This window comes from Poeciliopsis prolifica, unplaced genomic scaffold, assembly GCF_027474105.1.
Source record: "Poeciliopsis prolifica strain line A6 unplaced genomic scaffold, Auburn_PproV2 SCAFFOLD021, whole genome shotgun sequence".
In the NCBI taxonomy this organism is placed as follows: domain Eukaryota; kingdom Metazoa; phylum Chordata; class Actinopteri; order Cyprinodontiformes; family Poeciliidae; genus Poeciliopsis; species Poeciliopsis prolifica.
This window is the reverse complement of record NW_026562396.1, coordinates 1,386,985-1,640,812: the sequence shown is the minus strand read 5'-3', so window position 1 is coordinate 1,640,812 and position 253,828 is coordinate 1,386,985. Positions and strand designations below refer to the sequence as shown.

Sequence of the window (253,828 nt, the reverse complement as noted above, 5' to 3'; positions counted from 1 at the left end):
CAGGTTTTAAGGGATTATGTTAAATCTTTCATGTCTATATCAAACATTCTCTTCAAATAAAACTATATCTCGATAGTGCAAATATAATTAACCCCGAGACCTGGTTTTTGTTTAATATTCTGCTTTCTCTTTCATCTTTCTCACTCTATATAATCATTTTGACTGTTGTTTGAAAAACTTCAAGCAAAAGGCTATTGATTCCTGTGGTCAATAGAGGATCTTTTTCTGCAGCAGAAAGAGCAATGAGAACAGTTTCCGCAGATGTGTTTGTACTATTTTTGGTCTTTAAGTGCCGACTATTTGTCGTAGACGTGGCATTGTTTGAAGCCCAATGCCCTGAAAGGTTATGAGAAACATCATTTCGTACTTGTAGTTTTCCCAGTGAATTATTTCTAGCTATGGGGCAAAGGTGTGTTATAAAGATGTTTATAAAACAAAGTGGGGATTTATGATGAAATACCATTTATCATTTTATCTGCAATTGATCGTTCAGACTGTGAAACTGACATTGTTTAATCCCAAACATAATCAATCCAACCAGGCTTTATATTCAGCTTTTAGCATCATTCTTGGAACCTTATACTGGTTGCAAATTGGAATTTAATCATGTCATAATATCACACACACAAATAAATAAATCACTGATTGTATACTGTTAGTATCAGGTTCCCTTAAACTTGAGCACAATGTATCATAGCAGAGAGCAGTGAAATAATAGTTATTGAACCTTTGAGGTGATTGATAAAAGATAAATTTCCCCTTTTTTTTACTATTTCATTTTTTACTATTCATAATCTGAATGTTTTAGAAAATTGAAAATTGAAGTGAATGTTTAAAAAAACCCATTTTTTTCCATAAATGTTTTAGTTGAGCTTGATTTTTATTTAATAAGTAGCTGTAATTATTAGTGTGTGGTTTTATGCACTTGAAGTTAGGTTTGTTTTAGAGCCTGGTAAGACTTACACCACTTACATGTTATCCTAAGATTGAGAGAAAATGTACTTTTGAGAGAAATGGCTGTAAACTTTATATTTTCACCATATTTCATTCTTTACTTTTCCGGCCAGCAACACTTTCAAACTAACTTTTTTCTTTTTTAAAAATAGCACACAATCCATTATCTTCAAGCAAAAAGATCACAGATATCATTTTTTGCGATAAATCATATTTGACAAAAAATATGCCTGCAGAAAGATTAAAGGTTAAATTAAATGTAAATGATTAACATCTTGCTATTGGCTGCACTGCAGGTGTTTTCAAAACGTAATAGAGATTGAACTGAATAATGTGTAGCTTTGGGTCTTAATCATCCTTGAAAGGATATGATTAAGTAATGTCACTGTCATTGATCACTGCTGAGGGACTCTTACGAAGGAAAGTTAACTAGCGCTTTCAAAGATATTAACCTTATTAACAATGGTTTTGTAACTCCTGCTAAAATATAATACGCCATTTGAAAGAAGGATAAGTCCTGCCAACCTTTCCTCTACAATTTAAGTCATATCAAAAATAATGTATGCGTGTCACGTTATTAAGATTGTTCCCAATCTCAGCTTTTTTATTTTTTATGCAGTCAGGTGAAGTACAAATAACTGTGAAGTGGTACAAACACTGGACAAGAAAAGGTACACAAGAAATCACACAATAAATAATTTAATGGATAAATTAACCGAAGACCTATGAAAAAAAAAATCAAGAAATATTAAAAATCTATACCTCCATAGTAACTAATTGTCATGATTGCTCCTGGCTTTAAAAGCCTGGTTAAATCCTAACTATTACACAGAGCAGAATACTTTGAACCACACTTAGGCCTTTTGAAGTTGTAGGTATAAGTAAGTGGCTGCAGCAGACAAATAATAAATACAGTCCTGTGATCTTTCAGCATCACAGGACTGTATGACCTGTGAAAGAATAAACCCTCATTAAGCCACGGGTAGGGATTATCACTCTCCACTTGCAGACTGACTGAGAGCTTTGGAGCATCGTTGCTCTAGTCAATTTACTTGAATTGCTGTGGGACAACACAGATTTTGTCAGACAAACATGCCTGATTGATCCTAATGTGGTTTGCCTTGTCGGTCCCAATCTTTGCTTGCCATCCACAGTTGTCCAATCTTCCTTTTTGATCATTTCTTCATCCTGTCACACTCTGTAGCGTCTTTCCTTTCTGTATCTCATTATCCTTCAGCTCTGTTGTTCATCCCTATAACTTCCTGACCAGCATCTCTGGTTCTCTTCCCTTTCTCAGCACAAATCGCCCTTCATATCTTCTGCTGTTTTTAGAGTCACCCAGCCACTAACTTATCTATCTTGTCCTGTTATGTGACCTCTCTCCTCTTCCTCTTCCTCTCATTCCCTTCTCTTCTCAACTCTTCCCTTTCCCTCTCTCCTCGCTCCCACCCTCCTCTTTCTGAATATTTCATGATATGGTGGCACACTGCTGAGGTGAGGAACCTTCCACAGTCTAGAGCTCGCACTGCACAAATATTTACTCCCCGAGCTGAGCTTAGTTGAGCGTTAGAAAAGACTAACAGTGTGTGTGTGTGTGTGGGGGCGTGTGTTTGCCTTATAAGTCACAGTGATTACATGTGACACTGGCCCCAGAGGGTGAGGGACGTCTTTCATTGTAGCCTACATTGATGTTACTCCCTGTTTGCAGCATAGATAGATAGATAGATAGATAGATAGATAGATAGATAGATAGATAGATAGATAGATAGATAGATAGATAGATAGATAGATAGATAGATAGATAGATAGATAGATAGATAGATAGATAGATAGATAGATAGATAGATAGATAGATAGATAGATAGATAGATAGATAGATAGATAGATAGATAGATAGATAGATAGATATATAGATAGACAGACAGACAGACAGACAGACAGACAGACAGACAGACAGACAGACAGACAGACAGACAGACAGACAGACAGACAGACAGACAGACAGACAGACAGACAGACAGACAGACAGACAGACAGACAGACAGACAGACAGACAGACAGACAGACAGACAGATAGATAGATAGATAGATAGATAGATAGATAGATAGATAGATAGATAGATAGATAGATAGATAGATAGATAGATAGATAGATAGATAGATAGATAGATAGATAGATAGATAGACAGTCACTGTCTCTGTACATTGACAAATATCTGCTCTGTTTTGGCTGCCAAGAGTGGAGCTCAATTGCAGGTCTAGAAGAACATCAAAACACAATTAAGGGCTGACAAGGGGCTGGTCATGCAGAAGAGCGAGGACACAGGAAGAAGAAGAGGAACTGGAAGGAGGAGAAGTACTCAGTGGAAGACAGGCAGCGGGGCTTCTGAAAACAGAAAGAGAAAGACATGTTTGTTTTCTCCGTGGTTGTCACCACCTGGAAATACGTAAAATTGTATAATTAGAATTAATTTAAGAGGTTTACGTGGATTTTAAGAGATGGGATGGATAATAGTGCGAGTGGCGTAGAAACCTCTTCAAGATAAAGAATAAAGTTGAGAAGTGTAAAATAACTTGAAATTTGAAGCAGGCTCTTTTTTGAGATGTAAATCAAAAGGTGTTGTTTGGTTTCTCTTCAACATTCTGAAGAGATTGTTGCCTCAGCATTTAAATGTAAGCACAACTATTCAAATTACTATTAGATTGAAACACTGGAAGTATTATTGCTATAAGAGGTAAATAAAACCTTTTTAATGAAAAGTTTCACTTCACTGACTCTTAAAGAGCAGTAGTAGGTATTTTCCAGGCACATAGTGCCACTTTATAGCATAATCAAGTAATTAAGTTACTTTCAATGGTTTAAAATGCTATATTTATCAATATAGACTGGTAACAAAACAACATATTTTTCTACATGTTGCTTCCTGGATAGGGTTTGGGCTCTCTACTATTGAGAAACAATTGCTTCCTGGTGGTGTGGGTCTTAAATTTTACCCAGTTGCTAATGTTTATTTCTGACATACGTAATGCACCAGTTCGACGCTCAGAAGCTTACCGGAAATTGGCTGCACTGCAAACATCCATCCTGCACCGCGAAGAGAGAAGTGCTGATCCACATGAAGGGCCTGCTAATGTAAATTCAATATTTGTTGTTATTTTGCACAATACTCCTTCAAGTGTGTGTCTCAAATCTTTGACTCTTTGGTGTTGTCGATGCCGTTTTCTTACTGAGTCCCAGTTAGCTGCGACTTCACAAAGCTTGACCTCATTTTGGAATCATGTGGAATGCAAAAGTGACATTTATTTGGAAATAATTTTTATTCCTTTTGGAGATTCATATTTTGTTTATTTTGTACACTTGGTTTTATCGGTTTCTTTTCTTGTACATAACACCTAATAGTTGTGATGGAGGCCTTGGAGATTTTTGACTTCCTTTGACTTCCTGATTACTGTCGGTAATAGCAAGATAAGCTTGACATTGTTCATCACAGTTCAAGGTCTGAAAGTGTTCTAATTATTACTCTGCAAATGTGGGCAAGTTTAGAAAATTAATTATTCTTCAGCCATTTCTGGACCAATGCACATCTGCCTCACTTCAATGAAATGTTCTTGTTATAGAAGCTTAATAAATGTGTAGCCTGATATTATATTGCTGTAATAAAAAATTAAATAAAAAACATCTTTGCCAGAAGTACTCAGTGTGGAGAATGTTGTAAACTATAGGTTTGACTTTTAAGTAACAAAAAACTGAACATTTTCTTGTCATCTTAACATTTTCAGAACAAAAACAACTGCAGTGGCAACAGAAATGATATTGAGTAAACAAATCCACTACTATTTAAAAAACTTCAGCAAAGCTACACGACCATTTAAGCGACCACTTTTCAACTAAATGGCAAAGTGAACATGATGAAACTTAAAAAGAAAGGAAATATGGCATTTGCCATATGAATGCATATATATATGTTAAGTTTAATATCCATCCTAGTCTTGTTCTGCCCTTTTTCAAGCTTGTAGTACTTGATTGATAAATCTTTTTTTCCCTTCAGGGGAAAGTTTGAAAAAGGTCACAATTAGCATTTTGCTAATGTTTTTTTGTGATCCCTGGGAAGAATAGTTATAACCATGGCAAATAAAGAGATACACACTAAACAATACAGATAACATACATTTCAATCTTCTGACGGATATGCAAAGCAGGACATGCTTCATGAATGCATCACACACCATCATTAAACTATCAAAACACTTTAGAAACATCAAAAAGTTTGAACAGAGTTAATTCAAGCTATTTTTTTTTATGCAAACGTGGGTGACCTTGTAAGATTTAAGGTAAAACCGTGACAGATTAATAATCTCAGAGTGGAAACTTCAGTCTTCAGACTACTGGGCTTCAGATTACTGGGTTTTAATTGCTGCACATACATTTTTGATTTTCTTTTGCGTTAGTGATGTGAAAACATTTTTTAAACGTATTGACAGAAACAACCTCATTTGTGAAAACATTAAGCTTGACTCGACACGGCCAAAACCGTGTGAAACGGTCACATCAGCTGACATGTTAGATATTCAATCCAACATCTCAGGGTCAAAGAGAAGGTGACACATCAAACATTTACAAAGGACATCTCATAAACTGTGATTCTTCCTCTCCTGCTGCCTACTGAGCCGATTTCCTTTGTTCTAAATCTCAGAAAAGCTTTCCGTCGATGCACGGACACATTTGAACACCTGAGCACCTGTTGTTACAAGATCGATCTCGGTGGCAGGAGGGGAAGCCCAGATTTGCGGTTGAGGAATTGGATTGAAGCTGTGCCTAAGAGGCCCGGTGGGATGCAGGATCCTCGCAGTGATTAAGGGATGTGAAAGGATTCGTGCCCTTCAAAAGTATTTGATAGCTACAGCTCTGCTCACACTAATCCTAGAAAGGCCCACAGACACCATCTAAACTACAAATTAAAAAAAAAAGAAAAGAACCTGTGTTTAAAGCTTTGATACTACAGGATACTGTGTTTCTGTGTGAAGAGACAGACGAGTTAATAAAACTCCAAATAGCTGTAGTAAGTAATGACAAAATGACAGTAATGAAAAGTTCTCACAGCAGCTTTTTCTCCATCTTACGTCAATTTGACAGTCCAGGCAAGGATTAAACTTAGGCTCAATTTGAAGATGAGATGATGAAGGCCTTGCATCTCATTTCTGGGGGACAGTTCCGGTGTTGGCTTACGGCTGCTCTTTTTTTCTGTTACTCTGATGACAGAATAAATCTGATAAATTGGTCGTTGCAACATGAAAATATTGTTTAGTTACACATTTAGTCAAAAAGGGACTCAAAGGTGATCATATTTTTTTGTTTCTCGTTCCGCTGCTTATTGCTTCTCTTCTACAAAGTTTTACATACTTTATTTTATATTTTAAAGATCTTCTACTGAAACAAATTTGCAGAACAGTTCTGGGTGAAACTCTTGGGAAGGTCATCAATGCTATAAGAAAGCAGAATATCCACAAGAACCCAGGAGAAAATCTGAAAATCAAAAACATTTAGTAGAAGCTGCTGCTCAGGGTTATGATTCTTTCATGTTTTCTTTATATATGATATCCTACACCAATTTTTCCATATCTAAGTGTAAAGTTGGGTGGGTAGCAGTATACCACAAGCATAGGAAACTCTGATTTGTGATAAAATGATACACACATTTCCGATTTATTGTTTTTTTTTTCCTTTTCCTATCAAGTGAAAGCCACAGCCCAGTGTGCATCAGCAATGTCATTTCTAGGTAATTTTATTTACATAGAAAGCTTTCCATTGGTAATGGTTTTACTGAATTTGTAAAACAAAAATGTAAACCATTTTTATTTCACTGGCTACCTATTAAATACGACTTTGCTTAACTTAATTTACAAAGTCGTATTCGGCAGATATAGTACTTATTGATTTCAAGGAAATAAAAGGGTTTAATTGATTTCAACAGTAAGATTACGACCCTGAGCCACAAGTTGCATTGATTTGTTCCTGTTCCAGAAAAAGAAAAAGTTTGAAGTTATGAATTAGTCTGCCTTATAAATATCTATATTTTATATATATATATATATATATATATATATATATATATATATATATATATATATATATATATATATATATATATATATATATATATATATATATATATATTATATATATATATATATATATAAACTATATATAACTAATAAACTAACAGATTTTCATTATAAGCCAACAAGAGATATCAAATTTAAGCTATAAAAAATGCAGAATATCCAGGAGCGGTCCTGACCCTTTTGGTTCCCTGGAAGGATAACACCCACCGATTTTGAGTTGAATTGAACCGAATATACATTAGATAAATTAGCACCCTGCCCACAATACACCCACTATTACCCACCTATTTGGTTTGTAAATAAGGCATTTCCAATGTCAGTGTAATCTTTCACAAGAATCTGTTACTGATATTTTGTTTGACATCTGTGTTAGTTTAATAAAAATAAAAATTCCAAGTAATTATTTGAGTAATTAAACATTTATCGTGACAACCATTTTATTTTTAAAAAATAATAAAATTCTTTGTCAATGTATTTTTTTTCTCCCTCCTGTGTATTGGGGCTTATGTGTATTTATGGCTACTTACCCAGCTACTTATGTCTTTGTGTTTACAATGGCAATGTTAAATGCTCTCTTGCTCTCTCCCTGCATCCCCATTTCCTTGGGGTGAACAGTCTTGAAAACGTATGTTATAGGTCTTGAGTGCTGAGTGCACTTGTAGGTTTCACAAGAACATCAAAACACAATCAAGTCGTGTGGATCCCTGAGGCTCCAGGCTGCAGCACTTACGGAAAGAGAGGATTAGGAGGAGGGAAGGAAGGGAAGCATCAGAAATGCAGAGATGGAGGAATGAAGGTAGGCAGAAGGATGAGCAGTCAGAAAATAAACGGACAAGCTGATGTAAACAACTTCATACCAATTCATTCAACAAAAAAACAGATGAGGTTTAAATTATGCATTTTCTTGAAACACACAGTTAAAATAAAAGTATTTTTAGATCATTTCGAAGGAATGAAGTGGTCAGCGCTAATTGATTTCATTAAATTTCTTCACACTTTAGCTTCCTCCTCCGACATTGAGCACTGAGCTCACTGAATTGATCCATAGCTCAGCTCCTGCCCTGAAATCTTTTAAAATTACTGGTATAATTCAGTCCAGAGCTCAGTGAACTCTGACAGTCAGAGAAGGGGAGTAAAAAATTAAAAGTCTCTTCTTTCTGTCTTTTTTTTTTCATAAAACCCTGCTCCATTTTGTTCCCTTTTGAAGCCAGAGTGTGAGGAATGGTAATTGAGCCATCACTCCAGGAAAGAGAGACAGAAAGATGAAGAGACTGAGAGAAGAAAAAGAGGGAGAGAGAGGAGAGGAGAGATGAGTGGAAGTGGTGTAAGACCAGCTCACAGTGCAGTCAGATGAAAGCTTGTGGGTCTACTTTGAATTTTGTTCATTTAGATCTGTTTTTTTTTTTTTTTTTAAATGCAAAGTCTTCAAAGCCAGCTAATAACTGCTTTTTGAAGTGAGTAATTTCTTTTGTTTCTTGATAATATTCACTCAGTCAACAGGGAGATGGTGAAACAATAAAGACAGAACTGGCACATTGGGATTAGGCTGATGATTAAAGAACTCGAGTAAATAAACCTCTTCAAGGATGAGATTCATTTACTTTGTGATATGAATATTATAAACTACTGTCTCCAAATCTGGTCAGTATAGTATTAACATAGTATGGTAGAAATCGATTAAGCCTAATAGTTAAACAATGTCTTTTGAATTTTCATACAAACAGCGACTTCATGGATTGTTCCATTGGTGACAGATGATCAATAATTTTACTCATGTCTTTGCCAGTAATGCAAATGATTTTCAGCTTCTAAAAATACAATGTGATAGCTTCACTATTTCCAGAAAATGTTCTAGTATTTACATTTTTTGATTTCCAGTTTCTATTGTTGCATCAGGAAACCAGCAGCCAGCATGTAAATGCCGCAACCCGTTTCCTCAGAATCACACGAGCTGAATTCCTCAGAGATCCTGTTTCACTGAGATGATCAGGTCATTTTCAATTACTTGTTTTATTATTAGACAAGACAGATTAGTTTTCTGTCTTGCAATATATTTACTGGAAAACCTGTGTTATGCTGCAGTAAATATAAAGAAACAAGTTGAACAGTCACGTATTTGCAGCATGTGTGTCACATTTGACATATTGCTGGTTTGAACAATTCAGGTACATTAGGGGAAAAAAAGTATGAAATTCTCCAGTTTTGTTACCTATTTGCTCCTAAAATAAACTGATTTGAATTATTCTGAAACACATGACTTGACTCGTCATCATTCAACGTTTTCTACAAGGTGGAACTTTTTTTTTATAAGCGAATAATTGTTGAATCGTTTTTTCACACAAAATGTGTCTTACTTTAGCATTTTAATATCATAGCTTTCATTTTGGCTCGGTTTTATTTGCACTTTAGTCTTGTTTTCTTTACATGTTTATCAATCACCCTTTATGTCAGGATTTAAAAATGACTGAAAATAGCATTAAACTTTGATCAGCTTGTGTAAACTTACATTCAGAAGGAAGACAGTTTTGTTTTGTTTGTTACCTGAAAAGTTCAACTATTAGAGATATGAGATTTCCATCGTACAATCATGATTCATGATGTATAAAACTGCAAAAGGATGTCGATTTCAGATGGTGGAAGGCACAAATGAGTTCCTCCTTTGAGTTGCAAACAAGTTGAGCTGAAGAGGGAATATTATACAAATTGTTGTACGTCATGTAAATTCACTGATTTTTCCATCCATGTTGTATTCATAAGAGCATAGAAGTGTGTGGTACAAAGAAAGACATAAACCCTGTAATCTTTTCAATATGCATATTTATATAGGTCAGGTTTCAGGTGTATTTCTAAATATATTGTTACATTTCTTCCTAGCCACAATAGGGTGGTGGATAAATAGCTGTCCCTGTGAATCTTCAGCTTTTAAACATCTTCTTCTCTGTTTGTGTGACAGTCTGAAAACAATCTTGGCACCCACAATGATGCATATTCGCCTGAATTACCTTGTCAATGTCCTGGTTGCTGTCTCTTCGCAGGCAGCCTTGCCTGTTCTCCGACCCCTCTCCTGAGTTTGCCTTATTGCATTGGCAGCGCCTGGTGTGCGAGGCTGGACCAGCTGCGACTCATTATTCACCTACTTTATAAAAATCCGGTTGCTCCGTGCTCACATCACCAGATCGTAGTGTTGCATTTGCAAAAAAAAAAAAAAAAAGGAAAAATCTGCTGGAGCTCAGTCTCGTCGCTTTCTTCTGCCTCATGGAGAGAGAGCTCTTGATCGCATCATTCAATAAAAAAAAAAAAAAAAAAAGGTGGAACTCAGAAGCCAAGCCAAGATCAAATGGATTAAAGTCACCACCATGAAACGTGAGCCCAGCCCAAAACACCACAAGGGCTGGAGCAGGATTTGGCTCTAAGTTTGCTTCTGAGGTGGATTCAATAATTTAGACGTCAGCTCTATTAGTCTACGATTATAGCCTTCAGTCCCTTTAATGCTGAATGTTCATCAAAGTTTTTCAGTGAAATTCTTATGGATGCTTTTGTACAGTAAATCACATTTAATAACACTGTCCCATGCATTATTTATAAAGACAAACAGGCAATGATTTCATCATGTCTTATCACTGCTTGTTTCAGCTTTCCTGAATTCCAGACCTCATATCACACATGCACACACACGCACAGTACGTACGTGTACACGCACAGAATAGTGTGATTAAGGGTGTCCAGGCCTGTCATTACACAGTATGGTGTGGGGAAATGATGTCTCAGTAGAGCCCCAGCAAAAGCAGGAGTAAGAGTTAAGACATTAATAGGCAGAGAAAAGCCATACACCATCACTGTCTACCTGTGTGCTGAGGCTGGTGAGATCAAAGCCCAACTCTGAGGAGGGGAGGGTGGAGGAGGTGGATGGGAGGTGGTAGGGGAACAGCCAGCTCCTCCGACGCTGAGAAAAGAAGAGGGAAAAAGTCATCTGGTGACAAGGAGACTTAGAGAATAGCAAGTCCTGAAAGTGCAGAGGCGACAGGTTAAAAAAAAATTGATGGAGGGAATAAATAGGAGTCATTTCCTCTCTGCCATCTGCCTTATTGTTTACAATAGTTTATGTGCTGCATTGGCCTCTGTGTCACCTTCTGCAGATGGAAGACTTGCCAGGTCAGCATGACTGCCATGAAGTTAAGCTAATTGGTCAAAAGTCTCCAGAGAAAAACAAAACGTTTTCCTGAAGACCATTGTTAAGATCATATGAGTATCAGTGTTGGTTTATTGGCCGGGGTTTACAGCTCAACAAACTACTCGTTTTTTTTTTTATTGTGCTATATCGAGCGGTGAAAAAGTATTTTCCCCTTACACTTTTCTTCAGTTTGGTTGTTTTTGTTGCAATGAAAAATGTTCAGCACGTCAACAGACTTTAAGATAAACACACTTGGGTTTCAAGCAAAGCCACAGAAGCAGGTCCACCCGTCAATGCCTTAAAAAAACTAAATGAAAGTTTTGGAGAAGCATACTTAAGAGTCCAGAGTTTGCTCTGCTCCTTGGAGACATAAAAGACTCAGTGCCAGTAATCATGAACATAATGGGTTTTGTTACCACCCAGGATGACCCAACCATCCTTAAGTCATCCTGGAGTTATTTTTTCTTGCAGGGTCAGGTTGATTTGGATAACTGTTCAACTTAAAAATATGAAGCCATCACTAAAAAGAAAACAGAATGACTATTGAATGGGGGAGGTACTCTTTTCACAGAAGTCTTTGTATAAAAATGAAGAAATGCAAATCTTTTCCATTAGACTAACTTGTCATTGTAAATACATTTGTTTAATTGTCCCATTGTGGTTGTAACTTTTGATGCCTCTGCTACATGTTTATGTTTTTATTAACACTTTTTTTTTTCTTTCACATTGGTGCTATAAAAAAACATCCCTTCCCACTGGCATGTATGGAGAGTTTTTATATGAGACTTCAGGCAAAGAGATTATCCTTAAGTTTTCCCAGAGGGTGAATCCTTAAGATTTGTGTTTTATGTCTTTAAGTGGCTTTATTAAAACATTAATGGACCCCTGGGTAAACATCTTGTAATGAGTACTTGACTGTTTAGCCTGCTGCCACCATTAAGTTATGCAAAACTTTAAAAATATCTAATATTTGAGGTAATTTGATTAAAAGCACTGAAAATTAGAAAATTATAGAAAACAGGAATAATCTCCGATGAGGGGGATTGGCGGAAATGCGATTTAGTCTGGCAAGAAAACTGGCAGAAGCTGATAAAGATCCCCCATAAACTTATTTTTACACGAACACTTTGAAACACCGTTGTTGTAAAATTAGAAGTGACGCGTTTACTCCACCAAGAGAACTGGGTATTTTTGTCATCACCAGATTGCTAAGGCAAACTGCCCACATTTTATGAAAACAGAAAGTGTGAGAAAAACAGCAGTGCAAGTGATGGCATGCTGCATTGCTTCATAGCTGCACACATACATACACAGAGAATATGAATAATAAATGGATTATCTGTAAGTGCTGCGTGCTGATGTGAAATGTGAATAGGCTGTCAAATATTCATTCCGAGCATTGTAAGGGTAAGCTTAGACAGGGCACCATTATACCTCAAATCAATCTGTGAATTTTCACTGCGAGAAGCCGAAACCATCGCCGTGCTTCGATTAAAATCTGCTACTGATGTTTTCAAAACCGAAACTAAACACTGGTATGAAATCTTTCAGTTTTAATGAGCATCTTTATTATTCTCCTCACTGACTTTCTTTCCCTCTTTTTTGTCCTGAAGGTGAGGGATGTTTTATTCATGCTATTCCTTTTCCTCAGGCCTGTCCACTTCAGCAAGGTTTGAAGAGGGAAAGATGAACAGAGTTGAGGTAAAATTAAGATAAAGAACCTTTGTCTCAGGACAACTTTGCTGGAATTCATCCAGGGGTGTACGTATCACAGGGATTCATACTGGGGTCAAACAAGAGTTAACATGGGTCTTCACCGCATCTCTTTATTCTGGGAATATCACCTGAACTGGAGCCGTGGCGCTGAATGTCATGAGAAGCACAGACGCCATTTCTGGGATCCCGTCAATGTAATGATGCAGAATGGCAGACGTCTGAGAAGAGTAACATGATATAAACTCTGCATGTCAAGGATGAGTGTGTTTAATATCACAATGTTCAGTCTGTAAATCAGCTATCATTAGATCGCCTTCTTTAATAATGCATAATTTCCCATTAAAAACCTCTCAGACCAGGACATTGCAATGTTTTGCTTGTATATTTGCAACTTCAACAGAAATGTCTATTTAGAAAGATACGTTTTAGTAGAAAAGCTCAAAAGTAAAAACTGATGTTTCTTGAATGATTTTATTTGCACTACTTGTGCTCCTTTATTGTAGCTTATGTTGGTTTATTAACTCGGATCTCTCCATTTACCACACCATGTCAGACGTCTCCACGATAATCACCTGCACCTCTACCATTCGTCATCAGTCTTCCCACTCTGAGATGCTCTGTTCAGTCATTACTGGGATCTCCAACCTCTCTCAGCTCTGCACTGAGCTCATCCTCCTCCTAGAGCTCATATCCTCCTCACTGCTCTGTCCACCACACATACTGCAAACATGCTTCCAACATAGGTGAGACCCCCACGCTTTAACTCATACAGCCAAATGTTGCGCTCCAAGTCATTGCAGGAGTTTTATGGCAACTGCTCTTGAAGAACTTTTTAAATTGGATTAAGCAAGCTGTTCCAAAATAATAATAATAATAATAATAATAATAATAAAGAATAAAATTATGAATTTATCAATTACAAATGTGAAAACAGTGCTTGATAGGATAAGTTGGGACTGTTTTTGATATTTTATAAAGCTACATCATCAAGTGTTTTAGTATAAAATGCTTTCCTTTTCTTGATAAGTTTATCTATTTCCACTGTAGATGTGTTTAAGGATTAAGCAGTCAGCAGTATAAACTCTCATATCTAAATGTCTTGCATTCGGATCACGTTAGACGGTTGGCCCTTTCCTTTTTGTGTTTAACTTGGGAAGAGACACATCAATACTTAAGGCTAAGAAGCCCTGATCATTTTCCCCTAAATCAAATTTTTGCTACAGTTCTGTCCAGGGCTTTAGTTTTATGTCTCCAGATCAATTCTGCCTTTTCTTCAAAGCATGAATGAATGTCTAGCCAAGGTAATCTGTCCTGTCTTCACTCTGTTAAGCCCGCTCTTTGTCTTGTGGTGCCACTGTTATAGATGTCTCCTTCCTGGCTGCTGTTGAGGCTCGCAGAAATCTTTGGAAAAGAGAAACTGTCAGAAAACATCTCTGTTGCTGCAGTCAGACCTGCTGTGTCATTTATTGCCTATTTTTTTTCTCTCTTTTACCTCCTGGAATTGAAATTGTGAGCGAAGTTTTATGAAATACCAAAAATACAAACAAAAGTTGGATTACAAATTCTAGTACCTACATGTCTTCTATAGTCAGGGTATGGCTTAGGAAGATTTGCAGAAATTAAATAAAAAAACGCTTTTTAAAAACTGTTAAAAATAACATGTTTGAAAAATAATTATTAATTAAAACCATGCACAAAACCCCCAAAAGAAAATCACCTTCAAGCGTGTAAAAAAACAAATACCCAAATCTCAAGAATTCATCCATCCATCGTCTGCCGCTTTATCCGGGGTCGGGTCGCGGGGGGGAGGCCCAGACTTCCCTCTCCCCAGCCACTTCTTCCTGCTCCTCTGGGGGAATCCCAGAGGAGCTGGCCAGCTGGGAGATCTCGTTCTTTCGAGATCTCCCAGCTTTCGGTCATGACCCAAAGCTCATGACCATAGATGAGGGTAGGAATACAGATCGACCGGTAAATCCAGAGCTTCGGTTTTTGGCTCAGCTCTCTCTTCACCACAATGGACTGGTACCGGGTCCACTTCACAGCAGACGCTGCGCCAATCCGCCTGTCGACCTCCCGCTCCCTTCTTCCTTCATTCATGAACAAGATCCCAAGATACTTGAACTCCTCCACTTGGGGCAGGACTCCCCCCTTGACCCGGAGAATGTACGCTATCCTTGGCCTCGGATTTGGAGGCACTGATCCTTATCCTGGACGCTTTAGCGAGAGCTCCAGATCACGTCCTGACAAAGCCAATGGGTCCACGTCATCCGCAAAAATCAGAGATGCGATCCTAAGACCACCAAAACGGATCCCCTAGAAATTCTGTACATGAATGTTATGAACAGAATCGGTGACAAAAGGCAGCCCTGGCGGAGTCCAACCGGAAACTCCGACCGGAAACGAGCCCAACTTATTGCCGGCCATGCGGATTAGACTCTGACACCGGTCATACAAGGACCTGACAGCACATATCAAAGGGCACCTCAAGAATCATTAGTTAAAAATCTATGATTCAATCTCTTAAGCTACTTTTAGAAAAGTACATTTTTTTTACATTTTGAGAAGTTTACATACATTTTCTTAGTGTATATATAAGAATCATTCCCACACCCACAAGTCACAACAATCCCGTTCAAAGCTCAAAAAGCATAATGTGTCAGAATGCTCAGAAAGCTAAGTAACAAACAAAGTTTACAAACCCTTGTGAACATCTTTCTGTGCCTTAATTGATCTGAACGTTGGCTCATCAGACATGACTGGCAGACAAGACATTTTTTTAAATGATTTTGACAAGCAGCGATACATTAAATGACAAAACAAAGTTCTTTTTTCCTTTTTATAAATGACATAGTCAAAAATAGATCGTATTTGGGTCCTACTGGTTTTGCGTTTCTTATGAGTTTAGCTCCCAGTGTTTTCCTGTGGATGAATAAGCTCAAGCTAGATCACCACTCTTTCTACTTAAACACTTTTTCCCCCCTCCCGTACATGACAAACAGGAGATAAAAGAAGCAGGCATTTCTGTTCTTTTCTTTTATCTTGAAGGTGGTTCAGATATTCTTTCTAGTTTGTCCCATTAACTTTCCTCTGCTGTTGTCTGTCAGAGCTAACGTTGATGGGATCTGATGTGCTTCAATTCCTGGCCAAAAGACACAAGAGGAAACAGTTTTCTTCTCATCCACCAAGTCTTTGACAATAAATCCTGACACTGATTATGATCTGTGTATTATCTGCATTACATATAAGCAGTGGGTCATGTAAGGATGACTTGATATGTTCTGGTGTGCAGAACCTTTAAATTTTTAAACCCTTTTCCTTTGTTGGATTTGTAATTTTTTGGGGCGTGTCTTCAATTTCAAGAACTGAGGGCTGATCATTGATGACATTTTTTTATTTGTGTGTTTTTCCTTGCAGATTGAAAAGCAAATACAGTCTGACTAGCCTCAGCATGGGTTCCTTCTAATCTTTTCCTTCAAGGCAAGTGGCGTGGCAATCAATCAACAGCAGCAGTCGTGCTCTCCTTTTCACTGATGGAATATTGACAAATGATGGCTTTTGAAATGAGCGATGGATAACCCGAAAGGCACTAAATCTATGAACACACTTGTTAGCTGTCCATGTCATTCAATGTCAAACGCTTCACTGTAGAAAAAAATTCCTACAAACAGCACGTCCATCGCATTGTATAGCAGCTCCGCAGACATTATTAACGAGTGTGCACCAAGTGGCCACTTTATGAGCTACTGCCTTTTTAAAGTTCAAGCCCACTGTCACTAGATCTCGATCCAATAGAGCATCTTTGGGATGAGGTGAAATGGGAAGTATGCATCATGCAGAGCTGACAGATCTGCAACAACTGCTAACCCTGTCGATATGGACTCAAATCTCAGAGAAATGTTTCAGACACATTGCTGAATCTATCCCGTGGAGAAATAAGGCTGTTCTTAAACATCCAACAAAACTGCCCTACAGGTGTTATTTCTTTTCTCTCTCTTTTTGGAAAACAGCTCCCTGCTGTTAAAAAACGTTAATGACCGCAGTGAAACCGGGCGAGGTTGTGAGAGTCATGTTGAAACCTATAAACAGATAACTTAGTGGCTTTCAGTTTTGTTGGCATGTCGTACCTTAAAATTTGGATCCATTTCTGAATGTTACTTCAACTTTTTGTACACAACCAATATGATGAAATACACATAGTGAATGGCTAGGAGGAAAGTAAGGATTAACTTCATGCCAGCATGTCCAAACAGAGAATGTTGCCAGAATGGATAAAAAAAAAACTCCTAGCTGAGCTCAGATTATTCCGCTTTGCTATGCTTTCCTGTGGCATTCGGCTCCATCCTGCACTCCATATTGCTTCCTAACTCCATTTACTGTTCTACAATTCCTTTTCTAATTTTCCCTCTTCTTCTCCCTTTATTGTCAATGACTAAGGTTTTAATGATTACATCTGGTGGTGCCACAAATTAATTCCTGCCTCTCTGGCAAAAAGCAGCTCTCCACCTGATTATGCAAAGCAGGCCTACATTCGCTGCCTTTGAAGTGGAGGAAAAGCTGCTTAGAGATTCTCCCCTTGAGGAAACGCAGCAATATGGGCACCATCAACAAACCAGGGTTCACTCAAAGGTCAGCAAAATAGTTAACCCCAATGAAGGTTGGCGATTTGAATTGGTGTTGCCGTTTTCGTGGTGTAATGGTGCTGCTGTTTCAGACAAGAGTCCCTTTTCAATGAAAAAAAAAAAAAACTGGAAAAGTAAAGAAAAACTGGGGCAGTCCACAAAAATAGCCATATAAGTGCAGCAAATATTGCTTGTATCTATATGACCAAAAGGAAGCAGTGGATGAGGCTGTTATGAAGCTCTTGCAGCTTTCTTATTTCAGCAATCATCTCTACGACTGTGTCTCACGGGGATTTGCTCTCAAACACCAGCCCTGTATATTTGAGTGCAGAGTTTCCACACAACTCTACCTACGCAACAGCACACTTTCTCGTCCTGAGACGCTCAGGATGTGAACTACATGCATTTACCTTAAATGCACCTTTGCCTCAGACCTGAGCAATTACAGTCTAATGAAAAGCTGCAACGCTGCGATGAAACTGTGTCTACTTTTTGCTCAAGCATGACTCAAGTGCAGTCCTTCAACTTAATAACCCACAAGAGATGATACGATCGTCTCTCCGCTGCACTGAGAGGAGGTACAGTGTAATAACAAACCTGACAGATGTAAGATTACCGACAGGGAAAATTAAAACCTGTGTTCATTCAGACAAGAGCAGGGAAAAGAAACAGATAATCTTTGTGACATTTCTATTTATACTGATTTATTTTAAACATACACCTTCGCGAGACATTCTTTATGCCACTTTTCAGTTTTTGCAATAAAAATAGCTTGTTGTTTCTTAAAGATGTTCCGTAGGTCACAATATATAGAAATGCTGAGATGATATTTAGGTTTCCCCTATGTGGAATGACTCCTGAGGGAGGATGCCAGTCGGTGAGTTTTGCAGCCACTCTATGAATAAACATTAACATTACATTGTTGTAACTAACAGAACTTTTTTCACATAGAAGATTTATATTCCAGGTACAAGGGAGAGCCTGAAGGCCAGAAAATAAAGGAAATGAGTATAAAGCGCCTTCATGAAGATAAATCATCACAGAATGGGGCTAGTATGTCTTCTTCCTTCACATTCAGCTGTGTCTGAAATTTGGAGAAGGTTCAAGCAAAAATGTTCATCACATCTTACAATCCATGAAAAGAGCCTTTTTTAAGGCAGAAACGGAAAAAGAAATGGTGCACAGCAAGAGTCCTTCCTGGAAAACTCATATCTCAATTGTTATTAAAGAAAAAGTTTTCTATAAATATATATGAAAAAGGCTTTCTTCTAACTATCCATGACTTTTCAACATGTAGATATCTACTCTTCTGTGGATCAGACTGGATGACAAACAATTGAGCTTTAATGTTCCACAACTAAAACAATCCTAATAACCTTAATTAGAATTTTCTGCTGCATTATGGGTAAAATCAGCTCTGTTGCCGTCACACGATCATTTGCTACATCTTGATTTTAAACACCAATTATTAGCATTCAGCAAACACAAATCTGTCTGATGAAGATTGCGGGAGGTATGAATGTGAGATGAGAGCCATGTTTGCTTTTCATTTGCTGCTTAAATGTAAAATCTCACACAGCACTCTGAGACAGATGAACTTTGATTACACAGTGTTCCTTACCTTAGAAACTTTATAAAACCTTTATGCTCTGATGTGTTTACATCTGAATATCTAAACTCTTTGCATAGTTTTGTGCTAAAAGACGTTCTGGAATTGATGCAGGACTTGGAGAAGTAGCATTTCACCTATCTGCTTTGTTCTGGAGGTCAGACTCTATCTCTGTTTTCTAATTCGAGACAAAAACATTGGCCCCCAGGTCTTGCCAGGCTGGGGAACCACCAGAATGCCGAGCTTATGATGAGAAGTGGCTGCAGAGCCAATCAGTGGATGCAGGAGCGACTTGGACTCTGTCTGTTTCTGACCAGGGAGAGGAATAACGGCAAAGTATTTTGACAGAGGCAAAGCGATTTCTTCCCACAGATTTTCAACTTCAGCATTAGGGAAGTCTTTCAGCACCACCTCAACTACAGCGCAGTTCTCCAAGCTTGACAGTGTGCAGGTTGAGTAGACGACAACACCCCCCGGACGCACTGCAGATATAGCGGACCTATAGGAGGCAGACAAACAGCGTTTCATTTCTTTTTTTATCACACTGTATCGATTGTACACAGTACAAAACTGTTATGTTTCAGCTGCTTTGAAGGAGCAGTACACCTCGCAGGTGTTTTTCTATGTCTGATGTTATTGGGTTCACCTTAGAAGCTGAGTCTGTAGCTCCGGCAGCCTGGCTCTGTCTTCTAGTCTCTGTTGCCCCTGGAGTTTGTCGCTAGAATGCAACCAGCTCCTGTCATTAGAACAAGGAGCATCAACTAAAACCTGGGACAACATGAAATATGGACAGTTCAGAGTCACAGTCATACTTTAGACAAATAACAACAAGAACAAAGTATCAAGTAATGTTTGAAAACACAAATTTATCATTAGATGTGATAAAACAGGTTATTTTTTTCCCAATTATTTCATATTGTTAATAAAGTAGAACTTAGTGTTGGCCAAAAGGGAGGAGGAAAGTCAGTGGACTCCGAGTCCTAGCTTGGAAAAGTCTGGAAGGTTACATCAGAAAAGAAACTTATAGATCACAAAGGACAAAATTAGAGAGGAAAGGCTGAAATAGTTTGGACATGTGCAGAAGAAAGGTAGATCTGGTGGACAAAGGACATTGGAAATGGAGCTGGCTTGGAAGAGGAAAAAAAAAAAGAAGAAAGGTAGCTGTGACAGAGGAGAATGTTAAGGACAGGGTGAATAATCTGCTGGGGAGACCTCTAAAGGAAGCAGCCAGGGAGAAAATGACAGCACTGTTGGCTAAAAACTGTGAAGGCAGCCACTCTTTAAAGGTAATCATTTTTCTGTTTTAGTTCAGTAACAAAAACAAAAAAATGAAAACACTCAGAAGACACAAAACTCTTCAAAACAATTGTTCTCAGTGAAACATACTTAAAAACAATTACATTTCAAAGAATCAATTATACAAAAAAGAATACAGAAGTATACATATGAAAAAAATAGCTCTCTAAATATAGAAATAGACAATGATTGAAAAAAGATTCAATAAGCTTGAGAACATTTGAGACTTTCTTGTAGTTTTACCTTTATTTTTTTTTCCTCTCTTGAGAAAAGTCTGTTAACTGATGCATTGCTCAGTAGCAATATTGATTTCTTTCAGTATAATCCAGGGCAATCCCTGAATTTTATAAGCCTGATTTGAATTGATAAAATAAGTAAAAATAGCTTAAAATACAATAATGTTCCCATGGATTTTTATATATCTTCAGATCCTTTGCCGGATATGTATTCCTTTTTTTTTTTCTGGTAGTATTACTCAGCTTGTCATTATATATTTCATTCAATCTGAAACAAACTGCCTCTTTTCTTAATCTAGATATTTAATGCAAATATGGATAATATTAACTTATCCATATTTGTGATATAGGCTTGTTTTTCTGTTTTGGTGTTAATAGTGTATTTGTCTGCATTTTCTATACAAGCACATTAAGGTCCAAACACCACTTGCATCCACCTTTTGCATTCTGATGCCACTCTCCATCAACGCACCAACAGACTCGTAAGAGCAAGTAAGTTTATACCAGAAAGTTCACCAGTGTAAACCTAAACGTAATAAAGAGTGTTGACATTACTGTGCATATTATCTGGCCTGATTTCCCCTTGGATCTGACACCAAAATAGATCCGGATCCGGTGTGTTTTAGCCCTGTTTCAGCTTTCAGTTTTCCAACTCTTGCATTTTAATATCTTCCTTCTGTTTAGCTGCAGGGTTCCCTTTGCTATGCTTATTGATTCAACCCATGCTTTCTGTGGATCAACTATCTGCAGCAGCTCTTAAAAGTCTTTTTGCAGAATTTATGAATTTATGGTTGAGGGTGTAAATATGAGTTTTCTCTAAATGACAGAAAATTAACTCAATAATTTATTTTATTGGCTACGTATGAGGCATTTTTTACAAAGCATGTATCCTCACATGATTAAACCAAATTTAGTTTGATATCACTCTCTATATTTTTCACATATATATATATATATATATATATATATATATATAATATATATATATATATATATATATATATATATATATATATTCCTTTTTTTATATATATATATATATGTATATATACATATATATATATATATATATATATATATATATATATATATATATATATATATATATATATATATATATATATATATATATATACTTTTCTTATATGATTTACACACGTTAACTTACAATAACTTAACCTCCAAACGTGACTTTAGAATCATTCCACAAATTGTACCAAGAATCCTGTATCTGCATTAAAACACAGCAGCACAATCTGTCACTTTTACCTTTCAGATGGGTAAAAGTAGGCCTTTTCATTCTCTGCTCTCCCTTTTTTTATGATGCTGCTCCATTCTCTGCCACTTCCTTGCAACCATTGTCTACCTCGTCTCAATTTCTGTTTTGAATAAATGCTTTTCTTCTTTTTCTGGGGGGTTTATTAGCTGCTGTTCAAAGGCTCGCTGCTTTCATTGATTCGTTACAATGGAATTGGAAAACAAAAAGTGTATCACCCTAATTTGTTGGATGCGGAAAGAAAATGCAATTACCAGTGGCTATGAACACGTCAGGTGTACTTTGCTCACCTTGTCATAAAAACCGGCTTCGCTTTGCCCAACGAAGCGGCCGTCCTGTGCAGACACCATCACTCTGCTGCTCAGGGAGGGAGGCAGAAAGGACTCCAGGGTTTTGGCCAGCCAGTCCCGTCTGTGAGAATCTGGCTCATTACAGCAGAGAAGAGCTGCAACATAAAACAGGAAGAATTAGTGATTACCGGTAGTTAATAGGATAGGAAACAAGTAGATCATTACAGAAGCATTAGGGGTTTTGTGAAAGGCTCTTGTTGTAAACACTTCAAATAAAACACAGGAATCAGGATTTTCTTGCATTTAATTGGTAATAAATAAGCTCTAAACATGATCATTTTTCAGCAACAATCCATTTTTATTTTAAGAATTAATCAGTGCAGATAATAATGCACAAACCTTTTTTACTTCTACATATTAATCTCTTTTGATTGCAGTCCTGCCAACTCTGGTCCATGATATAATGAAACTCGTGTCATGGCTTCTTGTTTACCTGGAGTTGCACTTTGCATTATGGCGACAGCTTTGCCTCCGGGGGCAGAGCACAAATCCAAAACCTTATCACCATCTCTCACTTGCAAAGCCAGCACTGGAAGAAGCGAGGCAGCATTCAGGAGGTAGTACTGCTTCAGCTGGCCCGGCCGGTGGGCCTGTGAGGGAAATCGCAGGGGGTGTGGGTGGATGTAACATTGTAATGAGGAAGAAGGAAATATGGGTGGACGCTGAGACTGATGGGCCTGACTGAATGCATGAGAGGCACTGTAGGGCAGGAGACCAACATCACCAGGAGGGTGTTTTGAGAAATGTGGTGAGAGAGCGTCTTTTCCTTCCAGACGTGGAGAATTAGACAGAGTGGAGTCACTGTTATGAAGCACGTCTGAGACGTTTGTTTGTGGCAGCAGCGATGAAAAGCCCTGAGACAGAAGAATCTGTGTGATATCTGTCACAGAGCTGAAGCGGTTTAGCATGACCCCATACTGCCAGGACAGAGGGTCCAGCAGTACTGCTCTGAAAGACAGAGGGGAAGACGAGAATGACGGTTTTATCTAGTGAACGGGAGAACACTGGTAAATCATTCAACATAAAATTCACCTTGCAGAGGCCCACAAGTCTCCCAGTTCTTCACTGTACTGCTGGTCAAAATGATCGAGGACTGCTGGACAGGGCTGTCTCCTTTTACCTGTGTTTCTTATCTAAAAAAAAACACCAACAAAAGACAAACAAACAATAAGAGAGAACATCCACTATAATGTTGACACTCTAGAAAAAGGTGTTCACACAAGGTGGCCTGGAAAAATGGTGGCACCGAAATACGTCTCCTTGCTACAATTCTCTTCGCACTAAGAGATGGAGATAATTTTTTTCACAAACTGTCCTCCTGTGTGTGATAGCAAAATAAACATGGGATTTGTTTCATTTTTGCTCTGGTTGCAGATAATTTGTTTTTAACAGGCTGTGAGCTATGTTCTTAAACTCATTTTGTAAATTATACATTTATTCTTTTGAGGTTAGAGTGACATGTTTTTATAATTTTTGTATTAATCTGTGTTCTTCTCAGGCAATGTATCTATCTTTCTTGTCCTTGCCTTTTCTGTTGGCACTATGCCCTTTTAAAAGATGCATTTTATAAAGACTAAACCAGAACACAGACGGTTACTGTTTTGCATTTCGGAACCAGTGCAAATCAATCTAGCCTTGATGATGTAATTTTAGAAATAGTTTACGATGAAAACACACATACGTCAGGTTTGAAGTTGATATTATACTGCTTAAATGTTTTCTTTTTTTCCAGGCTTAAAACTCGTAATACACCAGCGCCTCCTGGTGGAAACAGAGGGGATCGACACAGGTACAGAAATGCTCTAAAAAGAGAAGCTAATACATCTAAATGTACGAGTTTTAACTTAAATTTTAAAACTTCAGATCAAATATATCCCTCAGAAAGACTTGATGATTTAGCAAACTGAGTTGTGTTACATGTGCTGTCTATCTCCTTAAGCTTTTACTTTTAAAACTATTAAAATGAACACAATTGGTCAAAGCCATGCATGCAGATTACCTTGTTTTTCAGAGGTCGTTGCTGTTTGTTTTGCCATAAAGAACCATCCGGACCAGGCCGACAGGGAGAGGAAGAGAGCCACCGCAGAACTGTCCGGACTGTTCTGGGTTCCACGTAAATCTTCCTCCTCATGATGTAAACTAGCCAACCAGGAAGCACTGTTGAATTCTCGAAATGCCATGAAATTACGAAATGATCGCTTTCATTTAAATTTATTTGAGGGGAAAAAAATGGTGACCCCTGATGGGTACGTACATTAAATTCGTCCCCACAGTTTTTACAAAAGACAGTTCCGTTTGGAATTACAAAAATAATCGGACATAAGTCATCCAGTATTTTATATTAGCTCTCATTTACGTACTTTTCATAGTACAATAATTTCTTGAATTAATTCAGTGTTATCATGGATGTTCGTATTGTGCTTTTTGTGAAATTGTTGCTAAATGAAAGTGGAGCGGATCTGAGAACTGCATCTGCATGAACCGACATGGCGCTGAAAATCTACGCGCAGTATTCTGTCGTCCTGTGTCTAAATACTATTAAGTAGTTTGCTTTCAGCACAAGACGAAAAGGCAGTTTTCTTTAAGATTTTTAAAACAAAGGCAAATAAATGTTTTTGTTTTTCCTCTCGCTGACATTTTCGTGCTGAAGCCTCGTCACTAGTGACCACTATGAAGAGAACATTAGCATAATTTCCTGCCTTAAACTTTGTATTTTTATGATGTAAAGAAGGCACCTTGAACTGCCTTGTTGCTAAAACGTGCTATACAAATAAACTTGATTGATTTAAGACATGTTATTTATTTTCTATACCAAATGGCTGGAAAAACCTGTGGACATTGCTCTAATCCTTTTGCATCATCTGTATGTGTGCTGTGAACACTTCGAATCTGATGTTTGTTTGTGCACATAATCTTAGCCAATAATGCTGACCGATTCAGTCACATGAAAACCAGTAAGGAGGAGTATCTTTGGTATTCTTAATCAGGTTTAAGAAAAACACAAGAAACAAATGAAGAATTAAGTGTTTTACTTCCATTACAGGCTGCATGTTTGTTACCAAACCTTTCCATTAAATACACAGTAGTTTAGACCCATCATGACAATGATTTGAGTTTAGCAGAGAACCTCAACATCAGATTAGCAATCTTCCAATAAACACTGATAAGATTTAGACAAAATGAGCTGAAATCATCCTTCTATTCCAACTGCTGACTCTTGTTAACATTATGATGTGTCCTTGTACAGTAAGGGCCAAGGTGTTTACATGGCGAAAAGGATCAGGAATGCAACCATCAGGCAGAAGAGACCCATAGCTTCAGACAGAGCAAAGCCCAAGATGGCATAAGAGAAGAGCTGCTGCTTCAGAGACGGGTTCCTGTTGAGAAAATGAACAAAAAGCAGAAGTTAAATGTAATGAAACTACACGTTAACAACTCAGGAAATAGAATATTTCTTATGTCCGTTTTTCTTGACCAAAAAAGAGCTATTAAACGAGGAAGAAATATTTTTGCAATTCCTAATTTGTAAGACTGTACGACAGATGTCGTCACAAGGATTTGTGATCAAAGGTGGATACCAAGTACAGAAGCTTCTATCCAGAACATATGAACATTTATTTAGCTTTTATAGAAAATGTACAATTCTAAACTCACAACACAGGAAAGCTGACAAAATTTGAACCACAATAAATCAATATCGATCGACCCTTGGCCAGGAAAGTATTTGCTAAGGAGGTTAAAAACAGCCCCAGATAGGGTTTTATGAAGCATCAAAAACATCCTTAAGTCATACCTAGCATATCCAATAATAAGACTGCCGAACACCGTTCCAATACCAGCTCCAGATCCAGCCACACCAACAGTGGCAGCTCCTGCTCCGATGAACTTTGCAGCTGTGTCAATATCACGACTCACAGCACTGGTCTGGAATCCCCGCACTGCCACCTGCTGCTGGGAGGCTGCAGGACTTGGTGGTGCCAGGAGTGAGGCAGTCTGCCAGGGTTTTATAAAACAAAAGGTTATATTTACACAAAATTCCATCTAGTCTTTTTATACACTTTAGAAATGGTAAAATGTAATTTCAATGTGCCCATTTTGTTTTTGTAGTTCTAAATATACTAAAAATTGAAATTAAAAACTCAAGTGTAGAGATTGGAAAATCCTGTTTAGCATCTCGTTTAAGGTTTTGATGTGGATGAGAATTAAAGCAAACTCCCGACGATCCTGAATGTATTAAAATAAAAACTAGCATTTTATTTTGACATTTAAATAATTTGTCTTATTTAAATAACTCAAGACTAACATAAAATTAAGCAGGCTAAAAATAAGTCACACATAACAGAATTTATTCTTCGGGTTGCATGAGCCTTAGCAAAGTGGAATACAGGCATTTTGTCTGCCTCTGCTGTAAAACTCAAACCAGAGACACGCAAATAATTTCTGAACTTTAGCAAGGCTCAGGTAACTTTATATGCTAATGCAGAGGTGGCATTTGTTTCAGCTTAAGTATTTATATTACATAACTTGTAGAAAGCTAAGAGCAAACTTAATATGTTTTACATAATTCCCAAAGGAAACATGTATCCATTCCCTCATATTTAAATCTTAAATGACTAGTTATTGCATTCAAATCATTGACTGTAATGAATCATTTGTCACCAAATCTTATTCAGTATTTGATTTACTCTTCTTGCACATGAAAACAGTAAATTTTCTATGATGCATTCTCACTCCCCAAACAAAATCAATCGCCTCAAGACCATCCTCACCTCTGCTTTCCTGCTGTCAGAAACTACTGCCGCTGAGAGGGGTCTGTAAAGTGCCCGGGATCCAGCACGGACCTGTGAAGGTTGATAAAGAGTTAAAAAAAAAAAAAGCAAGCACATTGAATTGAAATTTAAATTAAAGTGTGAGTTCCTAGTGGTAAATGATCAAGGCTGTTGACTTTCCACAACTAATAGAATAGCAATATCCAAGAATAGATGAATGGAATGGCATCTTTATTTCAAGACAGATCATCAATAAATATTAACGAAAAAAGACATCAATAACCAGGTTAATATTTTTATTTCCTGTTTAATTATTTGCCTGACGTAACTTGTATTTAAATAATCTCTACGGTGTCCAATAGAGAAAAAAATAGAATTCTGTTAAATTATTGCTTTTTAAAGTAAAAAAAATAAAAACAATTTAAGATGATCGGTTTATTTTTTATTATTATTTTCCCATGTGTCTTAATGCATGATTTTAACCAAAAAGTGAAATCTATGAATGCTAAGAATGAGAAAAAAATTAAATGACACTCCACAATCCCCTTTGTTCCACTGAAAAGCTTTGTCAGATGTTGAGTTTTATTTCTTAGCTCGGTTTTATTTTCCCCAATTTTTGTTTATCTCATTTCAAATGAAAATCCCAACAATGGACTGGGTCCACAAATTAACTGCTTGGTTGCTGGAGGACATGTGTAAAATGATTAAAACTTAAAAAAAAAAAAAAAAAAAAGAAAAATGCAGCTTTGTCTTGAGTTTTCCATTTTCACCTGGCCTTAACTCATTAAATTGGCAGAAACACGTTTGTTCAATCGTCCAATTTAAATACATGTCCAAATAAATAATTGGTGATTTAATTGATCCCAGGAACAATAGCAACATCGACCAAAAGTTACTTTGGACCAAATGTTCCAACAACAAAACTTGCACCTCGAATTGGGCCTCAACTATACGTCAACCATTTGCTTTGGTTGCGTGTACATTATGTTTTACGTCGTCTGAAATCATAAACCACGGTTCCTCGTGTGGCTACAATAGACAGGTGGTGATTTGGCCTGGCTGAAACTGCTTCGTCCTTGCAGATATGAGCTCAGCTGACTTTAGCAGAGGGTCAAAGCCAGCTCGGTGGCAGGGTGTTAGCAGCGTTAGCTGCAGAGTAGCGGGTGACCGTTCTGTCCTTACAGGCAGCAAACAACACACCTGCTTTCTGACCCGCTCTGAAAAGGCGCTGTTTAGCGCTTGCAACGTTGATTAGACGCCATTCATTCAAGCGGACTCACCAGAGAGGGCGTGGAGACGAACTTAGCACAGGCATACATCACGATGTACCGTTTGGTTCAGATGAGGCAGGACAGCCAGTGGTTATTTGATGTCTGCAAATAAAACAAATGGAACCATTTCAAATCCTATTTTAGTGAGTCGGCTTCGTTTGGTGAATGATCAGACTCATCATCCGGCTTGAGCCGACGCGCAAAAAGGTCAAGCTCGGACGCAAAGACCGTACAGTGCTACAGGAAGAAGATGGTTAGTCATCCACAAGAAGAAGCACTGCAGCGGATAATACAGCTGGACAATGTCGAACAAAAAGCTTACAAAAGTCATTGAATCTCAATTTCTCAGGAAGAGGCTTAGCACTCACCGGTCTGTTGTAGAGGTCGAACAAACCAGAGGTAGGCGCATGCGCAAGTTTCGACTTGTCTTATGGGTTTTCGGTAGACAAATGGCATAAAGAGTTCACTTCTGCCGCCAACAGGTAGGCTACTAAATTACATGACTTATTTCTGTCCTCCGAGATGTCAAGAGGCACTTTGTAGAGAAAAAATAACATAACATAACATAACATGTGTCTAATAAATAAAGCACAGAATATAAATTAATGATGTATCGAATTACACAAGGGCGTTTTCTCTTGATAATTTCTCATTTTGTTATTTCAGTCGTACATAACTTGGCACACAAGCTTTGAGGAAATAGAGCAACTGCTTGTGAGTTTAGTATCTCTGTCATTTTCCATCCAGTTATTGTGTCTTTCAATAAAAAAGGGGGGTAGAGAAAATGTCATAACATCAAGAAAGCATTTGGGCGGATGCTCAAACTGTTTAACCAACTGTTTAACATTAAAAATCACCACTGCGAACTCTGAACACTAAACATACCCAATAAAGACATTGTTGCACTGAACAGCTAGAACACATATGTCGCCTGACAGCCAAATGTGGCCTTCAGGTGACATTTCTTTTTCTTTCTACCTCTGCATAAAATACCAACGTGAGTTTCAACAAAGTCTGCCACAAGATGGCAGCAACACAATATAGATTAATTTTCCAAACTGGCGCGATGTTAAAAGATCACCAGAGAGAAATGTATCAGATCCCTTTTTGTTCATTAGAATACGCAGCCTAAATTGACATACTTTGATTCCTGGCATGGATCAGTTTTGCTCTTGCAAGGTCAAGCTAGACAAGTAACAGAGACTGCAGCTGCAGGTTATACTACTGCAGCGTTTCTGTCATTTTTGAAACAGGCGGTGCCTGGGGATGAATGGGAATCAGCTGCTCCGTGTGGAGAATTTTTATGTGGTTAAAATCTGTGGCATGTTTATATTATGTAGCTAACTCATAAGAATTAGATTTTATTCTCCCCCAGTGCGCAGGTTTATTTGGCCATTTGGACTGCAAAACTATTAGAGAAACAAAACACTAATATGATACTATCTTAAATAGTACCATATAGTGAAATCAAGATGGAGTAATCTCCATCTTGATTTCACTATGAAGATTGAAATTTCATTTTATCACTTTTATTTAAAAAACAACACCATTAAATTCGCCCACATTTTGCTTTTAGATGTGGTGTTCAGCTTGCACGTCGCAGAAAACTAAACAAGATTCAACAAATTCCACATCTTCTTCCAGCTTTTACACAAAACGTGCATGTCTCCCGCTTTAAGTGGGCATCCCCTCTTAAAAATGCATCTGTGGCCGCCCCCTCATCTGTGAGCTCCGAGCTCCATTTGGTGCTGCGGAAGGGAGATTCCTCAGCCTTTCCAGTCATACGCCCCCTCCTCCGCGTGATGTTACCGTTACGCACCACCATAATAAATGGAGACGTGACTCTTCTGGGCGAATCCTTGCCGACGTCACTCCCGCTTGATATAAGAAGCCCGAGCAGCACCTCTGATCAGGCTAAAGCAAAAGCGCCTTTTTGATTGCAGCGAATTTCTAAAGCGAGGATTACAGGATTGCTATTGTTGGATTTATTTATCAGCCAAGGGTAAGTGTGTTTTTAAAGCTAAAGCTAAAGGAAACGTGAAACTTTAATTAATTGGCGTGTACAAATCAGCCTTTTTATCTCATTGCATGACTTATTTTATTGCCTCAGGCAATAAAATAAGTCACACTTTGTTACTGTAAATGTGGAAATGTGATTCATAATTCGCATATTTACGCACGGCGCTTCTGCCCACAGACCCTCGGTGCCCACACAATGACTTTGAACAAGGGTGACAAATTCCGTAACATGGATAAGAGGAGAGGAAGCGTTCCGTTCCCAATGAACCTCCCCAACCTGCACAGGAGAAGCATGCCCGTGGACGACCGGGATCTGCGCGCCACGACGCCGCAGACGGGGCAAACCGACGAGCTTTCCAACCTACTGCGCTGCACGTCCTACTCCCCGAGCGATGAGCACCGAGGCAGCTGCGCCTCGGACTCTTCTGACTCGGTGATCTCCACCGGGAGCGAGACAGACTCCCAGGTCTACAAGGTGGTCCTGCTCGGGGAGCACGGGGTCGGCAAGACCAGCCTGGCGCGCGTCTTTGGAGGACTTGAGGACGCCGGTCACGATTGCGATGAAGCAGGTAAATGGTGATACCAAGAATGAGTCATCAACTAACATTTATATACACACTCTCACTGAAGACTTTCATTGACACATTAGAGTGACAATTGTGTGATTCTTTCAATGCATTTAAATGTGTGAGAATGGGAAAATAGTTGTATAAAATAACTAAATAACCATAACGCACAATACATTTCACAATGCAGTCTTTATTTCAGACGTCTCTAAGGTCTAACCTAATTATGTGTTTTGTGCTGCCATTGAATTTCACTAAAAACATAGACATGAAGTAGCCTATATATTTCCATCTTGAGTAGAATGACACAACTAACATTATAATTTATGGGGAAAATATTGGAGACAATATTTGCATGCAGGCATGACCAACATTTACCTTCAATATTGAGAGAACTAAAACAATATCTGAAGAAAAATAAGTAATGCCAGAACTAGTACATGCCAGAATGTAATACGATATTTATCCCTTCTCCCCTCAGGAAATACTTATGACAGATCTATTTTTGTGGATGAAGAGGAGGCTTCCATTTTGCTCTATGACATCTGGGAGCAGGTGAGCATTATATATTACTAATCCAGTGTTTCCCCCCATTGATGGATATCTTATTTGTGAACTGGCCAAGTCTAACATTGGTTTCTGGTTTCTCTTCTGAAGGATAATAGCCAGTGGCTAAAAGAGCAGTGCATGAGGATGGGAGATGCATACATCATCGTGTACTCAGTGACGGACAAGTCGAGCTTTGAGAAGGCATCAGAGCTCCGCATCCAGCTGCGTCGAGCCCGGCAGTCGGAGAACATTCCCATAATCCTTGTTGGCAACAAAAGTGATTTGGTGCGGTCCAGAGAGGTGTCAGTTGATGGTGAGTTTAATCAGTGAGATCAACATAAGAAATAGAAAACAAACATGAGAGACAAGAAAATTATTTCTGGTCTTGAATAGTGCCCCTCTAAATCTTTATTTTTGTATTTTTTCCTCACCTTTGTCGGGTTACAGAGGGAAGCGCCTGTGCCGTGGTGTTTGACTGCAAGTTCATTGAGACGTCTGCATCGCTTCACCACAACGTGCACGCCTTGTTCGAGGGCATCGTCAGACAGATCCGTCTGAGGAAAGACAGCAAAGAGGAAAACGCAAGGCGCATGGCCAACTGCAGGCGCAGAGAGAGCATCAGCAAGAAGGCCAAACGCTTTCTGGGTCGCATGGTCGCACGCAAAAACAAAAAGATGGCCTTCAGGCAGAAGTCCAAGTCATGCCATGACCTTACTGTTCTCTGAGTAACAAAAAGGACAGAGAGACTAATTTATGTTCTTTTTTTTATTTTCCTTTTTCCTTTGGCCTCTGAAGACCTGATCCTGTGTGTGTTTTAACACTAATGCTAAAGGACTAATAGAGCTGTACAGAATATATTTTTGTTTTTTAATCCACAAACCAAAAGCTAAGACAGGATGTGATTTGAAAAAGAAAAAAAAAATAAAGAAAAAACTGGTATTGTAAAATGATACCACAATGACGGTCACATCTTCTAAAGCTTTGCAAACATTTTACTTTACAGTCTGCCTTAAACATTTTGCCATCATATAAGGATTCTTTTGTTTAAAAGATTTGATACCTTATTTCTAATCAGGTGCAAAGATTGTCTTGCTGTTGGGTTGTTGTGCTCCTCTGTTGAAGGGGATTGATGTATATACCATAAGTAGGCATAGTGCTGAATGCAACAAACATCTCATCATTATTAATGTCATGTGGGGTTCTAATACATACTTGAATGACGGTGCGCAGGTTCGTGCCTTGGTCAAGTTACTGAAGACTACTCTAAGCCTAGGTAAAACCTCTTTTATTCTGTGTTGTTCCATGACATTGAATTCAGGTTGTGAATGTATGAGTAAAGCAATAAGTTAGTAATGTGAGCCTTGACATTGTTTGACTTTTTTGTTTACATTGATTTTCTTTTTTCAATAAAAGCGAAATAAAAAACACATATTTTTCCGCCCTCTCATTGTTACCGTGTCAACATAATACACAGAATGCAACTAAGAAGAATTAGTTGTTGTTTTGGTGAGTTATCTGCTCATGAATATTTATTGATCCAATCAGTGGAACGGAACTTCTCCGGCTATTGGCTCTGAAGGAAGGAAATAGGGTAGTTAAGTCAGTTTTTTTTCCCCTCAACTTGTTAAACATTAATCAACCAAAAAGAGCACAAGTGTACAAATTTTCCACCCAATTCAATGTTCTCTCACAGCTCTTAGAAGTAGGTATTGCAAGCATCACAGAGAGAAGGTAAGATGATCATTATTTACTTTGTGTGCATGTATGTAACGTAAATGTTTATTCTGGTTTCGCATAATCTGTTTTTGATATTCAGGGTTTTTCTTTTTTTCTTAAATTCACTAGTCCATTGCAAAACCAGCAACAAAGACAGTGTTGGTGTTAATTTTTGATAGAAAGTGCCACATTAACAGGAACAGATGGCCGGCAGGAAAGACCGACCAATGCTCCTCGCAGTCTTTTTCGTAAGTTTATTTTTTCTCAGTTTTGTGTATGACTTTGTTGGTTTTTTGTACACAGAAACTAAATATGTGGAAAAAAATATTAGTAATATACTTATTATCCTATTTCACAGCTTTCAGGGCTTCACACATTTGCACCATGCTCAGGGGCAAATGTCAAAATTGGTGTTCCTGAAAACTACGATGGCATTTTCCCATGGTATCTAGCTAAGGTAAGGTCCCATAATTTGTTTGAAGTTCACTGTTTTAATAAATACAAATGAATTAGATAACAAAAACTGAAAAACTGAAAAAGAAAATTAATCTCCTTAAAACTCCCTTTAATAAAAACATGTGCTGTACCAATAAATTCTGGGTTGCAAGATAAAATACTAATTTCTTTTCTTTTCTTGTTTACAACTTCATCATTGCATAATGAAAGACCACAATTTCTCCACTGAAAGAAAATGAAGGTGGACAGTGAGTCAAAATAGCGTCTGCGTCCCTTTTATTTCTACCCTTTTTTCTGCACTCTAGGTTGAAGATGTACGAACATGCTGGCGTCATCGCTCTTCTATAATTGGCATGTTCACAGTGCTTTTCTGGCACCCGACCCAGCCTCTGCTTTTAGTCCAGTTGGGTGGCAGGTGCAGTGTTTTATTCATACATGTCACTCAGACATCCTCTGGATGGCGCGGCATCATGAGTGCATGCATGGCTCATCGATTGGCTTTACAGTGGTGCCATTTTGCTCTAAATAATAAAATATCCACTCCTTTTTTTGCCAGACTTTTATTAACATGACATGCTCAGTGCTTTTCTTCAGAAATAATAACCATCTTTTGTGTTATAAATGGATTGAATAAAATAATTGCTTTAGATTTGCTCAAGGTAAAAAACCCTTTCATTCAGTTCCATTCGTCACAGAGCGGCCCACTCGTCTGTTCGCCTATTTAGACGTCTGCCATGACTCATTTTGCAAACCTTACTCTAGACCACGGTTGATGTCCTTTACAAATCATAAAGGGTGCCATGAAAAAATACTTTTGGGGCTGATTTATTTTTGCTTTGACCTTCCATCTGTTTTCCCTACTTGCTTTGTTATGGTCAGGGTTGCACGAGGCTGGAAAAGAGGCAGAGTAGATCCTGAACAGCTCACCATCTCAGGATTAACTGGGACCGAGACGCATGCTTTGATATTTGGAGTCACTACACACGTCTACAGGCTCCTGAAAAATAACTTGTATCCCTAGAACAAGTTTTCTTACATTACATGCACAAACATATCTGTAAGTTGTTGTGAATTGTTTGTGATAGTCCAGTGCAAAGTAATGTGCAGAGTTTGAGAATGTAAAACGATTACTTGCTTTTCTGTCTTTATAAAAAATGTAATTGATAAAGTGAAACTAAAAAAAAATAAAATAATTATACTTGCTCAAAAATCTATGGAAACATTTTTGATGACATTATAGCAATTACACCCATTTTATATTTGCTGGCCAGCGTTTTGCATGTTTCCACAGTTGACAATTTAATTTTGGTGATGAGCTTCAAGGCTTTGAGGTTGGAAAACCTCCTGGCAGCCACCCTAATCTTTAGCTATGGCACAAATTATCTAACAGATTTATTAATAGTACATACATAACATGTAACAAAGATATGTGTAAATTTCAAAAGCTTTGTATTTCATCACTGTAATAAATTACGGGCCAAAGGTATCACCGTTTGGCCCGTTTTGCTTGGTTTTATGCCTCTTAGCAGCATAATCTCTCTTTCTCTTATCTCTCTTTTTTTTTACAGCTTCACAACCTGCCAAGTAATTATTCTGATCTGGTGCTAACTGGAGACGATGAGGGAATATTTGGAGTAGATGCCCAGTTTCTGTATGCAATAAAACCACTGGACAGAGAGAAACAGCCATCTTACTCATTGCAGGTTCTACACTATATTGTCATGTTTCCACTTTCCATAGTCTCCTAATTTGAGACCTATTCACTTCAGATTCAAGAGACATCAAATTAAGTTGCTTGACACATTTGTGTTAAATTGCATCCATCTTGTGTCTAGTGTTGCAGAAGGGTTTACAATCTCTGCTTAGTTAGTGAGTCATTCTGAAACAAAGCACACTGAGTTCAGGGTGATGGTTTCTATCCTACAGGTGTCCTTCAAGCCATCAGGCGTCATACTGAACATCAGATCGTCAGCACATCGACAGACGTTCACTGTGGAAGTGTTTGTCATTGACAAGAACGACAATGTGCCCACATTCATTGAAGAAAGCATGAGAGGCAGTGTTCAGCTCGGGCTGCTCAAAGGTATCTGTCAGTCTGTCACAGGGCACCTGTGGCTACAATATACTTGCTTGCTACCATTAGTCTGTGAATGTATGTGGAAGAATAAGTGTGGGAATGGCTTTGGGGTCCAATTGAGGCCATTTACCATTTACATGAACATCACATTCATCCATGACCATCTATTTTCATTCGCTGGATATTCTAATATGTCCAACATGATGAAGGAAACATCCCAAACCCCACTTAATATTTATTTGGACTTAATATTTATTTCTTCAAGGAGGCAGCTAAAGTTCACAATATATTAAATCATAGGAGAGTATATGCATCACATTAGCATAAAACAATATTTTCCTTCTGTAAATTGAATGTTACTCAATGAATACGTGTAACCATTAGCCTTAAGGTTACACAGTACTAAGCTTTGAATGCATCAAAGATGTTTTAGCACATTAATATTTGCTATTAGAAAGTAAATTTATTCCATAACCCTGTAAAAAAGTTTAAAAGAAATAAATGTAATCCTCTTTGTATATAAGTATATGCTAAACTTTGTGTTTTTCAAACAAGCAATATTTGTCTCCAATAATAATCGCTGATACCCATCATACAAAATATAGAAATATACCCATTGGTTGTTTTAGTTGTTGTTTTTTTAACTTCCTCTGTTGTCTCTGCATTCTTTTTGTCTATTAGGGATCCCATTCATGCGAGTGGAAGCGGTCGATCGCGATGACCGTAACACTCCTCATGCTGAGCTGCGGTTCAGCATGATGGAGCAAACTCCCAGAATTCCCTCCAGTCAAATGTTCTTCATTGACTCCATAACTGGAGAGGTTTCCCTCACTGAGGAAGGTCGGTAGTTATATAACATACCATCACCTGTAAACTCTAATTTACTACTACTACTACTAATAATGATAAAACTAATAATGACAATAACATCTCAAAGGTTTGACTGTCAGGAAGTAAAGAAATCTTTAGTCACAAAAACAATTACAATGTAAAACATTTTCTCACTTTCTACTAATCCAAAACTTAGGAAAACAAATTCAGAGAAAGAAATTTTGTAAAACACTTTCAATATCTCTTCAGATCTTTACAGCAGCTACTTTTCAGCTGCAAATTGCCAAGTGTTTACTCTTTCTTGCAAAGAGACTTTAGCAACTGGAGAACATGAAGGAAATTCATTTTGTTTTTACTCCTCATTTTCTTTTTGATTGACCTCACATTCAACACTGGAATTTTTAACAATGTTGTGATGAATCTTCTCATTACATCACTACTTGAATTATTATGAAAACTGACTTGCATTAATCTTGTTTCTTCCATTGTTGTAATATGGCTCCATTTTAATAAGAAAGTTAGTATGAACTCAGTGACTCTAAAGAGTTTGCTGAAGCAGCTACTTTTCTAATTTAGCTTTAAAAGTGGACTTTGTCATTGTTAGAAAAAAGATCCCATTTTTTCTAACAATGAAATGTCTGCACAGTTAGATGTGTTTTGGACTTTTCTGTGGAAATAAAACTGAGTCTGAAAACAATGAAACATAAATAAGCAACATTAAGTTTTGAAATAAGCTTCAAACATGTGAAATAACATAATTCTTTCAAATGTAAGGTTAGATTTTTATGCAAGCAAACACATCTTGGCATGGATTCACAGTCAATTCCTGTATGCTCATTTCAATCTCTATTGCTGTGGTGTTTCTCCTTGTAACGGTTTGACAGGAGCTGGGAGACGTCCACACTTGCAGGTCCTTTTCTGCCCACCTCGCTGCTGATTTCCAAGTGGCAAGGAGCAATAAAATTGCCTCCTTGATATTTCGACTTCATTTTCAGACTAGCTGAAACTGGTTATGATTCCCTCTGCAATGAGCTTTTCAAGCTTTTTCTCCCCTCCATTTATGCATTTGATGAAAACAGCATTAAGGTGCTTTTTTATGAGGAAGGACATATTAAATGTGTGATGTTTTGTTTGCCCGAATGAGTATATGATCAGTGACTGGTTCAGGGGGTTCTCATTGAATTGCTTTGTGTTTACACGTATTCATCTATTATCTAGGTCATTTTTCCAATAGATTTATTTTTATCACTCTGGGCTTTTATTAATGCTCAGATATATAAAAAAAGTGACATAGTGTGCTGTTCAGCTGCCTTTGGTAAAAACATGTCAGTGCTGAAAATAAACAGAAAATGGTTCCTTCTATAAAATATAATCTTTTTGTTCTCATTTCCACCATACTGTGACCCTCCACACACCCCTCCTTTCTCAGGAGCCTCCACTCTGGACCCAGAGATGTGTGGTCGTTATAAACTGTCAGTGATGGTGAAAGACATGGCAGGCAGGACTAATGCTTTCTTCACCTCTGGCATTGTTACTGTTGAGGTTACTGGAAACACTTGGGCATCGCCAGACCCTGTGCGACTTCAGGAGAATCTTCCTGGTCCTTACCCGATACCCATATCTCAGGTGAGACAGACAAACCCGATCAGCAGCAAAGTACTGAATGTTTTTCCCAAAGCAAAGTATAAGGCAAGTTTATTGTGGCAGCATTTTTACACAAAGTATTTCAAAGTGCTTTACAACAAAAGTTAATGTATTTATGTTGAAGGAAAATATAAAAACACAACATCGGAAATAGGTATTTCAGTTAAAAAGAAATTAATTGTAAAAGTTAACATTGTAAACAAGTAAATAGCTAAGATATTATACATATTAGATTTTGACTTTATGGAAAAACTGATGTAAAGAATAATGTTTTCTGTCCTTACACTTATAGGAGCAAAAACATTAACCTTTGTCTTGTTTTCAGTCTGGAGGGAATTAAACCCAAACCCATTTATTTGTATGATGGACAGACTTAGTGAGTGACTTTAATGCCCACTGATCTCGTGTACCACAAATATAAAACTGAGTGTCATCAACATACATATAAAATTGACGGCATCATATAGACAACAGAGAAACGAGAACAGATCCTAACAACACCCACATGTGATCTTTGTTTGCTCAGATTTATAAAGGACACAGATTAATCTGTTATGTGAGATTAGAGCTGACCAGACAAATCCATCCCCGGTTGCAGTCTTTTGTTATGATGAGCAGCGTCAGACGGAGCATTGAGATCCTGTAAAAACATAACAGATATTCTTGATGCATTGCTGTCGAGATGTTTGTCAATTAAAACTTTAACGTGCCTAGTTTAAACGCAGGGTGGAGTGGAACATCTGACTGTAATAAGAAGAAAATCAAAGAAAATGAAAAAAAAAAATACTTGTTTGGTTCTACTACCAGATCCTGAAAACATGTTATCATTCCAGTATAGTATTATAATCAAATGAACATGATCAATAGTCGGGATGGAGTGAAAAGGTATCCCTTTGCTGATTTCTTTTTTTAGTACCTCTCAAAACCTAAGTGATCAAACACTAAATTATTCATTCAGCATGAATGCAATGAATCCTTTCCAACCACCTCCTGCCTGACTCACTTAAACATCTATAATCCCTCACACACTTGCATGTTATGTTACTGTCCAACACAGTGTAGACACTTAACCCTCTGATGCATAAGTGGATCCTTTTGAACCCGGTGAGGTCATCTTTGTGCGATGTCTTTGTAATGAAAAGTTTTTATCACTTCATATTCCAGGTATTCCAGAACAAACATGTTATTGTTATCATGCAATTAAAATGTCTAATTTACCTTTTACACATTTTAAGAAATGTCATGGTGTTCTGGATTATATTACTACCCCATTCTTCCATAAGTGGGGCCAAAATGACCCGCATTCATTTCCTATGGAATACAGACGGCAATGTTAGCTAGCTGGTTTCAAGAAACATGCTCTTTCTAAATTCACTAATTCACTGTAAATTTCTAACAACAATCTGAAAAGCATCAAATGGACTCAATATATCCGTTCCCCAAATGTTACAATATAATTTCAAACTCTAATATAAAATGAAGAGAAATACAGCCAAAGATTCACTGGACTTATTTTAATGAAGGGTTAGGTGTTAGCAGTACCTTGACTCAAAGTATATTCACTTATATTTTTCAATTATATTCACTATAATAATTTACAATGTAGAATTTAGAAATTTGTTGTTTAGATAAAATAACCAAATTTTTATTTCTCCCTTTCTATGCCTAGTTAACTTATGTAGATCCTTTACTTGAGTAAAAAACTATATATATATATATATATATATATATATAATATATATATATATATATATATATATATATATATATATATATATATATATATATAGGTATAATGGTTTCAGATTCTCCCTGTGTTAGCACTGGTGTGATCTTTTTTCTTGTTACAGTGCTACTTGTGTAACCTCTGAATCAATAAATAACACAAACACCCTCAGAGGTTTTACGAGACATGGAATAAAACATATTGGTTAAAGGTCAAAATTATTCTCTTTAAATGTCCGTCTGTGTTTTCACAGTAAGAAAATATAATTTTTCCATTCAGTACCGGGAAATGGAAATAAAAGGCCTAAAGAGCAAATTCAAACTCCACATAATTGTTTTGTGTCATTTCTGCACAGTCTCTATGGTAAAAAGGTAGATGAGAAATCCTCCCCCTCCTTTTGTTTTTCTTCCACCTCCCCCACACTCACCCTCAGCTTCTCTTTCTCTCCCACGCTAACATCCTCCTCCACCCACAGAAAATGTGTGGTTCCACAAATGGACGCTCTTCATCGTTATTGTAGTAATTTCAAATGTTCCTTCGGATTTACAAAAAAGAACATGGTTATGACTTTTTTTTGTCAGATAGCATTCATTTCTTGAACCAAATATAATTTTTGATTAGTTTTATTACTGAATGTCCTCAGTGATTGATGATGTCTGAGTCCAAATGAATTTGTGTCGAAACAGATGAAAAAAAAATCCCTTTGCCTCTTCAGTTAAAGTCATGTGTTAATTAAGAGAGAAATTAAAATGATTAACTTGTTGGCTGAAACATATAAAAAAAAAATAATAATTGGTACACGGTTCCAGCTGCCCTCCTCTTGAATCTAAATCTGAAGCAGATTAGGCTGACAAGGCGCTTACTTGGGGGAAGCCTCGTTTCGCCTACGTAGAGTGATCATCCTGCAGCGCTCGGTGGGTGTTGGGACTGACTGCTGCTATGACACATACAGAGACAGTCCTGTTCAAGGGAACACTCAATGCATTCCCACCTCACTCACTTTTTTTGCATAAACGGAGCAGTTATGTCCACACATCCACTCAGCTGTGACAAATGTTCTATTTTTTGTGCTGCTATTGTCCTTGGTGTGAAACGTCACCCACTCAATTTGATGCATTTTGCTCCTCTCGCTCTCCCTGGAAGCTAATTATAAAGATAGCTGTCGTGGTGAGGCCTATAAGATCAAATCAACCCCAGACTGTCAATTTAAATGTTAAAATTTGACATTTGTTAAAAGTTCTTCTTCATCAGCAAGTCCTAGGAGAATCATTTCAGTCTGTTATGCTGTGCATGTTTCTGATTGTCTACAGCTTTGATTATATAATGCAATCAGCAGAAGTATTTGAAATCACACAAAACAAGCTATTTAATGATAGATTTAAAGCAAAGCCACATACTTGTTTCTGAAAGTAAGAAACTGACTCCTCATCTCAGTACTTCTTGTGTAAGCAGATCATATGCAAGAAGACTGAATGTGCTCTGCAAACTCAAATACAGACAAAAGCAAAACAGATGACCTCATCTGTGTTTTTGTATGTAGCTTTAAATAGAGCAGTCAGTCAGGATTAATCTAATATCTTCAAAGTTCAGAGGTCTGGAAACACACCATAACACAGCCAGATGTGTGAACTGGATATGTGTATATGAGCGATCTGAAGTTTGGTGGCTTTCTCCATAACAGAAATGGGGGAGGCAGCGGGAGGGGCGGCTGACAGTGAGCTGAGGAGATGCATATGCTTCAGGGTGGATCAGCTGTGCTGTGTCTGGGATCCTCTCCTTGTTGGGTGCTCTGGTTGCTGGGATCTCTCTGTGCAGCCATGTAACAAGGGTTGTAAAACAGAGTGGAAAAACCCCATTAGGCCACCTCGTCAGATCTGGTTGTCCACACTGTTTCTCATAATTTTCAATGTGATTGGTCAGTCATTTGACATATAAACAAATGCGAATCTTCATATATTTTGTTGCAGGTGCTCAGCTAATAAATTTCACTGCTGCATCTGGGCAACAACCATTACAATTGGCTTTATTAAGTTAATTCAGATTTAAAAATGTTTTTTTTTATTTTTTTAAGCCAGGCACTATTTATTTATAGTGCACTGAAGGCATTAAAATGCTATTTGTATGTGTGTGTCTGCTGAATCAGGTCAAATGGAGTGGAAGCCAGGCAGCGTACAGTCTGGAAGGGGAGTTTCCAGAGATGCTGTTTACCATCAGCAGAGAAGGCGTCATCTATCTAAACGCACCGCTGGACAGAGAGACACAAGACCAGGTCTGAATCTCCCTCAAAATAATTTGAACATATGGATGCAGAAACTATGCAGTTCCTTGAAACGCAGTGTGAAGATGACAGCGGAAGATAACCTCTTTCTACAAAATGATTGCGTGATTGGCAACAGTAATTCACACAAACAGTTTCAAATTGTGTTCAGCCGATGAAGGGTGTTCATGTTTGCTATGATTACAAATTAAACTCCATCTATTTGGAGTTTGCTCTTCAGTTTTGCATTGAAATGAAACTCCTCTGAGTTTTGAATGGCTGAGTGAGAGGTACATCGTGGCACAGATGCTCATGCGGCCAAAGAGGAGCAGAAATAACATGAGCAGCATGAATGTGAGCAGTTTGAAGATAAATGCTGCTAGTACAGATAACTTTCTGCCTTCTGTGGAGTCTTTTCACCTTTTTGCCCTGTGAGTTTGGCTGCTCACAAAAAAAAAAGAAAGAACATGAAGATGAAATTACTTCTGCTCCTTTGTGTGTTGTCACACTCAGACTGCGTAAGGCATTTAATGAAAAAGAATAGAAACGTCAGGGAAGTAAAAGTTTTTTGCTGCCTATTGCAACTACAAACTACTACTGTATAAATTAGAGATAGCAGTGCTATTATTCATTGCTGGAAATCAGTTTTTCTTCTTTTCTTTTTTTTAGTGGAGCTTCATGGATTAGTTTTACAGGGCTATTACCTTGCACATGTTTTATCTCTATCTCTGTTTTACAAACTGTTCCTGTGGGGAAGTATCCCATCATGGTCTGGTAAAGTTAATCTGGGCTGTTTTAATGTTCATGTGTTTTTTTGTTTGTTTCTTTCTACCAATGAAGTTTTATCTTTAATTATCACGTGCATCTCACTGATAATTGTTAATTAAGGTCACAAGTTTATCGTTTTAAAGTGTGTAATCAATCAGTAGTTTCTTTTCTCCCCTGCAGTTTCACATCAGTATTGTGGTTGAGCGTCCAGATGGGAGACAGATTGCCAAGCCTGTGGAGTTGAGGGTGATGGTGGGCGACGCCAACGATAACAGGCCCACATTTCCTCAGGCTCAGTACCACACTGTGGTCAAAGAATTGGCTGCTCGGGGTAACTGACAGCTTTTAGATATCTACTGGATTCTTTCAAAATGTCACGTTCACTTCTCAAATTTAAACATAAATCGGAGCTTGCAGCTCAGCTGATGAATTTATGAATGTAAATATAATGTCGCACTGCAGAAACGACAGTGCTTGAAGTGTAAATGTTTGCAATATTTTGTGCATAGAAAAGGTTAAAGAAACTCAGAAATGGACTTTTTAAATGCTCACAAATAAAGATGATGTGAACTATTTCAAAATTAATTAGTCATTTAAACCTGTTCAACATCATTTGCAGGAAAAAAAATCACCAAAGTGAGAGCAGATGTTTAAACAAACTAAAGACAGATGGATTATTTTAAAAAACATACCACACTAGTCCATCACACGGCCAATACAGAAACATTTGTGCAAACGACCATTTCATGCATCCACTAACTCCGAAGGGTCAGAGTCTCCACTTTATGTAAGACAACCCAAAAGAGATTATCTTGCGTACCTCTTTTGGGACAGATGTTGAAGACCAGAGAAAACCCAGTAATGTAAAAGAGAGAAAGGTCTGTGCTGAGATTTGAACCCAGGACCAACAACTGTATCACCATGCCTTTTCTGGAAGGAAAATGTTTTTGCTTCATTCAACAACTGAAATGTTTAAAACAAACCTAAAAGTTTAGATCACTGACAAAACCATATTTTTAAAAGTCCTATAGGTAGTTTTTTTAAAGATATGGGAAATGCAATTCAGAGGTAAAAAAAAATACTGTTGTCCTTTCAAATAAAATCTTAAAATTAGTTTTAACTTTTAAAATTCATATAATCTAAGTATATATATCTATATCTATATATATAGATATAGATATCTATATCTAAATCTATATAGATATAGATATAAATATTTATATATAGATGAAGTGCTATGGTGTTAAAAGCATGACCAGGTAGCTTTTGTGAAAGGATTGTGGGTTTTTTGCCAAGACAGTGGGAAAGCACCTTCATTCTTCCCCAGGATCATAAAAAGCAGCTGGTGACATATTAGGCCCCGGCATAAAAGCCTTTTGTTGATGCTTTTAAAGTGATTTGATTCTGGGAAACGAATTAGACGGGACAATCTGTTAATCTAAATGGAATCACTGAGTGAGTTATAAATAAGAAGGTTATTGTTTTAGCCTCGTTCCACTACTACTTTCATATAGTGGAGTCTGCATTCTGTTACAGAAAGTTGACATTGTTTCTTCTTCATATATTACCGCAGGGACAGAAATCCTGACAGTGCAGGCTGCCGACAATGATGATCCCAAAACAGACAACGTACGGATCTTCTACCGCTTGGTTGGGCAAATTCCAGAGAGTCCTCGTGCCCTTTTCAGAGTGGACAGGGACTCGGGTGTGATTTCTGTCCAGGCAGACAGTATGGAGGGTACAGCACCTCAATACACCCTGACTATCACTGCAGAGGATGCTAAAGGTGATCATAAAGGATGCCTTCATTTATTTCTGGTGTTGTTTCCCCCCCGCCCCCCTTTTCTGTCACACACGTGTGTGTGTGTATATATATGTACATATATAAGAAAAAATATGTCACATACGGATAACATAAACTACATCAATCTTTAATTCAGTGGCTTCATTGACAAACTGGGGTTAAATGGATGTATAGATGTAGCCTCTGGGGTGACAGATGATGTGATCTCTGTGACTCACAGACTCAGGGTGTGATGGAAGCAAGAAGAGGTACTTGCTGTTCTTTCAGCATGTTTTATTTGTATGAATGGCTGACCTGAGTCACTAACAGAAGCTGTGATCGTGTCCCTGGCAGGTCTAAACAGTTCATGCACCGTGGTTGTGACGGTGCAGGACGAGAACAACAACCCACCAGTCTTCTCCCAGCATGAGGTACAGCAGTACAAATTGAACACTCACACACATTTTCACCTTGATCAAGACATAATCCTGTTCTGTGCTGTGGCTTCTGAAGGCTACATGAACAATGGCATAGAAAATGGCAGGGTAAACATCATCATGACTAAGTAGCTGCAAGGACTGTAGACTGTGAAAGCGCTCTGAATGTGACGCAGGTAATTTTCCTGCTAGGTAACAAACTGTTGTCTTTCTTTGACTTATAGTTCTTAGTTTTCTAAGTACACATTGTTTTCAGAGTTTATTCTGATCACTATTTCAGGTGATAGCTGTTTCTACTTATATTTATCGAGCTGAATCTGCATGGTGAACAATTTCATTTATTTGTGATTACATTCAATACATTTACTCAGGTATTGATCTGGAACAAGATGTGTTTGTCACTAAAATCCAAGATCCAGCAGTGATTTACCTTTTTTGTTGTTTTCTTATCTGTTCTGCTTGGAAACTCTAAAGACTCTCTTACAGAAAATCTTTTTACTTGCACCCACATGAGCCACATAATAGAGCACACAACAGAAAACCCCTGCTGGTCAGGAATTCTGTGGGAAGCGTCAGACTGTGATAATTGGGCAGTGGTTCTCGGTCAGACCAAGCTGACATTAAAAAACTATGGGTGGTATGAGCAACTGTGAAGGAATCTTTCATTTTAAGCAAATTTGCAATGTGGTGCAATTAAATTCAGAATAATTACTAACGATTCACAACTCATATTGTCTCGTTGCAGATCCAATTTACATTCAGTTAGATGGAATCCATTTTAATCCAAAAATGCAAGTCCAACTAATTACAAAACAATGTCCCATATGGTCAAGTTTATATCCATAATTTCTCCATCAATAAAAAATATAGTTTGGTTAATGTTTCATTATCAGTTTACTAAGAGTTCTCTGTCTCTTAATAAAGACAGTCTGTCTATAGAAGCAGAGACAAATCCTTCACATCATTGTCTTTGCAGCTATTCTTCTTCCTGACAAAGCATGTGATGACAGTGGAAAGAAAAGACTCCCTGTTAACAGGAAGACACCTCAGTTGGTAACAACTAAGAGGATAAAAGGAGCAGAAAAAGAAGACAAAAAGCTGTTTTAGTGCTGCTTTTTCATGGGAAAGAAAAACCAACACTAAGAGGAAAATATTGGCGTCACCAATGGTCCGTTCCAGGAAAGAAACACAGCTGAATACAAAATCAACTTTTATGGAAAGACAGAAAAACAGAGAGAGAAAACAAAGTTAATAAGGGAATTATTATTATTATTATTATTACATTGAGATTGCTTGGAATGATGGGGGAGCTCACCATCACACTGCCTCCGCAGAAACATTTTTCCTAATAAATAGAGGTGAGATTAAGGGGAAATAAATAGTTTTCCAACTTTGTCTTCTTGCCAAGAACTGTTATCGCAAATACAAAACTGCTCAGATACTAATTTCCTAAGCAGCTGATGCTTAAAAAAGTATTTATTCACTATAACATCAGTCCTCAATCTATTTTATGTCTATGCCCTCTTAAATGGATGTCTTGTAAACATAGCTGAGTGCCTATTTTCAAGCTGTTAAAACAAATGAACTCTTGCTCCCATAATGGTTAGCACAGCCACACTAACACACACAAACACAGAAGTGGAAAATACTCTTGAGCAGGTCACGCCTGAAAAGAGCAGCTTTTTCCATGGCAATGTGAAAGCAGTGCTCCTGCAGGGTGGGGGTGGGAGAGGAGTGGTGACAGGCCTGGGTTCAGCAATGCTGTGGATGGGGCAGCCAGATCACAGGCATGGCTGCTTCACTGGAGGACGTCTGTGAGTGGCAGATTAAATGGCTGTCTAAACACAGAGAGGTTGGTGCGTAAAGGTCACTTAGCACCAGGAAGGCAAGAAGGTGGAGAGCTTATTCTCACATGCAGTTACATTTCATCACAGCAGGAAAGTGATCAAACACTAAATGGCCATGCAAGCAAATATCTGTCTGACAAAATGCTCTGTGATTAAAAATATACTGAAATATATGTTTTTGTTGTGGTTGTTTATTAGGTATACTTCTTATCCTAAGCAACTGCATTGCCTATTGTACTCTATGTCCATGGAATTTTATTTATCTATTTATTCATTTCAAACATGATAGCAGTATGAAATGCCACACAGAAACAAGGAATGCAAGAGACACATTTTTGTTTTTTAAAAAGAACATACAATAGTTTAGTCAAAGTTTATAAATTAAGAGTTTTCAAAAAAATTGTTGAATTTAATGTTTTTGTCTTATGCAATCTAAAATGTGTATAAACCTATTGAAATGAGCAGCTTTTATCAGCCGCCCCCTTTACCTTTGTCTCCCTCCTCAGTATGGACCCTTTCACATCCCTGAGGATGCTCTCGTGGGCACCACGGTCACATCTGTGTTGGCAAGGGATGCAGATGTTCGAGGCGGAGACAGCTGGCAGGTGGACTACCGTTTAGAGTCTGGAAACGAGGAGGAGGTCTTTACACTGGTGACAGACCGACAGACCAATGAAGTTTCACTCATTCTCTCAAAGGTGAACGGCACTGTTTGTCCTGCAATGGCAATGTGCACATTTGGCCCAGAATGAACCTAAACACAGTAGCTTTGTATTTTGGAATACAAAGCTACTGTATAGTGTATATACAGTACACTTTGATACAATATAAAAATTGCAGCAATATTGCATTTGATACAGTATCAAATACAGATGTGAACATCTGTGACGCTGTGAAAGCTACGTCTTAGAGACCCAAAGATTAATGTCAAGGACAATTTTTGCCATGGTGGCTCATGCTAAGTGTAATATTCAGGACAAGTACCAATATAAACAACTGGGGTAAAAGTGGCACAAAAATAACATCAGGGGTCCTTTATAGGTACTGGAAATACAAATCACATTACAAAAATGAGATTGCAAGAAAATGACATGTTTACAATATGGCAATACAGCAGCCTCACGTGTCTCATACAAAGGAGAATAAATATCCTGATGATAATGGAATGCTTTAGCCCAGTAATCTCTGCCATCCCCAGGGTGCATCACCCTTCGCCTGTCCCCTGTAATCCAGCAGGGCGTTTTGGGCGAACTCGCTAGAATGCGTGCGTGTCTGCGTGTATTTTTGTGTGTTTGCTCTAATGGTCTTCTCTCCGTAAGTGGGTCAGGCAGGAGACAGTCTATTATTTTCAACCATACTGCTGGAGACTAAATTTGATTGAACTGTGTGTTTCACATGCATGGCTGAGATAAAGCAGACGCAAAAAAGCTAAAAATGGAGCTTGATGTATGATAGGAGATGAGCCCTCTTTTTGCAAGGATGATGTCATTCTTTTTGAGTGGCTGTGTTCGAAGTTCACTGTGACCTTGTTAGATATCCAGGTAATTATGTATGTCACTCGAAGGGTTGCAGTTGTTTATTTAACTTAATGTGATTTCAATTAAATCTCACTGACTTTCCGAGTGAAGCTCCAAGGGATTACGAAGTGCAAAGATAAAGTGTGAGCACAGCATCTGAAAGCAGGAACATTCTCCATAAGGCTTGCATAGAACAGTGTTCATTTGAGTCTGCCACTACACAGAATGAGACAGATTTATGTTAAAAGAGATGTTTTCTGACATTAATAATAGTGTGAGTTCTTAGACTAATTACATCCATAACGCTAAAGAATGTTTCAGAAAATTCTAACCACGGTTTCAGAGTCCAAATTCCCATTGAAAAAGACAAATTGACAACATGAAATAAAACAAGCACTAAAGTTAATTTGTCTTTCTGCTACGGATTTACGCATGTTGCATCTGCGTGGCCTCTTTTATTGTCAAAAGCAGCTATTTCTGAAAAACAGAGGAGCAAGTTTGGCTTCTTTTCCCGGACAGATTGGCACTACGACTTTAATGGCTGCAGTCTTGACATGATTCATCCCTCACTCTAGCTGTGTTGCTATGACTTTGCCATTCTTGTCAGAAGAATAGCAAAGATTCTTGCCTTTTGTGAGCCACTTTGTGAGTGGGCATTGCTTTTGTACTCAACTTTCTCTAATTCCGATTTTGTTGTTGTTGTTGTGCGGTTCTATGGTAACATAGGGATAACGCAACATATATAAAAAGAGCTCCTGTACGTCACTAATCAGCCTTTTAAATTGAGTGATGCGTGATAAGAAAGTCAGGGACTGAGTGAGTCTATATTGCACAGAACCAATTCAGTGATCAGTGATTGAAAACATAAGTAAACAAAAAGGAAGAGAGTCCTGCCCAGAAATTAGCCTGTTACTCTGAAGTTCTCCTAATATTACAAAGAATCACACATTAATGAGAACTAAGTCTGGAATGCATCCAATATTTCAAAGGTGTTTTGTTGCAATTAAAAAGTTCATAATAGCATAGAAATGTTAAGGTTCATCAAACAACTATTCAAAAAAAAAAGAATTTTAAAAGACTGATCATCAAGAAATCTCTAAAACAGAATGAGTCTGGCAACCTTTGGTGGTCTAAAAGGTCTTTAAAATCATGGCTCCATAATCCCTTTTCTTCTTTGTGGGCTAAACAGAAACACCCATATAGTTGTGATGGAAAACGGTTTTCCCTCTTGTTTTCTAACAAGAGGAAGATTATTTTCATCTTCTTAACTTCAGCATGTAGGAACACACGATGGCATTAACATTTTTAATTTACTTTATTGCTTGAATTTGAATACAGTCAGAAGTTTAATACTACTTTGCAGTGAAGAACGATATTGCAGCTGTCATCTTAACTGGTCTTGAGAAAAAAAAAACATTCTGTGCACTTGAGACAAGAATGAGACTTGAGTTCAGAGCATTAACCCTTACAATTCAAAAGTCCACACAAGATGAGTCTCCTCTTCAGAATGGTTATGGTTTTAGATTTTACTTGACTATGATCAGTGTAAGCAGTCAACTAGAGCAGAAAATTAATAAATTACACTTAAGAGACAACAGAGGTTTAAACTTTTAGGTTGTAACAGCAAAGCTGAGAATGATAATACCACTTTTCTGCCTCAAAGGAATCCTTGGAGCAAAGACAAAATTTGTATCATCTGACTGATGTAAGAGAATACAGTGGTTCAAACAGCCTGCAGAAAGTCTTGTACTTACTGATACATGCTGAGTCTTTGGATGCGTCACTTCCATTTAACAAAAGCACTCATCTATTCTCCAAGGTTTGCACTACTTCTCCATGGAAACAGAGGCACATGCAGCATGATGTGAGCAGGATATCAGCCACTGACAGTTTTTAATGTGGTTTATTTGAAAACAGAATAAATTTCAAACAAAGTTTACATAACTTAAGATGTCTTTCATTTATCCTACTTTCTAATGTGTGATAATGGTTGCAAATACTGTAAATACTATAAGCTCCACTTAATTTTTCACAATTTTATTATAGAATTAAGTTTTTTAAACATATTCAGACATTTAAATGTACACATTTAAATGAACTATAAAACCTTTAATAGTCATTAGTTTTTCTTTTGTTAACATCTACTTCAAACATTCCATTGCATACCCTTTAATTTTAACATTTATTTGTCTTATTTGAGGTGGAGGGAGGAGTTGTTGAGTAGCAGCATCATGGAAAATATTTTATTAATGACAGGAAGAAACTAAAGTTTTTTCCTGTGCGTATCTGGTTTGCATTACAGTACAGCAATACTGCCAGAATTTCCAGATTTCTTGGAAGTCAGATAAGCAGAGTAGACATAAGGGACTGCAATGTGTCCCTCTGCTGCTAGTAGGGAAGTCTCAACGCTGTTTGCTTTAAATGACCCTCCAAACATCGACTCCATTCGAACAGCTCTGACTTTTTATTAATCATTTTGCCGATGAAGCTATTTGGCAATCGGTTTTTGTTTTTGCCTTCACAGATATATAAATATATATTTTTAATGATATATTGGTTACTGTGGATAATTTTGTGTTTTTCCTGGTTCCACTTGTGACTAAACCCATGTATACATGTGCTCACAGGTTTTAGACTTTGAACGTGAGAGTGAGTACATCCTGGTGCTCAGTGCCCAGAACCAAGTTCCTCTGGTCCGCGGCCGATACGGCCCTTTATCCACAGCAACAGTCTCCATTTATGTTGACGATGTGAACGAGGGTCCAGTCTTGTCTCAAAGCCATTACGAAGTGACGGTCAGAGAGGGAGAGGAACCAGGCCGCGTCATTGCCACCATCCGGGGTTATGATCCTGATTCCCACCCAATTAGGTAACTAATTAAGGCTGATGGAGCCACTAATCATCAAATTCCAGTTTTACAAGATTAAATGTGTCTGTGTTTTAAGGTATTCTCTTCAAGGAGACACCAAGAAGTATTTCTCAATAGGGAAATATTCTGGTGAGCTAAAGACTGTGCAGGCATTGGACAGAGAGGAAAACAGCACATACACCATGGAGGTCATTGCAGTGGATGGACGTAAGATAACTGACATGGATTTAATACTTTGCCGTTGAAGAAAATGTCCTTATTTTAGTCCTTGATCTTGAATATAGCTGATGTTCATTACCCTGCTCTGTTAATGACACCTGCATGTTTATCGTAGGAAACTCTTCCTTATCGGCATCCACCCTGGTGACTGTCCAAATCCTGGATGTGAATGACAACAGTCCAGTGCTGGTCGGAGACTATTCCTGGAAGTACCTGTGCACGCCTCGGTGGGAAGACCAAGCTCTGGTGTTGGCATCACGCGACAGTGACGGTCCACAACACGGGGGACGACTCAATTTCTCACTCCGGAGTGATGCCACAGTGCGACGCAACTGGAAGTTAACTCCCATTAACGGTGCAGATAATGAGAAACCAGCTTAACCAGATAAAGCCCTCATCGTTCAGTAAAAACCTTTGGGATACTGGATGAGAAGAGAAGAGAATGGAAGACGAAGAACACGACTCAGTTAGGAGAAGCTATTTTAAGATTCTTATTTAGCAGAAGGACTTTGCTAAGGTTAACAGCTCTAATCAGGTTTTTAAGTGGATGTTTTTCTCATTAGGTGAAGCATCAATTATATTCAAGCACTAATCATCCAGAGCACAAAAAGCTGTCCTGAATGACATCATAGATTCAACTTAGTGACATCTTTTGCATTGTAAATGCAAAAGCGGCAGGTATATTGAAGTAGTTCATTATTTCTTGGTTGATGCAAATAAAATAAGAAAGCGGTCTTACAGGAATGTCATGCAATGTGATAGATGTTCAGTGATGTCAATAATAAATAGCTGTTCAAATTACTTAATGCCCATTGGCCACAGTGTGGTGATTGTTTGAGGTGATGTTGTCAGAGGCAGATTGTAATGGATTCAGATAGAGAAATTAAGTAATTCGATCCTTAAGGCATTCAAAATTACATTTTGTGTTTCACTCTGCATAATTTTGACAGCGTCTAATAGGAGCTGTAATGAAATCACAGTTACAGTTTTGAGCTGTTAGTGTTCATTCAGTTACAGCCGTGACGTCTGTCATTAAGTGATTCAAACTGAAATGCTTCCTTCTCAGTATTTTTTCTTCCTGCTTCTCTTTCACTCTCTTGTTCCTGTTGGTATTGATTGAGCCCAGCTGTAATTATATCTGCTGTGTAATTTCTTTGGCGTCACCGCTGGTTTCCTGACAGCTAATGGGGGCTAAAAGAAGACTCTCCCAGAATGCTTTGCACCTGGTTACCGACAAGAATGTTGATCCCAGTCACCGTGTGCATGATTGGGATCATCATGCACACAATGGTTGTGTGCATGATCTCTTCTCCACATTATAGGAGAATGCGTATAAGAGTGAGAAAGAAAACATTTATGTCAAAAATCTTTTAGGGACATGACTGACAGTTATTGAGACAACATGCTGTCGTCCCACTTTATTGACTTGGAAGAAAGATCTGGCACATCCAGCCTCCATTTAAAATGGTGACGTGCTCATAGCACTACGCAAAGTAATTCTGGGTAGACAGGTGCTCACACACTCAGCTTGCATTAACAGCCTCTAAAGAAAGGCTGTGAAGGCTGTGGTTCCTTTGCTGACAAATGGAACATGGAGGAGGAGTGATGGGAAGTTGAAAGCGCAGTTAAAGTCTCTCAGATAAGGGTTCAAACAGCTTGATAAAGTGCTCCTTCCAACAGGACTGGGTTTGTACGTCATAAAGCCAGGCTTGTGTTTTAGTCTGATTCACAGAGATAAGATAAAAAGCATCAGGCTCCACAGTGCTCCATTCACAGCTCCATTTGTCTCTCTCTTTCTGTTTGCTGTGGAGCTATGCAGTCATTTAGGTGCCTCTGGCTTACGCTTGTTCCTCAAGAGATTGTAAAACATTTTGAAGCTCTGAATGTTAACAAATGCAGGTACATCACTGTGCAACAGTCATGGACCATCCCTTGTCTCTGGGTGTCTTAGTTTTACTTTTTAAGTAAACAATGTATTTGCAGCAATGCGCATAAATTCAGGTAGAAGTTAGTCATCACATTTAAGCTTTCACCTTGAGTCTTACAAAATTCACAAAGTCCCTAAAAGAAAATAACCTCTTACTCCCAAAGGTTTTTATCAAAAAAATCTCTAAAACTACAAATATCTTAATTTTAATGTGAAGTGCTCTGAACCAAAAAAATCTTGCTGAAATTCTTAATAAACATAATTAGAATATATTTTTTTTTATTCAGAATTTTGGGAAACCTTTATATAATCCATAACTTGATGTGTGGATTGCTGGTATGTACATTTTTGAATGTAAATATTTGCTATTCAGTAGATTGTTCACGTTGAGATAATATTTAAAAAAATATCCTTACCAGAAAATACAACTTCAGTAATAATGGTGTCGTTGGGAGTTGTGAATTCAGTAAAATCTGTATTTTTGTTTGTTAGATTTATTTGTTTTTTCATGTTGTTGTTAATCTAATAAAATTCCTACTATAATGCTTTTTATTTGATTAACAAATGAAGTGGTACACTGATTGCTTTAATTTCCACTAATATTTCTATTCTAATTGAAATGTAATAAGTTTAGTGTTAATCCGAAACACATTTATCAAAAAAAAAGTATAGTACACTAATTATGTATATTATTTTCTTTAGATACTCACACCAACTTGTCATTAAACATACCGAACCTGCCCCCTGAAGTCTACATGGTGCCTTTCACCATTTCTGACAGCAGCTCTCCTCCTCGGAGCACCTTCATAAACCTGCCAGGTAATGCTCACCTGTGGCTCACGAGGAGCGTGAGGGACGGCAGCTTTGGAACAATCAGTAGTGACAAACCTCTGTGCGAATGCTTCTCCTCGTCCTCTCTCTGTTCTTGTTTACTCAGAGCTGTGCAGTTTTGCGACTGCACAGCTCTCAAAAGATTGTGCTATGCCCAATCCTAATCTTAATCTTGCTGACACCAGATATTAACATAATCATGCATGTGGAGTTAAGGACAGTGTTGAGAGAACAAGGTCTTGTGCATAGATCATTTTTCTGACTGTCCCTTTTGTAGCTGATTAAGTTTATTGATTCTAATATTGCGTTCTCTCATTCTTATATTTCTCATTCTTATTTTGTCTCTCTTTATTTCTACTAATTCACTGGAGAGAAATGTTTAGTCTCACCCCTGTTATTATTCTTTTAACATTACCCACTAAGTGTGTTTTTATGTGGCCCTTTTTTGTTAATTTTGTCAATTTCAAAAATATAATATTTCTACAAGTACACTCAAACCAATTGTTGTGTGCTGTGTTTTATTCTGTTACTAGATTGTGTTTCTCTGGTTGACACTTTATGTTTCTCCCGTTAGTGACAGTGTGCCCCTGCAACGTCAGAGGAAACTGCAAAATAGCTGCCAAGCCGCTGCAGGGCATGCCAACTATCCAGTCTGCAGTGGGGCTTCTGCTTGGCACCTTTGCAGTCATAGGTGAGCAGTGAGGTTTGAATGTCATCAATATATCATACAAAGCCATTCAGAAAATGACACATTATAGATACAGGGGTGAACAATCCTGGTCCTCGAGGGCCAGTATCCTGCAACTCTTGGACGTCTCCCTGGCCCAACACAGCTGAATCAAATCGCTGAATCACCTCCTGAGTGCTGTCAAGTTCTCCAGAGTCCTGCTAATGACCTCATTATTTGACTCAGGTGTATTGAAGTGGAGACACATCAAAAAGTTGCAGGAGACCGGCCCTCGAGGCCTGGAGTTGTCCACCCCTGTTATAGAACCTATAATTGTAAAATAAAACAATAATGCATATACATCATGAACGCTTCACAGACCAGTAAAAGTATTCTTTGTGTTCTAGGAATAATCCTCATTGTTATTTTCGTCAGACTGTCCTATCAAAACCCCAAAGAGCCGAGTAAAACCAGCCAGGAGAGGGTTCCACTGAAGATATCCATCTAACTATAATGAATATTGTACATAATTACTGTCTTCACTCTATCTGCACCAATGTAGAAATGTTGCTTCAAGTCTATTGCAAATGTTTTAGTTCTACTCAATGCATGCGTTGTGTTAAATGCCATATTCTTGGGACATGATTGTAACTTATGTGTGCCTTTTTATCTTTTTTTTTTTTCTTATAGAGATGTTTCTTTGCTTTGAGATATTTTATATATTTATGAAGCCTCACTTACGAAAAATGTGAAGAATAACAAGAATAGAACAAGAAAGTTCAAAAAAAGAGATTATTCTTAAAAACATTTAACCTTATACATAAATGTATTTTCCAAAAACAGCTAAGCTCACTCGTTTGTAACAAACATCTTACAAACACATAGCTGATGGATGACGCTTTCTACTTTGTTGTATTTACAATACACTGAAGAATAATTCAGAAATCAAAATAAAAATCTTGTAATTAGTGTAATTTTATGGAATTTCACATTTTAATTGTAATAAACAATTCCAGAAATTGCAAACAGTGTCATCATTAAATTATAGCTTCTAATAGCAACACTTTTGTCTTCTTTCTATCTGTTCTGTATATACATTTCACAGCAGACTTGCCTCTTCACAGGTTCTAGATTATTTGGAGCTGTCGCTCCTTACACATCCAAAACCTTTAATCTACTGAGACAGCAAGAACTCTAAAATTACATTAGGTGTATGCTGTGGTCCTGGCAATTAAGGCTTTTTTTTTTTTTTTTTTCAAATGCTGACCGAGACGACCTAGCAGGCAGGCAGAGCTATATTCAGACAAAAGTGTTGCTAAAAATAGCTCAGGAACTGAAGGTCCACTGAATAACACTGTCCAACAAAACAATGACCTCTCAGTGACAAAATGTGAAGCTCTGTGAAATGAGGTTCACATACATGTCCATTAACCACATTTCAGTTGGGCTTGGACACTCCTTAGTGAAACACAGCAGTCTGATTGTCAGCCCTGCTTTAGAAAAAACTACAAAAAGATTTGCATCTCATATCCAAGCTCCATAAATATGGCCTGTATGTAACTGTGCAAGTAAAAAAGGCACAGAAAACCATTATTGAAAGAAACATTTCAGAATTGTTTGTACTTTGCAGCAAGCTTTGAAGGCACCACAGTAACACATCAAAGAAAGGATTCTGGTCAGAATAGAGCAAAATTGAAGTCTTTGGTGTATAAAACTGATCTGCACATTTCCCAGAACACATCATTTTAATGATCATTGAAACATGCTGGTGGCAACATCATTTGTTGGGGATACTTTTCTTCACCGGGGAAAGGGAAAATAGTTGCAAAATAGAACAAAATACACTCGGTGACAGAAGTAAACAATGGTGAGCTGGAGGACTAGTAAAAGCCAATGAGTGGGATTTAATAGAGAAAAAACAGGAACAAAAAAGTGTTGTGAGACCACGAGAACAGCAACATCATCTTCATCAACCACAAGAATAGAAGCAGCAGCAGCAGCCATACAAAAGATGAGATGCAACAAACAATAATAGTCATAGCTACTTAAGGAGTGTGTGTGTGTGTGTTTGTGTGCTTGTGTCTCTGTGTGTGGACTGTTGGACATAGCAGGGACAGTCATGGGAGTTCTGTCATTTTGCAAGCTGATGCAAAATGACAACCAATAAACCAGCTTTGCTTGCTGTACAGCTAGCCTGAGTGATGACTTCTCTCTTTCACACCACACCTCTTAGTGTAACGTTGGTTAAACACATTAATCCTAGATTTATACAGCAATTAAAGTCAAAACGAAGCTAATTCCTTTTACAGAATGTTGTGGATTAAGAATGTCAAAAAATATTCAAAAGCTAATTTCTTTGATGTACAGAGCATTGACTTTGTCTTCAAATTATTCAACTTTACTATTAGCAAACTGTGTTGAGAACCATCAAACATTTTCTGATCAGCTTATTAAATGTCTGAGTTGGGATTCCAATAAACAGGAAATAGACAGAAAGTCTAGAAAAATAACTGCATTTACATATTCTTTATCTCATACATACGTTATGATCAGCACTGATTCACCACATGTACAAACAGCGCTGCTGACAGAGTATACACACACACACACACACACACACACACACACACACACTGTTCCTCTATATTAGGATATTTTTATCTCGGACTAACCGTTCCACTCAAAGAGAGTTCCAAGCAGAAAAAAAATAACTGTACACTGAAAAGCACCATGAGGGAGATGAGAGAACAGGAAAGGGATTAACTCGTGACATGGGGTCAAAGCTTACATTTGTAAGGTAATAAGCCTCCAACTTCAGTTGTGATGGGTTCCTGTTCTTGGGTTCCTCTTCAGAGAACAGAGGTGGCTGATTTAGGGTGAAAGGTTACAGAGAAAATTGGGGACAAGATTTGCAATCACTTCAAGTAGCTCGAGAAAGAGAGATCATTCACAGCATATGAAGGGCAGGGTTAGTGATAGAAAGAGTGAAGCACTGACCGGTTTTCTCCCAGTGGGGCTGACTTGTTTTCCACTACACAGTTACTAATACAGACAAGTGTTTTTCCTAATTCCTTTTCCCTGTGGAGTGAGTTTCCCCGCAGCTTTGACTATTTTGGGCTTGTTTTAATATGGCACAGATTCACTTTGATGGCAAACATGACTCCCAGTGAAGTTTCAGAAGCTTGCTCTAAATGTGAGCTGAGTTGTTACTCAAATATAAATGTGAACTTTCTTTCTGAGTCACAATTAGAGCACTTCCAAATGAATAATGTAATAAATCATTTAAGAATCACCTGAATGACAGAAATCTGACTTGTGTGTCTAATTTATTCTCTGCTAAACAAACACCACCAGGACACTATCTGGTTACAGCTTTCAACAAAACTGAGCAGAAACCAATCTATTGATTTGTTCTTTGACGCAATTTAATTTAGCTGTGACCACGGACGACCACATGGGAGTGTTTTTTGTTTTACCAAGGAACTAATCCTTCTCTTCCTTATAAATAATGTTTCACTTTCAGAAGGAGTGAAGAAGAAAATGTATTTCCCACAAAAAAGTTACAATGCAAAATTCAATCACATTTATTTGGATGGAAATGCAAACATCTGCACTTCAGTGAATGCTAAAACTCAAAAATATTCTTTCTTCCTTTGCTTCTCACTAGGTCTGCATCACGATAAAGTAGATTTCATCCCCGAAATCTCTAAAACCACATCAATCAGTGATTTCAAAACTGACTGAAAGCAATAATAACAGACGAATGCATTGGATATGTTTTGCTTCTCACCAATATAAATGTGAAGGGAGGAGTGCAATAAAGCTACAACTATTGTGACAATCTACAAATAAAAGAAAATCATCAAATCAGAATTAAAAGCGCATGTAAACATATTTAGTTTTGTGTTATTTATTTTCTATAATTATTTGGATGTAATAGTTTATTTCTGAGAAATAACCTTACGACACTGTTCAATAAATGTACACAAAACTAAAGTTCTGCAAGGTGTTTCTTTTTACGGCGCACTTTAAGCACCGTAATACAAAATCCCAATAAAAGAACAGTTGAGTGGTGTCACCAAGCTGTTAGGGTTTTCCTTTGTGCTAGATAAGCTCAGTCACTAACAGGAATGGTGCTACCCAGCAGAGACTTAGATTGCTGATGTGTTAAGTTACATAACTGTGTCTGATGTTCTCCAGCTGCCTATCTTTATGGGAACTGCTCTTTAATGGAACAAAATGTTGGCCTCTCTGTGGGTACCAAACAAGAGGTTCTTCTGATTTCAGGGAATTGTTTGTTTTTTCACCTCTTATTTTAGGTCAAGTAGAGTTGACTTGTGATTCTCACAAGAATCTGATAACATTAACCCTGCTGGAGTGAGAAGCTGGAAATGGTGATTGCAGTGGCACAAGTGGTACTCGAGCAACAAAAAGATTTTGAGCAACACAAATTAAATAGATACTTTACTATTTGTAATGGAATTGCAACTTTTGATGAACTTTCAACATACATTCTGGCTAGAAATATTGATCTTAGGCACCGTTTAGAATGATTGCGGTAGTATTTAAAGCATATCCTTTAGATCTCTCAAAATCTTTAGCCTATTTTATTTATATTATGTTAATACCATAGGCAAGCTGATCCTTAAAAGTTACACATTCAAGAAACATTAAAATATTACAAAATAAGCTCTGAATTTTATTTGACCAAACACAGTGCTCAAGCAACTGGAACCTGATTGACAAATCTGAGTCTGTCGACTGTTTAACATTTATTCACACATGCTAGTTTGCTAAGCATTAGCTGTGAGCTTAATATATGTTGGTTCCCTTCAAGTCAACATGGAAGCAGAATGTCTGAGTTTAAATCAGAAAACTCATCTGAAAAAAAAAAAACTGGAAAATTGTAGGTTAACAACCCAGATTCCACAAACTTAGCAATGAAAAGAAGACAATTACATATACCTACAAATGAGAAGAGGCTGTAGTTTTGTAAAAAAAAAAAAAGTAAAAAAAAAGAAGAAAGAAATAAAAAGCTTCATTCAGAGAATTTATCTGTTTAATCAGGTCAGTCAAACTTTAAAAAATTGGTCAAATTCAACTACAAAATGTGTTACATCTTAAAATAATTTGTATTGTACAGAAGCATTCATTCAAAATCCAGTTATTTCTTCCATCTTCTTTTCTGAAAAAGAAAAACACATTTTCGACTAACATGACGCATCAAAGCATAAAATTGACGTTTAAGTTATTGCACATAAAAGAGATGGAGCAAATGCACAGCAGAATAAAAATGGCTGCATTAAAAACCCACATAAAGAAAGGGGTCATTGTTTTGTGACATTTTTTTCCCTTTATTTATTCAATACAGTAATTTGATGTTCCAGACAGGAAAAACAGACAAAACAGCTTGTCAAATAAAATGGACATTTGACAGACTGTGTGCATCACTGCTGCTATTTATGGCATCACAGAATCCATAATCACCCCTACATTTCAGAATTGATCAAAACAGGAAGCTGGAAACGAACCTGAATCTGATTCAAAAATCAGGAGCAATTCACACAACAATTAACTTAACTCCCTCACACTTAGTGCGTAGGTGCTGCACTGATGCATTTTAAAAGCAGCAGAAGCTAAATCTGTGCAGGTGTATCAGTGATTCCGAGGTTCAAAAGCTCTTTTTTATGCACCTACATACTCCACTTAAGCTTTACACTGTTAAACATTATTGTAATGACAAGGATTATCAGTTCAGCAACATAAAACTGTAGCATATTAATTTAAAAAGTAATTACAACAGCCACCAGAGATCTTTTAGCACCATTTGGCAAAGTATTAAAATGCCTACCCTCCTTAACATCTAGCAGCTTGTGAATGAAATACATGTATTTAATTAGCACACATCACCTAATCAATGGCAGTCATTCTCAGACAAATTACATAATCAGACGAGCCGGAAACATGCACTTTAAATACAGAAATCTGGCGGTTGCAGTCTGAGTCAGGCTTCAGGACAAAACACTGGCAGGAAATGTTTTATAAATTAAATGAAAGAGAAACTCATCCTGTCTGTCTTCTATTTTCTGAGAGAGTCTAATCATAAAATGGAGCAGCAGATACAAAACTTACTTTGTACTTGGTTTCAGTCACTTTTTAAAACAGGAGGGACTTAACTCTCTGGATCTGGTTAATCCTCTAAATTATCTTACAACACAAACTTCATTGAATGGCCTTGATTTTCAGGTTATTGGAAGAACAGAGTGATGCATTGATAAGGTCATGGTTCCAAATGGAGTGGGATCAAGTCATGTGAAAGGGAGATACAGTTAACATTATGTCCACTGCAGCAGGAGAAAACCATCATGGAGATTATGGAATGAAGTTCACATGAGTAAAATACAGTATTGCTTAATATATTTAATAAATGCCTGAAAGAACGTTGTTAAAAGTATTTTTTCACACAGCAAAGATGTCAAACTGACAGGTTATGAAAGAAAATTGATAGAATGTGATGTGCAAGTGAGTCTAATAATTTGAAAACTAAATGGAAACTTAAAAAAAAAAACTGTCAATCTTGCCTGAATTTTTTGTTTTTTTGGTACATTATGAGAGAATGGATTTAAAAGTCAGAGTGACCATATAAAAATAGAAGCTGTATTATATATATCATATCACTGAAGGGAAAAAAATACATTTCAAATCATCACACCCAATGTACAATCCATTACTTTCAGACTCACTCATCCCACACATATTGAACACTGACACATCTTGGCAACCCCGTTCCCACAACAGCAGGTCTGACACAAGGATCAGTGTGCATATATATCACTGTATGGTCATACACAGTGGTTCTGACCACCAGGTCTTTGTAGTATGGTTCAGAAAGAAACCATACTACAAAGCACCAGCAAAACCCTTAGTGTGACTGTCTCAGTCATGAGGACCCAGTTTAGCAGACACACAAGCGCACACTGTCCACCTACACCGTGAATGCAGCTTCTGCCATCAGTCATGAACTGATGCCTGAGTGGGATGAAACCTACTGTCCTTGTGTGGGCAAAGCTGCTCTGAACTTGATTAAACACATGAGACGAAAGAAGAAGAGGAAAAAAAGGAAAAGGGGGGAGGAGGAGAAGAAACACACTCAGTTTTTCCACAGGGAGTCAAACTGGCTCTTCATCCTGCTCCTCTGTGTCTCCTTTAATATGAAGAGAAGAGACTATGTTCTCTAACCCATTAATCTTCACTATCTGGAGTCACAGCTAAGTCTGCTGCATCAAAATCTGATTCAGTCACAGATAAAATAACACGATCGTTCCAGTCCTGAACAGTTGAAGCCCCTCTCCCCTGACCACAAAATCTAGTTTTACCTGGATTTTGTAATAAATTCAGCCAAAGAGTCAAGTTAACAAGTTAGCATACTGACAAAACGTATAATAAAGAAATCCTTTTGATTGCTATACTCAACATTGCCTACCAATCCCTAAACCTAAGACACAAACATAAGCTTACCACAACAACTGAAAACATAATTAAAATGGGTTACATAAAACTTTCCAATGACACATGGAAAGTGTCATTGGCGACATTTTTCTGAAGTGTGACATAAACAAAATTGAACTAATTTTACATAATTGAAAGTAATTTTGAGTTGTTATTCATAAATCATTTGCAATGTGAACATTCATACAATAATAAGTGTTACACATGTCTGTGCCTCAGTTTGTCTGTGCCACATGTTGAATGCACTTATGAGAAAGTGACAGAAATCATGCTCCCCAGGGATGTAGACAGTCAGTCACCTTTGCTTCATATGCAAAGTTCAACTGTCGGATGAAAAAATAGTTCGGCAAAACGTGATCTACATAAATCAAATAAAGCACACAACTGGAAACCTTTCTATTTTTACATCTTTCATTTAACAATAGTTCTTGCATGTGACGGACGTAATAATGTCAATAAGGGTTTAACAATAGAGGACATGCTTATCTGTCATCAAAAGAGAGCTCCATAAACACTAAGTAGATGGAAAGAATCTGAGAGCAGGACCATCTAGCTGTTAACTCAGCAGCTGTTAGGCGGCCTGTTTCTCTGAGGGACGCAGGCTGGCAGTGCCATGAGCCCACTGATTACTGTTTCACCCCTTGGTGCTTTCCAGCAGTGGGCCAAGGGCTCGGCACACATGTGACCATGACTGGAAAGCTTCGAAAGTGGGGGCTGTCAACACCAGGACATAAATAAAGCTAAAGATAGGGTGATGGGGTTTCAGCTGCAGTTTCTGGTCATCCAGGAGCTTTTTATAGAAACACTCCAGTTTATAAAAGGCTAACAGATGCTATTTTTGACCCAGCTGACCTCAGGGACAGGAACCTTGGAAACTTGTGATGCTTGGGGTGAATAACTGACCCCTGTGTGTGAATGTGTCAGTGTTAGGTGGTTGTGGGAGTTTCAGATAGTCAGTGCGGCTGGGATCAAATTGGCTGAGGACTGTGTTATTTTCAGACACAGTCCAGAGACACAAAGACATGAAGATGATCACATGTACTCGTCTCAGAGAACGGTAAAGTTATCGGATCACTTTTCAATGGGATTGTATGGATTAAGGCCTTACTACAATCAACATTTTCCACATGGCTATATTTACATATAAGCTTTTAACGCCCTCAGTCTGTTAAAAGCTTGAATAAAAGGAGAAAGCGATGGGATTCATTAAAATTTGGCGCCGATATCCACAGACAACATCCTGGACAGGTCACGAGTCAATTACAGGCCATCACAGAAAGCGACAGGACAAACAACCATGCAACCACATACACCTCAAAGGCAATTTGGAGTTAAAATAAGTTAGCTTTGGAGTGTGGGAAGAAGCCAGAGTATCTGGTTAGAACCCACACCTTAAATTGGAGAACATAAAAACTCCCAGGCAGGGAGTTGAACCCCAGACCACGTGTTATTAGCACATGAGTGCCAATGCCTCCACTCATGTGCAACCCAATTAGATCATAATGTTTTCATATTATGATTCGTTATGCAAGAAGTGTGAGTCCAAGAATTTCTTAACTTCTTTGTGAATTTGCATTTAATTTGGATGTATTTAGATTCACATCCAGACCACTCACAGGTGTCAGTGTATCAGGCAGCATTTGCAGCATTTACAGAAAACTTTGCTGCGTAGTTGTTCATGACTATTTGGCCTCACCTTAATCACAATGCTGTTAATGGGTTAAAAGGACAGAAAAAAAAAACATACACGATGATGTTTACAACTTATTAGGTGTGACACAGACTTGGATTTAAGAAATGCTAATTTTCAAACACACTTGTTCACTGATTACTGCTGTGCAACCCTGGATGGTCCAGATGGAGGCAGTAGTGGATTGGTGGTGGATGGCCACCACGACCCAACACGGCTGTGATGTCAGCAAGGAGGTGGTGGAGTCATTTTTTGGGCCGAAATCATGGGGAGAGAATCATTGGTCGGCCCCTTCAGTGTCCCCGAAGGTGTGAAAAGGACCTCAGCAAAATATTTGGACTTTCTGACTGATCAGCCGTACCTTCAATAGCAAAATCATCTTCATGCATGACAATGCACCATCTCATGCTGCAAGGATACCACTGTGTCATTGGCTGCTATGGGCATAAAAGGGGAGAAACTCATGGTGTGGTCACCATCATCCTCTGACCTCAACCCTATTGAGAACCTTTGGAGTTTCCTCAAGCAGAAGATCTGAGGGTGGGATGCAGTTCATATCAAAACAGCAGTTCTGGGAAGATATTCTGACATCCTGCAAAGAAATCCAAGCAGAAACTTTCCACAAACTCACAAGTTCATTGGATGCAAGAATTGTGCAGGGGTCAACGAAGGGGTCTTATGTTAACATGAAACTCAGCCTGTTAAGATGTTTTTGATTGAAATAGCTTTTAATTTTAGTACAGGTGACCACTTAATGCTGCACATTCAAAGAATGACTGTTTGCAGTTCTTTAAAATGCTTAGAAAATCTGCAGTGCATAATAATTTAAATAATAATAATAATTAGTGCATTTTGAGTTTTTTATTTTTTGAAAAAATTACTATGCTCCTGGGGAGCTTTGTTCAGCGTAAAGCAATGACAGATTGATGTTAGGTCCTGAAACATTTCTGCAACAGAGTTAAAATATATTTAAAAATTGTACATGACAATACAATGCCTAAAAAGGTTTGGTCTGTTAATAATTTACACCTGTAAAGCTGAACAGTTTTTCATGTTTATTATAATAACAGGTTTCTGTGAGTGAAGGTTTACATGACCTCTTCATATGTGATTGAAACAGCAGCAATGCTTCTATATTTCTAACCGTTAAGTCAGTGTTGCATTTCTACTCAGCTAGCCAAGCAGGAGCAGCGCTGATTTTAAGCAGACGTGTTTGAAATAAATAGGGTGACTGAGATCTGATGCAGTGCCGGCTGTGTGAGTTTCCATAGACACAATGCAAACACAAGCTCTCAGATTGACTCAGGAGGCAGTAAGGGTCACTGAGTAGAGACATTTGAGCTTTCTGAAGACCTTGTAGGTGTTTCCCGCTCGGAATATGCCATGACTGAATACTCGGAAATCCCACACTTGCATGATCTAAAGCCAGAGATCAGGACACACCGTCATATCCTGCACTACATTGGTGTATTCTGATAGTCTGAGGTCAAAAATAGAAACCAAGGGTGAAAAAAGGTTTTTCAGATAAACGGCTCCATAAATAACAACTTTTATGGTATATAACTTGACACTAATGTGTTGAATAATAGATTGTGACCTCTCTCCCATGACAGTAAAGCTTTTTTTTTTCTTTATCCCAACCAAGTGGCGTACTCCTGTTTCTCCTTCAGCTATGATTTACAGTACACTCAGTAAAGAAAGGCCGCCATAACTTAGGCCCCTTAATACCTCTGGTGTATATACATAAGCCTGAAATGTTGTATACTGTTTGGCAAGTTGTCATAGCTTCATCTCAAACGTGACCATGAGCAAAGATGAAGGCCACAAATCATCAAACGCAGGTGATGTGTGTTTTTCTGTCTGATTTGGACATGACCAGGTGTCCTCATGGGACAAGTCCAGACATAAAGCTAAATAAAGCTCCTTCATGAAAAGAGAAAGCACACGTGTCACCGTGGAGGGCAGAGGTAGGCATCAGATATTGTCATGGTACGATTTTATTTTCAGAGAGGGTGATGGCGATGCATCACTGGCTCATGGACAAGCAGGGGCGATATGAGCCGGCCAAAGCATTTGTTTGGTGCTTTGTGTGCAGTTTGAATCCATGGCAACCGCAGCATGGCTGCGTCCTCTGCTAGATAGAATCTCTGTCTTTGGCAGTGTGGAGAAATTTACCGACTCGGGACCTCAGCATCCTTTCTTCGTCAGTAGTGATGAAAAACGATGATCGTAACTACATCGCTGTGCTGCAGACTTAAAGGTCAGATTTGTAGTTCAGGTCAAACAAAGTTAGGACTGTGGTTCAGTCACACACGCGCCTCTGCATCACCATCACAATAAAAAATGCATCATGTTCTTTTCATCAAATTTTGTGATTAATACAATAATCTTGTTAAGTAAAAAGATTAAGAGGTCACAGTGTTGCTCTTGCACAAGACTGTATTGGTCCAAGTAAACAGCACTCAAAACAAGAGACCAAAAACATAAATTGAAAGTTTTGCCCCTAACAGTCCTCAAGTCCACAGCTGCAGTAAAAAATGACACCATTAAAAAATAATACTTTAAGAAAAATTGTGTTCCTAAAGCATTTAATGATGCCTTGCATGGATTTATGTTTTGTCTTGTGTTCAAAAATTAAAGTTAACTGTGATCTTCTAAACGCTAACCTTTTTTTGTTTTCTTTTCTTTTGGTTTTGCATGTACTCACTGTTTGTTGGACTAGATTTTGACTTTAGTTCTGATTTATCTTTAGTGATGAGCTCAGAGTGTTTGAGATTGTGAGGTCTCCTTCCAAGCTCCCCGATCTGCAGCCTCAATCATGGATTCTTTATTAAATTGGAGCCTCTCCTCTTCAAAACGCAAGAAGAAATATGTTGGTAAATTTTTAAAAAGAGTACTGTCAGAGTATGAATAACCTGGGGCTTAATTGTATGCAAAAATTTGAGTTTACTTAACAATTAAGCCTATTAGATGATAAAACCACAGAACTTTGTATCACAGCTCCCACATTAAAACACATTTTTTGAAATTCAAAATTTAGAAAGTTGTGATCATAGGGGAAACAACATCACAGCATACTTTGATAAAATTACATCTTAAATAATGTGCAAACTCTACACCGAATGTACATGCACATTCACAATCTAGTTTTTACATTTTTTATATTTACACTTATATATGTTCCACAGAAATGCAAACATTATTTTTGAATGTCTTTCTGCTGGAAACGGTATTTTTGTTCAAGAGTCTTGTACTTCACGGTGCTGCTCAGACTCTGCTGTATGTGGGAATAAAAAGTCACTATGGTAAGCAAGTAGATAACATACTGCTAAAAATACCTGTGACTGACTCTATTTCTGATCTCTGACTGTAATATCATCTTACACGGCACATCGATTGTGGCTGCGGATGTTGTGCCCGCTCAGGTATTCTCTGTCTCAATAAAGCTCAATGATGCTATTTCAGATTTATCATTTGGGAATATGAGGAAAATATACTTCACACACCCAATTATATATTATCTGCACTCTGGCTGTATTTATTTTAGGGGGACGACACATGAAAATAAAATCAATCATTGTAATGTAACCTTTTTGACTCAAGCAGGGGTTGCACACATCCTGGGAGGGCAGACAAAGACAAGGTCAAATGTTATTGAGATACAGAAAAGCAAAGCAGCCACTGAAGAAATAACATTTGCTTTTGCTCTTCTCACTCTATTGATCTTTTGGTCATTATATTGTCCTGCCTATAAAACCTTAATTTTAAATAATGCGGCTTCAATGTGTATTTTATTACTCTTAACTAAGCTGGTTAAACAGATTGTTTCAAGCTGTTTAATGCAAAACACAACAAATGTTGCCACCAAGAGGTTGTTCTAATTATTATTTTTTTTTCCCCACAAGACACACAAGCACATGAAAAGAAAGTCTACTTATTGTGAATTACAGAAATAACTATGGTAATAGTAAAGTTAATCTAATTTAGCCTGTGATTTTTTTTTTCTTTTGGATGTGTGGTTTTATTGGTTTGTTGTTTTTGTTTTTTGTTTTTTTATTTTTTTTAAGCAAAACATTTTTTTCGAGTTACTTGCCCTACTTAACTGGGATTGGGTTTTTTTTCTGTTTTTAAAAAGAACTTAAATTATTTTTTTTTTACTCACAACAAAAACATTTATTCAAAGGTACAAACTCCAAACATTACTATCTCTTGCCACCTGCTGGATCAATAATGCTATAACTCATAGACAACATGCTGATAGAAAAAGATAAAGTACTCCATTTGTTAACTCAGTGAAAACAACACAAAATTCTTCCAAGAGAAACTGCTTCATTTTTGAAAAATAAATATTATGTTATCAAACATGCATGTATGGATGATCAGAACAACCTAAACCAAGAACAAACAGAAATGTATAGCTTAAATATTTCCATTGCGTATTGTACCAACAAATCCGACATGGAGGTCATACTTTTCTATTATTTCAATATTCTTTAAATTATGAATTCCAAAAGCATTAGTTACTTTTCACATTGTGTTATTTCTCTATTTTCTCTCAAATATCTCATTTTATGCATTTTATATTTTTTCAAATATGTTTGCTTTGTTCTTTGCAGTCCTAACACAATTAGAGCAGCTTTTTATTTTTGATTTGAATATTTTAAAAATATTTTCATGTAATTTCTCCAAGAATATATTTTCCGTTCCATTTTCAATCCCAAATGATTTCACTAAGCTCCTGTACTTCCATCTCTTCATTCACATCACAGCATTTATTTGCAAAATGTAAATTCAGAGGCGATGCCCTGAGGCAGTTGGGTAACTTGGCTATCTTTAAAACTATATTCTGGGCTCTGGTTTCCATCAGCGCTTCAACAATGAACTGAAGGTGATTCATTCAATGTCTGTGCAGCTTTTTCCCAATAAAGCTGCACAGACATTTCCTGTAAACTACAGCTGCAGATCTTCATGTACTTCCAGGATCATAGTTCTGATTAAGACAACTGTGCATTTGAGTAAGTTATGCTATGATTGTCCAACCACATTTAATCTGTTTTTAATGTATGCTTTTGTTTATTGTCTTTCCATTCCCAACAAATCATTACAAAATAAAATATGCATAAAATCTATGATTTTCAATGCCTCGTTCATGAAAACAATACTGCAAAGGCAGGACGGCCTTTAAAATCTATGGATAATGAATGAAAGGAGATGAGACGTGCTTCAAACCTGTAGGAGGAGCAATTCCCAGAATCAGCGAATAGTTTACATAAGCAGAACAAGGAATCAAAATGCAAACAACAAACAGCCTGGAGGGGACAGAGTTCAGATTAATCCCGGGGATAAAGTTTCAGGGAAGCATGACAGAAACGGCTTTACTAATGTTTTATTCAAATGTCAATTTACAATGTTTTTGACATTTCGGCACTTTTCCATTCATTGATGGGATGCACCTTTAAATATCTTTAAAATGAACATCTAGTGGCCACAAAATATTAATCCTCATCCACAGTTATATATTAAATAACTGGCTAAGTGACTATTAAAAAGTTAACATTTTCCCTGCATCTCTGAACAAACATAATAATGATGGGTCATTTGTAGGCAGACAAAACATTTAATTCTTCATCAGTTTTTACATTTGGTTAGTGATTTCAATACTATTTCTTGCCTCTATCACAAGTTTCTCACCATCCCTGATTGGTGGCAGTTTTGCCAAACTAAAGGTGGTAGAGTAGCAAAAAACATGGAGGGTTAATTGGACTGAACCACCAGCTCCTTATAAAGAGGGGGAATAGATTTTTTTTTTTATTATTCAAATACCTTTTTGTATTCTAACAGCAACGACTTGTATTTATTGTGTTTTCCTTCATCTGACTTTTGTTTATCATCAACTAAACTCTCTGCCGTCCTCTTATAATGAACTATGCATGTCTATGTGTAAATTGTGATAATGTGGTGTCAGCCATTACATACTTTCTTGTATCTCATTCCTTTGAATGATCAACTGTTTTCCCTGCTCAGTTTGTTTGTCAAGTTTTCATTTTGTTTTTTTTTTAGTAGTTTGGTTTTCTTTGACTTCTGTTACAAGTTTGGCTTTTTTTTTTTCATTTTCTTCCTCAGAACAACTTAAAGTAACAAAGTTGTGTATTCAGTTAGTAGATAACTGGCTACAGTGTATGCGTTTTCTCTCCATCGCACATTCCTCAGGGCTTGGACTTGGCTACTGATTACCTTGAACCGAGTACTGATTCCTGTCACCACTATGAGGAAGATTAAACATTAGCATGAACAGCCTCAGCTTCAAGACAAAAAAGACCCCTGAATTATCTGGAAGAAATCTGTTTGTGCTTTTCAGTCAGCTAATGTCTTGAGAGTTTTGGGCCTCAAAAGTGTTCAATCATGACTCACATGCTGGACAGCAATATTCCAAAAAGTAAAAAGTCAAACTTCTGATTCTTACAAAAAAAATAGAGGGAAACTGAGAAAATGATATTTTGAATTTTATTTTCTTCAAGAGAAATTTCAGAAAGATACATTATAACAATATTTAAGCCACCCAGAAATGACATCTCTTGCAACAAAACTACAATAATTTAACAACCACTTCTCAGTTGGGTGTCAAACACTGTTATTGCCACCACATCATAAAGTATCTCGAAAATAGATCTTGTAAGAAACATTTTAAAATATTCATCAACAGGGTACCTGAGAAATGTCCCGTTTTGATTTCTGGACAACAGAGCAGTTTTAGATAAACAGCTGATAAAGGATCAGTGCTAAATGGTCAGGCTGTTAGCCTGTAGATCTGGCTGCTGCTCATTTCACAGTGTTGCTTGCTTTCTTCGATTAATTGCTGCTGGCCTTGGAGTGCAAACCAGGCTTTTATCTTCAATTTATAAGCTTAACTCTCCTGTTATGTTCGTTTCTGGGGTACAGCAATAATGTTTGTGGGTCAATTTGACTCTGGGACTTTTTAATCATGCAATAGTGTCAGAAATATAAAAAAAAATCCCCCAAAACATCTTTGTATCTGATTATTAACTCCAAAACTAACCATTTCAATCAATATTTGTGCAATAATGTTTTTTTTATTTCTCAAATTAAGGATCAATGATGACAATTCACTCATTTACTCATTTGGACATGAAAAATGGAATTGGAAATTGGAAAAAACCTAGACAAAAAACAATTTCCTTGAAATTGATCTTTGGTAATTTTCTTATATTACTTTTGTGTTTGTGTGTGTGTGGTGAAATATGGCTCTAAGCTGCAAGGAAAAACAGAGAACTGGACATTTTTTTAAAAACTTGACTGCCAGGTCAAATTGACCCGAACAGTATCTATGTAAAAAGTAGACGCAGGGGGTGGTGCAAATGTGTAAAATGAATAAATTTTCAATTTCTATGTAGAGTGTACCTATTAAGACAAATCAAAAAAGTTGCATGCAAAAAATACTTCCAACTATTTGAACAAAATGTTCAAACTTTAAAATGGATCAATTTAACCAAGAACATAACAGGAGGGTTAAAAAATTTTACTACAAATGTCTTGTGATGGTGCTGCACAGTGATGCAGTCGGAGGCACTGTTGCCTTGCAGCCGATTCCCGGCTCTGGGTCTTTCTGCATGAAATTTGCATGTTCTCCCTGTGCATGTGTGGGTTCTCTCCGGGTACTACAGCTTCCTCCCACAGTCCAAAAACATGACTGTCAGGTTAATTGAATTGGTCTTTCTAAATTCTCCCTAGATGCAAGTGTGTGTGTGTGTGGTTGTTTGTCTCTGTGTTGCCCAGTGACAGACTGGTGACCTGTCCAGGGTATACCCTGCCTCTTGCCTGGAACGTTAGCTGGAGATACACTAGGGACAAGGGTGTAAGAAAATGATGGATGGATTGGATGGATGGATATCTTTAAAACCTTTTAGAAAATATAATTTACAAATTATCAAAGATTTCAGAAAAAAAACTGCACCTCTGTTCTGACAGAAACTTACTCCTGCTAATGTTACTTTGTGCAAAATGGATCAAAAAAGCTTTTGGAGAAACAACCATGGCAGTAAAAAGTAGAATTGCAATAAAGCATGCCCTGTCACACAAACACAGAAATTGATTTTGACTTCTACAAGCTGATATGCACTGAGGAACTTAATTGGAGGAACGTACTAGCCTCTCTTTGAGAGGCTGAGGAGGCCTGAAGTTGTTTTCCATCCGCATCCTCTGACCATCCTCTTCACCACTGAACTGGAGCAGTCGGAACATCCCCATCTGCACGTTTAGACACAAAGACATGACATGTAGTTTTAATCATCAAATTCAGTTTAACATATTTAGGCTTCTATTGTAAGACATCTGAATTATATCACTAAAAATCTGTATAAAATATAAATCAATCTATGATACCCATATATCCAGTTGGACAGATGCATACGATAATTAAAAGCAATTAAAATAATAAAAGAGCTAATCTATTGATTTATCCATTAGGTGAGTGCAGTTTGTGTGGCACTATATGTGTGCAGAAAGAGAAAATCTGATTATCTTAACTTTTTTTAGGAAAAAAAAAAAAAAGGAAGATGTGGCTAAACTGGCATCAGCTGCTGAAACTGTCAACATTCAGACACGTGAACCAGGCTGATGTATCCCTCTTATTCATCGGATTATGGTACAAGTGTCACAACTGAAAATGTCTCATTTCCAGGTGTCATACTGTGTAGATCCAGAGAAAGGGGCAAAACGAGAGCAGCCAACCTTCAAATTAACAACAGGAATACGCTAAAAGTTGAAAGAAAAAATATTCAAAATGGTTGCTAGAACATTTCCTCTTATAATTTCATATACCAGAAGCTCATGGTTGCTTCCTTCCTTCCTACAGCAAAACATTTCCTCACTGGACTCGTATCTTGCTGTGCAGGAGTACCACCACATGAATGAATATATTACTACTATCGATTTCACAGTAGGATATTTTAGTTTAATGTTTAACAAAAATAAAAAGCGTTAGTGACATTTCTAAATAATTTTTTAGTGATGATGAAAGAAAGGTTCATCTTAGCCACTTTCCACAGGTCCGCCATTTCCACTGGATTACATGACGGATTAAAAATGACAAATGTCTTTTGAATTTAAGAGTTTTGAGTTAAACTGTTGGGAATGTCCTCACTTGCTTTTCGGAGACTACGATTGGCTCTTTCAGGACAATCCAGATGACACTCTCGTGTAAGGGAGGTGTGGTCAGTGACCCCAGGTAGGTCCAGTAGTGGAGGTTGCTGGGTAGGAGGCACTTGGGATTGAAACCTTTGAAATCTGTGGAGCTTCCCTGTGGGAAAAGTAAATAACATAACCAACAACAGCTTTTACAATGCACTCATAAAAGAGAAAATGTAAAAAATGAAAGCAGTAAATTACAAGACTCACCTTAAATTTCACCATGTACAGAGCATCTGTTATCATGTGAAGCCATCTGTGGTCATCACCTAGCTAACAGAACAGAGTGGTTCTTAAAACTGATATTTGTGTATTTAGAGAAACTTTTACAATCTTTTTCCTTAATTTGTTGGTGGGCTACAAAACAAATAGCATGCATTAATTTTGCTAGATTGTGATTAGGAATGATTAAAAGATATCATTTTGATAGGGCTTTTATTTGCATTCACACTGGATGAGATGAGTGTTGGATCTCCAAGTCTTCTGCAACATATTGCAAAGACAGTCCATGGGATCAAATGCCACAGTTAAAGTAAAAGTGACGACTCAGACTTTAAAGTCGGGTCATGAATTGCTCATGACATTAACATATTGGAAAAAAAGTGAAACCAGACTGCAGACTATTATATTTTAACCTATCTATAAACAGATATGATATCTTTTCAGGGATAGAGTATGATAAGGCTGATGCATGAATAAGTCAAGCACAGCAGTAGATATGGGTAAGAAAGAAACAGATAAAGTTTTAAAGCAGTTTTACGATTTGTCATTTTAACCGACAGTATCTGCTTCGCCAGATCAAACTGAATGTCATTTCCTACCAGACAAACTCCATCACCCACTGAGCTGCAAAAGGTACTACACTAGCTTTGTCAGACATTTTAATAATCCAAATTGAAGTATGTTTCTTAATAGTGTGGGGGGAGGGTCTAAAACCAATACATAAGTGTACTGAATGTGCAACAACTTAAAAACTTCAAAAATACAATAGCATGAAACTATAACTGGTCATGCATTAAATGTTGTACCTCTAAAAAGATGCCAAGGACAGCAAGGCCATCAGGAGCCACTGCTGCTTCCTCAAACGTCTTGTACTTGACAGCATTCCAGTGAACTAAATGCAACTAAAGAAAGAAATAAGAAGAAAAACTAAATTAGGAACAAATATCTGCTTTCTCTGCTCGGATGACAAGTCCCTAGCTGTATTACATCTACAGGATTTTATGAAAATAAACTAAAACCCAAAACAAACTGTCTTCATTCGTCAATTAACCGTACAAGTTAACAGATATTATCCATGTCTACTGGGTCTATTTAGTTACCAGCAACCTAAGAGCTGAAGTATATAAAGCTGAACACAGACCTCCGATGCATAGCCGACTCCTGAAACAGTGTGCTCAGATCCTTCACATCCCTTTCCACCCCAGTGGAAGTGAAACTGCTTGAGTCTATAAGGGTTGTCAAGAGGGCCTCCTTGAATCACTGTAGGCAGAAAGAGGAAAGTGAGAATAATACATTTGAAGTCACACATGGCATCAACTGTACCTTCACTTTCTTTCAGAAAGTGTTAAAGAAATGCCTTCCTGGCACAGAGTACCATGTAATGATAGACATGAATGAATTCTCGTGAATTCATTCACAAGAATTCATTCATGTGAATGAATTCTAAGGGAATTCATTCACATCTGCAGAAGTTTTAAAGTTTTTCCACACTTTTTTGCAGATTGATATTTTTAAAGCAAACTATTTTGCACAAACACAGAGGCATCTTTGCATCAGAACATAATTCCTTAATGCTGAAAGCCGGCTCAATCCCTTTGGGTGCACTTCATCAAAAAGCTCACTGTGCTGTTGAATTATGATCTTCAGAGACCACAATCAGGAAGGACTATTAATAAAGCGTGAGTTTTCTCACACAAATTTTAAAAATTTGTTTAGGATTTGACTATGGCAGATTCCATGGACAACACAGAAAAACAAATTACAAAGTATACACATGAAACAACATACACTAATAACCGTCTTTAAATGTAAGGAAAGCTAAAGTAGTTATTACTGAAATTATTAACACTACTAGAGTTTTGAGAACGTTCAACTTGGCACCGATGAAAACATTGTGACTGTTCTGGTTAGTGTCCCAAAGACAACAGCTTTCCGTGTTTAGAGTGTAAAAATAAACAAGCCAAACAATCTAAATCAGGTTAAAAATGTATAGTGGAACCTAAAAAAACAAATGGTTCATCAAAAAGCTCATGTGGGAAAGGTTAGCTCTGGTTAAGGTAAACATAAAAAGGCACATGCCTCAAAATGTTCTCAGAGCATATAAAAAATAAAATATGGTTTTGATCATTTTTCATTCATGAAGCTAAATGTGATCCAAGAAGGAAAAAAAAAAAGCCAGATTTTTTTATTTAGTTTTTTTTTAAATAAATTTACTCAATTTTTACTCGTCATCTGTAATTATTTTTTACCCATACAAATTAAAGATTTCTAATTTACTCAGTTGGCATCAATTTCATGTACACTGCTCAAAAAATAAAGGGAATACTCAAATAACACATCCTAGATCTGAATGAATGAAATAAATATGAAAATAATTTCCACCTGTTGTCTATTCCATTTGCACAACAGCAGGTGATATTGATTGTCAATCAGTGTTGCTTTCTAAGTGGACAGTTTGATTTCACAGAAGTTTGATTTACTTGGAGTTATATTGTGTTGTTTGAGTGTTCATTTATTTTTTTGAGCAGTATATTTTGCAAGTGGTTATGTGTGCTATGGTTGTGTTCCAATACTGAAATGCCACTTTTGCAATTTCTCCAAATAATTTTACTCTTCCCAGATAAGTAATTTCCCAAAATCAAACATCACATCCCAAAGCAACTTGCAAGCAATTTGAAGAGTTTGGGAAACATCAGAGAAGACTCAGTACTGCTTGTGTTTCCTTGCAGGTCATTTCTTTAATCTATTATTTCCCTACATTTGCCTGTCTTGTGGAAATTTTGTGTGGAACTGCCCACGCTTCTGTACTTATCATTCATGATGATTGCAGGGTGGCCATCACGCATCCACCCAGTCATAAAAACAAGCATTGTCATAATAACCACTGAGATGTCTGGCAGGTTATTATATCTTTTGTCCAGCAGACAGATCTTCATAAAGTGTTAGTTGCACTTTCCTTCCTCATAATCAAAGGTTCATTCTCAGCCGTTTATTATGGTCAGTAATTTTGCACTTTCCAAAACTTGTTGTCCTTCGCTTTCAGCACAGATTTTTACAGCACGTTTGCATCAGCAGATAAGAGAGGGACATTATCTCTGAACTATGACCGCCACTAAAAGCTGCAAGGCGATCTTTAAACATTGTCCCTGCAAAGCAATATGACAATTTCAGAGGTGAAACATTCCGACAAAACCTGCAGGGGAAAATAAGAACGTCAAACAAACAGATTATCCTCACCTGAGCGGTCATCAGAGTCATCAAACTCCACAACTACAGAGTGTCCATTGTTAGCAATTTTAAGAGATGTACACTGGTCATACTTCAGGAAAATAGGACCCAGGCTGCTGTCACGTCCAGCCTCATCAGGAATGATGTCAATGGGAGACTGGCGGTTCCCTTTGGCAACTGGATACTGTCTGTGCCATGCTGAAGGACCTTTCAATTACAGGGGATGAAAAAAAAAAAAAAAAACATTTTTACAACAGCTTCAGTTCATTTATAGCATAAAACAAAATCAACTCCCTGCACATAGGCTACTAAGCTCAAAAATAAAATGGACTTTATTTTGTCCCCATGACAAAATAAAACCCAAACCTCAAAATCTGCCCTCAAAATGTTACAATTCATCATCAGACTTGTGTGCAAAACAAATGAGTAAAGACTAACTCATTCTCAAAACCTGCCAGAAAGCATTATTTATTAGTCGTTTCCCCTCTCAGAAGTCCAGGGCAAACTCAACAGCAGCTCCTCAAGTTAAAGTGACAGCGGTCGCCCTTTAAAGCACCGGGTTAATCCCGGTTTAACAGCCGTCTTTGCAGGTATCCGTCCGGAGAAGCAGAGCAGGATCCGTTTGTGCAGCTAAAAAACTATTTATCACGCTGAAATCATTAAATATGTTACAGAGTCTGATTAAGAACTTCATGGTTGTTGTTTTTTTACCGTCCTCTTTTCCGTATCCCCAGTGGTGTCCTGTCATGGTCCTCGTTTGCGGCTTAAGTCACACTTAATGACGGTCATAGAGATCAGCTGGTGCGGCTATTGATGGAGTTTATTAAGGGGGACGGACACTTGTTCCCGCTGAGACACGCCCCCCTCGCGCCCACACAAACAAATCAATTAGTAGCTTCTCCATTTATGGACACAGGTGGAGATTATAATTCAAGAGAACTTGACAATTTTTAGAATACAGGTTGCACGATTGTTGTGGGGAAGTGTAGCAAATCCTGAAATAACAGGCTCCGTCTTTTTTTGTGTATACTGTCTGTTATTTGATAGGAAAAGTAGAAAACAAATTAGATGAAAAGCAGCTTTTCTGGGTTACAGGATTTCTTCCTTTAAGAAGGCTAAAAGGACAAAAGTAAATAGGAACAAATACATTTTGGAAGTATAAAAGTTTGCTGCCAAGTTTAAATTTGCTCCAAACAAAAACTTTAAAAATTAAAACTTTGGGGTTGATTTTGCTCGTTGTTCTAAAAATGTTAACACTAGTATGATTTGCTCATATATTTGTAGCACCATTTACTTATCAGCATATAGGGAAGTTCAAATTGCTCAACACGTCCAGGGCACACGAATTGCCCCTTTACAAAGGTTGTCATCAAATGCATGAGGTAAATATTGCAATCTTTCGAAAATTGTACATCAAACCAATTTTCTATCAATGCCTATTGTTAAAATGTTACTTTCTGTGAAGTTAAATTGTTGGACCTCTTTCATTTGTCCATTTCCCTATTTAAAATGTATTTTCAAATAAACTGCAAAAAAGAAAAAAAGGAGAAAAAAAAAGAAAATTGAAAGGAAAAGACTGAAAAAAACCCTAATTACATCAAAACTTTAAACCCATGTGTACCAGTTGACATTTCATCCAAAATGTAGGAAGAAAATAAGTAAACATATTATCAGAATCAAGTAGGATGTTGGACAAATTGGCCACCTAATTGTTAAAAAAAATAAGCTTTGAAACTTCCCTGGATTTACCACAAAATCGTACAAAATTATATAAAACATATTTATTATAAAATTTGTTATTTTTTGTGCAATATTTATTTTGTCGATGGTTTGATGCTTTCCACAGTATGTACTCGTCTTTCAACCTTCACCCAATCCAAGTTAAAATAAAATACAGTCCAAACATAAAAACATAAATTATCAATTATTTTTAAAGTGTGCTTCTCATATTCCTGTTCCAGTATTTATTTTGTCGAAAGTGCGCATGCGGATCATCGCGCCGCCACATTCGTGTCGAATCTGACGTCGCGGAAATAAAACTAGAGCCGTCAACGTAGTAATTTTAAAGCTATCATGGCAGCCACCAAAGGTTCCAAAGAGCAAAAATACGACAGACAGCTGCGGTAAGTTTTATGGGCTTTTTGCTATTCACTAAGAAACAGGGCTTTGTGTAGGTATATGTCATAGATAGTTATTTTCGGAGGTATCAGAGCACGCCGTTAGACAAGTTGAGGTCCAGTGTTAGCATTAGCTTGCTTTGCTTTATGTTCTATCAGCATCGTTGGCTTTGAGGTTGATGGGATAAATGTCGGTTTTGACTGGTTTCAGTCAGAGAAACGTTTGTTTCTGCTTTCCAACTTCTAACTACTAATGAAATGGTTTAAAATAAATATGAGCAGAGTAAGAGATGATATCACAGTTGTTTTTGCAAGGTGTATCGGCTGGACATGAGTGGTGGTGTACAGTAAAATGAAATCACAAGTCCTTGTTGTGTTTTCCACCGTCAGTCTGTGGGGTGACCATGGACAGGAAGCTCTGGAGAACGCACATGTATGTCTTATCAATGCCACAGCCACTGGAACAGAGATCCTGAAGAATCTGGTGCTTCCAGGTAAGCAGATGATGTTTATTTTGGGTGCTGCTAATGGAGACAAAAACAGCTGTCTGATTGGGTGAAATTATATGTTTGACAGGGATTGGAGCTTTCACCATTGTAGATGGACATACAGTTGCTGGGGAAGATGTTGGAAATAAGTAAGAGTTTATTATTATTATCAGCTGAGCTGAAATGTCTAATTACTGATACAGTTTAAATAACCATATTTGTTATTTTGTGTTGCAGCTTTTTCCTTAGCTGCAACAGCATTGGAAAGGTTGGCATACGTGGAATTTTTCCGATTTAAATTCTTGTTACAGTTTCTACAAATTGTCTGTGTATCTCTGCACGTAGTCATGCTCATGCATCAGGTCGTAATGTTATGGTTAATGGGAAAAAATAAAGTGACGTTTGATGCTGAATGGTGTTTGGTGTTGCAGAACAGAGCACAAGCTGCCACCGAGCTACTACAAGAATTGAACAGCGACGTGTCTGGAAACTTTGTCGAGGAGGTTTGAATTCCTTTCATTTTGACAACTTCCAAAAACTTAAAATGTAAAATTCAGAAAAGCACAATGTATTTAAATAGTTGACATTGCAAAACTGCAGACATGTTTTTGGAAGAGTATTCTTACATTGATGAAAGAGCAAGATTATGATATAAGATTTAAAAATATACTGTCTATGTATAATAATAGATTACTCTTGCTTGGGTTTTCTATCCCTACAGAGCCCAGACAAGCTTCTGGACAATGATCCAGAGTTTTTTCACAGATTTACAATAGTCATCGGAGTCCAGTTGCCAGAAAGGTACGAGATGTTATCCAGCTAGTTTGGCAAAATAGCCTGAGTAGCATGGCGTGATTTTGTTATTTTTCCTGCCAACTTTCATTTTCTTTCTCTTTCTCGCTCTCACTCATCAACAGCACATGTTTAAGGCTCGGCTCTGTTCTGTGGAGTGCCTCTGTACCTTATCTAGTTTGTAAAACCTATGGCCTGATAGGCTACATGAGGCTAGTAGTGCAGGAGCACACAGGTAAGAGATTGGGTTCATTATCTTAGAACTTTCTGTTATTTCACATTAACAATAAATAAGAGTATTTTGATTAACAATGCTACATTAACATCCTACTCATGCACATATACACTATCATGTGTGTAGTTAATTTGCTTCTGTGTTTATGAACTATTACTTTGCTGCTTCTATTTTTAGTCATTGAATCTCATCCAGACAACGCATTGGAGGATCTCAGATTAGATCAACCTTTTGACGAGTTTAAGAACCACATAAACTCCTATGACCTCACAAGCATGGAAAAGAAGGTGTTGATTTGAAGTTAGCTTTCACATTAAGAGCCCTCCAAGTTATTTTTGTTCTTGTTATAACTATCAATTACCTCTTTTCTCTCGGTTTTATTTGTAGGATCACAGTCACACCCCATGGATTATCATTGTAGCTAAATATCTGGATAGATGGCTCAGTGAGGTGTGAAACTTAGTTCTGTTATCTTTTCCTGGAGGCTAGATCTTTATTTTGAGAGTGTTTTGTTTTCTGTCTGATACGCTTGTGCTGTTTGTGGTTGCAGCATGATGGTCAGCCACCCAAAAATTACAAGGAGAAGGAATCCTTCAGACAAATGATTCGGGAAGGTATCTGTGGACCCCTGGATTGTTTTTGTTGCCTGTTAATCAACTGACTGAGATTTATACTTGTTTAATAATATTTATTCTTTATTTATGTCTGTTTACATTTTAGGGGTCTTGAAGAATCTGAACGGTGTTCCAGAAGATGAAGAAAACTTTGATGAAGCGATTAAGAACGTCAACACTGCGTTAAATCCAACGAAGGTGTCAGATCCTATCTTCTATTTAGTAGATCCGGTCGGTAATTAGATCTGCTTTATTTCATAATATGTCTGGTTTCTGCAGATTCCAAGTGCTGTTGAAGATCTCTTCAGAAGTGAACAATGTAACAACATCACAGCACAGGTAAATGCAAGCGTTGTTAAAGGGCACAACAAATATATGTTTACATTACATCTGATCTCCATTTTACTTTGTTTCTTCCTGTTTGTTTAGTCTCCATCCTTCTGGGTGATGCTGCGAGCTGTGAAAGAATTTGTCCACAGTGAAGGCAGTGGAAGCCTTCCTGTACGAGGCACCATCCCAGACATGATAGCAGACTCTCAGAAGTTTATCAATCTCCAAAACATGTAAGTTGTGGAACATTTGGACTCCAGCTGCGAGAAAGGACTTACTGATTATGAATCAAGTTTTGCCAAGTGGCTAACCCTTTTTTTTTAATTTTATTTTATTTTGTTTATTTTATCTCAGTTACAGGGAAAAGGCCCTGCAGGATGCAACAGCTGTTGCTAAGCATGTTGAAAATCTACTACAGTCTGTCGGAAAGGTCAGTCAGAAGTCCAAACCATGCAGGATTATTGTGTTTCACTTTAAGGATTAAAACAAGTGAACATGCATTAGAGTGTCTGTGAAGGTTTTCAATGATTTCTATGCTGTTCCTTGTATCAAATGCTAACTATCTTCTGTTTAGTTTGAACATGTTTCCTGCAAGTACTTAATGAAATAGTTATCTTCTTGTGTCAAATACATGCATACGCCTTAAATATTAATCCAAACAGACTTAAACACAATTTCAATATATATGGATCATATTTTATATTTGCTTCAATTGGGACAAAAACATTGTTAGCTGTTTTTTTTCCTCCCCCTCTTTTAACAGCCAGCAGAGAGCGTTTCTGAAAGAGACATCAAGCTGTTCTGTAAGTACTCTGTACACAGCATTTGAAATGAAATACATTTTTCTGCTCATATTAATGCAGCCTTCAGCAATTTTAGTACATTCAATTATTAATAATATTCTTTACAGTTAACAGTCACACTGAGAACATTTACATTTATTTCAGTTGCTTTTGCAATTTACTTGATGTCTTTTTGTTGTGTTAGCTCTTTCTGGATGTCTGAAATTATCTCCACTCGATTCACTCCTGATCAGTCAAAATAGTTTTAATTGTGACTGCTGAGCCTGCAGGAAAAACCATTTTCTCACTGGAGGTATTTGTTTTGGTCCGTAGGTAAAAATGCAGCCTTCTTGCGTGTTGTGTGCTGCCGGTCTTTGGCTGAAGAATATCATGTGGATTCAGTAAATAAGGATGAAATAAGTAAGTCTTAGAGAAATGCATTGTTTGTATAAATTTTGAAACTGTTTCTTGAACCTTTTGCTTCACTTGTAAAGTGAAAGTAAATGATTGTAAATATCAAAATCTTTCCTCAGCTTCTTGCATGGACAGTCCAGACAGCGAGATGGTCTTCTACCTCATGCTCCGCGCTGTTGATCGCTTCTATCAGCTGCACTCTCGCTACCCTGGTATGAAACATATTCTTTTTTTTCTACTTTTGAAATGTTACAGCACTTTGTCTCCTTTTTCATTTCTATGTTTTGTTTTATTTGTTTCTCATGAAAGGAGTGTATAACTACCAGGTGGAGGAAGACATCAGCAAATTGAAGCTGTGTGTGAACAGCCTGCTGCAAGAGTATAACCTCAACGTCAACATCAAAGACGACTACATCCATGAGTTGTAAGTAGTCATTGCTTCACTGGCTGCTCCAAGTCGCCATCAGAGCTGACGCTAATTAGTCATAATTTAACTCCTGCAGTTGTCGATACGGAGCAGCAGAGCCACACACAGTTTCCGCATTCTTGGGAGGTAAATTTCAAATCATATCCCTATAAGCAATACAGTTGAACTCCTCTGTGATGTCAGCTAACATATTTTGTCTTTGTGCTGTGTAGGATCAGCTGCTCAGGAGGCAATCAAGATCATCAGCCACCAATTTGTGCCCTTCAACAACACTTTCATTTATAACGCCATGTCACAGACCTCTGCAACATATCAGCTGTGAATACAGTCAATAACTTTGCTAACGGAAACATCTGCAACGGTGGCAGAAAGGATGAACTTATCGTAAAAATGATTTCAATCCCTCTTGTAGGGAAGAAGATCATGAAGATGTTTTTTTTTCCAACACCCCTCACCACCACCTTTCTGTAGTGGAGAAATATAAATAAGCCTGATATCGACACTCCGTTAGTTTTTTCACCCTTGTTAATACATTACACCCTCTACAGTACTTTGTATGCTTTCGTCCCAGCTGTTTGTCATTGTGTTTGGAGCAACATCTGTAAAAACATGTTTTGCTGTAAAAGATTCCAACAGTACTTGAGTGCGTTTGTCTTCAGTACAAATGTCCTCAGCTGGTCTGCTGCTTTTATGGGAGATAAATGTTTTTTTTTTAATTCAATGATTTCAAAATAATCTAGTGAAAAGCTTCACTCAACCAGCTCTACATATGTAGAATCCTTACATATGTTATACAATGCGCTTCACAGAGATCCAAATCAAAGGAACAAGACTAAAAGTACCAGGAAATGCTGTTGTAAATATAATAGACAACTAGAATGAAATGTCTTTAACAGTGGGGAAAAAACTGAAGTACTGAAAAATGTTCTTCAAAGGACAAATGTAAAACATCAAATTCCTTCTATGGTAAAATCTAATTGTAAAACTACAGCCATTTTAAGCATTCGGTTCAAATATACTACAATAGAACAATAAAGACACAAAAAGATGTTACTGTCTTAGCCTTTTACAAATGAGGAGGAGGAAGTAGTATGTATTTTCCAGTAACTTGTTTCCATATCAAATATAGCTTAAAAGAAATTTGATGACTTAAAATTGGCCTCTGTCTCTAGCTCTTAAACTTTATATTGCACTCTGCCTGTAGCGTGTTCTCAGCTTGACTGATGGGGAGTTTGATAAACTACAGTGCAGTTTTGCCAGGTGTTCAGTGAAATAATCGCTGCTGGCGCTAGTCTGGTGGCGCAGAGTGGGACAGGAGGGGAGAAATGCTCTGCCAGGCAGAAGCTCGGCTGGAGACTGCAGCGCTGAAGTGTATCCTTGTGGAAAAGGCGGCACTTTGTGAGAGTAAGCCAGGCACTCTGTCCGAATGGCTATCACGGGAGATTTAAAGACTTCTCAAACATGCATGACGGAATACTCCAGGTATGTTTTTTTTTAATGAGGGAATAGCACCATAGAGTAACAGAAAACTCAAAAGAGTCGATTTTACACAACACTCCCCTTTAATAGCAATCTACAGTTAGGGTTGCTTAGTTATATGATATAACCACAAGGGGGCGCTCTTTTACCACTTTGGGGTCTAAGTGGATTCCAAAGTTTAATCCTGACCAGAAAATATCAAGTTCTGATGTAATAAAGCCACAGAAACGTCATATCTTAATTAACATATTTTTTGAATAAATTTTGTGAAATGAAGAAGGTTATGATATTTCATATGGAGAAAAAGAATATCTCCAGAAGAGATGTTCTTCTGGAGAATAAACAATTTCCATGGCCTATGGAAATAGATTTCTTTTTTTCTATTATTTTTTTGTCAAAAATAACTAAATAGAAACATGGCGTCAGAGGACCGCCATTCTGCCAGAGATTTTCTAATACCAACGTCTGCTGTTCTGTCAGACCGGAGGGGATCAAGCTGGAGGCCAGAATGAACTCTGGCAATTTCCTAAACCTAAGATTTTGTCCTCTGCCCCCAAAAAGATTATTGTGTCTCTATCCATCTATCTGCTTCCCCTGAAGATTACCACATAGCAGTGCCAGGTTCATCAGACCAAAACTGAATCTCTCGCGTCTTTTAAAGTTAAAACGTTGCATATAGTTGTCTTTTATCCAAAGTGTCGCACATTGACGGTTTTTACATCACTCGTTGTAGTTCAGAGTTTTTGAAGGCTTTGAGACACAGAAATGTAAGTTTTTATTTCATTTCTTCCCTCAAAAATGTGAGGGATAAGAACTAAAGTGTTAGCATCACAGTTTAATTTCCATGTGTACCCTTGCCATCTTCATTCAGTCTTGGCTTCAGATGTTGCTCTGCGTTCACTTTACGCCGAGAGTCCTGTGAGGTGTTTGCTTGCTTCCTTGTGACCCAACACCCACACTCTTCTACAGATGGTTGCTGATAAGAGATAACGCTGAAAGAAACAGCCCAAAGGGACCTTTTTCACATGCAACATATCTGGGGCTCTTCTTTTTGATCACTTTTTTTCCCCACTTTCTTTCGAGGTTTTTATCGAAAACAAGGCAAAGCACTATATAAAAGAAAACCATCTTTTTCCCTTCAGAGGAAAGAAATGAATACAAAATTGTTCATTGTTTCATTTTTGCCTCGGCATGAACACAGTGAATATAAGTTCATTATTAATATGCTTTGAGAAGGCACATATACAATTGTTGGAAATTAATTGATTTTAGCTTTAGAATAATTAAATTGACATCCGAATCAACCTCTGAATTAAAAATAAATCACTTAAAGATAATCTAAATGAAATATAGTTCACTATGTTAATCTTTAACTCCATATACAGAAAAGTTGATCCATTACAGATTTATCATAATTTACAAACCACTTTATATGCATTTTAGTGGAATATATATATATATATATATATATATATATATATATATATATATATATATATATATATATATATATATCACTCGTTGTAGTCCAAAATTTATTCAAAAAAAAAAAAATATATATATATATATATATTAAAAAAAAAAAAAAAAAAATTCCCTTCTCACCCACCGCGGGTGGTTCTTATCCTCTGAGCTCGGGTCCTCTACCAGAGGCCTGGGAGCTTGAGGGTTCTGCGCAGTATCTTGGCTGTGCCAAGGACTGCACATTTCTGGACTGAGATGTCTGATGTTGTTCCTGGGATCTGTTGTAGCCACTGCTCCAGTTTGGGGGTTACTGCCCCGAGGGCCCCGATGACCACAGGCACCACTGTGGTCTTCACCTTCCAGGCCCTCTCCAGTTCTTCCCTGAGGCCCTGGTATTTCTCCAGTTTCTCGTGCTCCTTTTTCCTGATGTTGCAATCACTTGGTATTGCTACATCTACCACAACGGCTTTCCTCTGATGTTTATCCACTACGACAATGTCTGGTTGGTTCGCCATTACCATTCTGTCTGTCTGGATCTGGAAGTCCCACAGGATCTTAGCTCTGGTGTTCTCTACCACCTTTGGGGGTGTTTCCCACTTTGATCTTGGGGTTTCCAGTCCATATTCTGCACAGATGTTTCTGTACACTATGCCTGCCACTTGGTTATGTCGCTCCATGTACGCTTTCCCTGCCAGTATCTTGCACCCTGCTGTGATGTGCTGGACTGTCTCAGGGGCCTCCTTGCACAACCTACACCTTGGGTCTTGTCTGGTGTGGTAGATCTGGGCCTCTATTGCTCTGGTGTTTAGGGCCTGTTCCTGGGCGGCCAGGATGAGGGCCTCTGTGCTGTCCTTGAGTCCAGCTTTTTCCAGCCATTGGTAGGATTTACTGATATCAGCCACTTGGATTATTTGCTGGTGGTACATCCCATGTAGGGGCTTGTCCTCCCATGATGGTATCTCTGGCACCTCAACCTCCGTTCCCTGTTGTCTGAGACATTCACTGAGCACATTGTCTGTTGAGGCTTTGTCCCTGATGTATTTATGGATCTTAGTTGTTTCGTCCTGGACAGTGGTTCTCACACTCACTAGTCCTCTGCCTCCGTCCTTGCGGCTCGTGTACAGTCTCAGGGTGCTGGATTTGGGATGGAACCCTCCATGCATGGTTAGTAGCTTTCTAGTCTTAATATCTGTGGCTTTCATCTCCTCCTTTGGCCAGCTGATTATTCCAGCAGGGTATCTGATTACTGGCAGGGCATAGCTGTTTATCGCACGGATTTTGTTCTTGCCATTGAGCTGGCTTCTCAGGACTTGCCTTATTCGTTGGAGGTATTTAGCTGTGGCTCCTTTCCTTGTGGCCTCATCGAGGTTGCCATTTGCTTGTGGTATACCTAGGTACTTGTAACTGTCCTCTATGTCTGCTATTGTTCCTTGTGGGAGTGAGACTCCTTCTGTGTGGATCACCTTCCCCCTCTTTGTGATCAGCCGACCACATTTCTCTAGTCCGAATGACATTCCAATGTCAGTGCTGTAGATCCTGGTGGTGTGGATCAGTGAGTCGATGTCTCGCTCACTCTTGGCATACAGCTTGATGTCATCCATGTAGAGGAGGTGACTGATGTTGGCCCCATTTTTGAGTCGGTATCCATAGCCAGTCTTGTTGATAATTTGGCTGAGGGGGTTCAGGCCTATGCAGAACAGTAGCGGGGACAGGGCATCTCCTTGGTATATGCCACATTTGATGGACACTTGTGCAAGTGGTTTGCAGTTGGCTTCAAGGGTGGTTTTCCACAGCCTCATCGAGTTTGCAATGAAGGCTCTCAGAATCCTGTTGATGTTATACATCTCTAGGCATTCAATGATCCAAGTATGCGGCATTGAGTCATAGGCTTTCTTGTAATCGATCCAAGCCATGCACAGGTTGGTGTGTCGGGTTTTGCAGTCTCGGGCAACTGTGCGGTCTACGAGGAGTTGGTGTTTGGCTCCTCTGGTATTTACACCGATACCCTTCTGTGCCGTGCTCATGTGTTTATCCATGTGTTTGCTTATCTTGGCCGCTATGATGCCTGACATGAGCTTCCAGGTTGTGGAGAGGCAGGTTATTGGTCGGTAGTTGGGTGGGACTGGACCCTTTGATGGATCCTTCTGGATTAGGATTGTCCGCCCTTCAGTTAACCATTCAGGGTGAGTCCCACTTTGTAGCAGCTGGTTCATTTGGGCTGCCAGTCGCTCATGGAGAGCAGTGAGTTTCTTTAGCCAGTAGGCATGGATCATGTCAGGCCCTGGTGCTGTCCAGTTTTTCATACCTGAGACTCTTTCTTGAACATCTGTCACAGTGATGGTTACCGGGGCTTGCTCAGGGAGGTTGCTGTGGTCCTCTCGTAGAGAGATCAGCCACTGTGCATTGCTGTTGTGGGACGCCTCCCTTTCCCATATGCCTTTCCAGTATTGTTCAGTCTCCAGCCTTGGTGGGTCTGCTCTGTTGTTATTACCCTGCCATTGAGAGTACACCTTAGCTGGTTGAGTGGAGAAGAGCCGGTTAATCCTTCTGGATTCATTCTCCCTTGTGTATCTCTTTAGGCGGCTGGCCAAGGCTTGGAGCCTCTGTTTGGCAGTCTCGAGTGCTTCAGGTATGGGCATCTGCCTGTACTTTCTGGGTACTGGTCTTTTCATTGCACCCTTGTGGAGCTCTGACAGTTGGCTCACTTCCCTCCTTGTTACCTTGATTTTAGCCTCTAACCGTCTTTTCCATGGTGGGTATTGGGTCTCATGGTTGCTCTTATAGCCAAGCGTCTCAAGGATCACTGATGCTGAGTTGTAGATCAGCTCATTGGTTTCTGTTATGGTGTTGGTAGGGATCGTTCTCAATGCTGCATTCACATTCTCAATGAGACTTTCAGATGGTACTTCACTCAGCCGTTGTAATTGGCGCCGGGGAGGCCTGGTTGTCATTCGGGTCATGATTCTCTCTCTCAGGTCAGCAGCTGTCTCGTTCAGCTCTGTTTCGCTCATTGGGGCCGTGTATCCCCTCACTGGGTGGGGACTTGTAGTTAAGTCCCCACAGTCCTGACATCCGGGTTCCTCCCTTTTGCCGTAGCATTTGTGTTGTATCTCGTCAATCTCAAGTTGTGATAGCAGTTGCCGTTTGCGGATGTTGGAACACTGAGCTACTAGTTGTTTAGCGCTTAGTGTTGACTGGGGATGTCGAAGTAACCATTCGTTCCCCAGTCTTTGCATGTAACCTCTCTCACTAGGGTTACTTGAGTAGTAGCATTCCAACAGATCCACATTTTCATCTCTCGCCCATTTCCGTCTTGTTCCAGTAGCCCATTTGTCATCAAGGTGCTCTGGTTCCCCAACACCTGACGCAGACCTTGTTTGGCCGGGCGACGTCTGAGCCGGCATGTTATGCAACTTAGTATCTCTCATGGTATGAGGTAGGCAGTAGCTTGAAGGGTCTTGCCTAAGGACCCAGACTGGATTCGAACCCTGCCCTCTCGGGTGATATACTGATGCCTTATGTATTGAGCTATTCTGCACATTAAAATTGATAGTTTATTCTTATTTGTATACAGCAACCTGCAAACATTGTTTTAATGTTTATGGAAAGATTGTTAATTTTAGTATAACGCAGTGTTTAATAATAAAAAAAAAAGCATATGACATTAAGAAATGCCTTAAGGTATTTATTTCTTCTCTTTTCAGATGGTTCATGGTTTCTTAGCATTTGCTTCTCATTATAAGGAAGTCTAAAGTTTCCTGTGATTATGTATGGCCCCATTGAGGATTTTCTTTTGTTGCATATTTCTATATGTGCTATCCTGTATATATTAATATGTTCCAGCTGATCTTTGTACATTTAGCCCTGTGGCTATCACATGACTGCAGGAGAGACAACATGGCCTGCATCATGATAACTGAAAACTAAAAAGTTAAAGAGGGATTTGTCATTATGCATGGACTAAGTATGAAGACCAACAATGCTGCTGGACGTTTGGCAAACACTAGCAGAGTCTGAAACCAGGATGTCAGCAGTAGATCTTTTGGGCCGTGTGGATTTGGATTTCTTCCCTCAAAGGCACTTAGATCCCATCAGATCTGTATATGGAGAACCGGTCTGCTTTTAGGCCTTTCCCAAACGCTTTCTCTCTTTCCTATTGTGCTCCTACAGTGAACCTCATTATGCAGGTGGTTTCTAAGTCTGAGCTTACATTTATCCTTATTTTCACTTTGAAATGTTACAATGCTCTTACTTTAAGACTTGTGATTTAGGGGGTTATTGTGTGCTTGCAAATATTCATGTTAGTGACCCATATATCTTCTTCTTCTGTCTGACATCTGCACCTCACACTTTGGCTTTGTCCATTTGGATGGACATTTCTTTGCTCTCCCTGGGATTGGGGCAATAACTCTGACTGCTAACACTTTCAGTTATTCATATGAAGGTATGACCTTGATATTACTGCCTTATTTTGCAGCCTGCTGCTCTCAGAGAGAACAGAGCTAACATCGCAGCTAACAGAGAAAGTTCCAATGGGAGAATAATTTAAACAGTGAGAATGGAGGTTTGTGGAAGACCAATATAATATCTGAGTGAAATATGTGAGATTATAGAATTTAAAAACAAGCCGAATCCCAACAAACGATGGCCATTGTTTTGTAAAAGGTATAATTTGTCTCCAGAAATGTTAAGTTAGCCATACTTGTCGATGTAACATCTTTTGCATGTGAATAATGGAATGTGGAGCTCACTGCATCATTTGTTTTTAATGTTATTTTGTAAAGTCAAGCAATGCCTCAAATGCTAGTATTTATCTAATCATGATGCTCTGAAAATAGTTTTTTGTTTCAAAATGACTAAAGCTTGTGTTGCAGTTTTGACTTTACCTTTAAATTGTTTTGAAAACAAACAAGAAAAAAAGTCAAGCATTTAATAAGTATGCTTTTATTTTGTCTAAAAGTTAAAAATAATAAAATAAAAGATCAATAGGTTTCCATGCTTAGTCACAATTATTATAATTTTAACATCAGCCCAAATAATTGTGTCACAATTTTTCTCATAAACAAGAAACCCTTCATAAAACAAGTGGAGAAATTAGAAACAGTGCATGGTTTATAGAAACTCCAGCCTTCACTTAGAGCATGGGATGCTTTATCTTTAGGTACGTCAAACACCCAAGAATAGATGTAAGAAGAGGAAGGCCATTAAGGACAAAATCAATCAGTAAATCAAATGTATCGCCTGCGCAAGAGCCATAATTTCAATATCTCTTTTGCTGGAAGCTTCTAGCAATAAAGAGAGAGAAACTGGGTGGAAACAACTGGATGAGTTGGCATAGGTGGACGGAAGAATCTGTACAGTGAAGGTGGCAGATTGATGATGATATTTCCCAAGGACGAGGTTGTATCTCTTCTTGTCATACCCTGTTACTGCAAAGAAGATTGCATTTTACATTATGGAGCAAGAGAGGTCAGAATGACTGAAGGGGAGAAAGAGAGAGAGAGAGATCGATATCTTCTCAGTGGGAACCTTTTACCTGGCCAGGATCCAAAGAGGCCCAGTTTAAATTAAAACCAGACTGGATGATAACAATAAAGCCAAGTATTCCTTGTGTTTTTACAGGGAGACAGCAGGAGGCCGGTGTGTCTAGAACCCCTCAGGGTCTGCCAAAGGCCTCTTCAGTCCTACTACAAGCATATGGAGCTATTACTGCAGCATAAAGTGGAACACCTGCGCCTGCTAAGGGTATTATGCCAATGCTTCAAAACTAACAGTTGTTTAGCAATTAAACATTTTTTTTTAAATTCTGGTTTAAGGTGTAGAATGTGCACAACACTGAAGAAAGCTTCACTTTTGTCAACATAGTAATTGTACTGCTCAAGGACTGAAACTGTGGTTAGGGTATATTGAGTAGAATAAATCAGCAGGATTATTTCAAATAATTAAGCACTGAAAAAACAGTATTGAGTATGTATTTTCTTTGCATATATTTTATAGCACAACAAAATAAAATAATTATATTACCTGAAGTTGTTATGAAAATGCTATCATAACGTAAAAGACATATAACTTTTGTAATTGTAATTTGTCCCTTTCTCTTTAAGAAGCTTCTACTCTTTCTGACACATCCCCTTCTGCACATTATGACTCTTAGGTGGTAGTCAGCTCTTAGGCTCAGCGACAACTAGCTCCATTAGGTGTTGGCTAATTGCTGCTGCTAGTCTAGAGGAGCTGCGTGGGATAAATGAAACATCTTGAATATCATCCTGATAAGGTGAAAGGCATCTTATGGAGACAGGAAAGGCAAGCTAAAGACCATTGTTGAATGCCTAAGTTCAGGTGTGTAATGGCTACTAACGAGTCTTTCAAAGTGAGACTATGACAGTTTTAATTTTGAGGTACTAAGGTAGGATTTTTATAGGTTCATGCTTCTTCCTATCCCATTTTGAACATAAAACTGAGCAGTAACTAGACTGAAATCTATATTTCTTATGCATGTTATCATTTTTATTTGTTGTTTATTTTACTCTTTTGTTTTCAAATCAATCTCAAAATTAACTAAAAGAAAATAGTTAAACATATTTGCATTACAATGCCAACATGCTTTCATTCCTGAAAGTGTTTCTGTTTTCACATTATTGCTCCTTTTTTCAAACAGGTGGGCAAAGTTTTCTTAGCAAATAGAGTATTTAAAAATTTAATTACCACTAAAACCAGTGGCTGTAAAAAGCAACACAGAGAGGTTAAACATCTCTGAAAATTGAACTAAATGACAGAAACCCAGCTATGCAAGAAAAGAACAATGTAACACTTTTCCCTCCATAGTCAGTTTTTACCTTCAGTGCAGAACTGCTAGATTTCTTGCTATTTATTGGGTATCTTAAGCATAACTGCATCTGAATCTGTAAATTGACTTCTTCATATAAACGCAATCAAAACATTTCATTTTCCACTAAGTAAGGAAGAAATAACTGCACAGACTTGTATGAAATTGTGTTTATATTGTGTTTAGCAACAACAATGCGTCTGAAAAGGTCAAATTCCTTTTATTTTGTTATGTGGATAAACATGCCAAGTGAAATAAATTACTGACGTGTTTTTGCTTGTCTTTCAGTGCAGTTGTTTTATTTAAAGCACACAAAGGATTTGTCATTATTCCTTGTAAAATGGCATTAGAAATTAGAAATAAGGGAAATGACAAATATTTTATTGCCTATATAAACAAATGGTAAACTTATGGAGTTGAGATATTTGACATCGGATGATATCTTGGAGTTGCACTGTGAAGTTTGCAGTTTCACTCAACAGCAGGACATTTCAGTCTGATCATGAGTGCTTGAAGCTGATCCAACCACTAAGTCTTAATGTTGAAAATTACAGCATGCAGGAAGCCCAACATACCAGAATGCCCAAATTAGAAATTCACATTTCTGTAGTCTATGCTTTTAATATGTGTTTGCATATTTAAATGAAACAATAATTTTAACAACAAAAACAAAATAATTAATTCCATATTATTAAACTATTTTCTAATACCAATATATTAGCCACTAGTTGACTCTTACAGTCAATTGTGACATAGATTATCCTACCACAGTTTTTGTTACAGACCCTGCCATATAATTATGCACACATACACTGCAGCTTTTGGTATAGTGGGATCATAACATGTGAAAGTGTTGAAAAAAATCTCTTCAGGGAGAGTTGGTGGTGGGGAAATCACTGAAAAATGTAAGCCGCTAAATTAAATCCAGAACTTTCAGCTTATTGCATTCTAAATCTCCACATTTATTACACTTCGTTAGTGAGAAAAACAATGGAATAACAACATAATTCAGGCTGTTTAGTGTGACATGGATCATAAATAACTGATCTTGTCCGACACCATCGATGTCAATGATTAAATGCGGCCATGATTGCAAACATTTCTTGACTGGCTGAAGTGAAAACAATATGTTGACATGTTAACATGTACAAACCGGAACAAGTGCATAAATGAGTCAGAGTCCAACTGGCTGGTGAGACCTGCATGTTGCATTGCCCTCCTAAAAAATGCAGACTCACAGACAGGGTTAAACTTACTCACAGTAGATAAATAACCAGATTACCTCAGCATAGAGCAGAAATTGTGATCAGTCATCTTGGTCAAAAGAAAAATGGGACTGAACATGCACTTATTCACATCAAACTTCCCTTTCTCCATTGTCCAACCTGCTCAAACAGGAAGGCACACAGTTATACAGTAAATCCTTAAATATATTTTATTGACATCAGGTGTGGCCAGGTCCAGTCCTAAAGAGCAACCATCCTGCAACTTTTAGAAGAATCCATTCTCCAGCACACCTGAATCAAAGAGCTGGATTCTCTCAGCACCAGTCTTTCAGCTTCATTTCGAGGACTGGATTGGGCACCACTGATTTACATCGAAGACACATCTACGTGCTCCAGATCACATTCTCCAGTTACCACTCTAATCTCTGTTGTCACTTTCCTACATTCTCCTCATCGTTGGGATCAGTCGGAAGCTCTGGAATTCCATCCTGACGGAAAACACAGTTTTACTCTGTGGACACGTCTGTCAGCATTTTATCAGATGGAGATATGTTCGCTGCATGTACAGACATATGAACCATGTTTTTTTTTTTAAAAAACCATTGTTGGTTTATGTCAATCCTGAGGACATTTTTTACACATCAGAGCTACATAATTTTAAGAACTATGAATACTGCAGTTCTTTATCTTAATAACTTTTCTGTGACCTTAAGATAAAAATGTGAAAAAGTGAATTATTAACGATCATCCACACTCATTCATTGATGGATCAAAAACTTTCACATGACAAATCACATTACTCCATGGTAAACCATAACAGAGTGTGCAAGCACTGTGAGGAAGCATGTCAACTACCTTATAGCACAGCAACAACAAAAGTATCAGATCAGTTTATATTTACCTTAGAATAAAATTTTGACATGTGCTGAACAATTAATGAGCTGACTAGTAAACAAAAATATGACCTGGAAATGGAAAATTTCCAAGTATAACAGGAGAGCACAGCCTATGTCAACATAATGTCAGAAGCATAATGGGTAAGTATAATAAAAGCTGATAGGAGGAGAATTAAAGCAAGCAAACCAACAGGACTTCATATAAGACAGACACATTAAAGATGGGATATCAGTGGCGTTGTCAGGATAGATGAAGGAATGCAGAGGTGCATGCAGGAGACACAACAATGGGAAGATTGGCCTAACTGAACAGGCAAGTGACTGAGCAACCCAGATTGGCAGGTTGTGTCCTTTGAGTTAATTTTAGGAATTAAAAATTTTTCACCCAAATATCTGACAGTGCTTGGCATGTTTTTGCAAAGAACAAGCAAGCAAACAAACAAAGGAACACAGCGTTGGTGGACGCAAAAAAAAAAAAAAAAACTCCACACAATGCTATGTGGAATTTGTCCTTTTCCTATCCGACCTAAAATTAGATTAAAATAACTTTTTGACATGCATATTTTTTCCCATGCTTTCCAAGCTGCCTGTTACCCAATGTTGATGTAATCATGTTAAGCACTGAATTGCCAGATTGCTAAAAGGCAACAAAATGGTTACAAATAAAAATGTCCTAGCCCTGCCTTGAAGATAGGCCACTTTGTTAGAGCTTTCATGTTCCAAACTAAGAGTGACACAAAGTTTACTGGGCAACATTAAAAGACTGTTGAAAGTGAACTTTTGGACACAAAAGAGTACAAAACAGAATCCTCTGCATAGAAATGTATCATTTGATACAGCACTGTTAGAAGTCCTTTCCACACAAAAAGAAAAGAAGCAGAACATTTGCAGTTTATGAAAAGTTTAAGTAGAATCTGTTGGCTGTGTAAATTTCACGTGATGGATTTTGTTTTAGTTGTGTGCACTCTTGTTTGGGTTTTGGTTTCAGCTGTTTCTAAAGCAAACTGACCGCACAGCATGAAGATTTGCAGGGGTGTGTGTAAGAGGAAAGGCAGAACTAGAAGGGAGAAACATACTCCACAGGGGAGTGTTTATGAAGAGGAGATGGTTGGAGCGAATTCCTCAGATAAGTGACATGGCCTCTCACTGTCCTGGTCAGAGAGCTGAGTGAGCTCGGAGCTGAACGTGGTTAACCTCAGAGACACATTCATGCGCAAAACGGGGGCCAACGAATGTGCTTTTGGAAAGTGTGCAGTGTTGCAAGACGATTCTCTCTCCGTTTTTAAACTGAAAAGACGGCAGAAGTTCTGTTAAACAAATTTCAGTTTATAACATATAAACCCCAAAGGGCAATGTTGAAATTCTTATCCATACTGGTGTTTCCACCCCAAACCCCCCCACACCCTCACACACACACACACACACATACATTGGATGTGGATGAATCAGAACCGTGGGGCCCTCTACATTGTGTCAGATCACAGCATTGTTTCAGATTCCATCCTGAAATTATACTGGCAGCCATAAATCAGCCATTTGTTGTTGTTTTTTTAACCAAAAATGAGAGAGCACAATTTTTCTCTTTTTAGCCACACAATACCACCCTCTGCATGCAGTCGAAGGCAGTCCACAAGCTCAAATGCCTCCTTACACTTCACTGTGCTTGTTTAACAGCAAAACACTCAAACATGCGCCACGTCCCAGGTTTATGTGCTTCAGTGTGCAGGCACGAGTTTATGGCCCAACACGATATGGAGGTGTTTAGAGGCTGTTTTCGTGCCGCACTTGAATGCTTGTGCCTTGCGTGTGTCAGCAGGCTAGGAGACGCTCAGACCACAAAGAAAAGCTGTAGAGGCCCATAAACACACCAGTCTGTGTGGCTCAGTGGTGATGAGGAGTAGGAGGAGGAGACATGAAGGAGAGCTGGAGAGAGGGAAAGTAAGGGGTAGCCTCAAGAAGGGATAGAAACAAATATGTGCAGACTAATCCTCGCATTACACAGCAGGGGGTGCGTGGCTGCAATTAGATTCAACTGGGGAGTTTTGCTGCCATGCTGGGAGTCTAAAGCCTGGCAGAGGACAAGGGAAGATGTCTGCATCTGTAAGAGTATTATCTTATCCAGACAAATGCGCATCATCTTAGCCAATCCCCACAAAAAAAAATCACAAGACAGCACTTTGCAAAAGAGAGCAGATCCTAATTTGCAAACCTGAGTGTCTTGAGTAACAGACTGTTGCTGTTTAATTCTATGAGCAGTAAAAAAAAAAGATCAATTGCTATTGCCTTAACCAGTAAGCTTTTTGTTATAGTCCTACATATTTTGCGCTCATATCTAATCTTCTTCCTGATGTCATAATGTTCACTAAGTCAAAGTAAAGTAGACCACTTGCAGCTAGACAGAAAGAAAGCAGATAAAGGATTAACTACTGTTTCTCTTTAATTTTTTTTTTTTTGAAGAAACTTGTTGGGAAATGTTCCATTGGATTACTTATTGGGAGTTATTTGCTTGGATACTCACAGACTCAGACACGTGCAAAGCAGTTTCCCTCCTTCCCTCTGAGTTGCATCAGCTGAGTTGGATGTCCTGGGTAAATAGTGCTAAGGAAGCTGTTCCTGCCTTTCTTCTGAGTGTCAGTAATAGTTTGGAGCGACGGCACCCCTGACCTACTTTACTTGACACGTCTCCATCAGGAAAGCAAAGCAGGGGTGGATTTGGTTCGTTTCCCTTGGAGTCCTTGCTGAGTCACGCCTCCAGTTCTTACTGTTTTATCTACCGGTTGTGCTATTCACCAGCAGGCAGCATAAAGAAAAAGATAGACCACTTATCTTACTGCTCCATTTCACGTTTCAGTTTCAAAACAATGATAGTGTTTTCCTTCATTTCACATATTGATTTATGTTCATAAAAATAACTTTTTAAAATTTAAAAACAAAAAAAATGCTATAAAATAGATGATTGTTCACCTTAGAAAAGCAACCACAGGTGTCAATTGCTGTATTTCTTGCTACAACCTCTAATTCATGTAATTTGAATCCAGGCTGAGGATCTTTCAGTGTCCCATAAGTACATTAGGAAAATTGATTTTTTTTTTTTTTTTTTTTGGCTCTAGAGGTCAATTAAAAGCAACTGTTTGGTAGAGAGTAGCAAATGAACATTTGAGCTAAGGCGTAAAGAAATAGGAGCAGTCCAAAATTGTTATGATATTACTAAAAAGAAATACATATAGATTATATAATATTCTACAATGCTTTGGTCCACTGGAAAGTCTTCTTCTACTGGTTACAAAGAATATAATAACAACTAGAAAATTCCTGAAGAAATTTAACCGGGGCCTGCCAAAGTGTGCCCGTCGGTTTGGACCCAGTATTCTGATGCTAAACATTAGCATCCATGCTAAAGAAAGCTGCAATGTCATCAATAGCACGTGGATAGTCACAAGCATGAATTATTGAACATGGGTAATAAGTAAAGGAAAAGGCTAATGCTAAGAGAAAACCTGAGAGAAAAAGATCATGCAGGATAATCTTATTCTTAATAATCTTAAATGCTAGTGAAATGCTAATGTTTGTCCTAACTTGAGACGAAAAGTTAAAGCAAGCTAATATCATTGCAGCGCCTGTGGCGCTGCATTAGCCACAGACGAATCTTAAGACTTTTATTTTGAAATTTTCAGTGAGCTTCATTTTAAATGGCCAATGTAATCCCATGTGTAACGATTTTTGGTAAAATCAGACATAAAATGGTCAAAAGAGCACTTAATTGATGGGAAAATTGTCAAGGCTTTTATTTTGAAAAATTTTTAAAGCTTAATTTAAAATTTTCACACTAATTCCATGTGTAACAATGGTTGGTTAAAAGAGTAATAGAAGGCCCAAAATACAAGCAGTTCTAAAGTCCAGCCTTTTCCTCTGAGTTCTGCAATAGTTAGAACTACAGTGATGCGTTTTTGTAGTCCTAACCACTGGCCCTGCTGTGTTCCATTGCTATGGTAATGGATCCTCTACAGGCTGTGAGTCAGACAGGGGGAGACATAATTCTATCAGTGTGAGGCAGCCATTTTCACTAAAATAGGCATAAGCCAGAAAGAGTCTTAAGGCTTTTATTTCGAAAATTTTCAGTAAGCTTCATTTTAACTGTCCAAAATAATCCAAAGTGTAACAGTGGTTTTGTTAAAAAAGTCACATAATCCCCAAGAGAGCAATTCCATAATATAAAAGAATGACAGGGCTTTTATTTTGAAAATTTAATTCAACTTAATTTAAAATTACCACACTAATCCTGTGTGTAACAATGGTTGGATAAAATCAGTTATAAAATGCCCAAAACACAAGTAGTTCTAAAGGCCAACACCATCCTCAAAGCTCTGCCATAGTAAAAACTACAGTGATGCGTATTTGTAGTCCAAACCCCTGGCCCTGCTGTGCTCCGTTGCTATGGTAATGGATCCTCTGCCAGCTGTGAGTCAGAGAGGGGGAGACATAATTCTATCAGTTTGAGGCAGCCATTTTCACTAAAATAGGCATGAGGCAGAAAGTAATCTTAAGGCTTTTATTTTGAAATTTTCAGTAAGCCTCGTTTAAATGTCCAATCTATTCACATGAGCAACAGTGATTGTGTTAAATCAGTTCTAAAATGCTCCAAACAGCAATTCATATAAAAATTGCCAAGGCTTTTATTTTGAAATTTTCATTAAGCTTAATTTCATTAAGATTAATTAAACTTAATTAACACTAATCCCATGTGTAACAATGGTTGGTTAAAATCAGTTATAAAATGCCCAAAACACAAGTAGTTCTACAGGCCAGCTCCTTCCTCAGAGCTCTGCCACAGTAAAAACTACAGTGATGCGTTTTTGTAGTTCTAATTAGCTGCTCGGCCCTGCTGTGCTTCGTTGCTATGGTAATTAATCCTCTGCAACCGTCGTGTGTGAGACAGAAAGAATTCTATCTTTGTGAGACACCCAGTCAGTTTTGACTGAAAAAAGCGGTCCGAACAACTCCTTCCCATTCGGAAACTGTTATACGTATCGGAAAACCGTTTCAAGCGTATGAGAGCGCTATCTTTCGTCTCCGATAGTCCCGCGATTCATATCTGTACATCACTCACATTAATAACAGCGACGAGATAAAAATGGTGTGCGCTGAGGTCTGACATTTTTCAGAAATACATGGAAGTGAACCTGGCTGAGCGAGTCGAAATCCTGTCGCATCACTTTGCTCTGAATCCCCTAGACAGAAAACCGTAAGCCCTAGAAAAAATTTGAAAACATTTTACCGGAGCAGGCATGCGTATCTATGTCATGACCGAGTTTCATACCGATAGGGCAATATTTGTAGGCGTGACGGCGATTTCAAAATTTATTTGGGGTCAAAATCGCACTGCTTCCCACACTCTAACGAAACGTCAGTTACACTCTAGTTTAACTGACGGAAAATTTTTGATGGTTTTTCGCTTTTTACTTTTTCATCGCAACTCCGAATCCCACCACAAGTAATAGCTCCAATGCCGGGAACGAGCCGCACGTTTTGATACCACTTTGTGGGTGGGCTCGCGGCGGTGCGAGCCGCATTCCGGTGAACGGAAGAAAAATAAAGAATAATAAAGAGGCGTTCTATTAGGTGAAGAACAATAGGTGCCTGCCATGCAATGCATGGAGGCAGTTACTGACTTGCTTTGCAAGTCAGTAACTGCCTCCATGCATTGCTAGGCAGGCCCCAATTATGTGATGAAATTTGGGAAGGCGAGACTTGATGAGTCAACATGGTCCGTTACAGCGAGAAAGGAAGGAAGAATATTTCTTTGTGCTGTTAGAGGAACAGACTTTCCATTTCATAGAAAAAAAACTGAAAGGAAATGTAGTGCACTTGGAGAAAGTTGAGTAACTATCACACTAAGCCATTTGTAATCAGAAAGATGAATTTACAAACACAGTAGAGGCTGGGAGGTCTGAGCACTGCCTGGGGTGATTTCTGTTTCATGAGCCTATTTCACTTCATGAAATTAAATTCAATTGAAGCTTCTAGCAGAGCCTGCTTCACTTCAACAACATCGGCGCTAAGTTGGGTGATTGTTTATCATTTTAATTTTTTCCATTTCTCTTCACAGACAAAAATTGTGAACATCAGGGCATCAAGTTGGCTCATGTTTGATGAGATGGGGCATAAAAGTCTAATATTTACATTTCTGTTCTGTACTAAAATGTTCATGGCTGTTTTGTATAAAACAGGCCTTCCAACCCGCTGGAGAAAAGTTAATCAGTGACTTGTTGTTGCCAGAGTTTCTGTGACACTTTGAACTGCCATATCGACTTTAGATCATTAGATTATTTTAAATCAAAACCTAAACTTATTGTTTGAAGAAAACAGTGCTTTCGGAATCTTTTAAAATGTTTTGGGTGCTTTATAACTGTAGTAATACTGAGGGGTAAGCCTCACATATTTTAATATGTGCGTGTATCGTGTGTGCCTGTAGGTGTGTGTGTGTGTGTGTGTGTGTGTGTGTGTTCAGCAAAACACAGCAGAGCTGCCAGATCCTCCATGGTGGACATATGGCAAAGCATTAAGCCTGGGGCATTATGGGGGTGCACGCACAGGGCATTCTGGGTTATATTTATGTATATATGTAGCCTATGTGTTGAGACAAATCTATGACAAAGTTAAAAAAGGATTAAATATAGCATGCAAGAATTAGATGACATAAAAGGGGGCTGAGGCCTTTCATTTGAATCTCTGTCCTTGTTTCTCTAATACAATGGGACTTCACCAGGGTTGCTATTCCTGTGTTTTTTAATCTCCTTTTATGGACACTTCTTTCCAAAAGTAATTATTACTTCTGAAAATTAGATTCACTTTGATGTTTAAGATTGTTTTATCATTATTTTGAACAGAACTGAAGCCATAAAGAAACCACCTTGTTGTGTTGTACGGTTTGTGTAAATGAACCAAGTTGGGATCAGTCCATAAAAATGCAGAAAATGGCAGCCTTCAGCAGATGAACACTTACACAGAGTTTTCTGATGCAAACATGGTGTTGCTCTTCTAAAGCCTGAGTGAGTTACAGCAATCTTACTAAATACACCAATATTTTCCATATGTGTGGAAAAATATCTTCAGTGTTATTGTTCATTCTTGTAGTAATGGTCATAAAAAAAATTATCTCTCATTTGCTGAAAAACATTTCCTATTGTTTATTTAGGAATAGCCTTTGATTATCTCTAGTATGAAGTCTAACACACATAGGTGTGTCAAACCTTAACAAGATTAACGTATCATATAAACATATATATATATATTTCATATTTTTATAAATTTATTAAAGTTAAAAATAAAAATGAGCTACACAAAAATTTTTTTTTTTCTGCATAATGAACTTTGTAAGGGTGGGTGCTTGCTGTGAAGAGATAGTGATGGGGGTTTGAGGATAGAAGGAGGAACTCTCCCAAGACCCCATTCATGCAAGAACCAACACTCCCTGTCACTGTTCTGAATAGATTTCAATCTCTGTTTTCATTTCTTTGTTGCCAGTCTGGAGAATGATCGGTCTCACTGCTTCAGTGTTCCTTCAGAGAAACGCTCATGCTGGCGAAGTTAGATCAAATGAACAGAAAGATCATCCAGAAAGCAATCACAGTGCTTCACTTTTTCAACATTTTGTCATGTTACAACCTTATTCCAAATTGTATTCAGTACACCAAAACCCACATGGCAATGCTGGTTGTCATATTTACAGTTTGAAGGCTCTGCATCACATGTTGCTCCTACCAGTCTTCCAGCATGTCTGTCTGTCTGGACTCTACTCACACAGTATGATAAAAGGTTTATGTGGTTCTTGAGAATATTTGTTGATTTATTGTCGTTCTGGCTGACCTACATTCGTCAATACTGAAACATTTTCAAAGCACTGACATAAGATCGATAAGAGTGTCTGCTGCCTGTAAAGCTGTCTTTTCATGAGAGCTTACTCTAACAAGCGGTCGTTTGAAAGGTTTGCAGGCAGTAGAAATGTTCGATGGCTGTAAACTGCCGAGCCTTTAGGTCTCCAGCCTGCTTACATTTAATCCCTAAGATTTTTACGAAAGTGTGACTTAGAAAAAACAAAACTAAAACAGCAAAGTAAGGCAAATTTCAAAATCAATAGGTGTAAGAAAGCTGGTGTAAGAGAAAGCCACTCGACTTCCATCACCTTTCACCTTTCCTGCACAGCACAAACCCCCAGACAGAAACAAATAAAGAGAGAAATGCCTCAAACATCTGAAACTCCTGCAGGTTTCTGGTGAAAGCTGAGCTATCAGTTTTTCTATAAATGTCTTCCTCTTTCCTCTCTGCCAGCTTCAGTTCTGCTCTACAGCGTGTGCAAAGACAGATATAAACTATTTGTTTTCAGTTCGGTTTGTCCTTGCCCAATCTCTACTGGTCTAAAAGTGCCAGAGGTCATTTCATTTCACATATAAATAATTCACCAGGAGCAAAGTGTGCACTAAACAAGAAGAGGCTTTGATTTAGCTTTGTTTGTAACCAAAGGCAAAGTGAAGGTCGTCTGTTCTCGGTGGACATTCCTCGGCGGCCATAGTGCCTGGCACTGAATCAATTTAATGTGGGAATTTTATTTCAGCTGCACAGAAATTACATTAGAATGTGTTGTTTTAAGTAGAATGTCATAAAGTGCTTTCTGTCTGCATTATTAGATTTCCCTTTCCACTGTGAAATGACAAACTCCCATGTCAGAATCACAGTAGGAAATGTGTTTTCTTTTTTATTTCACCTTTTTATCTATTGTATACACGTCTGAGGGCCCATGTTGATAGCACACAGATAAGTTTTTATCTTTATTGTAAGACACAGACATATTCAACTCTTCACTCTTTTAATGATTATTTAATTTTTCAATTAACGCTGAAAACATAAATGTCTTCAAGTCAGATTTCAGTAATGAATTTTGTTTTGTCATTAAAACAGACATTTAGTTTTGCCTTTGAGGTTAGAAAAAGTTTTTTTATGACATTGTGAGTTCACTGCTGAATGGAGAACTTAACTTTTATTATGAGGGTTTTATTGCTTAATAGTTATTTTCAGCTAGAATATATTTGTCATAAATGGCAATACAAGTTTAGTTTGTTATAATCAGGAACTTTATCATTAATGGAACAAAACACTGCAGAGTACATAAACACCTCAGATTATCTGGTTTTGATCTTTTTTTTCAGATTCAGCTTTACTTATTTAAAACAGGCAGAGTGCATGCACAGTATTTGCAAGTATGCCAGATTGCAGCCCAAAGCTACTTTCCTTCTGCCTAGCAAGTTGAGCTGAAATCATGACATATATAAATAAGACTGTAATCACAAAATCAACATAAAACAATGAAACAGAAGGTTAAACATTGCTGACATAGACAGTGACGGTCACAGAGCAGGCGAAGCCAATAAAGGCCGGACACGGACCATTTAAAACAGGATTAGTGAACATATTGCCATAGAACATATTTTTTTGTGTAAACTATTATTGTTTCTGTGAGAATTTTGAAAAGAGTTTTGAACATTATCCTGTATGGCTTGGAGGTGTGCTTGTAATCATCAAGTAAAGTCCTCCCCAAATCCAAGCTGATTTTTAATCCCTGTCTGTCTGGTCAAAACAATGGCCGCTCTCTTGTCAACCCAGCTTAAAGATGGAGTCCAATTGGGTTTGTGAATGAGACAGCTACCCGATATCAGAAATAACCTCACCTGGTTATTTCTTTAGAGACCGAAAAACTTTTTATTGTTTGATCTTTGAGGGGTTTAATAGTATTTTGAGCATTCAATTTCCTGATCATGAAACTTCATTCGCTTTAGTTGGAGTTGTAGCTTAGAGTTTCTAAATGAGTTGGTGTCTCTAGCTTTATTAATTTATTAGTAATGTGTGATTATGTTAACTTTCAATTCCAGATTATTTGGCATATATTAGCTGAAATGTTCATTTTAGAGTGAATCCTAAATAAATTTTAGCTTTAATAAATACACTGTTCATACAAATATAGTTACACCGTTAGTTTCGATTACAGCATTGATTCCACCCTTAGTTGTCCTCCCATCTGGATACGAGTGTATGAATATACATGCTCATGTGTTTCTAGTGTAAAGTTCTGTGAGTGCTTGTAATGATGAGACACATTCAACATCATATTAATCAAAGGCTGTAAATACTTTTATGAAAGTGATTTCTTGTTTTTCGCTTTTTAAATAAATTAGCAAAATAATCAGAACTTTTTTCCACACTGGGAAATTGGGCTGTTGGAATGTCAAATTTTTGAGGAAAGAGATTAATTTAGTAGAAATTTGAATAAGTCTGTAACATAAGAAAATATGGGAAAATGGAAATGCTACAAATACTTTCTAGATGCAATATAGCTAGCTGTCCATTTTCCTTCTCGCTCATGATTTCCAGGTTCAAACGACTGAACACATACAGCTACCCCGAGATATGAGAAATACCAGGGAGTTGTAAAAGTAATATCTTAAATTGGCAAGGTCTCTGAAGAATAAAGTAGCAAACAAAATTCATAATAGAAGTACTTTGAACAGCATATTGTCCTCCCACGAGTTTAGAGCTGCATTGAAAGGCTGTGCTGGAAATGAAGATATTATCCACTCTAACAAAAGGATGTGCACAGCATATGGATGCCATCTCAGCTTTCATTTTGGAGCCGTGCTCTGCATACACTGCAACACTGAAAGCTTGCTGATACAACATTGAACTCTGGAAATCTCAGCAGGGGTTGAGCCAAAGTGAAAGGTGAGATAATGACCACACTGATACTTGCTTTTGTTTTGTGATCTTAGCACCAGAGCAGGGTTCTTGGAAAACAAAAAGTCTCTGCTAATCCCAAACCTAAGACTGTACTGAAAGCAGTGATCCAAGGTGTTTTGGGTGTTTTTCTCTTTTATTATAATATTTTATCACATTTAGTGAGGAACATGTCAGCACAACCTGCTTCCACAGAGCGTAATGTGTAGTTTCATCCCTGTTTCTCAAGCACACATTCACGGATGCAGAAAATGGGCCGCTTTAAGTGCTCACTCTCTTCAGCAGCCGCAGCTTCAGCAGAATTTGGACACAAGTGTCTTTGTGTGTGTGAGAGACAGAGTGTGTGTTTGAGAGACAGAGTGTGCATGTGTAAGGAGCTAAAGGTGATGGGATCTCTGGACAGACGAGAAGGAATCAGCATCCATTAGACCAGCGCAGCGGATCAATATTGATCCTGACCACCACCAGGCTCTTTCTAATAGGGTTCTGCTCTCCCTGATACAATGACAGCATTAGCACACATGCCCACATCAATTGCATCCAGGGCTCCACTACTGCCAGAAGAAGAGATAAACAGTCTAATTTACAAATTAATGGAAACATTAAAGCCTTAACGTGAGTAAAAACAGACATGAAGAAAAAAAATAGAAAGATTTAAACAGAAATCTCTCTTTTTGCTTCGGTCAGCACAGGACATGAATTTATTTTTGCAGATCTTAGTGCATCACTTAGTGCATCTCCTGAATGTTTTACAGACAAGGAAGGAGAGGAACTTCCTGCAGGCACAATAACAAATGCCACATTTGTCTATTTGTGTGTTTGTGTAGGAAGGGAAAGAGTCCCAAAAAAATGTACAGAGAGTTATTTGTTTTTGGCGATGCCTCCCTCGTGCTATGCTCTACCACTCTGCTGTTTCAGTAATAAGTGATAATGTGCTATAATTTAGCTGCCTGACTCTTGTTATATCCTAAAGCTGAAGTGGTGCACACATCATGTTGGAACATGTGAATTGTTACTGGTCTTTACAATATGCAGTTTTACATATGTTGTCAAGCAGGTACGTTTCATTTAATTGAATGACATTAAATTTAAAAATACTTGATTTATCCCAAAGAGAAGTTAAAATTTGTAACTCATCCAAGACTTTTCAAAGAGCTGTAGTAGATCCTGATGGCTGTGAGCATGTAGAATCTCCTGTAGAGGCCTGTTCTACCTCAACACTTAACAAGCTTCTGACTGAAGACACTGTTGTACCAGAAGGTCCAGAGCAGAACCAGAAAAATGCAGCAGCTTTCTTTCTAAGTCACTGAGTCGGATGCTGTTACACCAACAGATGCTGGCAGAAGAGATTTCATGCCACACAAAATATTTATCTTGCTGCATCACTGAAGGATCCACATTTTGTTCCTCCACCACCTCTCTGATACTCCTGAAGTCTCCAGAGTCTTCTGAGTATTTGTGCAGGTGACAGGACTCTGACTCGTGCTGGAAGTCGGAGATGAACCGAATGGAAAGGAACAGTGAGAGTACAATGTCCTGTGGTGCTCACCACCTTAATCAGAGTAAATTTAGAATGAGTTTAGAATGAAATACATTGATGACAAATCTATACAGACTGAAAACAAGTGTCCTTCATTAAGTTGTCATTTTTGAAGAGATATCCTTTTAACAGCCACAAAACAGCAGTTTTCTAAATATTAATTTGAACATTTAAAAAAGCGAAGAAGGTGAGATCTCAGGACTTTGGTGGGTTTTACAACATGATTGAATGTGCCTGTATCAACGAAATCATTCATTCACTCTTCCAGATCACTTAATATGAGACCATGTGCATAATTTCTAGCTCTTTTTCAAACAAAAACCAAGAATAGGTCTCTCTTAAGAACTCAGTAAAAAGTTCCAGACTCAATTTCTGGTGATATTGTAACAAAGTGGAAGTGACTGAGAACAACAAGAAGAAAAGGCACATTGCACACAAAGCGCGCTAACTTTCTGTGTCAGTACTGGCCTTCAAACTTCATCCAGTCATATGATAAACTCTAACAGCTTGTCGAAAGTTTTTTTTTTTTTTGTTTTTTTTTATTGAATGGGCCTTAAAGTCAGAGCAGCTGCATCCACGAGCTCTAAATCCTTCTGCAGACCCAGACATTTTCAACAATTTCCTGCTCTAAGCTTTCTGGTAATAGTTTGAGGATCCCCCCTTCTTGTTCCAGTCTGGCTGTGCACCAGATCACATTGCCAGGTCCATAGAGACATTGATGTCTAAGTCTGGTGTGAGAAAACGTTGTTGAAGCTACAGAGGGAGAGCTGACATTATTTAAAATCGTGGAAATACATGTGGAAGAAGACAGACTAATGAATATCCTTCACATTGAAAGGTACTGGTTCTCATGTTGCCTTTAGCTGCATTGGCTACTCTTCATATTCAAGACTCTGCTTAAACAGACAAATGTAAAGTGCTTAAATTGTGGCACATTGTTAAAGATTAAGCCATGTTAAAGAGGAAGGTTTGAATATGTTGTTTAAGAGGAGAACCTAATGACATGAAAGATCAGGCAACTAGTTTTTGCAACATCAATTGAATTTTCTGCCTTCGTGTTTGCACAGAAAAAGTTGAGAATTGATCAATGACCTCCAACCCTCTCTTTTGTCGACAAATACAACTTGAATCAATAGTCCCGTGCCTTCAAGGTCCGACCACACACACGCAAAGTTTGGATTTGTTTCACATTTTGTTTTCCCCTTTGCTTCTCCGAAGCATCAGTTGGGGATAACTAAAGCCTTCAGGCTAGTCCTTTCTCTGGGAGAAAGAGGCTGAAACACAGTCTGAGCGTTGTGCAGGAGTGTGCGTATAGAGCGCATAGTGTCAGGGTAACCAGGCAGTGCAGCTGGCCTTTCACAAACATGCAAGTTTAAGGCAGTGTTTAAGGATCCAAAGGACAAGGACTCTGTTCTCCTACACAAACACACACTATTTGTAAAGAAAATGAAGCCAACTGAACTAAGAAGCGTTGAAACTATACGTCTTCAGTCATCAGAAATCTATTTATTCTAAAACTAAAACAAATGATGGCAGAATAAGCATATTAAGGTTCTATTTAGGGTAGATTTTTAATGGGTGTTCTGCTTTGCTTTAGAATTTTTGTGTTTTTTTTTTTGCTACATTAAATGTTTTACTAAAGGGAACTTAAAACAGCTTTTAAAACTACGCTGTCCCTCTATTTTCTTATAAAGAATAAAAACTGACATAATCAATATGTGTTAATATTACGTTCTGCAACAATTACTTGAAAACAAAATGTGTCTCAAAAAAATCCTCAAACAATTGATGTACGTGCTTTCAGTTCGTGAAAAGTTACTTATTTCAGTTTTGATCATTTCAAAATCAGGATTCTCCGAGTGAAACTCGCAATAAAGTCTTTTCAAAAGCAAAACAGAAAACTTCCCAGGAAGTTGAGCGTTTCTGGCCTCAGACCCTCTCCACAGCATTCCTGTCGTAAGTATGCAGTGCCGCATATTTTTCTATGAAAGCGGAGAGAGCTGGTATGCGGATGAGCTCATTATGGAGCTGCTTATGGAACATTTGTATCATCACTATCAGATCTCTTTGGCAGAGTAAAATCAACACTGTGCCGAGTCTGTTTGGTTCTTTTCAGAATTGGTATTAATTTTGTTTCTTTCAGAGTTGTTTCAACAAGAGATTGAGTACAGTTGTAACTATTTTATTTAACAAGTGTTGAAATGACTCAATTTCCTGTTGAAATAACTCTGAAAGGCTTAAATTAGCACCAGTTCAAAGAATGACCAAATAGACTCAGTGGCACAGTGTTGAGTTAATGATGGTAAATTTAATGTGCTTACTTTATGGTTCAGTGGGATTTTCAAGGTTGGGTTACAATACTATTTATTATGCTCCAGCTCACTATAAAACTGATTTGTAATTGTTATTTCAATAGATTTTTTCTGTAAAAGTTTAACATACTGTGGATAAGAAGAAAATAAAAAACAGTTCAGCATGTTTTATCACAAAACAAAGCGCATAATGCAGAGGAGATCAGTAATATTCAAACAAAACAATTTAGTCAAATATTACATATCTGTCAATGGGCTAAACACAATGGTGAAGATCAAATAGATTCATGGTTAGTTATAAAATCCAAATCAATCAAATTTACACACCAAACAGGAAGTTTGGGTCACAGAAGTAAGTTATTGTACCAAAACATGTTTCAGCTGAGATCATTTGTAGGGGCAAGGCACGACAATATTCTGGATTTCGTTATGTCCGAATGCATGATCTTAATTCAGTATGTGAAACTGTGCAAAAAGTGACCTTTTTTTTTTTTAACTCCATGCTACATCAAAGCCTTTGATCCCCTGAAGCCCCTCCCCATCCCAGCCTCTTCATTCTTTTCTCTGCCTCCTGCATGCATTCCTACCCCTCCCCCCCTCCTTCAGTTCCCCTTCCCCAGTATGGATCTGTGAAGTGTTAGTACCGTGTGCTTCAGCTATGAGGAATGGCGATGTGACAAAAAGAAAAACAGAAAAAAATCCAAACATCCTGCTCAGCATCTTTTCCCTTGCTCATTTTCGACACGCAGAACTTTCTCTAGTCCAGAGGTCTGACAGTCGGTGTAGACAGGAATCACCTTAACTCTATCCATTAAGGCATTTATGAGCCACAGTGACATCAAATGTCAACGTACTGTGTGAAATTACTAGAGCCATCATCTAAGACATTGCTGCTGCTCTCCTTTCAGAGGCCAAGAAAAAACACTGAGCTCATTGCTGTTCAACAACCTTAAGTAGTCCATAAATAGAAAAAAAAAAAAAAAACTATTGAAAATCTTGATCTGGACCTCAAACATCTGGTGTTGTTTGAGAAATTAATAAATAAAATAAACAATAAATACACTATTGTCATTTGGGTGGTCAGAAAAATAACAATGCCAAGAACATGTGGTGTTTATGTCACTATTTGGGTGACTTGAAACATATCAAATTCTACGTTGTAAATCTTTTTTGATTTGGTCTGTCAAACATTTTTCTTGTTGATGTAAGAAATCATGAAATAACAAAATGGAGATCACTGTGGACTACAACAATCAAACATTTTATTTTCTGTTCTGAACAATCATTTCAGAATTAACAGTCCTTACAAGTACAATTATTATAAAAGGCCAAAACATTTACGTCATGTTGCTTCATATAGCAATAGAAAGGATATATGAAAGTCTAAGTTCAAGAGTATGCTACTAATGAATGTTTTTTTTATTATTATTATTTTATTTTGGCAATTACCCATGTCAGGTAATTAGAAAAAATATCAATTTTTCCAATTGCAGTATTTATTTGTCTCAAACACAAATTTATTCATTCATTAATACCATATTTAATGTGAGTGTGTTTTTTGCCATGCTGTCCAGCTCCACTGTCTGTCTGCACCAAAAACAGACTTAAATCTCTTCGTTGCACTTCCATCTCTATTGCAACATGTTCGTCACTCTATAAAGTGGTTGCATTACATTTTTGGTGACCCCAGAGGAAAAAAAAACACTTTTTTTTCTGAGTTACCATTAAAGACAGTGCAGTGGTTAAAGCGTTTTCAGAAAGCGTAGCTGTCTGTGATTCCTTGGTGGTTTTCTCTCACCATCGACTGATTGAACTGACTCAGAGTGCCGTAACAAGGAGGCTTCAATTTAGACCGCCTGGGTGACCTCAGTGCTGAGACCCTCCACCATGTCTGAGACTGTGCCGGGAACTTCCTGGACATCCCCACACAAGTTCACGTCCTTTTTCAGTTCAAAATCACGCTGCTCCTCGAAAGGCCTCTCCTCTGACTTTTCGTTCCCATTCACAAATTCTTCTGCATGCGTGGCCACGGCTTTAGTTTTATCGGCGCACTCCCCGTTCACCGCTATGACTGAATCTACCCCGTTCTCTGTGGAGGAAGGGCTTCCTAAATCTCCGTTTTCCATATTGCTTTCCTTCTCAGGCTCGGGGCCAGGCACCTCTTCCAGGGATGTCTCAGCTGTCTTATCAGATTCCACAGTCATGTTGGTAGCAGAGGCAGACTGTGAGATGATAATCTCAGGTACAGGTTCTGCAGCTTGTGACTCAGCTGGATCATCGGAGCCCGGGGCTTCTGCTGAAACGGATTCTTCTTCTGCATGATGATTTTCTGCGGAGGCATTCTCTACCACCGCCTCAGATGATTCTGCTTCAACAGTCTCAAGTTCAACAGTGTCAGGTGCTGCCAAAGCTGGTTGGGGTTCAGGTTCTTCTAACTGTTTCTTCTCTTTGAATTGCTCAGGTTCTGGCTCTGTTATCTCGTTTGACTCAGGTTCTGTTGTTTGTTCTGACTCAGGCTCTGGCGTTGGCGCTTTCATAGACTCTTCCTTTGTAGTTTGAACTGAGTCTTGCTCAGGCTCTGGTTGGGAAACTAACTCAGCCTCTGGTTCAGGTTCAGGCACTGCAGCAGCAGAAACTCTTTCTACCTCAATGGCTCCTGGCTCAGTCACAGTCTCTTGTGCAGGCTCTGGCTGTTGATCCTCAGACGCTGCCTCTGTGCTGACCTGAGCAGCATCTGATTGTGGCGCAGATCCTAGAGCAACAGGAGGCTCCTCCACTGGGGGTTCTTCAGGTTCGGTTTCCGCTTTCACAGGTTCCTCAGATGGAAAAGATTCTTCCTCAGCCACTGGTGGCTCCTCTGTTTCCACTGCTGAAGCAGGTTTAGATACAACTGGTTTCTCTGCAGCTGAAGCTGGTTCTTGTTCTGCCAAAGGTGCTTCTTCAGCTGGTGCTTCTACAGGAGCTTGTTTCTCTTGAACTACAGCTTCTACTTTTTCTACTAGAGTTACGTCTACTGCTGCTAATTTCTGCTCTGTGGCTGCTACTTCCTCTGGTGGAGCAGATTTAGGCTCTTCTGGAACTATTTCAGCCACTGGAGATGGTTTCTCTGGAGATGTTCCCTTTTCCTCTCCATCAAGTGCTTCGCTCTCTGATGCTGCAACTGGTTTGTCGACAGCTGGAGTTGTTTCCATTGCAACAGCTGCTGGCTCTTCTGGAGATTCTTCTGGTTTTTGCTTCGGAGCAGCCTCCTCTTCAGCTGCAGGAGCTTGTTCCTCTGTGGGGGCAGATTTCGGTTCTTCTGGAGGTACTGCAGCCTCTGTTACTGCGGCGTCTGCTGACACTGCAGTTTCCTCTACCACGCCATCTTTCCCAGCACTCTCCTCCGCTCCTGTGGGTGGAGCTCCATCTTCCACTTTAGCAGACTCTTCTGCACCAGCACCGCTTGCCGGACTCTCGTCTTTTTTGTCTTTGGGGTCGCTCACGTCATATCCTTTCTTCTTCTTGCTCAGTTTGCCTCCCATGGTGACTCCTGAAAGAATTAATAAGACAAAGTGTTTTCTCCTTTGGATTTCTTAAAGCATAGCAGCATTTTAGCACGCAAGTTATAAGTAAATTTAAGTTGAAACCAGACGACATTCAGCAACTTTCCGTCCCATGAGATGCATCTCAGTTGTCAAATGGAATATGAAAGTATACCGATTCATCAAAAATATGAAGAAATAAAAAATAAAAGTAACATTTCCTCTTTTTCATCAAAAATTTAAACTTAGTTCCTTTAAATGTAAAAGTTTTTTGGGTTTTTTTTCCCCACGTCAATAGAGAAGTGCCTTGTCTGGAAGAGAACAAGAAGTTTAATTAGGAAACGGATCTCTGCCAAAACGAGCCTGGCTTGAAATCAAATGTTAATGTATGGGAACCTAAGGGAGGTCAGACAGCTCTGCACTCTCTGCAACCTTTCAGGAATGTCTGGTGAGGCTTGGTGCCAAACAAGACCATGAGTCTGAGTCGAACATCTATGATCTACATCCACAAATATTTATTTCCTCCCATGAAAAATGTAGAAACTATTTAGTGCTTGGTGATCATTCAAATGCTGGCGTATCTGGAAAAACTGTCTCTTCTATCTGAGCAGTGAGTCCTTGTTTGTGAATGGGAGCAAATGGGAAAGTTTTTTTTTCTTTTTAAGTTAATGTCTCAACACGGTGTTTCCTCTAGAGGAAGTGTATAGTGCAGTGATTGCCACAGAGTGCATCAAAACTCCAAAGAGAACAGGAAGTTCAACTTTGTATTAAGAATAGAGTTTCAGCAAATGTTGAACAAGCAAGTCTGGATGTGAACTAGACGAAAACAAACCGAGTTGGTCCATTTTGCACCACAAAACCAGCAACTGTGTATCATCTCTAAAAGCTACATTTCTTATGTTTCAATGTGTTTCAATGTCAGAAATGACAGGAACCACACAGCAGGGGGTGGAAAAAAATGGGGAACTGTCCTTAGTGCTGTCATAAAGCAATTAAGACTACTAAACTGGAATAAGCTTGTTCAAATATTTGCCATAATAAAAGCCATCAGATAAGCATAACAGTTCATATATGTGTCACTGGATTATAAATCCTGCCATTTTTGGGTGCATTCCATGTTAAACAAAGCAGTAATCGTTTCATCTTCCATCTTTTCAACCTTTTTTATTATTATTATTATTATTATTATTATTATATTATTATTATTATTATTATTATTATTCCAATTGTTGTTTGGATAATTTTGGTCACTAAAATCTAAATGTAGACCTCGCTCATTTTGGCGAGATAGTCACATGCAAAATACAAATGGAGCCTCAGGCAGTCCATGCCGGCCGGTAACAAAGGATGAGGCCCCCTCCTCACCAGTGTAGCTGCTCCCACTTACAAAGGGACATAATCTGGCAGGGGCTGGGTGTGGGGGACCGTGGCTTAAACATACACGACCATATATAGGTTACAGCAGGTCTGGCTAGTGAAATTAAAATACACACTCGCCACGAAATACATGAGGGTTGAAAAGCTGTAACAGAGAGGTCTCCATCCCCCCAACCACTCCAACCCACCAACCCACCCACCGCCGCTTCCCTCAGCTGCTCTGCCCTTTTTTCTTTTCTTTTTTTTTTTTTTTTTTTTTTTTTTGTTCACGAGGGTCTGGAAATGCGGGAGCATAAATAATAAACTAGATTGTGTCAACTTTTATTTCAGCTTTGCTTTATTTCCATGTTTTCTGAACATGTTTGAGGAAGAAAAAAAAGAGCGCAGCTGGAAAGAAGAGGCTCTAACAGGCTCATTGTAACGACTGAGGACATAAAGGATACTGTCTATTCCTTTCTAACTCTCGTTTCCTTCTTTTCTCTCTTTTTTTCTAACATTCTTTCTATATTTCTTTCTTTTGCTCCCTTTCTATTTCTTCTTTTCTTTCTATCTCAACGTGAAAAAAAAAAATCCAGTTTTGCAGTGACTGACCTGTGTTTTTTTGGGGGGACCAGTTGGGCTCCTTGTCCAGTCTCCGGGTGGATGTGATAATGGAGGTGAAGCCTTTGGATTGACAGCTGCAGATTCCGCCCCTCGCTCCTTCTCACTCTGAGGTGCAGTGCGCTGATCCGGAGGAGTGGAGGAGTGCCCTCTCTCGCAGTTTTCTGGACATCTGCCGCTATCGCAATCCAGCCAACCCCAGGTCCGCTCCGTCTGCAATCTATACCTCCCAGTCTTTAACCCCTCCTATCCCCTTTCCCTCTCTCTCTCATACACACACACACACACACACACACACACACCCCCACACACACACACACACACACGCACACACACACACACACACGCCCACTGCAGCGCATGGTTCCCTTTTTTTTTTTTTTTTTTTTTGAACAAACACAGGGGCGATAACAAACTGACCACCTCCATTTTCTTTTCTCATACAACAGGGTTTTTTTTTTTTTTTTTTGTTTTTTTTTCACGCTGTCTTGCTTTTCCCCCCTAGCACAAACTGGTCTGGAAATTGTGTTAGTTGTAAATCCCCGGAAGTATTTGTGCAATGTAAATTATGCATGAAATGCATCATGTCAGGAAAAACCCTCCAGGACCTCACCAGACCAAACACACGCATGCTCATGTAAATTACACTTCCCCTGATGCCTTTGGCCTGTTGTGTAAGAATATAATAATGAATAGAAACAAAGAAAGGTGTTATTAGCTACTGCAAGATGCCAAGGAAGATTCTAATTCTTCCTAAACATTGTCTAATATGGTTCAAAATGAAAGAAATAAATAAATCCACTGCTACAGTAAGACGCTTCCAATTTAAAAGATCCATATTAGATTGTATTTTTTTTTTCCTCCAAAGAATAAAATGAAGAGCTGTATGTTTGTCACAACCATTCTTGTGTTCTTCAGCAATTGCACCTCTTTGCTATTTGCCTTCTGTGTGTTAATTGGACGAGCTGGCTGAGGGTGACACTCTATGAAATTCAACAGCTGACCCTTGCAGACAATCATGTTGTCATCTTTGAAAATGCTGCTTTCATGCTGCACACCACGGGACCACAATGATAATTGGTCTTTCGGGAACTGTTGAAGCGATGATCGGCGTTCAAATTAAAACAGGAAACATGTGACCTCATGTAAACTTCTGGAAAATACCTCAGAAAATGCCACGGAGTCTTTTATCTGTCCCAGGATGGGGACTTTTGTGCACAAACAATGGGGGAAGAGATCAGCTTTGTCCATAACCACTCACCCATAAATGTCTGTCTTTTAAGATTTCTTTCAGTGGAACTGGCAGGAAGACAAAACAACCGGGTCAAGGTTTTGACTAGACCAATCAAAACTGCCACGGCTTGTATTTTAATCACAGGTGAGGGCAGCCAGATACCTGCATTGGTTTAGTTTTGTTATAGATCAATTTCAGGGTCAAGCAACTGTAACACTGTAAAAAAAACTTAAGCATGTTTTATTGTATTTGACCTTGTTCAGATGTAAAAGCTACATTTTGACTTAATGACCGAAATGAAAATACCTTTGAACTTTGCTGAACAAGTAGAGATATCAACTAAATTGATTTTATTGATAGATTGCAAATTTCTGATAGATTAACCATTAAGAAAAAAATAAAGCTTATCTGTTGTGGTTTTGGTTAAACATGTGATGAGTATTTTTGAGCAAACAGCACCCTCTTCTGTTCAAAGGTCAAAACTCTGAATTTGATGTATATTTTATGGTTGTTGGGATGTTGGGGGGAACTCTACATCTCTCTTTGTCACTTTTGTTTTTTTTTTTTGTATGAATTTTTAATTAATCAACTGTATTGATCTCCTGGAAGTCCTTTGATGGATATTTGCTACAAGTACCCGAAAAAGCTTGAAAATGTGACCGAACAGCGTAAATTTAACTAAAGCGGCAAAGAAAATCTTTTTAATTTCCAAATTAAATTTAAAAAGCCCTGATTGATAAACAATCAATTTTTGGAAATAGAAGTTTTGACAGTTTATGAACATTTCATCTCCTTCAGTGAAATTGCAAATGGCATGCATTTGTTCCTTCAGCATTTATCATACAACTATCACTTTCACAGAAACTATCAGTTTTTATTTGATAACTCAGTTTGTATAAATTGCACTTATTAAAGTACATTGCATCTCTTTTTTTCAATTTACCGCCTTTACAAGTTAAAATGAAGAAACGAGAAAAAAAAAATGTTTGTTTTCCCTGCTGACAGCAGGGCTAAAAGGGGCAGAGAAGGCTGACATTCACATGATGCAAAAGCTCTGGAATGCACTCCCATGAGTGCAGCCTCCATCTCAGCCAACCATTTTGCTCTACATAGACAAGACTCAAAAGACACTAGAGTAAGGTGGAGGCAGGCCTTGGAAAATCCCCCCTGGTATTAAAGCTTGAAACTCATCTGTTAGCTGCTCCTGGTTCAGATGACCCTTACAGTACAATGGAAAAAGGAAAGACAAGTGGAGAAACAGGTGTTTGTTTCTACAAAACACATTACAGTATCGGTCCACCAGCAGGATCAGTGTGTGGAGAAATGTGGCAACTTGTTCTGCTTGTGCGCTGTTCCCACCACAAAACAGAATATTTCCCTAACAAAGAGGCGTATTTTATAATGTTGCATTGAACAGAATGAAAACGAAATACATCCGATTTATGACAAATGCAAAAATGGATTCATTATAAACACTTCACTTCAACAATGCACCTTTCAGTCATTTACAAGCTCTAACAAGCATGTACCAGAACAGAACAACGTAAGAGACAATGTGATTTGATGTCCACATGTTTAAGATATAAAGAACAAGAACAAATCAGCAGAGTTGTTTAAATGGTCAAAAATAACAGCTGTTTGGGGAAGTTTTCAACCTTCTGCACTGAATTATCCATGTCCTGTTTTGAAGTTTTTTATGTTCCTGTCAGGTTTAAAATAAGAGTCATTAATATACATGATCTTCATCTGTCAAAGAAAAGAACATGAGGCCTATTTTTGCCAACTGTTCTTGAATAATGGTTGCAACTTTGTAAGATTATCATAATTCTTGTCAATATTTTATTTGATTCATCCAATTTTATATATATATACATATATATAAAAAAACATCTTAAAGTTAATAAAAGCTTGGTCTACAAGAATGCTCTTCCTTTCTTTGCGTTCCAAAATGCAGAAACACCGCCATCTGCTTGTTAATTATTGTTTCATAGCAACGGAGAAGGATCATGCATAAATTGAAATGAAATAAAGCTTAAATAATAAAAATGAAATCAACTTGGCTTAGGGTTGAAATATTCAGTCAGATTTACACATACATGTCCACGCAGTCAATCGCTGCACACGCAAAACAAATTCACATACTTATATCACAAATTTATTATCTTTGCTTGGATTTTGGTTATACTTTACGATAAAACTATTTCAATCGGCCTACATCTTTACCTGCCCTCATTTTTGTTATGAACCATGAACCGGCCTGTGACAAAAAGAACGCAAGAGCTGCTGCTTATCAGAGAATAAAATAATCCCAGTTCTCTTTTAGTTACATATGCACACTGAGAGTAAAATATGTCATATACTTAGAAAATTAAGTTATCTCTGAGATGAATAGGTTTTGGTGCAAAATGTTCAGATCAACTCCAAGACCTTGTGATGATTAGTTGAGTACCAACACTGGCTGAAAAGTCACTGAAGAAGGAAGAAACCTTTTCTTTAAAGGGGATTGGAGGTAGGAAACTACTCAACATAGTGATTTGCAGGTGCACTTGATATGAGTTTATCATATAACTTCTCAGTCCACCGCTCTAAGGAATGGTTGATATATATAGAGCATTTTTTTATAATAATTGTAGGTAAGATAGTTTCAAATATATTGTGATATAAAATGACAGTATGTGGCTGGAAAACGCATAATACCAACCCTCTCAAAGCAAAATAAAAAGCCAGATTGCAGATTGCAATATGCACTCAGGGACATAGATGTTCAATTTTGGAGACATGTCTTCTGATGAAATGACTTTTTTTATTATTCATAGAGATCAATCTTACATTTGGCGGAAAAAGGACCGTCTGTAGTCAGCTTGAGAACAGCGTGTGATATGGCAGCGCCATGTCACTTGGAGGGATTTGCTATTCAAGGGACTGGTCTTCTTCTCTTTTGGCTTTTCCATTTAGTGGTCACCACCCACAGCAAATCTTCTGACTGCAGGATGAACCAGTGCACTCCACAAAATTGATGGCATAGGAAGGTCAAAGAAATAAATAAGCAAAGTCACAAAACATCAGTCAAGACTTTGGGTAGGATTGGACATTTCAAATGCAATGAGCCAAGAATACTAAAAAATGTGTTTCAAATGTCTTGAAGGCAGTAATCTCAAAGGGTCAAATTCCTGCGACTTTGTCCTTCACACTTAAAATAATCGGCATAACTTCCTCACTAGCATGCAGTCAAGCTCAAAAAAACGCCTTAAAGGACACTGGCCTTTAACGACTGGAGTTTCAGACCACTGCTGTAGTTACAGCAAAGTGAATCGTTTGGAGCGGCTCTTACAAAGTTTTGATCTCATTCCTGGTTAAATGTATTGGTGCTAGGGAAATTGACCAAAATTCCAGCAAGCTATAACAAGAAGGTTATGAAAATAAACAAATAAATAAACAAATAAATAAATAAATAAATAAATAAATAGCAACAAGCTACACCGTTTCAAAAACAAGTTGTCAAAATACCATGGACTTGTAAACTTCTAAATATGAATAAATTAATAAGCAAAAAAGTTATTAAAGTGCAAATAAAAACAATTAAAATAATACCAACTGAAACAGAAAAGGTTTAACTTGTCAGACAGTGACTGATAAAAGGTGACTTTTTATGTCGTGCATGTAAATATCTGGTTGTTCTGACTGGCGCCCCAAATATATTTGTGCTTAGGGCCTCATTCAACCTTGGGAACATGGAAAAGGTATCCGCCATCAGCTGATTAACAAAAATGACATCATTTGTTGGCATATGGCCAAATCATACAGTATTTCATCTCAAGATGAAATACTGATTTGCCTGCATATGCCTGTTATTATGTCGCAGGAACTATTTTTATTATTTTTATTATTATTATTCCCTGTTAAACGGTTAACTATTTAATATAGTGAAAGAAATAGCCGTGCCCTCTTGCTCTCCGTGCGGCTTCGCAGTCAACGGATGTAACGTATAGTCGGTTGGTTGGATGAAGGCGGTGCTAGCGGTGCCCAAGCAGCAGGGCCTCGCCTTTGTGGGTGTAGAAAGAGAAGATGGCTCCCGTTCTGGAGAAACAGCTCCCGGGTGCAGCCGGACTGGGCGACAATAACAAGGAAGACGAAGAGGGACAAACTCTTTGGCAAGTCGTGGTGCCTTTTAACGGCTTCTTGTCGGCACCGAGCGCCGTGGGACTAACGGGGCAGCGCCGGTTGTGCTTTGTCACTGCCGGTGGCTCCCTCTCAAACACCGGCCCGGCTAGCTTTGTAGCGGTAGCGTTAGCAAGCAACTGAACCTGAATGCTAACAGACGAGCTAACGTGAGCTCACATAACTACCGCTACATTTCACGAAACAGGCTTGGCTTTTTTTCTGACTGTGTGTACACAGCGAGTGCATTCATATCGGTCAGGTTTCATAGGTGTTAGTAATATTAAGAGCTTTTAGTTAGTTTAGCCAAGTGGAAGCGCTAGACACTAAATAGCGTCTTTATGGAGGGTACAACTATTGAACAGGAGACTGTAAATGTTAGCAAACAAGCCTTAACCGACTAGATTAAGAAAACCTGGTCATGTTTTTGGGTAGTATTGATCACTGCAGACCATGCTAAGGTCTTGTCAGTTTGAATGATTTTCGGATTCTTGTCTGCTCTTTTTCAATCTGCTGGTCAGAGGTGATAAATGATCATTTCCTGATTTTGTGCTGTCGTGGACTCGTCTCTGGACTCCCATTCCAGAACAGCAAAAGTGTCAATAAACTGAACCGTTTGTGAAGGCAACACGGTCATGATTTCAACTTTTTTTCGGTTTTGTTTTTTTTTGTTAGAAAGATACGGAGCTCTTATCATTGAACAACGTGACAGACATGCAGACCGTCCTGTTTTTGACTCGTTTTCTGTTTTATAGGTCCTCAATACTTAGTGAAGTTTCAACCAGGTCGAGTTCAAAGTTGCCATCAGGAAAAAATATCCTGGTATTTGGTGAGTATTTGTTGTGTCTGATCTTTCTTCTGGGCTGTATTTTCTTTTCTTTTTTTTTTTTATTGTCAACCCTGAGACAAGTGCAGTTAAAAAATCCGCGGTGCTTAAGAGCTGAATCACTGCATCTGTTATATCAGACATGACATGACTTAAAAAAACAATGGCCTTGTGATATTTTGTTGGGTGGGGTCATCTGTAAATAAGCATTCCTTAATTGTGGAGAAAAAAAAGTGAGCAAAGATGATATTTGACACTGTTATCTCTGCAAACGAGACCATGATTTGCTTTAAGATTTTCACTCTTGAGGTTTTCATTTCTACATCAATAAATACTTTTTACTTAAATTTATGGGGTGACAGAGAGTGAGAATACCAAGTGGAGAATACCAATTGCAACTGGGCATATTTACTCTTCCAGTACAGCTGCTGATTATGATACAATGGTTAAACATCTTGCAGGTGAAGATGGGTCAGGAAAAACGACGCTTATGGGCAAACTACAAGGAGCTGAACACAACAAGAAGGGGAGAGGACTGGAATATCTTTACTTGAGCATCCATGATGAAGACCGAGACGGTATGTTTACTTGCTTCGACTTTTCCATACCCATTCCAAAACAACACAACATCACACCCAAGGTATTGGAAAAGTCTTGATTTGTGCTGCTTTTTCTTTTGTCTGTAGACTTGACTCGCTGTAATGTGTGGATCTTGGATGGAGACTTGTACCACAAAGGCCTACTAAAGTTTGCTGTCACACCTCAGTCGCTACCTGACTGTCTGGCTGTGCTCGTTGTGGACATGTCTCGGCCCTGGACCATTATGGAGTCGATGCAGAAGTGGGCCAGTGTGCTCCGTGACCATGTGGACAAGCTAAAGGTTCCTCCGGAGGACATGAGAGAGCTGGAGCAGAGAAGTGAGTTGGCATCTTTCCCTTTTCTACCCAAATAGAATGTAAACATTAAATATGATGTATTGTGAAATAAGGCATTTTTATTTAAAAAAAAAACCCCTTCAGACTGACAGAGGAAACAATAGCAGTTAGCTAAAAAAAAAAAAAAATCTATATAGAAAAAAAAAGCATTTTGTTTAGTTTTCTATGGGAATTCTTTCCAATAAGTGAAACAAGCAGCAGCAAAGATGCCTGAAGCATCTGAGGATGGGAGCAATGTGAGTGTTGTGTAATGAGAGTAAGGCTTCTTGCTGACCGGGTGCCAAGGGGAGGAAAAAAAAGGAAAGCTTGGTAAATGTACTCTTTGGAAGGCAGATGCTGGATAACATTACACATTGTCATGGCTGATTCTAGGTCATCATCAGAGAGGCCCATGATCCTCAGCTGTGTGTTCCTCGCTGAAGGCGAGTTCTGCAAATCAATGAGTGTGATGCACTCAGATGTTTTCATGTTAATTTTAGATCTGGTCATCTCTCACTTATGAACTGTTCTTTTGTGTTTGGAAAGATTGTTGCTTTTCAGAGTACTTAGTTAAGCCTCTGGGATTTTGTACAAACATTTGTTTGTTTCCAAAGTCTCAAACTTGCTATTTCTCTAAAGTCTAAAAGAATTTCTTACACAAAATGTTTTTTTTTTTTCATTTTAATAATTGAAACTAAAATTCACATACGTTTTTTTTTTTCTTCTGTGTATTAGATGCTAAATAAGTAATACAACAGCAGTGAGGAAGTTGTGTGATAGAAAGAGGAAGCTGTTGAGGGTTTGACCAAATTATACTTAAAGCTAAACATTTTGAATTGGTTCTCATCTCTGTAGTTTCATGTAGAATTTTCTTCAATTCAAAGATTTTAATCATAAATGGTCATAAATATATTTAGGCCTTTCACATTTGATGTCTGTTTCAGGTTTTCATTGAGACTGCTGGTTCTGATTTTGACAGGTTATTATTATTTTCTTAATTTTGAGCATCCTTAGGGAAGGACAAACTCATTCTTAATCTCATCCGCTGTAGTTCTTGAGCCATAATTTCACGGATCGTGGACAGTGATGGTATTAGTTTGCACTGTTGCAGTCTTTGGAGTTACTAACACTGTGGTCATTTCTTTGACAGTGAAATTTCAGTGTTTTGTCAGGCACTTCCAGTGAATTTTCTAAAATAAAGCTTCATTGTCACGTCAGTAACACAGAGGTGACGCCAAGTTATGTTGGCGGGCCAGCTGAAGTCTGGAAGAGTGTGTCAGGGGCTTTTGTCCAGGCAGTCTTGCACACGTCTTGCATCATGGTTGCCTCCCTTTCCAAAAGCAACGTCAAGGAAAGGAAGTAAACTGAGTGGATTTGAATTCAGTCAGTGGGCCGGATATTCTGACTGCTCAAGAGCTGTGACTAAAAGTAGGTTGGGCTTCTTGGGCCTACTCTTGTCAAATTACAGGGTCAGCCTTTTTCTGCAGTACTGTGTGCTAAAACAACGTTTTTGCTCAGTTATGCTGATAATGGAGGAATTTTTGAACTTAAGAATATTTGATAATGCTGCATGTGCATATGTTCTGGCTGCGCAGTTTTGACAATGCAGATGAGCGTTCTTGTTTTGGTATTTAAATGGGTTACTAAGATTCCATTAGAGTACAGATGTGTTTGGCCTCACCTTTATTTGTTAAACAGATAAGTAGTCTTGACGGGGCAAAGTCTGTCAGTTTGTGCTACCTTCAAATAATACTCAATGATATAAAATGAAGTTGAAAACAAAGTAACTATTTCCTTAAGAGAGAAATGAGTGCATGATTTCTTTTGCCTTGAAACCACAACCCACGACTCTTGTAAAAAAAGCCATGTGCTCTTGATACAAAATTGTAAGTACTATTTATACATGTTTTCTGGCTGTGTGTAATCCTAAACTCCATAAAGGATTTGCTTAAAGAGTGATTTGAGCACCAGTGCTTGTCTGAAGTTCAGAATTCCCTGTTCATAGAAAAAAAGTTTGACCTAAACTGACGAGCTTGTCTTTTTTAATGGGCTCTTCCCAAACTCCATTCTCTAAGCGCCCAAGGAAGTAAGCCAAAGCTTCCTGCTTCATAACCCCCAACATCCCCAAACTCCTGCTGCAGCTTTGAAAATATCTGGACAGCTTTTCCAGCTCGACAGGACAGGAATGAATGTCATTTCTAAATTTCTTCTCCAATTCTCAGTCTGTTATGGGTAGAGCTGTGTGATTTCATGCAAATGTAGACAATATTCAAACAATATTTTTCCAAAAGTCTTAGGGATCATCAAAACCGTTTTTGGCAAATGTGAGACAGTTCCTTTTGTGTCTTTCCATTTTTTTCCATGCCCACATGTTTCAGTTCATGATAATCCAAGTAAATTGAGGGGAAAAAAAAATAATCAAAATCATTTCATTGAGGGAAACTATCTGAAACATGGTATGTGGAAAGGTACTCTTAAAAAGCAATTCCCTCCTAAAACTAAAGTGTTTGTTCCACCCTTGGCAGCAACAACTACAATTAGGAAATAGCGAGTCTTTTACACAACTTCTTTCCATAATTATTTTAATTTAGCTCAATTGGTTGTTTTGAGCATGAATGAACTGTTTAAGGTCATGCCACAGTGTCACAATCAGATTTTAGTTCAGTCCTTCGCACACAAACACCTTCACCTTTCTTTCTTTGAGAGTTTTAGATCATTGTCCTTCCTCACAGCCGAAGTGTTTCTGAACTTAAGGTCACAAACTATTGTCTGACATTTTCCTTCAGAATTTTTTGAAGGAGGTCAAAGTTCATGTTTCCATAAATTGTTGACGTTCATGTGCTGAAGATGCTATGCAGCCTCTAACAGTCACGCTACTACTAATAAATCTGTCAGTATGTTATTTTCTTTTCAGTCTTTTCAGTTCACTCAATATTTTCTCAAAAGTTTTAGGCATTATCAATATATGTTTTGGTAAATGTGAGATAGACCTTTATGGTGTTTAGTTGGCCAGCAGGTCTTTTAATCTTAACCAGGAATTTTATCCATGGGCTCCCTATGGATAAAACTAATTAACTCAACTGAAATAAGAGTCCTGCAGTGCTTTAGATGTTGTTTTGGGTCCTTTACGATGTTGGATGAGTTGTTTATGCACTCTTGTAGTAATTTTAGAGCAATTTTAAGTTTTGCACAATTAAAACATCTGTTTTAGTTAAAAACCGCAACAAGAGAAGTTAAATTTAGCGTTTGTATTTGGCTCTTTGGACAATATCTTAAAAGTTAGTCAACTAAGCAAAATATTCTTTCAAAGCCAGAACCTTTAAAGGCCCAAATGAAACCCAGTCCAGTTTTGTGGCCAGCTTATTTCACTGCATGAAATAAAGACGTCAGACTACTGGAACTTCTGTGAGAGCTCAAATAGTCTGTTACTGACTGCCTAATTTCAGTTCTGTGTTCACCAATTTTGTACTTTATTTCTTTTTTTTTCCCTCCCAAGTGGTGAAAGCCTTTCAAGAGTACACAGAACCAGAGGACGCCACCTCATCCTCCCCCCGACGTGCCCCAACATCAGGGGAAGACGAAGATGTTGTGTTACCACTTGGGGACAACACACTCACACACAACTTGGGCATTCCAGTGCTAATAGTTTGCACAAAGGTAAACAACCAGTTCAAAAGTGCATATTCATGAATGAGATGATTTGCCGTAGCCCTCTTCACAATGTTTGTATTTTTAACAATACTGCTTTTAAGCTACGATAAACATTTAGCAAACTTTATATGTTAGCTTTCTCAAGAGTCTTATAAACAGAGGTAGAAAAAAACATTCATTAACACTAAAATTTAATCACCACTTGTTGAATTATCCTTGCACTAAATGTTGCTGTTATGTTTTGTTTGTATAAATTCTTCTAGCAGAAAAGACATGTGGTTGCTGCAAGTGGAAAGCAGTGCATACTTCTTATTATTGGTATTGCTTTTGTCCCTTTTTTATTGTTGAAGGAAGCCAAATTACTCAAGGGTGGCCAAATAGAAAATAGACAAAATCATGTGTTGCCTTAGCAGTTAATTTACATTTTTATGTGGTCCTTTCGGCAACACGCTGTTTTTACTTAGAGGTACCTAATGTCTAATTTACATGTATACTGAAGTAGTTACCATCAGGGGAAAAGAAGTCACAACAAAAACATGTTTTTGAGGCCCTGAGATGTTGGAAGTTGTGTTTTTTGAGGACTGAAGGGAGAATGCCTTTAAGGATTCTGTGTGCTCCACCTCTAATGCCTTTTATTTCCATCCATCTCTGTTTAACTTCATTCAGTGTGATGCCATCAGCGTATTAGAGAAGGAGCACGACTTCCGAGATGAGCACTTTGATTTCATCCAGTCCTGCATCAGACGATTCAGCTTACAATGTATCCTTGTTGTATTGGTTAATGATTCCAATTTCTCTATTAAATGCAGTTAGGTTTTTTTTTTAGGTGGTGGCTGTAAGTTGCTTTATATGGGACTCTTCATGACACTTTGTTTTTTGTCATTAGCTTCCCTAACTAAATTCAACAGATGGCGCTGGGCTGATCTACACTTCTGTCAAAGAGGAGAAGAACCTGGATCTGCTTTACAAATACATAGTACACAAGCTGTATGACTTTCAATTTGTCACACCCGCCTTAGTGGTGGAGAAAGATGCAGTGTTCATGTAAGTGAGGGATGTGATTGTTTGCCTGTTGATCACTGTTGTACAGCTGCTCATTTTATCAGTCATTTAAAGTGAAATTGGATTATTTGCTACCAAATTCTTTACACCCCTCATTTTTCTTCCCGCATGTAAACAAACTTCTCCTTTTGTTCTCAGTCCGTCTGGATGGGATAATGAGAAGAAAATTGGGATTTTGCATGAAAACCTCACAACGGTCAGACCGGATGACCCATTTGAAGATTTCATCACGAAACCTCCAGTACGAAAGGTACGGGAGAGCAAACTGGCGCAATGACTGGTCAGTCAGGACAATAAAAGCACAAGATGTCGTAACAGATTTTATGACTTTCTTTTCTCTTTTAGTTGGTTCATGACAAAGAGATAAATGCGGAGGATGAGCAGGTATTCCTGATGAAGCAGCAGGTGAGCTTCAGCTCATTCTTTGTATTCGACATTTACATTTTTACTTAAACATTGCAGCCCACATCGCATCATGCTCACTTTGTATCCACTCATAATTTTATCATATTTTGTCCATTGAGTATTGCCACACATACTTCCCTTTTTAAGGACACATAAAGCAGGAAGCAGTCAGGAGAAAAAAATATTTTTAAAATGAGTTTCCTTCACTTCTCCCTTCTGTGTCTCACATGAAACAGTCATGAATGCAGATGCATCAGTGGTTGTTGGAAGCCAATAATTCCTATTTCTGTTCCCTGCAGTCTTTGCTAGCAAAGCAGCCAGCAACACCAACCAGAGGAGCAACAGTGAGTGTCTGAAAGTCCCACCTATGTTTGCTGTGCTTTTATTTTCCGGACTGACCAACTAATCTCTTTTTAGGAATCTCCTGGAAGGACGATGTCATCGTCCCCCAGGCCGGCGGGTCGTGCTGGCCAGCCAAGTGTATCCAGCTCACCAATGGCCTCTGTCAAAAAGCCTGACCCTAACATGAAAGGTTAGTGTGTGGTGTTTTTTTCTCATTACTAAAAGGATAATTTTATCGCCATTTTCACAGGGCGACAGTGGAAGGAGTTTGTCAGAGACCTTGAAAAGGGATCTTCAGATTTGAATATCTCCAAATTTTCCCTCATAAGTCGTATATTTCCTATGCTGAAATTTTAACATGTTTCCCTGAACAGCAATCAACAGTTTAAAATGTTGTGATTCTGGCACAGCATTTGGAGGAATTAAGGATCTTCAATAAAGAGCCCAGTAGGAAAATCTGGCTTGAAAGGTGAATCTAAATAGTTATCCAGAGCATATGTCCAAGATGCTTGAAACAAAAAAAAGACACCTGTTCAATATAAGTTGAACATTATATTTGACTGTACTTACCAAACATGTAACTAAATAAATCATTTGACTTATTTCCAAAAATTCTGGCAGATCTTAAATTACATGTTTCTTAAAATGTTTTAGTCTTGAATTTTGCCTAATAAAAGCTGCAGAAATCCCAGTTTTACAATTGTCTTGTTTGATTGTAGAAATTTCTGATATTTCTCCTTAGCTCGGAAAATGGCATTCCATATAAATAAAACACAATGAATATAAGCTAAAGAAGTAAATGGTCAATATTTGGAATCAAAAAATAAACATTTGGTTCAGTTTAACGTTATAACTTCAAACGGTAATAATATAACGTGTATAAATGTGGAGGATTCCAGCTTTCGTCAGGTCAAAATGCGGAGACTCTGCTGTAATGCAGAAACATTTCTGTTGCAGCAGGGGCTGCTAATGAAGGAGTGCTGGCCAACTTCTTCAACAGTCTGTTGAGTAAAAAGACTGGATCTCCAGGAAGCCCAGGATCTGGAGCAGTCGGAGCTGGAGTGCAAGGATCTGCCAAGAAAACAGGTACAATCCATCACTCCAGTGCTGAACATCTCTTTGTTTATTTCTGGAATTTTACTGTTTTTGTTGTAACTTCTTCTCTTACAGTTTGCAGTTGTCACTTTTGAATGTTGACAAAATTAAGACTTTTCGTCTAAAGAGGTTCTGGTTTTTAACCAGAAATAGCATTTGAGCCACTTTTTTAACTGGTTTTTCATCTTGCTGATACTAAACTAGAAACTAGAGCAGAGGTGGGTAGAGCAGCCAAAAATTATCACCTATTAAGAGCAGCACTACTTTTAAATAAAAGTAAAACATGTGGTGGAGTTTTACTTATCCTTTGTTTTTTTTTTTTTTTTTTTTTTGCAAGTAACTCAAGTAGCTGTAACTCTTTGGAGCGTACATCAGGGACCGAGTAAAGTACCTCAATAACTGCTTTAATAGTGAATTATTGGGTTAAATTTTATGGAAAGATGTCCTGAAAACACGTCGTCTTCAAATCTCCACTCATTCTGCTGCGCGGCCAAAAAATGTCTTCACTAAGGAACGGGGGGAAAGCGTGTTTTATTAGCAACATATGACAATACAGTTCAATTAGCAAGATATCGTGCTGTATGGGATACAAAGCATTCCGCTGTACAGTAACAGCGGAATGAGGGAATCTTGTTCTTTGAAGCTGTGAGTCGCTCTGCTGTCTGAAGTTTTATGCCTCCAGCCTGAGTAAGATGGTTAAATCAGGACAAATGAAAAGGTGTCAACTTTGACTCGACTTCTGACTGCTGAAGGGACAGGCCTGTATCCATTGAAAACATCTGGTTTGTGCATGGAAACTAATAAGTCCTGCTCAACTAATCCACCTTTTGTTTTTTAGCCGGTTGAACTCACTAAGTTGCTGCATTTTCAGCCCTCTTCCATTTTATTGTTTTTATTTTTCCATTTTTCTAAAATAATGGAGTCAAACACTGCGATATGACTAAAATCACTGCATAACTCCTTGCTGCCTCAGATCACTTGTGTATGTTTTGCTCTCGCTCTGAGCACTGCTAACATCTGAGAGCAAGCTAAAAGAAGTAGTGCATGAGTACATATTGTGTTTTTTATAAGTTTTGCATGGGTGTTGATGAGTTGCCAATCACTATCATTGTACCGCATCCCCATTCAAACTCTAAATCATCTTTCTGATGATAGGAAATTTGCTTTTGTTTTTCATGAAAACACAGACGCTACAGGAGATTACTTTTGGGTTTTGTCTCTCTTTCCTTTTTCTCAAGGGCAGAAGCCGGGTTTGACTGACGTCCAGGCCGAGTTGGACCGGATGACTCGCAAGCAAGACTCCGTGGTTTCAGCTAACAACATACCGCCAACAGAGAACGAAGCGTGAAGGCAACAAAACGGCTGCGTCGTCCACCGCGTTAATACTCTGGAAAAAAAAATACATGTACATGTGAGCATAAACAGAAAAGAAAAAAAAAATGACCAAATTCCCAACGCCTGTATCAGTCAGCACACACTGTCGGTTTCACCAAATGAGCTTCCAATGCGATCAGATGGTGAGATGGGATGAGCGATAACACAGACGGATCTCTTAGTGAGATGAGGAAGTGCCGAAAGGCTTGGCTTTATTTCTGTCTTCTCTTCAACTGTAAATGCTATTTTGTGAGGGATGTTAGCTTTTGGAAATGTGTGTAACTCTCTCCCCGGCAGCCAGTCTGAGGATCTGGGCTGCAGGCCCCTCCGTCTCTGGGATAAAACACTGTCCTCACGGACTTTGAAGAGTGAAAACACACTCGGCCTCCTGGCCCCTGGTTCAGCTTATCTCACGGAAGAATCTTTGGTAGCGATTGGAAAGATATTTAAACATGAGATGTTAGGAAGTGTAATTGAAAAACTTGCAAAACATATGTAAAAAAAAAATGTTGGATATGATACTGATGTATTTATACAAAGTTCTTCCTTTTTATTTTATTTTCTGCACCATTTCTTGGTTTAAGGAAACATTTATCTGTAACATGTTAAAATGTCACTGACATCAAGACACTAATACGACATGTCCACACAGCTGATAGCATATCATTTGCCCTCGCTCATCTCGAAGGATTCTGTAGTTATAAAAGCATCACAGCAATATTCAGGTTAATTTAATTTTGTACAAAATGCATTTCTGTCCAAATATTGAGAATAGCTCCTTTGACTAAATGAGACTGGATGGAATTTTTGTTGAAGGGCTTAGAGGTTGCAGCTGCGTTGCTTTTTTAGGTAAAGGTTTGTATATTTTGGGAAGGGGTTGGGCAGCATCTTTCCTACTATAACTCCTAAGTGCCTCGCACAGTTAGCCGTTTGTGTCGTAGTTGAGGTGCTTGTCTACACTAGAGGAAATGCACTGTAGCACCACTGGTTCTAGGGCTTTTGTTTTTTTTGCTTTGTCCCACAATTAATTTATTTTTTCATGTTTTTTTTTTTTTTTGGTAAGCTTTTGGACTTTTTTTATTTTTTCTGAAATAAGTTGTGGCCTCTTTAATAACGTTTAACAGAGTAATTGCCTTCAAGTGCACTGGCTGCTTATATCAAGAAGGAAAGCAGTGAGAGCGACTTTGGCTGAAACCACTTCATTTCAGCCAACACATTCAGTTCTATGCTGTGGTTTGAATAAAACAAAAGATATCTTATTGTTCGGTGTTAGACGGCACTTGTTCTCCTCTGGTTTCACATTTTCTTCACGCTGTACTTTGCATGTCGGTTTAAAACATTCCTGTTTTCTAAGTGAAGTCTGTGGAGAAACAAACGCATCCCTGTAGGAAACCTGGTGGTTCACTTGGGGGGTTTTTGTTTTGTTTTGTTTTTGTTGCTTTGGTGCCCATTTAAACGACGACCTTTTGCCTTCAACGTGCAACCTAGTTCGCTACACTAGGCCCCCCTTGCCTTCAAAGGAAAGATCCTAACTTTGCGTGTCCTTAAGGGGTTGCTTGATTGTTTTCTGTCATTACTGTTTTGAAGTTTTAACTTGCAGCAGGTATACTGTACCATATCATAAAGTCTGTAAGTTGTTGCTTGATACCATAATACAAAATTGTTAGCGCAACCTCGTAATTCAAGGCCCTGCTTAATCCTATGGATAATATCTAGTGTGGAGTGGCTTTTATAGAAGTAGTCTGGGGACAGCAGCTGATTGCTATTCAAGTGAGGTGAAGGGAGGAACGAACCGATGGGAACTGGAACATGTAACCAAAGATGCTTAGTAGTCTTTACTTTCTGCATTTGTATGTCTTCCATTAGATTAACCAGTGGCCTTTTTTTGTGCTACTCCTGCATGAAGCTCTTTCATTCCACTCATCAGACCTGCCTTTCAACTTTTATTAATGCCCTACAAAGTGGTAGAAAAAGTTTCATCTGATCAACTGCATCTATCATTTTTTGGGGGGTGGGGAGTAATGGGTTCTACAGTATTTTGCTGCTGTAGGTTAGGGATAAATTTTGTAAACCACTTAAAAAGTAATTTTTGGCACACAGGGTTTATCTCTGAATTTACTATTTTCAAAAAGTGTAACGGACATTTAAAAAAATGTATCTACATTGGTCAACAGGCTTGTTTTAGCAGCGTCTAAAATGATCAGAATGATCTACTTTGCATTTGCTTTGCTAAAGATGAAGCTTTTAAGGTTATTTTCTTCTCCGTAGTTGGACTGGATGAAGCACAATTTGTAATCAACCAGAAGCAGCGGACATGTTTAATAAGCACTTCTCCTTGGATATTTATAGAAGTTTCTTAGCTCTCATTTTTGGTATATCTAAAAATATGAGTGAATTCCCCTTTCAGAAAAATGAGTGAGGAAATTGTCAGAATTTGAAAAGGGCAGCATTATTAGTATTATGCAAGAATAATGTGGAGTTATAGGACATTTCTTGTAAGTCTGCTGGTAGTTGATCAATTGTTCGGATCTTTGCTCAACATTTGTCCTTTGTGTTTACTGTCAAACTAAGCATGTTTTTTTTTTTTTCTCAATGGTTTTGCCTTTCTGAATTTTCAGTTTAAAATGCCTCTGCCCTGACCGGCCCCCCTGATTTGTTTTGACGACACACAGCCACATCAGCTTCATTTAGGCACTTTGCTGAAATGAAGCCACTCGTGTTCAGTGTCTCTCCAGTGTCTTTCCAGTGTCGTGCTTCTTCTGTGTTGAAGATCGGATGTCGCTTTGGTCGATTGATTTGAATAAAATACCGAAATTAACTTTTGTACTCGGATGTGAGCGGGAATCGGCTGCCTTGTCACATCCTAACTGAATGGCCTTCAACCACTATTGACTGTCTACATCTATGCGAGACTACGAGCTTCTGCTTCCAGTCCTTTTATATTTAAGATATCGAGACATTTTTAAGCACATGGCCGGCTCTTTTGTGTCTGGAGTAATTCAGAAGGTTGATTGTACATTGTCTTTAACACAATTCTGTAGCCTCTAAGCTGCCATGTGGATCCTAGCTTCTTATGCTGACAACGATAAGGAAAATGTTTATCAAACCCCTGGCTTCAATAAAACCAAGAATCCTATGTATCTGTCTGACTTTTGTGTTTTAGTTTATATTTTTCTTACAAAGCTAGTGCTTTGTAAGAAAATCCATCTACAATAGATCATTTAAATGTACATATCCAGTCAAATCTAAGCACATTTCTATGCGGTTTTAATATTTTTGTATCATGTTTTAACTACAGTTCGTAAATAGTGGGGGAAATAATTTTTCAAATATCTTAAGCACGGAGAGGTCTGCAATTGTCATCATAGGTACACATCAACTGTGTGAGACAGCATCCAAAAATTGCACAAAATCCCCCAAAAATCTAATTGTTTGTAAATAACCAGTGTGCATTTCATTGCACAAAATAAATTGATCACCTACAAACCAGCAGGTCAAATATATCTATATTTCAATTATCTCAAAATTATATGATTTAATGTCTAACTTAAGAATGAAAATTACAGACCTCTCCAGGTTGGGAGTGGGACAAGTAAATACTTATTTTCCTTTTTGCAAACAAAACTCCGCCCCAATGGACCTATTTTTATTTATGTATACAATTTAAACAAGTCGATAATAACCGGACAGTAAATGTGCAAAGACTGATTTCTTGTTTGACATGATGTTTCACATTTACATAGTATTTTAAAGGACATTATCGGCGTTCTGGTTTCAGGTTTGTAATACCTGCTTTCACCAGGAGATGGCAGAAAAGCGCCAGCAAACTGAACTTCAATAAGAAACTTGAGACTATTTAAATTCTTTAAGTGTGGCGTGCAGACAATCGCTTTCATTAACTTATTAAAGGGAAACCAACTCGTACAGAGGAAAATGTAGTTGTTTTCAAGTATCACATGAAATCCACTCTTTGCTTAGTAGGCCCCACAGATATTGTCATTAAACTGGGAGCTGCAAAGAGTTCAAAGGACAAAGAACTGGGGCCAAAAGACTCCAGAATTAAACTGATAGTTTAGACAATAGTCTGCAGCTATGCTCGGCTCCTTCGACGTGTTTCAGGCTGAAATGGTTTTACAGGCTGTTTGGGAATAAAACGGGCACTGAGCCTACTCAAGAATGTGCAGATTTTCAGAGGGCGGGGACAAGCTGGCTTTCCATCCACAGCGAGCAAAGCGGCGACCAAATCATTGCGCGCCTCCGTAATTGATTTAGGAAGACAACCGGGATCTCCTCGCGTCCTACAGCGCCAAATTTATTGGATTTTTTTCTCTCTCTCGCTTATAGGTGGCACATTAGGTGTGACCGGAAAAATAACCAACCTCGCACCCCGAAACCACACGAACACCGGGACTCGAACTAGTGACCCAAGGAATGAGTGCGGCTCTCTCAGCCAAGAAGGAGGAAACGCCGCAGCTTGCTTTTTCTTGCGCGTCGTGTTCCAGAGCATCTACCCCAGGAAGAGGCAATGATAAGCGGACCTTCTGGTTGGTTCTCTCAGTCCACCTCGAGCCTGCATGAAACAAAGTCTGCTCTTCGCCTCACAGCCTGCGCCGCAACGTAAACGCCTGGCGTGCTGTCACCGCCGCGCATCCCCCCCTTTTCTTATGCTGTGAGTAAACAGTTCTGCTGCTATCAGGGTCCAGCCTCTCCCGATACCACAATGAGGACCACGGAGGAGACCGAGGGCTTTGACGGCGAGGCCTCCAACACGTCCATGATCTCCGGGGCCAGCAGCCCGTACCAGCCCACCACGGAGCCCGTCCTCTCGCGCAACGTTTTGGGGGCGATGAGGTGCGACATGGAGTACCTCATGTCCTACTTCGGGATTCTGAAGGCGGTGGAAGTGGTGAGTTCAAGCAAACATTTGAGCTGTGCGGCTCACAGATGTGTAGCTGAATGTATCAAACTGTGACGCACGACAAGAGCGCATTGAAGTTGGATGAAGCATCCAGTTGTATAGGACTTATTTTTTTAAGTGTTATTGAAAGAATGGAAAGATTCCTTGTCACCTCTTTTAGGAACTATTTATCTTACACGTGCGATCCACTCAAAGCTTATTGCCAGAAGAATTTGCAGAAGTAGTTACCCACATCAGGATCACCAACCCATGAAGAGGCAGAGGTCACTTTGCAGCACCAGGGAACTGCATTCCACTGTTAACCAATACTTTTGTAGACCAGTATGCTGCACCCAAACGTCTGAACTGTGATCAGAGGGAACAGCAAAGTATAATGAGTTCTCCCAAAGATCTGATAAAACTCAGCAGTGGAGGAAATATCTATTAAGGCCTGACAATTTCTCTTCTTCTGGTGCCAGACAATTCCAAACAGCACACACTTGCGCACACAAAGTGTTGTGTGTCCAAAACAGGAAACATGGAGTAGTAATTACCTCAGTCAGTGTTTACGTACAAAACAAGTGACCCAAATAACCAAACGGTTGGTGCAGCCGTCCTTTGTTCACTTTAAGAGCTTGCAGTAAAATAAATAAATAAATAAATACAAATAAAAAACGAAACGCTTAAAATCTCTGGCAGCTTGTTAGAGTGTGAGAGGGGATTACAGAAAGTCTGAGCTGTTGCACACACCTGCAATGTTTACCTTTGTGCATGTGGGAAAGGTAGTATGGGAAGCCATCTGTCATCAGTGTGGGAGAAGTTTGGAGCTTGCTAAGTAGATTCATGCTCAAATGCCACCTGATTTTCACTCTGCTGCAACCCAAGACATCAGTTTATTTTGTTTTGCTAGAAATGCTTAAGTGGTAATGGACTGCAATACCAGACAAACAGCATTAGTGTTTTTTTTATGAGTACAAACAGGGTCATGCTTGGATTGCCCAAAACTGTTCATGGATATGAGCAGCAAACATCCTCTCTTGCAATGCAAGCATGACTTAGGAAGAGCTGTGAATTTTTAAAATTTTTTTTTTTTTGCATGCCAGAAATAATGTCAACATAAACTCATGCACTGACAGGCAACCATAATACTTATTTAGCAGTATAAGCCCAGTCCTTCATTATTATAAGATACAAACTGTATGCCTTGTCTGGGTTTGGCAAACGAGGGATTTAACTTTGAGAGTCGCATCACTGTGATTAGTCATCCTGAACTGCCGCAGCATTTTTAATGCAATTGAAAAGATTTGCTGCATTTGGTAGGCTATTATTCTCCACAAGCCAATTTTGTGGGTTTTGTAGTTAAAATTCTGACTTTTATTTCTGTTCATTAAATGCATCAAAAGTCAAAACTCTCATTCCGTTGGTCTGTGAACATAAAAGCAGCATGTTCTATGAAGGTTTTTGTTTTTATCTATAAATCAGATAAGGATTAGGAGTATATTCATTGATGCTTAAAGTTCGATAATGTTGACACAAAAGTGCAGAATGTCGGTTTTACGATAAAAATGATGTAAAGGTGCACGATCTAGCATGAAAACCTTTACCTGTATCTATAATTCCCAAAATACTTTTAGGTAGATGCAGTTAAACTTACATAATGTCCTGCAGCTCAAACCTTTTCATACCTATGGGGATATTTTACATTTTGTCGTATTACAAACAAAAGCTGGGATTTTTCTGTGGACAGGCCAAGAGAATGTTTATTGTGAAGAGAAATAAAAATACGTTTTTACAAATATGGTGTGAGAATTGCAACAATATAGAGTCCTCTAATTTAACCATCTTTTGCTGCAGCTACAGCTCATGGTGTCCTGACTATCTTTGCACATCTAATGAAAGAGTTTCTGGCCTGTTCTTTCTTTCATAATAGCTGAAGTGCAGTCAGACGGAAACCGTCAAATGACATGTCCAAAACTTCTCAGCAGGCTTAATGACTGGACTTTGACTACAAAATTCTGACGTATAAATATACTCTGTTATAAACCATTTCATGGAAGCCCTGGCTATATGGTGATGGTATTTCTCTTTCTGGCATTTAGCATGTTTTCTTGTTGGATTGCACCTTTTATTTAGCCCTATTTGTCTTCCCTTAAACTGTACCCAGCTTCACAGTTCTCACAGCATTATGATGATCATATTTCATGCAGTTCTTGGTGTTGTAAGGATGTTTCCACAACTTTGTGTTTTTTCATGCAGGCCAAAAAGTTCTTTTTTTATTCACAGGAGATTAATCTGTCATATGTTTTCTTTGCCCTCATGTAGCTTTTGGCAAACTGTGGAGGGGAAATCTTTTGGCCTTCTTTTAACAAGTCAACAGTCTTGCTATTCTTTCATAAAAGACAGACTGGATTGGTACTTGTCCTGCAAATAGGCTGTTTCACTGGATATTAAGTTTTATTCAGGGTTATCAGAGTAAAAGAAGCTGAATACAAAGTTGAAACCCACTTTTTTATGTAAACACCCCCCCAAAATGATTGAAAATAACAAACTGCTTTTCTTCCACTATTGATTGATCAAGAAAAGTAAAATGTATTTAAGTTTGTAATGTGACATGATGTGATAAAATACTGGGGTCGTGAATACTTTTTAAAGTTATCGTGCATCTCCTCCTGCTACATTTTTATTTTTGTTTGTGCCAGCGGTTTGTTCCACTGCAATAATGATTTTTCCAGCTGAGGTGGTCATATTTGTCCTCCACTGACAAAGAGAGGACCAATGAAAGCCTTTCAAGATTACACTCAGTATCTCCGAGGAGCTTTACCGACTTCTAGCCAAGTGCTAATAGCACCATTGGCCTGTAGTTTCAATTCTCTGGGAGCAGTCCAAGGCTGCATGATGACCATGTTAGAGCTCATATCAAACAATGCAGAACTGGCTGCATGTAATGAACTGCAGGACGGAGCTTTGGAAAGAGATCCTTGAGCAGGAAATGGCTGTGTCATTTGTAAATAGGGAAACTTTATATAGTTACAAGAGGAAGTCATTACCATCTCCACAGAACAAAATACAAAGTATTTCTTTACAAGGCACTGCAGAATACAAATAGTGCATCTGCATTATGAGTCATAAACTCGTCTGGTTTTTAACCTTTTACATTTAGAAAGGAGTGTGATGCAAAACCTCGCCCTCTCCCCATTTCTGCGGCTACTTCCTAATGACTTGTTTCAAGTAAATGTGTATTAGACTCAGACTTTTTACACAAGGAATTATAAAATAAACAAATCAGTTTTTGAAACGAATCAAATCAATATCCAATCAATATCCAATCAATGCACAGGGAGTTTCAGTGTTTGCAAATTGAAGCCTTTTCCTCATAGCACACAACACCAGAAGAGTAATTTTTCTGTTGTGCAAAATTTGCAATAATGTTGTAACAGTGACTACAGACACATAAGAAAACTCATGCTATCACTTGTTTATAGTGCTTTGTTAGATTAATTAATGTTGAGTCAGTGGAAAAACCTGCCTGAGTGATATTTTTGCTATTGTGACCACTGTACTCTTGCTAAATCTTTCAAACCTACATACATACTACTGTTTCGGTGTTTTATACAATATTTACTGAATGCTAAATACCCCGAGTGAACATCTAGTTGTATTAGTCCATATTGACTAGACTCTTACATTTCCTGAAAATTTTTTCATACAGAGACAATCATGAGGCTCCAGAAGGAGACAATGTGAGCAGCCATAATTACGTTCATGCAGGACGTGACTCTGCTAACATAACAAGGAAAATGAAAGAGTATCTTGGAATGCTTTATGAGCAATCAGAAAGATTTACTCATAATTTAGCATTTTCCTTTCACTGAGGTTTCATTGACCAAACCTGCATTTAATGTAGATGCTGCTTTATGAAGCCAACCAGAGAGAATTTGTGTGTATTTGCATATCTGGTTGTGAAACTACAGCACAGCCTGCAGGTCTGCAGTAAATAGACTTTAGGAACTTCATGTTCCAGTTGTAAAAGCATCTCAATTGAATAGCATAAGCAGCACATTGATAACAATACCTAATTATGGCATTAGCTAGTCCCCGTTTTAACCTAACATAATGCCATATATAAAAGCAGTGGTGGTACTTGCATCAGTGGGTCCCGGGGGAAGTTCCTTAATTGTCCCCCAAGTTCCTATTCCTCCCAGAATTTGAATATTTAAAAGGGTCTATGTTTGATATAGACTGATCCAGTTCAGGTTTAAACCCTGTAAGGATGTCTAAGTCTGGACTACTTGACTGTGAAAGGATAATGATAGCAATCATTTCTCTCCACGTACTGCACATGCAAATAAACAACAGAAAACTAATTCAAGAAGCAACTGGCAGCATTGGTGGCGCCTTCTGGCCAAGCCACTCAAGGTGATGAGCCACAGAACTCATACTAAAACTGCCACTGCACTAATGGCACTGGTTATCTAGGTTGATCCTCAAACAGCTAAACTAATCAACATGTCATCATGCTAGTCTGGAGCAACTGAAATGCATCAGCACCAAGATGCTCAACAATCCCTCGACCTCTCTGGTCCTCCTAAATGAATACATGGACAGAACCTGACCCGGGCTGACTGATGTAATCTGATCAGGGTGTGACTAGCGTGGCAGCAGGCTTGTCTTTGTCTTTGTGCTGTGACTGGGTCAACAAGCCAATATTCGCCACGTGTCCCTACACGCACTGTTAAGAAACCGAAACCCCTCAGAGCCTGAGCGAGCTCCCACTGAGCTGGAACCCTCATGGCAACACAGACACCACTGAAAATATTGAGTTCATATTTTCACAAATTCTGATATCATATTGTGGTTCTTTTCCGTGCCTGTAAAGAAACTATTGACAATGAGAGAGACCTCGCTAGCTATCTTTTGGTGAACATTTTATTTTGAGAAGTTGATATATTCCATTAAAACAGTAAATATTTACTGAAACACACTGAATTTACCAGCTTCTGCATCTTCAATAACAGCTGAAGAACATCGTCCCAGCCCATCAAGGTGCAGCCTTGATGGGCTGTAGCTTAGCCTGCAGAGTAAGACCTCTTCATAACAGATGGTGCGTAACAAGGGGATCAGCATCCAATACGCCTATATACACAACTAGTGTGTTTAATCCTGCAGATTAGTACATGCCTTCAAGTACAGGAGGCAAGAAGGAGGCAGCTGGTGTGGATAATCATGCATTTATACATGATGAAAGGAAGCTGCATAGTGAAGGTCGATATGAAAATCATTATAATATAATTTAGCATGGTCCTTGTACACCCCCTCCACCTCTCCTGCGATCGCCTGACACCTGCTACACAGAGACCTTGTGGAAGCAATATGCTTTCCTCTTGAGACATGACATCATCTCTCAGCTCAAGCAGCTCTCCACTTTTCTTTGCCTGCACTTATCCTGCAGTCACAGACGGATTGCCATCCAACTGCACACATAACTTCAGGCCTTAACAGATGTGCTTAAGAAGCCCTTTGTTCTCACTATTGTTGGCTGAGAAAGTTTTTTCCCTTTTTTTCACCAATGGGCATGTTATTTTTTTTTTGTTCCTTTTCTTTTTATTGGTTTAACGTACAGTTGCTTTAGAAAAAAGGACAATTTTGTTTGTGTCATATTTTAGAAAGTGTGATATTCAATGAACTACAGACTCAGTTTTGAAATCTTATTTGCAACAGCCGTTCCAAATAACAGTGATGAAACATTTTCTTCCTTAACCGTATATAATCCAAGTCTCTCTTTTTTTTAAACCTGGGTGAAAATAAACAGGTGGTGACAGTCAATGGCTGTTTTTCAGATTGGTTGTGTGGCTCACTACACAGGATGCAGTAGTGTCAGAGAGCAGCATGATCACTTCACATAGACACATAGACAGTTTGTCAATTAGGCCCGAATGGAGTGGCTGGTGTGTGAATTTCTGATTGCTTTTCACAGTTTATTTCACAGTTTTCAACAAATTGAACTGCATGTCAACTTTTAAAATTTATTACATTAATAAAAAGTAGCTTTTCTTGCGGTTAGAACCACCGTAGTTTGTAAGAAGTGTGAGGAACAAGAACTATCATGGAACTGAATTAGTTCCAGATCATTATTTTTATTTTTGCGTCCTGTGTCCCCCACACATCCATCTCAGTTTTTTTTTATTTTTCTTATTCCTATCATAAGTGGAAAAAGATAAGCTGTCCACATTCCTAATCTCCCATCTGTGCAATTCCCCCGTTGTGCCTGTTTTGTGGCAAACAGGAAGAGGTTTCCTGTAGATATGCTGCTCATCAGCACAGCACAAGTCAGAATGTTAATTATGCTCAGTCTATCCTAAAACTGCGGCCAGGTTGTCAGTACTAATATCTTATTTGTACATACTATCTTTTCTGTAGTTTGAAGGTTCATTAGTTCCTGTTGTACAATACATTAAACGATAAAATCATCATTTATATTATCACTCATTAATCTGAAGGCTTTTTTATGATACAACACATCACTTTAAGGTCACATATTTCACATTTACATTTAAACATGGAGACATCTAAAACGGCGGTAAACTAGCAGGAACACCAACTTATGGATCAAAACTACCAGAACTGATCGATTGTGCTTGAGTCTCTGCCCTTGATTTGTGTCTGAATAGAAATGTCAGGCTTAGTCATGGGATATTTTAAAATTTCTCCCAAGGCAAATATTTACTAAAATGTATTATATACACTTCCAAAGAGAAACATTTACTGGCATATCTTGTATTAGTAATCTGCTGGATTGTCCCAGCAAATAACAAGAGGAATCTTTCACACCTTCTTGACATGTACAACTCAGATTAAATGAATCATTTGCAGCCATAGCAGAATCTCACACATACACACACAAAATCAACCTATAACTCAAATTACGTTTATTCAGAGGGAGAAAAATATAGATGTTTTTCTTTTATCAAAATCTGGTAATCATCTGCATCCCTCCTGTTAATCCTGTCCATCGTCCCCTTTGCCAGCAGGAGAGCATTTATTTTCTCCTGTAAAAAGGCTGTAGCATAAAGAGAGGACTCTTTGTTCATTTTTCTTTGGACAGCCTGTGTTCCTCTCATTCTCTCTTTTCATCAGCTCACCCCACAAGGTGAAGGTCTGAAGGCAAAGGTGGGCTTCGAACAAAATCTTTGATTTTGTGACTGAAATATTCTTGTCTTGTTGTGGTCATGTTTTTGTCTTGTTGTTTTTTTGTTTGTTTGTTTTTTTCTTCAATCATTATCAAGCTAGAAGACCCAACAATGATCGGTTTCCTATTTTTTGTTTTCTGTTTCTAGAAAATAGAAAACAGGATTTTTATAGGAAACCTTCTTATTTTTTAAGATGTTTATAACACAAGGACCTGTTCACAGTTTGATGGAAGGACAGAAATGCTTTTCCCTGGAAAGCCTGCCAAGCATTTGTCACATAGATGCATGTATCGGCTGACAAATACGTCTTCAATAACTGTGGGCATTGCTAGTGGAAATACGGTGCTTGGTAAAACACATCAAACATGTAATACTGTCCAAATATGACAGATTTATAAATAAGTAAAGATAATCCAAATGAACTGTTCTCGCTTGGATTTAATAGGATTTCAGTGTATGTTAGCTTTGCTGTTTTAGGTCCAAAATATGCATCTTCCTGTTATGTCTCTTGGTTTTCCTGTATGTTAAAGCTAATCTGTAATCTGTGTGTCTTTTGGGGCTCTGGATGGCATAGAAACTCCTAAAGAGCAGAATTTCTTTCCCATTTTGTGGTTTGTTGATGGAAATTGGCTGCAGTCAGGCGTCGTCCCAGGCTGCCAGCAGCAGCAGCTCTCATGAAAAAAAGCTTATGGTCATTTTAGTCTATTCATAGGACTCGCAAGTTTGGGATTCCAGCACAGTCCCATCAAATGTTGAACATAAAGTGACCTTCATGCTTTAGACCAGCATAACCACAAAGAATCTCTTTGCTAAAGGTTGATGGAGTCTTGTCTTTCTATTACAAACATTTGTTCAGCATTGATTTTAATCAAATGCATGGTAAACAGATTATTATTAGTTTTATGCAAATTTTCCATAGCGTTTTAACACCACAAACATTATCCAAAACTGCACCACCAGGATGTTTTTACTCCCCCTCAAACTTAACCTTGTCCTTTACTTTCTGTTCTCCCAATCTCTGCAGGTCCTGTCACTCATCAGTTTTATTTGCATCGAAACCATCATGATGTGTTCTCCCTGTGGAGGCGTCTACTTATTTGAGTTTGTCAGCTGCAGTGCCTTCGTGGTGACAGGAGTCCTTCTCCTGATCTTCTGCCTCAATCTCCACATCAAGGTTCCCCAGGTCAACTGGAACATGACGGTACGTACCGAGGTGGGAGAACGCACCAGTCTGATGGGTTCTGACTATCAAGATAGTTCTATTGATCTTATGGTACAGCAAAGCTGTTTTCTGTAAATGGTGATGCACACATTGTGTTCAAAATGGTATAACCTTCAGTCTCCCTATCATTCACGCTTCTGCCTCACAGAGCACCGCTCCCCTGCAACTCCCCCACTTACCGCCTTCAGACTAGCCAGCAGCAATTAGCAAACACCTGGTGGAAGTGCACATTTGCTGAGCTCATTGTATGAGCTACTTCTCAGTGCTGGTGAAAACAAGGGTGAAGGATTAATAGAGGAGTGCTGTTGTGATGACTTCCTGAAGGTGGAGTTTCAGAAAGGGCAGGAGGTTTTATAGAGAGAGAGGCCCAATTTCAAGGCACTAAATTAGGAAGTAAAATTTATTTTAAGTCATATTTGATTTATGGGATTTTTATAACAACATAGTTACTTGATTATGTTATAGAATGGCACTTTTGTTTGTTTGTTTTAGTCTCATAGCTCATGGGAGGATATGCAAGACATTTCACCCATACAGTCCAAAGGCAAGGCCACAAATATTAGGAAAATGTAATCCTCTGACCTCTTCTGACAAACCTAAAGCGAATAAGGATTTTGAAGTATTTCCACAGTAGAAACTGCACTACTCAAGTTGCACTTCTAAGAATGGATCATATTATTGGAGTCCTGCATGTAGCAAAGTAGTAAAGCTTAATTCTTACAGCAAGCCACTGGTCCAGATCCTGCAGTTTGACGACTTGCTTCGTCAGCTGTAAGCAAACGAGCTGGTTGGTGTTCTCCTGCAGATCCTGGCCGTGTTGCAAAACTGTCTCCAACAGTATTTCCAGGGGTCACACGGCTGACAGCGAATATCGTTTCAATGCAGTGAAGTCAGATGTCCAAACCCAACCACAGGTATCAGATTCCTTCATGGCTTTTCTCGTGTAGTGTTCCACCTCAAACATGAAGAGAAGGTGGGCTTTGGCTTCAGCTTTGCTGGAAGCAGTGCACCAAAGCTCTTTCACAGACTTTTTGAGAGGCCACAGTGAATTAAAAGCGCTGATTTAAGAATTTCTACCCAACATGTTTGACCACTGCATTGCACATGATCTGAAATCCTCATGTTGAGACTTTTCATTTTCTGTGCCTTGTTCAAATGAAATGATTATTTTGTTTTGTTTTATAAAAAATGAAACAAATATGAAAACTACATGATTTGTGTGTCAAACTGCGCAACTTTAAATGCTTTACTCTGAAGTGAGTTGACCTGTGGCTGCATTATTACTTAGGAAGAGTGAGGGGAAGAAAATGTGTTGTTGCTTTTTCACTGGTGTAGGTGCTGCTTTCCGTATTCCACAAGTTCTGCTGCTACTCTGAACTGTTATGTCACGCGAGCCCAGAAAGCTCAGCTGCGCTGCTGAATGTCGGCTCAGCCTCACGCTGAGAATGTCTGCAAAGTTCAAAGCTGCCTCAGTCACATTAGGCCCCTGGGAATTTCACTACGAATGCACATTTCACAGACTTAACCAACAGTTATCCCTCCTGCTTCGCCCTCCCTTTTTTTCCCCAACTACTCTGACAGTAGTCTCATGGGGTGCTGAGCTGGTGTATGGTTTGGTCGAGGGTTTTAATTGTGCTGCAGGATTTTATTGTTTCAATTCGTCTCTTGTGAAAAATGTGTCAGCCAAGAGGGTGGGCCTTGACTGACTCTGACTCCTTCCACAAGGAAATTAATTGAATCTTGGGACTTTCCTGTGAAGTCATTTGATCATCAACAATGATTATGTTAAACTTGAGGATCTAGCTCTTCAATTCAGACCACCTTTATTTGTTTTTTTTGTTCTTTTTTCAGTTCATAGTCAAGAAAAGGTGCCACACAAAGAGATTCTGTAAAGAAATAGGACAACACTAAAGGAATCAGACACAATTAGAGCAAAAAGGGGGGGGGGACACAGAGGAGGGATGTGTCTTTTTAGAAAGAGAGCAGCAGTTTGGATGGTTTGGTTGTTTGTTCTGAGAACAGGCAGCGTCTGATCAAAATGAATGCATGACTGAACTTTGGACGTTTCTCACCAATGGTCGTGCCTCAATGGTTTAGTCGTTGTTTACGGTCAAGACCAGTGTCTTTCAGAATGAGTTGCTACTGTTATTGGTCATTTTCTTATTATTTTACATCAAAACCACAAATTAATGCTTGAGTCTGAGTTTCTTTTGCTGCTTTACAGGCAATTTAGTCAAAATCTCAGAAATTCTGAAAGTTGAAAAGTTTCTTTAGGAGCCACTGGGAATTTCTGGGAATTTGCACAAATTTAAATGAACAAGTTTGAGTATAACTTTGCAGATGATTTGTCCAACCCTGGATTACTGAGTCACATTTTTGAACAAGCCTGGGCCCACCTAAAGTGAAGAAAGTTTTGATTAAACTCCAGTGTAGACATTTACTGATATTAATCTTTAATTTATGTATGTCACATAGACATGACAATATTTAGCAAATCTATTAGAACAGGATAAAATTGCACCCACTTTCTGTTATTCCCATAGAAAGTTTCTTATTTTTATTATTTCCAAAATCTTTCGCCCCTTAGTTATCCAGTCCCCATGTCTGGATAAGTATAGAAACAACATTTATACAAAATTGAACGTTCAGTTACCTAAACAATAAAATTCTGAATTTCTGTGACATACTAGACTTTCCCTGTCTAGTTTGTTAAATTCTTGTTACAAAGATATTTATCATTGTGACGTCCTTATCATTGATTGGCCAAATGAAACTTGTCTTTTTGTTAATCTAATTGATAGTTCTGTTTTGAGTTACTAATAGGGAAAAAGCAGATAAACAAATGGTAAATGAGAAAAATTATATATACATATCTTAATGGATTTTTGACCCTCATAGATTCGTGAATCTGATCCTGTGATTTATAAGTTGGCTCTGATATAGATACCAGATCAAACATTGAAACTTTTTATTGACTCATTTAAAACTGTGTTTTCAAGAGATGTAGGCAATTTTTAACAGGGAATAAAACATGTTATATACAATTTGGGGAAAAAAAAGCCTATTTTATTATTCATCGTTTAATTGATTTGTAGAATCTGACGTGAGTGTTTCATGTCCAGAATGTTATAAAAAAAATAACAGATAGGAGTAATATGTCAGCTGATGAAGCAGTGGTATGAAACGACAACCTCTGTACAGAAGCAGAAGCCACCCTAAGTAAGGTTTGGACACCATTCAGCTGAAAAGTTTAAAATGTCAAATGTGCTTATATTGTAGGATATCAAGATGCTCAGTGAGATGAACTGTAAAAAAAAATAAAATCTGCATTGAATTTAACAAATGTTTTATTTCATTTTATATGAACTGTAATAAAAATGCCGTGTTTGGATTTCATTGTTATCAGTCTGTTATCCCACCGTTCAAGAGCCAGTCAGATGGTTATTTTTCTTTGTTTGAAAGTTTCCATCAAATAAACACTCAGTGACGGTTTCTAGTTATTTATAACATCAGTTGTTAATCTGTCAGCAGTCCAGCCCGGAGACCACTTTTCTCATGTCTTATTTACTTTAGTTGAAGTGGAATCCAATAAAGGCGTTCCTGGATTTGACAGCTGAAGTCCACCACCCAGGCAGACATAAGACAGAAAAAAAAGAAAAGAAAAAAAAACCTGCCTTCATCATTTTATTTCTGCACAAGGCAGCCTGGCCCTGCGAGGCTTGCAGAGCCTGTCAGGAGAATAGATTTCATAAGCAGCGCTCTGCGGCTGCCGTCAAGGTTTCCATAGTTACACTTCAGCGAGTATTTCCACTTTCAAACCTGAGCGCTGACCAGCCACATTCAATGACCAGCCACATTCAATGACCAGCCACATTCAATGACCAGCCACATTCAATGACCAGCCACATTCAATGACGGGGAGCTGCTAACGAGCCTTGCTGGAAAGACAAAAAAAACAAAACAGTCCCTTATTTCGTTACCTATGCCAGGTGTATCCTACAAACGCAAAAAAGAAGTTTTGTTAGGCCAACTTTGCAGAGACAGACTGATACCCAACTTTTTGGGTCATCAGGTCCAAGAACAGATAGAGTCCTGAAATGTTCACCAGGCAGGAGGAATACAGAAAGTTCTGCCACCATGTTAGAATTTTACAGAAACTTACTTTTTCTGAGAAAAATCTTGATTATTCCAAAGTATCATGATGTCCATGTCTTCTTGAATATTATTTAAGGCTCAGTTTGTCAAATCTACCTTAAAAATGTTCAGACAGCCTGAACTTTTTCATTTTCTTTTACTTTAGGATGTATTAAACTGGCACGTCGCTGTCATTTTAACCCATTTGGAGAACTTTTGCCAATCAGCTCAGGCTCACTCAGGGCTCTGAGGCGTTCACAGACCATCTGTATTTGTACTAACATTATCTTATATGAACTCTAGATGAATGTTTGTGACTTCTGAAGGAAATTAATTTTACCAGAACTTATTAATAGAACCATAGAAAATGGGTTTGGAGAAAATGTTGAAAATCGTGTCCCAGTTTCCTTTAAAATTCTACTGTCCTAGTGTTTTGGTCACATAAAACATAACAAAATTAATTTTAATGTGTTTTCTGTCAAAACGGAAAATCCTTCAAAACCCATATGAATTTGATTTTTAATCAATTCTTGTTAAATGAAGACTTTTTAAGACTGCTTGTCTGTGGGATTTAAAAGAAACTGTGAAAGGTTTTTTGTTACTGAAATCTAGCAAAAAGAAAACAAGTGAAAAAAGCATTTTCATGCAAAGGTCAACAGCTCTTCAGCTTTCATATTTTCCAAATTACATGCAAATCAATATGCTGCACCTGCTGACATTGTTGGCTTCACTGACTTTAGTAAATCATTCTAACTTGAGTGAGCCGAGCTAATAATTGTAAAATGCTCTGACAAATGATCATAAAGTTAATCTTTGTTTATCTCAGAACATTTATGAAACAGACTTTCCGAGTGCCGCTTGAGCTGAACTGATTGAAAAGGGGTTTTCAAATGGCACATTGGCCAATCACAGAATAAATACACAAAAACTGAACCTCAGATAATAGAAAGTGTGAACAAATGTTCCAGCAGATGAAAGCAGGGGGACTGGAAGGGGAATATTTAGGAAGCTACTTCTCGTCTAATCAGAAATAGCTGATAATAAATCCAGCAGGCAGATGGGAGTGTGTGCTGTTTGAAAGTCCCGCTGTGTCGACATTCATGTTGGGCATTCTTTGGTCAAAGGTCTGCATTATAGCTCTGTTGCTCATCTACTGTCCCACTTTGCATGTGGGGAAAAAAAGCAATACTGATTAAACAGCTGATCAGTGGAGCATAAACTGGTTTTCCTTTTTTTTTTTTCCCCTTCTGAGCTGTGAGTTTTTGCGCTCATGAACAGCAGAGTCCAGTCACTGTATGGGACCTTGCCATTGTTTAAGCCTTGTTGTGTCACATGAGAGACCACGTCTGTAATGATTTCGATCATGCATCTTATCACGAGATCCGGGAACCCAAGTGTTTCACTATTAACCCTGTCCTGGTTGAAAACAGCAGAGGAGGACACAAAACAGGAGTGTGTCTGTTCATTTTCCTTTTATGTAAAAAACATAAAATAAATAAAAAAAGGGTGGGGAGCGGCGTATGTGTGTAAAGAGGGTGTGTATGTAAGATGAGATGTTAGGGTGGCTTGATGTTTTAGCTGTGTTCTGCTCTCGCCTCCTGCTCCTTTTGTTTTCATGGCTGTCGTTAGACACCAGGAAGCAGTTTGCTTGGTTGGAAGAGTGAACGTTTGATAAATGAAGAACAGCACCGTCTGTGTCTAACCAGAGTTCAGACTTATCATGTCGGACAGTAAAGGATGAACGATCTTTAAAACAACCAACAGGAATGAAAAGAAGAGAACTGGTGATGAAAAGCATAAGAGAAACACAATTTTAAAATGCATTGCATGAGTGATGGTTACCAAAGGACTGATGCGAACATCTTAAAATTTAACTCCTTTATGACCGACGTTATTTCATTTTGGGGGCGAGCGGTCAACATAAACCAGCAGACAGTGAAAATTCACCTTTAATGTCTGTTCATCTAGGATTTATTATCATGAGCTCTGTCTTTTATGAAGGAAAACAGGGCTTTGTTAAAAAAAAATTAGAAAAGCACCTTGGACCTTAGAAGAAAAATGTAAATGCTTTAATTTACTGGTGGTGTTTTGTGTCTAAATTTGTGAAAGAAATCCTTTAGATCAGTACTAATAGATGTTGCTATCTGTGTGTCTTCCTTCAGGACCTGGTCAACACTGCTACCAGCACCTTTTTGTTCTTTGTCTCGTCCCTTCTTCTGGTCTGCATCAACCACGACACAGGAGCTGAGAAAGCAGCAGCAGTAAGTTTCTCGGACGAACACACCTTCAGCTGTAAAGCTGCACTCACTGAAGGTGAAAATGTAAAGGTCATTCAGTTTTTGAATATGCAGCTGTGTTGCAGAAACATGAGCTCTGAGCTCAAAAGATTCTCAGTAAATGACTAAAGATCACCTTAGCTACAGGTTTTACAGTGTTAGCTTGTTGAAAGGTCAGCAGAGGCCAATTTAGACGTCTTTAATCATGTAGTTATTTGGTTTCCCATTCAGATTCAGGCATTGTTCTCCTGTTTCCTGTTTCCTCTTCAATGCAGGTCTTCGGCTTCCTGGTGACAGGTGTGTTCGGCCTAAACACCTTCCTGGCGGTGCGGAGGTGGCGCCGTGGCAATGGGTGTCAGGGCGCCGCTCAGACCAGCGAGTACATGCGAGCGCGCACGGCATCTCGTGGAGAAATGGAGGCTCGGCCTGAGCTCGCGTGAAAGCTCGTGGATAAACTACGCACCGGCAGCTGACAGAGACGGACGCAACTCTGGCCCGTTGAGCATAGTTGGGATTTGGACCTCTGCGGTTCTGATGCCTGATAAAGCATCATTTAACAGCCAGAGATGCCAGAGATCATAAAGTTTGAGATTCCTTCTCAAATCAAACAGTTTCACAGGAAAAGCTGGACCAGAACTTAAGACGTGAACCACTTCCGTGTCTTGGAAGACACGCAAGTGTCTTTCACTGTGATTGAAGGCAGTGTGTTATAAGTGGTGGCAATATGTCTGTGGACCAGGGCTCCATGGACAAGCAGCTCTTTCACCTGCAGTCATCCCTTTATTGTTCCGTCCTGCAGCTTTTTGCTTCTTCCTATGAAAAGACTGGTTGTCAAACATAATATCTGATGAAGTATGACTGTTTTTTTTTTTTTTTTGGTTTTCTTTTGGCAGACTTTATAATCGCCTTTTAAAATTGTAACCTGAAATCGATAAAACATTTTACTGCCAGGAGTCACGCAGTGACAGCACAGTGGGGGGTATTCTCAACTTGAAAACACTGTGAGGTCAGAGTTTATGAATGATTGGAGACATTTGACTTGAAAACTTCAATAATAACCGAAAGAGAATCTGTTTTAACTTTGTGCTTAGACAACCAAAAATGTTTTTCTAATCTTAGATTTCAAGCTAAGATTAGCTTGAAATTGACATTAGTTTACTTTTTAGCGTGTTGCTATAAAAGTGCATCATAATTATCTTTTTCTAAACCCATGTATTCACAGCATCCTCTGGTCCAAAATATTTAGTTATCATTTTTGTTTTTCTAAAATTAAATCTATCAGTGAAGATATTTTGACATATCCAGGCCACAAAGTGAAACCATCCAAGGAGACTGATGATCATCAGGCTCCTTGGGCTGTAAGGTGGATCTCAGGTACGGACGCAGTTTTTTCCTCCTGATACTCAGAAAGCATCTGAATTCAATCACAGGTTGCCTCGACCTGAATGCTGTGTCTCTCCTTGTCGCGTCTGTTGGAAAGTTAAAAGCATACAGAGCACAAAATAGAGTTAACATTCCTTTAATGTTGTTTTTTTGTTGTTTTTTTTTGTTCTGGCCAGTGTTTCTGTGGTGATAATGAAGATGTGTCTGGAAAAGTAGCATCATCTCTGCTTTTGAGGATGAAGGAACCATTTTTTTTTTTTTTAATGAAGACTACGCTTCTGTAAGGTTTAGTTTCCAAAGTGACTCAATGGCTCCACCTCCTGGTTTGCATCTGAACTTGCATCTCCTTTGTACGACTCCAAGACAACTAAATACAGGCGACCTGAGGGACGCAAATCTGTGACATGCTGATGATTTGTCCAGCATCCAAAAGAAGGACAAGGATGGTGTGTGACTGTTCGAAATTAGTTTAACGTAAAAGCAGAAATGGCATTATGAATGTTTGATGATATTTTAATGGTTTATTAACATAATTATTTACTATTGGCTTAGTTTTGTGACTGAAGTACTTGCATCAAAGACAATCATGTTACTATTTATGTTTGTAATCTTCATTAGTAAATTTACATTCTAGTAACGCCACAAGCTCATTTACAGCGACAAAGTTAAACTAGTGAGTTATGCTTTTTAGTTATGACGTGGCCCATCTATTTGTTTATTAAAGACAGACTGATTACAGCTCATCCTCTCTTTCAGTGAGAGTATGTTATTAAGAATCTGGAGGACAAAACAAAAAAGATTTCTGATTGTTTCTGGATTCTTTTGCACTTCTTTTTTATTGTTTTCATTTGGTGTGGTTCTGGTAAAGGCTCATGCCTGGGCCATTCATGTACAGGTTGGATATTTGTGTTGAAAGTGTTGGAAGCATCCCTTTCCATTGGTGATTCAAATAAAGCGGCAAATACTGAAAGAGAACCTTTTATTCAGAAGAGTTTGCCTAAAAACGATAACATTACAGACAAAAGATTTGATATTCAACAGTTTGTGAAAGCAATAAAAACAATGCTATTACTGAAAAAGTCATTTTCTCACATCTTAAGAGTACAGAAATCAATTGAAACTCATTAAAAGCTTTTAACATCTATGATCTTGTCATGAAAAAGAAAACTGCTGTTAAAAGAAAGTTTGGTAGAAATCTTCCAATAGCTTTCAAGCATAAATCAGTATAAAAAACAAACAAACAAAATCAGCACATCATCAGGGCTGGGACAAGGTTGTAGTGCAGTTTATATCACACAAAACAGTCACTAAGACACTCTAGTGTATCTCACTGTTTTCTCAATGGTGGCTCGACAGACTTTAAAATCAGACACACAGATATTTTAACAACGTGAGTACGAGAAACAGAACACGTCTAACAAACTCCATTACTCACCTGGGTGATATTTCAGCTTATCTGCAACTTCTGCCTTTCAGGGTCCAAAGGCAGAAGTACCAGGTCAGCTGCAACTGGGTCAGCTGATCTGTTGTGTGTATGTACATACATGTGCATGTACCCATGAAAAGTATTGGATGCTTCACCATTTCTAGTGCTTTCACAAATCACTCATGATCAACAAAATGTTGCTCTTTGGCAACATCTCGTTACAATTAAGGCCGTTAATGTCAAATTGAAAATTTACTTATACAAAATAATGATGATTAGATTAAAAAATGTCATGATTATTCACCACCTTAAATCTTGTCTGATGACCAAAAAGACCAAAGCACGTTCTTCCACTTGATTATGGAGTCTAGTTGAGCCTTGATGGGCTTTTTCTTCCAAAGTGGTTTTCTCATTGCCACTCTCCCTCAAAACTCTGACTGACGAAGAACCCGGGCAGCAACTGTTGTTGGCAGAGTCGCTCCCATCTGTTGAATTAGGTCAGTCATGTTAAAGGGAGTAAATATTTATGGAACCACTTGTTTTATCCTACATATATTTATTATATTAATTCTTTTGTAAGAATTAGTTTTCAATTTGACATTAAATTGTTTTGTTTTTTTGTATGTCTTTCTTTTGAAAATCAAACATTTTTTTATCATGTTTGATTTGCAAAACAGTGATTCTTGAGAAGAGGGACAAAACAGGTCCTATAGATAAAGACCAAAATTTGAAAAAGTTCATTTTTTATCAAATATCTGACTAAACTATCAATGTATGTTTTCCTGGTGTTTGCTGAATGTTTTTTTATTTTAAATATTGTAGTAGATGGATGGGGTCTGTAAAATCCCTTGTCCTGGAGCAGAACTCAATCGTTGAAAACAATTAAAAGAATACTAAGATTATATTTTATGACAATCAAGAATAAGTATTCAAATAAATAATTATAAAAGTATCAATAAATTGAATTAAAAATCATTTTTATGTTTTCCAACTCCACTAAAATTTGTCTCAAGTTTTTGTCAACACTGTCAGACATAAAAAGATTGTAAAAAAAAAAAAAAGAAATCAGGCATTATTGGGGGGCATCAGAACTCCTGAGGACCCCATGACCTCTTCCTTTCTCTTCCTTTGCTCAGAGGGCAAAGCAGCACTGGTCAGTTTATGTTATTCTTTAGTTTTTTCTTCAGTTTTATTCTTAAGTTCTTTGTCACAACCATTTTTGCGTCAACACCATAACTGACAATTTACAAAACTTTGATGAAATTTTGTGAAATAAATGCTTAATTTTAGGATGCTGTAAATATTTCATGGACCTGATGGCCTCCTCCAGTATAACATCACATACATTGAGGTAGTTTGGCATTTTGTCAACTCCGTCAGAGGTTTCAACTGACAGTGAGACTCTTTCGGGGACAGTGTTGACAGATCTCACGTAAATGTGCAGTTAATTCCTTTTAATGTATTTTACATAAATTACATAAATTTCTTTTTACTCACTAGTTTGTCATCACCTTCAGTTCTGCCAACTCCTTCAGTTGGACTTTATGTTGTTTTTTGTCTCACATAATATTTCTTTTGTTTTTTTGAGAAGCATTTATCTGTAAAACTGAGTAAAAATATCACTAATAGGGTCATTAAAACTATTTTTCTATAGTATTTTTGTCAGATGGCGATGGATGACAAAATTCTGGGTCAGGTCCATTAAAAATTTAATTTACAAAAAGAAATTTGGAACTGGGAGCCTGCACCTTGGACATCTTTACATTTCCAAAACATTATTTGTCATATTTGTACACATAGCTTGAGGAATAATAAAAAAAATAAAAATAAAAAAAATGGGAAAATTTAAACCCACTTTGTCCTACTTCTCAAGAATCAATGAAAAGCAATTCAAAGGGTATGGGTGAATATTTTTTTATAGGACATCATTCCTAGGAGCATGTTTTCTTCTGATTACATCAAAAAGTATCAACTTAGAAACATGCAAACAAATATTGACATGACAAAACACAGGCTCATTTTGAACTCAAATAATAGAAAAAAAACCTACTGCACACACACAATATAATAGTTGTAACCAGCCAACCAAACATAACGGGTTTTATTGTTTACCTTGTAACTATATTTTTTTTCTTTTAGATTTTACTGCAAAGGTATGAACCAGGTTTACAAAATTGCTGTAAAGTATCCACTGTGCAAAGCAAAACATAAAGAAAAATCAGGATTGGCTCAGAACTTTTGCACACTTCTCAAAGCAAAAATTTCCCAAAAATTAATGTTTGTGATGTATCCTTCTTGCATTTTAACCGTAGAAATTGTTTCAGAAACTCATTAAAAGCACCATTTTACAGCTTTATAAGGCACTGCTTGGTGTGAATGAATCGAATGCTTCTCTGAAGAAAGCAAGGATTAGTAGCAAAGTACAGGTTTGGGAATAAAACAGAACATGTCACTACTCGGATTATTTTCTAAACCAAATGCAGAGTTAGTAAGTGTAGAAATGCAACACCAGTTTGCAGCACTGTGAGAAATGCGTTACAAAGAAACCCACAACCAGACCCACAACTTCAGGTAAACTAAAGCATGTTACTGAAGCTCCTACAATCTTGTCAGGATTTATGCTTTTCATGTACCAATGAAACATTGTGAAGTGATGAAATTCCTGCAGGCCTTCTGAGTGCCTTCTCAGTGCAGTGGTCACTTCCTTGTATCGAACACATCTCCTTATGAGCTTCAATCTGAGTCTGAATCTGAAAAGTCATCTGAAAAGCAAAAACAACAAAACAGTCAGGTAAGTCTGCATTAGCTTTCTGTGAGGTCAGCTAAGGAAAGAAATGGTGCAATACATCCTACTTCATATGAAATATTTCTCAATTGTAAATTTAAGTATTTAATGTGTCTCTTCCAAAGCTGATCAGAACATTTTTTACAGTAGCTATTCAAAGGTAGTTTCAAGGGTAAAGTGGACACCAATTTCTATTGGTCCAGCAGAGAGTAAAACCATACATAAGACAACATTTTATAAATTTGCACAGTGGTGTAAATTTGCAAGTCAGCTATGAATAGCTAAGGTAATTAATATAGTAAAGAAACCAATGAAACTGTATTAGGGGGACATATAAAGTCCAGGTCTGTTGTAATACTCTTATCCAGTCACGTACTTCAAGAACAAGAACTTATTTGGAATTGTTCAGTAAAAATCTTTTAGTAATCAGAAGACATTGCTTTCAGCTATAGCTTGTATCTTAGAACTTTAGCTGTGTTACATGTCTATCTACTTGAACGCTGTACAGTAAATGGAATATTTTGTATTGTTTTCCAATACAACATTTATTTTGCTACTACCAATGCCACATCATTTCATTGCTTCGTTTGCCACTGCTTTGTGTTGTTACCTCTCTGTCCAGCAGGCTCCTCACTGGACTCTCCTCCTTGCTTTAGAAATCCAGCAAGCTCATTGAAAATGACATAAAAGTCCAAAGCGAAAACAACAGTGGCGATAAACCCAAAGATCTGCAATGGAAAAACATTAGATGTTGTTACAAACTGGGAAAGCTGGAAGTCTGTTTGCAAGGCCCCCTTTCACCAGATCGGATCACTTTGTGGTCTTCAGGTTTGTGTAAATTTACTGTGAAAGCACGTGATTCTGCACATATATGTCTATCTATTTTTTGCCACCTGCCACTACGAGGCTCAGCCAAGAAGCATCTCAACTTCCTGCCACAATGGTAAAAGCCAAACCCAATTTGACCACAGAAATGTTGCGCAGTAGTCTGAGAACTTTCCCACGTGTTATCTTCTTGATGCTCTCCAGAGATCCTGTCCAAAGCCTGCAGAGACCTTCTTCATCCTGGATAATCTTTCACTGTTTGGTATGAAGTGATCCCTACGTTACAGCATTGACTATTCTGTGCTGGTTTAATGGTAGACCTTACCCCCGCAGCTTTAGAGGAACCATCTGTATATTTGGACACTGCCATTATGGAGATGATGAAAAAGATAATGGAGGATGTCACACACCTAATGAAGTCCTTCAGAGAGAGAGAGAAACATAATAAAACAATCGAAAACACAAACAAATGTCCGCTACATTGACAGAATGAACTTCTCTCACCATCAGAGGAAAGCAGAAGCCCTTAAACCTCTCATTGAATTTGGTAGAGTAGGCAAACAAGAAGAAAATAGAAGCCAGGAACGCCAGCAGGGGGACTGTCACAAAGGCTGCTGCTGCTGATGCAGCAAAACACACAAAGGATATGAAGGAAAGTGCCTGCATCGAAGAGAAAACAAATCTCAGTGCTTGCGAAACACCCAAGTCAAAAATCAGTATTTCTTCTTTTAATTTCTTGTTAAAATCAGAGACAAGTTTAACAGATTATTATTCCTTCATCCAAATTGAGGTTTTGTCTGATTTAATCGTCTCCGCCCGAGGAAGCTGCAACTTTTGGTACAGCTTGCAGCTGTAGACTCACATCCTGTAGAGAGATACAACTGCTTAAGTCAATGTTTATACTCAAAGTTTTGTACCCTGAATCCCACCCTGCAGCACAAACACGCATGTGCAAACACCAAACTGGAATAATGAAAGAGGACGCTTTATAAGGACTTAATCACTTTATAGGCAGACTGAGCCTGTCTTGGCTTTGAAGCTTCGACTCGAGGAGATGGACAGAGGGAAGCAAGTTAATGAAAGCAAGACCAGACACTGTGATCTCAAACGTCCCCGGCCATCTTGTCTTTGTCTTGGGCAGCTGCTTTTGCTCCGACCTGATGGGGGTGGGAAATAAACTAAAACTGTTGCTCCTGTCGAAAACGCTTGCAGGGAAAATTAACTGCACGCTTCATTACAAGCCGAGTCATGTTTCCTGTTGAGCTACAAATTCAAACTTATGAGTAAATTGTTACAACAAGAGATTAATACATATTACATTCATGTACATACAGCCAAGTGAATATTATTGTTATTTGTTCAACTGTAACGAAAAAGGCAAAAACATGTGTCAAATTTGTTGGGTTCTGAACTTTCATAAAATTGGATCTTGTGACAAGACAATTGTCCCACACACACACACATCAACACTTCCTTTTGAGGCAGGCAAAGTTTGTGGTCAAAGTGCCATTTTAGTAAAGGGCATTTTATCAAATTGTGGTGTATTTTAGTATCTGAGTGTGTATGTACAGCATAACCTGTACAGATTCATGATTGTCCTACTTAAATAGATTATCCTGCTTTTATTTTTGTATCAGCTCTAATATATAATAATTACTGGAAATTAATGTAACAATCATGCTTATGAAGAGTGTTTATAGTGGACAAATGTTTAGCAGAACTGAGAACTCAGCTTGGTTCTCCTTCAAATAATTTGTTTCAGTTTCAAATTAGTCTCAGACATAACAAAACATGTTCTTTTACAAACACATCAGAAGCACATTAATTGATTCTGCAGAGCAGGACATCTGAGAAACCTGATGAAAAAACACAACAGTCCACTTGGTGACACCGTGTCTAACAATGCACGCTCTGCAGGTTATCGGTCTAATACTGTTGAGAAAAGCAGACCTAAGATCTGCTTCCACTCCGGCCGCTCTTTCTGTGTAGCCTCAAGATACATCAGGAGATACAGAGGCATTAAAACAACATCACAGTGTGATTTTTAGAGAAGGCTGAATGAAACTTGTGAAAAAAACTTGTGAAAAAACATAGAAGATGCTCTAGAAATCCAAGTTCAATACCAGCATATTGCACAGAGTTAAAATGGAAAAACACATTTCTTGACAGAACAGAGCAGTGAAAATAAAAACTCCTTTAGCTTTTCTTAAACTATTTTGAATCTGGGCATAACCAGAGCAAACCTGCAGGAGAGACACATTCATTCGGAAAAGTATCACAAACAGGGTAGTTGAAATCACAATTTCAAAGAAGAAAAACTAAAGCGGTTCTCGTTGAACAGTCCAAGATAGATCAGTTCAGCCTAAAGATGTTGTGGCTGGTTGGTCGTCTGTGTAAATGTCACACATGAGGAATGGAGAGGCAGAGAAACGCAGTTTTCTTCTGTTTGAAACACTTTCAAGTCAATGACAAAAGAAGCCAGAGCACGAACGAGTGAGAAACACTAACCACGATGTACAGACAAGGCCCAGGCAAGATTTATTCTTTTATTTTCCAATTTAAAATTACATATGTGTTTAATTAAAAAAAATTAAAAAAAAACTGCCTATAACTGAAAATGACTAGATTAGCTCTTTCCAAACACTAACCACAGACATGTACTTTTTGTGAAAGGTTCCAGCAACAACTCAAGATTAAATGTGTGCTGTTAGCACAGTCGCTTAATTTTTTTGAAGATCACCACAATGCAAGAACCATAGAGCATCAGCAACCCCTGAAGTATTCACTCCTCTGCAGCAGAAACACAACTGATCACTCGCTCGACTTCCTCTGCAGACACATCTATTTGAAGACAGATGTAGTTCACAGCTTCTCTGTGAAGCAGTAGCCTAATGTGTGTGTGTGTGTGTTTGCAGTTTGGGCTGCAGAGCTTTGCAGACTGTGCTCCAGGCCAAAATGTGAAGGATGTGACTGAGGGGGAGGATGACTGATCTCCAGAAAGCCTGACCAGAGCACAGTGTCACATGACACAAACATGCTTACAGCACAGCGTGCAGTTATCACAAGAAGAGCCTAAAATTCAATAATGTTTGTGTTCATTTCCTGCCCCACCCCACCCATCGCCCCCATCCAACAAAACTGCTTACCAATTCCTGCTTTACTGAAACTCACTTTCAAGATGCTTCCTATGGACTGTTATTCATCAGAGGAAAACAGTTGAAAAATAGACCTCTGACGGATTCAGCCCCAAAAATAAGTTCGCAATCTCCATCAGTTTACTCACTTCAGCGTGTAGGAAAGTAGAAATAACTTTTTGATTAGTTCCCAAACGTGTGGGGGAAACAGTTCCCCTCCAGCCCCTCCCTCTCGCTGCCAGAAACTGCTGCCGCAATAAGAGCCCAAGACGCGCAAACTTGAGCATTCGCAAGACATAAAACAGCGGCGTTGATCACAGATTTCATTTGCGGGCACGATCGCTCCTCTTGTCCCTTACCCCTTCAGCAATCAGCAGCATTCCTTTCCTTGAAGTAGCGAACTCTTTGCTGGGAAGAACCGACATCAGGACGGACTGGCGCGGCCGGCTCGAGTCGGGCGCCTCGATGTCCCCCATTGTTGGAATATTGAGCACTCCCTCCCCAAAACTGCTGCAGGCTTCAACTTAAACTGCAACGAAGGAGTTCGAGGCTAAAGACAAAAAAAAAAAAAAACCGCTGGGGGCGTGAGGCTGGAAGGAGGTGGAAACGGAAATAATGACAGCGCGGAAACCAAACTAGAACTCTAAAAAAAAAAACATCTGTGATCTCCAGATGTGAAACGTGATGCCCGCTGCAGCTGCATGAACACACGTCCCCCCAAAAAACACATGGAGCCCGTTGAGTCACGATGGAAACATCCATTCATACAGTTGAGGCCCCAAAAACAACTTTCAAAACATAAATGTATACAAGTCACTGATAGGGCGACTTCAGTTTAGATTGGAGCCAATATGCGCCTGGTAGAGAAAATCATATGAAAGTTCTCATCTATTTTTCAAAAGAAATGTTTTATATTCTTTAAAAATCAAAAGTCACAGTCAAAAATAGGTTCCGGCATTGAAATGCTCCTTCTGGATTCCCTTATTTAGCCACATTTCACTTAGGACTCTCAGGGTTTCTTTCATTACTTTATTAATATGTGATTATAGGAAACACATTGACAAATTCATAACTTGTTCAAAATAGTAATTTTTTTAGCATATTTCAAAGTAAAACACAATTTAATCGGACAGAAAATAAATGACACATTTTCTGACAGGTTTCCCCAAGATGATCAGATATATTAAGTAATTATGTGGTACGTGTATTTATTTAAGACTTATGTTGAACAAAATATTTTCTGCATTTAATAATATGACAAAAATGTAGTCATATTGGTGTTACATAATGTAGTAAATTGGGCCAGAAACATTGAAAAATATATAACTGTCTCTAAATGCAATACAGATACGCTCTTGAGCTGATGAGGCTTGCAGCCTCCTTTTAATGCTGTTTCAGTGACTTTGTAGTTTTTATCCTTGGCTTTGATTCTGTGTTTCATTTCTTGATTTGTTGAATGTGATGTTTCTGAAAAGCATGCAGCTGTCCACAAATAGAAGTCCAGCTGAAATTAAGCTCACCACCTGTGAATACAGAGCAGATATGAGAAGAGTTGCAATACATATCCACACATAATGTAATATTTTATCTATTATCACAAAGCTGCTGGGGACAGCAAATGAAAATTAACACATGAGGGAACATGGTGCTAATGTTGACTGATGTGCACTTTAAGATAAAGATTGAAAGTCTGAAATCAACAAGCCAATGTCAAAGCCAGTCTAAGGTTGTGGTGGGATTTTATTCTGGGGCCAAATTCCAATTAAACTCCTGGTTCACAAGCCACCACAGCATCACTGTTATCTATTTTAAATGTGGTTTTGTATTAAATCTTCATTCTGTGTTTACAAAAGCAATTCTCACCCCTCCAACCAGTGTTCCCGTGAAGGAGCTCGAAGTCAACGCCATCAGGCTCAAGACAAGGAGGTAGATCGCTGCAAACACTGAGTTGAAAACGTCCTAAAGAGTGAAAGAAAAAGCAGATGGTTAGCACCCAACCTAAAAATTTTAATCCTTTTTTTTATGTGGTGTCTACAAATGTTACAAAATGCACAAAGTGCAATGCTGTGTGGTAAGGTTTCACTCACAACAATAGGCCAAAACAGGAATGTGATCCTCTTGTTGAGTTTCAGTAGGTACAAAAGCAGCAGAAGTAGAGTGATTAGAAACTCCAACAATGTGGCCGTAAGGTACTTTGGCGTGGAGGCAACAGCGAAACACACAAATGCAACAAGCAGGGTTCCCTGAGATAGGAAAGGAAATTAATATATGAGAACTTTCATTGAACTTTCGCCAGAGGGTGCATGTGAGATCTGCATATGGACTCATTGATCGTCTTTCTGGAATCTGACAAACAACTCAGAATTAAAAAACCCAACATTTTTACATATTTGTGTCAATTTTTTCCAACTTAGTCTCTAAAAAGCTTCCAACAAAGTGCCTCACAAGCTGTTTCACTTCCTTCCCTTTTATATGCACAGTTCCGTACAAGGACATTTGAACCTTTTCACATCTGCAGCAAAATGCCAAATGTTACAACGGGATACAAAGATATCTCACCGTCTCTGCCACTTTGACTATTCCCCTCCTGGATTTGAGAAAAGCAGCATCTACATCTACCGTGCTTCGGTTGTCGTTCCCTGACATGGTGGCGTTATTTCATTTGCAACATGACAGATCCGTCTACTTCCTGTAACATGCAACTTACCGCTACTTTGAGCTGGTAAAGGAAATGACTGTAAAAACAAAAAAAAAACTATTTGTGTTTTTTTTCATGAGGTAAAATTAGCCTTTAATTATATGCACTACTCAGCTCTGCTGCAAAACAGACTCCGCAGACTTTATTACCAGATTATTAGTTAACAAAAAAAAAAAAAAGAAACTAGTTGCTGAGCAAAAGTGCCAAAACGCAGAGTTAAACTTCAGAAGTAAAGTGGCGCATGCATGTGTTTACATGCATGTGTAGTTCACTAGATGCTTCGAAGACTTTCATACAGTGACTGAAGCCTTTACTCCTCTTGGAGGAGCAGAGAACAAATTTTGCAAACCTGAAGTGTCAAGACATTGGTTGCTCATTTAAAACTGGAATGAAAACTTTACTGTTCACTGGTGGATTTTCAGTAAAAGTAACATTTCATTAGAACTCGTGAACCTATTTGTTGTACTTTTTTGTTGTTTTTATGTACCAGTTATGTTTCCCTTTATATTGTTTATCTTGTAATGTGACTTTTCTTTTGGCACTTGGAATTATCTGGTGTAAAAACGATTGTTGGCAGCGTTGTATTGCTGCAGGAAGGTCCTTGGCTCAAATTCTTGTCTGGGGTCTTTCTGCATGAAGTTTGCATGTTCTCTCCATATTCCTCCCAAAGTTCTGAAATATACGTGGCATTATATTTTTGTTTAATTTTTCCGTAGGTATGAGTGTGCATATGTGTAAGGCTGTTTCTCCCGCTTGTCTCTGTTTTATCTAGTGATGCAGCAGGGCAAATGTTGGTCAGGTACCCAGTGAGACATCATGCCCTCGCAACCCTGCATGGGTGTTCAGGCACCATTAACATGTGTTAACATGCCTAGAAGAGACTTTGAGGAATTCTTAAGCTTCAGTTAAAGGTCCACCTGCAAACTTTAGCTTCAAAATCAATTGAATGAAAGCTGATTGTCATTCGTCTGAAATTCATCCGAAATGAAAGTTTAGTCTGTCCTTCAGGTACTCGATCATTTTGGCATCTCCTCCAAAAGGCTTCATCAGTTCTGAAGTTTACAGTTATTTTCTTTTAATAGACTCTTACAGTAAACATATTTTAGATTATGGGGCCTTCCACTTCCTAATCCACAATCCAATTAGTTTTGTTTGGACAGGGCACTGTTAAAACAACACACTGCAGGCAATTTGTAGTGGCAGGCAATCAGGGTCATGGTGAGTAATTTTAAGTTCCTGCTGCTCATTATTCAATCTACTTTGTATAGTCAGTTTAAATGACAGGAAAACAGCTCAAGGATTTGCTGCAGCACATTGATATGAAGCTCTATAGCGCAGATGGTGGCCTTTTTCCACACATACTTGTGTCCAAAAAATCCAATAGCTAATCCACCATTACTCTCGTCTGTCTAGTTTTCCTCTATGTGGGTATTTTTCTAGCCCGTGTGGTTAGCTGCAAACTTTAGCTTTGCTTTTAGAAACATTATTCTTGTGATTGTTTGACAACTGCTTCCTTCTTGACAGTGACAACATGCTCACTGTGAAGGGAAGCTGGTTTTAGCTTTATGGTTCCTACTTTGTTCCCAACGATCCAACCAAAACATCATCTTGGTTTGGATGACTGAACCTGCTTCCAATGTTTGCCGCTATTTTCTGCTAACTTTTAAATGTTTGACCTGTTTACTGTAGATCAGTTTGAGGAAATTACATCTTAAGAGTTCAACATTTCTAAAAATTTCTACTTTTTTCTGCAATATTGTGAATTTTACCAAAACGGTTTATACATGCTTTAGATAAGTTTTATTTTTTATATAGTGATTCATGACAGCTTGCAGAAAGTGTTAGGACCACTGGATCAGTAATTTACAGAAACACATAATTTGGCGCCTCTGTTAATGTAAACATTTTATTTGTTATTAGAAATCAAATTTTGGAAAAAACTAAACCCAACTTACAAATAATATATATAAATATATACATACATACTGTGCTGCTCTCCGTATGCATTGCTATGGCAGGCCCCAATCATTTATTGTTTTAGTTTTGTTTTTAGAGAATTCTTTGAATGATATAATGGATGCTGTGCAATCACCTGCCTCACAAAAATAACATAGCAAATTATTACAAATATTATCTTTGTGAAACGCTTTTTCCAACAGATGAGAGTCGCACAAAAAGGTTGGACAATATTTTGTATTTTTAAATAACACAAACAGAAAAATGAAACAAAATCCGAAATAACCGGAAAGGACACATAGAATAAAGTGAATGTGAATAAACAGAAGAGAAGAAAGCAAGTCTGATTTTGAACAAAAGAATGGATGATTTAAAATATGGTTTTTAACCTATGCTTCATTTGTTTGCTCAAATGAAGTACAAGTTATTAAAGCTCTGAAGTTTTGAGCTGTTCACTTCAGGATATACATAAAAATACAGTACTTGTATATATTTAATTAAAAAAATAAATACAGGTAAAGTAACAATGCAATAATGCCAAGACAATGTCATTTTGAAGTACTGCCATAATCACCACTATGCCATTTGTTTTTATTATCAGAAACAGCATCAGTAAAGGAATACTTTTGCCCATTTTTATTTACTGATTTTACCTGATAATGTAAAAGTTTATCTAAGACAGAAAGGACCAGGCAATGAAAGGAGAAAATTAAAAACACCTTCTGTCTAAAGCTGTCTGAGGCATTAGTCCACAACTTCCCACAAAGTCATCATCTTCATACCAAAATAAATTGATTTTCTAGTGCAAAATGTGAAGACTGAAAAAATTTAGGGCAACTGATCCCTTTTTAGGCTCAATCAGCATAAATATATCATCCCTTTCAGCACAATTAATGTTTTAGTTCAAGAAGCACCACATTTCCCTTGATTTGTTCCCACATCATTTTTTATAACAATGGATATGAATGATTTGGCAAAGATTTCAAAAACATACTTTAGTAAAAATACTTGTTCATAATATGCTGTAAGGCACATCTTCAAGTTTTGTTTTCTTGACTCCGTCTTGTCCGAGCGTCTCAGTGTGGCCAGTTACACTTCCACGGCGCAGATGTGGGTGGTTTCAGGCACTTGCCCAACTTTTCACAGCCAGGAGGGGACCAGTTCTGTACAAGGAAACAGTCAGAAACAAACCTATAAAACAATATGCAACCATTCATGTTATTTTAGCAATTAAGAGCAAGCTATTAGCAATTTGCCTGATGTTCTGTCCAATAACGATTTTAAGGACATCATAGTTTGTGTCGGTGCATTAATGTGTACCCTAAGAATGAACAACAAACTTTAACTTTTCTATGACAAATGGGAAAAAGCATAATTACTTTCATTTCTGCTTCTTGTTTACAGATGCAATAGTGCACATTTCTGTAGAAACAGATTTATATTGTAATAGTATAACAGATGTTGACACTTTCATCTACAATTTAGTTGCTTAAAGAAATCAAACAATATAGAAAACCTCTAAAAACATGCTTATGTACAGTCAAATCTCAGTTAAAATGTAATAATTTTTACATTTTTGTACATAACTTATGTTTATTTGAAAGAATATCTCCAAATTAAGCTCAATTAACAGTTTACAGCATAACAGGAACTTTATTGTTAATATTCATCCTAAGTGACTGGCATGTGAGATTAAGTTTAAAAGACCAATAGAAAAGTTTAAGAAGCTTCCCTTCACTGGCCACCAGGTGGCAGTGCTGGAGCACAAATGAAAAAGAGCGAAGATCTTGGCAGCGTTCATTTTATAATAAATATTCTTCATTTTAAGTGAGATAGAAAATTAAGAAATATTGCCTTTAATGTAACTAGAGTCAACAATATAATCAGTGAAAACTACATGGCCTCTGAATACCTCAGGATTAGTTGTCATATCTGGATGAACTTTACCTGAGAGATGCACAGACTTACCATCACAGCGAGGTCACACATGTTGAGCTGTGGCATACCGGGCACCAGAGTCTTCTGATGCTGCTGCACCACTGCAGAGACACTGTGCAGAACCTCCTGGTACTCCTTAGACAAAACACTGCAAGCACATATGAAAACAAATGATGACAGCCACCAGCAACTGCTGACATTTATTCAATGAAGTGACGAGCGACGCAACAGCCAGGCTTTTCCACGCCATGATTTCCAGTTTGCGGATTACATTTTTTTTTTCTCCTAAGAGGTAAAACAAAGCAAAAATGTTTGACAGCTTTTATTAATAAAGTTAGAATCTTTGATTCCAGCAAAAAAATAAGAAATTAAACAATTGTCCTCATTTATGCACTAAAGTGTAGTTTTGGTGTAAAAAAATGCAACTTGTTAGAATAGTTTAACATTTTTGATAAATGTATCTTTTCCCATTCAGTCAAAAAACAAACAGTGAAAGTGTGCACAACCACGAACTTTTGAATTTACTCTCAGTCTGTCATACTTGTCTCCAATGATCCATCTGCAATCTACATCTTGGCCTGGTAACATTTGTCCACCCGTCTTTCTCCAGACCAATAGGATTGTGAGAACATCTCTCTTCAATTCACTGCATAGGTTTTCTGTGGGATTCAGTTTTGCAAACCAGACATAGGAAAAGTTGTCTGTTATGTAATCAAATTAAACTAATTTATTATTACTTTTTTTGTTTTAAAGGAAGTGAGCATGACAAGCTCTATGCTGTCACACATGTAAATGAATTAAATTTCATTTTTAATCCTAATCAGCATACACATCCAAGAGTAGTTTGATCATTTATCTCTTTGACCTGTTTGGTTTCCAACTAATATCTATCACACACGTGCCCATGGAAACATTTAAGGCAGTTTAGCTCATTATATCAGCATTGGGATCAAAGAACTGAAACATAAATGCGTAAACACACACGCTACTCTGGCCAGCTCTGGCAAAGCACACTCAGCAGGGTGAACTATGTAACCCCCATCACATCCCCTGTCTCTCAATTACTGCTGTTGGACACCAGCGAGTGTGAGCACCTCTGTGCATTATTATATTCAGAGTGTAAAACACAGGGGCCCTGAAGGCTTTCAAAGGAACGCTGCTCTCAATAGGACCTGTAGGGTTAATGGGCTGTGTGTGCGCGTGTATGTGTGTTGTGGGGCGAGGGGGAGTGGGCGTCTGGTGGCGTGACACAGGGATAGACAAATATCAGCAGTGCAATTACACCCCTGATACATTCGCCGGCAGCACCTGTGCCAGCCTTCCATCCATCCCTCCACTGCAGAGCCGAGGCGCTCTGATTGGCCCCTGGGGAACGTGTGCATGTGTGTGAGGTGAAGTGTCAATTAGAGTAATAACCCCGGGCCCTGTCCAGCTCACACCTACCCTCCCCTCTTAGATCTCCCACCGGGTAGCAAGGCTTCCTCCATCAGCAAGCACCTGCTCCTTTTCCTTGATACTCGTTCTTTACTTCGCCTACAATTACTTGGCTGGTAGTGTGCTGACTGCAATTAGTCTCTCTCCTTGTGTGCCACAGAGCATTGTGATTCAAGAGGGAAACAGACTGGTTAAAGAAAAAGAAAAAAAACAAAACTGAAATTGCAGAAGCTTTCTAAGCAAATTCCCAAATTCTGCTTCTAGCTAATCTTGATCTGTGGCAGTGACTTTTTTCTCTCCTTTGCATTTCTTTCTGCGTGTAGGTGAAGGAGATTTCATCAGAATAAGTGGTCAGGCACAGCAGGGGTTGGCCTTGAGAAAGTAGCATGGTGTACAAAGTTTTCCTGCAGTTTTGTCTATGCAGGGGAAAAACTCATGGCACGGACCTCTAAATCAAAAAACTAATAATATCATTTATTCCTGCACCCCCTCCGCATACAGCTAATGAAAAGCTCACAGTCAGCACAGCTCATTATCATGATTATAACCCTTAGCTTACTTGTGTAGAGGCAAAATCTGGAATAATAAGCAGGCTCTATGCAAATGCACTCTTTTGATTTATAATGTATGGCACCCAAGGGGGATGAGGGCATTGCTCAGGTGTGTCACCGCTCTGATTACTGATTCATAACACAACTGCAGGAACACACGCGCGCACACACGCACTCATTTCCAAACAAGCACACAGTAGCAGAAGGTGGGGGAATTGAGGAGACAATCAAATACATCTGTCCTGCCCACCCCTCCCCTCCGCCGTCTTCTCCACCCCGGTGGAAATTGAGCTCTTCGGTGAGGACTATTGATTGGAGACGCGAGAGCTTGGTGGCAGGCAGCAGATGCGGCCAGGCCGGCGCAGGGGCAGCCCCTGCGGTGTGGCGGCAGGGATGAGGGAGGCACTCCTGGGACGCGAGCTCGGGTGGGTGGTGAGAAAGTGGGATGTGTTAATCTCAGGGCAGAAGCTCTCTGAAATACTGAGCTGCGGGACTCTGGTCAGCGTCTGCCTCGTACTCCGAACAGATGGCTTACGTTGGGGTTTTCAGGTTCTGGCTGCAGGTACCAGCAGGCCAACAAACTTAAACGACAACATAAACTCTGAGGGATTTTCTGGTTTACAAAATTGTAACTAATGCCACTTTTCTGGTTTATTGGGGAATGTGTTTGTGTGTGTTCTTTCCCGTATCATGCCTTGCGACAGTAGTGAAGGTATGTGTGCAGACAGGTCCTACATCATCTTAAGTGGCTCTTTAGGTGGTGACAGAGATTAATGATGGCCAGGCAGCCAGTCCAGCTGGAGGACCTAAGAGCACATGGACAGAACACACCCACCCAGGCAGGGGAAGGTCCCCATGGAGCCACCGGGACGTCTGCAGAGAGATGATCTAACATGGGGAAAACTGGGACTCTCGGGATTGTTTTGGTCGTAATCAAAATCACATTTATTTATTAATCAGTGTGTTTAATTGATTTTTCCCAATTTCTGGTTATGTTTTTTTAATGAATGAAACACATGGAAAGTGCAAAAGACACAGAACCTTTTCTGTCTGAGATTAAATTAAGCTAAACTCCAGAACATTTAAGGATTTTCTTGGTCTTGTCATTAAAGTTTTCATTACCGACAATAAGATTACTGCATCTTTACAACTATTTGAAAAGTCCATTGAATAAGGACAGATATTTTTAACCTTTGCAACATTTGAGTTCACTGGAAGCACAAATATGTATTTCAAGACAACATGTCATATAAACTGCTTCCTTGTGACACATCATGGTCAAGATTTCAGGATGAGAATTGTAGACCTTTGTCACAAATGTGTTTGATCCTACTCTGCAAATTGCCAGATACCTGAATATGCCATGATCATCTGTTCAATTAAGCAAGCCAGATTCTATTTTGCAAATGCACTCAGTGAGCAAACCAAAATTAAAGTGCTTGGTTATAATGCCATCATTATATTTAGGGGGAAAAAGTCAAAGCGTGCTAGTCAGAAAACAACATCCCAACAGTGAAGCATGGTGGCAGCATCATGCTGTGTGGGAGTTCGGCTGCAGGAGGGACGGCTGGACTTCACAAAATAGATGACATCAACAGGAAAGTGTACACTTAGCAATATCTGAAGCAATATCTGAAGACATCAGCCAGAAAATAAAGCCTGTGTACAAACTAATATTGCAAATAAACAGTGATCCTAAACATAGAGCAAAAGTGATTTGATTCACCTGAATCAGACAAAATCCCAGGAAGCTTTTGTGAAAATCTTGTGGATAGAAACCCAAAATTTTTAAAGAAAATGTTTTAAACTAAACGATAAAACATGTTCCACCCAAAATCTCCATGTGTGACGCATCTCATTTGTCATTTAGCAAAACAGGATAATTTGACTCATTTTAAGTGACTTAAAATTTTTTTAAACTTGAATTGTTTAGTCTAATGTTACGTCAGAAAGTGACCAAAAAGAAAAATGGTTTTTATACTGCATGTGTAAATATCTGATTTTAACTGTGTATAAATTGAGTTTCTCAAAAACAAAATATTGAGAAAATATCAGAAGATTTCTATAAGAAGAGAGTAAAAGGCCATTGGGACCAATACTGTTGTCACTGTTTTTTCAATCCAAACTGTTTTAGTAAAGCTTTGTAAGGGGAACCAATATAGAAGAATCACATTTTTAATAATAATGAACACAAGAACACTATTCTAGATTTATTTCTTGCTCCAAACTTTTTTTAAATTTCAGAAATCAAAGAAGTGTTACAGTTATTTGAATAATAACTTTTGTGGATTCTGAAGTAATTTTATGATAATTCAGACTGAAAATGAAAAAGAAATAAAATAATTCTACAACCCAAAGGAACAAAGTGGCATTAAAAGTATATGAGTTGAAAGAGGTGGTTGAATTTAAACTGCAACCTTGGAGGCAAACGCATGACCTCTTGTTGCAGAAGTAAAAAAAATAAGCAATGTGAGCGCATCTCTGCCAGCACTCACCACATTACATGGCTGCATATTGATTGGCTCTTGCCTTTCTTTTTTCATTCTTCCAAGTGAATAGAAAGGCTGAAGGATGGACAAATGAAAAACAACATTAATGTTTTATCATCCAATCTCGCTGCAGAGCGGTAAGGAGTTCGAGCCGGAAGCAAAGACGGGGAGAGATGAGGCCACAGTCAGAATGTGAGAAGCAGAGAGCATCAGAAGGCAGAAAAGAAAGGTCAGTGTAGGAGGTTTTCATGCCAGGAGGGTGCCAGAAAGCATAAAAAGAATATACTCCCATCAAAGCATTCTGAGATTATCTTAATGTATTAGTCATGCTATCAGGCTGAGCCTTTTTCTCCTTTAAAAGACCCCGTTAATTGCCTGCATTGAAAATAAACAGTAAGAGATGACGCTCGTTTATCTTTGCATCCTTATTTAGTAATAGTCTCAGTCATCCTTGGCGGTTTGTGTGTCCTCTGGCATCAGCGAGTCTTAACTCTCCTCGTGGCTCAGACTGAGACACACAAAACACATTAAGCAGCACTTGCTCTCAATTTAGACCTGAACAATTTATCTTGCAATTTTAACCTGCAAGGAGCCCGCTATAGGAGGGCTGATGGCCAGATAGCAATCTTTAAGGAGCTGTTTGCAATCACAAAGAGGAGGGTGTAATCACGCCCGCTCCGCCTGAGTGGATCAATCCGCCGCCTTCTTTTTCATGCCTCTGAATCTCCATTGATCACGCACACATCCTGCTCAGCAGCCAAACAACATTTAAACTCCCCACTCCTTTAATCTTTATTTGCTCTCTTTCGCCAAGCTCTTCAGTTCCAAGCTTACACGATGCCCTGATCCTTTGACAGGTGACAGATTTACGTTTTATCTTTTGAGACAACTGACCTGAGTGGGTACTTCTCTCCAGGGTCCCGCCCCAAATGGAAAATAAGTGGTTGAAGTGTGTGCTCTTTCTGATCATGAGTTGTCACACCTGGAACCTCTTGACCTGGACAGAAATTTATACCCTGCAAAGAAAAAAAATAACAATAAAGGGGGGTAAGCAAGAAGTGTCATTATAAGAAGTAAAACTTTCTTGTAATCTTTTAAGATGGATTTAAATGAATGATTCTTCAGTTTTTCTGAGGGAATCATTTAAAGTTCATCATTAGAAATTTCCTTTCAAGTGTTTTTCACTTAATGTTCAGTAGTCATCATATAAAGTGGGGTGAAAACAAATAAAGTGTCAGACGTAAGAACAATATTTTATTTGTATTTTTAATAGGTTTAGCTAGAAAGACATATGAAGAAACTGTGTCTTTGTGACAAGTTCATGACAATATAGTGCACAAACATTATACTTGACTTTAGGAGCTTTTAATGCATGGATAAATTACAATTAGGATAAGAAAAAGCATTCTGAAAATGTTCACAACCTGGAATTAAAATGAGAAAAAAGCAGCCAAAAGTCTGATGAAGCATTTGCTTTCGCTCACTGACAAGATAACAACAAACTCTTGCTCCTTAAATGAAATTAAACAATGAAGAAATGGGCAGACAAACTTTCATAAAAGTTACAATAGAAGAACTATTATGATATAAAATTAGACCTACAGTTAAAGGATTGGCTGGAGTTTCAAAATTATCACTCATTTTCTCAATATTTTCTTTACTTGTGCAAAAGAACTGCTTTGATTTACCGATTGGATCCACTTGGATCAAATTGGATCAAAGTCCATCCAACTTAGTGGATGGACTTTGATAGCTCCTTGAATTTTAACCAGATGTTAGAGCTAAGAGAGAGGTGTGTGGATAATAGGACCCCAAAAGGAAATGGGGGGATGAGGAAAAGGCCTGCCTATTCATGCATCAAATGTCCCGAGATTTTTATCTTGCTATGCTAAACTCAAAGCAAAGCACATCAATGAACACATGCTTAAATACCAAAAAGATGGGAGTTTTTTCGTTTTGATTAAAAACAAATCCAGAACAGGGTAATCATCTGGTTCATCCCTTTCTGTGGACAAGGCACTGAGCGCCCCTTTGGTCTCAATCAATTGATTCTTGTATGCGTGAGTCTATGATTGAGAGAAATCACTGCTCAGCCTGTAGGACTGTACAAATGAACACACATGGAAATGAGTGAATGCAATTTGTAATCAAAAGGCTTTGAGAGGATAACAAAATGATGAAAGGCCTTGTCATTTAGATTAGGTCTTACAGGCACAATGTGCTTGCATGATGCAGAGTTTGCACTTTTGGATTCAAAAAAATAAATATGAAATCTAACTTGCTCCGACACAAGTAAGACTCTGGTTTGATTGAGTAGAACAAAATGAAATGCATACACAAATGTACAGAGTAGGGATGCACCGAGTTATCGTCCAGTAAATTTCCTTCATTTGGTGACAGGCTGATTTTTACATGTGAAGCCGATCTTATCCTCCAATCTTGTCTAGCTTGGCAAAGGTCTAAGAATCAACCACTGTTCTCTTTTGCAGTCCGGTGAGAAAGTTTTGACTGACAGAGAGGCCCACCAAGTTATGTCTGCATGTTTATAATTAACAATAATCATTCTTGCTATATTGAGCAACATTTCAGACAAAAAAATTGGTATCAGCAGGTTAAGGTTTTTAAAAAATTGCCGATCAGCCAGAAAACTGCAATCAGTGCACCCCTAATACAGAGGTATTTATTACACTGAGTAGATACTGCACTTTGAAAGTCACATTCATGATTAGTAAAGTACGCGCAAAAATGGAAAAGAATGTCTTTTTGCCAACTTGTGGTCTTTAAACATGGATTATAAATCATCCAGATATCCAAGGGAATCCTTGGTTCTGCTCTAGTATAAAATATTTGACAGGAAATGGCAGATCTGCCCACTTTTGGCTGCAAAACGCTCATAAATTTCAAACGAAGGTCAGCCTGTCTCCAAAGAGCAAACATGAAGTCCGAGGTCAGTCTCTCGGGAGGCAGAAAAGCAGGTTTGTGTTTTTTTCTCCGAAATTCAGATCTTCACAAAAGGAATTCAAGCTTTAAGCTAACGTCGATCCGATGTTCTGTATTTGATCGTTTTCAATACTTTCAACAAACAATTACTTTTCTCTGAAAATCTGCATCTAACTGCAAAGCACTCCGCTGCAAACACCAGCGAGTTTTGCTTCCAGCCACCTGCTACCCTGAGCTGATTACTCATTGTTACACTGTCTATATGCAATATTGTCCTCCAATCTGTTGTGTTATTCATGGAGCGACTGCTGGTGCATCACAAAGGGGGTTTTGGAGTCTCTGAAACAGAAGACTTTTTTTTTTCCCTGACTCCTCTTCATCTCCGTGCTCCTGCTCCCTGACGCCGTTCTCAGGAGGCTGGCAGTAATCGCAGTCTGATTGAGTCACACTCTCTCCTGCAGAAATCCCCCCCGCCAAACCCCCCAAAGAGCTGCCCCCCTGCCTGGAAGCACGAACACAAACAAACACACACTTTCTGATGAGCACTCCTAATATTGAAAAAGCATTCATCTGTAAGGTGCTGCGCTGCCCCCCTCTGGGATCACTCATCGGAGCACCTCAAAATACATACAGAATGGAGAGAAGAAGCAAAAGTGAAGACTGATACCCCACCTACACACACACTCACTCACACACCCCCACATGTGAGCTTCTACTCATTCAGACTTGTCCTGCCTTTTGAAGCCAGCTGCTCAGAAATGCAGAGAAGAGTAAAAAAAAAAAAAAACAGAATCTCATCCCAGAGGAGCAGCGTGAAAATCCTGCTCTGTGTATCTGTCTGTCTCTTGTGCCAAAGATATTACAGCAAGAGCTCCATATCTCCCATGACATTAGCAGCACAGATACAGTGAGGCTACTTTCAAACTGAAGCACAGCAGTCGTGACAAGATAAGATGCAGAACCACCCAGTAGTGGGAGGGTGGGATTTTTTTTTTATTCAAGGGAAAAAGCAACACTATGAGCATCTATTTTGGGAAAAATCTTACGAATATTGCCAATTAAGCATTCTTTTAATGGGTACCGTACCACAGCATTTATGGCCGATCGTAATTTTTAAGAAACAAAATTGTTTCTCATTAATAAAAAAAGTTTTTTTACATCCACTTATGGGCATGAGTGTCATTAATTTTGGGCAACTATTAATGCACTTGAAGCATCAACTTAAGTGATTTTTAAAGAGGCGGTGTCATGTATTTTCCAGGCATGTAGTGTCACTTTATAGCACATTCAAGTAACGTCACAGGAAAATCTATCAATGAGGAGAAACAGGGCAACCCGACGATACTCAAACCACTTCAGTTGACTCTTTTAAACTCGGAGCAGAGCATCCCCTCCATGACTCAGTTTCTCACAAATAAACCTTCTGCTGTTTATATCCAAGGTTTCACTCAGTCATGATCCACATCTTGTAAAACAAGGTGAACATAGATGACTACATAAAAAATAAAAAAAAATCATTGTTAGTTCTGTTGCCTCTAAGGCATAAGACACTCAGTCGGCTTTTTATGTGAAGCCTGTCTGCGTGTATGGATGGATGTGTATGGAATATCATTTTTAGTCGATACACACACAGGCGCAGTTTAAGGATCCATCCATTATAGCAACAAAGCAAAGTGGACATTTAACTTTCCCCTTGCAGAAATTCAAAACTTGCTCACCGACGCACAAACAGACGTCCACCTCCGCATGAGGAGCCACAGCATCTTTGTGCATGTTTTCTACGCCGCTTTTTCTCCCCCTCTGCCTCCCACATTCATACGCACAGCAATCGATAGGCAACTCACAGGCAATCAGACGCCATTATTTGTGAAGTTCCACTTCAGTTCACATGAGTTGATAAAGAGGGCTGCTATTGATTCAGCGGCCCTGAAGGAGAGAGCAATTTAAGCGACCGATGGGGCATAAAACAAACTGGATCGCAGGAAAAGCATAGCCAAGGAGGGAGGACAGGAGGACATGTTTTTTTTTTTTTTGTAACGGACAGAGCGGAAAGGAAGGGAGAGAAAAAGGCATCATATTCTTCTGCTTCTCAGGTGGTAGATTTCCTGCTTCTCCTGATATGTTTGATCCACACTGAGTCGGCGTGACTGCGATGGCGGAAGAACAAGCAGGGGATGGTGGTATGTAAATGGTTTTGGGGGGGCAAACAATGGGGGGGGCATTTCCACCTGAGATTAAACAAACAAGTCAACTGGTTGATGAACGATGCCAGTTGGCACATGCCGGGATTCCTCATTAATATTCATTCCTCTCTGATGTACACAGCAGTCAACTGATGAGCCATTGTTGAGATAACATGAGCAACAAGGAAAGTGTTGGTGTGTTTCAGGAAGATTAGGAGCGACGACGAGACGCAATGTGACGGAGCAATTTACGAAGTACGGAGACAGAGAAGGGACAGTGCGTTGAAAGGAAGACTTACATCTCTGAGCTCCTCCAGCGAGTTGCTCCAGGTCCAGTAGTGCGCTTTGTACTGTCCAAGCCTCACAGCCATCATCTCATTGCCACGGTAAAAGAAAATGGGTCTATTGAGAAAGAAAAGGAGAAACATAAGGTTCGATTTACACCTTTTTATACATGCAAACAAACTAGATAGAAAGAAAAATATTTCTCTTTTGCATGCTTATTATTTCTTCATTCCATTTCTTTCATGCATCTATAGGATTATGATTCAAACGGTCATATTATTTCTTTTAAATATACAAAAACACAATTCTATGTCATAGAAAGTCTTCATCCCTGAATAGCACAGAAGATCACCAGCAAATATGCTGTTTCTCCACAAAAATTAGAGGTGACTGTAACAGTTCAGATGTCTAACAAGAATACCTCCTCTAGGCATCACCTTTCTGATGATTATGAGCAAAGACAAAGTCAGACAGGGAGCTGGGAGAGTTTGAGCAGGAATCGGTGTTTTCATTCACCTGTTGTCGAGTTGGTGGGAGCCGTTCAACAGCACTGGCGTAAGGTCCAGTCCGTCCAGCATTCGGTCATCCGGGGGGCTGATCCCGGCCAGCGCTAGGCTGGTGGTGAAGAGATCCATGACGTTGGCAGGCTGCAGACTCACCTGCACCGGGACAAAGGAATAAGAGATCCGAGCACAAATCAACAAAACGAGGTCTGGCCTGATGTTTCAGATTGTCTTTCTAAGAATCACAGCAGATACGAGAAAACATTTGGCCTACTTGTTCTTTGATAGAAGCAGTGGTATTGAATCCAACAGAAATCAGAACAAAACCCCCTTTGTGTTGCAGTCTCTCTTCTTTATCTAATCTTTATTTAACTATCAAAATGTGCAACAAATGTTTGAAAAACAGTAAGAGTTTGTTAATGTATTTAATAAACTGACAAATTTTTTGTCACTCGATTTCAATGGGGAACCAATGTCCGATGGAAGAATAAAAAAGAAAATAAATCACAGCCGCCTCACTCTTCAACACACATTTCCCTTTACAACAGACTGTACAGACACTAACACTCACATTACAAAATCATCCTGTTCATTTCTCAGATGAACTTTATAATTTGTCACTTGTCGACTCGACTCTCTGGAATCAAAAAGAATTTGTCGTAACATTTTATTCCTACAAAGGGATCATAGGACGTCCTCATGAAGAAGAAGTGTTGCAATTCTTCAGTTTCCTCTCTAATCTCTACACGCTGGTTTACTATCAAAACTCCAAAATGCATTTCCTTCCATAAATGAGTTTTTGGAGAAGGAGAAAAAAAAGAGGGGAAAAAAAAAGAAGGAAGAGAGGAGAGGAAGCCTGGGATAGGACACGGCCCGGGCAAGCAGGCTGCCGAAGCTGGAGCGAGCTGGTGTTTTATCTCCCTCTCCCAGTCGCTGTGAAAAGCTTTATTTTATTTATAAACTTTGAACTATTTTCAGATAAAATGCCATTTTTTTGCTGTCATCCTTGATCTTCCGTTCCATTCTCTCCTGAGCGAGCCTTAGAGGGAGACGGCACGCTCACAATCAGATAGTGCTATCAGGCCCGTGCAGCTGCAGCGCCATGTGCCGTTGCGTTCCTATCGGCGGCCAGCACACATGCGGACGCACACGCAGCGAAGCGCGCGCATGTTTCTCCTAAGCACTGAAATGAATTCCTCTTTTCTTCTGTATCCACAGAAGTAGCCACAGAAAAGGTTCTGCAGCGAGTTCCATGATCTATCTGCACATCCAGACACTCTCTGAAAAGCACAAACACCAACAGATTGAATTCTTCACTTCATTTTCCCCTTTTTTCACATCCTTGCAGAAACATCTGTCATTAAAGGAAACAGGGCGTAAAGGGGGAGAAGCAGCACTGATATTTGGTTGGGAATAACTTGTATAACAAAAACTCAAAGTTTCAAACTTTGAGTGGCGAGACAGATGACCTGTCTCAGACTGTCCTGAACTTTTTTCTTTGTCTCCCCTTTGTCCCGTTTGCTTTGTTCAAATCGTCACTTCCTAAACTGTTGTATTTTCATTCTGTCCTTTATTTCTTTGCGGTAACGTTGTCTATTGGAGGACACAGCGACTTCATCCCCATCTCCACCATCGTATGAATGCGTGTCTGCCACTGATGAATCGACAAAAGGGACTGGGGTGCCTCATGATGTTGCGGGGCCTGACAGCCCACCCACTTTCCCATTCCTGTTCATACAGCCACTGCCACTTATCATCCTACCCCTCCTCTTCCTCCTCGTCCTCAGGAACAAGGAGAATGCTGAATTTGCATCTGCTTCGAGACCAACCCCACCCGCTCATTCCAACACATCCCCTGGAAAACTTCCTGCACACTAATTGATAAGTTTTACCTCTCTTAACTTTCCTCTTCTGACAGGAAAGATGAATCAGTGTGCCCTGATTACAAGGGACCTGTTGAAAATCCCCTTTTCATAAAGGCTTTCTTATGTGCCTCCAGCATTTATCTCCAACAGCTTTCAAGGCTTTAACAAAGCACAGATCAGCAGAGATTTCAAAAGACTACAGAACAAGCAAGAGGCCAACCTTGTGTCTCGTTTGTCCTCCCTCCAAAGCAACAATGCAACAGCGATGAATCCAGATCTGAGGAGAACAGTAGCTCCAACAAAGCAGCTTTGTCATCACAGCCCAGCAGAGCTTCAACATAACTCTTTCAAACCCAAATGTAGCTGGATATAGAAGCACACACAAATATCTTTTGCATTGTTCTGCACAAATAGTAGGATTTATAAAGTTATCTATTTACAAAGTATGTCCACAAAGTCATTCTCTATTCCATATGCTGGTTAATCAATAATACAACGTCACAGGGGCGATAAAAGTATTGCGAATGCATTGGCATTTAATATCCTGCATCTTCACCAATGCTCTTTCTCTTTTCTTCGCCAGCTACCTATTTTACTTCTTCCCTTGCTTCCTTTCCTGCAGCCCCCTCCCATCTCCCCGTTCCTTTATCCTGAACGCCTGGCATATTCAGATACTGAAGTCCTCATTACGGCTCAATCCAACCTCAGCAAACACACAAACAGATTAGCCGCTTAAGACGCTCCCAATCCCCCTCTCCCTCACTACTCCGCTGCGCTATCAGGGCCCAGCACAACCCTGTGAGATGAGCCAGGGGCAAGGCTTACTGCAGACTGCAGCCTCCGCTCGCTCCTCCACAAAATCCCTCTGCGTCACAGCCCCGTGTCACAGCTGCCCCTAATACAATTAAAAGTCATTTGCAGAACGCACAGGCTTAGGGGATCACGGTGCGGGTGGGGTGGCGAGGGGTTTGTATTGGGAAATAGGAAGAGGGAAAAAAAAAAAGAGAGAGAGAAAGAGAGAGTGGGGGCATTTATTTTAGCTAAAAATATTTGAGGGAACAGTTCAAAGAAGGGCCTGCACGCTTTGTAGCTGAAATCACAGTTTTGATAAAAGTACTGTGGTACTCATTCAAAATTAATTGTGCCAGTGGATCAGAGTGTACACATGTAAAGCCCTAAATGACACAGAATAAATCACAACACCCCAAAAATATCAGTTATTTAAAGAAGATTAGTGAAATAATTAGTTATTCTCTCACAACCTGGTTTATAATATGCCTGCCTGCAGCTTCATGGAGAACAATTCTGTTTTCATGGCCAGAAAATTGGGGAGCAAAAACATTCGCACGTCATTTCCAGCTCGTTCCTAACCCTCACGACTGCAGGATAGCGAGCTTTAATTTGGCAGAAAGTTGGAGGTGGGCTTACCGCGCCTCCTTTGACGCGCCCAGGCCACCAGGCGATGGCGGGCTCCCTCATGCCCCCCTCAAACGTTGTTTCCTTCCCACAGAGGAACGGCCCGTTGCTGCCACCTGAGGAATCAGAGACATGAAACTGAAACTCATGATGGCACAAATAAGAAGCAAATCACTTAAATCTACTTCCAAGTCAAAAAATGTTAATATACTTTCTTGTGGGCCCGACATTAGAGCTGCTCCGTTGTCTGAAGTGAAGAAGACAAAAGTGTTCTTCTCGATGCCCAGATTCTGCAGCAGCGACAAGATCTGACCGATGCTGTAGTCCAGCTCCATGACGGCGTCTCCATAGCTGCAGCACACAGGGAAACACAGTCCCCCTCACCACATGCATTCACTTACTCTATGAAATGAAGCTCAAATATGTTTGAGCTTCTGTTGATAAGTATGTAATTACAGCGCTATTCCTAAACATCACAAAGATGTTACAGGTTACATTAACCCACAATTTCTATCTACTGTCATGCACACCATGCTAACCAGACCACTTATTCAGACAAATATACAATTAGCACACAGAGTGAGAATGGTAATATTGTACAGCAGCATTACAAAGGCGACTGTGATTCATTATCTTGTGCAGCTCTGCCTACCGGCCTCGCTGACTCTTCCCCAGGAAGTTTTTGGAGGCGTAGACCGGGGAGTGAGTGGCATCAGCGGCCCAGTAGAGGAAGAAGGGCTGCTTGGCTTCAGTCCGACGCCGTATGAAGTCCATGCCCTCCTGCAGAGGTGGGAGATTTACTACTAGTAAGAAGTGCAATTCATATACTTACCATTGATGTTGTCGAATCACGCACCTTTTCAAATTTACAAAGTGAAAAGTTGTCCCAGCAGTATTTTGAGGCAGTCAGGCAGTGAAATGTTTCTCAAAGAGGAAGTTACATTTTTGGATTATTTTTGTCTCAAATAAGCCAAATTAATCATTATTTGTAAATCTATTGTTGATGTTTCATAAATTACTTAAGATAAAAAATTCTTTCTTAATTACTACTTATACAAATTGGAGTAAATCACAGATTCGACAGAATTATGTTTATATCATATTTACATTGATTTATTTTTATGCATTAAAAAAATTAACTGTTTAGCTTTTAAAATGAACTTTTATTTGCACTTTTATTAATAAACTTAAGCTGGAGAGTTTTGTGAAACATAACAAAAACAAACCGATTTTAGCTCTTTTGAAGATGAGAAGAAACTTTGCAACATGAACCTCGTCTTATAAAAGAGTTATAATTATTAAACGACAAAAAACATGTTTAAAAAACACATTCTATGTCTGTTAAGAGACTTGAAGATTGCAGAATATTATGCAGCAAATTTATTGTGCATTCAAACAAATTCTATTGCAATATGCTGCAGGAGAAATCAAAAACAGGAGTTCAAATTTCAGAACGTGCTTTTCATGTCCAAACACACCGTGCATCTGACACCACTCTTGCTTCCACAGACATGCTCCTAATGTGGAGATAAATTACACCTCTCAAGCATGCAGTGTGCCTCAGCATGCTGCTTTTGATCCTGTTATATGAACATAATAGGAAAGACTGATGTAGATTCATTGCAAGAGTGTGAAAAAGTCAATAATCCACCTCCACTGGAGACAGCAGCACAACAATAAAACTGCATTTTCTAATTTGTTACAGACAATTTGTTTCTGTGCTTTCATGTTTTGGTCAGAAATAGTCCTCCATCACGCTGTTTTCTTTTCTTTGAGTAGAAGAAAACCTGTAATTTTTTTCTCCAAAAACGACTCGGATGAGCCAGAAATTTTGGAAATGAGACGTTAGTAAAGTGCTCACTCACCATCAAATACATCTGAGTGAGGTTTGACTCTCCGGTCCGTAGATCGATCTTAAAGTCCTCGAAGTATCTGTGAAAACAAATGACAGCCATCATCCCAACTACACAAAGTCTGACCCCTTCTGCTTATTCAGTTTTACAACCTGATTTCTTTTCTCTCAATTGAGCACAGGACCAGATGGGACTTTTAATTTCCTTCTAAAGTGACTTAAACTAGTGCAGATAATATCATTAAGACAACGAAAGTTAATTTTCGACTTGTTGATGATGTTTGCAGAAATTTATTTTGGGGAGGGAGAGACATATGTGCGAAGTCTCAGCAAAGCAGAGCAGCGGGAACTGTTATGAGGCGCTACTGAAGCGTGGAAGCAGTGACAGAAATCTCTCTCTTATGCTTCACTTCCTCCAGGTGTCCTCGCGCAGAGGCGGCGCAACCTGCCGTCTCTCGAGGGCGTGTGTGTCTCCGCGTACGCACACGTGTGTGAGTGTGTGCACATTTCTGTCCAGGGCCCAGGTATGCAGAGCTGATTAAACCCACGGCTAAGCGAAAAACACGCCCGGCTGCCGGCTCCAATGACCCTGAATACACATATGGCTGTTTTGGGGAAAACAAATGGGCGGAAAATGGAATACACAGGCCCAGCTGGTACAGAGGAGGAAGTGTAGATGGGAAGGAGGGAGTCACTGAGCTCATGCAGAGGAGCAGACAAACAACATATACAACTGAGTCAGGTGGGGAAAACACACTTTTATTGAATTTCTCCGTCTGTGCCTGTGTGTGTGAGACGCTACCTTCCAATCATCTCAGAGTTGTTGTAGACGGGGATGTTGGGTCGGACGCTGCTGTTGTAAGGGCCGAAGTGGCAGTTTGGGGCACCGAACCATTCATCAAAACCATGCTGCAGAGGTAGGTACTGCGGCCTGTGGCCCAGATGCCTGCATTTACAAAGAAGGGACAGTCAAATACTGTAAGACGAAAATGACTAATGACTAACTCAAGAGATCACAAAAATTGTGAATATTTTTGTAATCAATAATAATTTATTGATTACAATAATTAATAAATCAATTAATCACGTGATAAATTAAAACAAACTTAATTATATTCCATTGGCATAATTTTTTTTCTTTTATCTCTTTTTTTCTCTCTTTCTAAACACTGGAGGATAAAAGTATTAAGTTTGGTGCATTGATCTCAACTAGCTTTTTTTTTTTTTTGAGGGACAATTTTGTTTACAAAGACTTCAAAATTTATTTGATTTGTTGTTTTATCTACTTGTTTTGGATATTTAAAATGTCTTTCGAATCCAGTGTTAAATATTCATTAGAATTTAAAGTTTACTGATGTCTGAGAATGTGTTCTTTTATTATTATGTTGCCATTACCATTAAATTACTTAAAAATGATCTCAGAACAACAATATTATCATCTATCACAATAACTGCTGGAACAATTTATATCTACCAGTAAAATATGTTATTGTGACAGGCCTAATCATGTACAAACTTTCTAGCCTTTGTTTGTGTTTTAAGCTACAGTAATAAAGCTTTTTATCTAACACAAAACATCTAAGGCTTCTGCAATTTGCATAACTTCAAGGTAATTAGTTGCATTACCTTGATGTTAAAGACTAGGCAATCATCTGGATAGGCTGGTGACCATGTCGGCATATTTGTTATACTTTTTTCTGTACTTTTGACATAGTTAATCAGGCGAAGCCAAAATCAGGATGTGCATTCTCTCTTTTGTTTCATCCAAAAGTAAAATGATTACAGTTGAAGAACCAAAAGAGTTTAGAATTTAGCTTGGTTCATTTTCAAATAAAACTTAGTCAATATGTTGCCAAAAAATAAGAAATAAAAATAAAACAACAATTGAAAGAGGACCAACACATCCAATGCAAATACTATAGTTATTATAATGTTCAAAGAAAGTAGAAAATATAGGAAATAGTTCAAAACTTACCACTTTCCAACAATCTTACTGACATAACCGTTTTTCTTTAGCATTTCAGGCAACAAAATCTCATCTTTGGAGATTCCTCCCACAATCTCCTGTGGCGTGTAAGCTACAAGAGTAGAAAAAATACATCAAAGCTTTTAATCACATGCAAAACATGTGACTAAAGCACAGTGGGTTTTTTCTGCTATGTTTGTCACATAACTCAGGTAGTTTTTGACTAACATTACATATCGTTTAATATTTTGAAAGATTTGAGTGTGAGATAAAAGTGAAAGACAGGAGAAATTAGTCACCAGGTAAACACACAGCTGGTATTTACACAATATAGCGAAAGAGGAACTTCTATGCAGCAAAACATATGATGAAAGCTTACCATTCCTGGCATGAGCATTAGTGGTGTAGAATCCATTCCTCACAGGAAGCCTCCCAGTGAGGAGCGCAGCTCGTGCTGCAGACAAAATGAATACTAAAATTTTTAGCCCTTAGTTTGAATGTACTTACTGTCAACAAATAAATCTGTAAATGGGATTCTCACTAGTTCCTGCTCCAGTGTGAACACTGCAAGTGAACATTCAGTCTAACTCATTCAGGTGCCCTTTAATAGCAGCTACTTGCAAAATCAAACAATTTACATGCCTGTGGTTGATCTGTAAACTACCGTATGTCTTCATCACATGATTTCTTCATAAATCTTCTGGCACCATTAGTAATGAACCACATTCACTCACATTCACAAGTTCACTTACAGTGTTCATTAATAATGAACTATAGATGTTATTTCAGAAAGGGGATTTCACAAAGACAAGCAGACAATCTTCTTCGCATATTGAAACATTTAAAAACAAAATCACTGGCAGGTGTTCAGGTCTGTCACATGCTAACCCCATCTCATTCTTCATTGCTCTATAAATGAAGAATGAGAAGCATTTCACTTCAAAGCAATAATGAAAAAAAAGTGCAACGCAATAGTATTATTTATCAATCGTTCATCTGGCATTACACTGGAAAAAAGAAACATTTCTCTCTTTCATGATTTCATGCAGTCATAGCAGGCGGTTCTTTAACCACTGAGACAGTCAAAGCTATATTAGTAAACAGAGATATGAAAAACCAGCACAAATGACTCAGATATTGTATCACCATTTTTTTTTTCCTGCTGACTCACATGGGGAACAAAGAGGGTTTGCTGTGTAGAAGTTTGTTAAAAGCATCCCCTGACTCGCCATGGCATCAAGGTTGGGGGTCTCTTTGGAGGGCTGACCAAGCACCCCCAGGTCCCCCCAGCCCATCTGTAAAAAAAGAGCAGAGGAAGTCAGCTAAAAAAAAACAAGAAGCCAACAGAGTTCATAAACACAAGTCAAAAGATGCATTCATAGCTGGTTTGCGAAATCAGTCACAGATTAGTAACTTACGTCATCCATGAGCATGATGATAATGTTTGGAGAGGAGCCATTTGTCTGCTTTTCTGTCAAGGAACAACATATTGTTACGCTAATGAGAATTAAAGTTGGTGCACACACTACGCGCATTGCTGTGCTGGAGTCATATGAGCACCAGCATCATCACGGAAGAGGATTGTTGCGTTCGGGTTCATCTGCCAGAGCAGTACGTACACGAGGAAATAAACGAAAGTTTACGTCCTTGACAATTAACTTAGGATTTCAATGCGTTTAAGTTACAAGATACTTTATTTTGCTGCATTGATTGGTTAACATAATACATTTCTCGTTTTGTGCTGCCTTTGTTAACAGATACAGCAACAAAATAACTTTATTTTGTTGCTGTATCTGTATAATTTACTGTTTTAAATTATTTAAATAAAAAAACAGACAATTTAGCGTTTAAATAAGTTGTTAAATATCAATGTATATTCAAATTAAACACTATAGCTAGCGTGGATTCAACACTCTGTGAACACGAACCAGATTTTAAAACCTGATTTCATTCGTAGGTCGTTTTTCCCTTCAGCATTTGAATGCAACTCGTCACGTGACAAAAGCTGTCAGCTCAGGGGAGGAACAAAAACATGGCGGTGTGCATAGCAGTGATCGCTAAAGAGGTACCAATTCTTGTTTAATTTCTTTGCCCGTAGCACTTTTTTATTTTTTACAGGGTTTTTGTAGCGCCATTAATCGCCTGTATATGATTGTCAGCTTTCTGTCTTTCACCAAAATTAAGTAATGCTACAAAGCTACTGCTAGCATCGATAATGGCATCCTGTTGTTACTACTTCCCAGTCTCATTTTTTGATACTTGAGCGACTTCTTTCTAAATACTGCTTTTAGCAGTTTCATATTTGTCTTTTGATGTTTCCCCCCCAGAACTACCCGCTGTATATTCGCAGTGTACCCTCTCAAAATGAGCTGAAATTCCACTACACTGTCCACACCTCTCTGGATGTGGTGGAAGAGAAGGTCTCAGCTGTGGGCAAATCCTTAGCAGACCAGAGAGAGCTCTACCTGGGACTGCTCTATCCAACTGAAGACTACAAAGTGTATCCTCTTTTTTTAAGACCTCAAATACGAGTAAAACACTACGCCAAATAAAACACTACATGATCGGTTAGGTTTTGTGTAGAAATAACAAATGTGTATCCTTAACTGGAGGAAATAGATATGGGTATGTTACCAACTCCAAGGTGAAATTTGTGATTGTTGTGGACTCTTCCAATACGTCATTGCGGGACAATGAAATACGAACTGTAAGTAAATTTAGTTGTTAAATAGTTTTGACTTTTAGTTGGGAAACATGGTAAGTATGCCAAATTAGAGTGTTTGACCTGATTGTGTTAACATTTACAGATAGAACTGGTCTTCTGTAGTTTATTTCCAGTCATATGCACTATTCACCTTTAGCCCGTGTGTGTCAGGTCACTCTATTGAGTATCTTAATTGAATGGTATTTCAGACCTTTATGCAACTTAACACCAGTCATCTTTCCCCGTGCAGTAGTCACATGAAAGGGTTCAGTTTCTTATTTTTATGTCAAATAGGTAACTGATCTGCAGATTGCTTTTGTCTTTTAATACATTTCTTTCAGATGTTTAGAAAACTGCACAACTCATTTACTGATGTAATGTGCAACCCATTCTACAATCCTGGGGACCCCATTCAGTCAAAGTAAGTTAGTGTTATACATTTACAAACATTTCTGGGGGGGGCTTTAAATGCATTTTAACATTTACCTCATTATCCAGGGCCTTCAATGGCATCGTTTCTGGAATGATGGTACAGACAGGCTGACTTCCTTTCCAGTTCACCCTCTGTTGAGCATCCACTGTACATATGACCCTCTTCTGTTTATGTGTTGCCTTTATTCTTGAAAAAAAAATAAAATAAAATTGTTGGATACCAGCGTCTCTCTTTTACGACACTTTGAGTGTTGAATTATTTTTTATTTATTCTTGTAGCAAAGAGCTTATCAGTTACACACAGAGGGGTTATACATTACAAAACAAAACCACAGTTTTTAAAAACAGATGCAACTTGAGGACCGTCACATGCATTCACTGCAACAAACCTATATCGCATCAACCCCCGTCAGATTTTGCCAAATCTTGCCAAGGACTGATGCTGGTCAGTCCATGGCATCACAATACTTATATTATGCTGGAAAGCATTTAGAGTTTAAAAATCCCTTCCAGCCAGCCAACATCTGCTAGTGCTAACGCTGCTGAGGGTAGTGCTGTCCACTCGACGCTGCCCCAAGATCCTCAGACGGTGGCGTGATGAGAAGGAGGCAGGGGTAACGTTTCGTAGTTTGTTCATGGTAGTCCATGTGACCCCACTGTCTCTTTCCCGCTGATGGTCCTCCATAGTAAGGGTGGGGGGACTGGTGCTGCGGTCTTGAAGACTGGTACCGGAATCTGCCTCGGGAACTGTTCTGGTACCTGGGGGGACGGTAGCCACGACCTCTGCCTCTGGTGTGACCTCCTCTGTGTCCACCCCTGTCCGTGGTGCTGATACCGGGCATGTTGGTTCTCTTTGGCAATACCTGAGAGTCAAATAATAAATCTGTTAAAAGTTCAGTTCATCCTCAAAAAATGTTGCCCAACATTATCAACTGAACATAGCTTTTCATACTGCTCAATTACATGAAATGCACTGTAAATGTAATACTTATGTAGCTAGAAAGATAAGTCTTCATTTGATGACTGGATTCAAGTATTGTGGAAATATTCCAAGATTGAAATTGTTCGAGTATATTTAGTCTGTACGGTAAAAAAAAAAACAAGCTCTGATTTCAGTGGCCAGGAGCACAGCCTAATGCTACATTTCAGATGATAAAGGCTTTTCTTTAAACTAACTAACCCAAGACGTAGATGGTACACTGGGACTTGAACATCCAGAGCCACATAAAGACAACTACAAAGTCAGCCTTCTATCACCTGAAGAACATCTCCAGGATTAGAGGACTAATGTCTCAGCCAGATCTAGAGAAACTCATCCATGCGTTTGTCTTTAGTCGCATTGATTATTGCAACAGCGTCTTCACAGGCCTGTCCAACAAATCAATCAAACAGCTGCAGTTGATCCAGAACGCTGCTTCTCGCGTTCTCACTAGAACCAGGAAGATAGAGCACATAACACCAGTTTTAAAGTCCCTCCACTGGCTCCCTGTAGCTCAAAGAATAGATTTTAAAATACTGTTGTTAGTTTACAAATCACTGAACGGTTTAGCACCACAATACATCAAAGATCTGCTGTTGTTGTATCAACCTTCCAGACCTCTCAGGTCTTCTGGTTCTGGTCTGCTCTGCATCCCCAGAACCAGAACCAAGAGAGGAGAAACAGCTTTCAGCATCTATGCACCAAAAATTTGGAACAAACTGCCAGACAACTGTAAAACAGTGGAAACCCTGACTTCTTTTAAATCGCAACTAAAAACACACCTGTTTAGAGTTTCATTTGAAATGTAATATGTAACAATGTATTGTCTATTATATGTTGCATGACTTTGTGTTCTTGTGTTTATGATGTAAAGCACTTTGAAATGCCTTGCTGAAATGTGCTATACAAATAAAATTTGATTGATTGATACACAACGCTTGTGTTCAGGCAAAATGCAAATTCATTCTTGTAAAAACACTCTTTCAAAAAACAGAAGTATAAAGGGAGGCCAAAACTACCAGTTTAACCCAATCTAAAAGAGCAGTATTTAAACAGATTTTCAGCCCAGACAAAAACATTTAATTCTGCTGCATTGAAGTCCAGCCTCCAAAGAGGATGAACTTGACGTCAGGGTTATAGTAGATTTCAAGATTATATTCATCTGTGGTTCAGCAGCCTACAGCTGAATCCGTTCTAAACACTTTTAAACCAAAGGAAACTGCTGTTTCAAAGCTTTCAATAGTTTCATCCAGATCTTTGTGAAAATTGTCAAATAAAACATTTTACCAGTAGTAAAATGAAGCATTTAGGCACCATATAATCAGGGATAAACAAACATTTGACCTTCCATCACAAGTTGACACAACTCAAAGCTATCTTTAGGTTTCTGCAAGCCAGCAACAATCCCACTGAAGTCTGAGGGAAACGGGTGGAAAGCCAGTGAGCATCTTTCTAAAAGCTGACATCAGAGTTTATAGATTTACCTTAAGAACCCGTCCTCTGAACACAGTCTCATGCAAACCAATGGCACTCTGCACAGAATCTCGATCAGAGAATTCGATGTAAGCAAAGCTGTAAAAGACGAGAAGGAGAAGCAGACGGTTACGCACGGCCTGAATTTATTATCATTAACACAATAATAAAGGCTAAAGAAAATGTGAAAGATATAAAAACTACGTTGTTTCACCCTTTGGGATGACCCGAGAACCTGTCACACAGGATGGTAACTCTGTTTACAGGACCACAGCCATTGAAATGGATCTCCAGCTCATCTGCAGTAGCTCCATAGTCTACCTGAAATTTAATCAATGGGTCAAATTAGAATAAAAAAATAAATTATACATGTTCAAAATGATGCTCAATCCTTACATTTCCAACATAGATTGACCGGTTGTCTGCATCTATCCTCTCTTCAGGAGTCATACTGTAGAACGGACCTGGGTTAAAAAAACATGTCTTAATCACCTCTCAGTTTTAGCAAGTAGCCTCTTTGAAATGTTGCCAAAACAGCAGAGACAAAAATGTCTTCTCTGATAGCATCTCAGTTCTATTGGAAAAGCAAAACAAAGGGAGACACGAGGAGATGCACAGAGGCAGAAAATAGCCACAGGCAACAAGACGGACACTTCTGGCTCTCTGGAGCTCACTGCTTCGTCTCATTGGGCAGTGATGAGGCACATGTGAACACCGTTGTGACCACAGTGAGGTGTCGCAGGTGTTAGCCAGATGGGGGAGGGAAAAAAGTGGTTACTTTAGTCACCCAGAGGCTGCAATGCAATACACACCTGGTCTAAAAGGAAAAAGTTACTTTACAGAGCCCCCCTCCCACACCCTCAAGAACATAAAATGAATTTATTATTTACACCAATAATAGCACGACAAACCGCCTTACAGATCACATGCAAAAGTCGTCTTTCTTACCAGGCCGGGGACTGCTGGTCAGGAGCTGCATCTCCTCTGCATCACATCTCTCCTCTTCCTCCTTCAGTTTTTCAGTCTCTTCTTCCATTTCCAACTCCTGAACCCTGGCCTTGATGGCCAGGAGCTCCTGAAACGAGGAATAGCAAGCATTTCAACACACAATGGCGTTAGCTGACAATATACAAGTAAGTTAAATGAGTGCATAAAAGTAAAGCCAGTAAATTTAGAAATTTGAGATTTCTTCATTCTTAAAATCAAAAGTTGTCGGTCCTTCTCTAACAGAGTAGTCAAGCCTATCAGGTTGTGGCCTGAACCAGGGGAAAAACCCACCTCAAATTAGAAACAATTTGAAAAACTCTTCTATTTAAGCCATTTTCTTAGGTTTACACCTCATCCTATGATGCATGTTCTCATTACTTTTTTCTTTTATGATTTCTGTATTAACCTGTGACCCGCAATGTTATTTTCCTTTGCGATTGTCTCTTTTTTTTAAGTGCTTTCCCAACAAATAGCTCATTGAGAAAAATATGTACAGATGTTTCCAAACACAGCTTGACACAGTCTTGAGATTTTGATGACATGATTAGTAATTTAATAATATGGGTCAGCGCATGCCCTGAGGAAACCCCATAAGCTTTAAGAATCTTTAAATTTAGTACCAGAGCATTTAAAGACCAGCTGCAAGGTTTGCATCTACATAGTAACTTTATTATTCACCTCAATCCACATCTTTTCAATTGCAAAATAGCTATGCACTTACTGGAGCATTACTGAATGGAAGGGCTCTGTGCGTCCTTTATTTCTTCCCCCCTTTGCATTCCTAGGAGCCTCGCTTTAATAAACACGCACAACGAACGCTATTTGTGTTGGCATCTTGTCATTTGGGCGAAAGAAAGGCGAACCGTGACGTTAATGAATGAATGGACATTGCAATGAGCAGCAGATAGCTTGTGTTACGGACAGCTAATGCACCTGCTTGGCCTCTGTTAGCCTCGTATCCAGCAGCATGAGGCTAGCATGTAGCTCTCTCCTCAGCTTTGGATAACAGCGACTCTCCCCGCAACGCCTGCGCGTCCGTGTCGGAGCGTGGCAATCATGGCGTGACGGCCCCCCTTTTATGCTTCTCCACGTAAAGACAAGATAACTCACCGGGTCCTCGTTGAAATGCTCGCCCATAGGCTCGCCCTCAAGGTAGCGGTACTCCAGATGATTTTCCGCCATGCTCACTGCTCAGACATATTAGTTCCTGCAAAAACCAGCTTCAGCTTACCGAAATGGTAACCTACGGGAAAAGAAAAATCTCTTTCACCGGAAGGAAATTCGGTTGGGAGGCTAATAAGCATCACCTGTGTTTGAGGCTTGTCATGACGCGCTGGACGGACACAGTGGAGGCCACGTGACAGGGATGCAGGAGGAGGAGAATGAGGGAGGAAACAAGGGAGGGAGGAAACAAGGGAGGGAGGGAGGCGAGCTCCCAGGGCCGTATCCATACGGTCTGAGGCTGGGCTGGGCCTGGCGCGGTGGAGAACACAATATTTTCCTCACTACAGAGGAAAACTATGTCTTAGTTTTAAAGTTTGTTTTACTTATTGAGGTTATTTGAACTGGAAAACCTTTTTTTCCACCGGAACAGACAATTCAACTTTAACTTGATACCATTCCAAACAAGCAACAACTTAACATAAACAGGAAAAATAAAATAGGCTGCAAAATCTATCAAAAGAAAAACACTGTCATATGCAAAAGCACATATATCATACTTTATGCCTCTCTGTGAATTAAAATATGAATGCTGCAGGTACAAAGAATCTTCTCAGAAAGCTGTCATTTCTCTCAGCATCAGCTGGATTCACATTCCAATAAAACTAATTTATCTGTGAACTATTTATTATACTATTTATGGTCCCATTTGGGAAAACTTGTGCATTTATTTTAAACAAACACATTTACACAAAGGAAACATTATTATAAAATAGTGCAGTTATTGAAGGCTGAGGTTATAAATGCATTCATCATCTCTGTTTTGCATTAAAATGTTTTCATTGGTTTAATTGCATTGGTTCACACTGGGAAAATGACTAATTAACGATTTAACCCCAGGTGATCCATTTTATTCTACTGACTCAGATGAATTAACCACTAAGGTGGGCCATAATGACATACATTCATTTTGTTCTTTCACCTCTGGTCAGGAAACTCTTGCAGCTTGTTCTTGACACATCGTCTGGGCAGATCTTCGTCTGGTGTTTTGTCTAACAATATCAAACATACATTTTCCAGTATGAGGGAGCTGTGAGGACTCTCCAAGTATCCTGATCTTGAGTTCTTGTGAAGTATGAAATGTCTTGGACAAAAAAAAGTGTGTGCATTCTTGTTAACTTAAGTAACAAAAATAAATGCTACATTTCAGATGATGTAGGCTTTTCTTAATTCTCATAGAATATATTTTAATGTGTAGTTCATAAATATTTTAGAAAAAACACTTAAGGTTTCTTTTCTATATTGTGGGATGTACATAGGGGAATTGGTCACCCTTTTAGTTTACCTCCCTTCTTTTTGCAGAAAATGTTTAAATATCTTCATAAAATATCTTTCAACTTTGAGCGTAAACATTTTACTTTTAGATTTTGGTTTATGCTTAATTTGCGTACTGTTTCAATGTTTGAAAGACACTCAAGACTTTCTCATGTTAATAAGCTAAACTGAAACTGTGATGTGTTAAGATCTATTGATCCATTTCTTCCTCCAGAAATGTTAGATTAACTGATCTATAATAACCCTGTCTCACTGATGACTGAGCTAAATAACAAAGAGAGAGATTTTCTTCATGTAAAGAGGCTACTTTAGGAATACATCTTCATTTAAAATGAAGAAAAGGAAGGAGAGCGATGGATACGTCATTTCATGTTTTAATTACACAGTTACATTGTTCAACACAGACAATAACCTGAATTAGAATGTTTTACAGCTTCACACATCCAACAGAGCGAACAGTTAAAAAGCGGTATTAGCAACAGGGAGAGAAGCATGCAAGAAATAAATACAAATCAGAATTTAATTCCTCTGGCACAGTTTACTTCATCTAAAAATGGCAACAGGACTGTTGGAGGAGAGAAATGAAACACAGTAGGAAAGATCTTGAAAGCGCCAACCTTCCCTACAGAAACATGTCTTTTTTTTCTGTGTTAATGTATTGCACAGTACAGTATAGAAGGCGTCCCTACACATACAAAAGCATAAACTTCTTTTCAGTTTATGTGAAGTTTAAAAACAATTTCATTCTGAGGCATGGCTTATTGGGAAAACGAGTGCTGCGTCCACTGTTTTGCCACTTCAGCGTTTTAGTCTTCGGAGCCTGTTTCACAGGAAGGACGTGTCACCTTCGCACCGGCTGAGCTCTGAAACTTTGCGAGCAGATCTACAGGTTGGGACAAACACCAACCCTGCACTTCGTTGTCCTCTCTGAACATGTGTTTTGCCCATATGTGCAACATGGCTAAACAGATAAAATGTAGCTGATGTAAAAAATGAGCAGACCCTTGAATAGTAGGGTGGTGATGCGTCTTGACAGAGAAAGTAACAGATATTTGCAATCTCCAGAATGATGGCTTACAGAAGGGTCACGGAGGGAGAATCTCAGTTTTTTGTTTTTTTCTTATAAGAAAAACTCAACATAAAGAAGAAAAGATGCAGCTTTTGGTTGTATTTTGGTAATTTGTACACTGTATATTGGGTTTGGCTTTGTTTATCTGAGGGCTTACTTGCAGGCAAGGAGGTTCACACAAAGCACTTCACGAATTGAATGGAACTGTCACCCATTCTGTTATGATGTGGATGTTTATATAGACAAACCTGCACAAAAACTGCTGCTTTATTTATTGTTTTTAAATCAATACATCACTGTTGATTTTCTTGAATGTTTCATTAAAGCTCTGAAGGTTTCAAGTAGTTTGCAGAGACATAAAGATTTTCTTTTGTTGTTGTTGCTGTTTGGTTTTGTTCTTTCTTTCTTTCTTTTTTTTTTTTTTACTAAAAGACACGCACACCACCATCCGTAGACAGACACACACTTACAACATATTCATTTTAACTCTGCAAGGCTTTGTAGCTATAAGAACACACAGTTAGCAGGCTTTTTCTACAGGAGACGCTGCTGTTGTTTACAGAGAAGCACTGCTCAATATGTAGTCAACAAGCACTTTGATTGCTTGAGTAAGAATTCACATCTGAAACTCAGACGTTTTGTTTGTCGATTCGGCTCTCGTGGACTCTCCTGGTGTGTGTTTTTCAGATATACTTTGGTTGACTGGTTGCCATCTGTCATTACTTGCCATGTTACAGTCTACAATGGCAATCTAGTACTTTGGTCTGTGCTTTTATTGGTTTCAGACAGCAAATGACATGTCATCACTGATTCTGGGGATGGTTTGGTAAAATGCAGGAATAACTGGATGTGTGTCTATCAATAAAACTGAACAAAAGCTGTCTTTTTCTCCCCTAAAAGTGAAAATGCAGCTCAGTGAATATGGATTTTTATTTTTTTCCACATCATGAGTAATGACAGCTCCTTTCAGCATGGATTCATTTGATCACCTGCAAACGTGAATGTGTGCCCATGTCTGCTCTCAAGCCATCTGTGTGTTTTAAAGACCAGGTCAGCCTCTCCTGGTGGTGCGCTGTATGCTCACAGGAGGTAGCTTGTGTCAACAGGGGGTAATGGGGGACATGTGGTGGGTCTGACTGACAATTAGACATCAGGGGAGAAGAACGATGTCACAGAAAAACGACTGAGCTCAACACTATAACACAGTAATTATAAAACACATACATGATTGCTACACATAGATGCAGGAGTACCTTACAGCTTATCTGAATTTGAACATTTCCCAAATAGTAAAAAAAAAAAAAAAAATCATATATTTCTGTTTTTTAAAAAAATGTATTTTTGTTTCTCCAAGTTTGGTCCAAGTGTAAATGAAGCCATCCATGTAGGGTTTACAATGATCGATATAAAAGGCAATAAGTCTGTTGGAGAGGCTAAAAGAAGATGCTAACATGTGGAATGAGGCGAAGCCGCTCTCTCAATCTGGAAACAAAGGTCTGTTCCATGTATGCAGCTTATTTCTTGAATCACATGTTTAATAAAACAACAAAGAGGTCAAATCGAAAGCAGAAGATTAAAATGACTTTTGATGTGAGCTTAACACTGGCGTATCACTTTCCCCTACAATAACGGCCTGTTTTGCAAAGCGTGTTGCGGTCAGATTGATCAGAATCATCAGGATCATCATGGTCACAAAAGAAGATCTGACTGAAGTAAGCTGATATATAATGGATTCATCACTTGTAAGCCCCTCCTGTTACGATTGACTATATAGGGATGTCTCAGACCAAAACAGATAATGTTAAGTTGCCTGGTGCAGGCTGGAGTTACTTTACGTCTGTCGCCAGCAGTTTCATGACACTTTGATTCAGCTTGTACGAGTGAAAAACAAATGTACTGTGAGAAAAAGTCATGTTCTGAACTTTAAAGGTTTTTGTTATTTGGCAAACACATTTTTGGACCTTTTTAAATACTATGTACATTCACATTAAGTTACTGATGTTGCTTTAAATATATCTATATGTATCTATATTATATGACACCCTATGGGCAGTTGCTGAGGTTCCATTCAGTAGCTGAATTCTCTTCATATTGCACCTCTGTCCTCTCACTGTCTTACAATGCGAGCAATACAAAATATTCTACAAGAGGGGTTTCATCTCATCAATATAGATACAACAGTTCAAACAATAAGTACAATGTGGGGCTTCCTTTCATAGACAAACATCCTTTCCTCTGTTGTGACTGCTCAACCCAAACTTTGAAGAAAACGAAAGGCAAATAACCCAAAACAAAGTCCTTTTTTTTTTTGGATATACACAAGGGCAGCACATGTGGCATCAGCAATCAGGAGACATTTATGAAAAAAGTGAAAAGAGGAAAAATATCTACAAGCAGGTTCAACCCTCCCCCCGCGAGTGCTTTGCAGCTCTGTCCAAAGCAAACCCGAGATTTTGGGGATGAAACGTGAGTCCACTAGTTTGGGGACGAGCAAAGAAGGGATGAGGGGAGGTAGAAAGAGAGGAGAACAAAGTTTATGCCGCCCTGTCGGCTCTTCTGAACTGCGAGTCATGCTTTGGAAAAGGAAGGAGTGAATGTAAAGGTGACAGCAATTCCTCAAAATGTTTCCTCCTTCTGAGCTTTTTTTTTTTTTTTAAAAACAATCAACTTTTAAGCCATCTCCTTGTACGTCTCCATAGTATGCAATGCCTTCTTGAACAATGTCTCCAAGCTTGTGTTGAGGTTTTGGGGAGCTCCATTGCCTTGTTTCTACCTCTGTCTCTTTTGAGGCCATGTAGCATTTATTATTTCCTATTTGTCTCTCTTTAAGTCCTCGCTACCATTCACAAAAGAACCACACTGTGGCAGGGTTTCCATCAATTTCATCAAGTGTTTCTTGTAGGCAAGTTCACAGCATTGTCCATATTCACTAGTCTGGGCCATCGCTGAGGAGTCGCTGGAGTTTGATCCGGATTGCGGGAGGCAGCTGCAGATCAAAGCAGGTCACAGTTTTGTGTTTTTTTTGTTTGTTTGTGTAAATCTCAGAGTTGAGATGCTGCTCTGCAGCTCCTCCGCGCCTGGTCCTCTCAGGGCTCGCTTTTCTGCTCAGGAGGTGATGTTCTTTGTGTTTGGTTATAAGATGAGTGCTTCTCTCTATAACTTATGCTTCTTTTTTCACTTTGGCAGTGTAGTAAAAAGGTTTGGATCATGTTATTTGTTTCATCTTTGAATTTATTTGGGTTCATAATGGTGCAGAGAGGTGAGTCCGGTGTAGATTTTCTTGGCTCGCTAGCAAGGTAGTTAGCAGTTTAAAATTAACTTATTTCTCATATCATCAGCATCATCATCAGCGCTATTCTTTACTCAGAGTATTTGGACTTATCTTTGTTTTCCGTTAAAGCCAGAAAGAAACCTTTAATAAATACTAAGTTGTGTTTCTGAGGAAAAAATCGCATCACAGTTTGTATCCCTTCCCACCTAGGTTTTGGAGAAAGGTTATGACTTTTGTCTCTTTATTACGAAACTGCGGAGTTGTCACATCAGCAGACTGTTAGTGCACATTTCAGGGCTGGATGTTGTATCTCCACTGGTGCTAAATTAAAGGGGAAATCCTATCAAGCACTACTTATTTGTCATAAATGCTGCCTGATCACAGCCCCTAACTTCACCACGCCTTCACAAATGAGGGTAAATTTTCAATCCGAAGCCTATGTTCTCAGCAAACAAATCTGATATGTTGAAGCAGACACTGCAAGATGCACGTTTTGGTTGGAATCTTTCTGCCTGTGAGCCGGTCACCGAAAAGATAGAAAACATTATACATGGTGAGAAAAGCTGTTGGTTGTTAAAGGATTTATCACAGAGCTTGCAGTTAGAACGTTATGAATGGGAGGAAAGGGAGTTGTGTGCAATGCAGATTCCTCAGTTTGGTTTTTTTGTGTGGAGTGTGGGCACTGTCATTTCAGTACGCATGGACGAACAGAGGGCTCAGACGTCAGCGTGACGTGGCATCCAGTAGGGCAGGAGTCGCTGGGGTTGTGGAGCGAGAGGCACTGCTGGAACTGCTCTCTTTGGGGCTGGCGGAGACGCTCCCGCTGCCGGCACCTCCTGCAATACTGCTCTGGCCCGCTAGGGAGAGGGGTCCTGGAGGGGTGCTCTCTGAGTGGGTCGGTGGCGCGCTAGAGGACACCGAGGAGGTGGAGGAAGGGGTGCCCAGGGGAACGCTGCTGCCCCCCGGCAGCCCCTGCAGGCCCTGACCACAGACGTGGTGGTGTTTCTCCCAGTCTTTGTGTTGGCAGAAGGAGCCGCAGTAGCGAGCTGTGTTGCAGCCACTGCATGTCTCGCTGGCTTTCCTGCCGCAGTTCCAGCAGCTCTAGGGAGACAGAAATGAGAGACTGAATCAGGGGCCTGCAACATGCAACTCCAGAACCGTAGCTTTTTACCCCTCATGCACCAGCTTGTAAGTTAGATTGAAATGAAGTAGGAAATCTGCAAATATGTATAGTTCACTTGCTTTAGGAAAGGCTAGTTTTCTCATCTTGTCCTTATTATACTTTGCTGTATTTCAGATCCACAGCTGTTTTTGTAATGGGTAAGTTTGGTCCAAGGCCAGCTGATCTGCTACCAGCAGGTGGTGATCAACTGCTCCCTGAAGACATAAACCAGGCAATTTGCCCCAGCCCATCTGAGTCTGTCTACTTGTATTCATGCAGGAAAAGCAACATTTAGTATATATTTGCCCAATATAACCACAAGGTCTTAACTTTTTACATTTTTAAACCATAAAACCTCAGATAAGAGGTTCTAATAGATGACAACGTGGAGATGCTGGCTTATTTCCAGTGTTCCTGTTCAACAGTTAGTGACTGATTTTATTTTTAATTGAAAGCTGACTATTTTCAGCACCACTTATTAAAGACAGAAGGAGGATTTAATGACTCACCTCGCTGGAGTCTTCTTGCTGGTTGATGACCGTTAGCGCGTCTTCGGAAGCTTGTCTCTTTGCCTCGGCCAGTGCCCTCTCCATTTTGGATCGTTCAGCAGAGATCATCTCGTGAGCCTTCCTCTCTGCATCTGACACCGCCTTCTGCAGCTCTGACATGGCTTGCCGCTTCACTTCATTCACCGCCTCCTCTGAGGAACACAGAGAAAGAGACAAGGGGCCATTAACGACTGCATCTCACTGCGCCTGCTGTGACACCCTTTCTCTGAAGAAGAACTTCCTTCTTCTTCACTAAATACAATCCAAGACATAAAAGTTTTGGCCAAAAAGGTGAAAAGGCAAGATTTCAAAATGGACTGAAAATTGACATTTTATTTATTTAAAAAAAGCCAATTTGATTTAATTTTCTGATTTGATAACTTCATTTTAAGACAAGAATAAGCACATGAACTCACAGAAAAATATTTGTTTCCTTAATTTATGTTTTTATAATGCTGAAAAGCCTAGAAGTTGCATCGACTCCCATTTAAACATCAATTTCCGTAAAAGGGGTGTGGCCATTGTGCAAGAGTTTTGTTTTGTTTTTTTGTATTATTCATCTTTCCATTGATGCTGAGGAAATTTCTTCCACCTGCTTAAGAAAAGCTTGATGCACAGAATGACGCTGCCACCACAATGTGTAACTGTGGAGATGGTTTGTTCAGGATCATGTGCGTTATTAGTCTTCCACCATACATTTTTTATTTTAGGCCAGAAATTAACATTTGGTCTCATATAAGCAGAGGACCAAGATTGTGCTGCACCCCCATGTTACGTGAAATTGCAAACTGCAACCGGGGCATGATTAATAGTCGTCCTGTCAACTAATTTTCCCACCTGAGCTGAGAGTTATGGACCTTTTGGTTGCTTCTCTGATTAATGCCATCCTTGAAAAAGTTGGATATGTATTGCTTTATTTCAGAATTGGTAGGAAGTGCACAAGAAATATAAAGCAAATTAATTATCACGTCGGTGTGTTCGTCCAGCAACTAGGATTGCCAAAGATATCCTGCTCAGTAATTGAGTGCTTTTTGGACACTTTGTCATCGTCAGATTCCCCCTGCTATTCACACCGTCGAAGACAACAACATTTTTACAAAAATAAATGCTGCATCTTGCTCTTCCTCCAGATGTGCGATGAGCCTGCCAGGTGTGTTAGACCAACCAAGTAGGAGGTGAGGCTGATGATGTTCTCCCCGCCGCTCCCCATTTCCTCCGCTCCATGTTTGTCTGAGAGGGAGCTCATAAATATCTGTCACTTTTTCTTGCCTATCCACTCAGCTGTTTCAAACTACTGTGCAGATGTAAAAGAAAAAGAAAAAGTACAGGAGAATTCATATCCAAACCCTGCTATAGGTGTGCATGTGTTCCTACTTGGTGTGGAAAATGTTTCCTCTCTTAGACCTTTCTTCTGGTTTTGTTTTTTTGCAACACCGAAATGTCTCAGAGTATCAAACCGATTTCAAAATCAGAAAGGATCAATACAAAAGATAGTGTATAAATTATGATTTTATTTATTAATAGAAAATGCTATCCAGCCTATATGAGCTAGGGGAAGGTTAAACACTTTTTTTCTGAGCTTAATTAAAATAAAAATCAGTATTTAAAAAAAAAAAATCTTAACACAACTTCACCCTTTGCAGGGCTTTCTCGCATTCTGCCACACTATATGCATTATTCCAAGCTTCTCAACTATCTGCCTTAATGCATGCACCACTAAGATTAGTTTGCAAATTTAATTAATTCTTATCAAGGAGACTGCATAGCAGATGCTGGGGCAATTAGCACTTAATGGAAAACACGGGGGCAGCAATATTAACGTTTTAATTCCGCAGAGATTTGGCAAGTCCCTAAGACGTGTTATTACTGGCTGCTTTTTCACACTTCAGATCCTAGATCTCAACCTCAGCCAGACCAAAGACGACATCTTTGGTTTTAATTAAAAGCAAAAAGAGTGCCGCAGCTCAGCGAGACAAAATTACCTGGCTGCAGAGCCGAAGGTGACACATAGGCACACAAACACCAAGAGGTGAGATGCTGGGAGTAAGATGTGCTACTCACCCTGCTTGTTTTGGAGGTGCTTTAGAGCTGGGGAAAGCGGCATGCTTGTGGTACCTGTATGAAAAACAACTGCAGTTAAAAGAGCCTTTCCTGCCGGTGAAAATGCAGCACAGTATTTTTGCCGACAGCAGCAGCATCTTTTCCTCCGCAGGGTATTGGAGTATGAGTGTAACATAATAGTGCTGGGACCGAGGTGGAACCGGGGCCGAACCGGATGACTCCTGGGATCGGCTCAGTCTAAAATACAAGGAGCCCATGCAGAGCAGCACTTTCAGCTGCTTTTCTTTGGCTACATAAGGAGCCAGAAAAAAAATCATCAAGGGTTTGTATGTTTAAGCTGTTTGTTTTTGACTTACATAAGTCAGGAATGTAGGGGCAGGTTAGGATGAGGGAGACAAGGTAAGTTCCACCCTGCGCTGTGCTGCGCTGCTGCGACCCAACAAAGCCCCAGTGTCTGCATTTTCACTGCAGCTTTAACTGCAGTGGCCTTTCATAGTGGTGACAAATGGAGAGCGTTTAGCCTAAATGACACAGAGGGCCTGCAAGCCTAAAGCCTCATGGACCTGCAGCCACAAGGCCTCTGTTCTGCCTGTGTTGGTAGCCATGAAGAGTGATGATGCGTTTTTGTTAGCCTGTGTCGGGGGATCGGTCGTGACGATGGCGGGATGGAGGATGACGGTCCATTCTTACCAGCTTTCCTCCAGATTTCTTCAGGCAGGTATCCTGAGGGAGGCCGGTGCAAGAAGTCTCTGTGGATCTCTGAAACACAAACACAGCCAGCCAATCAGCAACACAAAGCATACACAGAAAATGCATGAAAACACATCCATCTACTTATAGTTTGCACATCTGTTACTGGGACAAAAACAAATCATGTGCGTCAACATTTGGAGATGAGCTGACGATCTCCTTTTTTTTTTTTTTTTTTACCATTTCAAGGTCAAAATACATTTCCAGGGATTACAAATGAATACAAACATTAAATATGAACGAGGATGCTGTTAACATAAGAGTGCAATCAGTTAGTTAAAAATCCAGCATGCTGCAGGTGGATTTGTATTGCCTCACAGTGTGAGCTCCAATTTGCAAATGTACTGAAAAATATGATCTTCCAACTGACTTTTTGAGTCTGAATTAGCGTATTAAAGCATTTCAGCGTCTCCAATGAGCCCTACCTTGCTGTGAGTGTTTTGCTTGCCAAACATACCCTGAGAGTGTTTGTCTACCTGTCTGTCTGCCTGTCTGCCTTTCAGCAGCCGAGGAAGTTCCTATGGGCAGTGACTCGCTGCTGCTAGCTGTGTTGGAGGAGGAGTTGTGGTGAGGAGTAGGAGGAGGAGGAAGAGTAGGAGGAGGAGGGAGGCAGTGCTGTCCGTTGCTCCCACCTTTTTTCATCTCCTCTACGTCGCTGTAGCGGCGGATCCAGTGATTCATCTCCTCACGATCGGCCTCCTGGCAGCGGCGCAGCACCGTCAAGGAGCGTCGCGTCTTCTCTACCATGTCCATGATGCAGTTAAGGAGCTGCAGAGGCAAACACAGAAGAGATGTCAGCCACAAAATGCAATTCATGTTCGTTCAGATGTTTTTACTCATCCAATTTTTCCAAAATTGAAAAGCAACGATTTAGAATGAGTGCTGATGTCCAGATCTGAGGCAGTCTAGACACCAGGTTACAGGCTCGGTCTCGCCTCTAATCTATTCAAGACCAAACCAATGAAAGACCATTTTCAACACCATTGCTGTTATAATAATAGTTTTTGCAGTTGGATGTTTAATAGTTACACTAAAATAAAAAAAAAATAAAACTATGTTGCATCTGTAGTTTTGAATCGTCTCGAGAAAAAATGCAGAGGAGAATGAGAACAAGACCAAGACTTAGTTCTGAAAATGTGATAACACTAATCAATAACACTAATCAGAACTTAGTCAAACAGAAAGTGTATTATCTTAATTCATCTCTAACAGCACATCATATATCAGCCAGGCAGCTTGTGTGTTTATTATCTGTCTATCTCGTCACTGACTGTGTCCCCGTTGGTGAATTTCAGTGTCTGAGAGAATTACAACAATGATATTGTAACAGCTGGGCTGTTGATGAGAACTTCGAGCTGATTCCTTCCCCCGCTCGGCACTGGTCCTTGCCAACTCAACAGATTTCCTGTCATTTTTCCCTCTGTTGTAAACTGTGTCACTCTTTTTTTTTTTTCAAAGTGCCCTGTCTTTTCAGGCTCAGCAAGATCTGCTAAATAGATTTAGCATAGTTGACATTCAATCCATCTCATTATTCCCATTCTGCCCCCCTCCTCTCTCTGTCTCAGCCCCCTCCCCTCTGAGTTGCCTATATTTATTTCAGTGAAGTGTTTCTAATTTGGCAGGGGTCCAGGCCTGGCCGGTTCCCTCCATGACTGCAGCTCTCGTCTCAGCTGCTCTACCCAGCTGGAGCTGCTCTCTGCTGGGTCCTCAGCTCCATCTGGGGTCCTGCTTCTAACTAACGGAGTATGTGTCTGGGTTTCTAATGTGCACCGCCTTCTATTTGTGGAGTTTGGTGCTAGGAATCCTGGAAGGTATCCACCAATTGTCAATTTGCCGCACTGACGCAGACCTCTGTCAGCTGCTAACTCAGGTGGGACGACGGCTGCTCTGTCTGTCGAGAGTTCCTGTTGATGTCATCCGCTCGCCATACTTAGATTGCTTTAATGCTAACTTTAATCGCTTGCTGACTGTTGTGGTTTCCCTACCCATTTATTGTCAGTGAAGGAAAGAGCTTGGTTGGGAGTAAGAAGGCTAATACATACATTATCGAGATGTTTCCATTCTTCTGCCCATTCTCGGTCTGTGAGACGGTGATCGATCACCTCCTCTTGGCGAGCTCCATGCACCGCTGCAACAGAACATCTCCTTTATACTTGCTGTGCAATTATGGCTTCACACAATAGTGACTGTTCATAACTCCTAACTACAGCTGCATTAACAAGATATTTTATTTTAATAAGGCAATTCAAAAGCAATTCAATTTCAATATGAATACAACATCAATTTATTAATTTACTTGGTGAAACTTATAATGACTTACACTTTCTAGACAAATGTTTGCTTTTTAACATTTTTTCTTTTTATTTATAAAGAACCACTCATGGTTGTAACTCCAGTCTAATGACTAAGTAGTAAAATGATGTAAAAAAGAATGATTCTGTCATGATTTCAGCCCTTCTGCTCCACCTTGACTGTGCTGATTACTCATTACCTTCACCTGCACTGCGTTGTTCCCTATTTGAACAGCTGCCCCGTCACCAGCTCAGTGCGAGATCGTCTGTTGCTCCAGTTACGTCATGCCTTGTTTCATGTTGTGAAGAGTTGTCTGGTTTTCTGATCCTGCCTGTTGTATGACCACAGATTTTTGCATAGTCCTTCTGCTGCAGAAAGAGTTCTGATGCTGTCTTGTTGCTGAACCCTGCCTGTCTCTGACCCTGGCTCCAATCTTCTGATAACTGGATTTTCATTGCCTGAGACCCTCCAGTGCATGACCCTGGATCGACTCAGCCTCTGGTTGGTGGATTTTGTCCTTGTCGTCTGTTTATCCTCTGACTCCCCAAGGCTTCCCACTGTTCATTCACCCAATCCTCCCCAGGCTGAATTCCCAATCCCTGTGGATCCCCCCATTCCTGACCTACTAGTGTGACCACACCCTGTGGAGCCCCTTAGACACCATCATTTTTGTAATAAAACGTTTGGTGAACCGTACACTTGTTTTGGCTGTGTTTTGGTTCTGGCTGATTTTGCTTTAACGTTATACTCGCTTTCCCTATTAGAAAAGCAGATGATCAGCATAAAAGGGCATGTATGGCTTGGGTCCTTTATATAGACCCACCACCACAAAGTTTATTCCACTTGCCTGACAACTGGCCTTTGTCCTAGTCCCAAACTCTACCAGTGTTAACACAAGCTCCTTCTGTCTCCACCACCTAAATGGGAACCAGAAACTCCATGGAGCCATATGAATGTCCTACCTGTCTGCCGGTGTCTGTCTCGAGAGTCTCTGTGTTCGCTGTGTCTGAACGCATCCCTGTACTGGTGTGCCAGGGCCATGTCTTCTAGGCGGTAGTGTTGGGGTCCCACTTGGGGGTTGGGCGGATGGGGCAGACCGTTGGGTGGGTGCGTTGGTAGGCCGTTAGGAGGCGGGTGAGCTGGGAGCCCCGTGCTGGGACTGAAGCGTTGGCTGGGGCTGATAGTGCAGGGCCTCTTTGCCAGGTGCTCCGGGTGCAAGCCATCTCTGTCGGAGCTGTCTTTGGTCCTAAACACACACAAAGTGGAACTTTACTTCATTATTTTTCACAGAAAACTTCCAGAATGTATGAAGTTCACTTTGAGTGAAAAGACAAAAATAAAAGCAGTAAATGTGTGTCACAGATTACAGCCTCGAGTAGATAAAAATTTTCTGTTGGAGAAGCTCAAACAAGGAAAACAAACATGTTTTCTTTTAAATCCAACAACTCTCATATTGTGTCCACCAGCACACTGTCTCACCCACACACACATATAGAGCTGCTTGTTGTTCAGTTACAGTACAGCACAGCTTCGCTAAAGCTTTCAGGACAGCTGTACACCATATGTATCTAACAGAACCAAGTCCAACTGTACACCCTGCATCCCATGCTCTTAATCTGAATATCCCTCTGCCTACTCGTTGACTGCAAGTGTCCCTCGCCCCCACCCTGTACTCAGGCTTAAGGGGCTGTGGGGGTTGAAAGCTGTGTATCTGACAGATGTTTGGTCAGACTTGTATTCGTCTGTATGCTTGAAAGGAGTGTGTGGTTTTTTGCCATCTGGTCGGTTTAAATGTGAACGTTGATATTAATCTGTTTAGCTGGAATGGTGATAGCCGGGCATTCGGATGATGAAAACCATTCTTTACAATCATGGGGATAAAAAGTGAATAAATGCATTGCGGCTGCACACATGCAGACACAGATGACGTTTCGTGCACATACGCGCACTGCTTGTGCATGTGTTTGGCCACGGTTGCTAACAAATGAGAGGAACAGCTGGAAAACGTTGGCTTCGTGCCCTTCCTCCCCCTCCTCTCTGCGCGCTGTATGTAAGCCAGAGGTCGGGAGGCGGAGGTGTGCAGATTACAGCGGGATTGCACATCCAGCTTTCAACCCCTTGTTCTGGTCTATCCAAAACCGCCAGCCACTGACTTCCCAACACCCTCGCGCAGCACGTCACCATCTGGACACATCTTTGACATATGGACGTCTGCTGGGGAATAACAGATCAGGCAGAGGGGTAAAAACAGTGACCAGAAAAGGAGGGCAGTCCTGAGTCGGTTTTGTTTGTGTTTTATTGAGTTTAACACAACTGTCTTATTTGCTTCCTGCTTCTCAGAGCTCTCTCTCTATTTTGCCTCTTTCCGTACTCTGTATTTATCCTCCTCCTCCCCAGACAGCTGGCAAAGTCAGGCTGGCATTACGACTGTCCAGACTTCTGCCTCTTGCTCAGAGGATTTATCATTTCCTCCCGCTTGGTATTTAGACAAAAACACTAATTTGCTAAGATGGCGCATTCAGGCCCCTAATGTCTCACCTGTCAGGAGTCCTTCTCTTGCCGTGCTCGTTCATCTCCAGCATGATCTCAGAGGAGTCGAGAGGCGAGCTAGCATTGGCGTCCAGGAGGAGCTGCTCGTGCTGTGCTAGATACTGGGCTGGAGTCTGTTTGGCCAGTCTGGCACAGTGGAGCAATTCTCTCTGCAGCAGGGGCAGGTTTGCCTTTAGTGATTAAAAAAGGAAAGACAGGCATATCTACTTAGACAAGTTGGAAGTTGCAGGAAAGATATAGTAAATTTTATCAAATAACCTTTAGAGAAGAGTTAAGTGGACAAGAAGAGAAACTAAAACCTTTGGTAGAACATTAGGTTTATGGGGTCAGGGAGGAGGTTGATGCCAGATTTAAGCTAAGGAGGGAGTAAAAAGAGAGAGAGTGATAGATGAAGAGACAGGATGAGATAAGACAGGTACCCTGACACATTCCTCCACCATGTGCCTCGCTCTCTTCTGGTTGTGCTGTTGTGTGTGTTGTGTCTGTGTGTGGGGGGTTATGTGTGAACGTGTGTGTAACAGCGCTGTCAAACAGTTCTCTCAGACCTGTCGTCTTGATATAACACAGCCATCGCTGCGATATCCCAGATGTGAAGGATCATCGCACGGCAGGAGGTCCAACACTTTCACACACACTTTCACACCTTTTTTTTTGAAGATGTATTTACATCCTACCAGTGATGGTTATAAGTGATGGATTCCTGATATAGATTCACTGCTTACATATAGGTTTTAATTAGGCCAGAGTTTAATTTACGATGCCCGGCTGGTGGGCTTTGTTGGAGGTGGATCCTCAAATTAAGTTCTGCTTGGGGCCATCTCTGCAGTGAGTGAAAAGCCATAATTCTTTTCGCAAAGGGACCTATTTCTTACACACACACACACACACACACACACACACACACACACACACACACACACACACACACACACACACACACACATATATATATATATATATATATATATATATATATATATATATATATATATATATATATATATATATATATATATATATATATATAAAAATAAATTAACATGCCAAAGGCCAGATAAGACGATGGTGAAGTTACGATAGTAAAAGTAAAAAAAAAAATGTTTTGTTGAGTTTTGCTGCCTCATCCATCATCTTTCATCTCCTTAGATTATTTCATGCAGAGTAGATCAAATTGCGTGTATCAAAAATGGCAACATGCTAAAAATATGGCATGTCAGCTGCAATGACAACTAATGCCTCATTGAGAAAACAGTAAAAAGGTAAACAACTACTGAAAATGATGAAGTGCAAACATATTCAGAATGAAATTTGATTGAAATGCAAGAAAAAGATGTGGAGCTCCTCATCAATACTGACTGAAAAATGTGCTCCTGCTGTTTTAGTTGTTTCTGATTTCACTTGGCTTCTTTCAGGTATGAGAGGTATGCTTTCATACCTTCATTAAATCAGAACTTATGTTTAACACTTGACTAATCATTTTTTTTTTACCTTTAAGAAAGGAATGACAAAAGGCCTCAGTGGGAAGTTAGTGGCCTCGTGAAGTTTGGAGTGAAACTCTTCAATGGTGAGAGTGGAGTTCTGTTTAAAGCAGAAGTGATAAAAACATTAACCTCAGTTTAAAATTTTTCACAGCACAATCACTGACATCATAATCAAAGCAATAAAGGAACATTGGGCTGCAATGAACAGATGTTTACATAACCTACCACCAGTCCTAACACAAGGCTGCGCACTCTCTCCCCAATCTCGGGGGATATGTCGTTGCCGAACTGCTGCAGCGTGGTCAGGAAGCGCTTTAGTTTGCAGAGTTGTCGGGCACCACAAGCCGGCGGAAGCTGTTGGTTGGACAGGGAGGCCGTCGAGGACATCGCCGGCCCATTACTGAAGCCATTGGGAGTCGAAGGAGCACCATTTAGCGAGGTAGGAGAGTGGCTGCTCCCGTTCAGCACTGCAAAAAAAAAAACCACACACACACATGGGGTGAATTGGAGTTGCCTCTGTTGGGAGTCTGATAGATGTGATGACAGCTGTAGTAATTAAATCAGTCTTATACATGGCCGCATGACACTTGATGCTTAAAACAACCACAGGGATGCAACTTTCTACTACCTTTCCTCATGCTGCATGTGTGTTTGCAGGAACTTCAGCTGTCTTACAAGTGCTACCATTTGACCCCTTCCAGCCTTTCCATCGGCTCCTGTATTAGCCTGTAGTCCATCCTGCTCTTCACTCACTCAGTAGGGCGCAACTATAAGAGGAACTTGTTAAAGAGGTGCCAAAAATAGTCCCGTGGACTGTGTTACTTTTATTCCAGTAGCAGGTGTGTTGCTAAATCAGGTCCTGCACATGTCCACCAGCTGAAAGTAGATTTGCAGCTTTGGGGTTCAGAATAGTCACACAGCATTCGTACACATATATGATCACACACGTTCACCTCTTAATGCAAGCCCAAACAAACTCGTAAATACCCTGAGAGTAAGCCTGACCTCTTCCCCTCAAACGCTGATATTCAATCTGTCACGACTTCTATGTGCGTTTATATGCGTATCGGATTATTTGATGATTATATGTCGCATGCTTGTTGATTTTTTTTTCCATGAAATCTCATGCAACTTGGATTGAACCATGACTCATTTCACAACAGCAGCATCATTTCATTTCTGCTGCAGCATCTCTTTGAAATGCACCTCTTCACCTGGTCCTTGTTCTGGAAGAAGCAGAGTCTTTAACCTGCAGCTGTTCCCCGTTCTTGTGGTTCTTCTCAGGCATGCTTGTTGCTCTAATCCATGAGTCGAAGGCCTGAACACATATGGACTAACCCATGTGATCCCAGCACTTGTGTTCTGGTTTTAGATGAGGAAGAGTCGTAAGGAGAGAGCCATGCTGCTGACCGCCAGCAGCAACAGGTGAAACAACACGGCCTGACGATGCTATATAGGGAAGAAAGAACGCCTGATGTCCCTCGTACCAAACCGCCGCCTGACCGGTTGATAAACAATGCACACCAAAAGACACTTGTCCCACCAGCAAGGGCATTATTTCCACCAAAAGACAGACAAATGCCATAAGAGACACACCTGACACACAAGTGACCAAAACACTTGCTCACTAGAACTGGGAAGGAACAAATATTTTGGATTCCTTTCACTCAATGCAGAGGCACAGCCATCAAACTAGGTAAAAGGAATAGGAGTAGAGTTGATTGTACATGATGACAGAAACTTAACATGTTTAGTGTCACTGACTGATTTGTTTTATAATCTGATTCAAATGGTTGGTATGGTGTGTAAAATACAGCAAGCAAAATAAAACAGGGTAAACATTGTAGAAATGTGTTGTAGTATTTTCCTAAATATATCTACTTTTTCTTTTTTTTTGTGCAATAATTTGGGAAATATTTGAAACACACCACTTACATTACTGGTTGTTTTATTTGAAGCAAATGGCTTTCATGCAGCATGACATAATTTGATCCATATCAAATCAATGTAGCCTCTTGTGCAATTGGAATATTGGACTCATAGGACCACATCTATCTTACAGTATATAATAAGCAGATTTTAGAAAACTACATGCGAAAGAGCCCAGACAGGTTTGGTGGTACGATATGATGCTTGGATGAAATCTCAACTGAATATTACTTCCTTTTCATTCCCAAAATAATTTGGTAGAAACTGATAAAACAAACTGAATAAGTACAAATAAGCAGAAGCAACAATGACAAGAGAGCCATGCAAACACCTCAAAGCAGGACCGAAAGTTTAAAACTGCTATTTATAACATTGTGTAAAATGTTGATTTCATGTTTTTGGTCTCAATATCTTTTCCAAAATGTACTCTGGGAAACATACTTTTTAAATTATTGTCAGTTCTACTTGCATAGGGTTTGATGTCTCATCCCCAGTGAGCTGCCTGGTCTCTGATATATCACCTGTCTCTGTTTTTAAAGACCGACTGACTTTTCAAGAAAACATCCATCTAACAGAACATAAAGTAACTCTGGATTAAGCATCATTCAGCCAAATAATTTACAGCACAACAAGGATGGATCACTGGTTACGATTTGTTGTAACAACTACACATCGTTGCACACAAGGGAGTCTTACTTGATTTACTGGTGGCCGGTGTGAATGAGACGTTGCGACTTGTTGCTTGACTCACAGCCGGGGGTGGAGGAGGCATGGTAGGTGGGGTGGATCTGGGCTGGGTTTTCACATCCGCAGGTGAATCTGGCATTGTTCCAGCCTTCTGCACTCTGCTACCTGCCACATGGAAGAAGAAAAACATATAAACAGGTTAAAAATGGAGCTCCGGTTTTATAAAACCAGAATCTGTGCTGGGAGGAGACAGCTGGTTAAAGAGGAGAGCACTGACATTTTCACCTGCGAGCCATCGATTGTTTCCTTAAACCAAAAAGCCTCATGCAAAGAGCTAAAGGAGATCAATGTGGAGAGTGGAAATGGATCCAAACTTGTATTGTCTTTCTTGTTGGAGATTCATGGGGCCTGAGAGACCCACAGTAACACCTGCTCTCCCTCTCAGCTGCTGCTAACTGAGATCAGCGGTCCTCGCTGCCCCCCTTCCTTCACGCTCTCTCCTTCACACATACACAATCCATGTAGCAATGACATCCCAATCAGTGCACCCCACCCCTCAAGTACCCCACTGTAACCTCCAACCCCCAGACACACACACACACACACCGCCTGTCCCTTCTCGTTCCCATGCCTAGACAGCCGGCTTGACAGCCAGTGACAAGTGCAGCTGGATCTGCTGCTGTCCATCACTGAGACTGGCTTTCAGCAGAGTTCTGTCTTGCTACCAGAGGCTACTCTGTCTCCTGCCAGACATGCTGCCAGGACCAAACAAGGCAAGGCCAAGCTCTGCAGCGTGAAGGCGGGCGACATTTTCTCCGCTCCGACAGCGGAGAAAATGCAACGCAAGGTGGCCCCGCTGCAGCCACCATCGCTTTTCAGACTCCTGGATTGGGTATGATTCTATGCAGTTTGTAGAAAATCACTGTCAAACACAACACAGCATGTATGAACTTAAACTCAATCTGCATCTATCTATGGACTCGTCTTGATGTTTGTGTCCACCTGTCGGTGCAGCTGCTGGAACCAGATCTTCCTGCATTGCAAACCTGAGCACAGAGTGTGATGACTTTTTCAGCCCCTTGAGAAGGATGGAAAGCAGGTTATGACTCTGCTCTGTATACAGAAAAACCAATGGAATAAAGTGCATTTTTAATTATGCACCGGATGGATCAGGAAATACATGGGTGGTTTGCTCACAATAAATGCTGCATATATTTACTAAATGAATATAAACATGTATCATAAAAACGTGTGCAGGGAAGTCATTATTCTAACTTATAAAAACAGATGTGAGCACAGAGTAGACTTAATGGGCCATTTGATGATTCTTCTGCTGAGACACTGTGAGCGAATGCATAAATTTTAAATGCAATTTGTACTTTTTTTTGTTTTTGTCTCAGTGGTAAGGCGTTATCTGTCAAAATAGTGCAAATGAAGTCAAATATTCTCTTTTCTTCCTTCTTCTGGACATGCATTATGAACATCTGTTTTTAACATCATTTTAAATGTCCACCATGTGAAAAAATTATGGAAAACTCGCAATTTGTTACTGAGAAGCTAACAATATGATCAACAAAAAGTTTTATACGTACATTAGTAAATAAATTAGAATTAGTAAAAAACCTTACTAAAATTTATGTTGTCAAAACAAAAAAAAATTATTGTTTGCATATACAGAATCTGATTTATAAAGCATTTGTAAGCTTTAGAAGAATAAAGCATTTTATTTCTCATTTGTTATGACTCCTGGTATGTTTCTCAATTTGTTATTCGTGGAGGATTAAAAACAGAAATATGAGAGGATATTGCAGGAAAACTAATCAATGGCACATATCAGTAAACCAAGCCAAACTGTTTACATACACTCAATTCCCTCATTGTTTTCTTTATTTTGTGTCATTGACGACATTGCCTTGTGTAGTGTGTATAAGCATTTGATTCATGTTCCATACTTAATTTCTTCACTTTCTGGAGATAGACATGCACGCCTGAAAATTTAAAACCTGAAACTCAGGACAACACTAACAGATGGTTGATCATTTTCTCGCTGCCTTCTGTACCACAGGAGAAAAAAAAAATATTTTCCTTTAATATTTTCAAAATGTCACAACACACATTCGAAAACATCATATAAATGGAAGCATCTGTCATCACTGTCCTCTTTGTGGCTTCAGAGATAATCTCTTGAACCTCTGCAAATAAAAGAAGAGCCTAAACCCGGCATCAATACCGTTGAGGTAAATGACCTAAAGAGTCCTGACCTTTATGCTGTTTAAATCCTGCGTGTACATGTTCCTGTATGAATGTATCCGCTACCATTAAATCGCCATCGCATAATTTGTTTTTCATTTCATGTGTTTCTCTAAAACACCACCCCCCTCCCACCACCCCACCACCGCCACCGTGTCGGTTGGGCTCAGCTCGCAGTAAGCCTATTTCTGAGAGCTCGCGTAGCAGCATTCAACAGCTGGTGTCTGTATTTAAAGAGCGCCACACTGGAGTATGTTGTACGAGGGCCACTGACACAGTGATCCCCAAGAACACGAGGGGTGCTCGGCCGTTTGGCCCATGCCAGACGCTCTCAACATAAACACGCAAAACAGAGGCCGCCGGGGCAGAGGGTGCGTGGGGAGGAATGGGGGGGCAGCTGCCATTAATAGATGCGACCATTCTTCAATACAGGGTTACATGCAAAAGCAGACTTCCAAGATGGTCGATTTGTCACACCTTTAGTGGTTTTGTTGCGTTTACGAAGTCAGGTTGTGATACCTGCGCCCATGTTTGTTAGTTTGAATACATACAGTTAAACTTGATGAACAAATGATGAGGAGAAAGGAAAGGAAAAGAAATAGGAAAGGAAAGGATAAGGGGACCATCCTGTCTGTCTGCCCCACCGCGGGATTATGGACAGCTGTTTAATCTGACCGGCTCCAGAGACAGGACACACATGCACATCATGCTCTGGATTTTACTTTTAATACATTAGGAAGTCTGCTCGGTCTGAAGCCCCATCTGTGACCACCTGTGATTCCACCGTGCTTTGTGCTGAAGAACAAAAGCCGTGTACCAAAAAGAGGAGAAGCGAGTCACCTGCAGAAGTTGACCTGTTTTGGGGGTTCAGGTGTAGCTTTTCGAACACGTACGTCTGAAAGGAGCCACTTTGAAACCAATGCAGGCGAAAATAGATCCACTCAATTCTACTGCCATCTGTCCTAAATACTCCTGCATATTAGGCTGAAAATAAACCAGCGTGGTACAATCATTACCTACCTTGCTGCTGCTGCTGCCTGTGCTTGTTTGTCTGTGTTTCTCAGACTCTGAGAACAGCTGTATGTCTGTACGGTTTGACGTAATCGGGGCTAAATGATTGCTCACCAAAGAAGCAGTCTGCAGTCTGCAGTCTGCAGTCTGCGTTCTAAAAATGTTCTGTGTCTTCTTCTCTCCCCTTGTGCCATGATGAAACGAGATGAAAAACAATTCACTGCAAGAGGCACTAAACCGCAGAGAGCACGCCGAACAACTGGATGCGTGCAGTTCGGTGGGTTCTTCAAACTTTCTGAAGTCCTTCTGGAATCTCATTAAAGTTTTAGACACAAGCTCTCACTGGAATGCCACCAAGATAAACATGTGTGTACAAATCATTTTACATTAAGGCTGCCCTTCTGAGGATGGATTTTACATCTCATTTTGTGTGGAGACTCTATGCAATGTATATGTGTGCATGCCCATATGCATTTCCACTGAAAATACAGCTGCAGCTTATTAGCTCTGGCTAACCGCTGCAGAACAGTTCCCTTAAACCCCCCTCGCCTATTCAGTCTCTTGTACTCCACAGAGACTCCGTCGGTGACCACATAGGCCTAAAACTCCCCCCTCGCTCTCTCTCTCTCTCTCTGTCTCTTGCTCCTGCCCTCCCACTGTAATTCCCCCAGTCTCCAGGAATGCTGTTGTTTTTAATTTCTCCCAGCTGCTCTGGCTGGCTGCCCAGCCGCCTGCCTTTCCACATCTGTTCCCTATCAGGCCGCTGTGGAGTCCACACAAACAGAGAATAAGCCCCCCTCCTACCCACCCTCCATCCCCCCCAAGGTCTTTATATCAAAACATTTTGGGATTGTAGCTCTGTCCCTTGGACATGAGACTTATGGGTGCAGAACCACCCACTTTTTCTTACAGGCAGAAAATGACATTTTTAGGAAAAAAAACAATACAGTTAGCCCAGAACCAAAACACCCTCTGACAGCTACAAAGAGCAAAAACAAGCATGGTTTCTACATCTGCCAATGAGTTTTGTGTTTTAAAACATGCCTGCTATCTGACAGCGTTTGGATTCTATCACAGGTGAGTTGGGAATGTGTTTATATCCTTTCATATGTCTGCACAGGAAGCCATTCTTGCAGCAAGATCGCAGACTCTGGCTCTTGTGCTGATTTGGAGTTCGGAGTCTTTACAGCCCTCACTAATAACAGGGTGGGAGACAGACCAGTACTTGCACCAGTACTTTTAGATGTTTGTCTGTGTAAGTTAATGCATTTCAGCTACTTCACTCCACTCTCTAAAACAGGCTGTTCCTGTGGTGGAAAATCAATTTTTTTTTCTCATAAAACATACATAAAAAAAACCTTACAAGTCTACAAAATGCTCGTGCTTTTGTTGAGGACACAAACACAGACATTTTCCCGTGTTACTTAAGAATCGCTGTGACAGTACACAGAGCCGGCTGAACAAACACGTTGAGCACAAAACAAAGCTGGGGAATGGGAGGACTGGGGTTGCAGGGTTGTGTGTGTGTGTGTGTGTGTGTGTGTGTGTGTGTGGGGGGGGGGGGGTCATCTGTTCTTCCCACTAAGCACAGAAAAAAACCCATCCTGTCTTTGATCAGATTACAGCAATCAAATCACCGAGAGGTCACCAGCTTTTTCAAGTCAAAAGTATCCAGATCTTCTTTTATTGGTTAAACTGGCAAGAAAAGCTGGACTACCTTGAGGACAAGCGGGGAGGGAATGATGAATCAAAGGCAATTTATCCGGGGCCAGAGGTGCTAAGGTTAGAGGAGTTGTATTTCTGTCTCACCAAGCTGCAGGGATTCTGTCATACCGAGCTTATATCTGCGAGAGCTGTTGATGTAATTGTATTGAAGTTCTAGCGACCATCTGTTCTCCTTTGGGAGGGCCTGGCTCCTCTTGTCGGCAGTGAAGTGGTTATGTGCAGCATATCACTGCTGCCGACGTGCTCACGGAGAAAAAACTTCCTTTTCAGATTTTCCCAACGGCTGCTAATAAAATCCAGATGCTAGACTGGAGCTGTTTCTCTCTCCCTCCCTCCCTGTCTTCTGTCCCTCTTCATGTTTTCTCTTGCTCCCCCCCTGCACCTCCTCTTTGCTCTCCTGTCCTACGTTGCTAATCATTTATTAGGCCCTTTTCATCTACCTCTCCTCCCATCGCTCTTTCCCTCTCTCACTTCAACCATCCATCTATCCTCGCCTTCTTTTTTTTTTTTTTTTTCTCCAGCCACTAAACCCGGAGCCATTCCTAAATAAAGGAAAGTATTTGTGACATTTGGCCGAGGCAAGCCGTGCCAAGAACAACTCCTCAACTAGCCAGACACATCTGGACTTTGTTAGGAGTGCGCAGGGCACTGGTACCGACACTGGCTACTCCATCACATGTGTGTGCACAGAAAATTCCCCATAAGCTTCCATACTGCAAGCTGGCCTGAATGCTTTCTTATGAAGCTTGTTTTTTTTTTGTTTTTGTTTTTTTACATCAGACTGAAAACTGTAATTCTCTCCAGACAAGTTTGCAGCTGCAAGCCCAAAGTCTCAGTTGTACTTGTTAGTGTATTGTTTACACTTCCCTGGCACTGATATACAGAAAATGCAGTTTAACTGCATAATAGTGCAAGAACATGACTACTAGCATGTATTCTGTGTATGCATGTGAACTACGTTTGGGAGCATCCTTGCGTGTGTGTGTTTTAGTTCATAATGCATCTCTGGGTGTGTGTGTGTGTGTGTGTTGGTGTATGTGTGTGTGGCTCCAGGGTCCCTGTGTGAGAGAAGCTGAACACCTGAACATCAATAACTGTCATGCGGGCCACCTGGGACCCCACAGCCAGCTTGCACCACGGGCGCACAGCCATCACCAGCACAGCTGCCACAGAGCGGGGAGGGGGTGAGGGTAGGGACAGGCAGAGAGAGGAGGGGGAGACGTATGGGGGCGGAAACAAGACAGAAACACACACATGAGGACATTACTATGTGAGTTTGTTTGCATCTGGGATCAGAGAGACAGACAGACGTAAGAGAAAAGTAGAATTGTAACTTCTGCTCTGGATGATGGGGGGGGGGGAGAATCTCTTTGTTCCCACTCATTTACATCCTCTCCTCTTAATCTTGTCAGCTGTGAGTCTAATTTTGCCAGTTGAGAGCTCAGCCTCAGGCTGTCGTAAACTAACATTTGATCAGACTTTCTGTTCTCCGTTTCTTCTCAGATGAGCTCCATCAGTAGAAACATGCATCTAGAGCGGTGCTCATACAGTGAGTGTGAGACAGTCGTGTGAATGTGTCTGGGTTCTGGGCCACGTGGCGAAACTTGTTGAATGATGTAGAGGTTTGTGAGGTAAAAGTGATTTAAGAAGCAGAAATCGACCCAGAGAGAAGCTGAACGATTTTCATTCAATATTTTGACAGCAAGCCTTTTTTTTACCATTAATTTTGATAAATGTGAAACTGAAAAAAAAGGCTTGACAACCTATTCTTACAAGTGATGCACTACAGATACAAACAAGTTATAATGTGAAACTGGTGTGATAATTTACATACATCTTCTTGATAAGTTATCAAATTTCCATCAGTTTAAAATGTAGTACAATTATGAGGGCCATGTAATGTCTACACAGCAACTAATAATTGACAGAATCAAAACATTCAGACAAATTCTGTTACAAAATATAATATTCAGATTTGAAATGCAACATTACATTTTAAAACTATTATACCATCAGGACATTTTTATTTTAGTAATTATAAAATTTAACAAAAGATCCTTTTTTATAGTGTAAACTTTTTCCTAAATCTTCTGTTTTTCTGTTTTGGAAAGTCTGAACTGCTGATTGCAATTTCCATTCAATCGTGTAAACAAAATTCCACCGTTTAAATAATTTTAATTAAAAAAATAATGGGACGTAAGGTCCTTGGAGGCTAAATCCACAAGAAACTTGGAAACTTTTTCTAGTTATCAAAGAACCTTTTAATCCATACGCACCATAAAAATATTGTTTCATAATTGTCCAAGCATGTTTGTGATGAGCGCATTCCCACCAAACGAGCTCCCCCATCCAAACACCTGCCTGAGCCAACGCCTATTAGCTCATCAGGCTTTTAATTACTCTGTTAATTGCACACAGGCAGCATGAAGGGCAGCCTGGGAATAGGGTAAGGGGAGCCTCCTGAGGACCCAGCCTGACAAGCCTGACAAACAAAGAGGAGTTTCTTCTCTTTTTTTTCCTGGCAGCAGCCACAACAGTGCAATTCTGGAGGCTGGGAGGAGAAGACAATCAGGAGACAATAGCTGCGAGCGCTTCGTCAGCAGCACCGGGTGACATCACATCCTGTTCACATCGGCGGGGTCTGCAGGCCGCGGCTGTGGGCTGAGTGAGGAAGGATGGTGGGCGATAGATGAGACAGATAGACTGAGCAAAGAGAGCTGTGCTACATCTGTGAGCCACATCTGGATTACTTCGTATTGGTCACAGGAGAGGCAGGAGGTGGGGGCTGGAGGGGCGGCTGAGAGGCGCAACCGTGGGAAATGTCCCACTGTAAAGTTTTAGGGCACGGGGGCTTACTGTATTTGTGGGAGAGTTTAGAGGGGAGTCTCCACAGAGTGACCCGTCTGTCACAGAGCTCTGCTTCTAACACAAACATCCTCCAAACCGTGCAAGCTGCATCCATGAGCACACATGAAACAGCGAGGACGGCTTGAGAAACATTTTCCTCGGGGTTATATGGCTCCTATCCTTCATCCTTAGAACATGCCTGTGTTGATCTTTTCAGCGTCTCTCCCTGGCAGCAGATGTCCTCCCTCCATTCCTTCCAGGGCCGATGTTTGAGGAGGTGTGTCCAGGAAACAGTGGCCGATGCTGGCTTCCTGTGTGACAGGTGTGCGATGGAGGCCTGACAGCTGCTGTCCTGTTCTCGCTTTCCCTCCGTTTTATTCCTCTCCCTCGTTCTAGCCAGCTGCAGCAGAGAGAGCAGCTCTGTTTGTTCTTACATCACCGCCGCTGCCTGCTGATTTATGGAGCACAGAAGTCTCAGATTAGACCCTGGCAACACACGCATCACAGCAAACGCAGCATCTTTTCATCTCGTTTCAGACCCCCGACTCTTTGCATGTTGAACCGCTTTGTGTGGCGGTAAAACCTGACACTGAGCTGTCACTAACCGCTAAGACAGGAAAACAAACAGGAGATTAGTCATTCTCCAGCTTGATGTCTTGTATTTCATTTCATTCTGTGTTAAATGTCTGCTCTGTCACTGTGGAGCTGTCAGCGCTGACAAAACTGTCTGCAGCCTGAACTGCTCCCCAGCCTGCCAGCTCTCTCATACCTCTTCATTTGGCCTGCAGGCACACCAACAAAAGTGGCTGACATTAGCCAGGCGTTGGCTCGTAGGGCACTGTGCATCATCACACAGGATCCCATAGTTTTCACAGCCCCCCTCTCCCCCTCCGCACACACATACAAGCCACTAAAAAATATGGTGGACTGCAGAGAGGAGGGGCGGGGTGTATTTAAGTGACAGGTTAGAGAGGAGCTTTGACAGTTTCTCCATTTAGCCTACAGCCTGCTCATGCTGGAAGCTGCCAAAATAAATACCAGCTATTCCTCAGGGACACAATCCGACTACAGGACGCCGCTACCGCCACAAAAAAATATTTAAAAAACTCCCAAAAAATAGAGTGAGCTGGAGGAAGACAGAGGACAACTGATGTACCAGTAACATGCCGATTACATGAAATAATTGACTAATTAACATTGCCCACTGTTATGTCACGGTCAGAAAGTTCACATTGAGCATCCTGCCACAATGAGGAAACTTATCTTTAGTGAATTTTGTTTAAATTTGATAAATATATAGATCCAAAGAGCATAAAAATATCATCTAGAAATTGTACGGAAGTCTCAAGACTTAAATTAATTTCAAGGTGAATGACAAAGAAAACATACGACAGTTATGAATCTGTAATATCTGTATATATTTTCTGTGCCTCGACATGTTACTCCATGATATCAGGAAAACATGGTGTTCCGACACTAATGGAAAAACTGCAGTGGCAACACTAATTATGATTAAGCCCTATGTTCTGATTCTTTTCTTGTTTACAGTTCCACAATGTTTCCACACAGCCCTACTCTGTGTGCAAAATCTGGAGCGAAAACTGGCAAAGTCAGATTGGAAACAACTATTAATCTGATCTACATGATTAAACACATTTCAAAGTTTAAGTACTGAGGAAGTTATTTTGGTCTTTTATCATCCGTTTGATTTTTTGCCTACGCTCAGAGTTCATATTGGGTCATTGTTGTGATGTTTAGAGTTTGAAGATGAAAATACAGTAAAGCATACCAGCTGTGAGTGAGACCAGTCCAGTAAAACTCAGTTTTATTTAATTGAAACTGACCATAAGCAAACCCATTTAATGGTTCTAAAGTTGTAACTTTAGTAATAACTTGCTCATCAAAATGACTGCCACTCTTTGACACATTCAAAAAATCTGTGACCTCTCTTTAGCACAGTGCATGTGTCTGTAAGCTGTTAAAACGTTTAGAGGGACAATACATTTATGTCAAAGGATTCAGTTTGTCTGAATGTGCTTTTTGTGTGTGTGTGTGCGTGTCAGTGTGTGTGTGGAGAGAGAGGAAGGAAGGCTGGAGCCGAGATTAAGGTCTGTGCGACTAACTGGTAACACAACGGCACTCAGTGGCTCAGCTTCCCATTTGAAGAGACGGAACCATCTGTGTGGCACAGGATCTGTTTCCAGGAGATAACGGCATTTTTAATTTTTCAAATAATGTAAGGAGACAAACAGAGCAAACGTGACAGACATGCCTTCCTCTGCGGCTGCATGCTCTGCCTTTGCAGCACTTCCTAAGATTTCCAGTAAGAGGACTTCTTTGGAGTGGTCCATGTCCAGTTTTTTTTTTTTTTTGCTTGTTTACCCCCTCGCTTGTGATAAAGTTCTCAGTCGGAGGCAAAAGGGGAAGGGAGGGATTCATTTTGCGAGTTATGGGTGGTGATATGAAGTTCCCTTTTTCACTGTTGACCTGTCCTCTTGATTAAAACAGAGTCCAGTGCTACTGTCGATTAGCCCAGCTGTTTCCTCAGTCTGACTCCGAACTGAACACACTTCCTACCGTGAAGTCGGCGGGGCGGGTGGTGAGACGGTGCAGTGAGGAGGCTGAGAAAGAGCCTCCTCACTGCTCTTTCTCAGAGCAGTGACCTTCTTCTTAAAGGTGAAGAAGGTCGAAGGAGGGTCAGAGGTCAGCAGGCATGCAGGGAAGTAAAAGGTGAGGAAAGAGAGCAGGAGGTGAATCTGGCACAAGATGAGGAAGGGAGGAGGAGGATGTGTTTTTCTTAGCCTGCAGCTGTCAATAGGTTACTTGTTTTAACATGTACTTTTTAGTTTCTTCAGGATTTGTAATCTGGAGAAAGCAGCAGAAATCGTGACCGCGTGTGCACCGTGTTCGATCCCACACATCCTGGCAGTGAAAAGTGTAAAGAGGGAAAGAGTGATACTCCTAGCACACAATTGTGGTTCTGCTTGGCCTCCGCCCTCTGCTTGGCTCCCACGCTGAGCCGTCAGCGGCCAAGCATCCAGAGAGTGTGTTTCTCATTCCATCAGATGTTGGGAAGCTGCCTCGCTTCTTGACTCTGGTCTCTGACATTCTCAGTCTCCCCAGAGAGGCTGGGCAGCCTTGTCGCAGTAATATCAAACACATGTGGACCAGGGCAGAGCAGACCAGCATACAGCTACACACACACACACACACACACACCCACACACACACACACACACACACACGGACGAGACCCGAGGCAGCCAGAACCTTACTGCTCTTTCTCAGCAGAAGGCTACATAGCAGGATAACCACCAGGATTGTCACCTCATATATTGCTACCATATTTACATGAAACAAACATGTTTTTTGATATATGTGTATTGTAAAATCAGACTTAGAAACAACCTGGAGCTCCAGTCCTGCTCAAAAATTCATCTCCCTTTATGTAAAAAACAAAAATAATTCCAATGAAATTATAGTTAACATCTCCAGGCAATTACCCTGCCTTCAGTGCCTTCCCTGGTTTTATGAGTTCACACTCAGACCCAACTAGTGGAAAATGTTTCAACGTTCAAAACACTTATGTACCCAGCTTTTGGCAATCTCTCTGTAACTCCTTATTTGCCAACAAAACAACAACAGTACACATTTATGCACTGGAGATCACACTGTGTGAACATCTTGATATCAGCTAATAAGATGGAAATTAATCCCAATATTCCTAATTGCCACAAACACAAACATGAAGTATGCAGTTCTGTCACTCACTTTGTTTTTTCTTTATTTTGTTTTTGTTTATAGATTGAATGTGAATGTTTCACTTGTCCAGACAATGCCTACATAAGAACAAATACATGACATGTGCAATTATTGCACAATATTTCAAAATATTGCAAGAACGGTATCAGTTGACACAGATAGACGACCACTCCACTTCTCTATTTTCTACAACCAATCTGCGATTTCAGCGCACAAACACCTCTCCATGTGACAATTTTACAAAACATTGTTATCTGTAACGTGTGTAGGCACCGACTACAATGAGACTTCATTCAACAGGCTGAATGTCTTATTAGTATGCAAAGCAGGAGTTGCTGACACTAAGAACATAATGGCCAACATATATCGCATTCCAAACAGTTCTTTGCTATAATAACAATGAGCACGCTTGATATTGCAATGATGCTTTTAATGGTGCAGTCCTAAAACACACTGTACTTACTGAAAAGTTTGAAATGTCACTAAATAAGTGAAAAGGATTTGATTGTTTTTGAACAATGAACCAGTTATTATTGCTTGCATAAATGTGAAGCAAGAATTCCTTTGTAATGTTTTTTTTTAGGCAACAATGGCCTAATGGGATCAATCACCTCCTCCTTTGCAATTATCCAACACCCACAGAGAGGACAGCTGAGTGAGGAAGCTGCCGTTTCGTGAGCCAATCAGAAATAGTGGGCTGCCGGTAAACGTGTGAAAGGTGACAAATATCAAATGCAAAGACCATTATGTCTGTTTGTTGACATACACAAACATATGTAAACAAAAGCGCACACAGAACAGGCCTGTTATTTTTGGCTATTTCGTTTGTGACGGCCCAGGTGTCTGTGCTGTGCTGACCACCTGACCGGCTCTGCGCGCGCTCACGCTGCCGCCCACCCAGGGCCATCTGCTCGGCTCATTAATTAGGAGGCAGCCGGTTTCACCTGCACTGCCCGCATTCAGATCACAATAATTAACCACACACAAAGCTGGGCTCAACGAGCCCACGCAATCGTACGGTAAACACAAACTGAGCTGGGGTCCAGATTCTGCAGCTGTCAAAAAACAGACAGAGAAGAAGAATCTTTTTTTTCATTTGAACAGAAACGTCAAGTTTTAAAAAATAGTAGTGTTTTCTGTTCTTCAACACCAGATGAACCCTGAGGCAAAATCTGGCAACCCCGGCTCAAGTGAATACATAACACAAATTTGTTAAGCTACAGTAGATGCTCTTCTGAAACCCTCCGAAGAAAACAGGTTCCTTATCGCTGGCTGGTGGTATGTTTCCAGTATATAAACACAGAAGACTGTGCACCTGTGGTAGATGGGAAGTGAATAAACACTCTGCAGGCCGGGGGTCATAATGAATGGGCTGTCTTTGAAGAGAGCTTCTCAGTGATGAAGTAGGGACATCTGCCTTTAGCGAGCGGAAGGCCCTGCTGATCAGAGGGAGGAAGAGATGCTCTCTTTGCGGCGAAGAAGGAATAATGTGCGGTGAGGCAGGGTGTCTGCACTGCGGTTTCACCTCTGCAACCTCCCCATCCATTCTTCGAGACTATTATCAACTCTTCAATTATTCAGATGATATTTACCAGGGCCAATTATACAGGGTTGTGTCCTGCAGAGAAAATGGCCAGAGTGTTTTACTGTTGCACTTAGAGGAAGAAGTTTGCTGCTGAAGCTGTTCAAGTAGGACAGGCGGAGAGAAAGGCTCGATCTGCTGCTTTTGTAGAGCTGGCGTAAACCCTTTGAAATATCTCACAGTTTGAAATGTTTCATTGTCTTCTAAGATGCATTTTCAAGTTCTCTCCTCTTTAAGCACATCAGCACAGGAATACATGGCAGAGCAGATAGGATTCTCGTCTCACTGTTTCATTTTTCCTACACAGACGCAGCGATGATGCACACCAACACAAAAAAAGGCGTATAGGGCTTTATTGTGGGTCTCACAACAGTTCAGTCCAGAGTAAATGACTGCATTTATCCTCTCACACCCATCACCTTTGTGCAGCATGGATGGACACTAAAATCACAGAGAGGAGAGAGGTTTGGTGTCATCACTTTGTCTCAGCATCTCTTTGATGTGCAGCACAGACTGCCGGGGTGAAACAACTCATGACCCTCTCTTTTGTCTTTCCCTTTTCAGGCTCTCAGAATTTGCTCACAACACTAAAATCAACCCAACAAACAAGAACGTGGTGCCAACATAACTTCTGAAAATTGCTTATTTCTTTTGGTGTATATTTGCTTCCATTTGTATGGTTATATGAGAATATCTTTACATCTTCGTTGCTGTTTCAGCATATTGAAAATTCAAAAAATGCTTAAAACCACTTTAAGAAAGGTATCCCAATTTACACCTTCACATTAACAAGTTTCTTACCAATCCTCAAGTGAACCTAGAAGTTTAAACTTGACCTTTCACAAATTGGAGCTTTCATATATGAAACAGCTTGCATTTAATGGGTTCTAATGAACTGGAGGTCCAATTAAAGTCCTTTGTTTCTTTGCAGTTTGAGTGTGCAGGGTTTGTCTTTTTTTTTACTCACTTTGTGAAGGTCGAGGTCAAGCTGAGCGATAATCCACACCGAACCGCTTCTTAACGTGATTTTATATCGATTCAATCCTCATCGTTTTGAAAGGGAGAAAAAAAAAAGAAAATAAAAAGTAAAAATTAATAATAAAAAAAATAAAGCCTTTGTTGGGTTATTCCCTTTTTCTTCAACCTTCTAAAAAATATATGATGGTATAAAAATGTTTAAGTTTCCTTTGGGTGCTCTAATAGGGTCCAGGTTAAATAAGTCTTAGGCTGTGAGGTATTTATCTTCTTAATAAAAAATAAAAGAAGAAAATAAAACCAAAGCAAGGGCTTTTGGGTCCTTAGGAAAACTGCTGTCTTTGGTTTGTTCAGTCTGAGAAATAGATTTATTGTTTTGTCGAAGCAGAAAAAGCTTCTTGTGTTTGCGATGCGACAGAATCAGAACTTGTCCCAGTCGTGTACATCCGCTCTCTGGCACTTTCGGATCATCCCAGACAGATGAGACAGCACAGTGTCATTTCTACAGCAGGAACGAGGTCCCGTTTGTTTTTGTATTTAACATACAAAAAGTAACTAATTTGTCCCTGTAAGTCCAAAAAAGCCTCACCATGTGAGGTCACATTAAGATGCAGATCCTCAGGGCTGCAGGGTTGCGCCTATAATCCCCCCACCCACCAAACAACTTTACTGTCTTCTTAGTCGAGCCCACAGTCCGCGGTGTCAGAGGCAAGTTCTCATACATCCAAACCGAGGGGTGGAAAAAATAAATAAATAAATAAAAGAAAAGAAAAATGTTTTTCTCTTGTTTGTTTTGCAGCCTGCAGGACAAAGCTGCTCCACCTCCACGTTTCTATGTTCGGTGCTTATCCTCCTCCGACGCGCCGATCGTCCGTCTTGGCTGCGCTCAGATGGTTGCTGTATTAAACCTTCACTTCCAGCAGAGATTCAAAAAGCGCTGTCATCGGAGCATATCAGGGGAAGTCTCTTTTTTTCTTCTTCTCCCTCCAATGCACGGTATAGGGTATTTTTACGACTTGTTATGTCCTCGGTGATGAGTGGAGCTGGCGAGCTCACTGTGCGCAGTAATCGCGGCTCTCTCCTCCTCCTCCTCCTCTCTCTGTGTCCTCGCTGTAGCCTTCTGTCTGCGTTTAAACACCATCTGGAGCTCCTAACCTCTCTCTCTCTCTCTCTCTCTCTCTCTCTCTCTCTCTCTCTCTCTCTCTCTCTCTCTCCCTCTCTCTCTCTCTCGCTCTCTTTTTCCTCTGTGCGTGCATAGGGTACTATCAGAAACAAACAAAAAGAAAAATAGCAACTATTCCCCATGAATCCTTTCTGTGCAGAAGAAAGTAATCTCATATTGATGCATGTCTATTCAAACAATCTCACATCTTCTGAAATACTTTACAAACTGTAATATTTAAGCTCTTGCGGGCCTTAAACTTTATATTTAATCGTTTCAAGGACCAAAACGAAACAAACAAACAAAACAAAAAAACGTCTTCAGCCAAAAACGCCCAAACTAAATAGTAGAATTCCCGACTTAATCATTTCAGTCTCAGACCCCTCACTGAGGGCTCGAGAACTGAGTCAAACTTTTACCATTCCACCATCTGTCGGTGGGGGCCGCTGTTTCCCCATAACAGGCCGTTAAGGAGAAGGACGGTCGCGGCGCTGTAGAGATTTTATTTACTCTTTAATGACGGCTTTTTGAGAGCAGAATAAATGTAAAAGAATGTGTCTGCAGGCATTTGAGTAAACCGTGAATATTAGCATGTGATGGTCACGTTTTTTTCATGGAGAGTTCCCTCTGTGGTCTGATCTGAAGATGGAGAGAGTGTGATCAGTGATAGACCAGGGCTGCTTATTACACCTTCTACACTGGCATCACTGAAACATCCTTTATTGCTTCTTTAAATTAAATATGGGTATGGTTTTCCTTTTTAGCAGGTTACCTGTAACATCGAGTACGTATTGATCAGATTTTCTAAGTGATGATTTATAATGCTTTTTATGAGTTGTTCTGCATTTTGTAGAAGACAGATTTATGTCATGAGTTTGAGGAAAAGGACATAAGTCCTAAAAAAGGAGAGCACTTGCCAGTAAGAGTTTGTTGATGTAAAACAATTCAAACTGAAAGTGCTTATATTTGTGGGATATAATGTTGTATAAGTGGGTAATAAACATCTATATTTTCACAAGAAAATCTAAACATTTTTGCTGTGTTTTCATCCAAACACCTTCCATGATGACACATTAGCCGAGGCTGATGACTGCAACAATAAGCCTAATTGCAGAGAAGAAGCCAGTGTCTAGATTTTGTGGGATAATGCCACTTGTGCAACGACGTAAATGAGACGCACTTGTGCTTTTTCAAGTTTTGCAATATGTTTGGAAAGCATTCCAGTGAATGAACTCCACATCACCTTAACATAAATTTAGGACATTAATGTGGAAGCTGCCCAGGAGAGAAAAATGTCTGTCTGTCTGTCTACTTATTGCTTACAGAGTCACAGGGCTGTCGGTGGGAGTTGATGGAGGGGATATTCATACAAGGGCAACCAATGAATCATGGAACAAGACTAAGAAATAGGACAGAAAAGTAGTAATGCACTCATCCTTAATGGTAACTTAGAGGTAATCTTTGTACACTAGAAACTGGGTATTCCAGTTCTCTCTGCCATTGTGTTTTATGACAGAAGCCGCATCTTCCATCTGTCTATCTGCACATAACTCCGGTGAGATGACTGTGGCTTCTTAACTCTGGGAAAAGTGTCATATTTGCACTCTGCAGTTCAGTGTTTGTTTACATGCATGTAGATGCAGACTTTGCCATTCGCCATACACAAATAACGCTTAACATCTCCAAGTCATGATTAATTGACTGTTTCAACCTTGTATTGGCATCAAGGTGACTAAATTGCCTGTAAAGGACAATGCACACGAGTACATAACTTCAGTTAGTCTGCCAAGTTTGCAAACTTCAAAGCAGTAGAACAAAGTATAAGAAAATAATCAAACAGGCCTCCAGGGTTAAAAGTAAAAGATGTTTTCGAAAACGAGAAAATTTGATGGTAATGTATTTTTTCATTAAAACAATAGTGATGTACTTTACTGTTTTAATGCCATGTAGACATTTTATCATTTGTCAAAATGTATATAGCTTGTAAGCAGATAAACAACTCTATTAGCCAGGGAAACAGAAAGACACAAAGAGGGAAAAGGGCAGGTACAGTACATCTGCTGCCGCTATGGTGAGAATCCTCCACCTGTCCGCACTGGTCTGTTAGGCCCTTTGCCCCACCCGCCTGCCCTCTATCAGACACACACACACATACATGCACATAGCCATGGAAGGGGGACAGAAGACAAAGCCGACACCCTCCTGACCTCACCTGTGTCTACAGAACAAACAGAACCAGCTTGTAAAGTACACACAGACAGCTGCTGAGCCCCGACACCAGTCACACCAGCCTCCAAAGAGCTGAACACAAACACTCCCTTGATTAGGATCAGTTGCCTGCATCCGCAATGAGAAAAAAAATATATATCTTTAGGTACCAATAGGTCCTGTGAAGAAATGGGTTTTTGCTCAAATTGCAATTTCCAATTTCTAATAAAACTAGTGTTTTGATTCTGACTAAACATCTCAAAACACAACTTAGCGAAAAATACATGTCCGGTATACCTGTACACAGATGCATGGGCATAACTTAAATCTACCAAAGTTAAGGTGGGCGATGAACTTCTAGAAGCATAGCTTGTAAGCATTTCAGAAACTGCTCTGGAATAAGATCAAATGTGAAACTGAACACAAAGTTTTTCTTTCATTTGTCCCAGGGTTCTGCAAAGGTCTTGTATTTGGTATAATGTTGGGACACTTGATCCCATGTTGTGGGGACCAACTGCTGCTGATGGCCAGGCCCCATGAGAAGAAGTGCTGTTTTGATAAGGGTCAGATTTAGCCTGTGGAAGTGAATGAAAAAGAAATGGAAGCGGATGCAAAGTCCTTGTGAAGATAGAAAGACCTATGTGTGTGTGTCTGTCTTCTTAGTATGTCAGAGCGGAGGGCGTTTCCCCTCGTGCAGAATACTGAAAACAGTAGAGTATCTGTGTGGCCTTGACTGACAGAAAGGTTGGCAATGAGGGCTGCATCCAAAGAAAGAATTCCTGTCAAGGTGACAGCTCCAAGATTGACAGGATGCTATTCTCCCTGGGAACAGTGTCAGTCAACCTGTCAGCCTCTCTGTAGAGACAGCCTCTTACTCCTCTTAATTTGGCCTTTTGTTGCACGGTCACCAGGTTACCTCTGACGCTCCATGTGGCCAGCCTGATAAACTGCACAATGAGACACACACAAGGCGAGAACTCACCTCGATGAACTCCCCGCAGCATAATGCTGTGACTGGAAGTCTCTTTGATGGGGCTAATGACAAAGGCACCTTTGTCTCGCCTTCGTCTCACTCCTCTATCTCTCTGTCACCTCGCAAACACTTCATCCTCGCCTCCTTTATTATGTTGACAGCATCTCCTGGATGGTTGGGCACTTTCTGAGATGCAAGAACTGACACTGGTCATTGTTCTGCAGTGGGAATGATGATTTGTGTCTGTGTAAATACTGAGTCAGAGTAAAAGGCAAGAGACACAGAGAGAAGTTTGCAGCATTTCCTCCACTTGCACATTGTAAATCCTTTCCTATTGCAGCAGTCACAGGCTAGTGTGTTGAAAAGAGATAAGGCTCTGAGCTGACTGAAAGGAATGCCAGACTCATTGTGTTCCTGTGCTTCTCTGTCTTCTCCTATTCCTTCCTTTCCTCATTTATGTAAATTCAACACAAACTCTTATGAAGCTGCTGTTAACGTCATTGACCAAGGGTCTCATATCATGTCAAACTGTATCATCATCCTGACATAGTGGTTTTGATTTGCGTTAAAATCTTTTCTCGTGAATCCCATATATCCTGTGGAAATGTAAGGTCAGTAATTTAAAACTTTGTTCTTTGTAATATTTTACTTAAGAAAACGCTGGCCTCTTCCCTTGAATCTTAAACATGAGCATATTGCAAAAAAGGAACATGATGAAAAAGAGAATGTCTCTGCATTGTGACACAGTGTAGCAGATCATTGACCCACATATTCAAGTACCACAAACTTGAATTCTGCTTTTACAAATTTTACTTATGGATTCTTGTGACATTTTTTCTTAAGTGGAGCCTGTTGCCTGACTGCAAGACAGGAATTGAAATTTCAAACCCTTGAATACAATCATTTTTCACCCATTCCATTAGCATTGATAGCCACGCTTTATTTTTTGTATACATAGCTAGCAACCTAGTTTGTCATTTTACATCAACAATACTGAATGAATGACACTAAATGGGCTGGTGACTAATATTAACGTATTAATTGATGTAAATATCGGTATGTTAATATTCGGAGTGCAACCAAATGACCCACTGAATGTGTACATTGACCAGGACAAGATGGAGTCAGAGAGAGCTCTAAGCACATGGCCAGATATGACTCGCAGAACTGCAAACTAACAGAGGAGGAAGTGACACCTGATTAGGTCAGTTGTGGATTTTAGAACAAGACGTTGAACCTGAACCCCCAAGGAAATGCACAGCAAAGCTCCCTAAGTGGAAAGTGACGACAAGCTGAATGTTTAATGGACTGAACAAATTTAGGGCTTTTTCAGTCATTTCAGTCACTCAAATCACAATGACGCTGAGTTAGTCAGATCAGAAGGAAGCTTGGAGTTCAGTGTCATGCTCAAGGACACTTTGGAAGGATGGTTGGTCAAAGATAAGATCGAACAGACAGAAAGACAGACAAACAGAAAGATCGACAGACAGACTTTCCCAGGAGACAATGTGTTCGCATGTGTGCGTGTGTGTATTGGTTGCAGACAGTTGGTGGTACTGGCACTGGAGATAGTGAGCAGAGGGGGATGAGGCACTATATCAAGTTGTGAACATCTGTTCCTCATAGAAACCACAACACTGGTAGTGAGGAAATAAAGAGAATAACTGCTCTCTCTTTCTCTCAGAGACACACACTTTGTTACTACCTTGTCTCACCAAACACACACAGCCATCACTTTTATTCTGATTTACTCAACATTTACCTCTTCTTACGTCAAGATCACTGCATAACCTTTCTCAAAATGTTGTCAAATTCTTTTTCTTTTCTTTTTTTTTTTTTTTGCTTAGTTTGCTTCAGTCTGGAGGTATAAGGTGGGAATTGACCAGTGATTCAGTCAATAAAATGCTAACTGCATTTTCAGGTAACATGCAGAAAATGTTGGTTTTATGCATTGGCAAATTTTGTGCCGTCACTCTGAACATGACAGTTTTATTTATCAGGCCAACTGCAGACCTCATGACCTGACAAACCTGTGAGACAAACCACACGAAGGATAAAAGATAACATCATTCAAACTACCATTAGTAAAAGATAAGAGCCATGGGGAACTGCACAGGAGAGCTGACCTGTGCTTCTGGAGCAGTCATTTGGCCAGAAGAGACAGATGTAGACAATAAGTTATTGCATAAGTTCCTTATCCAAGCTGTTCACATTATTTCACACCAGCTTCTGTGAGTTGCAAAATATCGTCAAGTAGAGTGCAAAAACAATCTATGAATAAACTATTGGTTTTAAAAGATGCAGCCTGGAGAAAATTATAATTCTTTTGTCTATACTTAAATTATGCAACTTAATCGAGCATCATCAATATTAAGTAAGCTATAGAGTTATTTTTGATGCTTTGAAAAGCCATCACTGGTGGCACGTTACTTTAGAGAAATATAAAGAATATCCAATTCATATTTGTAGAGGATTAGGACTGGCATTCAAATTATGCAGTCTATGATACAGGAGACATGAGCCAACGCTTTGTTGAGGATTCTTTTCCAGCTTTTCCATCAAAGTCCCTTGATTTAGTCTGCTTTTCTTGCTCTGCTTCTTTCCCTCTATCCCTCTCATTGACATACTTGCTCTATCTGGGCCTATTGGGAGGGTGTGCTAGTGCTAGGTGGCAGTTCCTTATTGTGGAGTGTTTATACGAGTGTCTATGGTCGCGCATGTGTGTGTGACTCTGTGTGCTGGGTGCGACTGATAAGAACCAGGGAGAAGAGCCAGCGTGCCGACATATTCTTGCCACCGCGGTTATCGCCCGTCGCAGCTGTGCTTTAGCTCTGCGACATCTGCTCCTTCACAGGAAGCCTACGCTGTGGCACACAACACCTCCCAAGCACACAACAACACACCGGCGAACGTGCACACGCACAAGCAGCGTGCTGTTGCTTCCCCATACAGTGTTAACATGCTGTTTGACTGTACATATCCATCCACATACGTTTAGACATCAGGTAAACTGCTTGAAACAAAAGGCACAGGGTGTTTACGGTCCAAAGTGGACCATTTTGATTTAGCTGCAAATGTGAATGTGTGAGTTGAAATTGTTTGAGCACCAATACCAGAGTTCTGGGTTTTTATCACAGAAATACAGGAGGGATGCTTATGACTAAGCCTAATTATAGAGGCCTTATCACTGCAACGTTCACAAAGCTCATTACTGCCAAAAGACGGGACACGCTGCAGGTAATTCACCACGTTGGGTATTAGTCCTCGCTCTGGCTTACCGTTCCTACATATTTAGAGCCTACAAAATTAGTCTTTTAAAGTCTGATTGTTAATGCATCTCTCTCATCACAACCTTCACTGATTCAACTCAGGTTTTCATTTATACTTCAAGGCACTTCTTTTCCGTTTCTTCCAGAGTGCCTTTCAAGTGTTCCCCGTCAGTCTGCTGCAAGCTTGCCTTAAAGTTGTACCTCCGGCATTCACCACGAGCCGTTTACTTCCATTTGGCTGTAAGGGTATTGGAATCCATTGAAGCTGAACTGCAAAACTCCAGAATGGAGTTGTGTTCTCTGCAGCTGTACGGGGAAGCCCAGAGGAAGACCCCCTCCACCCATCCATTGCTCTAAAAACACCTCTTTCCCTTTCCTTTCTAGTGCCACAGGATAAATATGCTCCATGGGCTTGTTAGCAACATTTGAACTGGACAGACCATGTAAAGTCCAAGATAATAAAGGTCATACTGTTGAATTCAATAGCAGTCTTTCTCTAAATTGAAGCTTATATTTCACCCAGAGGCTTCATGTCCTTCTAAGGCTACTGATACTAAGGTTTCAGTCATCAGTTAGCAGGTTTACCAGTGTTATGAAGAAACCTGCCATTGCCCTTACAGCAAAGTCAACACAAACTGATTATCTGCCAATCACTTCGATTTAATGAGCAGACCAGACAGCTGCGATACCCTCCATCACTCGTCGCGGTTGCAGCATAGCCAGAAGATTTCATGGAACAGCTCCTGTAAGAGGACAGGCACCTACCTTCAGTATATCTGTAAAGACCACTGGCCACCAGCTTGTGGTCGAGGCTTCCAGGCTGGAGTCTGTGGGCAGTGCGCTTCTCCCTCAGCTCCCTGTGGCTGATGAGTGTGACCGTGGGAACACGTGGCGTAAAGCCAGGAGCAAAGGAGGACGATGTTGCTCCCAAGTCGTTCCTCTTTTGCCGCTCTAAGTGGACCTCAGCAGACATGCTAGCACTCCTTTCCAGGGTGGTCAGGTTGAAGACAAGCAGATTATTGGCCTTCAGGTTTTACCTGCCCAGCAGCGGAGTTGTGTTAGACTTAAAGTTGGTATTAGATCAGATAATTTCCCAGTTCAGCTTGTAGTTTCTTGTTTTCCTTCATAATCTTCGCCTTCGAGGCCCCAGGAGAGAGCTGTGTGACCTGCCACCGCCATGCAAGGACACGGCAATCTCAACTCTACACGACTCTTCAGATACTCAAAAGAAACAGTGACAGGGGTTTCTTCTTTCCTCCACGTACTTACTGAAGTCTTCGGTCCTGGCTGAATTTTTTCCTGGTGTCTCCTTGTTCTTGCTTGCATATAGCTTTTGCTTTCAGTACATGCAAAACTCCTTAGGGTCACTGTACCATCCCCATCTTAAACTCTTGTTCCTCCGTCTCAGCAGACCCCTTCACAGGAACGTTTCTGAGCTAATTTACAGGTTTCTTCTTTTCTGTTGGTTCTCTTCCTGTGTGTCTTATATTGTTCAGTAATGCCCGTGTGAGGCAATCTAGAACGCGTGTGACTGAATGTCACCAGCCGGTCAGCTTGTCTTGTGGCTCCTGTAGAGGGGCTGTGCTCTCATCTGAACCCTCCTCCTCCTCTACCCGCCACTGCAGCTCAAAGGAGAAGTGTGTGCCTGTGTGTTACAGTTTGTGTGTTGTTGTTGTTTTTTTTTTTCCATTTTTTTCTGTGTTGCAGGGCTGCAGCCTCCGGGGAGGCCAAGCAGCAAGGTTGCTTGTGTTGATAGCAGCAGACAACAGCAGGCAGCAGGACCTGGGCCTCCATGTGGGCTTCCTCTGTCAGGAACCAGCTGTGTCGGCCTGCAGCCACTTCTTCCCCTCCTGCATCCTCCGCTCTAAGGCACCTCACCCTTGCTTCTTTGCACCTTGCCTGGTGGCTCCAAAGGAGCATTCTTTTGTTCCTTGTCATAATAAAGTAATCAAAAAAAAAAAGAATCACTCCTCAGTTTGTTGTTTGGGTTTACATACCCTTTCAACTGTTTAACTGTCTGCTCCATGTCTTACATTGCTTTTTTGTGCATCATAATTGACCAAATAGGATACGTTTCACAAAACTGCTAAGAGTATGCAGGAAAATATGAGTAAAATTTCATTGACTGTACACCTACCTAACATTCTGACCTTTTTCATCCATAATTCAATCAAGTGGCAAAGCGTGTTCAGTACATGAAGACATTTCCATGATTCCCGTCGATTTCTGTTCTGGCACAGGACACGACTTTATTGTTATGACAATAATTTTGGGGTGGGGGTGGCTGTATTGCAAGGTAAATCTACACAATACCAGGCACTTGATGATGTGTCAAGAGAGAACTGCAATATTTCAATAAATCTTAGATCTACAAATGAAAAAGGCAAACACAAATGTGATTTGTAGCAGAAAACTTTGCGATTTCTCATAAGACTTACTGCATGAAGAAGTCATTTTGTCAAAATTTATGGCGTAAATATAAATCCAAGCAGAAGATGTCAAAGCCAATCTTTAGAAAAGAGCATGATGGTTTACACAGCTTTGCTCAGTGGCGCTGAACACATTACAATTAATTTTATTTTGAAATTTAAACAAGACCCCCAGTAGGTTATCAAATATTTCCCAAATTTTCAGCTCTTGTCTTTTTGGAAATCACCTTTTTGTTGCTTTTCTATGTGTTCTTTGTTCAGACTGGTATTTTTTATATATTGTTGGAAATTGGAAGCAGCACCGTCTTGGTGGCAGGCTGCCATGAAACAAAGTGCTTAAAGATTGAACATAAACTGCCTCAATTCTTTCCCTTCGATTGGGAGCCTCTTTATTCCTGAATGATTCATAATGTCAGCGTTAAAAGATTTAATGTAAAAGATGTGATAAAACAAAAACAGCCTTGAACTAAGTCAGCCTCATGATGAGCAAAATATAGAAAGAGCAGGAATGACTCAGGACTTTTCATATCTCAGATAGACAGATTTCAGCTTTGTACGTCAGAGATTAATGGGGAAATCCCCTTTCATCACATACAGTTATTATTTCAAAATACAAAAACAAGGAAGTTAAATTTTCTTCCCCTTGGAATTTTTTTGGTTAAATTCTGTCTAAGATTGAGTTGTTGTTTTTTTCAAACATATAGAGACTGATTTTGGATGAGATCTGTCACCATTACATTTGAACAAAGAGCCCCAAAAATTCAGAAAAATCTTTGCGATTCCTGATTTTGATATTGCAAAGAGAAAGAGTAAATGGTGCTCCATGGAGGCATTTTAGATTAAAGTAAGATTTCAGGTTGATCATAAAAACACAGAGAGCTGAAACTGGTTCACAGCAAGAGAACATAAAATAGCTGAGCAGAATAAGTGTCAAAACTTTCACCTGCCTTCGCTTATTCTGAACTATAGACAAATAGAAGTACAGTATTTCTATCTGGAAGCTGCTATAAGTAGAATCATGATTAAAACATATTTCTATTATGTAGATATTTGCTTTACCAACTTGAAACCAATGTATTTTTGTTCGGTTTTCATTCCACCAGAATTTCAGACTGTGTGTAGCAGCAACGCTCCCCAGCAGTGACTCTGTCACAAGTTCTCATTGGTGCTAGGGCTCTGCGGATGAGAGAAGTGAGACGGGATGTGAGCAAACAGATGTGCCAAGCCCCTAGCTGAAACCAACACACAGATGGTCATCAGCAGAGAGGAAGTGAGAGAACCTGATGTGGCTTTCTCAGTATTTGGGTGTAGCGGGGGACAGTGACGGAGAACTGATTTCTCTATAAACCCTCAGAAAGTGCTGTTTACGAAATGGGGGTGGTTTTAAATGTATTTTTACTTGTAACCATTGGAATTCCCCACCTTTGGTTACACATGTGGTATTTATAGGTTTAATCAAGCTGAATATAAATATGATTGTGGATTATGACTGCAAATTTCTGTCTCCATTCTATGTTTAAGTTTAATTGCTTAACATTCTGCCTAATTTACAGGGAGTTGAAAGTCATAACTTATCGGTCACTTTAATTACACAACAAGGGAAACACAAAATGCTTTAAAAAAGATAAAGGCTTTACCAATGGACAACCAAGAAAAAAAAAAAAAAGTAGACTAAATATACCCTGGTAAAAACCAGATATTTTTCTACCTTGCCTTATACAAAGTGTAGAACCTCAACGATTGAGAAATAATAGCTTATTGGAGATGTAGATTGTTGAAGTTCAAATAGTATAAATTTGCTGGAAGCTTCGCCAACATGGACTGAACAGCTTCGTTCACTTCCTCCGCTGCCATTGCTAAACCTACAGGCAGACTGCAATTCCAAAACACTGCAGGAAATCGACATCATTTGAAAGTCATCTTGTTGGCTGATTGATCCAGTTGAAATCCAGCTCAATGGGAGAAATCCCAGACTGAGAACTGAAAGAAGATGAGAATTGAGTGGGATTGTGTTGGGGGGGAAATGACCAAGCTAGCCTAGACATGGAACATAAATGAAACAGTATAGAAATGTGCAGCTGGCAGAGATGAAGAAGTTGGTTTGTCGTATTAAGAAGATATAGTTGTGTTAATGATGCGGAGAAGGCACTGCAGATGAACTAAATATTATTGGAAACAGGTTGTAAAATCTAAGAAATGAATGTTTAAACTAAGATGAAAAATAGCGAGGAATAATGAGGAATGTTGTCAGAATGTCCAATAAAAAAAACCAGAGTAATCAAAGTCTGTACAACAAGAGCTGTAAATGAGATGACAGAAAGAAACATTTAACATTTAATTAATACACTGAGAAACTTTTTGTTACCTTTCCAGTTACATCTGATTCCTTCTTAACTCTAAATGTCTCTTAATGCAGAAATGTGTCTCCTTTTGTACATGGTGAAGAAGAATTTTGCTCATATTCGAGGTCAGTTACAGAACAAACGTTGTAGTAACTAAATTTTCTTTTATCCAATTTTGATTTCTATATTTGAACTTTCCCTTTTGATAAACAGTTTTGTGCTGTACCTGTTAGAGAAGCCTTTTGCTCCCTTCTGCTCCTCCCCTTGCCTCCCCTCAGATGTTGGCAGGTATAAAATGAGTTTTTGAGCGGGGAGAGATAATGATTCCCCCATAATCACCAGAGACCAGCTCTGGTTCTGGCAGGTGCTATCACAGCAGCGACCCAGTCGTGCCTTCTCCCTCGAGATAAGGTCAGGTGGGGTTGGGGGGGGTTGATGGGACAGAGGATGGTTAGAGGGAGGAAAAGCGAAGGAGAAGAAGAACGGGACAGAGGGGGGCAAAAACGTGAGTTACAGGAGAGCAACTAGCCTCTCCTTATCTCCCCCCAGCGGCTGCCGCTGCTGGCTTCCAGATGCGGCGAGCCAGAGCAGCCATGTCAGAGAGATCCCTCTATCAGCGACACACAGGCACCCCTCACCAAATGCAAACCCAGCAGGAGGACACACCAGGACTTCATTACCGCTTTAAACCTCCAATCAGCATGCAGGAGGGAGGCAAAATAATCTGCAAGTTTGCTGGTGTGTCATAAATCCTGCAGAAATGCATTCAAATCAGTCGTTCTTGTTTCCTGGCTAGGTTATTAATTGTTCTGTATTAATTTGCAACAGTAGCCGAGTAAGTTTCGCTCCTTCGCGAAGGTAAAAGCACAAGTCGGTCAGGCTCAGAGCAAGTTTTCACCTTGTGCAGTGAAAGTAGAGCATGTGAAAGTCAGTGGCTGGGACGGCTGGCGTCTGGTGGTGAGAAGCAGGCATATGGTGGAGCGTCTTGCCCGCCTGTGAGACACCTGGCCACCACTAACTGGATGAACTTTTCAACTGTGCAGCCATTACCAACAGTAGCTGTCTCAGCCAGCACATGTGAGCGGTGATGTGCAGCATTTGGAGAAATATCTCAATGATTACACAGCAGATTGAAACCAAAGATAAAATCTTCAGCTTTATGTATATTAGAAATATCCTTTGCACTCAAACAAGGCTATAAATATTCTGTCTACAAGAAGAGTGCAAGAGGTGACATTTTGTACCCCTTGCAGTCACGCCTCTCATGGTGAAGAGCTGGAAATTTGTTTCGACTTTTTAAACAACAGAGTCCCTTTTGTGTTCCAAAGGAAGAACCGAACACAATCACAAGCCCACACAAAGTCTTTGGGAAAAACAAAGCTTTCTTCCATCAGCAGCTACGCCACTGACAAACAAATACGTCAGTCGAGGCTCGTTCACCTTCTTCCTCTCCGTGGTGTTTCTAGAATACACACCTGTTTGGCACAGACATCGTCAGAGTAAACCTACAGATCTTAACAGAACTCTATAAGTTAAACCATCCCCATCTGTCACAGTCAAGCTCCACACAGATGCAGACTGAGCGCCTCCTCGTTCTTATCCTTCTAACAGCAGCCTTGGCTCTCATTCAAGAACTGTCAAAGCACACCTGCTAAATTAAGCCGAGCCTCATACTCACACAGTCACGAAGCTCTGGAATATACTTTGTGTACATATTGGAAACAAACAAACAAACAAACAAAAAATGTTTTCACATACAAATGTTGGTATATGCAAACCTTCATGGACTTTATAGAAATATGTAAGGTTTTGTTGTTGGTATACAGTTAAAACCAGATATCTGTGTGCGCTTTACAAATACATTTAAGTAGTTGAGTATGCTGCATGTCAGAAGGAGAATTGTGGACTTCCACATAAACACTTGGTTTCAAGTGCATGAATTTCTGTTGGTCTTTTTCATATAAACCCATAAAGTTTGTGTACACATTTCTTCCCGCAGGCTGACCAGTTTTGTCATTGTTTCACCCTTTTTACCCCGAACTCTGACATGTTGATCCTGACCTCTGCTGACCCTCATACACCTTTTCCCTCTGCTCCCTTGTGTCTCCTGACATGCACTGCCACTGAGCTGCTCTAAATAGGTGCTACTGTGAATTGGAGACAGATGGAAACGAAGGTTCCCTGCAGTGTGGTTCCCCTACAGCTGTGCTGTGTGCCCGGTGCCAGGGAGTGATGACAGCTCAGTAAGGGGGGCACCCGGAGAAAGAGGAGACAGAACTATCTGCGTCTCTCTTCCTCCTCCCCTAACATGTACATTCGCTTTACGGCTAAGCAAAGGTGCAATGAAAGAGGGGTGTTAGCTCCAATACAAGCCTCCAGGAATGCAAAAGAATAAATTAAAGTGAGGAGACAAGTGATAGACGGCTGTAATGCAACACATTTCCACTGCTCTAAGGCAACCAAACAAACAGACACAAATGCCTGCCTGAAGGCTATTACTCTGCTGATCACCAACAAATGATAATTAAATGGGAAATGAGATGTGATCTACAGCACTGGAGACATTAGGAGTTTGCAGTGGTGACTGTAATACTTTCATCAATATCAGCAGTGGCAGTTTTAGCTCGAAATGTTTACAATGTCTAGTTTGCAAAAGTCTTTATACTCATAATTTTAAAAATTAAAAGACATTAATCACTGACCTGACGGGAGTAAAATAACAGTGAATGTTGATTTGAGGGTTGAGATATCTGGATTAAACAATTTGTGCGAAATTATAAATAAAGTCTGTTTTGGAATTGGCACCTAAAGTCAACTCCAAGCTGTTAAATCAGCTTGTCTGGCAGAGTGTAGATCCGTCTTCTTTTCAGTCCAGCTTTAACTCATTGAGAGCATTGGCACATTAAGTCTGATGGCATTCAGCAAGCCGTGGCATTTTAAGATGAGCAGCAGATGCTCTGGATTCTTTGGACTGTCTGGTTCAGATGCATCCCTGGGTAGATTACTAGATTGTGGTCGAGAAATTTGTGACTGGGAATCATTGTTATGGGAACGTGTTTTGTCACAATGTTCCTGAGCAATATTTGACTGGGACAAGTGACTTTTCATCAAAAGTGTGAAATATATTCTAATTAATTCATCGGATAGATGTGCAGTTGAAACCAGAAGTTTATATACACCAAATAAAAAGATGCATGCATATTTGTGGTCTTAAAACATATCTGCAGGCGTTTCTCCAAATAACTCAAATGTATCCAAAGCTATGACATTATCATCTGGTTGTTTTCTTGTTGTTTAAAGAGACAGAGATCATTCTGTACGTAAACTTCTGAATTTAAAGATAGTTACAAAAATAGCTTTAGAAAATCTTCTGGCCAAGTTTTCTGGCTTTGAGCAAATATAAATAATTTTGGTGAGCTTTGTCTAAAACAAGAAGTGAGGTCTGATTTAACTTCAGGCAGTGAGATCAAATGGATATATGTCTTTTTATTTGGTGGATAAAAATATCTTTCTATATTAACATGTTTATGGTGAGAACTCAAAGCAAAAAGTAACTTATTCTTTACCTAAGCACTAGCTCACGTTACATTTTCCCTTAAAGCCAGTGGTTGCCAAATATTTATCCCAAAACGTCGGCACATGAGAAGTTACATCCATTGACTTCATAGATGTGACTTGATTCACAAAATGTGCTTAATTTCTTCACACCAACACAGGTTGAAAACATTTTTAGCCACAGACAGTTTTTAACAGTGTAAAACTATCTGAATATTAGTTTTAGAGGACAACGCTTCTATCCTTGGTTCAAATTTTGCCTTTACAGTGCATGTCGTCAGTTTCAATACAAAGTGGTCATATTTTTCCATGCTTCAATAAACAGTTTTTAAATGTAACGAAGTCAACACTGTCAGATCTGCGTGAAAGCATCACACGGCACAAGAGATTGAAGGACTTTGACCAAGGTCTGTGCCTTTGCGAGGACAAAAGAGAGAGCGAGGCCTTCAGAATTTACCTGCAGCTAATTAGCCTTATCTAGCTGTCTGACATATTGTGTTCAGGGTCATGTATATTTCATGAGCAGAGGCTTCTTGCAAAGGTCATTGTGGAATTTTCAAATGAAGAGACACCTGCTTTGTTCACCTTCTATAATTGTGTGAATTATCAGCACTTTGCGAAAGTTTTGACTGTGTTAGTGAAAAGAAATTCAACACAGCTGTTCTTGCCTATTACATTTTAAATAAATAACAGATAACCTCATAGTCGTGGCATCATCAGAGAAGTTACTTGAAATGCATCAGTGTTGCTGGATTAATATAAAACTTTGTTCTATTTTTCTGAGAGGTGCTTTGGGCTTTCCTGCTCATTAGGGCTGTGTTTTACACATAGACAGCTCCTATTTGATCTGCTTTGCATAAACCAATCCAATCTAACTGGGCCTGTGAGAAAAAATCAATTAGATTTTCTGTAATTGGACTGACAGTGCACTCCAAAGCAGAACAGTGATCAATATTAAAGATGAAAAATGAAGCCAAAGGCCATCTCACTCCATTGATTTGCAGCCAGAAGATGAGGAATCGAGATCTTGCCACATGAGCCATTGAGCTCAGTGGTGCTGCTATTGTCTCTGTATTGAAATAGATATTCTGCATCTGAGCATGGGCACAGCTAATTAAGGTTTGATGATCTGGAAACAAGCATAGGTCAAACAATATTTGGAAGTAATCTTTTTGTGTGTGTTTGTGTGCAACATCTTATTTACATAGAATCACATTTTATTTACATTTAGCTATATTTTCGTCGAGATTGAGGATCCCCGAAGACAGAGAACTCCCTACAGAAGCAGCTTTACCACCACTTGACAAGGTTTGATTAAGTGATCTGATGATCTCTGCACACTGTTTTGACTATCAGATCCTTCTTCAACTACTTGTTGGCACAATTACTTCACATACGAGGCCTCAACTTGTGCTCTTTCACCTGCTCTAGACATGCCATCTCTTTTGAATCTGTGACAAAACGATCGGCTTTCAGCAAATCCTTGTTTAGATTGTTTTAATATTTCATGACAACACAAGATGTTGAACCACATAGTCTTCAGATTTCAGCCAGTCTGCTTTAATCTGAGTGTCACTCAGAGTTTTATTAGTTTTTTTGTTGACTCCATCTCCTTTTTTTTTTTACCACTGCATAACATGACTTTAATGTTGATTCTGTCTCCAACGCCTTGGCTCCAGAAGCTAGCAGATGGACAGACAGACAGATGTGTACTAATCAGCAGACAGATGGACTGACCAACCATCAAAAAACAGGCAGATGTTCAAATGGTTAAACGATGAAATGAAAATTCACTTTTTGGTAGCAGAGGACTTAAAACGCACAAACAAACAGATTCTGTAAATATCCCGAGGGCAGGGTGGGACACTAACATTAATAACAGTTTGGCTCTGAATCCCCGCAGGGAGATCAAATTCATTTAAACATAGAAGCAGCCACCCTCTCTGGGTGTTATGAAATGATGTTAAATGTGTGTTATGGAAGTGTACTCTGCGCTGAAATGAAGCATCACTGGGCAATTAACAAGGTTAAATTTCAGTGTGTAACAGGCAGGTAAATAGTGACAAACTTCACAGTCAAACATTAGTGACTGGGTAAAATTAGATTCAATCATTTAAAACTTTATGCACACTTTGCATGAAGCAAAGCGCAGAACAAGGAGCAGGTTATTCTAGCACAAGTCCTCATCATATTTTCTGCAAAGATGTCATGATTGTACACAATCTATTTCTTCCTAAAACGTTTATAAACAAATTATTTTCATCTCACACGGTTTATCTTTGATTTGCCAAATCACACCTTTCAGTTTCACAGTTTTATGCCTTTTTAGCTTTTGTTAAAAAGCTAAACAACAAGCAACGATTTGCTTGCTGTCTGAATGCACTTTCTTATTAAACTGCATGTCTGACGTAAAGCATAAGCAGCAAGAACTATTTGTTGCACCTGGTTTATAACTTTCTCACCATAGAATCCATGAATGCTGTTTCACGTCGTATTTTGCAGTATATTATGCTTTTTTGTTGCATTTTCAGCATAGCATTTTAAAGCCATGGCATATTCTTTGTTGTTTTTAGCCCAATCAGAACCGTTTTGCTGGTCACTTATTGTTTGAAATGACAAGGAAAAAAGCTTAAAATGCATAATGACACCAGCAACGTGACTGAGAGGTGTGCTATTTATACGCAAAGCCATGAGATCACAGAGTCCATTAGCACTCAGATATAACAATTGAGGCAGCCCGGTGTCCTCATAACGCTCTCCTTCCACTTCTTACTGTCCTCTCCTGCCTGTCAGCTTATCAGGACATTGGCAGACACTCAGATCGGGGTTGCTGCCCATGTGTTTGTCTGCTTCTTATCCCACCTTGCAGCATACAGTGCCTCAAGCCCCTGAGCATACCCTGCATGGAGGAGTGAGATAAAACAAAACCAAAAGCAAAAAATGCAGGGAAGATTGCAGTCAGTGGAGAGAAGCTGTCATCACCGGAGGAATCTGCTTTCCCCTCTAAAGGAGAGCAGTTGTTTAGAGAGGAGAGGAAAGGACAGCGAAAGTTTAACAACTTAGCTCCACGAAAGCATACTTTCTTCCGTTATTCACTTTTCTGTATCGCTTTATTTTCTTTATCAATTATTGAGGATGAAAGTTTGAATGTGGTTACATTTTAATTTCCTTGAAGTTGCTTCTCCCTTCCTTAAAACAGGCAGATTAAATCTCTGCTCTTCACAGCTTGCAACTCTCTGGAAAGGGATTGTAAAACTGTTTGAGTCCAAGGAGCTCAGAGGCTGATGTTTTTTTCCCCCTCCTGTCACAGTTTGATGTGGAGCCACAACAATAATCAACTAATCCTGTCTACAGTGAAGGAATACCATCATTGAAAAGCAGCTGATTGTAGCTGAATCAAACCATGATGTAAAGCATTTATTTGACCTCAGACTGTCTTTTAGCGGCTGGAGCCCTTTTTCTGAGCTTTGCTCTGCCTGACTGGATGCCAAAATCAATTCTTGAGTTTGTTTTTAGTTGCAGATGCCTGAAGGTCATGATGCAGCTCAAGTGAGAGCACACAACTACATGGTGACAAAAAGGTTTTTAAAGAGATTAGGTGATCCATCACTTTGGGCATCTTCACATAAAGTCAAATTGTGTGATATAGATTTTTAGACATTTGCTTTTTTCTTACATTAAGCTCAACGTTAAGCTTTCAGGACCTTTAGGAGGGTGTAGCTGTCCATTTTTTTCTGTCATGGACTTCTAAAATCACACCTTCAGATTGAAAATAAAAATATGAATCAACACAGGTTTCATGTAAATGCTTAAAGTCAAATGCAATAATTTGTCTCTTTAAGGAGCCAAGCGCAACCTCAAATATGAAAAAATGCTGTATAAATGTCATATAGTGCTATATAAAGTCAATGTTGCAAGTAATCCCACTAGAAACAAACAACTAGTAGATGAACCTTCATCTGGATGCTTCGAGTAAAACAATATTTTAACTGCAGCTACATAAACGTTTAACATCTTATTTAATGGGACATTTTTTTTATTGCATGGGCCCATAAGAACTCTCAGATCTTTTTTATTTCAGGCTTTTAAAAGCAAAACTAAGAGGAAGAACTAAAACATCCAGCAAGCCATGCATTCTTAACAATCCTCCCCTCTTGTGTCTGCTGAGGCCTCAGCTGTTTCACACACACTTTTTTAACACTTATCTTGTTTTTGTACATTGATCTCGAGTGTCCCAAAATGTGTCTTTGGATAATTTGTGTTCTTACTACTGTTAGTAACAATAAAATCAAAAACATTTTCTTGGTAACTTTGTAATACCCGTTTTTGTTATCTAAAGTACCTTCGACCGCTTTGCTACTGAAATGTCCAATGTAAATAAACTTGATTGATTGATTGATTCAGCCTTTTCCTGAGATATTAATACCCTGTTATTTTATCTTCTTTCTTCTTTCAGAAGACAAAGGCTTGGTGTGAAGAAGGTTGATTGATTTATCTTTACTATCATATATTTCTACCAGTAGTGTGGACACCGAACTAAAAAGGGGTTTAATGGGCAGGTTATGTAATAACTGAGCAGAGCATCATAAGCTAATCAGTTTAACTTTGCCATAGTATCACCTCGATCTTCGCAAACTTCTGTAAGTTACGAGTTTAGGCTTAACTCTCAGACTTTACAGACTTATTAGTAGACATAATGATTCAAATAAAACATATTCATCTGAACGTTGAGTTACTTACCTCTTAGATTTGTCAGTTGTAACGTTAAGCAAAGGAACGTCTCCTATTATGCCATGAAATCTGCATCAATTTCTACGTAATAAAACTTCCTCCCATAATACTTGTTGGCACATGAATGCATGTCCCCAACTTTATGTCAGACTGAAGGTCAGTAGCAGAGGCAGGACAAAAAGGTATACTGCAAAGAGACAAGCAGTAAAAAGAGCAAGATAGGCACAGCCATACAGACAAACAGAAAGAGGAAAAGATGAGAGACAGCAATGTGCCCTGTGGAGGGAGAGGAGGAGGCAGTGAGTAAATAGTCAGCGGCCTTAATAGGAATATCAAGCTAGTGAAAGGTAAACAGGCTTCTCCATGCAGATACAAAGGGAATGTGGCGGCTTTGAGAGCGCTGGAGTGCCGGCACGCCACTGTGGCGCAGCGATAACGGCCCCAGGCCTGCCTGCATCCCAGAGATAAGGCCGAGCACTGGCATGTGTCGCCCCTGATCCCAATTTCACAGTCAATATTCATCCAGCTCGACAAACAAGCAACATTTAAGATAAAAAATAAATATAGAGTCCTTCTGCTATTACCTCCTGTTTATTAATCTGCACACAGCACCCACTGCCTTTTAAACAGTCGTAAACACCCAGCCCCTGCCACTGCCTTCCCTCCCTCCATCGTTTCCCCATCTCCCTCCTTCCAGGCTCTCCTCCCCGCCTCCCCTCCCTGTCTCTTCCTCATCCTTCCCCCTGTCTTCCTGCACATCTGGGGATTTGCAAGGCTTCACTTATTCTTTCGAGATCGCCGTAGGCATGTGTGTCTCCGAGTGTCTTCATATTTGTGTGTCACTCTTGTTGGCTGAGTGCACCTGTGCATGCGTGTGTATGTTGTTCAAAGATATCCTTCGCATATGAGCACGCCTACATGCGGATGAGCAGCTACTGTCTTTGATTGCTGCGATAGGCGTGTACGTGGGCCTTTATTTGTTAAAGTGCTTTTGCATGCAGCCATTTTTGCTATGGGACGTAAACATATGGAGTCGGGGCCCCAGCTGTATGTTTGAATCTCTCAATGTCTTCATCACAAAATGCTCCTCTACACAGCTGGCCCTCCACTGCAAGAAAAATTCAATCTAACAAGTCACTTGCTCTTCTATGGAGCTAGACGGCGTTTTACAGCTGAGTGGTTTTATGGAAAAAAAATCATTATTTCTTACATCATAATGTCACCTTGAAAAAAAATACAGAAACAAGCTCAAAATAATGACAATTTGTCCGCAAATGTTTGTAAAAACCAAACAGAATGGAGGATAGATAGCTAATGATCATCTAAGTTTCGTTTACTAGAAACATGAACTATGATTTTATGGGTTTTTTTCAGGAAACATTGAGAGGTCAACACAGCTATTTGTGGTGACATTAAACAATTCTTTAGTTCATCTGTTTCTATCCGAAAGACAAACTTCATAGCAATATCTCTCCTCTGGATCTGGCTGTCTGTTTGGTAAGTTCAGTGAAGTCAGAGTTACACATCCTTGTGCTCCTGTTTTTATTTTACAGCTTCTAATCTCTTCTTTCTAGAAAGTCTTGGTAAGATCGCATTGTGGACTGATGTGTGAGTGAAAGTTTTATTGCCTGTTGCTTGTATAAAATAAAATCTGGATTTTCTTAAAGCTCATGATGTTTTAAAGTGATAACATTCTTGTTGTGGTTTACTAACTTTTCAGTTTTTGCACATTGAGAAAATAACATACATACATGTGATTGAATGAGCGAAACTGACTTCATCTGTCAACACTAACTAGTCACAAAATGAAGGGATGAACATGAATTTTTTCGTGATTTTGGCTTGAATTTAGTTTAATATGCTTCAGTGGTGAACCATGAACATGAGTTGGATCAGTTTTAATTGGTGAGCCGAACTTCAACATTGAACATTGTAAGTCTTATTCTGAATTATGCAGCTGTGCTCTGGTTGCCAGCTGCAACAGAGAGGATCAAACCGAACAGCGTACAAGAGCTACTCGGCCTACAACTTGTTATATTTCTTTTAAATGAACACAGAGATGGTACTTTGCTGCATTAATTCTGTAACACAAAGCATTGGAGAAGGCAGCAGAGGGGAGAAATATAGCCTTACATGAGCCTGTATTGACACAAGTACATGTTAGTCACATTAGTGCATCTGGAACTGTAGTTTACGCTGTTGAAGCCATGCACATTACATTCAACCAGTTCCATTATTTGCCAGCAGCTGGACTATAATCATTCTTACCAGTGCTCTTTATTGCTCCCTGACCAGCAATCCTCAGCTCTCCTATCATCCTCACCATTACACCTGACCTGCTTTATCACAGCTCATTCACTCATCCCCTCCTCCCTCCTCTGTGGCCTTCTCTTGCCCTTTCTTTCTCTCCGCCGCGCAGACCTGTCCATGCCTGGCCAGCTGGCTATATCCCTTTAAATCTGGCCTGGGCTGAGCCGCTGTCTCCAGGAGATTACTGCACACTCTCCTAGGCTCCACAGATGGGATAGACAGGCTGCCAGCTGGCACAGGGACACCCACTATCCCTACTGGAAACTGGCCAACAGGCCTGGCTCCGAGTCCCTCTCTCAGCTCATTCACAGTCTTCGCAGCCAGAACTTTGACTCGCCGCTTTACATTTCTCTGTATCTTTCCAGTTCACTTTCCGACCATTCTCTTGCTCTTTTTGTCAAAACAGGACATGGACAGATGCTTGTAGGTTTAACTTATTGCATGGATATTCGAAATGACAGAATGTGAGACAAATGTCTTGAATTGCTGCTGCAAAGTTGATAAAACTGCCTGAGAAAAGCATCTGAAACAGTAAAATAAAGGCTCCTGTTTGATAAGACATGAATTGCTACAGTGGCACTTATTGACACAGCAGGGGAAGATCCCAAAAAATGTTATCCTTTATTGGATTTGCCTTGTCACACACTGAAAAGAACACACTGACCTGTAATTTTAGTACTTATTCTCTAGAGAGTAGAATCCCATTCTAAGAAATGGAGACACATTTTCAATGACATACATATTAGCACAACTATCAGTTCCTTGTCTGTGACTTTCATTGATAAAACAATATTCAGACTCCTCTTCATTTAGTTGTTTTAGTTAGACTTTATCTGCTAGACTAACACAAATTAGTATATAATTGTGAAAGGGAAGGAAAAGAATATTTGGTTTAAATTTTTTAACAAATAAAAGTCTAAAAAATGTGACTGCTCGTGTATTGACCCCCCCAAAATTCAAGTCTAAAACAATTGTAATCTGGACAGGGACCCAGGTTTGTTTTTCTGTCACTCATTCTGATCAGAAGGATAGATCTAAAACAAAAACTCAGATACTCATAGGCAGATAAATGCTGGGAAAAGTAGGAAGTAGCAAGTCTCCATAAAAGCAAAAGAAATTAAGGCTTTTCTGCACAATTGGTTGCATGTAAAAGAGGAGAGCGCTGTGCATTCATTCAAGAGCAACAAATAACAATGTTCATTTGACCATATTTAATCAAATCTTTTGATTCAGACACATACATGGTCCATGATAAACAAAATCAGACAAAACAACAACAAGACAATAACAAAGGTTTGTTCATTGCCATATAATAAACGATGGTGCCAGTGATTCACAGACTCGGTTTGTCAAGAGAGAAACCTAATCGAGGCTCAAACTGGATTGGCCGAAGTGTAAATAACGCTGTGTGCAGAGTGTGGTAGCCTACACATACATCTGTACCTTAGGTTTCAAAGTTCAGCCATACAAGTTGGTCCATTGGCATTTATGAACATCTGACTGGCTCTATTCCATCATGGCACCTTACTGTACTCAACCTAAAATTTTCTGAAATTAGTTTTTTAGGTTGTATACATCGGAGTACAATTTTCTTTAAAGAATGCAGGTTTGAGAAATACTGAGCACATAGAAAACTTTAGTACATATTGCATACATCGCTGCCTGAATGCTCAGACGTACGTATTAAGGACAGACTTATTATCAACTGTATAAAACAGTGTCTTGTTGTCAGCAATGCAGTTTTAAACACAACTTCTCTCTGGAAATGTTTATGCAGGCCTGTGGTTTTGAATTCTCTCCCTTCAGACATCCCAACACACATACATGCCCATACAGTGTATTCATTCACGCTTTATCTCCCCGGCACCCATTCTGGAGAGCGCTGAAAGGAGGGGACGGAGGCTTATTGAAAGGTGTCACATGTGCAGATGTGATAAGAGTGCCAGGTAGAGATAACCAGGCCGCCTTCATCCCTATGTAATAACACAGAGACTGACCTGAAACGCAGCACGCACACACCCGTGTGTATATAATGTTCTGGGATAGAACAAGTTCATTATCCCTGTGTGTGGAAGCTTGATAAGACCTGGATCTCCTGGAATAGATTCCCTGTGAGCTCACGTCTCCCACTGCTAAGAAAAAAGAAACTTAGGTTTGAATGTATATTACGATACACTTTCACTTCTTCTATCATGGAAGAAAAATGTGTTTTTGTTCAAAACATCCCAAACAATAGCTTTTCTAATGTAGTAACTTGTATTATATTGCAATACTTGCTATGTTTGCAGAATTATTGACTGATTGAACTGTCCTTGTGTGAGTTACGTTCTGCGTCTCAACGCCACACAAGTTTCACCGCAATGTCTTCCGGGTGTAGGTATCAGTCCATGTGACGTTTCCAGCCATGTGTCTTGAGTTTTGCCATTCTTGCAGTTCTACGTGCCACAAAAGGTGTAAGTGAAGAGGAAACATGCAAAACTTTCCTCCCCTTCCTTCTGTCACACCACCTGCTGAGCACTGAGATGATTACAGTGCGAGATTGCTGTGCCAGATTACTGCGACCCCAAAGACCCCTCCAGATGGACACACACACAAACACACACATGCTCGACACACACAAAAACACCTGGCATCTTATTGTAGAGAATTTTTGTGCAGCCATGGCCGGGTCTGTCGACTGCATGGATATTACATACTGTACGTACTTGCAAATGCTCATGACCATTCAAACTGCATGAACAGAAGGTCATGGGTTTTGAAGAGGCTGCCTCATTTGAAATATGAGGGGACACAAGGTGAACAGAGGAACTAAGGAGAGGATCTGCTTGTCTCTGAGAGAAGGACAGCAGTGTAGCAGCACCACTATAAACAGCAGAGAAAAAAACATTTAATTTGTTTTTCAATACCCCAAAGTTTAACTTCCCTGCTTTTGATTTGAAAATATCACTTTTTCAGATCATTTTTTTATAAGAGTGCACCGTCATTAATACTAAACATGAACAAGTTTTCCTGAAAGGCCTTTTGTAACTCAATAGGAAACATTTAGCTAAGTTAAACAGAGGGGCAACAATCTACAAAAGTGTCAGGGTCAATGATTATTATATTTATTGAAAACACAAACTTGAAAAACTACCAAAAAGCATCACATGTCAGTTTAAATTGTGTCGTTGGGCTTGGCCACGAGGAACATATTTCTTTGAGATTCTTCTTTTGCAACCTTTTCCTGCAGCAACATCTGCAGACAAAAGTAAAACCACATAAAGTTTTTATCCATAGAATTTGAAGTCATATTAAAATGGTGAAACATTTATCACAAATATAATAAATATATAAAAAATATATTTGACAACATTTTCAGGACACATTTGGGTCAGAGTAAACTCTAATTTCTGACTGAACAGCTTTGTTCATTTCCTTCACTGACATTATTGAAACTATAGGTAGACTAAATAAAAAAAATGCAGGAATCTGAGCCAATGGGAGAAAGCCAGACAGTGAAATGAAGGGGGATGAGAATTTAGCTGAATCGTGTAGGAAGGCAATAGCCAGACTATATTGCCATCAGCTTGTCAATGATAAAGCAATTAAAGTCCTATGTCAAGGTCCAGATTTCAAAATATGCAAGACAAGAAAATGAATATGACATCAGGGTCTTAGAGCCATTTTCTTGATCAAATTAGATGTTGAACATCTTTAAATTGCCAGCAGAGGTAGCAGAATACACACCCTATGACTGCAGCTGGAGCCAAGGTAAGATGGCCCTGCCTTAACTGAGATGACAGTGGATCACTTTGCATTATCTGTGATGGCTTGTCATTACTCCTCACGTTCAGATGTACGTCTTTCTTTACCATACTGTAGACGTCACATGATATCAGTGAAACGGAGAAGTTAACTTGAGGCTCTGTCCCCTTTCCTCCTCTCTTCTCCGCCCCCTCACCCCCCCCCTCCCCACCCCTTCTACCCCCCTTTTATTCCAGCCTCACCTCCCCTTCCTTTGCTGCCATGTTTGCGAGGAGAGAGGGCTTTGGAGGGTGGCACTCTGATGGCGTGAAGCCAGATGGCAGCCACAAGGCAGGCGACGTGGCGCAGAGCGATGAGGGGTGCACACGCTCGCACACCCCCGTACACAATTACTCCCTCACACTTTCTTTCCTTAATGAACCGCCATGAAATATTCATCACACACACGCGCGTCTCTTACAGGGCACATACACAGCTCCTGTCAGCAACAGAAGGCTCTGCAACTTCTCTCTATTTTATTATCATTTCTCTAGGCATTTTCCTTGGTTGTAAAGGAATACCAGGTGGTGTTCGACCCCTCAAACTATCAACTCCTCCTCCTTCCTCCCTCCTATTTCCTCCTCATTGCACGCTGTCCCTCATTCCCAATCTCTCCACCTTCACCCTCTATTTGCTTGCTTTTCTTTTTAATGTTTTTTCTCTTCTCCGTCCCCTAAACTCCCTTTCACCTCTTCTTCGTGCAGGGTACATACACAAAAAAGAGGGGCTGGGTAATTACCTAACCCATGTATACTTAATACAGTTCATTCATTTCTAGCTGCAGCTCTTCTCATGAAGGAAACTTAATGAATATTAGAAACATTCATAGAGGAATGTAGTCTTTTTTTTTTTTTTTTGCAAATATTTACTCTAGTTAAAGTTTGGTTTTGTGCAAGAGAGCGTAAAGCTTCTTCAAGGTGATATCTAACATATTTTTATATCCAAATGTTCCATTAGCTTTATTCGTTTTTCTTCACCAGACACACGGCATGCAGACTGAAGTGTATTTGTATTTTTGTCTGAAAACAAACATGTAGAGATATTCAATTGATGCTGAAAGCAAATTATCCAATACTCTGAATATTCTTGCTGTTTCTTGTCTGTTTCATGTATATGTTGAGGATGTTTGAATATGAAATTCACCTGGGCCAAAATATTGTGTTATGTGAGAAAATATCTTTCATCTATTTACCCTGATTATACAGAAACACGGGGCCATTTTGAGTGTTTGAAAAGAGACACCTGGACTTCTTTTCTTGTAAAGAAATTACTTCCAGTTTCCTCTCTGCAGGCATTTATAATTATAGCATCATGAATGACTGACAGTCTACAGCTGCAACTTACATTTACTCTGAGGATTTGCTTTAAATTTAAGGTGGATCAACAGACATACATCACTGTAGGTTATTATGCACTCACCAACCACTTTATTAAGTCCATCTCTTCAACTTCTTGTTCGGACAACATCAACCAGTTAAATGGCATTAGGTCAGTATATCTGGACATCTTGACTTTGTGCCACTTATTAAAGCTCAGAACAGGTAAGTGAGGCAGACGTACTAAAATGGAACAACAACTGATTGAAAGAACGTTGTCTGGTCCAATGAGTTTTGATTTTAAATGCAATATATAAAGGATGAAGTCTGGATTTTGCATAGACATCATGTATGCATGGAATATGTTTTATCTTATTACAATTCAGGTTGCAGATGGAAGTATGATAGAAACTTTGAGAGATTATCATGTTAACATGGGTTCTGATATCTGATGAATGTTTCTGAAACCTTATTCAATGTATGCCAGAAAAGAACGACAGCAATTCTGAATGCAGAAAAAGGTACTTCCAAGGTGTACCTAATAAAGTGGACGGTGATTTTTCTTCTTAGATTTCTAATCAAATTCTTTTAGGTTTAAAGCCTATTTGTTAAAAAATGCATACTTGATCTCTCAGCATTTATTAAAACATACCCTGAATACAAACTGGGATTGCTTGTTTATTATTTTTTGCTTTAACTCTGTCGCTGTCTGAAGCCATTCAATTATATGACTTCTGTGGCTTAACCACAGACCTTATCGACACGCACGCAGATACGCACCCACACACAAATCCCACTCCACAGCAATTATCACAAAAGTGACAGAGGTGATGGATGCATCCACAAAAAATTCATTTCTGTTAAAAATCTAATATCCGACGATCCGTTGTCGCTGTGTTTCGTGCCAGATGGTTGGTGGTCCACTGTCACCTTTTCACAGAAATAAAATCAAATAGTAAAGAGAAAGGGGTGCAGAGTGGCAGTAAAGTGACCGTGACATATATGATGAATGGAAGGACCCTTGCTGTCAGGGAAGCTCAAGGTTTAAAGGGGAAATGTAAAGGAGTGTATTTTGTGGAACACGGGTAGGAGCAGAACTCCTGGGGGAGACAGAAGGATAAGAAAGCCTATAAGGTGCAGCGAACGTGGA

The 253,828-nt window shown here is 39.3% G+C and overlaps 15 protein-coding genes across 22 annotated transcripts; 6 read left to right on the top strand and 9 right to left on the bottom strand.

Moving 5' to 3' along the window:
• Window positions 1–18,270: 18,270 nt before the first annotated feature.
• nsun3 (NOP2/Sun RNA methyltransferase 3) lies at window positions 18,271–24,648 on the bottom strand (the record flags this gene model as incomplete). The annotated part of the gene is given in 8 exon segments (XM_055044743.1): window positions 18,271–19,360; window positions 19,363–19,691; window positions 19,839–19,960; window positions 22,291–22,445; window positions 22,784–23,298; window positions 23,383–23,483; window positions 24,350–24,574; window positions 24,577–24,648. Coding segments are annotated over 8 exon segments (1,554 nt in total), but the record flags the coding sequence as incomplete, so codon positions are not given.
• A 716-nt stretch (window positions 24,649–25,364) lies between these two features.
• LOC129369378 (ATP synthase F(0) complex subunit C3, mitochondrial-like) lies at window positions 25,365–28,838 on the bottom strand. The gene is made up of 5 exons (XM_055044715.1): window positions 28,759–28,838; window positions 28,400–28,492; window positions 27,120–27,191; window positions 26,144–26,343; window positions 25,365–25,727 (listed from the first exon to the last, which is right to left on the bottom strand). The coding sequence occupies exons 2-5, from the start codon at window positions 28,436–28,438 to the stop codon at window positions 25,613–25,615; spliced, it is 426 nt and encodes a 141-aa protein (XP_054900690.1). The 5' UTR covers window positions 28,439–28,492; window positions 28,759–28,838; the 3' UTR covers window positions 25,365–25,612.
• Window positions 28,839–30,281: 1,443 nt separating this feature from the next.
• rrad (Ras-related associated with diabetes) lies at window positions 30,282–32,951 on the top strand. Its single transcript, XM_055045226.1, has 5 exons — window positions 30,282–30,392; window positions 30,588–30,978; window positions 31,457–31,530; window positions 31,633–31,837; window positions 31,972–32,951. The coding sequence occupies exons 2-5, from the start codon at window positions 30,606–30,608 to the stop codon at window positions 32,247–32,249; spliced, it is 930 nt and encodes a 309-aa protein (XP_054901201.1). The 5' UTR covers window positions 30,282–30,392; window positions 30,588–30,605; the 3' UTR covers window positions 32,250–32,951.
• A 270-nt stretch (window positions 32,952–33,221) lies between these two features.
• Window positions 33,222–56,078, top strand: cdh16 (cadherin 16, KSP-cadherin). Its single transcript, XM_055045201.1, has 18 exons — window positions 33,222–33,255; window positions 33,370–33,488; window positions 33,599–33,697; window positions 35,265–35,399; window positions 35,623–35,779; window positions 36,455–36,613; window positions 38,034–38,230; window positions 42,118–42,243; window positions 43,180–43,330; window positions 44,573–44,785; window positions 45,137–45,213; window positions 47,573–47,764; window positions 51,211–51,452; window positions 51,529–51,659; window positions 51,787–52,026; window positions 54,301–54,417; window positions 55,004–55,120; window positions 55,504–56,078. The coding sequence occupies exons 2-18, from the start codon at window positions 33,444–33,446 to the stop codon at window positions 55,602–55,604; spliced, it is 2,499 nt and encodes an 832-aa protein (XP_054901176.1). The 5' UTR covers window positions 33,222–33,255; window positions 33,370–33,443; the 3' UTR covers window positions 55,605–56,078.
• A 14,707-nt stretch (window positions 56,079–70,785) lies between these two features.
• On the bottom strand, window positions 70,786–77,748 carry ca7 (carbonic anhydrase VII). Its single transcript, XM_055045221.1, has 7 exons — window positions 77,661–77,748; window positions 76,959–77,156; window positions 74,863–74,981; window positions 74,528–74,623; window positions 73,710–73,772; window positions 73,456–73,611; window positions 70,786–72,560 (listed from the first exon to the last, which is right to left on the bottom strand). The coding sequence occupies exons 1-7, from the start codon at window positions 77,695–77,697 to the stop codon at window positions 72,441–72,443; spliced, it is 789 nt and encodes a 262-aa protein (XP_054901196.1). The 5' UTR covers window positions 77,698–77,748; the 3' UTR covers window positions 70,786–72,440.
• Window positions 77,749–78,972: 1,224 nt separating this feature from the next.
• nae1 (nedd8 activating enzyme E1 subunit 1) lies at window positions 78,973–83,786 on the top strand. The gene is made up of 20 exons (XM_055045212.1): window positions 78,973–79,072; window positions 79,457–79,560; window positions 79,643–79,703; window positions 79,792–79,822; window positions 79,986–80,057; window positions 80,276–80,355; window positions 80,472–80,581; window positions 80,759–80,868; window positions 80,969–81,031; window positions 81,132–81,195; window positions 81,302–81,393; window positions 81,475–81,534; window positions 81,625–81,758; window positions 81,880–81,955; window positions 82,289–82,328; window positions 82,641–82,727; window positions 82,841–82,933; window positions 83,031–83,145; window positions 83,225–83,274; window positions 83,361–83,786. Exons 1-20 carry the CDS (start codon window positions 79,023–79,025, stop codon window positions 83,468–83,470), a joined length of 1,602 nt encoding a protein of 533 aa, XP_054901187.1. The 5' UTR covers window positions 78,973–79,022; the 3' UTR covers window positions 83,471–83,786.
• Window positions 83,787–110,913: 27,127 nt separating this feature from the next.
• On the bottom strand, window positions 110,914–115,401 carry si:dkey-56m19.5 (fibrous sheath CABYR-binding protein). Its single transcript, XM_055045211.1, has 2 exons — window positions 115,163–115,401; window positions 110,914–113,202 (listed from the first exon to the last, which is right to left on the bottom strand). The coding sequence occupies exon 2, from the start codon at window positions 113,192–113,194 to the stop codon at window positions 111,521–111,523; it is 1,674 nt and encodes a 557-aa protein (XP_054901186.1). The 5' UTR covers window positions 113,195–113,202; window positions 115,163–115,401; the 3' UTR covers window positions 110,914–111,520.
• Window positions 115,402–120,373: 4,972 nt separating this feature from the next.
• On the top strand, window positions 120,374–133,368 carry dync1li2 (dynein, cytoplasmic 1, light intermediate chain 2). 3 transcript variants are annotated; one of them, XM_055045215.1, is made up of 13 exons: window positions 120,374–120,556; window positions 121,319–121,392; window positions 121,851–121,967; window positions 122,076–122,306; window positions 125,800–125,960; window positions 126,621–126,714; window positions 126,863–126,998; window positions 127,155–127,266; window positions 127,362–127,421; window positions 127,721–127,765; window positions 127,839–127,953; window positions 128,724–128,849; window positions 130,097–133,368. In XM_055045215.1, exons 1-13 carry the CDS (start codon window positions 120,471–120,473, stop codon window positions 130,204–130,206), a joined length of 1,467 nt encoding a protein of 488 aa, XP_054901190.1. In that variant the 5' UTR covers window positions 120,374–120,470; the 3' UTR covers window positions 130,207–133,368. The 3 variants fall into 3 exon arrangements, with proteins under 3 accessions (XP_054901190.1, XP_054901191.1, XP_054901189.1); XM_055045216.1 differs by having other exon boundaries at window positions 128,721–128,849; window positions 130,102–133,368; XM_055045214.1 differs by having other exon boundaries at window positions 128,721–128,849.
• Window positions 133,369–134,437: 1,069 nt separating this feature from the next.
• Window positions 134,438–152,306, top strand: cmtm4 (CKLF-like MARVEL transmembrane domain containing 4). The gene is made up of 4 exons (XM_055045222.1): window positions 134,438–135,138; window positions 143,341–143,517; window positions 149,835–149,933; window positions 150,224–152,306. The coding sequence occupies exons 1-4, from the start codon at window positions 134,953–134,955 to the stop codon at window positions 150,386–150,388; spliced, it is 627 nt and encodes a 208-aa protein (XP_054901197.1). The 5' UTR covers window positions 134,438–134,952; the 3' UTR covers window positions 150,389–152,306.
• Window positions 152,297–160,039, bottom strand: cmtm3 (CKLF-like MARVEL transmembrane domain containing 3). Its single transcript, XM_055045223.1, has 5 exons — window positions 159,861–160,039; window positions 156,872–157,027; window positions 156,693–156,788; window positions 156,153–156,270; window positions 152,297–155,519 (listed from the first exon to the last, which is right to left on the bottom strand). The coding sequence occupies exons 1-5, from the start codon at window positions 159,975–159,977 to the stop codon at window positions 155,491–155,493; spliced, it is 516 nt and encodes a 171-aa protein (XP_054901198.1). The 5' UTR covers window positions 159,978–160,039; the 3' UTR covers window positions 152,297–155,490.
• A 565-nt stretch (window positions 160,040–160,604) lies between these two features.
• LOC129369665 (chemokine-like factor) lies at window positions 160,605–162,171 on the bottom strand. The gene is made up of 4 exons (XM_055045224.1): window positions 162,061–162,171; window positions 161,589–161,744; window positions 161,365–161,460; window positions 160,605–161,024 (listed from the first exon to the last, which is right to left on the bottom strand). The coding sequence occupies exons 1-4, from the start codon at window positions 162,145–162,147 to the stop codon at window positions 160,914–160,916; spliced, it is 450 nt and encodes a 149-aa protein (XP_054901199.1). The 5' UTR covers window positions 162,148–162,171; the 3' UTR covers window positions 160,605–160,913.
• A 2,207-nt stretch (window positions 162,172–164,378) lies between these two features.
• On the bottom strand, window positions 164,379–185,119 carry galns (galactosamine (N-acetyl)-6-sulfatase). The gene is made up of 14 exons (XM_055045213.1): window positions 184,996–185,119; window positions 184,749–184,872; window positions 183,957–184,031; window positions 183,587–183,689; window positions 182,414–182,557; window positions 181,625–181,691; window positions 180,412–180,539; window positions 179,971–180,110; window positions 179,772–179,875; window positions 176,492–176,634; window positions 175,990–176,092; window positions 171,462–171,583; window positions 166,124–166,241; window positions 164,379–165,318 (listed from the first exon to the last, which is right to left on the bottom strand). The coding sequence occupies exons 1-14, from the start codon at window positions 185,110–185,112 to the stop codon at window positions 165,232–165,234; spliced, it is 1,575 nt and encodes a 524-aa protein (XP_054901188.1). The 5' UTR covers window positions 185,113–185,119; the 3' UTR covers window positions 164,379–165,231.
• Window positions 185,120–185,534: 415 nt separating this feature from the next.
• Window positions 185,535–186,955, top strand: trappc2l (trafficking protein particle complex subunit 2L). The gene is made up of 5 exons (XM_055045225.1): window positions 185,535–185,642; window positions 185,905–186,077; window positions 186,197–186,284; window positions 186,623–186,702; window positions 186,780–186,955. The coding sequence occupies exons 1-5, from the start codon at window positions 185,610–185,612 to the stop codon at window positions 186,823–186,825; spliced, it is 420 nt and encodes a 139-aa protein (XP_054901200.1). The 5' UTR covers window positions 185,535–185,609; the 3' UTR covers window positions 186,826–186,955.
• On the bottom strand, window positions 186,942–191,544 carry pabpn1l (PABPN1 like, cytoplasmic). 2 transcript variants are annotated; one of them, XM_055045220.1, is made up of 7 exons: window positions 191,460–191,544; window positions 191,263–191,359; window positions 190,114–190,240; window positions 189,562–189,629; window positions 189,380–189,486; window positions 189,177–189,264; window positions 186,942–187,576 (listed from the first exon to the last, which is right to left on the bottom strand). In XM_055045220.1, exons 2-7 carry the CDS (start codon window positions 191,332–191,334, stop codon window positions 187,247–187,249), a joined length of 792 nt encoding a protein of 263 aa, XP_054901195.1. In that variant the 5' UTR covers window positions 191,335–191,359; window positions 191,460–191,544; the 3' UTR covers window positions 186,942–187,246. The 2 variants fall into 2 exon arrangements, with proteins under 2 accessions (XP_054901195.1, XP_054901192.1); XM_055045217.1 differs by having other exon boundaries at window positions 191,263–191,528.
• A 1,462-nt stretch (window positions 191,545–193,006) lies between these two features.
• Window positions 193,007–234,075, bottom strand: cbfa2t3 (CBFA2/RUNX1 partner transcriptional co-repressor 3). 5 transcript variants are annotated; one of them, XM_055045203.1, is made up of 12 exons: window positions 232,978–234,075; window positions 210,458–210,613; window positions 208,058–208,299; window positions 207,840–207,929; window positions 206,340–206,521; window positions 204,764–205,047; window positions 203,552–203,637; window positions 201,986–202,277; window positions 201,450–201,518; window positions 200,760–200,813; window positions 198,660–198,850; window positions 193,007–198,089 (listed from the first exon to the last, which is right to left on the bottom strand). In XM_055045203.1, the coding sequence occupies exons 1-12, from the start codon at window positions 233,183–233,185 to the stop codon at window positions 197,712–197,714; spliced, it is 2,232 nt and encodes a 743-aa protein (XP_054901178.1). In that variant the 5' UTR covers window positions 233,186–234,075; the 3' UTR covers window positions 193,007–197,711. The 5 variants fall into 5 exon arrangements, with proteins under 5 accessions (XP_054901178.1, XP_054901180.1, XP_054901181.1 ...); XM_055045205.1 differs by having other exon boundaries at window positions 202,142–202,277; XM_055045206.1 differs by lacking the exon at window positions 232,978–234,075 and adding an exon at window positions 224,593–225,732.
• Window positions 234,076–253,828: the final 19,753 nt, after the last annotated feature.

What these genes read in the sequence shown, in the direction of transcription:
- LOC129369378 (XM_055044715.1), bottom strand. Translation starts at nt 28,438, where the DNA reads ATGTATGCCTGTGCTAAGTTCGTCTCCACGCCCTCTCTG. An exon ending in CTGACAGCAGGAAAGCAGAG is followed by an intron (nt 26,344 to 27,119) that starts GTGAGGATGGTC and finishes AAACCCTGGCAG; the next exon opens with ACTGCCTCACTCCTGGCACC. An exon ending in CTTATTATTGGATATGCTAG is followed by an intron (nt 25,728 to 26,143) that starts GTATGACTTAAG and finishes TTTTCTCAACAG; the next exon opens with GAACCCGTCTCTGAAGCAGC.
- rrad (XM_055045226.1), top strand. Translation starts at nt 30,606, where the DNA reads ATGACTTTGAACAAGGGTGACAAATTCCGTAACATGGATAAGAGGAGA. An exon ending in TCTATGACATCTGGGAGCAG is followed by an intron (nt 31,531 to 31,632) that starts GTGAGCATTATA and finishes TCTCTTCTGAAG; the next exon opens with GATAATAGCCAGTGGCTAAA. An exon ending in CAGAGAGGTGTCAGTTGATG is followed by an intron (nt 31,838 to 31,971) that starts GTGAGTTTAATC and finishes GTCGGGTTACAG; the next exon opens with AGGGAAGCGCCTGTGCCGTG.
- cdh16 (XM_055045201.1), top strand. Translation starts at nt 33,444, where the DNA reads ATGGCCGGCAGGAAAGACCGACCAATGCTCCTCGCAGTCTTTTTC. An exon ending in ACAGAGAGACACAAGACCAG is followed by an intron (nt 42,244 to 43,179) that starts GTCTGAATCTCC and finishes TCTCCCCTGCAG; the next exon opens with TTTCACATCAGTATTGTGGT. An exon ending in TGGCACCTTTGCAGTCATAG is followed by an intron (nt 55,121 to 55,503) that starts GTGAGCAGTGAG and finishes TTTGTGTTCTAG; the next exon opens with GAATAATCCTCATTGTTATT.
- ca7 (XM_055045221.1), bottom strand. Translation starts at nt 77,697, where the DNA reads ATGACAGGACACCACTGGGGATACGGAAAAGAGGACG. An exon ending in GAGTCGGCTATGCATCGGAG is followed by an intron (nt 74,624 to 74,862) that starts GTCTGTGTTCAG and finishes TTCTTTCTTTAG; the next exon opens with TTGCATTTAGTTCACTGGAA. An exon ending in TCGTAGTCTCCGAAAAGCAA is followed by an intron (nt 72,561 to 73,455) that starts GTGAGGACATTC and finishes CTAAACGTGCAG; the next exon opens with ATGGGGATGTTCCGACTGCT.
- nae1 (XM_055045212.1), top strand. Translation starts at nt 79,023, where the DNA reads ATGGCAGCCACCAAAGGTTCCAAAGAGCAAAAATACGACAGACAGCTG. An exon ending in AGTAGTGCAGGAGCACACAG is followed by an intron (nt 80,582 to 80,758) that starts GTAAGAGATTGG and finishes TTCTATTTTTAG; the next exon opens with TCATTGAATCTCATCCAGAC. An exon ending in AGTAAATAAGGATGAAATAA is followed by an intron (nt 82,728 to 82,840) that starts GTAAGTCTTAGA and finishes ATCTTTCCTCAG; the next exon opens with CTTCTTGCATGGACAGTCCA.
- si:dkey-56m19.5 (XM_055045211.1), bottom strand. Translation starts at nt 113,194, where the DNA reads ATGGGAGGCAAACTGAGCAAGAAGAAGAAAGGATATGACGTGAGCGAC.
- dync1li2 (XM_055045214.1), top strand. Translation starts at nt 120,471, where the DNA reads ATGGCTCCCGTTCTGGAGAAACAGCTCCCGGGTGCAGCCGGACTGGGC. An exon ending in CAGACGATTCAGCTTACAAT is followed by an intron (nt 126,715 to 126,862) that starts GTATCCTTGTTG and finishes TAAATTCAACAG; the next exon opens with ATGGCGCTGGGCTGATCTAC. An exon ending in GCCTGACCCTAACATGAAAG is followed by an intron (nt 127,954 to 128,720) that starts GTTAGTGTGTGG and finishes TTTCTGTTGCAG; the next exon opens with CAGGGGCTGCTAATGAAGGA.
- cmtm4 (XM_055045222.1), top strand. Translation starts at nt 134,953, where the DNA reads ATGAGGACCACGGAGGAGACCGAGGGCTTTGACGGCGAGGCCTCCAAC. An exon ending in AGGTCAACTGGAACATGACG is followed by an intron (nt 143,518 to 149,834) that starts GTACGTACCGAG and finishes GTCTTCCTTCAG; the next exon opens with GACCTGGTCAACACTGCTAC. An exon ending in GAGCTGAGAAAGCAGCAGCA is followed by an intron (nt 149,934 to 150,223) that starts GTAAGTTTCTCG and finishes TCTTCAATGCAG; the next exon opens with GTCTTCGGCTTCCTGGTGAC.
- cmtm3 (XM_055045223.1), bottom strand. Translation starts at nt 159,977, where the DNA reads ATGGGGGACATCGAGGCGCCCGACTCGAGCCGGCCGCGCCAGTCCGTC. An exon ending in TGCTGCTGATTGCTGAAGGG is followed by an intron (nt 157,028 to 159,860) that starts GTAAGGGACAAG and finishes TCTTCGATGCAG; the next exon opens with GCACTTTCCTTCATATCCTT. An exon ending in GCTTCTGCTTTCCTCTGATG is followed by an intron (nt 156,789 to 156,871) that starts GTGAGAGAAGTT and finishes CTCTCTCTGAAG; the next exon opens with GACTTCATTAGGTGTGTGAC.
- LOC129369665 (XM_055045224.1), bottom strand. Translation starts at nt 162,147, where the DNA reads ATGTCAGGGAACGACAACCGAAGCACGGTAGATGTAGATGCTGCTTTT. An exon ending in TAGTCAAAGTGGCAGAGACG is followed by an intron (nt 161,745 to 162,060) that starts GTGAGATATCTT and finishes TTCCTATCTCAG; the next exon opens with GGAACCCTGCTTGTTGCATT. An exon ending in CGGGAACACTGGTTGGAGGG is followed by an intron (nt 161,025 to 161,364) that starts GTGAGAATTGCT and finishes CTGTATTCACAG; the next exon opens with GTGGTGAGCTTAATTTCAGC.
- galns (XM_055045213.1), bottom strand. Translation starts at nt 185,112, where the DNA reads ATGCGCGTAGTGTGTGCACCAACTTTAATTCTCATTAGCGTAACAATA. An exon ending in CGCTGGAGGAGCTCAGAGAT is followed by an intron (nt 171,584 to 175,989) that starts GTAAGTCTTCCT and finishes TTTTCTTTGCAG; the next exon opens with GGTATAAATTTCTGTCCAGG. An exon ending in TGTGTGACCTCGCTGTGATG is followed by an intron (nt 165,319 to 166,123) that starts GTAAGTCTGTGC and finishes TTCCTTGTACAG; the next exon opens with AACTGGTCCCCTCCTGGCTG.
- trappc2l (XM_055045225.1), top strand. Translation starts at nt 185,610, where the DNA reads ATGGCGGTGTGCATAGCAGTGATCGCTAAAGAG. An exon ending in GGGACAATGAAATACGAACT is followed by an intron (nt 186,285 to 186,622) that starts GTAAGTAAATTT and finishes CATTTCTTTCAG; the next exon opens with ATGTTTAGAAAACTGCACAA. An exon ending in GGGGACCCCATTCAGTCAAA is followed by an intron (nt 186,703 to 186,779) that starts GTAAGTTAGTGT and finishes CTCATTATCCAG; the next exon opens with GGCCTTCAATGGCATCGTTT.
- pabpn1l (XM_055045220.1), bottom strand. Translation starts at nt 191,334, where the DNA reads ATGGCGGAAAATCATCTGGAGTACCGCTACCTTGAGGGCGAGCCTATG. An exon ending in AGCATTTCAACGAGGACCCG is followed by an intron (nt 190,241 to 191,262) that starts GTGAGTTATCTT and finishes TCCTCGTTTCAG; the next exon opens with GAGCTCCTGGCCATCAAGGC. An exon ending in TCAGAGGACGGGTTCTTAAG is followed by an intron (nt 187,577 to 189,176) that starts GTAAATCTATAA and finishes TTTGACTCTCAG; the next exon opens with GTATTGCCAAAGAGAACCAA.
- cbfa2t3 (XM_055045203.1), bottom strand. Translation starts at nt 233,185, where the DNA reads ATGTCTGCTGAGGTCCACTTAGAGCGGCAAAAGAGGAACGACTTGGGA. An exon ending in GCACCTCCAAAACAAGCAGG is followed by an intron (nt 198,851 to 200,759) that starts GTGAGTAGCACA and finishes TGTGTTCCTCAG; the next exon opens with AGGAGGCGGTGAATGAAGTG. An exon ending in AGCAAGAAGACTCCAGCGAG is followed by an intron (nt 198,090 to 198,659) that starts GTGAGTCATTAA and finishes CTGTCTCCCTAG; the next exon opens with AGCTGCTGGAACTGCGGCAG.